General features: G+C 44.3%; 10 protein-coding genes, 3 long non-coding RNA genes and 1 pseudogene across 29 annotated transcripts; 6 read left to right on the top strand and 8 right to left on the bottom strand.

The window, feature by feature from the left end:
* Nucleotides 1-25440: 25440 nt before the first annotated feature.
* Nucleotides 25441-29074, bottom strand: LOC132538097 (uncharacterized). The gene is made up of 2 exons (XR_009549503.1): nucleotides 28950-29074; nucleotides 25441-25799 (listed from the first exon to the last, which is right to left on the bottom strand). It is a non-coding gene; the product is annotated as an uncharacterized LOC132538097 (long non-coding RNA).
* A 3291-nt stretch (nucleotides 29075-32365) lies between these two features.
* Nucleotides 32366-33740, bottom strand: LOC103120078 (large ribosomal subunit protein uL22-like; annotated as a pseudogene).
* Nucleotides 33741-48393: 14653 nt separating this feature from the next.
* On the bottom strand, nucleotides 48394-56018 carry LOC132538096 (uncharacterized). Its single transcript, XR_009549502.1, has 3 exons — nucleotides 55886-56018; nucleotides 55539-55672; nucleotides 48394-49116 (listed from the first exon to the last, which is right to left on the bottom strand). It is a non-coding gene; the product is annotated as an uncharacterized LOC132538096 (long non-coding RNA).
* Nucleotides 55952-79492, top strand: MRPS18A (mitochondrial ribosomal protein S18A). Of its 2 annotated transcripts, XM_007530409.3 has the most exons (6): nucleotides 55952-56081; nucleotides 65492-65523; nucleotides 68981-69088; nucleotides 75724-75847; nucleotides 76102-76171; nucleotides 79032-79492. In XM_007530409.3, exons 1-6 carry the CDS (start codon nucleotides 55970-55972, stop codon nucleotides 79174-79176), a joined length of 591 nt encoding a protein of 196 aa, XP_007530471.1. In that variant the 5' UTR covers nucleotides 55952-55969; the 3' UTR covers nucleotides 79177-79492. The 2 variants fall into 2 exon arrangements, with proteins under 2 accessions (XP_007530471.1, XP_060045818.1); XM_060189835.1 differs by lacking the exon at nucleotides 76102-76171 and having other exon boundaries at nucleotides 79032-79170.
* A 364-nt stretch (nucleotides 79493-79856) lies between these two features.
* On the bottom strand, nucleotides 79857-104560 carry RSPH9 (radial spoke head component 9). Its single transcript, XM_007530410.2, has 5 exons — nucleotides 104251-104560; nucleotides 95051-95216; nucleotides 93586-93715; nucleotides 88950-89096; nucleotides 79857-80076 (listed from the first exon to the last, which is right to left on the bottom strand). The coding sequence occupies exons 1-5, from the start codon at nucleotides 104475-104477 to the stop codon at nucleotides 79916-79918; spliced, it is 831 nt and encodes a 276-aa protein (XP_007530472.1). The 5' UTR covers nucleotides 104478-104560; the 3' UTR covers nucleotides 79857-79915.
* A 4550-nt stretch (nucleotides 104561-109110) lies between these two features.
* On the bottom strand, nucleotides 109111-117217 carry MAD2L1BP (MAD2L1 binding protein). 2 transcript variants are annotated; one of them, XM_016191424.2, is made up of 3 exons: nucleotides 117050-117217; nucleotides 111121-111386; nucleotides 109111-110023 (listed from the first exon to the last, which is right to left on the bottom strand). In XM_016191424.2, the coding sequence occupies exons 1-3, from the start codon at nucleotides 117168-117170 to the stop codon at nucleotides 109511-109513; spliced, it is 900 nt and encodes a 299-aa protein (XP_016046910.1). In that variant the 5' UTR covers nucleotides 117171-117217; the 3' UTR covers nucleotides 109111-109510. The 2 variants fall into 2 exon arrangements, with proteins under 2 accessions (XP_016046910.1, XP_007530473.2); XM_007530411.3 differs by lacking the exon at nucleotides 117050-117217 and adding an exon at nucleotides 112112-112433.
* On the top strand, nucleotides 115744-116932 carry LOC132538095 (uncharacterized). Its single transcript, XR_009549501.1, has 3 exons — nucleotides 115744-115808; nucleotides 116228-116348; nucleotides 116573-116932. It is a non-coding gene; the product is annotated as an uncharacterized LOC132538095 (long non-coding RNA).
* A 344-nt stretch (nucleotides 117218-117561) lies between the features above and the next one.
* GTPBP2 (GTP binding protein 2) lies at nucleotides 117562-140500 on the top strand. Of its 3 annotated transcripts, none has more exons than XM_007530412.2 (12): nucleotides 117562-117855; nucleotides 121278-121304; nucleotides 121593-121777; nucleotides 122222-122330; nucleotides 122527-122724; nucleotides 123026-123200; nucleotides 123366-123585; nucleotides 123973-124108; nucleotides 124250-124308; nucleotides 124903-125074; nucleotides 125729-125893; nucleotides 126118-127393. In XM_007530412.2, the coding sequence occupies exons 1-12, from the start codon at nucleotides 117670-117672 to the stop codon at nucleotides 126292-126294; spliced, it is 1809 nt and encodes a 602-aa protein (XP_007530474.1). In that variant the 5' UTR covers nucleotides 117562-117669; the 3' UTR covers nucleotides 126295-127393. The 3 variants fall into 3 exon arrangements, with proteins under 3 accessions (XP_007530474.1, XP_060045846.1, XP_060045845.1); XM_060189863.1 differs by lacking the exons at nucleotides 125729-125893; nucleotides 126118-127393 and adding exons at nucleotides 139897-139991; nucleotides 140364-140500 and having other exon boundaries at nucleotides 117572-117855; nucleotides 124903-125091; XM_060189862.1 differs by lacking the exons at nucleotides 125729-125893; nucleotides 126118-127393 and adding an exon at nucleotides 139897-140128 and having other exon boundaries at nucleotides 117572-117855; nucleotides 124903-125091.
* Nucleotides 140262-186208, bottom strand: POLH (DNA polymerase eta). Of its 6 annotated transcripts, none has more exons than XM_060189857.1 (11): nucleotides 185956-186206; nucleotides 180203-180345; nucleotides 179855-179989; nucleotides 173265-173479; nucleotides 163322-163491; nucleotides 158882-158985; nucleotides 154367-154486; nucleotides 152847-152970; nucleotides 151439-151504; nucleotides 147271-147440; nucleotides 140262-145710 (listed from the first exon to the last, which is right to left on the bottom strand). In XM_060189857.1, the coding sequence occupies exons 2-11, from the start codon at nucleotides 180337-180339 to the stop codon at nucleotides 144822-144824; spliced, it is 2130 nt and encodes a 709-aa protein (XP_060045840.1). In that variant the 5' UTR covers nucleotides 180340-180345; nucleotides 185956-186206; the 3' UTR covers nucleotides 140262-144821. The 6 variants fall into 6 exon arrangements, with proteins under 6 accessions (XP_060045840.1, XP_060045839.1, XP_060045841.1 ...); XM_060189856.1 differs by having other exon boundaries at nucleotides 185941-186205; XM_060189858.1 differs by lacking the exon at nucleotides 185956-186206 and adding an exon at nucleotides 185769-185914.
* A 96-nt stretch (nucleotides 186209-186304) lies between these two features.
* Nucleotides 186305-247255, top strand: XPO5 (exportin 5). Its single transcript, XM_016191434.2, has 32 exons — nucleotides 186305-186588; nucleotides 188952-189073; nucleotides 190417-190489; nucleotides 192756-192893; nucleotides 193019-193201; nucleotides 202319-202345; nucleotides 202950-203135; nucleotides 205205-205281; nucleotides 209853-209952; nucleotides 213343-213426; nucleotides 214227-214352; nucleotides 215946-216036; nucleotides 218661-218789; nucleotides 223229-223347; nucleotides 224675-224830; nucleotides 226418-226459; nucleotides 228297-228386; nucleotides 230837-231036; nucleotides 231498-231597; nucleotides 232456-232637; nucleotides 234456-234556; nucleotides 236440-236536; nucleotides 237562-237698; nucleotides 238931-239028; nucleotides 239557-239603; nucleotides 239988-240085; nucleotides 241957-242031; nucleotides 242977-243059; nucleotides 244367-244474; nucleotides 244604-244741; nucleotides 244921-245085; nucleotides 245243-247255. The coding sequence occupies exons 1-32, from the start codon at nucleotides 186484-186486 to the stop codon at nucleotides 245378-245380; spliced, it is 3615 nt and encodes a 1204-aa protein (XP_016046920.1). The 5' UTR covers nucleotides 186305-186483; the 3' UTR covers nucleotides 245381-247255.
* On the bottom strand, nucleotides 240384-255503 carry POLR1C (RNA polymerase I and III subunit C). 3 transcript variants are annotated; one of them, XR_009549506.1, is made up of 9 exons: nucleotides 255380-255502; nucleotides 255191-255262; nucleotides 249810-249917; nucleotides 249355-249487; nucleotides 249004-249123; nucleotides 248763-248915; nucleotides 248438-248590; nucleotides 247708-247822; nucleotides 247262-247607 (listed from the first exon to the last, which is right to left on the bottom strand). XR_009549506.1 is itself a non-coding variant. In XM_007530417.3 (9 exons), the coding sequence occupies exons 1-9, from the start codon at nucleotides 255446-255448 to the stop codon at nucleotides 247489-247491; spliced, it is 1041 nt and encodes a 346-aa protein (XP_007530479.1). In that variant the 5' UTR covers nucleotides 255449-255500; the 3' UTR covers nucleotides 247262-247488. The 3 variants fall into 3 exon arrangements, 2 of the variants coding, with proteins under 2 accessions (XP_060045856.1, XP_007530479.1); XM_007530417.3 differs by having other exon boundaries at nucleotides 247708-247824; nucleotides 248441-248590; nucleotides 255380-255500; XM_060189873.1 differs by lacking the exons at nucleotides 247262-247607; nucleotides 247708-247822 and adding an exon at nucleotides 240384-240541 and having other exon boundaries at nucleotides 248441-248590; nucleotides 255380-255503.
* A 107-nt stretch (nucleotides 255504-255610) lies between these two features.
* Nucleotides 255611-263166, top strand: YIPF3 (Yip1 domain family member 3). Its single transcript, XM_007530418.3, has 9 exons — nucleotides 255611-255829; nucleotides 257175-257372; nucleotides 257514-257620; nucleotides 261207-261252; nucleotides 261382-261474; nucleotides 261628-261759; nucleotides 262028-262141; nucleotides 262306-262429; nucleotides 262696-263166. The coding sequence occupies exons 1-9, from the start codon at nucleotides 255749-255751 to the stop codon at nucleotides 262842-262844; spliced, it is 1044 nt and encodes a 347-aa protein (XP_007530480.1). The 5' UTR covers nucleotides 255611-255748; the 3' UTR covers nucleotides 262845-263166.
* Nucleotides 263167-264749: 1583 nt separating this feature from the next.
* Nucleotides 264750-268037, top strand: LRRC73 (leucine rich repeat containing 73). Its single transcript, XM_007530419.3, has 6 exons — nucleotides 264750-265546; nucleotides 266107-266267; nucleotides 266595-266717; nucleotides 267065-267165; nucleotides 267304-267526; nucleotides 267682-268037. The coding sequence occupies exons 1-6, from the start codon at nucleotides 265275-265277 to the stop codon at nucleotides 267750-267752; spliced, it is 951 nt and encodes a 316-aa protein (XP_007530481.1). The 5' UTR covers nucleotides 264750-265274; the 3' UTR covers nucleotides 267753-268037.
* Nucleotides 268038-268439: 402 nt separating this feature from the next.
* TJAP1 (tight junction associated protein 1) lies at nucleotides 268440-276791 on the bottom strand. Of its 6 annotated transcripts, none has more exons than XM_060189866.1 (8): nucleotides 276784-276791; nucleotides 276121-276243; nucleotides 273391-273419; nucleotides 272235-272301; nucleotides 271962-271991; nucleotides 271143-271250; nucleotides 270981-271064; nucleotides 268440-270243 (listed from the first exon to the last, which is right to left on the bottom strand). In XM_060189866.1, the coding sequence occupies exons 2-8, from the start codon at nucleotides 276217-276219 to the stop codon at nucleotides 269143-269145; spliced, it is 1518 nt and encodes a 505-aa protein (XP_060045849.1). In that variant the 5' UTR covers nucleotides 276220-276243; nucleotides 276784-276791; the 3' UTR covers nucleotides 268440-269142. The 6 variants fall into 6 exon arrangements, with proteins under 6 accessions (XP_060045849.1, XP_007530483.1, XP_060045850.1 ...); XM_007530421.3 differs by lacking the exon at nucleotides 276784-276791 and adding an exon at nucleotides 272514-272675 and having other exon boundaries at nucleotides 276121-276237; XM_060189867.1 differs by lacking the exon at nucleotides 271962-271991.
* Between the last annotated feature and the right edge of the window lie 6537 nt (nucleotides 276792-283328).

The following is a 283328-nucleotide window of genomic DNA, read 5'->3' as shown; positions in this document are numbered from 1 at the left end:
ACATACCCTGGCTGAGTTCCCTTGCTCAGACCTCAGTTTCAAAGTGGAAAACACCTTCACATCCTTATCTCCAAGTAACCTCACTATCACCAGCATCATTTTCTCCCTTACACTCTTCTTCCCTCCCTCTCTTCCTGCTCTCCTTAACTTTCTTCCAGGACACTTACCAAGCACCTACCCCATTCATAACTCAGAATATGGAAACTGTAAGTTATCAGTGCAATGCCAGGTCCCAGGAGACTTCAGACTATGCTCATAACAATTTCAATAACAAGACCAAGCAAGTCTTGACCAGGGAGGTATGCACACAGGGACGTAGAATTCTGGAGTTATAAGCATGAGGTCCTGGGTTGGATCTCTAGTATCACATATGACAAAGGAATGATATGGTGTTCTCTTCTTCTCTCTCTCTCTCTCTCTCTCTCTCTGTGTGTGTGTGTGTGTGTGTGTGTGTGTGTGTGTTATGTATAAAATATATCTTTAACAAAGCAAGCTGTTAGATAAAGAACAAAACAAGGCATTAGATTCAAGAGCAGGCAGCCTCAAAGATACAGGAGTTCTCTTGGGAAAAAGTAGATCTGAGTTAGATCTAAAAAGAAAAAAAAAAAAGAGCTTTCAAATAGCCCAAGATAGAAAGGGATGCCAGGTGGGAGGAAGAGCTTGAACAAAGGCTTAGTTCAAAGAATGAACCTGGCATGAAAAGTGTTCATCTAGTTAGACTAGGAAGACCATCAGGTGGCTGGGCAGGTGGTTCAGCAGTAGAGCATAGAGTTTGCCTGTGTGAGGTCCTGGTTTTGATCCCTGACACTGTATATGACTAAAAAGTTCTCTCTCCAGGCTGGGAGTATGGATCGACCTGCCAATGCCCATATTCAGCAGGGAAGCAATTACAGAAGTCAAACCTTCCACCTTCTGCACCCCATAATGACCTTGGGTCCATACTCCCAGAGGTATAACAAATAGGAAAGCTATCAGGGGAGGGGATGGGATACAGAGTTCTGGTTGTGGGAACTGTGTGGAGTTGTACCCCTCTTATCCTATGGTTTTGTCGATGTTTCCTTTTTATAAATAATTTTTTTTAAAGTTCTCTCTCATTCTCTCTCTCTCTCTTTCTCTCTTCCCCTTTCTCTCCCCCTCCTTCATAAATGAATAAATCTTTAAAAAGAAGAAGAAAGGGAAATGTGATTTGAGAGTTAATGAGATTCAAGAAGCACCCAGGGCCCAGAAATGAGTAAGAAGGTTCAACTGTTCAGCTGGATCTACTGCAGAGCCAACAGGCAGTAAAGGAAACCAATAACTCTGGGCTCACAAAGATATGGGTTCAAATCCCATCCAGGTCCCTGGGGGCAAGTCACGTTCTCTCTGCCCTGGATTTCTTACCTCAAAAATAGAGCAAGTAACTCCCAGCTGAGAGTGCTTGTGAAGATGAAATGAGATAATATATACGAAAACCTCTGGCATAATACCTTGTGGACACTTCCTCAAAATGTTTACTGAGAGAAAATGAAGGCAGTGGGTGTGCACTGCACATTCGAGAGGTTTAGTCACAGCAAAGAGGGAAGAATATTGCACAATAGCCCGAGAGAGCAGGGCCAGGTCAAGGGAGGTTCCCTTTAGCTGAAGTTGAAGGAAACCTGCAAATGTCCTGATGCTGGAGGGAGGGGTACTGCCCAGAGATGGCCTGATGATGAAAATACTCTCAGACTGATTGCCCTGACAGTTGAGCAGTCTTGTGACTTCTCCAAAACCATGGGACTGCATGCTTTTTTTTTTTTTTCTTTAGATAGAGACACAGAGGCAGAGGCATAGAGAGTGAAAGAGACCATAGCACCAAATCTTTCTTCAATGCAGTGAGGGCATGGATCGTGCAAACTATCCAAGTGAGCTGTTTCACCAGCTCTGAATTGCCTGTTTGTTTTTTGTTTGTTTGTTTGTTTGTTTGTTTTTAATGCAATGCTGAAACTTGTACACAGGGTCTCATTCATGCACTTTGCCACTGAGCCACCTCCCTGGCCCAGTTTGTTTGTTTGTTTGTTTGTTTTGCCCCCAGGGTCATTGCTGGGGCTCAGTGCCTGCACTACTAATCCACTGCTCCTGGAGGTCATTTTTTCCCATTTTTGTTGCTCTTGTGTGTGTAGTGTTATTACTGTTGTTGTTGGATAAGAAAGAGAGAAATCGGGGGGGGGGGGGAGAAAGAGAGGGGGAGAGGAAGATAGACACCTGCAGACCTGCTTATGTCAGGCAGCCCCCCTGCTCCATCCTCCATTGCTGACACTATGGTCTATTTACATAATCATTGTTTTGCCTGAAAGATCCCCACCACGTTATCCCCTCAGGGTACTGCTAATTCCCACTAGTTAAAACCAACAGTTGCTAAGGACGCTTCCACCTTCCCAGCATGCCTCTGGCCTCTCTCAATCCCCTTTCCTAGCCATTTCCGTTTCCGACTTGCCACTTCCGGTTTTACCCTATAAAGCCACTTCTGTTTTCTGGTTTCTCTCTCTTCTTCTCTCTTTCTTATCGACCTGGAGAAGGGCAGGCGTGCAGAGCAGGAGGCAGCCATTGCAGGAGGCAGCCATTGCAGTCCATGTGGCTTAATCGCTGTACTCACATCTGACTCTGGGGCACCCACATGAATAAAGAATTGTATTACCACGCAGCCAGGAGTTCCTGGTCTCTCCTGCCCACGAAGCAAGCCCAGCATGCTTCACCACTTGTGAAGTGACCCCCCCCCTGCAGGTGGGGGCCAGGGGCTCAAACCAGGATCCTTATGGCAGTCTGTGTGCTTTGCACCATGTGCACTTAACCCACTGTACTACCACACAATCCTTGGCACAGTTTATTTTTACAATGAGAAAGAGAGCAAGAGAAAGAATTGGACCAACAAGACTGCTTACCCATCCTATTGTGCATATGAGTCCCTGTCTTTCCTTCCCAGTGCTGCATTTAAAGAAGAAAGGAAGGATTAATACAACCAGAGTCCCCATGCCATGTTATGCTGCCACTACCTTTTTGCTTCAGATTGTATCCTGAGATGTCAGCCTTCTAAATCCAGTAATCTGCTGAGACCTTTCCTAACACATGGGACTACTTAGTTCCATTTCAGATGGCACACTCTAACAAAATTACAGATCCTAAATACAGGCTAGAGCCTAGAGGACTGGATACATGAATATGCATATCCATACTATATACCTCAAAGTAAAAGTGCTTAATAGTCCTCTATGATTAGATGTAGACCTAATAAGCTCAGCGATCCAGTAGAATGGCCTAAAGAAGGCACCATAAATTTTCTAATCAATTATTTATTACTTAGGCCTAGACACCTTGGTCTTCTACCCTCCACTTCCCTCAATCACTCTACCTACTCAACTAACTACACAAAAGAAAGTAAGATATATCTCCTAATCTCTTCTGACAGCATCAGCATTATTATCATCCCTTGAAAAACTTTAGAAGAAATACTTATATAATTGGCCAAGAGATATGCTGGCAATATATATGGACAATTATTGTCCTTATGACAACCTTTATCAGAATTATCAAACAAGTAATTGCAATAAAACACAAGGTTAACTTATAATTCACTAAAATCCTAGGTTTATTTCCTCCCCAACTTGAGGCCAAACCCCATAGACCTAATACTGGTTTAGATACTACAAATGACACTCAACACTTTAACAGCTGAAAGAAATTCCAAGTTCATTTGTAGAAACGACTATAAAAGCTGGAAAAGGGAAGAGACTGGCTCACTTAATGGTGGCCTTTTTGGTCACTACCAGGCTACCCCATCACCTAGGACCCTAGTTAGGGGATCCTAGGATTCCCCCCAAAGATATGATTGGGCTTAAGCCTCCAGTGGACTTCTCTCTCCACCATTTCTGGTCACCTCCATCAAGAATGTCATCCTGGTTCAAGCCCCCAGCTCCCCACCAGCAGGGGGGGTCGCTCTACAGGCAGTGAAGCAGGTCTGCAGGTGTCTATCTTTCTCTCCCCCTCTGTCTTCCCCTCCTCTCTCCATTTCTTTCTTTCCGATCCAAGAAGGACAACAATAATAACTACAACAATAAAACAACAAGGGCAACAAAAGAGAATAAATAAATAAATATTAAAAAAAAAAAGAATGTCATCCTAAGCCCTTTTGAAGTCCTCTCTAGGACCTTGCCCTCTCCATAAAGCAGCAATAGCAGAGATGTCCCACTTTCCGAAGGGAGGCTAGGTCAGCCTACTCTGCCACTCAAGGAAAACTGGTCCTAAAATGAGTGAAGCCTAGAATGTTTTTTATATATTTTATTTATTTATTTATGAGAAAGATATGAGGAAAGAGAACCAGACATCATTCTGGCACATGTGCTGCTGGGGATCAAACTCAAGACCTCATGCTTGAAAGTCCAGTGCTTTATCTCTGCACCAATTCCCAGCCTAGAATGTTCACAGCTATGTCCAAGGACTGTGAGCTCAGACTTGGAAGTTTTGTTGTTGTTGTTGTTGTTGTTTATTTTGCCTCCAGGGTTATTGCTGGGACTCGGTGCCTGCACTACAAATCCACTGCTCTTGGAGGCCATTTTTCCCACTTTGTTGCCCTTGGTGTTATCCTTGTTGTTGTCATTATTATTGTTGTTGTCATTGCTGCTGTTGTTGTTGGATAAGACAGAAAGAAATCGAGAGAGGAGGGGAGACAACGAGGGGGAGAGAAAGACAGACACCTGCAGACCTGCTTCACCAATTGTGAATCGACCCCCCTGCAGGTGGGGAGCCAGGGGCTTAAGCCAGGTTCCTTATGCTGGTCCTTGCATTTCGTGCCATGTGTGCTTAACCCGCTGCACTACCACACGACCCCCCCCCCCCAGACTTGGAAGTTATAAAGATTCCTGTGCTATGTATATACATGGGCCCTGGTTCAGATTGATGTGGTAAATAGTTAACTGTATTTATATATTTTCTTCAAGTTTGGGAGCTACTCTCTCTCCTAATCCAGCTTTCTAGTCCTATTCTCAGCTCTGACTACATCATCCTACTTTAGTCCACCTGTAGGTTAACTGTCAAACTCAAGCAAAAATTACTAGTCATAGGTCCCTAGGAACATAACTAAAATAGACTTCCTAGCTTCTACCCACCCTAAAAATTCCTTTTCTCGCCTCCTCTGTTCCTATTTTCTGGTTCCTGATTATTAAACAGTTTTTCCTGCTTCATATCTTACTTCATAGCTTGCCTTTTAGTCATCAAGTTGCAAATGCCTCTATGATTTCATCCTGAACTCCCTGGACAGACAACCTCACCTCCCCAGAGTCCTATCCCACTACAGAAGGATAGAAATAGACTGGGGGGTATGGACTGACCTGTCAGTGTCTATGTCCAGCAGAGAAGTAATTACAGAAGCCAGAATTCTCACCTTCTGCACCCCATAAAGAATTTTGGTCCAGAACTTCTGGGAGGCATGGCCATGGAGTAACAGGGATCAGATTGACTCTCCCCCCAAAACAACAAATAAATACAAGAGACACAAATAGAATTCATAATAATCATTATGGAGTGCAGAAGGTGAAAGGTCTGACTTCTGTAATTGTCTCTCTACTGGACATAGGCATTGGCAAGATGGTCCATACTCCCAGCCTGTTTCTATCTTTCTTTCCCTACTGGGGCAGGGCTCCGGAGAGATGGAGTTCCCAGGTACATTGTTGAGGTCGTCTGCCTGGGGGAGTCAGGTTGGTGTCATGGTAGCATCTGCAACTTGGTGTCTGAAAAAGCACTAAGATATAAAGAATAACAAATTGTTTAATAATCTGAAATCTAAAGGCTAGAATATAGCAGATGAGATTTGAGGTTTTCTGTTTTGGAAAAAAGTTAATAGGTCTATTTTAGGTATATTCCAAGGGGCCCATGACTTTACTAATTTTTCCATACTCCCAGAGAGATAAAGAATAGGCAAACTTTCAGTGGAGGGGATGAGATATGGAACTCTGGTGGTGAGAAATGTGTAGAATTTTACCCCTCTTATCCTATGGTTTTGTCAATATTTTCTATTTTTATTTTATAAATAAACTTTAAAAAAAAAAGAGTTGATAATCTACAGCTGAAAGATCTGTAGTCTCAGACACCAAGTTACAGATGCTACCATGATTCCATCCTGACTTCTCTGGGTATACAACTTCGCCAATGTGCCCTGGAACCTTGCCTCTCCAGATCTCTACCCCACTGAGAAAGATAGAAACAGGCTAGGGGTATGGATTGGCCTGCTTTTGTCCAGTGGAGAAGCAATTACAGAAACCAGAACTCCTACCTTCTGCACTCCCAAAACAATTTTGATCCAACTCCCAATGGGGGAGAAATGATAGGAGGAAGAGGATAAGACAGCTCTGAACTCTATATGAATCGGGTTTGAGGGCAGGGAAAGTTAGTCTGGGAGCACCACCAAAAAAAAGGGGGAGAGTCCTTTTTTTTTTTTTTTAAAGTTTGGGAGCTACTCTATGCCTTGATTCAGCTTTCTAGTCCTATTCTCATCTCTGACACCATCTTCCCAGACAATATTTTTAATTCACCTGCAGGCTAGCTATCAAATTCCAGCAAAGACTATCACAGTCATGGGCCCCCAGGAGCATACCTAAAATAGACTTCTTAGCTTCTATCCATCCTAAAATCTCTATCCCCAACTGCTCTTTTCCTACTTTATGGTTCTTCTTCATTAAACATTTTTCCTGCTTTATATCTTATTGCATTTCATCCACCAAGTTGTGGAAGCTACTATGATTTCATCCTGAACTCCTTGGGCATCAACTCACCAGTGTGTCCCAGAACCTCACCTCTCCAGAGGCCTAACTTAATAGGGAAAGACAGAAACAGGCTGGGAGTATGGATCGACCTGCCAACACCCATGTCCAGAACAGAAGCAATTATAGAAGCTAGACCTCACACCTTCTGCACCCCAAAAATAATTAACCCCAGAGGGGGAGAAATGTTAAGGGGAAATGACCAGAGGGCTCTAAACTCCAATTCCATCAGGACCTGGAGAGGAAAGAGGGGAAAAGGGGGGAGTATGGACACTCAGAAGTAGTAGACATAATTTAGAAGTGATGAGAAGGCAGGACCATAGAAAAAATGGTCAGATATATATGTAGTGATAGAAATAATAGTCAACCTGCATCTGTGATCTTGGAAGAACTAAAGCAGTTTCTAGTGGAGGGAATGAGGACACAGAACTCTGGTGGTGGGAACGGTATGGAATTATACTCCTGTTATCTTATAATTTTGTAAATCAATATTAAATCACTAATAAAGACATTTTAAATGGGAGAAGGGATTCCTGAGTTCTCAGCTTCCTGGTTGCAACCAGCTTGCTATGTGGGTGTCTCTGGGTAGACTCCTCCCCTGTGTAGCACCTCCCTCCATAGCTCTATGAGCTTAGGGATGCTAGAGACCTTCTTTGGGTCTCTCATAGTTTCCTTATCTAAACTGGGACTAGTGAGAATATCCATCCCAAAGGTTAATGTGAGGATTAAATGGACTAATTGATATAAAGCACTTGGAATGCTGCCCAGCAGAGTGAGTGCTCAATAAATGTGAACTGACTCTATTGTTATGACTAGGATGTGCCGTGGTCTCAGGTCCCTTCCAAGTCTGGCACTGTGTCTTTTGTTGTTGCTGTTGTTGTTAAAGATTTACCTATGTATTCACTCATATGAGGCAGAAAAAGAGATCAGAGCATAGCTCAGTTCTGGAATGCAAAGCACTGGGAACAGACCCCAAGGCCTCAGGCACACTGTACTCTGCCACTGGCCACATCCCCAGCACAGTCCTGACACTCTATGACCTGGGATGCAGTTGTCTGCATGGCTGATCATATTGCCATTGTCTGAGTAACCAACCCAAATATCTCAAATCTGAATGATGTCCTAACCCAAGACCTCCTTGACTCTTCAATGGCATCCAATAGGAAGGCTAAAGATGATCTCCTTCATAGCACTCTGCCTCTCTCTCTCTCTCTCTCTCTCTCTCTCTCTCTCACACACACACACACACACACACACACACACAGCAAGAGTCTGCAGATGTAAAAGAGAAAAATAATGAGAGAGCTATTACTGTTGGCAGGACCAATCCCTGAGTAAGTAGAAATCAAAGGGCAAAGACACTGTGAATGACATTTAAAAAAAAAAAGTGGAGGTGGGAGATAAGTTTATCTATGTTTGCTGCACACACAGAGACTACATCTGGAAACCACAGAAGAAGCTGGAAAGCAAGAGAAAAGAATATTTTTATTACACATATACCTCACACGCTTTTTTTTTTTAATATGCCGATATCTTGCCTACTAACTGAAAATAATCTCTTTTTTTTTTTCTAACAGAACACTACTTACCTCTAGCATGTGGTAGTGCTGGGGATTGAACCTGGATCCTTGGTTCAAGAAAATCTTCTTGCGTACCTGTTATACTATCTCCTCCACCCTCTCACTCTTTCCTGACCTGAACCTCACCCTTTCAGACCTTTCTCACCCAAAGGCTCCCTCTCTGTGTTTTCCTAGCAGAAGTATGATGTTCCACAGTAAAGCCTATCACATTTCTAGAAAGAGAGAAGCAGCTTCCATATTGAGTGACTCTTTTGTTCTTCTTCTGGGTATGTCTCCACACCAGCTCCCACCTGGACCTTGAACTTCCTGAGGGCTGTCTTACCCATCTTTCCTCTCCAGCGGGCACCCCATCAGGTCTCTGGTGGCTCTCACACCTGAAGGGCAGGGACTCCAACTTACACTTGTCCCTCCTCCAACACTGTTATGGGGCCTCCAGGTCAATGGGTGTCAAAGGCAACTGGCTTGGTGAGGACAGTGTGTGGCATGGAATAACAAGGCAGAGGGTGGGGCTGGCACCACATCTGGCGCAAGAAGGCAGTTGCTGTGGACTGACCACTACTCTCACATATTGACAGTCTATGTGCCAGGTGCTCCTCTAAATGTTGTTTGTTTGTTTTCCATCATCATCGGGGCTTCCTGCTCTGGGCGAACTTTCTCAGACAGAAAGCTAGAGATAGAGAGACAGGCAGAGGAAAAAACACCACAGCACCTGTTTCCTCCAGTGCAGTGGGGGCCAGGCTAGAACCTGGATCATGCATATGACAAAACAGGCACACTATCCAGGTGAGATATTTTCTGGCCCTAAAATGCCTTTTTTTAAAAAAGGAATAAAGATTCTTTATTAATGAGACAGACAGAGCCAGAGCATCACTCTGGCACACACAATGCTGGATATGGAACTCAAAGACCTCATTCTTTAGTCCAACAGTTTGCCCACTGTTTCCCCTTCTGGGCTGCTTGTTCTAAACAGTTTTCATACATTTACTCATTTCAACTTCAAAACAAGCCCACCAGCAACACTGTCATCATCTCCATTACAAGAACAAAAAACAGAACAACTAAGGAACTTGCACACATTACAGCAAACAAGGGGCAAGGGCTAGGATTGGAGCCTAATCTGAACCTCGAGTCTTTACTCTCAGCTATTAAATTGTCTCACATGACCCCAAAGTAAGCAAATGCTATAGACAAAGAGGCAGCCCCGCCTCACACCTGAGATAGTGGGGCCCAGCCCAGCCAGAGCATGCATGGCACAGTGATGCAGGGAAGTTCCATAAGGAACCTCCCTCTCCAGATGATTTCCAACAAAAGGCCTGAATGTATTTGGCTGAGATCTGCTTGGAGATGGGGAACAGGCAAGATCACACCCCCTCACCCCCCACAACAAGTCTTCATCATCTAGTGACTCCTGGTGGCAGGAAGTGTCTCATCCTGTAGAGTGCACAAAGGACCCAGATTCAAGCCCCTGATCCCCACTTCTGGGCGGGGGTCAGGCGTGGGGCGGAAGCTTCATAAGTAATGACGCAGGTATGCAAGGGGCTCTCTTTCTTCCTCTTTCTCTCTCATTCCCCTCTCAATTTCTCTCTGTCTTATCCAAAATAAATAAGGCCACTGGGAGTGAAGGATTTGTCATGCAGGTATTGAGCCCCAGCAATAACCCTGGTGGGAAAAGAAAAAAGGGGTGGAGAGAGGGGGAGGCAGAGAATAGCACAGCTTTGACCCCAGATCCCTGCATAGCAGTCAGAGACCCCCATCAATTATAACAGGAAGCAGGCAGGGGACAGTGGCCAAGGCTTCCAGTTCCCCAGCTATCAACCGCGGTGCACAATGGCCTTGCCTACCAGGTGTCTGAAAGCAGGTATCCTGGTACAAGCAGTTGAGCCCCCACCTTCCCCTTGGAATGCAACCCTCTTGGTTTGGGTGTGTAGTCAATACCTCCATTCACTCTTCGTTCTACAAGTTTTGCAACACTGCCGGGCTAGGGCTAGCCTCGTGGGCAGGAGACAGATGACCAGGGACTCATGGTTGAGCTGGGAATGCAGTTCAATCTTTATTGATGAGCGGGGATGCAGTTCAACAATCTAATCTCTTCTAATCTAATCTCTCTTCATTAGAAAGCCCTGTCTTTTATATCTCCTGAGGCAGAAGTGTCAGGAAGAGGAAGTACATAGGATAGGGGGTGGGGAGAAGGAAAATAGCGTGTGAACCAGTGGGGATTAAACCAATGAAAACAATGATTATGTAAATAGACTACAACGTCAAGCAATGCAACAGAAGGGGTCTTAGAAGCAAAATTTAGAAGCATACCAACACAACACATGCAATGCCAGGAATAGAACTCAGGACCTTATGCTTGAGAGTCCAATGCTTTGACCACTCAACCACATACTGGGACCCCATTCCACAAGTTTTCACTGAGCTCCCTAAGCTGCAAACCCCACATTAGGAACCAGGGGTGTTGGCCCACTCGGAAGTCACCCACCTAGTGGAGAAAAGTAGCACCTGACCAAGGCAGCACAATAAAGATCCTTATCACTAGGTTACCACAAAGGGAGCATGTGAGTTCATTGGATGCACAAGTCAGCAAAGGCTTCTTTCTTAAAGGAAGTAAATATTTGAGCTGAACCTTGAAAAGAAAAGTAAATGGGGCTGAAGGGGGGGTGCCCAGGCAGCAGCCGGAAGCAATCACATGTGTGGTGACCAGGCCAGTCTCACTCTCAATAGCATTTGCTTTATATTATGGGAGAGCATGGGCCAACTGGGAGGGTAGGTCATTTGGGGTGAGTGGTTTGTGGAGCCTAGGAGTGAGAGTCACAGACAAGCTGGGAAGGAGAAGGAACAGCAGGCAGGGAGCCATACGGCCTTCCTTCAAGACCATGCATTTATGCTACAGAGCACCAGAATGGTGATCATGAAGTCTCCCTGTAGGGAAAGGAAGGATACAGACACCTGGGAGGTGGTACAGTGGCTAGAGCAGTGGACTTGCAAGTATGAGGTCCAAGTTTGATGCCAAGCGTTGTCTGTGTACTGATTCTCATGTACTCTCAACCTCTCTCTCTCTCTTTCCCTCTCCCTCTCCCTTTCCCTCTCCCTCTCCCTCCCTCCCTCTACCTATCTTGAAATGAAAATTTTATAGGCTCCTTGGACACCCACTTTTACATTCCAGCATCCCAAGTGGCGGGCTCTGAGTGGCGGGCTCTGATGGTAGCCAACCTGCTCTCACCTTTATTGTCAGCACCTTGATGGACTTTGTTTCTAGCCAATCAGCTTGTGCCTTGCCCAGTTTGACACTGATAAAAGCTGGGTGCTGCGGGACAAGCATATGCAGGTCTAGTAGGAATTGGCCTGTAGCCTGTTAATATAAAATAAACATAACTCCCTGCCCTCCGTGTGGCCTCAGGTCTCATTCTTTGATTAATTTTGAGCTATATTATGGAATTTTCTATTACTTTTTTGGAGGACCCCCAGCAAGATCTGATTGCTGCAGCCCCGTTTGGGCAAGACCAGGGCTTTGGAACCAGAGAGGCACGGCCCCTCCTAGGAACAGAGAAGTGCATGCCTTTGATGTGAATCCCGAGGTCTCCTTCCATGAGGAACCAAACCTCTCTGAGGACAAGACAGCCCTGTATTCTGAGTGAGGGAGCAGGTGACTTATGCTTTGAAAATAAGAGGATCTGTGCTCCAGGGAGGTAAAGCCCATGGGGAAGTTAGAAGCTAGGCCTGAAAGTCGACCAGGATTGATCATCCAACAGCCAAACAAAATGGCTGCTGGCCAGAATTAGCTGACCAGAGGAGGACCATGGTATTTGATCCTATAGGCCATGGTATATGGCCAGAAAGGAGGCTGTGGTGTATAGCCAAGGAAAGCTATCTCAGATAGGAATTTTTTAAGGAGAATGTTTTTTTTTTATTGGGGAATTAATGTTTTACATTCAACAGTAAATACAATAGTTTGTACATGCATAACATTCCCCAGTTTCCCATTTAATAATACAACCCCCACTATGTCATTTATCATCCTTCATGGACCTGTATTCTCCCCACCCACCCACCCACCCCAGAGTCTTTTACTTTGGTGCAATATGCCAATTCCATTTCAGGTTCTACTTGTGTTTTCTTTTCTAATCTTGTTTTTCAACTTCTGCCTGAGAGTGAGATCATCCCATATTCATCCTTATGTTTCTGACTTATTTCACTCAACATGATTTTTTCAAGGTCCATCCAAGATCGGCTAAAAATGGTGAAGTCACCATTTTTTACAGCTGAGTAGTATTCCATTGTGTATATATACCACGACTTGCTCAGCCACTCATCTGTTGTTGGACACCTGGGTTGCTTCCAGGTTTTGGCTATTACAAATTGTGCTGCCAAGAACATATGTGTACACAGATCTTTTTGGATGGATGTGTTGGGTTCCTTAGGATCTATCCCCAGGAGAGGAATTGCAGGGTCATAGGGTAGGTCTATTTCTAGCCTTCTGAGAGTTCTCCAGACTGTTCTCCACAGAGGTTGGACCAATTGACATTCCCACCAGCAGTGCAGGAGGGTTCCTTTGACCCCACAACCTCTCCAGCATTTGCTGCTGTTAGCTTTTCTGATGTATGACATTCTCACAGGAGTGAAGTGATATCTCATTGTTGTCTTGATTTGCATTTCTCTGACAATCAGAGACTTGGAACATTTTTTCATGTGTTTCTCGGCCTTTTGGATCTCTTCTGTGGTGAATATTCTGTCCAAGTCCTCCCCCCATTTTTGGATGGGGTTATTTGTTGTCTTGTTATCTGCCAAGCTCTTTATATATGTTGGTTATTAAACTCTTATCTGATGTATGGCATGTAAAGATCTTCTCCCATTGTGTGAGGGGTCTCTTGGTTTGGGTAGTAGTTTCTTTTGCTGTGCAGAAGCTTTTTAATTTGATGTAGTCCCATAGGTTTATACTTGCCTTAGTCTTCTTTGTAATTGGATTCGTTTCATTGAAAATGTCTTTAAAATTTATGCGGAAAAAGGTTCTGCCAATATTTTCCTCTAAGTATCTGATAGTTTGTGGTCTAACATCCAAGTCCTTGATCCACTTGGAATTTACTTTTGTATTTGGTGAAATACAGTGATTCAGTTTCATTCTTCTGCATGTTTCAACCCATTGTTTCCAACACCATTTGTTGAAGAGACTCTGCTTTCCCCATATAATAGTCTGGGCCCCTTTGTCAAAGGTTAGATGTCCATAGGTGTGGGGCCTCATTTCTGGGCTCTCAATTCTATTCCACTGGTCAGTGTGTCTATTCATGTTCAGTACCAAGCAGTTTTGATGACAATAGCCCTATAAAACAATTTGAGATCTGGGAGTGTGATGCCTCCGGTTCTGTTCTTCCTTCTCAAGATTGTTTTGGCAATTCTAGGTCTTTTCTGGTTCCAGATAAACATTTGTAGCATTTTTTATATTAAGGAGAATGTTTTAACTTATGGTGTGTGTGTGTGTGTGTGTGTGTGTGTGTGTGTGTGTGTGTGTGTGTGTGTGTGTGTGTGAATGTGTGTGTGTATGTGTGAATGTGTGTGTGTGTGAATGTGTCTGTGTGTGTGTGTGTGTGTGTGTGTGACTATGTGAGTAAATGCCCTTTTTGCTCCCCCCCTCTCTTTTTCTCACTGACCATATGTGTGCCAACATGTGGTGGACTCCATATTGGATAGACAAGTGGCTAGTTGCTATGCTTCTCCGTCATCTAGAAGTTTTGAATACGTAAAGAAAGTTTAAAATCTTTCTTTTCTTTTGTTTTATACTAAGAGTAATTAAACCATTTTGGTAAATGTCCTGATGACATAACACAGTACATAAAATATGACTAGGAGTGTACAAAAGTTTCCATCACTATTCTTATGTGGTAATATAAAGGTAAAAATTAATTTGTTAATGTAGATGAGTATTTTAAATATATGTCTAAGTATTTAAATTGAACATAGACCCTCATGCTTGAGATACCAGTGTTTTAACCACTATACCAACCCATACCAATGAAATCAGCACTTGCATGGATGAAATTCAGTGAAGGGCTGCAGAGTTAGCCCACCCGGGAGGGTGCCTGCATTCTCATGCACACGACCTACATTCCACATGGAAGATGCTAGAGTAAGAGAGATTGACAATAGTGCTGTGGTGTCTCTCCTTTTATCTGTCTCTATCTGAATGAAAAGGAGTAACACAGTTCCACCAAAAAAAATAATAATAAGCATATCAAGGGTTGGGAAGTAGCACAGTAGATAGAGCTCTGGACTTGCAAGCATGAGGTCCTGAGTTTGATCCCTAATGACAGTCCAATTCTCTCTCATGTTAATAAATATATCTGGAAAGAAAGAAGATAAGGAAGAAGGGGAGGAGTAGAAGGAGGAGTTGAGGAAGAAGGGGAAATAGGGGAAGAAAGAAGAAGGAAATCCAGTCCAGAGTATTTTTTTTAATTTAATTTAAATTGGGACAAAAGATCCCAATGTGTAGATGAGTCTGAGAACTAGTAATCTGGCCCAACCTTTTTATAACACAGCCAGAGAATCTGAGACTCAGAGAGGAGTGATGAGTGAACAAAATCGCAAGGCTTGCAACCCAGGAGGCAGTGCAGTGGCCAGAGTATGAGATGAACAAGCCCAGCATTTCAAATTCAGTCCCTGAAATCACATGTACCAGAATGATGCTCTCTCTTGTTAATAAATTAAAATATTTTTTTAATTTTTATATTTATTTATTTTCCATTTTGTTACCCTTGTTTTTTTAATTGTTGTTGTAGTCATTATTGTTGTTGTTATCGATGTCATTTTTAGATAGGACAGAGAGAAATGGAGAGAGGAGTGGAAGACAGAGAGGGGGAGAGAAAAATAGACACCTGCAGACCTGCTTCACCACCTGTGAAGGGACTCCTCTGTAGGTAGGGAGCCGCAGGCTCAAACCCAGATCCTTACACTAGTCCTTGCGCTTCGCACCACATGTCCTTAACCCTCTGCGCTACCACCCAACTCCCTAAAAATATTTCTTTTTTTTAAATTAATTAATTTATTTATTTATTTAAAAAAGGAGACATTAACTAAACCATAGGACAAGAGGGGTACAACTCCACAGAGTTCCTACCACCAGATCTTCATATCCCATCCCCTCCCCTGATAGCTTTCCTATTCTGTATTCCTCTGGGAGTATGGACCCAAGGTCATTGTGGGAGGCAGGAGGTGGAAGGTCTGGTTTCTATAATTGCTTCCCCAATGAACATGGGCATTGACTGGTCGATCCATACTCCCAGCCTGTCTCTCTCTCTTTCCCTAGTAAGGTGGGGCTCCAGGGAAGAGGAGCTCCAGGACACATTGGAGAGGTTGTCTGTCCAGGGAAGTCTGGTAACATCCTGCTAGCATCTGGAACCTGGCGGCTGAAAAGAGAGTTAATATAAAAAGCCAAACAAATTGTTGAACAATCATGGACCTAAAGGCTGGAATAGTGCAGATGAAGTGTTGGGGGGGGGGGGGTACTCACTGCAGGCTATTGTGTACTTTTGCTTTCAGGTATATATTTTGCCCTAATTTATGCATACGTGTGAACATAAGCTCTATTTCATGGGACCTGATCTATATCTAGGTTTTGGGACTTTGTTAGGAAGTGAACCGCCTGGGATGGAATTAGAGAATATTATGAAAGGAAAGGTCTCACCCGAGTGATGAGGGTGAAGGGTTGTCATTCCACACCTGACGTATCTGGACACAGTCTAAAGTGAAGCATGCTGTTCCGGAGGCGGAGCTACGAGCAGCAGATCGCTTTCTCTCCTCTCCTCTCCTCTCCCGGATCAACTAGGAATACCAAAGGAGACCACCCGGACCGAAACAAGACAGGACTAGAATGACCACAGAAACCCAGTAAATCACCCGTGAGTACAAACACGCGTGGCTGGTGACAGAGAGGAGAGAGGGGCCTAAGAAGAGATTAAGTGACTGCTAACAGTTCGACAGTTTGTCAGTGGAGACACCACCTCCAGTCTGCTCCACCAACAAGGGGACAGCTGAAGGGAGGAAAGGACTCCCCAGAGACTCACCAAGTACAACTCTGAGTCCCCATTGCTACTCCTCAGAATCTGGAGCAGCAACAGGGAGGGACACCAGGGCACAGAGATCTAACCGGGAAACTCAGGAGAAGACCTATACCTCTGTGGCATAGCTGAGGGGCTGTGAAAGTCTCTTTGCATAACCACTGGATTATCTCTGCCACACCCTGCTTTATTTCTTGGTCAGGAGTCATTGATTAAGCCAAGAAGCCTATTGGTAGTTTAAAAGCCCTCAGGCTACCATAGCCTACAGGGGGAAAAAAAAAGGCTTTTACACCACTGAACTCCAACTCAGGGATTGAAAAACCTCTTAACTTATATAAAATGGTTAAAACAACAAGAAAAAATAATGGAGACTCGAACCAGGACAAGAGTCCAGCTAAAAGTCCTCCAGAGGGTGAAGCACAAAACAACGAGTTCAACATCCAAACATTAGCTAAGGAAATAATAACAGGAGTGAGTAAAGAATTTGAAAAAATTGTAATCAGTACTGCAGGAACAACAAATGAGAATATGGAAGAAAATTCTAATTATCTCATGGTTATTAGAGAGCAGAAAGCTGAAATCGCTGAGCTAAGAAGGCAACTAGCTGAACAAGCTAAAACAGTATCAGAGCAGGGCAACAAAATAGATGAACTCCAGAAAGCAGTAGAGGGCAGAGAGAATAGAATCAATGAGGCTGAAGACAGAATTAGCAAGATTGAGGATGAATTAGAGACAACTAAAGAAGAAGTAAGAGATCTCAAAAAGAGATTAAGAGATGCTGAAAACAACAACAGAGTCCTATGGGATGACTTCAAAAGAAACAATATACGCATTATTGGCTTACCAGAGGAAGAAAGAGAAGGGGAGGAAGAAAGCATTCTCCAGGCCATAATAGCTGAAAATTTCTCTAGTCTAGACAACACCAAAGACATAAAGATTCAAGAAGCCCAGAGGGTCCCAAACAGAATTAACCCAGACCTAAAGACACCAAGACATGTCATACTTAGATTGGAAAGGAATAAGGATAAAGAAAGGATCCTCAAGGCTGCAAGAGAAAAACAAAGAGTCACCTACAAAGGAAAACCCATAAGATTAGCAGCAGACTTCTCCATACAAACACTACAGGCCAGAAGAGAATGGCAAGATATCTATCGAGTGCTCAATGAGAAAGGCTTTCAGCCAAGAATACTATATCCTGCTAGATTGTCATTCAGACTAGATGGAAGCATCAAAACCTTCTCAGACAAGCAACAGTTGAAGGAAGCAACCATCACCAAGCCTGCCTTGAAAGAAGTTCTGAAAGGTTTCCTATAAACAACCAGACCACCACAAATAGAACATATATCAAAACACTCTAAAACTCTACAAGAATGGCATTAAAATATCTTCAATCTTTGATATCAATAAATGTGAATGGCCTGAATTCACCTATTAAAAGGCACAGAGTAGGAAGATGGATCAGAAAACACAACCCAACAATATGTTGTCTACAGGAAACTCACCTAACTCAACAAGACAAACACAGACTTAAAGTGAAAGGATGGAAAACTATCATTCAAGCCAATGGCCCACAAAAAAGGGCAGGAACAGCTATTCTCATATCTGACACGATAGACTTTAAAATAGATAAGATTAAAAAAGATAGGAATGGACACTACTTAATGCTCAGAGGATCAGTCAATCAAGAGGACTTAACAATTATTAATATCTATGCACCCATGAGAAGCCATCTAAATACATCAAACTTCTACTGAAAGAGCTACAGCAATATATTAACAGTAACACAATCATAGTAGGGGACTTCAACACCCCACTATCTCAACTTGACAGATCATCCAGAAAGAAAATCAGTAAAGACATAAGGGAGCTAAATGAAGAGATAGATAACCTAGAACTATTGGACATTTTCAGAGTCATTCAGAGCAAGTTGTGGTATATATACACAATGGAATACTACTCAGCTGTAAAAAATGGTGACTTCACCGTTTTCAGCCGATCTTGGATGGACCTTGAAAAAATCATGTTGAGTGAAATAAGTCAGAAACAGAAGGATGAATATGGAATGATCTCACTCTCAGGCCGAAGTTGAAAAATAAGATTAGAAAAGAAAACACAAGTCGAACCTGAAATGGAATTGGAGTATTACACCAAAGTAAAAGACTCTGGGGTGGGTGGGTGGGTGGGGATAATACAGGTCCATGAAAAATGATGAATGAAATAGTGGGGGTTTTATTGCTAAATGGGAATCTGGGGAATGTTATGCATGTAAAAATAAATAAATAAATAAAAAATAAAGTGAAGCATGCTGAGGTGGAACTCATTGTGTTGATTAGGTTGGGATCAGCAGATGCAATATCAGTTGGTATGAATTGAGAGAAGCATGCAGGAAAGTGAGCCCCACCCTAGAGGTTCCAGGACTGGGGGAAATATAGGCTCTAAAGAGGAAGCGGGAGGTTCCTGCTGTCTTAGGGTTCAAGAAGACAATAGATAGTTATTGCTATAATCACATTATTTGGTAATTGGGTTAACTTTGAAAAATCCCTTTGTTAGGATTTGCTGTATCTTACACAACATCACCATAATTTATGTCCTTTGACATTACTTGTATATAGCTGTGCCCCAGTTGCTTCTGTTCTCCCTGGTCTAGGCTTTTGAGAGAGTCAATATGTCAAAGACTTAGCCTATGTATTAAAAAGACTCAGACTGTGCTTTAAAAAGTTAGAGACATACAATCAATTTTCCCCTTTCATATTAATTAAATAGTGATTTATATGACTACAAATTAATAGGAGTGTACATAAACACCATTCCCACCACCAAAAGACTGTGTCCCATCCCTTCCTCCCCCCGCCGTCCCAGGAAGCTGAATATCCACCCTCACCCTCACCCCAGGGTTTTTACTTTGGTGCCCTACTCCAGATTTAGTCAAATCCTGCTTTTAGTTTCCCTTTCTGTTCTTCTTTCTCAACTTCTGTTGATGAGTGGGATCATCCCATACTCATCTTTATCTTTCTGACTTAGCTCACTTAACATAATTCCTTCTAGCTCTGTCCAAGATGGGTCAGAGAAGGTGGGTTCATTGTTCTTAATAGCTGCATAGTATTCCATTGTGTATATATACCACAGCTTTCTCAGCCACTCATCTGTTGTTGGGCACCTGGGTTGCCTCCAGGTTTTAGCTATTACAACTTGTGCTGCTATGAACATAGGTGTACAAAAATATTTCTTTAGGGAGTCGGGCAGTAGTGTTGTGGGTTAAGTGCACATAGCACAAAGCGCAAGGACCAGTGTAAGGATCCTGGTTCGAGCCCTGGCTCCCCACCTGCAGGGAAGTCGCTTCACAGGCAGTGAAGCAGGTCTGCAGGTGTCTATCTTTCTCTCCCCCTCTGTCTTCCCCTCCTCTCTCCATTTCTCTCTGTTCTATCCAACAACGAAGACAGACAACAATAATAACTACAATTTTTAAAAAAAAAAAAGGGGCAACAAAAAGGGAATAAATAAATAAATATTTTTAAATATATTTAAAAAATATTTCTTTAGAGATGATAAAGGGCTGACAGGTGACACAGTAAATACAGCACTGGACTCCCAAGCATGAGGTCCTGAGTTCAGTTCCCAGGATCATATGTGCCAGAGTGACACTCTGATTCTTTCTCTGCCTCATGATTAAATAAATAAGTAAATATTTAAATATATTTATATCACAATGAGGAGCCAGGTTGTGGTGCACCTGACTGAGCACACACATTACCATGTGCAAGGACATGGGTTTGAGTCCCCGCTACCCACCTATGGGGGGAAGCCTTATGATCCATGAAGCTGTGCTGCTGGTGTCTATCTTTCTCCCTATCTCCCTCTCAATTTCTATCTGTTTTTATTCAATAAAATAAAAATAAGAAAAACATTTTAATTAATAGCTAATTAATTTAAAAGATACAAGGCTTATCAGTGGCTGAACCTAGAACTTATATAATTTAAGCAAGACCAGCTCACAGATGACTCAGAGGAAGAGAGCTAGGACCTGCAGACAGAGCCCCCTCACCCCACAATGCCTATACAAGTAAGCTCCAGATTGGATGCCTTAGGGCAGAGCATTCTGGAAATGATCTGGTCTGAACAATGCCCAAGATTTAACAGACACTGAGGAGTCTGTGGTAGGTGGGACTGCAGCGGGACACCTGGGGGAGATGCACTACAACCACAATGCAGAGCAGGCGGCCCCACCCTCCCATGACGCACTGACCCTGCCCTCACTCCTCATGGCGAGGTGATAGAAATGTCACAGCTGAAGAGCTGTCAACAATTTGTTTGGATTCTGGGACAAAGCTGTTTTTGATAGATACAACTGGGGTCCCACATGGCCTGTGTGAGCAGAACCTCTGGAGGTGAAGGCACCTCAGGGGTTCTGAGTCATTGGGGTTGGGACATTCAGGGGCTAAGGCTACCCTGTGTGGAGGAGGGACTCACAGGGGAAGACAAAGGCTGAAGGAAGGGGGTGTCACTCCTCTGTCATCCTGTCTTCAAACCTCTCAAACCTGTCAGCACAAAGGAATATCGGAGTGATGCCTGAGCTCCAGCCCCAAGGAGTTCCATTTAAATTGTGGGATTGAGGGGCCAGGTGGTGGTGCATCTGGTTAAGTTCACACATTACAATACGCAAGGACCCCGGATCAAGCCCCTGGTCCCCACCTGTGGAAGGAGGGGGGAAGGCTAAGCAGGGCTGCTGGTGTCTCTCAGTCTCTTCCTCTCTATATACCCCCCTCCTCTCTCAATTTCTCTCTGTCTCTATCCAATAATGAATTTTAAAAGAAAAAAGAAATCTTAAAAAAATAATAATAATAGGGTGGTCCAGGAGGTGGCGCAATGGATAAAGTACTGGATTCTCAAGTATGAGGTCCTGAGTTCAATCCCCGGCAGCACACTGTACTAGAGTGATAGCTGGTTCTTTGTCTCTCTCCTCCTATCTTTCTCATTAATAAATAAATAAAATCTTTAAGAAAAAAATTAATAATAATAGGGGCTAGGTGATGGCACCACTGGTTGAATGCACATGGTACAATGTGCAAGGACCCAGATTCAAGCCCCTGTTCCCACCTGCAGGGAGAAAGCTTTGCGAGTGGTGAAGCAGTATTGCAGGTGTCTCTGTCTCTTTCTCTCTCTCTATCACCCTTTCCCTCTTGATCTCTGGCTGTCTCAATGCAATAAATAAATAAAGATAATAAAACAAAAACTTTAAAAAGAAGAGTTTAAAAAATAATAATAATAAACTGTGGTATTGGGCTGGGGAGGTAGTATAATGGTTATGCAAAAGGCTTCCATGCCTGAGGCTCTGATGTTGCAGATTTAGTTCTTATCACCACCATAAAACAGAACTGAGCAGTGAGCTCTCTGTATCTTTTACTCATTTAAAAAAAAAAAGGAGTAAATAAAATATCTTTTAAAATAAATAAATCGCAGGTGGAGGGAATAGTATAATGTTTATGCAAATAGACTCTCATGCCTGAGGCTCCAAGGTCCCTTGTTCAAACTCCTACACCACCATTAATTAGACCAAGCAGTGATCTGGTAAAAATAAAAATAAATAAATCCCAGGTTCAGTCTCCAGTGCCCACCACAAGCCAGAGTTGTACAGTTCTCTGAGGAAATTAAATTAAATTAAATTAAGAAATAAACTGTGAGGGGCCAGGTGGTGGTGCACCTGGCCAAGCACGCATGTTACAATGCACAAGGACCCAGGTTCAAGCCCCTGGTCCCCACCTAAAGGGGGAAAGCTTCGCAAGTGGTGAAGCAGGCCTGCAGGTGTCTCTCTTTCTCTCTCCCTCTATCTCCTCCTACCTTCTCAATTTCTGACTGCCTCTATTCAATAAAGGTAATTTTTTAAAGTTTAATATGGAGTAGGGCACCAAAATAAAAACCCTGGGTTGAGGGTGAGGGTGGATGTTCAGCTTCACAGGGCGAGGCGGGGGAGGGAGGAATGGGATGGGACACACTCACCAAGTGCAACTCTGAGTCCCCATTGCTACTACCCTCAGAATCTGGAGCAGCAACAGGGAGGGACACCAGGGCACAGAGATCTAACCAGGAAACTCAGGAGAAGACCTATACCTCTGTGGCATAGCTGAGGGGCTGTGAAAGTTATGCATGTAAAAAAAAAAAAAGAAGAAGAAGTAGAAACGCAAAGCAGAAATTGACTGAGTTTGGAGTATGGCACCAAAGTAAGAAAGCAGAGGTACACTAGAGTTTGCAGTGAGTACCTCCCTAATACTTCCTCTCCACTTTTCCAAGCTTTGGGTCCATGATTGCTCAACAATTTGTTTGGCTTTGTATGTTAACTCTCTTTTCAGTCACCAGGTTCCAGGTATCATCAGGATGCCGGCCAGACTTCCCTGGATTGAAGACACCACCAATGTGTCCTGGAGCTCAGCTTCCCCAGAGACCCATCCTACTAGGGAAAGAGAGAGGCAGACTGGGAGTATGGACCGACCAGTCAACGCCCATGTTCAGCGAGGAAGCAATTACAGAAGCCAGACCTTCTACCTTCTGCAACCCTCAATGACCCTGGGTCCATGCTCCCAGAGGGATAGAGAATGGGAAAGCTATTGGGGGAGGGGGTGGGATATGGAGATTGGGCGGTGGGAATTGTGTGGAGTTGTACCCCTCCTACCCTATGGTTTTGTTAATTAATCCTTTCTTAATAAATAAATAAATAAATAAAAAAGAACAAATGCTACAAATGTTTATCTGGAACCAGAAAAGACCTAGAATTGCCAAAACAATCTTGAGAAGGAAGAACAGAACCGGAGGCATCACACTCCCAGATCTCAAATTGTATTATAGGGCCATTGTCATCAAAACTGCTTGGTACTGGAACATGAATAGACACACTGACCAGTGGAATAGAATTGAGAGCCCAGAAATGAGGCCCCACACCTATGGACATCTAATCTTTGACAAAGGGGCCCAGACTATTAAATAGGGAAAGCAGAGTCTCTTCAACAAATGGTGTCGGAAAAAAATGGGTTGAAACATGCAGAAGAATGAATCGAAACCACTGTATTCCAACAAATACAAAAGTAAATTCCATACGGATCAAGTACTTGGCTGTTAGACCACAAACTATCAGATAATTAAAGGAAAATATTGGCAGAACTCATTTTTGCATAAATTTTAAAGACATCTTCAATGAAAGGAATCCAATTACAAAGAAGACTAAGACAAGCATAAACCTATGGGACTACATAGAATTAAAAAGCTTCTTCACAGCAAAAGAAACTACTACCCAAACCAAGAGACCCCTCACAGAATGGGAAAAGATCTTTACATACCATACATCAGACAAGAGGCTAAAAACCAGAATATATAAAGAACTTGTAAATCTCAACAACAAGACAACAAATAACCCCATCCAAAAATGGGGGGAGGACTTGGACAGAATATTCACCACAGAAGAGATCCAAAAGGCCGAGAAACACATGAAAAAATGCTCCAAGTCTTTGATTGACAGAGAAATGCAAATCAAGACAACAATGAGATATCACTTCACTCCTGTGAGAATGTCATACATCAGAAAAGGTAACAGCAGCAAATGCTGGAGAGGGTGTGGGGTCAAAGGAACCCTCCTACACTGCTGGTGGGAATGTCAATTGGTCCAACCTCTGTGGAGAACAGTCTGGAGAACTCTCAGGCTAGAAATGGACCTACCCTATGATCCTGCAATTCCTCTCCTAGGGATAGATCCTAAGGAACCCAACGCACCCATCCAAAAAGATTTGTGTACACATATGTTCTTGGAAGCACAATTTGTAATAGCCAAAACCTGGAAGCAGCCCAGGTGTCCAAATAAACAAGTGGCTGAGCAAGTCGTGGTATATATACACAATGGAATACTACTCAGCTATTAAAAACGGTGACTTCACTGTTTTCAGCCAATCTTGGATGGACCTTGAAAAAAAATCATGTTGAGTGAAATAAGTCAGAAACAGAAGGATGAATATGGGATGATCTCACTCTCTGGCAGAAGTTGAAAAACAAGATCAGAAAAGAAAACACAAGTAGAACCTGAACTGGAACTGGCGTAGTGCACCTAAGTAAAAGACTCTGGGTTGAGTGGGTGGGCGGGGAGAACACAGGTCCAAGAAGGATGACAGAGGACCTAGTGGGGGTTGTATTGTTATATGGAAAACTGGGAAATGTTATGCATGTACAAACTATTGTATTTACTGTTGAATGTAAAACATTAATTCCCCAATAAAGAAATTTAAAAGAGAGAGAGAATTGAGAGTAGAACTAGGAAGCAGGATTAGGGCAGAAAGGTGCTTGCAAACTTGGAGCTCTATATAGGCAATTAACTGTTACCACAATGATCTAAACCAGGGCCCATATCTACTCATATTTAGCACAAGAGTCAGTACAACCTCTGAGTCCCTATCAGACTGTCTCTCTTTCTCTCATAAACAACTAAATAAATCTTTTTTTTAAATAGAGAAAATGGGGAATGGGCAGTGATGCACCAAGTTAAGAGCATATGATACCATGTGCAAGGATCCAGGTTCTAGCTCCAGATCTTACTTTGGAAGGAGGGGGGAGGCTTCATGAGTGGTGAAACAAAGGTATCTACAAGTGTCTCTTTCTCTCTCCTATTTCCTCCTCCTCACTCAATTTGTCTCTGTCTTATCAAATAAATAGGGGGGGGGGAGAATGGCTGCCCACTGAGAAGTGATAGATTTATCAAGTAGTTACCAATACAGTAATAGTGTTGGTAGCAACAGAGAGAAGGGAGGGGAGAGAACAACCCTCACTTGGAAGGTACTGGTGATTAAGTTTACTAGTATCATAACTATGGAGATCGTACAGTGGTTATACAAACAAATGTGGTAGACACAGACTACAGAGTATAAGTCAAGCTTTAAAATGGAATGATTTAAAAAAAAACAAAACAGAACACTGCTTAACTCTGGCTTGTGATAGTGCTGGGGTTGGAACCTGGGAGCCTCAGGCAAGAAAGTCTTTTTGCATAACCATTATGCTACCTCCCCAGCCCAGGAGTAAATTTTTTTTAATTTTTATTTATATTGACAAGACCATAGGATAAGAGGGGTACAATTCCACACAATTCCCACCAACAGAACTCCATATTCCATCCCCTCCCTTGAATGCTTTCCTATTTTTTATCCCTCTGGCTGTATGGACCCAGAATCATTATGGGGTGCAGAAGGTGGAAGATCTGGCTTCTGTAATTGCTTCCCTGTTGAACATGGGCATTGGCAGGTTGATTCATACTCCCAGCCTTTCTCTTTCTTTAGCAAAGCAGGGCTCTGGGGGAGGAGAGGCTCCAGGACACATTGGTGGGGTCATCTGCCCTGGGAAGTCAGGTTGGCATCATGGTAGCATCTGGAACCTGATGGCTAAAAAAGAGTTAAGAAAGAAAGCAGAACAAATTGTTGATTAATCATGAATCTAAAGGCAAGAATACTGCAGATGAAGATTTGGGGTCTCTGTTTTAGGAAAAGCTAGTAGGTCTATTTTAGGTATATTCCAAGGGCCCCATGACTTTACTAGCTTTTGCCTGAGCCTGACAACTAACATGTAGGTGGACCCAAGGTATTGTCTGGGGAGATGGTGTCATAGTTGGAAAGGGAACCAGAAAGCTGGACCAGGGAAAAGAGTAGCTCTCAAATATAGGGAAAGTTGTGGTCCGGGAGGTGGCGCAGTGGTAAAGCTTTGGACTCTCAAGCATAAGGTCCCAAGTTCAATCCCCGGCAGCACATGTGCCAGAGTGATGTCTGGTTCTTTCTCTCCCCCTCTATCTTTCTCATAAATAAATAAAATTAAAAATATATATATAGGGAAAGTATATAAATATTGTTAACTGTAAACTGCATCAATTTGATCTGGGTCCCATATTCAGCACAAGAGGTTATGTAACCTCTGCATCCCTGTAGGTCTGAGCTCAGATTCTGTGGTCATGGCTAGAAACATTCCAGGCTGCATTAATTTCAGGACCCATCTTCCTTGAGTTGTAGAGTATGTTGTCTAACCTCTCTTCAGAGAATGGAATAGTCCCTACCATTGTTGATCCACATTGAGGGCAAGGTCCTATAGCAGCCCACAAAGGGCCCTGTTATGTTGTTCCTGATGGAGGTAACCAATGACAATGGCAAGAGGAATCTGTTAGAAGTCTAGGCCCATCATGTTGTGTGGGAATCCCAGGTCTACCTGACTAGGGCCCCAGGTGATGTGGTGGCCTGATAGTGACCAAAGAGCCATCATTAAAGTATGTTGGTTTCTTGCCCTTATCCAGCTTTTGTAGTCCTTACTTTGTCTGACAAGGTTAGCTTTAAAGTGATTGAGGGAAGTTAAACATAGGAAGTAGGTGAGGAGGGTGTCTAGGTCTAAGTAGAAACTATTTGATTAGGTATTGTATGGTGTCTTTTTTAGGTCTTTCTACTTGCTTGCTGCATTTATTGGCTCACTGCAAACTATTGTGCACTTTTGCTTTAAGGTATATATTTTCCCCTAACTTATGAATACATGTGAACATATGCCCTATCTCATAGGCCCCTGTTTTCTTCTTTTTCCTCTCTTCCTATCAATAAGCCAGGAAATGACACGCATCGGAAAGGATATGGAGAAAAAGGAATTTTGCTTCACTTCTGGTGGGAATGCAGCCCCACCAGTACAGCCCCTTTGTAATACTGTATGGAGAGTCCCGTGACTTGGGGCATTCCCAAAGTAATCCTAGTCTTGTTTTGTTGTGTTCTCAGGTGATCTTCTTTGTTATTCTTTTTTTTTTTTTAATATTTATTTTATTTATTTATTCCCTTTTGCTGCCCTAGTTGTTTTATTGTTGTAGTTATTATTGTTGTTGTCGTTGTTGGATAGGACAGAGAGAAATGGAGAGAGGAGGGGAAGACAGAGAGGAGGAGAGAAAGATAGACACCTGCAGACCTGCTTCACCGCCTGTGAAGCGACTCCCCTGCAGGTGGGGAAACGGGGTTCGAACCGGGATCCTTATGCCGATCCTTGTGCTTTGCGCCACCTGCACTTAACCCGCTGCGCTACAGCCTGACTCCCCTTCTTTGTTATTCTTTCTTTCTTTCTTTCTTTTCCTTTTTTCTGTCTTTTTGTTGTTGTTGTTATTTTTTATTGGGGGAATTAATAGTTTATAGTAAATACAGTTGTTGATACATGTATAAAATTTCTCAGTTTTCCAGGGCCAGGTGGTGGTACACCTAGCTAAGCATCCTTACTGCAGTGTGCAAGGACCCAGGTTCAAGCCCCTGGTCCCCACCTTCAAGGGGAAAATTTCACCAGTGGTAAAGAGACAGGTATCTCTCTATGTCTCTCCCTTTCTATCTGCCCCTTCCCTCTCAATATCTTTCTGTCTGTATCCAATAATAAATAAACAAAATAAAATATATTTTTTTAATTCTGTTTTCTGAAACACTCTTGACTCCCCACTCCCCTAGGTCCTCCTCAAACATCTTGCACCAAGTCTCATAAGCCCCCCTCCCCATCCCCAAGTCCTTTACTTTGTTGCAATTCACCAAACCCAGTCCAAGTCTGCTTTGTGTTTCCCCTTCTGTTCTTATTTCTCAATGTCTGTTTGGGATGCATTGGATCGACCTTCTCGTGGTGCATCCCGTGAGTACCCATTCATTGGGGAAACTGACGATCCTTCCTAGCCAACTGAATCCACATGGATCCCAGTCACTTTCAAAGCCAGCAACAAGCAGCTCCTGACAGCTTTCAACCTGACGCTGTTGACTGGCTACAGAAGAAGGGCAAACGCTAGAAGAAGAAGAATGTCTGTCTGTGAGTGAGATCATCTCATGCCCATTCTTCTGTTTCTGACTTATCTCATTTAACATGATTGCTCTAAGTTTCATCTAAGATGAAGTAAAGAAGATGAATTCATCATTTTTAGTAGCTGAGTAGTATTCCATTGTGTATATACCACAACTTTCTCAATCACTCATCTGTTGTTGGACAACTGGATTGCTTCCAGATTTTGGCTATTACAAATCGTGCTATTGGGGCCAAGTGGTGGTGTATCTGGTTGAGCGCACTTGATACAATGCGCAAGGACATGGGTTTGTCAAACTCCTGACCCTGGTTGGCCCCACTCCCACCCCCACCCCCTACCCCTGCACTGGAGGAAGTTTCAGTGCTACAGTGTCTCCCTCACTCACACTGTCTCTAGCTCTCTCTTGCAATCTGAATTAGTCAACCTGGAAGTCTAGCCCTGGCAAAGGCAGATAAAAGGTGGGGAAAATAATAACAAAAGTAAAGCTGGAATGGATGATACCACCATACCACTGACCACAGGTTATTCAGGGGGCCTCTGCCTTCTGACTTGGTCTTTCCGGATGGGGCAGTAGGACAGATCCACAAAGAACTCAGGATTTACAACGCTGATAAACAGGAACTAATAGATGACTTTAAATATTTACACGTGCGCAGGCTTCAGGCAAGGACATTACCAGGGAAGGGCAGAGAGGAAGAGGGGAGGCAGGGGCAGAGACGTGGGAAAAAGTAAACGGGCTCAAGCTCACCTAAACATGTGCTTCAACTGTGCCCAGAGAGAGAAGGATGGCTCTGGGAGGGGAAGATCCCATCCAGGTCTGAGGGGAAGGTTCCAGAAGCCGGGCCTTCCAGGGGAGATCCTTGTTTACCCTTGGAGGTGGGACCAGAGTCAAATTATGACTCTAAGTTATTCCCAATTCCCAGAGAGGACGGCAGCAGGCTGGGAGCTTAAAGAAGGGAAACACGTTGTTTCCAGGACATTGTTTGTTTGCTCTGTCCCCAAGTGCTTTCCCTCCCTTTCTGACTTCCCCAGTCCTGGCCTCTCTCTCCCTTTCTGGGTTCTGCTCTGCCCTCCACATCCTCAACCCCTAGCTCCCAAGCCGATTATGGGGGGCAGGGAGGAGGCACAGAATAAGTACTTCTTAGCTTCAGCAAGTGACCCTAGACAGGATCAGAAGGGCTCTCCTGTCCCTCCCAGAACAACCTGATCAGGGACCCCCAATTTTTTTCCAGCCTCCAACCAAAGAGACCAAATTCAACCCCTCTATTTCTAGAACTCACAAGGACTCTCAAACATACTCTGTCACTTTGGGCAAGTCTCGCATACTCTCTGGAACAGAGGGGTCATTCCAGAAAAAAGAAACCTCTCTACTAAGACTTTTCCTAACCCATAATGGCAGAACAGGGGCCATCAGACCAGCAGAGATCCTGAGATCCGGGGGCCTGAGGCAGGCACCAAGCACAGGTCTTCAAGGGATAGAGAGCCAGGGGCCAACCTGACCTATAAGTAGTGAGCTGGAGCCCCTCACCCCTGCAAGGAGCACTCCCTAACTCCACTCAAGTCTGCACACACTTTTCTCACGGATGAGGCAATCTGGACCAAAGGTCCCTTTAAAAGACTAGAGGGACTAGAAAGGGGAAAGAGAGTAATCTCCCCCTCTGTTCAGGGTGCCTTCCACTCACCCTAAAGAGTGATCAGGAAGTTCTATGGGAGGAACCATGGGATTCACACACCCATGGACTGGCAGTTTGTGCTGATGAATATAACTGCAAATCAGCTCTCAGAAAGAGATGTGAGCAGAGGGGGAAGTTTGTTTGTTTGTTTGTTTTTGTTTGTTTGTTTGTTTTCCTCCAAGGTTATTGCTGGGCTCGGTGCCTGCACCATGAATCCACCGCTCCTGGAGGCCTTTTTCCCCCCTTTTTGTTGCCCTAGTTGTTGCAGCCTCGTTGCGGTTATTATTGCCATTGTTGACGTTGCTTTGTTGTTGGATAGGACAGAGAGAAATGGAGAGAGGAGGGGAAGACAGAGAGAGAGGGGAGAGAAAGATAGACACCTGCAGACCTGCTTCACCGCCCGTGAAGCGACTCCCCTGCAGGGGGGGAGCCGGTGGCTCGAACCAGGATCCTTACACCGGTCCCTGCGCTTTGCACCACGTGCGCTTAACCCACTGCACCACCGCCCGACTCCCCGTTTTTTTTTTTATTACATCAAAGTATGACAGATTCTCTCTTACACACACACACACACACACACACACACGCTTTGTGTGGAATTCCCACATCACAATCCAATTTACATTAGTATTATTAATTTTTTTAGATAGAAATAGAAAGGCAGAGAAAGTGAAAGAGATTGAAATGTGGTAGGGACAGGGCTCGAACTTAGGTCACACACATGGCAAAACAACACAACACACTATGCAAGTGAACTATTTCACTACCTCAGTTTACATTATTTTATTAAAACCCTTAACTTTCACAAATTTATCCTCCTGAGGTCCCAGGTGCAATCTCTCTTTTTTTTTAATTAATGTATTTAATATTGAATAGAGAGAAACTAGGTGAGGAGAAGGAGATAGAGAGGGAGAGAGACAGAGAGACACCTGCAGTCCTGCTTCACCACTCATAAAGCTTTCCCCCTGCAGGTGGGGAAGGGGTTTGAACCTGGGTCCTTGTGCACTGAAATGTGAGCACTTAACCAGGTGTGCCACCGCCTGACTCCCCCCAGATACAATCTCTAACACTGATTTATGCCAGAATTGAGCAGTGCTCTGATGTCTCTCTCTCTCTCCCCCACTCCCCTTCGTAAAATAATAATTCACCTTGGAACTATCAAATCCAAAAGTTGCCACAAGCCTGAAAAGACAATATTGAAGGTTGTGGGGACTGCCCTTCCCTGCTCCCACCATCTTCTCACTGACTCACACTGCCTGCTACCTCTGCCCCCATCTATCTACTGAATCCTTGCCACCCTCCAACCCCACCCACACCAGCCTCCACTCAAGCACACTCCTGCTGGGTGTCAGCACCAGCCCTGGAGGGCCAGGAGGACCAGAGAGAGGAGAAGAAGCACAGGCTCAACCTTCCAAGTTCTCAGCCCAGCCACAGGACAGAGGTGCAGAAGATGTCCTTAGTGAACAGATCCTGAAGTCAGATGACCTCAGAGACTCCACGCCTAAACTTTCGCTGTGGATGAGGTCACTGCACCCCAGAGCAGTCTGGCAGGATGCCTCACCTTCAGGCCAGGCAGAAGCAGAGGCAGCAGCCAGGTCTCCTGACTCCACTCAGTTACTCCCATGCTCCTTACAATGCTCTTGCCTCCTTGCTGTGACTGCCATCTTAGCTTGCCCTGATAGAGCAGAACACCACAGAGTGGGTGGCTTGGCAAACGGACATTCATCTCTTATGGCTCTGGAGTCCAAGCAGTCCAAGTTCAAAGTGCTGGCAAATCTGGTTCTTGAGAAAGTCCAGTACCTGTTAGCAAATGGTCCCATGCTCAGTGCATCCTCACAGGGCAGGGAAAGTTCTAGACTCTCTTCTCTCTTTTTTCTTCTTAATATTTAATTTATTTGAGGAGAGAAGAATGGGAGGAGAGAAAAAGAGAGAGAGAGGCAGGGAAAGAGAAAGAGAGAGCTCCAAGACAAGAGCACTGCTCAGCTCTGGCTTATGGTGATGTTTAACCTGGGACTCAGGAACAAAGGTCTTTTGCATAACCTTTATGCAACCTAGCCCTAAATAAATCTTTCTTAAAAGACACCTTATGGAAGCTGTACATGTTTTAACCTGTATCTCTTATGTTGGCCGACCTCTATTTCCTATCTATTTATCTATCTATAGAGCTATCATATCATATATCTTCTATTTATCTACATACCTACCTATCTATGCATACATACACACACGCTCATGTTTGAGGCTCCAAAGTTCCTGGTTCAATTCCCCCACACCAACATAAGCCAAGAGTTGAGCAGTGCTCTGGTAAATAATAATAGTAATAATAAATTAATTAATAATTCATTAAAAATTAAGGGGGAAGTATAAAGAATTAGTTCTCTTGTCCTTGCTTGAGGTGAAGAATCTTCAGATTCACCTCAGCTTCAGAATTCCCTGTGGGAAGCTGGGACTTTTTTTTTTAACTTTTATTTGCATTTATTTTATGCTGAATTTATTCCCAGGCCATAAATTTGTGTTTCTTCTGGGATATCTTTTCCTTTTGTGCAATCTCCTCTCCCAGTTTAGACACAAATCTGCTCTTTTCCAGTGAGGATCATTTCAATGTGGCAAGGAGATCTCATGTAGGGATTAGTCCAGTCATGAGCTCTGTAAATTCTGTGGCAATTGTTGAGGGCTTTGTTCACCTGGATATACTCAATAACCAGAGAATCTACATCTAAACCTTTAAGCTCAGAATTTCTCTCTGCATTTTTAGGCATGACCTGTAAAAACTTAGCACTCGGAGGGGCCGGGCAGTAACACAGTGAGTTAAGCTCACGTGGCACAAAACACAAGGACTGGCGCAAGAATCCTGATTCAAGCCTCCCCTTCCCACCTGTAGGGGGGGTCACTTCACAGGCGGTGAAGCAGGTCTGCAGGTGTCTTTCTCTCCCCCTCTCTGTCTTCCCCTCCTCTCTCGACCTCTCTCTGCCCTATCCAACAACGACAACACCAATAACAACAATACTAATAACCACAACAACTATATAAAAACAACAAGGGCAACAAAAGGGAAAAATAGGGGGTCGGGCGGTAGTGCAGCGGGTTAAGCGCACATGGTGCAAAGCACAAGGACCAGCATAAGGATCCCTTGCGTCCAGGGCTCCCCACCTGCAGGGGGGCCGCTTCACAAGCAGTGAAACAGGTCTGCAGGTGTCTTTCTCTCCCCCTCTCTGTCTTCCCCTCCTTTCTCCATTTCTCTCTATCCTATTCAACAACAACAACAGCAATGACAACAACAATAATGACAACAACAAGGATAACAACAAGGGCAACAAGATGGGAAAAATGGCCTCCAGGAGCAGTGGATTTGTAGTACATGCACCAAGCCCCAGCAATAACCCTGAAGGCAAATAAATAAATATATTTTTTTTTAAATGTAAAGAAGAAAAATAGCCCACAGGAGCAGTGGATTCATGGTGTAGACCCCAGTAATAACCCTGGAGGGAAAAAAAAAAAAAAAAAAAAAACTTAGCACTCTTCCTGAGTCCCTGATCTGGAGTCCAGCCTCATTGTTTGGCCAGGAACACTTACCAGTGCCGCCACTGTAACAACAGAATGGCATGAATTGCTTCAATAGAGTGACATCCTTCAGATACTTGGTGGCTTTTGGGATATGCATGTCTTTGATGGCCTGGGCAGTTTCACAGGTGTTCTTAAAATGAACATGAAGGTTTGAACCTCTTGACCTGCATGATTTTAAAGAGTTTTCTAGATCAGGTAAGTAGCACACTATTTTGAGAGGTCACCTAAGGCCACTTGTGGGAAGAGCAAAGCTGGGACATTCAATACGACCTCAATGTACCTTGATTCTCTTCTTGGTCGGATCCTTCCTTCTTTCCTGTCTTCCTTCCTTCCCTTCAGCAGATCTGATTCTCCAGAACATTCCCTAAAAAGTCCACTGTAGGGGGTCGGGCGGTGGCGCAGTGGGTTAAGCGCACGTGGCGCAAAGCGCAGGGACCGGCGTAAGGATCCCGGTTCGAGCCCCCGCTCCCCACCTGCAGGGGAGTCGCTTCACAGGCAGTGAAGCAGGTCTGCAGGTGTCTATCTTTCTCTCCCCTTCTCTGTCTTCCCCTCCTCTCTCCATTTCTCTCTGTCCTATCCAACAACGAACTGCGTCAACAAGGGCAATAATAACAACCATAACGAAGCTACAACAAGGGCAACAAAAGGGGGGAAAAAATGGCCTCCAGGAGCGGTGGATTCATGGTGCAGGCACCGAGCCCAGCAATAACCCTGAAGGAGGAAAAAAAAAAAAAGTCCACTGTACTGACTGGCAAAATAACTCATGTGGACAGTGCACCTACTCTGCCATGCACACATATAATATATATATATTTCTTTTAAAGCTTATATTTATTAATGAGAGATATAAGAAGAGAAAAAGACAGTCAGACATCACTCTGGTACATGTATTGCTAGGGCTCTAACTGAGGACCTCATGCTTGAGAGTTTAACACTTTATCCACTGTGCCACCTCCCAGATTACACAATCCAGGTTTGAGACTGGTCCCTACCACACTGGAGGAAACTTAAGTGCTACGTTCTCTTGCTTCCAATCTCTATATGTATATGTGTATGTGTATGTGTATATATATGTGTATGTGTATGTGTATGTGTGTATATATGTGTGTTTGTGTGTGTGTGTTTGTGTGTGTTCTGTCTCTTTTTCTATCTTAAAAAGTTTACCTGGAGTGGTAAAACCATGGCAATGATAAAAATAATAATAATAAAAAAATAAAACACTGTACATTTACCTCTGCCTCAGAGTCTATTTCTTGGTTTTGTTTTTATCCATTATTGTTGTTGTTGTTGTTATTGTTTGTTTGTCTGCTATTGGATGGAGACAGAGAGAAATTGAGAGGGGAGAGAAGATAGAAAGGGAGAGAAACAGAGAGCACCTACAGACTTGCTCCACCACTCGTGAAGCTTCCCCCCTACAAGTGAGGACCAGGGGTTTGAGCCTGAGAACCTGTGCACTGTAATGTATGTGCTTAACCAGGTGCTCCACCACCTGGCCTCCCAGAGTCCATTTCTTGGGGAATTCAATTTGCAATATATTCTGAATCCAGGGTGCTTCCCATTGCTCTGGAAGACCTGGTACCTCACTTAGGGAGATAAACACATCCTAGAAAAGGTAATGGAAATAAGCTGGGCTCTGTAGAGAACATGGCAGATGGAAAGGACAGGACTCCTAACCCTGATACAGGTCAGAAGGAAAAGCAAATTCATCTGCTGACAGTCAAGGTAGCAAATGAAGGCTCTTCGCGAGCAACATAGCAATTGGCGTTGATATTTTATAAAGACATGTTTTGGGTGACACTGGCCATTAAACACACTGATCATAGACTGCAGGCATTTGGGCATGATGATATCCACAAAAAATGAAGTTAAGGCTAGTTGACATGACAAACCCATCACATCTGAAATGGAATGTTCTCTCTTGGAGCACACTGACGGATGAAGGGTGTTGAGGTGGGGAGTACCAATAGTCCAGTTATCCCCTGTACTGGTCACACAGCATCTGGGACATGGGGCTCAACTTAGGTCGTCCCATATTAATGACTACACTAACCAGGCATTGAGACATACCATGTGAGGTCTAGAACTTCAGACAGACGTTAATGATGAGTAGACCAAACCATCTGACAGAGGTCAATGCTGTCCTCAAATAGTTTACATGCCACAGTGCAGAAGGGAGTTAGAGGGCAGAACCAGAGCCAGTAGGTGTGAGTCATGAGAGGTAGATTTGTATTAAATGAGTCCAGTTACCTTGCATAGCAGTGTGTCCCCCATAAGTCAGAAATGTCCTTTAGAGGCATCTCACGATTGTGATCATAGTACAAGTTGTTCATTGTCCTTCTATAGCCACTGTCTCGTGTGCTATAGCAGCTCTGATTTCTTTTTTTTTTATTTTATTTATTTTCCCTTTTGTTGCCCTTGTTGTTTTATTGTTGTAGTTATTGTTGTTATTATTGATGTCATTGTTGTTGGATAGGACAGAGAGAAATGGAGAGAGGAGGGGAAGACAGAGAGGGGGAGAGAAAGATAGATATCGTGGTCCGGGAGGTGGCACAGTGGATAAAGCACTGGATTCACAACCATGAGGTCTTGAGTTCAATCCCTGGCAGCACATGTACCAGAGTGATGTCTGGTTCTTTCTCTCCCTGCCTATCTTTCTCATGAATAAATAAATTCTCTAAAGAAAAAAAAAAGATAGATATCTGCCGACCTGCTTCACCACCTGTGAAGCGACTCCCCTGTAGGTGGGGAGCCAGGGGCTCAAACAGGGATCCTTGCACCAGTCTTTGCGCTTTGCGCCACATGCGCTTAACCTGCTGCGCTACCGCCCGGCTCCCAGCAGCACTGTTTTGTTTTTTTTTAAGATTTTATTTATTTATGAGAAAGATAGAAGGAGAGAGAAAGACAGACATCACTCTGCCACGTGTGCTGCTGGGGAACAAACTCAGGACTTCATGCTTGAGAGTCCAAAGCTTTATCACTGTGCCACCTCCTGGACCACAGCAGCTCTGATTTCTATCTGTGGAAGTGACTGCCCACAACTAAGATACTTCCAAGAAGTCCATACAGTTAGGCGTGTGTGTGTGTGTGTGTGTGTGTGTGTGTGTGTGTGTGTAGATATATAAATAAGTGGACAATTAGATAGGTACTCAGGTAGATAGATATAAGATAGATAGTGGTCCAGGAGGTGGCACAGTGGATAAGGCACTGGACTCTCAAGCATAAGGTTCTGAGTTCAATCCCCAGCAGCACATGTACCAGAGTGATATCTGGTTCTTTCTCTCTCCTCCTATCTCTTTCATTAATTAATAAATAAATAAAATATTTTTTAAAAAAGATATAAGTTAGATATGATATATAGTGTCCTTCCAATATAAGGAATATAAGCTAAAGCACGTACAGCTTCCAGAAGATATCTTTTTTTTAATAAAATATATATTTTAAATATTTACTTATTCCCTTTTTGTTGCCCTTGTGTTATTGTTGTAGTTATTACTGTTGTTATTGATGTTGTTGGATAGGACAGAGAGAAATAGGAGAGAGGAGGGGAAGACAGAGAGGGGGAGAGAAAGACAGACACCTGCAGACCTGCTTCACTGCCTGTGAAGCGACTCCCCTACAGGTGGGGAGTCGGGGCTCAAACTGGGATCCTTACGCCAATCCTTGCGCTTTACGCCATGTGCGCTTGACGCGCTGCACTACCACCTGACTCCCCAGAAGATATCTTTTTAAAAAGATTTATTTAGGGCTGGGGAGGTAGCATAATGGTTATGCAAAGGCTTTCATGCCTGAGGCTCTAAGGTCCCAGAGTCAATCCCCAGCACTGCCATAAGCCAGAGCTGAGAAGTGCTCTGGTAAAATTAAATAAATAAATAATAATTAAATAATATATTAGAAAAATAATCTTTATAAAAATATTAATTTAAGGGCCAACAGAATAGCTCACTTGGGTAGTGTAGTGCTTTGCCATGTACACACCTAGATTCAAGACTAGCCCACAAAACACTCTAACAGCTTCAGGAGTGTTTTGTCATTTTATTAAGGTCACTGATGTCTGGAGTATTCCTTTTCTAATATTTATTAATTTATTAATGCAATGAGATGGATGAAGAGGGAGAATCAGTTCAATCCCCAGTACATGCAATGCTAGAAATCAAACTCAGGACCTCATGCTTGAAAGCTCAACACTGTGCCACCACCATTCCACCAAAGCTGCTTTAAAAAAAGGGGGAGATCAGACGGTAGTGCAGTGGGTTAAGCACACCTGGCACACAGCACAAGGATTGGCATAAGGATCCCGGTTCAAGCCCCCAGCTCTCCACCTGCAGGAGAGTCGCTTCACAGGCAGTGAAGCAGGTCTGCAGGTGTCTGTCTTTCTCTCCCCCTCTCTGTCTTCCTCTCCTCTCTCCATTTCTCTCTGTCCTATCCAACAACGAACAACATCATCAATAACAATAATAATAATAACAACAAGGCTACAACAACAAGGGCAACAAAAGGGGGGAAAATGGTCTCCAGGAGCAGTGGATTCATGGTGCAGGCACTGAGCCCCAGCAATAACTCTGGAGGCAGAAAAAAAAAAAAGATGTAGGGGGGGTCGGGCGGTGGCGCAGTGGGTTAAGCGCATGTGGCGCAAAGCGCAGGGACTGGCGTAAGGAACCCGGTTCGAGCCCCCGGCTCCCCACCTGCAGGGGAGTCACTTCACAGGCGGTGAAGCAGGTCTGCAGGTGTCTATCTTTCTCTCCCCCTCTCTGTCTTCCCCTCCTCTCTCCATTTCTCTCTGTCCTATCCAACAACGAATTGCGTCAACAAGGGCAATAGTAATAACAACAACGAAGCTACAACAAGGGCAACAAAAGCGGGGAAAAAATGGCCTCCAGGAGCGGTGGATTCATGGTGCAGGCACCGAGCCCAGCAATAACCCTGGAGGAGGGGAAAAAAAAAAGATGTATTTACTTATTATCAAGAGAAGGTGGTGGGAGAAAAAACAGAGAACATCTCAGCTCAGGTATACAATGGTGCTATGGGTTGAACCTGGGGCCTCTGGACCTCAGGGGTATTCTGACAAGCATAGATGACCTGCTTCCTAACTAACACAGTAGTAGCCAACTATTAGATTTTTCTGTCCAGTCTGTTCCTTTGTTTCTGAAACAGTACTTCGTACCTCACTTCTTTGGAAGATACTCCCCTCCTTTTACCTTTCCTGTAGCTTCTCCTTCCATTCCCTGAGAGCTGCCCATCTTAGTCCTCATTGCCTGGCTCACTGCCAGGAACTGTTCTCAGGGTGAGAACAAGTATGAAAAGGCCTTTCCGGAGGCGGAGCTACGAGCAGCAGATCGCTTTCTCTCCTCTCCTCTCCTGGATCAACTAGGAATACCAAAGGAGACCACCCGGACCGAAACAAGACAGGACTAGAATGACCACAGAAACCCAGTAAATCACCCATGAGTACAAACACGCGTGGCTGGTGACAGAGAGGAGAGAGGGGCCTAAGGAGAGATTAAGTGACTGCTAACAGTTCGACAGTTTGTCAGTGGAGACACCACCTTCAGTCTGCTCCACCAACAAGGGGACAGCTGAAGGGAGGAAAGGACTCCCCAGAGACTCACCAAGTGCAACTCTGAATCTCCATTGCTACTACCCTCAGAATCTGGAGCAGCAACAGGGAGGGACACCAGGGTACAGAGATCTAACCGGGAAACTCAGAAGACCTATACCTCGGTGGCATAGCTGAGGGGCTGTGAAAGTCTCTTTGCATAACCACTGGATTATCTCTGCCACACCCTGCTTTATCTCTTGGTCAGGAGTCAGTGATTAAGCTAAGAAGCCTATTGATAGTTTAAAAGCCCTCAGGCTCCCATAGCCTACAGAGGAAAAAAAAAAAGGCTTTTACACCACTGAACTCCAACTCAGGGATTGAAAAAACTGTTAACTTATTTAAAATGGTTAAAACAACAAGAAAAAATATTGGAGACTTGAACCAGGACAAGAGTCCAGCTAAAAGTCCTCCAGAGGGTGAAGCACAAAACAACGAGTTCAACATCCAAACATTAGCCAAGGAAATAATAACAGGAGTGAGTAAAGAATTTGAAAAAATTGTAATCAGAAATGCAGGAACAACAAATGAGAATATGGAAGAAAATTCTAATTATCTCATGGTTATTAGAGAGCTGAAAGCTGAAATCGCTGAGCTAAGAAGACAACTAGCTGAACAAGCTAAAACAGTATCACAGCAGGGCAACAAAATAGATGAACTCCAGAAAGCAGTAGAGGGCAGAGAGAATAGAATCAATGAGGCTGAAGACAGAATTAGCAAGATTGAGGATGAATTAGAGACAACTAAAAAAGAAGTAAGAGATCTCAAAAAGAGATTAAGAGATGCTGAAAACAACAACAGAGTCCTATGGGATGACTTCAAAAGAAACAATATACGCATTATTGGCTTACCAGAGGAAGAAAGAGAAGGGGAGGAAGAAAGCGTTCTCCAGGCCATAATAGCTGAAAATTTCTCTAGTCTAGACAACACCAAAGACATAAAGATTCAAGAAGCCCAGAGGGTCCCAAACAGAATTAACCCAGAACTAAAGACACCAAGACATGTCATACTTAGATTGGAAAGGAATAAGGATAAAGAAAGGATCCTCAAGGCTGCAAGAGAAAAACAAAGAGTCACCTACAAAGGAAAACCCATAAGATTAGCAGCAGACTTCTCCATACAAACACTACAGGCCAGAAGAGAATGGCAAGATATCTATCGAGTGCTCAATGAGAAAGGCTTTCAGCCAAGAATACTATATCCTGCTAGATTGTCATTCAGACTAGATGGAAGCATCAAAACCTTCTCAGACAAGCAACAGTTGAAGGAAGCAACCATCACCAAGCCTGCCCTGAAAGAAGTTCTGAAAGGTCTCCTATAAACAGTCAGACCACCACAAATAGGACATATATCAAAACACTCTAAAACTCTACAAGAATGGCGTTAAAATATCTTCAATCTTTGATATCAATAAATGTCAATGGCCTGAATTCACCTATTAAAAGACACAGAGTAGGAAGATGGATCAGAAAACACAACCCAACAATATGTTGTCTACAGGAAACCCACCTAACTCAACAAGACAAACACAGACTTAAAGTGAAAGGATGGAAAACTATCATTCAAGCCAATGGCCCACAAAAAAGGGCAGGAACAGCTATTCTCATATCTGACATGATAGACTTTAAAATAGATAAGATTAAAAAAGATAGGAATGGACACTACTTAATGCTCAGAGGATCAGTCAATCAAGAGGACTTAACAATTATTAATATCTATGCACCCAATGAGAAGCCATCTAAATACATCAAACTTCTACTGAAAGAGCTACAGCAATATATTAAATGGACCTACCCTATGACCCTGCAATTCCCCTCCTGGGGATATATCCTAAGGAACCCAACACATCCATCCAAAAAGATCTGTATACACATATGTTCTTGGCAGCACAATTTGTAATAGCCAAAACTTGGAAGCAACCCAGGTGTCCAACAACAGATGAGTGGCTGAGCAAGTTGTGGTATATATACACAATGGAATACTACTCAGCTGTAAAAAATGGTGACTTCACCGTTTTCAGCCCATCTTGGATGGACCTTGAAAAAATCATGTTGAGTGAAATAAGTCAGAAAGTGAAGGATGAATATGGGATGATCTCACTCTCAGGCCGAAGTTGAAAAACAAGATTAGAAAAGAAAACACAAGTCGAACCTGAAATGGAATTGGAGTATTACACCAAAGTAAAAGACTCTGGGGTGGGTGGGTGGGTGGGTGGGGAGAATACAGGTCCATGAAAAATGATGTATGAAATAGTGGGGGTTGTATTGTTAAATGGGAATCTGGGGAATGTTATGCATGTACAAACCATTGTATTTACTGTTGAATGTAAAGCATTAATTCCCCAATAAAGAAATAAATTATTTAAAAAAAAAAAAAAAGAAACAGTGACACAACACATAGTTGTGGTAGCAAACATGATTTCATCCATTATATGTTGCAAGGAACATTCCTCTTTGAAGTTTGTTCCCCCTTCCCCTCCTCCAGCACTTCCCCCTCCTTCCCCAAAGCCTTATAATGCCTGTGTTCACAATAAAATTTAGAGCTTGATCAGAAAAAAAAAAAAAAAAAAAAGTATGAAAAGGCCAAGGGAAGGTTGGTTGGGGGCTGTGGAGAGAAGGAGGAGAGAGAGAGAAGAATCAAAGAGAAATTTCTATAAGCAGCAGGTGATATAGGCTGAGGCTCAGAAGAACACTATTGTGCACTTGGAACATAGCCCTACAGCATAAGAAGAGTGAATGCAGACAAGATCCCTGATGGAGGCAGAGTGGGCAGGAAGAAGGGAAAGGCTGAACTCATTTTCCTGGCTTCCAGGATGGGACTGTTTACAGCATCAGAATTCTAGAGCTATCTGGGACTCTTTCTTTCTTTCTTCTCTCTTTCATCCTGTCTCATTAGTAAATAAATAAGGCTTTTTTTTTTTTTAATCTTCTACTGGCAGACTGGGAGGTAGTGCAATGGCTAGAGCACCGAACTTATATGCATGAGCTCCTGAGTTTGATTCCCAGTATCACATGTGCCAGAGAGATGCTCTGGTTTCTTCTTCCCCTCCCCCTCCACTTCCCCCTTTGCCACTCCTCCTCCTCCTTCTTCTCATGAAGTGTGTGTGTGTGTGTGTGTGTGTGTGTGTGTGTGTGTGTGTGTGTGTGTGTTAAACCAGCAGGGCACTGATCAGTTCTGGCTTATGATGGTACTAAGGATTGAACCTGTGACCTTTGGTGCCTCTGGTATTAAAGGCTCTCTAGATAACCATTATATTATCTCCTTAGCCCTTTTTTAAATTTTCTAATAATAAAAAAAAAACTTTTTCTTTTCAATCCTCTCCTACAAGAATCAAGTTCAGAAAAGAGAAACCTGGTTTGTTTCTCAGCCTGAGTGAGATGTACAAGTCTTCAGAAAAAGGACCTAACCTCCCACAGAAATGCATAGCCACAGCCAGAGCTTGCTGAGATGAAGAGGAGACAGTTGAGTGGGTCTCACTGGTCCCCACCACTGGCTGATGTCGCTGGGGGGTGGGGGTGGAGAATCCCCACCAAGGTGCACCTTCTTGGAGAGAGCTCTGGCTGCCTCAATAAGCAGGCCTCAGTAGGCAGCTGTGTCTACCTCATGGTGTGGGTTGAAGTCTCCTTCCTTTGGCTTTGCTTTCTGGGAGGGTTTTTGGGATTCCTAAAGCTGCCTCTCATCAATTTCATTTCCCCTTTGTAGCCCCCCACCCCCAAGTCTCCTATATCTAGATTAGGTCAGACGCTTGCTCTAGTGATCCAGCACAGAAACAGTCTTGAGTAATTTTTTACATGGTGCTCTTAAATGACTGTTTACTTTTTCCTAATTGTGTGCTCTATTTTACTATTTAGGGCCAGAGAGGTGACTCAGGGTAGAATACTTGCCTCCATGCATGAGGACCTGGGTTTGATCCCTGGCAAGTATTAACTAGCTGAGCGGTAGGTCTGGGGGAGATAGCATAATGGTTTGCAAAGACTCACGCCTGAGGCTCTAAGGTTCCAGGTTCAATTCCCAGCACCACCATAAACCAGAGCTGAGCAGAGCTCTGGTATCTATCTATACTTCTATCTTATCTTTCTCTATCAAAATACAATAAAAATGTTTTATTATTTTAAAAGCTGAGTTGTATCCTATTTCTCTCTCTCTCTCTATCTCTCTCTCTCTCTCACACACACACACAAGTTTTTTTCAAGGGTGTGGGGAGAGAGAAAGCAAATAATTCCCAGGGCAATCGTCCAGTTTACAAAAATGTTTCTTTGTCAGATAAGAGCCATCACCCCTGAATGGCATTCCCCTGGGTAATCTTTCCTTCTTTACAACAGGTATATGGTAGCTGCCCAGTTGATCCTTGTAGGTTTAATGAATCAATGAAAGACCCAGAGGGTACAGTGGATAATTTGTACAAAGATTCTTCATGAGGAAGAGAAGCCACACTGGGGGTGGGGTGGGGGGTGGGAATCTAAGGGAAAATGCAGAATCATCAAGGACCCGAGCCACACCCAGGCCCTCTGCATCAAAGGGCACACTTGTACAAGGCCACCTCTGAGAGCAAGTGGCTCTTTGTCCAAGGTCTCCCACCCACCGCTACCCATACCTGTTTGGTAGCTGCAGCCCAAACAAGCAGTTCCTTTTCAAAGGTACCTCGGGAAACCACCAAGGTTAGCGGCCAGGCAAGCAAAGCGAGCAAGTCCCTGGCTACCTCCCAAACTCATGCTTCCCACCAGTTGAGATGCTGCCACTTCCCTTGTCTGCACAAAGCCAGTTGGGGAGGAGGGGCAGCAGCTACAGATGAAACCAGACCCTTCTTGGGAGGCTCATAGCAGCGACTCCGGACCTGGGCAGGGCAGACCACGTGTTGTTATGGTTGAGTCGACCAGCTGGGAATCAGCAGGAGGTTTGTAAGGAAACCACATCAATTAGGAGAAAGCAAACAAGCCTGTCACTCAGCTGGTCAGCCCTTTCTCCTGGTTTCCCTTGCATCTCCCTCCCCCTCCAGGAGCTACACCATATCTGCTCCATATCTCTCTCTCCCTCTCCCTCTCCCTCTCCCTCTCCCTCTCTCAATCCTCATTCTCTTCATCTCTCCATTGTCTGTGTTCATTCAGGGTGCTGACTCCCTTCTTCCTGGGAGAGGTGGGAAGAAAACCGTGTGCACACATGCACCACACTGAGAACTGCCTCCTCCAAGCCATAGAGAGGCTGCCTGTGCTCTGGCCTGAACACTGGCTGTCCTCTAGGCCCTCACAAGTCACCAAACCAGACCATTTCTGCTAAAGTCCAAGTTTATTTTATTTCTCTTCACTATTGGGAAAACGAACATTTCTGGGCTCATCTCTTCTGAAAGTTTCCCTGAACATCTTCATTAGGACAGTTTATTTGGAACTTCAGTCATCTCCAGATGTGAGTTAGAAGGTCCAGGGTAAGAGGAAAAGGAAAGAAGAGAGACTTCCTTGGGAAATTTGGGGTAGAAAATAAGGGGGCTGATTTCTGAGAAAAGGGAGTGGAGGTGAACCAGTGAATAAAGCTTTGGACTCTAGAGCAAGCAGTCCTGAGTTTGATCCCTGCTTTTGCTATCTTCCAGAGTGTTGCTCTGGTTCTCTTTCATTAATAAAATAAATAAGGCAGGGATAGATAACATAATGGTTATGCAAAGAGACTCTCATGCCTGAGGCCCCAAGGTCCCAGGTTCAATTCCCTGCACCACCATAAACCAGAGCCGAGCAATGCTCTGGTAAAAAAAATAATAATAAAATAAATAAATGGGGTGGGTTTTTTTTTTTTTGGTAAGAGGGAGTAGATATCAAGAATTTTGTCAAAATAAGAAGCAGTTCACTCCATTGCACCCAGAGATATAAGACCAGAGTTTATGCCTCTTTGCTTCTTTTATCATTGATAAAATGTAAGATCCTAGGGGAGTCAGACGATAGCACAGCGGGTTAAGCGCACGTGGCACAAAGCGCAAGGACCATGGAAGAATCCCAGTTCGAGCCCCCAGCTCTCCACCTGCAGGGGAGTCGCTTCACAGGCGGTGAAGCAGGTCTGCAGGTGTCTTATCTTTCTCTCCCTCTCTCTGTCTTTCCCTCCTCTCTCCATTTCTCTCTGTCCTATCCAACAACAATGACCACAATAATAACTACAACAATAAAACAACAAGGACAACAAAAGGGAATATATATATATATATATATATATATATATATATATATATATATGATCCTGGGAACCAAAAGATGACTGACAGAGGACACATTTTACAATGTGCTAACCCAAGGTAAAGTCCCCAGCCACTACATAGGAACACCATGTAGGGTGGGAGTTTTATGAGCAGAGGAGAAGTGCTGTGGTATCTCTTCTTTCTTTCTGTCTCTCATCCTCTACCTTGAAAAAATAAATAAATAAAATATTTTAAACAGACTGTGCTATTTTTTTTTTGATGTAGTACGTAAGATAGGTTTTAAGGCATATGTTTGAATTAAAATAAACTAAGTATCTAGCAGTTAGGGATTAGTTAAGTACACAATTAAACACTATACAGTCATTTTTAGTGGTGCTAAAGAAAAGAAAAAGAGGGTCGGGGAAATATCTAAATGGTTATGCAAACAAGTTCTCAAGTCTGAGGCTCTGAGCTCCCAGAACCACCATAATCCAGAGCTAAGCAGTGCTCTAGTAAAAAGAAGACAAAAATTAAAAAAAAAAAAAAGAGAGAGAGAGAGAGAGAGGGAGAAAGAGGTAGGTAGATAGGTAGGAAGGAAAAAGAGACTAAAGGAATCAAATAGAGATCCCATGGTATGAGGGGTCAAGGACTGGTACATCTGGTCAAGCACACACATTAGAGTGCACAAGGACCCAAGTTCAAGCCCCTGGACCCCACCTACAGGGGGAAAGCTTCACTAGTGGTGAGGCAGGGCTATAGGTGTCTGTCTGTCTTTCCCTCTCTATCTCCCCTCCCTTCTCAGTTTTCTGTCTCTATCTAATAAGTCAGAAACTGAAGGATGAATATGGGATGATCTCACTCTCAGGCCGAAGTTGAAAAACAAGATTAGAAAAGAAAACACAAGTTGAACATGAAATGGAATTGGAGTATTACACCAAAGTAAAAGACTCTGGAGTGGGTGGGTGGGTGGGGAGAATACAGGTCCATGAAAGATGATGAATGACATAGTGGGGGTTGTATTGTTAAATGGGAATCTGGGGAATGTTATGCATGTACAAACTATTGTATTTACTGTTGAATGTAAAACATTAATTCCCCAATAAAAAATATATATACATCTGTGTACACATATGTTATTGGCAGCACAATTTGTAATAGCCAAAACCTGGAAGCAACTCAGGTGTCCAACAGCAGATGAGTGGCTGAGCAAGTTGTGGTATATATACACAATGGACTACTACTCAGCTGTAAAAAATGGTGACTTCACCATTTTTAGCCGATCTTGGATGGACCGTGAAAAAATCATGTAGAGTGAAATAAGTCAGAAACAGAAGGATGAATATGGGATGATCTCACTCTCAGGCAGAAGTTGAAAAACAAGATCAGAAAAGAAAACACAAGTAGAACCTGAAATGGAATTGGCATATTGCCCCCAAGTAAAAGACTCTGGGGTGAGTGGGTGGGGAGAATACAGGTCCATGGAGGACGATAAATGACATAGTGGGGGTTGTATTGTTAAATGGGAATCTGGGAAATGTTATGCATATACAAACTATTGTATTTACTGTTGAATGTAAAACATTAATTCCCCAATAAAGAAATAATTTTTTTTTAAAAAAGAAAAAAAAATACTGGGGTCACTCCAGGAACCCACTGAGCCACAGTTGAAAGCAAACACGTGTGGCTCATGAACAAAGAGAGTTTTAAAAAGAAATTCTTGGGGCTGAAAGTCTGTACCTACTCAGGAGAGGCTGGTACCAGTCCGGCAGTCTACCAATTGAAGTATCACCTCCAGCTTGAGTTTTGTCAACAAAAAATGCCAATCTGCACAGAGGAGATAGCACAATGGCTACGCAAAAGACTTTCCTGCTTGAGACTAAAAAGTCCCAGGTTCAATCCCCAGCTCCACCATAAGCCAGAACTGGGCATCACTCTGGTGGGGAAAAAAATTACTAACTGGGGGTCAGGCGGTAGTGCAGTGGGTTAAGTGCACATGGCACAAAGCGCAAGGACCACAGAAGGATCCCAGTTCCAGCCCTTGGCTCCCCACCTGTAGGAGAGTCACTTCACAGGCGGTGAAGCAGGTCTGCAGGTGTCTTTCTCTACCCCTCTCTGTCTTCCCATCGTCTCTAAATTTCTCTCTGTCCTATCCAACAATAATGATATCAATAACAACAATAATAATAACCACAACAATGATAAAAAAAATTACCAACTATAGTGGTCCAGGAGGTAGCACAGTGGCTAAGGCACTAGATTCTCAAGCATTAAGTATTGAGTTCAATCCCCAGCAGCACATGTACCAGAGTGATGTCTGGTTCTTTCTCTCTCCTCCTGTCTTTCTCATTAATAAATAAAGAACAGTTTTTTAAAAAATTACCAACTATTGGGAGTCGGGTAGTAGCGCAGCGGGTTAAGCACATGTGGCGCAAAGTGCAAGGACCAGCGTTAAGATCCCGGTTCAAGCCCCAGCTCCCCACCTGCAGGGGAGTTGCTTCACAGGCAGTGAAGCAGGTCTGCAGGTGTCTGTCTTTCTCTCCCCTTCTCTGTCTTCCCCTCCTCTCTCCATTTCTCTCTGTCCTATCCAACAACAATGACATCAATAACTACAACAACTAAAAAAAAAACTACCAACTATAAAGGAAAAGGCCTGATTAATTATTCTATCTGACCTAACTGCTCCTCAAAAGCACACTATAAAAGAATGAGAGAAAGCCTACAGAGAGGGAGATATTTGCAGAGCATCAATCCAACAAAAGACAAATATCCAGAACATGTAAAAAGCATCCACAAATCAGTAAGAAAAAAGACAGGGAACCCAATATAAGATGGACTAAACATGAGAACAGATATTTTACAAAAGAAAACATCTAAATGGTTTATAATCATATGCAAAATCATCTCTTCATTATGCATCAGAGAAATTTAAATTAAATACACAATAAGGGTGGAGGATATAGCATAATAGTTATGCAAAAAGACACATACACACACTCATATACCCACACCACCATAAGCCAGAGTTGAACAGTACTATGGAAAAAAAAAAAAAAAAGAAAGAAAGAAAGAAAGAAAGAAAGTGAGATCCTATTACATACTTATCAGAATGACCAAGACAAAAAAGTACCAGATGTTAATAAAGAGCAATTAGAACTTTTTTTAAAAGATTTATTTATTTATGAGAAAGAACCAGGGTATCATTGCACATTTGATGCAGGGTATTGAACTCAAGACCTCATGCTTGAGAGTTCAATACTTTCTCTACCTTGGGCTGCTAGTATAACATATTTTCTTTATATATAATATATTTTTCTTTTTCCAAATCATTTGCAACTAAAACTCTTATACACAGCTGATAACAGAGTCAACCAGCACAACTACTATGGAAAACTAGTTGTCAGTATATACTAAAGTTGAATATATATATACATACACATGTAACAAACTTTTAGACACATAATAAAGGTAAAGAGAACTGTGTTCTTATGTTCACCAGTAATCATGTAGATTCTTTTTTTTTTTTTTTTGCCTCCAGGGTTTTTGCTGGGGCTCCGTGCCTGCACCATGAATCCACTGCTCCTGGAGACTTTTTTCCCCCCTTTTTGTTACCTTTGATGTTTTACCATTGTGGTGGTTATTATTATTGTTGTTGTTGTTGATATTGCTGTTGTTTGATAGGACAGAGAAATGGAGAGAGGAGGGAAAGACAGAGAGGGAGAGAAAAAGACACCTGCAGACCTGCTTCACTCCTTGTGAAGCGACCCCCTGCAGGTGAGGAGCCAGGGGCTCAAACCGGGATCCCTATGCTGGTCCTTGACTTTGTGCCATGTCTGCTTAACCCGCTGCACTACCACCCAATTTCCAATTATGTAGATTCTACATTGTAGAAGAGTAATCATCAGAGCACTTCCAACATGAAAGTATCCAAATTCTATAAACAAAAGAAAGAATACACAAATTAGAAGCTAAAGCCAGTGGAATAACATACAGCCATAAAAAATGAATGGATGCCAACTACAAATAATAATATGATGAATCTCACAAACGTGTTATTGATAAGCAGATGAAAACAGTTCTAAAAGATTACATATTATATAACAAACTATAAAGTTTAACACAGAAAAAATAATTTATGGTCCTGAAAGTCAAGACAATGATTACCCATGTAGAAACTATCAGGAAGGGGTTACAAGGGTGTGTTCTGGAGTTCTAGCCATGTTTCATGTGTCCATGTGGACAGTGTATCCTCTTTGAAAAAAATCCATCACGCTGGACACTGATAAACTGTTTACTTGCTTAAATAAATCATCCTGTAATTAAAAAAAAAAAATATATATATATATATATATGTTTTGGGTGGGGGGTAGTACTGTTTGTTTTTCTTAACATTTTTTGTTGTGTTTTTTGGGGGTTTTTATTTACTCCTTTTGTTGCTCTTGTTTTATTGTTATAGTTACTGATGTTATTGTTGTTGGATAGGACAGAGAGAAATGGAGAGAGGAAGGGAAGACAGAGGGGGAGAGAAAGACAGACACCTGCAGACCTGCTTCACCGCCTGTGAAGCAACTCCCCTGCAGGTGGGGAGCCGAGGGCTCGAACTGGCGCTTGGGGCCACCTGAGCTTAACCCGCTGTGCTACCACCTGACTCCATTTGTTTGTTTTGTTTTGTTTATCAGAGCACTGCTAAGCACTGCTAGGGACTGAAACTCAGAATTGTTTTTTTCTATGTAGGAACTAGTAACTGGATTCATAAAAATAAGATACTACAATACAAAGGTTATGCACAAATTCTATTTCATTTTGGCTAAATGGCAATGTTTATCTTTAGATTATGGATTATATTTATTTTCTTTTTACTTTATAATTTCATTTTTCTACAATGATCATGTACTTACCATTGTAGAAAGTACAAGTTATTTTTAAATAAAATTTGATAATAAATTTGGATAAGAATGAAAGAGGGTCAGCATTCAAAACAATTTGGCTCCTTATATTCAAAACAAACCCTGAACAAGAGTCTCTGTTACAGTTCTGGTCTTTACCAGAAGTTGAGAACCTATCAAGAACAGGATGTGGTTCAAGCAGGAAGAGCTCTAGATCATCTGTAAAGAAAGAGTAACAGGGGCAGGCAGTGGCGCACCCAGTTAAGTGCACATAGTACCAAGCCCAGGGACCTGGGTTTGAGCCCCAGATCCCCACCTGTAGTGGGGATGCTTCACAAGCAGCGAAGTAGGTCTGTGGGTTAACTCTACCTTTCTCCCTCCCTGTCTCACCTTCTCCTCTCAATTTCTCTCTGTCCTATCCAATAAAATAAAAAAAGGCCAGTGGAAGCAGTAGATTCTTCGTGCTGGCACTGAGCCTCAGTGATAACACTGGTGGGGAAAAAAAAGAAAAAGAAAAAAAAAAAGAAGGAGAAATTACAGGACAGGGAAAGTCAAGGCTTTTTTTTTTGCTCCTGGCCAGGATACCCATATCTACTCCACACAAAAACTCTAAGCTAGGGGGCTGGGTGGTGGTGCACCAGGTTAAGCACACATAGTGCAAAGGGCAAAGACCTGCGCAAGGATCCCGGTTCGAGCCCCCAGCTCCCCACCTGCAGGGAATGGGGTGTTTCACAAGTGGTGAAGGAGGTCTGCAAGAGTCTTTCTCTCTCCCTCTCTATCTTCCCCTCCCCTCTCAATTTCTCTGTCTTATCCAAAAAAATCAAAAAATGGCCACAGGAACAGTGGATTCATAGTGCAGGCGATAACACTGGAGGCAAAACAAAAACAACCCCCCCAAACTATCCTTTTTTTTTATTTAAGAAAGGATTAATTAACAAAACCATAGGGTAGGAGGGGTACAATTCCACACAATTCCCACCACCCAATCTCCATATCCCACCCCCTCCCCAGTAGCTTTCCCATTCTCTATCCCTCTGGGAGCATGGACCCAGGGTCATTGAGGGTTGCAGAAGGTAGAAGGTCTGGCTTCTGTAATTGCTTCCTCGCTGAACATGGGCGTTGACTGGTCAGTCCATACTCCCAGTCTGCCTCTCTCTTTCCCTAGTAGGGTGGGTCTCTGGGGAAGCTGAGCTCCAAGACACATTGGTGGGGTCTTCAATCCAGGGAAGCCTGGCTGGCATCCTGATGACACCTGGAACCTGGTGGCTGAAAAGAGAGTTAACATACAAAGCCAAACAAATTGTTGAGCAATCATGGACCCAAAGCTTGGAATAGTGGAGAGGAAGTGTTAGGGAGGGTACTCACTGCAAACTCTAGTGTACTTCTGCTTTCTTACTTTGGTGCCATACTCCCCAAACTATCCTTAATCCATGTGTGTATCTTACCCACCAGTACTGATTTTGCTCTTTCTCAAGTTCCCCCTTCTGAGGCCCTGCCTTTGCTAAATGTGCTGTTTTCAGGGTGCTTTGATGGCAAATTGCTCCTGTTCTCATCTATGCCAATGCCACTCATGTCCCCATGCAGCATGCTCTGCCACCTTCTAGACCACCAGACTGGCAGTCTCATGTGAAAGACAGACCCCCCCTCCTTTGTCATTCCTCTTTGTCACAACATGTACTATTTAATGAACCTGCTTTTCCCACCTGACTCAGAGTAAGACAACTTGAAAAATCCCTCATGAGTGTTACGGGGAAGTGGGAAAGACTATCTTAACCATTGTGTGGAAGAATTGAGAGTATTCCTGCCTTATGTGCCTCCAGTGGAAAATCTTAGATGTCCTGCAAATCCAAGAGCAAAAATTGGGCGGCTCTTATTTCTTTCTTTTTTCCTACATGAATAGTGGTAGACTGCTGATCCTCCTCCTCCTCCCCCTCCCCCTCCCCTTCCTTTCCCTCCTCCTTCTTTTCAATAGAGGCAGAAATTGAGAGGGGAGGGGGAGATAGAGAGGGAGAAAGAGAGACACATGCAGCCCTGTTTCACAACTTGTGAATCTTCCTCCCTGCAGATGGGGAGCAGGGACTTGAAGCTGGCTTGAAGCACATTCTAGCATGTGTACTCAACCAGGTGTACCACTGCCCAAGCCCCTATCTTTGGGGCTTCTTGGCTGCAAGACCCTACCATGGTTGAATCTTCTTTCTCTCTTTATTTCTTTTCTTCCTTTTATCTTTTTTCCCTTTCTTTTAGACAAAGGGTAAAAGACATGGGGGAGAGAGAGAAGAGAGTCATTATAGCACTGTTCTCCTCTCCTGAAGCTTCCTTCAGGTGCAGATGCTCCCATGTGGAAGCAGGGCCCTCAAGCTTTATGGAGTCCTCAGGTGAAGTAAAGTGTGTACTCTATGTAGCTCTCCCCCCTGCCCCGAAAACTAAGTACAATTGGCTCTATGGGGTGAGCCAACTCCCCACTCCTAGTACTACTAAATTTTCTTATTTGGCCTATCAACTTTACAAAAGCACCTAGTGCAATTGTCATCTCAGTAAATGCTCTATTAATTGGTTTGTGTTTATTGTATAGCTGTACTTTATCTCATCTAATTTTTACAATTGGGCAAACAGATTCTATCCATTCATTCAGCAAGAGTATATGGCACTTTGATATATCAAGCACTGTTTAGTACTGGAGATAAATAAGTGTAAAATAAAAATTTTAAAAATACCCTTGCTTCCTGAAATTTACAGTTTAGTGGAGACACATATTTTAAAATGTAGCAGCCCAGGAAGTGATGCAGTGGATAAAACATTAGTTTCTCAAGAATGAGGACCCCAGTATAACCTCCAGCATCACACTGCCACAGCAATGCTCAATTTTTTTTCTCTCTCTCCCTTTTGTTAATAAATACAAATAAATCTGGAGTAGGGCACCAAAGTAAAAACCCTGGGGTGAGGGTGAGGGTGAGGATGGATATTCAGCTTCCCAGGGCAGCAGGGATGGGGGGTGGGAGTGGGGGTAAGGGTGGGTGGGTGGGATGGGACAGTCTTTTGGTGGTGGGAATTGTGTTTATGTACACTCCCATTAATTTGTAGTCATATAAATCACTATTTAATTAATATGAGAGGGGAAAATTGATTGTATGTCTTTTTAAAGCACAGTCTGAGTCTTTTTAATACATAGGCTAAGTCTTTGATATGTTGACTCTCTCAAAAGCCTAGACCAGGGAGAACAGAAGCAACTGGGGCACAGCTATATACAAATAATGTCAAAGGACATAAATTATGGTGATGTTGTGTAAGATACAGCAAATCCTAACAAAGGGATTTTTCAAAGTTAACCCAATTACCAAATAATGTGATTATAGCAATAACTATCTATTGTCTTCTTGAACCCTAAGACAGCAGGAACCTCACATTTCCACTATAGAGCATATATTTCCCCCAGTCCTGGAATCTCTAGGGTGGGGCTCACTTTCCTGCATGCTTCTCTCAATTCATACCAAATGATACTGCATCTGCCGATCCCAACCTAATCAACACAATGAGTTCCACCTCAGCATGCTTCACTTTAGACTGTGTCCAGAGACTTCAGGTGTGGAATGATAACCCTGCAGCTTCATTACTCAGGTGAGACCTTTCCTTTCATAGTATTCTCTAATTCCACTCAGGCGGTTCACCTCCTAACAAAGTCCCAAAACCTAGATATAGACCAGGTCCCATGAAATAGAGCATATGTTCACATGTATCCATAAACTAGGGCAAAATATATACCTGAAAGCAAACATACACAATAGCCTGCAGTGGGTACCCTCCAACACTTCATCTGCATTATTTCAGCCTTTAGGTCCATGATTGTTCAACAATTTGTTTGGCTTTGTATGTTAACTCTCTTTTCAGCCACCAAGTTCCAGCTGCTAGCATGATGCCAACTAGACTTCCCTGGACAGACAACCCCACCAAAAGATTTGCTCCATATTGAAATTATAGTCCACTCACTTTGAGTCCATGGTAATGGACCATAATCAATACTTAAAACTGTAAGACTCTCAGAATTACATATGCCCTACTACAATGCGTATAAAGTCTAGATTTATCATGATAATGGGTTGCTTTAATTATTTTATTCCTGAGGGCTCTTAGATCATTTCTCAAGTAGGCAGAAAATTAAAAGATTGTCTGTTCAACAAATTCCATGATGTAGAGTTGAGGAGTCATAACGTTTTGTAGAGAGCACACTCAGGAATAGTAGGAAGGCACATGTAGCAGATTATTTAACATGAGCGGGATCAAATTTTTCCAACTACTCTTTTGGTATTTCTAATGCAGGTGTTTGTAAGGTAGAACACTGTTTCTAAAAAGGTTGATTTTATAGAATTATAGTTTGCTAGATTTATTTATTTTATGAGAGATTAGAGTATCACTTAATTATGGCATAAGTGCTGCAGAGGAAAGACCCTGGGATTTCAGTCTTGCTAACCCTTTGCTTTACCACTGAGCTGTCTCCCCAACCCTAAAGACTAGCTGAGCTTCCTTTTTTTTTTTTTTTTTTTTAACCAGAGCACTGCTCAGCTCTGGTTTATGGTGGTGTTGGGGGGATTGAACCTGGGACTTTGGAGCCTCAGACATGAGAGTCTTTATGCATAACTATTATACTATCTAGCCCCGCCCAGCTTCCTTTTTTTTCTCTCAGAATTCTTCCTTAACTGCCTTTCTCTGCTCCCGTTTTGTTTTGCATTTGGTTTATTGTTTATATATATATTTTTATCTTTATAGATAAATTTGGCCACTAAAAAAGGAAGGAAGGAAAGGAGAGGGGAGGGAAGGGGAGGAAAAGAAAGGGGAAGGGGAAGAAAGGGGAAGGGAAGGGGGAGAAGGGGAAGAAAGGGGAAGGGGAAGAAAGGGAAAGGGAAGGGGGAGAAGGGGAAGAAAGGGGAAGGGAAGGGGGAGAAGGGGTAGAAAGGGGAAGGGAAGGGGGAGGAGAAGGGGAAACTTCCCTGTGAAAGAAAAGTATGAACTGAGCGCTGGGAAATAAGTGGGATTTATTTAACCAGATGGTCTGTGCTGGGAGATGACACAATGAGTAAGGCATAACTTGGAAACTGAGGTCTTAAATTTGTAATCCCAGGCATCCCATGTGCCAGAGTGACGCTTTTACTATCCCTCTTTACTTTGTATTAATCAATAAATTAAATTTTTAGGAGGAAAAGGGGGAGAAATGGTGGCCAAATTACAAGTAGGCAGAGGAAATACTATGCAAATCTGGAGCCAAAAGCAAATGTTAGGTACCAGAAAGGAAGAGGAGTGGGGCGGATGGGTGAGGGATCCTTTCGACCCCAGAGCTACTTGAAACCTGCTGCTTCAGTTTCTGGCACTTCCGACCTTCCCTAATTAGTTTCTGGCATTTAGGACCTTCCCCAGACACAAGAAGCTGATAATCCACATAGGACTTCCAGCTTTAAAGCTTTCAAGAAATGTGGCGCACCTGGTTAAGCTCAGATGTTACAGTGCTCAAGGACCTGGTTCGAGCCCGAGGTCCCCACCTGCAGGGGGGAAGCTTTGCGAGTGAAGCAGTGTTGCAGGTGTCTGTCTCTCTCCCCCTTCCCTCTCGATTTCTGGCTGTATTTATCCAATAAATAAAGATAATAAAAAATTAAAAAGAAACAGGTGTAATGCGTTCAATTTTATCAAATATTTGAATACTCCGAAGATTAGCAGACAGTAGTTAGAGCACCTAGATCCTAGACCCTCTCAATGAGGCCACCGGCTTTAGACCAAGTCGTGGTTGCAAGGGGTATAGGAGAGGTGGAACACAGCTGGAAGCCCACAAACCTCAGAGCGCCTGATTACAACTACGGCTGCGCGCGCGCTGTCCCGGAAGCGGAAGTATACCAGAGGTCAGCGTTGATTGTCAAGATGGCGGCTCTCGCTATGTTGGTGTCTGGCTGTGGACGACTGCTCCGAGGACTCCTGACGGGCTCATCTGGGACCAGCTGGGCTCGGTGTCCAGCTCGCGGGTTCAGAGAAGGTGAGTCTGGGGTCTCGGCTACCTTCTAGGGTTGAGAAGGGCAGTGGCGATAGTTTCCTCTGACCTCCGCCTCCCCCTTCTCCCTTTCTTGCGCGCTGTTCTGAAACGTTTAGAGAAGCTGGCGCTCCGGGCTTGCCCAAAAGCCCTTTCCGGGCCCGTCGATGTCTCCTGCCTCGGGAGTGTTGGGTACTGGAGAGGCGGTAGGACGCGGAGAAAAACTAGCTTAATTAGTTGTGGCGGAAGAGAAACCGACCGCAGGGTTCAGAAAATTTTTCTGTTAGGGTCTCCATGTTAATTCTCCCTTACGTAGCCTCCCATCCTCCACCTTCTTCATTAAAGAGTCCAGGGCCTTGAGGGAAGGACATCTGGATACTCTCCACAGGACCTCCCATTTCAGTTTCTTAATTGAAAATGCTATGATCTGATTACTGCGTGGCCCGCTAATCCTCTCCAGAGCTGAAAGTTGAAATGGAAAAGCCATTGAAGAGCTGAAACAGGCAAATGGCTGGATGGTGGTTCTGCTTATCATTAATCTTAAATCTGGAAAGACAACCATATTATGTCATTAACTGAGAGTTTACTTAAAGTTAAATGCTTTACTTAAAGCTACCACGGGATTATTGAGAAAGAGGAAATAGTCTTGTTCCTGAGAAATTAGGTTCTAGTGGGCTGATATGAATAAGATAAATGCAGGTTAGCTATTTGCGTGCGTGCCAGATTATAAGGAGATTCTATACCAGAAAAATTGCAGATCTAATTGGGAGTTTTAGTAAGAGAGATGTGGTAGTCTGGGAGATGTCACAATGGATAAAGCACTGGACTCTCAAGCATGAGTTCAATCCCCGACAGCACATGTTCCAGAGTAGTGTCTGGTTCTTTTTCTCCTATCTTTCTCACAAATAAATATTAGATAAATGAGGGATGTGTTTTGAACTGGCTTATGAAAAGATGGACTGTTGCTGAGATTGAAAAGGTCTTTTAGCACAAAGTCTTCCTTTGTGCACAGCTGGAAGCAGGAAAGAATGAGTGATGTGCAAAAATATATATATATATATATGTATATATATATATATATATATATATATGGAAGTATGTAGAGGAAAAGTGGTGTCTTGTCAGAGAGAAACAGAAAAATACAAAAAAAAAAAAAAGGGGGCTTAAGGGGGGAGTGGTGGCACCCCTGGTTAAGCATCCACATTACAAAAAAAGAGGGATCTAGTGAAGAAGTCATATGGCACTTGTCTCAGAAGAGCTCTGCCTTTTGTTTTTATTATTATTAGCACTACTATATTTTAGCTTTTCAAACAATTTCAATAGAATGTTATATAAGGAACCCAATTTGGGGAAATCAGAGATAGTTCATGGAGGAAAAAAAAACAGAAATAGCAAATATATTTGAATAATTTAGCTAAGAAAGGAAGATAGAACATTCGCTAGAAAGAATGACAAAGTCCAGAGATTTTCTGGTTAACATTTGATGAGCTAATTCATTAAAGAAGATACCAAAGAGATCATACAAATGATAGAAAGGACTCAGATAACTTTTTTCATCTATCCCCACACTGTAGAATAGCCATACAGCTATAACATTTTAGGGTAAATTTACATATCCTTTATAAAATTCAAAATTGAAAACACGTTTGCTCTGTTCCCAGAAGATAGAGAGGGGAATTGATTCCTTTTACAAAGAAATAGTTGAGATTGGAATTTTTTTCAGTTTGTAAATTTATGGGCTATGTAACTGGATGGGTCTTTGAAAGTCCTCTCATAAACACTTGGACTGGTAGCTCCGCTTTTTCGCTGTCACATCTTAAAGACTAAATAATTGAGTTGATGGGATTGTATATAGATGAAGTACTATGTTTTGTATTTTTTGTTTTGTCTTGTTTCTTTCCAGAGTACTGCTCAACTTTTGTTTATGGTAATGTAGGAGGATTGAACCTGGCCTCTTTTTGGATAATTTACATACTATCTCCCCTTCCTATTCATTTTAAGATAGGAATGCCTCTAAGTCACTAAATTAAAAAAAGGAACTCTATAAATATTCTCCCTGTTATGTGTTAAGTATATAATGATTGATTTTGACTAATCCCAAGCTAGTATATTTAACTCCCAAATAATACTGCACACAGAATGTAAAGTTTTGAAGCAAGAAGCTAGATGTATTGCTAAAAATATTCAAGTATTCCATATTTCTTTTTTAAATTTTTTTAAGATTTTATTTATTTATTAATGAGAAAGATAGAGAGAAAGAGCCAGACATCACTCTGGCACATGTGCTGCCGGGAATCAAAACTCAGGACCTCGTCAGTGTTCATGAAACCTCAGCACCAGTGCTCCTGCCTATAGTGATTCAGTGGCTTTCCCTCTCTTTTTTTTTTTCTACTAGAGCTAGAACCAAGAAGAAATAAGACACTTGCAGCAGTGTTCTACCATTTATGAAGCTTCCCCCTGCCCCCCCCCCATTGTTGGGGGCTGGGGACTTGAACCTGGGTCCTCACTTATGGTGATGCTTGCACTCTACTGGGTGGGGCACCACCTAACCCCTAAACCAGTGGTTCTCAATTGCAGGTTATTTTTGTCTCCCAGGGAATGTGTCACAGTATCTGGAGACATTTCTTCCTATCCCTGGCTTCTGGTCTGTAAAGGCTAGGTGCTTCTTCTTCTTCTTCTTCTAGCGTTTCCTTCTTCCGTAGCCAGTCAACAGCATCAGGTTGAGCCTGATGTAAAGTTTCGAGACCTCCTTTGAATCTGGAGAGGTGGCAGTCGTTGACTATGTGGGTCATAGACTGTCTGTAGCCGCAAGGGCAGTTTGGGTCGTCTCTGGCTCCCCAGCGATGGAACATAGCGGCGCACCGGCCATGGCCTGTTCGATAGCGATTGAGGAGGGCCCAGTCATAACGTGCTAGGTCAAAGGTGCTGCTAAACATTAACAGTACAGAGGATAGCTCCCCACAACAAAGAACCTACTGGTCTGAAATGTCAGTTGTGTTACTGTTAAGAAATCTTGATTGCGGGCTGGGAAGACAGCATAAAGGCTATGCAAAAGCCTTTCAAGCCTGAGGCTCTGAGGTCTGAGGTTCAATCTCCAGCACCACCATAAGCCAGAACTGAGCAATGTCCTGGTAAAAAATAAAAATTATAAAAAAAAAGAAATCTTGGTCGGGAGTCAGGCGGTAGCACAGCAGGTTAAGTGCATGTGGCGCAAAGCACAAGGACCGGCATAAGGATCCCGGTTTGAGCCCCGGGCTCCCCACCTGCAGGGGAGTCGCTTCACAAGTGGTGAAGCAGGTCTGCAGGTGTCTGTCTTTCTCTTCCCCTCTCTGTCTCCCCCATCTCTCTCCATTTCTCTCTGTCCTATCCAACAATGACAACAAGAATAACTACAACAATAAAACAACAAGGACAACAAAAGGGAATAAATAAATATTTTTTTGAAAAGTTTAAAAAAAAAAGAAATCTTGGTCATGAGCTGGGGAGATCATGTATGTTCATACAAAAAAGACTTTTGTGCCTGAGGTGCTAAAGGTCCCAAATTCAAGCCCCAGTACCACCAAAAGTCAGCTGAGCAGTGCTTCAGTAAAATTTAAATAACTCCTGGTCTCAAGCTTGATGATCTATACAAAGCAATATATATATATTATGGAAAAAGCAAAATTAAAGGAAGTAAAAAATAGAAATTGTGTTTTACTAAGTGCTTATAAGCTCTTTACTAGGTTTTCCACGTAATATTTACTCAATCTTCTCAGCAATTCTCAAATTACTGACATTTTTACAGATGAGAAATCAGGCCCGGAGGGGAAATTCTACCCAGTATCATAGAACTGTCAATGGTGGAATTGGAAGTAGAGTCGGCACTCTTCTCCAACACTCTGCCAGTACCTTGGTATTCAGTGGCAGAGCTTCCCAGTAGATCTGCCCTTTTCCTGAAAGCATCCTCGGTTAACCTGCTAAAGTCCATTTAATGCCTTTATAGTTGATAGTACTATACCAGCAAAGATTGCATTAGGCGGCCTTGTGATAGCACAGTGGAAGACTACAGGCATGAGATACTGAGTTTGATTCCAACACCATGTGTGTCAGTGATAATCTGGTTCTCTTTATGTTAATAAATCTTTTAAAAATAGATTGAATTAGACTTCATTTCTGCCTTATCACTCATAGAACTACTGTGATAGATGTATTTAAAGCAAAACCAGACACTCAGGATTGTGTGAATTAACAGTAATGATCCATCACACACTTAGAGTATGTTGAAATGAATACAGGCTGAAGAGACTTTTCTTCATCTCTTACAGTTAGCTAGCAGAGTTTGTGGAAGATCTAGCTTTTAAAAACAAGGAATGGGGGAGTCAGGCTATAGCGTAGCGGGTTAAGCGCGGGTGGCACAAAGCGCAAGGATCGGTGTAAGGATTCCAGTTTGAGCCCTGGCTCCCCATCTGCAGGGGAGTCGCTTCACAGGCGGTGAAGCTGGTCTACAAGTGTCTATCTTTCTCTCCCCCTCTGTCTTCCCCTCCTCTCTCCATTTCTCTCTGTCCTATCCAACAATGATGACAACAATAATAATAACTACAACAAAAAACAAGGGCAACAAAAGGGAATAAATAAATAAATAAAATTTAAAAACTTAATTTAAAAAAAAAGGAGTGGATGAGTTGAGAACTTTAAAGAATTCAAGGAACACACTCCAGAGTAACTTGCTGGTGGAAAGGGATTTTTGTATAACAATAAGACTTCATTCTGAAGCATATTGTAGAAGGGCATTTCCTCAGGATTCAAGAGAAAAGGTGTGGTGGTAGCAGGAAAATCAGAAAACTTTAATGATAGAATTAAAGATAAACATGGGGAGCAGTGCTTGAGTGAGGAAGGAGTTTAACCAGAAGTACTGGCACACCTCCCAAATGCACTCCAAGCCCTGACCCCACATGAAACCATCAGTGGCGCCTTTTAGCTCTCCTGCCATTCAGTTATTCCTTCCTGATTTCCATGACTTCTTTCCAAGAAGGACTTTGGTCTCTGCAGCAGCACCCTCCAATTCATCTTCTTCTATTTCCTCCTTTACTAAACAGTTGGGTCTTTATAGCACTGTAGCTCATTGTGTCTGTTTACATGGCCATCAAGGTCTTTTTGCGTTCACTGCGGTCTCACCACAATGCTGTTTGCTCTAGACTGTTATAATTCAGTTATCTTGGATTGCATCCTAGACGAGTATTTACTGCAATACTCAAAGGACCTCTTTACAAGGCATGAATTTTATTATAGTGAAGTTCTCATACTGGGTTTAGCTTCTTTCCTTCCTCTAGGGCAAACAAAGACTGTGTCTCCTTATTCTGTAAGGTAGAACTGGGTTGTATACTCTGTTGGGGTTCAGCTAGCTAACTCATGAAACAAGTGATTTAATGTGCAAGGGAAGCACCTTTCTGTAAAGATTTTGGCCCTTAATTGGAGTTTAGAAAAATTGAGTTGGGGGAGCCAGGCTGTAGCGCAGCGGGTTAAGCGCACATGGCGCAAAGCGCAAGGACCGGAGTAAGGATCCCGGTTCAAGCCCCCGGCTCCCCACCTGCAAGAGTCGCTTCACAGGCGGTGAAGCAGGTCTGCTGGTGTCTATCTTTCTCTCTCCCTCTCTGTCTTCCCCTCCTCTCTCCATTTCTCTCTGTCCTGTCCAACAACGATGACGTCAATAATAACTACAACAATAAAGCAACAAAGACAACAAAAGGGAATAAATAAATAAATAAATATTTTTTTAAAAAAAGAAAAATTGAGTTGGGGCAGGGAGACAGCATAATGGTTATGCAAAGGGATTCTCATACCTGAGGCTTCAAGGCCCCAGTTTCAGTCCCCTGCACCACCATAAACTAGAGCTGAGCAGGGCAGTGCTCTGGTTAAAACAGAAAAGCAAAAATGGTGAGGGTAGATAGCATAGTAGTTATACAGAGAGACTCTCATGCCCTCCAGAATCCCAAGTTCAGTCCCCGGCACCACCATAAGCTAGAGCTGAGCAGTGCTCTGATTAAAAAAAGAAAGAAAGAAAAAATTGATTTGTATCTTCCCTTAGTTCACTTGATATAGAACACAAAGGGTTATTCCACCTTTTTCTTTATTTTTCCCCAGCTCTTTCCAAACAGGGTTTCTGTTAGTGCCTAAATCTCTTAGTCCAGCTCTTCTTAACCGCTCCCACTTCTCTTGACTGGAGAAGAGGCCAGGGATAAATGGATCTCAGGTTTTATTTGCTTTTGCCATGTTTTTGTATGCACACAGGAAATCAATACTATTTTGATTCCTATCTCCTGTTTTCGGAGGCTTAAAATCTACTAGGGCCTCTAGAGGCTCCAGCCAGACCTTCTACCCCAGCACTTAGACACCACCCTCATCAGTCTCAGTCTCGTATAAATTCTCAGGTCATTCCTTCTGATTTGACAAATTGTCTATTAGATAAGCATCTGTCTATTGTTTTACCCACTGGCTTATAGTAAGATGATTCACTGGCTCAGAATTGTTGTGTGGGGAGCTCGTGAACTGTGGAGCTTGCCACAGACTTTGATCTCTTTTCCAGGGGCCAGTGGGATGACTTCAGGGTTTGGTTCTTTGCCGGGAGTGATGTGTGTTTTGTTAGACTTGTTTACCTCATGGTTGGGACCCAAGTGCCTTTACTAAGAGGGGGTTCACATGTTTATCCCCCTTGTGCTTCCGGGCATTGTTTTCCTGCTGGCTGGCGAGGTGGTGTTGGGATGCATCTCTTATTCCTTCTCTTCCAACCTACCTACTCCTATTTGGTTGTCCCCATCCCCTCTCCCAGCTTGGTTTTTGCAGCCTGGTTAAGTCTCCAAAAGCCCTTCGCTTCCCCACATTTGAAAGTTAACATGGTGCATTCACCATCCCCCTACAGCTGTGCTGGCCTCCAGTCTGAGCAGCAGGTTGAGTCTCACCCACACCCCATTTGTGCTGGGCTCTGTTCTGTACAAGCAGATCCTTGTGTACGGTGACGCATTTTCTTTTACAAGGTTTTTGTTGTTGTTGTTTTATTTTGTTTTGTTTTTTACAGGTTTCTACCCAGTTTGTCATTGAATTGATTAGTGATTATAGTATTCTCTGGAGAAAGCCTCAGGGCCTTTCTGACCATTGTCATTCCTCCGTGTGTCTGGAGTTAGACATTTACAGACGCTCAGGTTGGTTGGTTGTTTTGGAGTAATAAGTCTTCATGAATGGCCTTACCCAGAGAACAAATGAGGAACAATTCCAGGCGGACAGTCTGTGTTCAATTAGGTGTCTGTCACAAAGCTCAGTGAGCACAGATGCTGCCATGGGCCTCTGGTTAGGTTAGAATTGCCTCCCATTTTTCCTTAGACCTTCTCTTTCTCTCTTTTTTACTGGTTATTATTATTATTATTGTTATTATTACAAAATCAGTACGGGTCTATTTTAAATAACTTTCAAAAATACAGACATAAAGAAGAAAATTAAGTCAGTACTGGCACCACTGAGAGAGAATCAGTATCACTCGTTACATATGTAGCTTCAGGGCTGTGTGAGCCTCCTGCAACCCAGGTCTAATTATACATATATACACGTGTGTGTGTGTGTGTGCGTGTGTGTGTGTGTGTGTGTGTGTGCGTGCGCACGCATGCGCACACGCACGCACACTTGTGGACATATTTCTAAAGAGAATTACACAACTTTCACTAGATTAAATTAACAACTTTAGCCTTTCTCTAGTCTGTCGAGTAAAATTAAATTATGGTAGACAGGCTACTGTTAAAAAAATAAGATCTTAATTGTTTTGGGAGACATTTTTCAGTCTGGCTCTGTGGGCTCAATTTTTCTGTTAGTCAGAAAGGGACTGTGACAGTATTTTTGCTCCCTAAATACTACTCAGTGTGTACTGAGCATCTGCTATTCACCAGTTCCTATGCTAACAGCCATCGCTTCTCTCTAAAGAAACTGGAAGAATGAGGAAGAATCTCCAAGAACTTCCTGTTTCATTATATTTGCCAAATGTGGGCTACTAGCTTGGTTCTTCCTTTAAATGCTGGAGTTGTCACTCTTTATGCTGGTTAAGTAAGATAAGGAATGGATACCACTCACTCCCAACCTCTTTGTCCTATTAGATTTTATTTATTTATTTATTTATTTATTTATTGCCTCCAGGGTTATCGCTGGGTCTCAGTGCCTGCACTATGAATCCACTGCTTCTGGAGGCAGTTTTTCCCGTTTTGTTGCCCGTGGTATTATTATTGTTATTGCTGTTGGATAGAACAGAGAGAAATCAAGAGAGGAGGGGAAGACAGTGAAGGGAAGAGAAAGATAGACACCTGCAGAACTGCTTCACCACTTATGAAGTGACCCCCCTGCAGGTGAGGAGCTAGGGGCTTGAACCAGGATCCTTATGCCGGTCCTTGTGCATCACACTATGTGCGCTTAACCCACTGCACTACCACCCGGCCCCCTGTTAAATTGATTTAACACAAGCTCTAGGATGAGTTTGGAGACTAAACTTGTCTTACTGTGTATCCACTATGAGGCCACTGGAGCAGCGCTAGTTCAGTGTTCTTAGATTACAAACTCTCCTTTGGGTTGAGCCAGCTAGGGTATGTGCCTTGCTTGGGCACAGCCCAAGTTCAAGACCTAGCACCACATGGGAGGTGCTATAGCACCAGAGGAAGTTCTGATACTGTGGTGTCTTCCCCTCTCCCTACCTGAATGTGACTTTCCGTCTCTTTGCCTGAATGAAAAGGTGGTCTAGAGCAGTGAAATTGCACAGAGTGCTATCTCTGCCAGAGAGAAAGAAGGGGAGGGGGGTGATTGCAAACTCTCTGAGATCAAAAACTACATTTGTCAAATTGTCTTCATGAAAGGACATAAGCATTGGGTGCTTTGAAAAGCTCTTTTAGTGACCAGGGAGCTGGTTTAGCAGGTAGAGCACAGGACTTGCATGTGTGATCCCAGCACCACATATACCATAGAACTGTACTCCGGTCTGTTTCTCTTTCACACATACAAAATCACTTTTTCTTTCCTTCATTTGTTTCTTTCTTAAACAAAATGAAGGTCTTTCAGATGCTGCCTCACCCCACCCCATTGCTAGCCACTGTGATTGAGGATCTTGCCGAGTTCCCTTGGACAGTACCAAGATGTACCTTGGCTTAGAAAGGGAAACCCAGTATGGAGACCCTTAATGCCAGAGAGATAATATTACTTAGGCATCTTGGTCTGCCCCCTACCCAGCCTCAAAGGCACCGAGCCTTGGCACTTGGAGCTGAACCCTGTCATGCTTTCTCTTCCAGGTAGGGACCGTGGGAGCGTGTAGCTCCAAGGCTCCACTTTTCTGCATGTGTAGAGTTTGAACTGTTACTTGAAACTCCCTGTTCCTTATTAAATGGCTGACCTATTTTTTCCCCTTTATCTCTTAGTGGTGGAGATCCAAGAAGGGAAGACGACTATAGTAAGTATCGTTGAACTGGCCACTTCTAACCTCTTTAACACTTGGAGCTGCCTGGCTGCTCCTCAGAGGGAGAGAGGACGGCCCAAACTGGCTCCAGGATCAGCTCTCCTCTGTGACCATAAATTTTTCAGGCTGCGTGTTGTGGTGTCATTAATCGGGAACAGTCACTGCGCCTGGATGGCAGCATCTGTTATTTGATTAAAGTGGCCTTTCATATGACAAGGTCTCAGAGGTCTTTGCTGATAACTGTTCTTTGGCGGGTAACACATCCGTTTCCCAATAGGAAGACTAAGGCGATGGCAGGACTAAAGAGCAAGAGTAAGCTATCCAGGCTGGCAGCCCACATCTTAGTCACTGCCTTTCTGTCCAGCATGACTAAGTACTCTTCAAGTGATGGCTGTTCAGAGGGATCGCTTTCTGAGCCCTGGGCTAACTAGCTGGAGTCCTGACCTGCCTGCCTATTGTTAAGAAAGCTGGAATAATTCTTCACATACATGTCCCCTTTTCCTCACTGGGCCCACTTACCTCCTTTCCAGGGGAATCGTGGGGCCTAGATTATCCTATAATCCCTGAAGCACATTGTTTTCACATGGCCTTCCATGGCACCAAGAAATCCTCAACCACTCCTTGTCATCCTGTGCTTTAACCCTCTGGAAGCTACGAAGCTTGATCCCCTCTGCCTTTGCACTGTTTAACCTTAAAACAGTTCTTTTTAGAGGATTCCACTGCCTTAAAGCACGTTTTTTGGCTCCCTTATGTGGAAATAAGCATTCACCCTATAAAATCCCATGCTAAGCAGAATAGTGCTTTAAATGTCTGTCTGTCTCTCTCTCTCCCTCTCTCTCTTTCTCTCCTTTCACTCATGAAATCATTGTTGTTGTTTTAGCCCATCCTTGGCCTCACACAAGTTTAATTTCACTGGTCTGGCCAGCCTTTTTTGTCCTCATAGATTACCAGAGTTTCCTCAGGTGCTACAGGACCTCCTGTGTGGTGTTGGAGCTCAGACCTGGACCAGACACATAGCAAGGCACATACACCTTACCCAGTGAGCATTCTCCAGTCCCTAAAATGATATTTAAAATTTTTAAATAATTATACTTCCCTTACTAACTTATGGGCATAGTGAGAATATGTGTGAATCATTTTTAGCACAGAGCCAGACAAATAAGAGAAAGCTGATAAATGTTAGCTACCCCCCCCACCATAACCCTCCCTCCCGAGGTCCACCACCTTCCTACCCACTTCTCCATGTCTGCCATAATTGCAGTGGCCTGGGCAGTGAGAGATCAGTAGGCCAGCACAGCAAAGAGCTGCTTCCAGCTTCCCTTTCCTGTTTGCCAGGTCTCCCTAGGAGACAGTCCTATCCCAACATCATTCCAAATCCATAGCCAACATCATTCCAAATCCATAGCCTCAGCCAGCAAGTCTGTCTGTCTGTCTTTTTTAATGTCTTTATTATCTTTTTATTTATTTTCTATTGAGAGGCTAATGGTTTACAGTATAGTCTTTTTTCTTCTCACCACTCCCATCATCAAAGGTCCCTATCCCTACCCCCATAGGTAAGCACTGTGTTTCTCCCAGTCTTTGATAGGTTGACTTTTTTTTTTCACATTCATATCTCCTATTCTCTATATTCCATAGATGAATGAAACCATTCTGTTGTTGTCCTTCACCTCCTTGCTTGCTTCACTAAGCGTGAGTTTTCCAGTTCCATCCACTTTATCCCAAAGCACACCATACCATCTTTTTTATTGCTGAGTAATACTCTGTTGAGTATATGTCCCATAATTTTTTTTAATCCGGTCATCTGCTGCTGATGGGTATTTTAGTTGTTTCCAAGTTTTTGCTATTGTGAATAAAGCCGCTATGAACTTGGAGGTTCATATATCCCTTCAAATCATTGTTATTATATCTTTTTGGGTAAATGCCTCAGAGTGGAGTTGCTGGATCATAAGGTATTTCCATTTGCATTTGTTTAAGGATTCTCTACACTGTTCTCCATAATGGCTGTACCAATTTGAACTGCAGCAAGTCTTTCCACCGTTTCCCTCTTGTGATTGACACTGACTCCCAGATCATTGGTTTGTTGCCCTTAGTAATTCTGAGACTGTGTCAATGGGATACAGCACTAGTAGTGAGGTCATTTCACACATGGCCTCTACAAGGTTTAAGATGGCATACAAAATGATAAAAGTAAGGAGAGCAGAGGAATGCATTTTCCCATCTCTGTGTTTTTGTTTTTAAATGTGTTTTACTTATTTCACAACATATAAAACGAGAGGAAACCAGAGTATCACTCTGGCATGTGTAGTGCCAGGGATCAAACTTAGGGCCTCATGCTCAAAAGTTTAGTTCTCTGCATACACTGGGTCACCTCCTGGGCCATCCTTTGTGTTTTTTTGTTTTGTTTAGAATAGAAATGTTTGCCTCCAGGGTTACTGCTGGGGCTCAGTGCCTACACCATAAATCCTGGAAGCCATTTTTCCCCCTTTTGTTGCCCTTGTTGTTATAGCCTTGTTGTGGTTATTGTTGTTGATGATGTCATTTGTTGTTGGATAGGACAGAGAGAAATGGAGAGAGGAGGGGAAGACGGGGAGAGAAAGAGACACCTGCAGACCTGCTTCACCGTGCTTTGCGCCATGTGCACTTAATCTGCTACACTACCGCCTGACCCCCCGTTTTGTTTTTTAATATATTTTATTTGTATTTTAATGAAACAGAGACCAGAACACTACTCAGCTCTGGCTTATGATGCAGAGATTGAACCTGGGACTTTGGAACCTCAGACATGAAAGTCTTTCTGTTTAACCATTATGCTGTCTTCCCCTATCTCTGTGGTTTTGTTTCTTTCTCTTTGTCTTGAGAACGAGAGGTAGGGAGGCAAGTGATAGCACACCCAGTAGAGTACACATGATACCATTTGAGAAGACCCAGGCCCAAGCCCTGAGGCCTCACCTCAGAGGGAACGCTTTACCAAGCACTGGAACAATGCTACAGTGTCTCTTCTCTCCCTCCCTCCCTTCTCTCTTTAAGTCTTTTTATTTATTTATTGTTGGATAGAGACAAATTGAGAGGGCAGGGGAAGCTAGAGAGAGGGAACGAGGCAGATAGACACCTGTAGCCCTGCTTCACCATTCATGAAGCTTTCCCCCTGCAGGTGGGGGCCAGGGGCTCAAACCCAGAGTCCTTTGTGCATTGTAGCTCAACCAGGTGTACCACCACCTGGCCCCTGCAGATTTGATTTTTCTTGAGACTTCTCTCTTTGACTTATAAAGAACTAGCCACTCTTTCTGTCTCTCTGACCTCATAAGGCTTTTCCTCTGCCTGTGCATTCGTGGTATTTCTTCCTCTTAGAAAGATGCTAGTCCTGGTGGATTAGGGTATCACCCTATGAGTCCATTGCTCAAGGCCCAGACAATCCACACAATCTCACTGGCTCTCTTTCTCTGCCATCTAGATTGAAGGCCGTATCACTGAGACTCCCCAGGAAAGTCCAAATCCCCATAACCCCTCTGGCCAGTGCCCCATCTGCCGGTGGAACCTGAAGCACAAGTACACCTATGAGGTGAGTCGGTGTGTAGATGCTCAACTCCAAATGTCAAGGAGGTCAGATTCCTTGCTTAATTTAAGCAGAGTCCTCCCACTGCAGAGCCCCGCCAGCCACTGCTGCATCTCATGGAGGCACCAAAGACAGACACATGCTGGTCACTGGTTTCCCCATCCTGACTTCACATTAAAATCACAGAAGAGCTCGAAAAGCTCAGGCCTCATCCCCAAACCGTGATTCAGTTGGGCTAGGATGGGTCCTGACCATCATTAGTTTGATAGCTCCCCAAGTGACTCTGATATGTAGCCATGCTAAGGTCACTGACCAGGCTCAAGGTCTGGCTGTGATTCTGACCACTAGGGCCCTGTAATGCAGTCTTGCAGGATCACGCTCCCAAGGGGATGGAATTGGAGTCTAAGTTTGAATCTCCTCCGCCTCCTCCTCCTCCTCCTCTATATAGTTAAAGAGTTCTCACTGTGCTCTGGGGACATGTAACAGTCTGTTTCCATCTTAGGGGCCATAAGACCCCTATTTGCGGGGGTAGGTGGTAGCATACCTGGTTGAGTGCACGTTACAATGCACAAGGACCCAGGTTTGAGCCTCTAGTCCCCACCTGTAGGGAGAAAGCTTTGCAAGTGGTGAAATAGTGCTGCAGGTGTCCCTCTGTCTCTCCCTCTCTATCATACCCTTCCCTCTCAATTACTGGCTGTTTCTATCTAATAAATAAAGATAAAGAATTTTTTTTAAAAAGACCCCTATTTGCTCTAGCCCTTCAGAGCTATTTCAAAGAACAAGAAAGTAGTGAATAATAACATCAGCCACCTGCATTGAGTGCATGCACTATTTAAGGATCTACATATCTTTTTTTTAATACTTATTTATTCCCTTTTGTTGCCCTTATTGTTTTATTATTGTGGTTATTATTGTTGTTATTGATGTCATTGTTATTGGATAGGTCAGAGAGAAATGGAGAGAGGAGGAGAAGACAGGGAGAGAAAGATAAATACCTGCAGACCTGCTTTACTGTTTGCCAAGTGACCACCCCCTGCAGGTGGGGGAGCTGGGGGCTCAAACCAGGATCCTTACAAGGATCTACATATCTTAATTGACTTCATTTTCACACTATCCCTTGTTTTACAGGTGAGAAAATTGAAGCATGAGAAGGCACATTAAATTGCTTCAGATCGGGGGTCGGGTGGTAGCACAGTGGGTTAAGCACACATGGCACAAAGTGCAGGGACTGGCGTAAAAATATCAGTTCGAGCCCCCAGCTCCCCACCTGTAGGGCTATTCACTTCACAAACGGTGAAGCAGGTCTGCAGGTGTCTTTATGTTTTTCTCCCCCTTTCTGTCTTCCCCTCCTCTCTCGACTTCTCTCTGTCCTATCCAACAACAATGACATAAATAATAATAATAAGCACCACAACAAGGGCAACAAAAAGGGAAAAAATTAGTCTCCGGGAGCAGTGGATTTGTGGTGCAGGCGCCGAGCCCCAGAAATAGCCCTGAAGGAAATAAATAAGTTGCTTCAGATCACCTTAAGTATCAGAGCTAGGATACAAACTCTGGACACAAAACACAGACAGAGTCTGCTAGCTCAACTACTGAGTACTTTGTTGCCTCTCTACAGATAGTACAGGACTAAAGGAATCATGGACACTGCTGTGGAGAAGTTAGACTTGCCCTTCAGAATTGTACCCATGACATTAAGCATCCTATTTTTAGGCTTCAGGTGATTTGGGCTCCAGGCCAGTCATGACTGCAAGCTGTTCCTATGTACCTCTCTGGAATAGGATAACTAAGGGTGCAGAGATCCTAGTCAGGTGGTAAGAGCAGGGAAGGCCAGCCACATGCCCAGGGGATCTGAACAGAATGACCCAACTAATCTCCTGGGCTGAGAGCCTTGGCTTCAGGCCACCCCGAAGGGGGATGTTTTTCCACCCTGCCCTGGGCACTTCTGCTGATGACAGGATAGGAGTAATAGGAAGCTTGCAGGCCAAGGGGCAGTGTTCACAGCTACTTATGACTTGGACTTTAGTGGGCACACTTGATGTCTCAGCCTCAGATGTGGAAGTGACCCTCCACACTGATGATTACCCTGGATTCTCTTCCCACCAGCCATTTCCAGAAGATGGACCAAACTCTTCTGTTTATCCAGTAGAAGAAATCCAATCCCCTCCAAGGTGAAGGCTAAAGTTGTTTTTCCTTTCACCCGTTTCCACTCAGGAGATGGTTAGCCTGAACTGCACAAAGCTATCTGCTGGCTTGGCAACCTGTGAGGGGCGGGGCTGGGGCTGTGAGCCCAGTGCATTAGTCCTGGATAATCCAATCCAAGTTCTTTTCATCAGATTCTGAAGATTACAGAGATGGGAATTGGGGCCTGGGTCCCTCTGGAGCTGTCCAGTGATTAAAACAAATCTGCAGTTACATACAAGGCTCCTGCCAGGGCAACAAGTCCGTTTGGGGAACATGACTGCTACAGTGGGCATGCCAGGCCTCGAGCTGGGCAGGGTGGGGAATGGCTGCTTTAACCCCCTCAGCCATCCAATGAGAATGTCTTGTCTTGATTCTGACTGTCTACCCTTGTTTCCTTGACTTATCCAAAGCAGTCTGATAGGCCAGAGGAAGCCTGAGAATCCATTTACATCTATCTAGTCACAGGAGGCTTAGAAGATAAGGGCTTACCTCCACAACCTGGCCCCTCCTCCTCAGCTTGTGTTCTTCTTGCACTTCTCAGGGAGTAGCTGAAGGTGAAGGGGCTGTATGCCTGTCTTCTGACCTGTCCCTTGTGAATTTTGGAGGTAAAAATATATAACATACCCCCGGTGCCCTCAACCTCACAAAGGAAAACAGCCCTTTTGTCACTAGGAATGATAATGCAGATGCACAAAAGACTAACACTTGTTTTAACACTTAATTTTATATGAGAGGGAGAGACTGGAGCACCATTCCACTCTGGCATATATGATGCGGGGATCAAAGCCACGGCCTCATGCATGCAAATCCTGCACTACCCACTGAGCCGCACTGGCTGCTGTTGACTCTACTCAAAGAGTTTCTAGTCTCTAGCCTCGTGCATCAAAGGATCAGGAAATATTAGAGGGGCCAAAGAGGTAGATCACTGGGTAGAACGGTTTGAACCCTTTGTCTACAGTGCTCTGGTGTCTCGCCATCATCCCCCCGTCTGAATGAAGACATGATCCAGAGCAGTGAAATCACATACAAACAAAGCTCTGGCTCAGTTAAAAAAAATGTCTTGGGGTCTGGGTAGTGGTGTACCTGGTTGAGCACACGTTACTATGCTCAAGAACCCCAGTTCAAGCCTTCTGCTTCCTACCTGCAGGCAGAGAAGCTTCAGAAGTAGTGAAGCAGGGCTGCAGGGCTCTCTCACTCAGGCTTTCTCTCTGCCCCCAGGGTTATTGCTTCACCATTTGTGAAGCGTCCTCCTGACAGATGCGGAGCCATGTCCTTCCACATAGTGATATGTGCATTTAACGGGATACACTTCTGCCCCGCCCCCAGTGTCTTTCTCTATCTCAATTTCCGTTTCAATTTTCTGTCCTATCGTATAAAATAAATATATAGAATTAAAAAAAAAAAACAGGCCCAGGTGATGGCGCACCTGGTTACAGCATGCAAGGACCCAGGTTTCAGTCGCTGGTCCCCACCTGAAGGGAGAAGGCTTTTCGAGTGGTGAAGCACTGTTGTAGGTGTCTGTCTCTCTTCCTGTCTATCGCTCCCTTCTCTGTTGATTCCTGGCTGTCTCCAATAAATACATAAAGATAACTTTTAAAAATTTTAAAAAACAACCTTACTGTGGGTTGGGAGATGGCTTACCCAGTAGGATGCACACTTTACCACACATGAGGACTTCCGTTTGAGTTTGACTACCACATGGGAGCACCTGCATGGGGGAGGCTTCACAGGTAATAGAATGGGTAGTGTGGTGTGCTGTGGTGTGTGTATACACACACGCGCGCACACGCACACACGCCTCTGCCCCCCTTTTTTAATTTTTTTTAATATTTTTTTTGTAATTTTTTATTTATCTTCCCTTTTGTTGCCCTTGTTGTCTTTTTTTTTATTGTTGTTGTAGTTATTGTTGTTGTAGTTGATGTCGTCGTTGTTGGATAGGACAGAGAGAAATGGAGAGAGGAGGGGAGGACAAAGAGGAGGAGAGAAAGACAAGACACCTGCAAATCTGCTTCACCACCTGTGAAGCGACCCCCTTGCAGGTGGGGAGCCGGGGCTCGAACCAGGATCCTCATGCCGGTCCTTGTGCTTAGCACCACCTGCGCTTAACCCGCTGCACTACCGCCCGGCTTCCCCCCCCCCCCCTTTTCTTTTTTGTTTTGTTGCCAGAGCAAACTGTGTGGGGATTGAACCTGGCAGAGCCTCACACCTGAGAGTCTCTTTGCATAACCATTATGCTGTCTACCCCTGCCTCCCTCTTAAGATTTGTATTTATTTATTACATCTGAGAGTTTCACATGAGACAAAGGTAAGGGGAGAAAGAGAATGAAGTAAAATCACTGCCCCAGCACTTGCAGTTCTGGGAGTAGAACTGGAACCTCAGGTCTGATGCTCTCGTGGTTGAGCCATTTCCCCAGCCACTGTACCTTAAAAAAGTAATAGGGGGTTGGGTGGTAGCACAGCAAGTTAAGCACACATGGTATGAAGTGCAAGGACCGGCAGAAGGATCCCAGTTCAAGCCTCCGGCTCCCCACCTGCAAGGGGGTCGCTTTACAAGTAGTGAAACAGGTCTACATCTTCTCTTTCTCTCGTCTTTCTCATTAATAAACAAAATATATAATAATAATAATAGGCCAACAAAATAGTTCACTTGGGTAAAGCACTACTTTGCCATGTGCACAGCCCAGGTTTGAGCCCAACCCCCCACTATGTTAAAGGAAGCTTTAGTCCTTTTCTTTTTTATATATATATTTATTTATTTATTCCCTTTTGTTGCCCTAGTTGTTTTATTATTGTAGTTATTATTGTTGTCATTGTTGTTGGATAGAACAGAGAGAAATGGAGAGAGGAAGGGAAGACGGGGAGAGAAAGATAGACACCTGCAGACCTGTTTCACCGCCTGTGAAGTGACTTCCCTGCAGGTGGGGAGCCAGGGGCTTGAACCCGAATCTTTATGCCAGTCTTTGCACTTTGCACTTAACCTGCTGTGCTACCGTAAGTTTTAGTCCTATGGGTGTGTATGTGTGTCTGTCTGTCTGTCTGTCTTTATATCCTTATCTGAAAAAGTCTGCATAGAGGGTGAAGCTCCAGAGATGCTCAAAATTTAAATAAAATCAGTTTGCATGGTGGAATTCTACAGGCAGAAAGCTCCAGATCAGAGTAACCCCAGTAGGGAAAAAATTGTTTTTCTCTTTTTACTAAGTTGAGCGGTCCATGGGTAGAGTTCAGAATTTATAGGTATAGAGTCTCAAGTTCAAACTCTGATACTGCATATACTAGAGTGCTCCTTTATATTCTCTCATGAACTTTCTTTTTTGCCAATTCTGGCTTATGGTGGTACAAGGGATTGAACCTGGGACCCTGGAGCCTCAGGCATGAGAGGTTGTTTGCATAACTATTATGCTGTCTCCCCTACATCTTTTTTTTTTCTCTCTATTATCTTTATTGTATAGGGATAGCCAGAAATTGAGTGGAAGGGAGAAATTGGAAGAGAGATACCTGCAGACCTGCTTCACCACTCACAAAGCTTTCCCCCTGCAAGTGGGGTCAGGGGCTTGAACGAGAGTACTTGTGCATTGGAACATGTGCACTCAACCAGATAAGCCACCACTCAGCATCCCTTTCCCTTTTTAATTTTGAATCTCACTAAGTTGGCTTTTTTATTTTTTTTTTTTGCCTCCAGGGTTATCGCTGAGGCTTGGTGCCTGCATTGCTCCTAGAGGCTATTCCCCCCTTTTTTTCCTTTATTTTTTTATTTATTCCCTTTTGTTGCCCTTGTTTTTTATTGTTGTAGTTATTATTGATGTCATCATTGTTGGATAGGACAGAGAGAAATGGAAAGAGGAGGGGAAGACAGAGAGGGGGAGAGAAAGATAGACACCTGCTACCGCTTGTGAAGTGACTCTCCTGCAGGTGGGGAGCCGGGGGCCCGAACCAGGATCCTTCAGCCGATCCTTGCACTTTGCACCACCTGCACTTGACCCGCTGTGCCCGACTCTCTATTTTTCCCCCTTTTATTGCCCTTGTTGTTTAGCGTTGCTGTTATCATTATTGTTGTTAGAAGTATTGTTATTGTTGTTGGATAGGACAGAGAGAAATGGAGAGAGGAGGGGAAGACAGAGGGGGAGAGAAAGACACCTACAGACCTGCTTCACTGCCTATGAAGTGACCCACCTGCAGGTGGGGAGCTGGGGCCTCGAACCGGGACCCTTACAGTGGTCCTTACGTTTCAGGCCATGTGTGTTTAACTCACTGTGCCACCGCCCAGAACCCTTAAGTTGGCATTTTATTTTGCTCAGGAAGAACTTGCAGACCAATGCAGAGTCTCACATGGAATGGGTGGTCTCGGTGGCATCCCAAGGGAGACTGCAACCATTTGGAATGCCCCTGTAGGCCATGTGGTCCTGGGTCCACAGTATCAAACACCTCAGCAATCCTCATCTGCTCTCCCTTTTCACTAGGATGTTCTGCTGCTAAGTCAGTTCATCCGGCCTCACGGGGGCATGCTGCCCAGAAGGATCACAGGCCTGTGCCAGGAAGAGCACCAAAAGATCGAGGAGTGTGTGAAGATGGCCCACCGAGCAGGTAGAAGGACCCATTGCTTCCGTTAGGGGAGGAGACTACAGGCATCATCCTGTCTGCCTCTCTGCCCCACCCCACCCCCAAACCCAGATGCCCACATCCCAGCCCCACCTGAAAGAGAAATAGACACCCCAAATCTTCTTTATACTCACTCCTCAGTACCAGCCTCTCACTCCCTTGGGCTTTCCCTCTGACCCCCTAGTACTGCAGAGGAAGCTACAGAAACCATCCCCTTACAACCTCTTCCTTCCATTCAGGTCTGCTCCCAAATCACAGGCCTAAGCTTCCGGAAGGATTTGTTCCGAAAAGCAAACTAAAACTTAATCGGTAAGCACACCTAGGCATCTGCATTCCAACGGCCCTCAGCTCACGCTAGCCCACTAGGGAAGCCATTGCTGGAGTTGGTTCCACAGCTCGGAAAAACTGGAGGGTTCTTTAGCTATTTTCCATTCCCCTCCAGCTTAAGCACCCCAGTCCCACCACTGGTTCCAGTGGTGCTTCTTGTGCTCCTGTCACCCTCCTTGTGCTGGCCTCAGCCTCTCTTCCCTCCCCAGGAGGACACTTAGCATAGCCATGGTACTGACTGGACTTGAGAAAGTGCTAGTCCCCAGTGTATGACATCATACTGGGTTGCTGTGGAGATGTCAAAGCATTTCTACAAAGTTATACTATCCCAGGACTAAGGTTATTAACGGGCAAAGAAAAAGAAAAAAGTGGGAGGGCTCTTTAAGAGAGGGCCACTACATATATATACAGCCATTCAAATACACAGCAACACACTTCAAGGCAGCGGCAATGTAGACTAGATAGTGATAAGTGTGTCCTAGGGCTGAATTGTGTAATTAACAAATGGCAGGAGAGGAAGGCTCCAAGATCCTGGAATCAGTCTGGTTTCCACCTTAAAACAGTGTACACACACACACACACAGAAGATAATCTCTTTTTTTGTTTGTTTTGTTTTAAGTTTTCTTTAGCTGGGAGGTGGGGGTGGATCAAAGCATCACTCTGGCACATGTGATGCCAGGGAATGAGCTCAGGACCTCAAGCTTTTAAGTCCAGTACTTCATCCACTGAACCACCTCCCAGACTGTGAGAAAGTTCCTTCTTATATTCCCACAGCCATCCTGTGTGGATTCCTTTCCCTCTCCTATCTCTGACATTACCACACTTAGAAACTCCTGCTTCTCTAATACCCCTTGTTCAGAGTGGACCCAGGTCTGTAAAGTTGATTCTGATGTGTTATCTTGCCCTCCCCTCTTTAACAGCTTCCTTCAGCCCACCCCACCGCCACCAGGCCACTTTGGTCTTTGTAGGGAACCAAAGATGATTGAAACGAGCCAGACACCCTGTCCTCCAGCACAGCTGTGCTGACCTCCAATAGAATTCAGGCCCGGAGGGTGGGAGGCCAGGCAGATACCAGCCCTGAACTGCTGGACTAGGGGGGTACAGGGGAGCTTAGTCTTCACCGCCTTGCACTTCACCCTTGGTACTGTGTCCATCTCCACCTGCTCCTCCCACCCTGCTTTCTGGCCATTGGCCAGGAGCTCTGGGGGAGCAGGACAGATAAATTAACCTCTTCCTATTTTTTCTAAATGTGCTCTGAATCTCTGGGGTAGAGCCCACTCCCTCCCCTTTTTAGGAAACAGCAGCAGGCTGAGGACACAATCCATCCTGCCCTCGCCTTTGAAGGCAAGCCAGGCCCCCTCCCTCCTATATATCCGGTATCCTTTAACGTGACACAGGATTGATGACGTGTAGGGGCTCTAGGGTTGCAAGGCAGGGTGGGAGGGGGCAGGGATAAGGGAGTCCTGGCTATGAGGGAGGTTGTTTCTCTTGCAAAAGACTTTTATGATTCCATCCAGGGGTCCTTGAGCTGTTATGTATTGGCCCAAGCCCTGCTGAGCCCCAGGGAGCCACTCTTCCTCCTTCCCCCATCCCTTCAGGAGAGGTGGGAAGGAACAGTTCATTTAGGAGCGGGTCCTTTCTAGAGCTGGAATGTTCCCAGAGAGCTGACTGGAGGCAGCCCAACCCCCTTCCCTCACCAGCTGCCTGCAGCGTGGGGCACAGACATCAGGCCCCAGTCGCTCGCTCGAGCTAGAGCTCAGCTTCCCTCAGTTCTCTTGAGGGTGAGGAGAAAAATATTGAGGGTAGCAGCTCTAGAGACCCTGGGCTCCTTGGATCACTGCTTGGGGACACTTATTCCCACACCTACAAACTAGGAGATGGCAGCAAAGGGGCTGCCAGGTCTTCCTTTACAAGGAGTCTTCTGTACCTGCACCGCCTTCCTTGAAAAAGCAGGCCCCAAGGCCAGCCCCTTCTACAACTCTGGACTTCTTCACAGACTTTCCTGTGAAGCCAGCTGAATGCAGAAGGCTGAAGTCCAGGGGTGTGCAGTTGAAATGGATTAATCAGCAGTCATTTTTTACGTTTATCTAAGTTTTCAGCCAGGGTGATTAATTGTTTTAATCGAAAAGCCCCTTGTTGGAGGGTCTCTAGAGGCGGCTTGGTTGAGCCACAACCTAGAACAAAGGCGGGAGGATCCTGACCTTTGCCATGTCTGAGCTTTCAGGATGAAGGGTGGGCCTCTGGACAGGATCCAAGTTTCAGTCTGGATGGAATGAGCCCCAATCCCAATCGGCGTGAGCCACTTTTCCGGGAACTATCAGGGCCCTGGCTGTCCCCAAAGGAGGCCAAAGTGCTGTGGGCGGGAGCCATCTTCCCCCCTCCCCCCACCCATGCCCCACTTACAGGAATCTTCCTGAGCTAGATCCTCACCCATGGGTCCTTCACCAGTTATGGCTGCCCAGGGCAGCTCCCTGGAGACCAGGGTGGCAGACTGAGCCCAATGGGAAAGAGAGAAGGATTCCTCCTCTTACATCGGCCTCCTTTTCCTTCGCCTCCTCTCTCAGCAAACACATACAAACACTGACAACTCAAGACATCAAGGGAGCCTGAGGCCCTGGGCTGCCTGACCCTGGCCACACACACTTGCAACAGCAAGAACCCAGCCCATCTGTTTACAGCACACCCTGCAGTTGCTCCCAGGAAAACCCTTACTCCTCAGGAAAGGAGAACTGGTGAGAGGGTTCATTTGACCAGCTGCAGCTTTGGCCCAAGAAAACAGCACCCACTCTCCCAGCTCCTGCTGGGCCCCACACCCTCACAACCCCTCCCGGTTGTTCCACAGGTACCTGACCCGATGGTCTCCCCACTCTGTCAAGCCTATCTACAATAAAGGTCACCGCTGGAACAAGGTGCGCATGGCTGTGGGGTCCCCCCTCCTGAAAGACAACGTCTTCTACTCACAGAGACCCCCTGTGCTGTATCACTGATAGAGAGGAGTTTCCTGAGAAGCTGGCCAACACTGCTGTGGAGCTGGGCTGGTTTCTGTGCTCTCAGCCACAAGTTTACTCCAACCCATGCCACCAGGGTGACCCAGCTCCTCCAACATGAAGAAGACAAAGGACAGTGGAACCCACTCCAGTGCTTTCCGCCTGCCTGGTAGCATGTGGTAGCATGTGGGAAGCTAGGGCAGGGAGGGCCGTTGGGCCCCATGGCAGCTGCTGTGGTCTCATGACTGACGGGCTTTGCTTGGTGCTGAGGGATCGTTTTACCCAAATAATGTCATAAACCAGGCTTATATACTCACTCACTGGCTGTGTGCTCATAGCTTGGGAAGCAGCGAGGGGGCTTGGGCCAGTTTCCGGACAGTTATTAACATTGAGTCACCAATCTGCTGGGCCACGTGAATTCAGCCAGAGGGAACTCGGGCCAAACAGGTTTTCGGCTTGGGACTGGGAAGAAGATGTAAGTTCAACTGCCTGCCTCACATGCAGCTCTCATGTGAGGCCTGGCCACTGCCTTCCTGAAAGGGGCCCTGGCTGTCACCTCCCAAGGGCCTTTCTACTCACTCTTGTCTCATTTGTCCGTCCCAGCCCTGTAGGCCTCTGCTCAGCCCGAATACCAGGTGGAGGTGGAGACAGGGCAACAGAACAAACAGACTCAGTTCATGGAAGTTTGTGAAAATAAAGTTTAGACTACATAGAGAAAATCCCAGGGCTCCCCACTCCCCTACAGCATGAAGGGTAAGTCTATGTTCTTCTCACCAGTGCCCACGTAGATGTAGCCACAGTTCTTGGTGTGGGGAGCGTGGAAGAAGGTGAGGCCTGGCCAGAGCAGGCTGCGCAGCACCACCAGCGTGTTGCCCCTCTCCATCTGCATGCTCCAGGAGCCTAGGGGAAGGTCACAGGAGGGGGGTCCCGGTGCTGCCGAGTGGGAGCTCTGCCAAGGGTGCAAAATCCCTAGCCCCAATCCCCACTCCTGGGCTGCCGGGCCCAGCCACTGAGCTCCTCAGGGGAAGGAAAGGGAAGACTCTTAGCCCAGCAGCTCACTCATCGTACTCAGCCCTTTCACGTGCTGGTTGAAGTCATGTCCGAAGGGAGGGAAGAGGACATGAAAAGAGTGAAGTACAAACCAATGCCTTTTGCTCATGTCAGCAAGTCTAGTTTAAGGTGGGGATGGGGGGGGGGGGGCCGGGGGCCTGCTGGAGGAATCTGGGCTACCTCACCCTATATAAAGCATCACCCTCAGTGACTCAGTGACCCTCACCCTAGTGGTGTTTGCCTCACTTGCTGTTCTGCTCTCTCTTCCCCAGATTGAACAGAGGCTTCTCTGAGATGTTCTCTGAGACTAACCCAGGAGCTCACAGAAGCAGGGCCATTTCAGGCCTCCAAGCTCAATAGCTCCTTTTGGGAGCCCTCCTTGGTGGGAGGGGGTTTGAGCTCCAGCTAATAAGCTTTTGTCTATCCTGGGTTCTGCCCTGGTTTTTGCTCCCTGACAGGAGCAGCCCAGCCTGGGGCTGAGTTATACAGCCATGAAGACTTGGCGGGAAGGACCTGATCCAGCTCCAGGACGGAGGGAGGGAGCACTGTGTGGGAGGAAGGAGCCTGGGAAAATCGCCTCTGGATGCAGATCTGGAGCTTGTATTCCCCTGCGCACTGAGGCCTCTCCCAGGCTCAGCCACAGCTCTGCTCTGGGCTCTGGCAGAAAGGCAAACGCTTTGAAGGTTTTGGTGGTGGACCAGTCAGTGATGCAGAGCACTGTGCTGAGACCTTCATCAGCTGCCAGCTCAGCCCGGCTGCTTGGCTCCTGCCGGCCCAACTTCCCACAGGCCTCCTCCAACCATGGCCCACCCCGGTCACTCCACACCCAACTGCCTCACAGCTCAGTCCCCACCCACTGGGGGCCACCCTGCATCTGAGAGCCCTGACCCCCGGGAATCCCTGGCTGCAGGAATGGAGGCTCACCCCTGCTCAGGGTGCCATCGCCCATCCTGATCAAAGCCAGGACCTGGCTCATTCAGGGAGAGAGCACTGCAGCGGCCACAGTAGGGGCTGGAGTCCACTTGCCCCAGCCCACAGTGCTGGCCAGACAGCAACGAGAAGAGGGCCGCTAGGCTCCAAGAGTCCTGGGGTGCTGCCCAGTGAGGGGGGAGTCCTTTCCTGGCTAGAAAAGCAGTATTTTCCCCTGGTTCAACAACTAAACGAGTTACAAAATCCTCTACTGCTGCTTTCCTAGAAAACAGGTTGCCGGGGGCTTAGGAAGGAACAGTTCTCCTAACAGTGTGTTTGGCCTCTGGCCAGAAGCAGACCCCAGGAAGGTACCATTCCTTAAACACACTCTCTCTCCTCTATTTTCCTCTCCCTCTCCCTCCCTACCAGTGCAGACCTGTCTCACAGCCCTGAAACTGAGAGGTGAGGCTCTGCCCACCTAGGGAAGGCAGCTTGCAGCCCACCTGGGCCAAATGCTGGAGTCACCCTGTCTAGGCCATTTTCATCAGTTCATCACTGACCACACCCTGGCACAACCTAGGCTGGGTCTTGACCTCTCACCAGTCTGCCCACTCAGTCTGGCTACCTCTTGCTCAGGTGAATGAAGGGGCCTGGGCCCTCCACCAGATAGCAAGAAGTGGTGACAGGGATGCTAGAGAAAAACCAGTGTCCCCACCAGGAGAGGAGGGCAGTACTAAGCAGGCCGAGGGATGCTGGCAGAGTGTGAGGGGCCAGCCAACTTAACAGCACAGCTTCCCTCCCTCCCTTGCATTCCTGTCACACTCTTGACCTCTCCTTGTCCCTGGCTCAGCTGGTCACCCAGGAAACACACAGACCAACGTGCCAGGAGTCACGTAGCGTCTACCTGGGGAGCCAGACGCTGTCACCTTCACCCACTTTTCTTGCCATTGCTGAAAATGCTGCCACTGAGCCCCTGGTTTTTCAGGTCGTATTCCCTGTTGGGGGAGGGGGGTTCTAGAAGTCAGGGAGTCCTGAGTTTTCTAGGCCCCAGAGATTTCATGTTAATTGCCACCTATACACTACATGAAGGGAAGATCCATCTTGGGCAACATGTTCCCTACTCCTGTTCCCCTTCCCAGCCACCACCACTTAAGCTGTAAAGACTGCTACCCAGTCAGGCAGGCCCCTTGCTGCCCTCTGCTGTCTGAACTGGGCATTGCTGCTGAGTGGGCTTCTGACACCCCAGCAGCCCACACCTGGCAGTTCCCTGGTATCCATGGCTCCTGTCCAGAGTAGGATGAGGAGAGGAGCTCTGCTGTCATCACTTTCTGCCTGTCACTCTCTGCTCCCTGGGACACCAATGACCTCATTTGTGAGGCTTGATTTTGTTTTTGTTGAAGGTGGTCTGGGAGGTGATGTAGTAGATAAAGCCCCCACAACCAGGCCATCAGGAGGAGAAACTAGATCTCATTTCCTGGAGGTCTTTCTGGTGAGAGCCTCAGAAGGTGAGGCCAGGATCAACCCTCCCCTCACTGAAACACACACATAAAATGCCAAGGGTCCATCACGGAGGACAAAGCAACATGCTGTGTGGTCCAGGAAGTGGTGCAGTGGTAAAGCTTTTGACTCTAGCATGAGGTCATGATTTTGATCCCCAGCAGCGCATGTGCCAGAGTGATGTCTGGTTCTTTCTCCTTTCTCATAAATAAAAAATCTTTTTAAAAAAAGCAACACGCTGGGCTGGATTGAGATTCTGCAGCCCTGGACTTCACCGAAAGAGCAAAATACCCAGTTGCTGAGGCCACTGGAACTCCCCCATCAGATCCTTCCCTTCCTGGGGATTAATAAATTCCCTTGCTGACTGGACATATCCTACTGGTCTTAGCATCCTTTAGCAAGACTCAGTGCTCCGTGTCTCACTCCTCTGCTTCACAAGAGGCTAATGTCTCCTGAGTCCCCTTTGCTCAAAGAGACAGGACTGTTGGGGTGCCCTTAGGAAGACTGATAGACCCTCACACTCCATCCAGCTTGGATCTTGGCTGCAAAGGCCTCAGCACCTTCCTCATCCTTCCCACCACACAGAGACTACAGCTCCAAGAGGGAGGAATCACTCTTGTGAGTCCCCAACCCCCAGCACTAGGAAGGAGGGATACCTCCTTGTGTGTTGGGGGGCGCCTGGCATTTCAGGCTGCAGGTGAGAAGGTTGAGAAGTCAGCATCAAGAGGGGTTTTCCAGCCAAACCCTGAGTCAGCAGTCCCCAGATAAGGGGCATTAAGAGCTTTGCTCAGCCCACCCCTCAACCTCTGATGACAGCAGCACCGCCATAGTGTTCCTGGCACCCGTGATCCCTTTATCGATAGAGGGATGTGCAACCCCTCCGGCTCCTGATGACAGTGGAGCTGGAAGAGATACTGAGAGTCTGGAGAGCATGTCTGACGGGTGAGCAATGCCCCAACCCCTATAAAAACCTTTGTCTCCCAGGGCCCCTTTCTATGCTTGGCGTGACTAGATTCCAGCATTCCCATGTGGTAAAGGTCAGAGTGGTCGTACCTTGCTAGCAGCTCTCAGGGACTTGGGACCCTTGGGGACACTATGATAGCCCCAATTAGCCTCCTGGTCCCCTCTCCATCCACCATGCACTTCTGTCTTCTTATCATAGACAAGCTCATGAGCTATGGCAGCTCCCACCACCTTGAGCGAGGTCTCCGAACCCTTGGTCTGCTAGGCCCTGCAAGACCCATGCCAACTCACCTCTAAGGCCTTCATACCAGTGAAAATCATACTAGGGCAGCCTGGGAGGTACCACAGTGAATAAAGCATTGGATACTCAAGCATGAATTCCCGAGTTTGATCCCTGGCATTGCATTGTGTCAGAGTGATGTTCTGGTTCTTTATCTCTCTCTAGTTCTCATACATGAGTCTGTCTTTTTTAAAAGTCTTGTTAGACCCCACCAGTGTGTCCTGGAGCCCCGATTCTTCAGAGCCCTGCCCCCCTAGGGCAAGAGAGAGACAGGCTGGGAGTATGGATCGACCTGCCAATGCCCATGTTCAGTGGTATAGAAGCCAGACCTTCCACCTTCTGCACCCCATAATGACCCTGGGTCCATACTTCCAGTGGGATAAAGAATAGTAAAGCCATTAGGGATACAGAGTTCTGATGGTAGGAACTGTGTGGAGTCGTACCCCTCTTACCCTATGGTTTTGGCAATGTTTCCTTTTTTATAAATAAAAAATATTAAAAATAAAAAGTAAAATTTTAAAAAATTAAGTCATGTTATGAATAATTATTAATTTTTGCCTCTAGGGTTTTCACTGAGTTTATATCTGAATGATCCCACCATTCTCAGCAAATGTTCTCTTTTTAGATAGAAGCACCACTTCACTGCTTGTGAAGTCTTCCCCATGCTAGTGTTCCCAGATGGTCTCCAGGGGCTTAAACTGGAGTCCTCACACATACGAAACTGCACTCTACCAGGTTAGCCATGTCCCAGCCTCAATAATTATTCATTTTTATTTGAGTACTTACTTTGTGTAAAGTACTGTGGTATGGTACTGTGACAAGCATTCTGTGTGTTGACTCATTTCATCTTTAAAATGATGGGGTGGGGAGACAGCATAATGGTTATGCAAAAGATTTTCGTGCCTAAGGCTCTGAGGTCTCAAGTTCAATCTCCAGCACCAACATAAGCCAGAGCTGTGCAAGACTCTGGTCTCTCCCATGTTCTCTCTGTCTGTCTTTCTCCCTCTAGCTCTCTCTAGTCAATAAATAAATAATTTTAAAATAAAAATTAGGGAGCTGGGCAGTAGCACATTGGGTTAAACACACGTAGTGCAAAGTGCAAGGACCCGCACAAGGATCCGGGTTCAAGCCCCCAGCTCACTGCCTGCAAGGGGGTCACTTCACAAGTGATGAAGTAGGTCTGCAGATGTCTGTCTTTCCCCCTCTCTGGCTTCCCCTCCTCTCTCCATTTTACTCTGTTCTATCCAACAACGACAACAATAACAGTTATAGTAACAGTAATGATAAACAACAAGGGCAACAAAATGGAAAAAAAAAATAGCCTCCAGGAGCAGTGGATTTGCATTGCAGGCACCTAGCCCCAGCAAATAACCCTGGAGGCAAAATAAATAAATAAATAATTTTTTTAAAAAAGAAAAGAAAAGAAAGAAATAAATAAAACAATCCAGTTAGGTATACAGCACCATTATTCCTCTTTTAGAAATGAGGGAATTGGGTTGGGGAGATACCATAATGGTTATGCAAACCAACTCTCATGCCTGAGGCTCCAAAGTCCCAGGTTCACACCACCATAACCAGAGCTGAACGGTGCTCTGGCAAAAAAAAAAAAAAAAAAAGAGAAAAAAAGAAAAGGAAGGGAGTCGGGCAGTGGCGCAGCGGGTTAAGCGCATGTGGAGCGAAGCGCAAGGACCAGCGTAAGGATCTGAGTTTGAGCCCCCGGCTCCTCACCTGCAAGGGAGTTGCTTCACAGGTGATGAAGCAGGTCTGCAAGTGTCTTTCTTTCTCTTCTCCTCTCTGTCTTCCCCTCCTCTCTCCATTTCTCTCTGTCCTATCCAACAACGACATCAATAATAACTACAACAACAATAAAAAGCAAGGGCAATAAAAGGGAAAATAAATATTTTTTTTAATTTATAAAAGGAAAAGAAATGAGGGAATTGAGGAGTTTACCTAAGGTCACACAGTTAGAAAATGGCAAATTAGAAATTCTAACTCAGACTGGTTTCATTCAAGAGCCCTTACCTCTAACCACCATCCTCTGCCAAGTTTCAGCCCAGAGGGATTGCTCATTGCGTTTCAGAATGTTGCCACCTAGTGGTGGGGATGGAAATTTGTTCTGATTTCCTAGGAGCTACTTGAAAGGAATCACTTGGGACATCAGGAGAAAGCTCACGTGGTGGAGCACTCTTTGCCAGGAGTTAGGGTCCAGGTTTGAGCCTCCAGCTACCACATGGCAGCACCTACATAGGGGAATCTTCATGGGTTCTGGTGATGTGATCTCTCTCTGTCTCTTACCCTCTACCAAAAATAAACAAACCATATTTTTTTTTTTTTTTTTTTTAACCAGAGCACTGTTCAGCTCTAGCTTATGGTGGTGCAGGTGACTGAACCTGGGACTCTGGAGCCTCAGGCATGAGAGTCCATTTGCATAACCATTATGCTATCTAGCCTCCGTCCCGTATGTTTGTTTAAAGTGTGTGTGTAAGGGGCTGGATAGTGGTACACAGGGACCCAGATTAGCCGCCAGTCCCCACCTATAAGGGGGTAAACTTCTTGAGTAGTGAAATAGTGCTGCAGACGTCTATCTATCTCCCCCTTTCCTCTCTATTTTTGTCTTTATCCAAAATAAATAAATAATGTATGTGTTAGAGAACATGGAGAGCACTACTCGGGCATATATGATGCCAACTATAAGACTCAGGGCCTCACACATGCAAAGCACGTGCTCTATCTGTAGGGTTACTACCTCAACCTCAAAACACCATCCATGGTCCAGCAGGTGGCACAGTCATTAAAGCTTTGGACTTAAAAGCATGAGGTCCAGAGTTTGATACCCAGTATTGCATATGCCAGAGTGATACTCTAGTATTCTCTCTCTCTCTCCATCTTCCATATGTCTGTCTGTCTGTCTGTCTGTCTCTCTCTCTCTCTGATATACCAGAGTACTGCTCAGCTCTGATTTATGGTGGTGCTTGGGATTGAACCAAGGAAACTTGGTGGCTCTATTTGAACCACATTTAATGCCAGAGCCATAGAGTCTCATGCATTCACACTGTGTACTTAGGCTTAGCTCTCTGAACACCTGTTTCTTCATCTGTAAAATAAGGATACTGAAAGGGCTGGGTGGTAGCATACCTGGTTAAGCATGTTACAGTGCACAAGGACCCAGGTTTGAGCCCCCGGTCCTCACCTGCAGGGGGCAAACTTCACAAGTGATGAGGCCAGGCTGCAGGTGTCTTTCTGTCTTTCTCCCTCTCTACCTCCCCCTACACTCTCAGTTTCTGGCTGTCTCTATCTAATAAAAAAAGATAATAAAAATAATTTAGGGTGGCGGGCAGTAGACCAGCAGGTTAAGCACACATGGCACAAAGTGCAAGAACCAGAGTAAAAATCCCGGTTCAAGCCCCCAGCTCCCCACCTGCAGGGGAGTCGCTTCACAAACAGTGAGTTAGGTCTGCAGGTGTCTATCTTTCTCTCCCCCTCTCTGTCTTCCTCTCCTCTCTCCATTTCTCTCTGTCCTATCCAACAACAACAACAGCTATAACAATAACAACAACAAGGGCAACAAAATGGGGGGGGGAATGGCCTCTAGGAGCAGTGGATTCATAGTGCAGGCACCGAGCCCCAGCATTAACCCTGGAGGCAATAATAATAATAACAGTAATTTTAAAACAAAATAGGTAAAATAAAATTAAAATTAAATGGAGATACTTATGGTCTCTAACTCATAGGCTGGCCATGAAGATTAAAATGAGAGTGAGGAAAGGGCTGAGTACAGCACCTGGCATACCATAGGCATAGGCATTGCCATTGCTTTTATGAATCATCATCGCTGTTGCCATCATCAACAAGAGATTCTAATTTTTTTTTAAAAAGGGGGGTCAGGCGGTAGCTCAGCGGGTTGAGCGCACGTGGCAGGGACCAGTGTAGGGATCCCGGTTCGAGCCCCCGGCCCCCCACCTGCAGAGGAATCACTTCACAAGCAATGAAGCAGGTCTGCAGGTGTCTTTCTCTCCCCCTCTCTGTCTTCCCCTCCTCTCTCCATTTCTCCCTGTCCTATCCAACAACGATGACATCAACACAACAATAATAACTACAACAATAAAACAACAAGAGCAACAAAAGGAAATAAATAAATATTAAAAAATAGAGAGAGAAAGAGAGATTCTTCCAGCTCTTAGAATGTCATGCAAGGGGAGGGGAGGAAGCAGAGGGTGGTGCTAATAGGCTCTACCTCAGTTGCTCAGAGCCTGGTATCTATACTGGGCTACAACATATAAGCAAGAGCATCTTCCCAGCATACCTCCATCCAAGATTACCATGGAAACCAAAAGGGATACAGGTGGGGGGAAGGAGAGGAGATCGCTCATCTAGTAGAGTGCACATATCATCATGCATGAGGGGGAGCCAAGTTCAAGGTCCCAGCCATCACATGGGAATACCCCACAAAGCAGTAATATGAGTAGTGAAGCAGAGCCTCTCCTCTTTCTATCTCCCATCTTTTGTCTCTCATCCTTTATCTGGAAAAAAAGAGCGGCCAGGTGGTGGTGCACCTGGTTAAATGCACACATTACAGTGTGCAAGGACCCAGGTTCAAGCCCCGGGTCCTTACCTGCAGGAGGAAAGCTTCACGAGTGGTGAAGCAGGGCTGCAGGTGTCTCTCTGTCTCTCTCCTTCTCTAACTTCCCCATTCCTCTCAACTTCTTTCTGTATCCAATAATGCAAATAAAAAATATTTTAAAAAGAAAAAAAAACTGAATCTCCCAGGAGCAATAGAATTGTACAGATACAAGCCCCAGCAAAGCCCTGGTGGTGAAGAAAAGAGAGAGAAAAACTAATGACTTCCTGTCTGTGGAAGCACAGCCCTACCTTTTGAAACTCTGCAAGCATTTCCTGCTTCCTATGAGTTGAGCCCTGTACTAGGCCCTGAGAAAGACCCATCTCCATGGGTCCATGGAGAGCCACTAGTTCCCATCTAGCCTTTGGCTCTGCTCTCAGAAGACATAGGCAGCACTGCCTGCTGCTCTAACCTGTAGGCAGGTCTGAAGCCCCTGAGTAGCAAGCATCCCGTTACCTTTAGGGATGTCATACTCCAAGGAGTCCAGGAAGTCCAGCGAGGGGTCCATATCAGCCTTCTCAAGCAAGGTCTTGTTCTTCAGCTCAATAGGCTCCCTGAAGTGGAAGTAGGAACTGAGCTTCTTGGCTTCAGACAAAGAGAGTCCTAAGAAGAGGCAATAGGTGGGAAAGGGTGATCAGTCCCTAGCCCCACAGTCCCCTCCATACTGGGAAGGCACAAGGAGGAGTTTTTTAAAAACTATCTGGTGGGGGCCGGGTGGTGGTGCACCTGGTTGAGCGCACATGTTACAATGTGCAAGGACTTGGTTTCAAGCCCCCAGTCCCCACCTGCAGGGGGAAAGCTTCACAAGTGGCGAAGCAGTGCTGCAGGTGTCTCTCTGTCTCTCACCCTCTCTAGTCCTCCCTTTCCTCTCGATTTCTGACTGTCTCTATCCAATCAATAAATAAAGATAATAAAAAAAAAATTTTAACTATCTGGTGGGGGAGATAGCATAATGGTTATGCAAAGAGACTCTCAAGCCTGAGGCTCCAAAGTCCAAGGTTCAAGCTCTCATACCACCATAAGCCTTAGCTGAGCAGTGCTCTGGTAATAATAATAATAATAAATTTTTAAAAAAGGGAGCTGGGCGGTAGTAGCACAGTGGGTTAAGCGCACATGGCACAAAGTGCAAAGACGAGCATAAGGATCCTGATTCCAGCCCCCAGATGCCCACCAGCAGGGGGTCGCTTCGCAAGCAGTGAAGCAGGTCTGCAGGTGTCTTTCTCTCCCCCTCTCTGTCTTCCTGTCCTCTCTCATTTCTCTCTGTCCTGTCCAACAACAACATCAATAACAACAACAACAATAACAATTACAATAAGCACAACAAGGGCAACAAAATGGGAAAAAAATGACCTCCAAGAGCAGTGGATTCAAAAAAAAAAAAAAAGAGCAGTGGATTCGCAGTGCAGGCACCAAGTTCCAGTGATAGCCCCGGAGGCAAAAAAAAAAAAAAAGCCTCTATCGGGGGCCAGATGGTGGCACACCTGCACCTATGTTACAATGTGCAAGGACCCAGGTTCAAGTCCCTGGTCCCCACCTGCAGGGGGTAAAGCTTCATGAGTGGTGAAGCAGGGCTGCAGGTGTCTATCTTTCTCCCTCTCTCCCCCCCCCTTCCCTGTTGATTTCTGGATGTCTCTATCCAATAAATAAAGATAATAAAAAAATGTTTAAATCTCTACCTAAAACAACAAAGAAAACAAAAGGGAATAAATAAATAAATATTAAAAATCTCTATAATCCCAGGGGATATATATATATACATTGGTTTTTAAAATCTTAGTCAACTGTTGATACAGAACTGAAGGTATACAGCCCAGGATGTCATAGTGACTAGAGCACTGAGCTTGCAAGCATGAGGTCCTGAACTGAATCAGTAGCATTGCAAATGCCAGAGTTCTGGCGCTCTCTCTCTCTCTCTCTCTCTCTCTCTCCAGTTAACAAATAAAATATTTTTAAAGTATTTGAAAAGAAATAACTAAATAGTGGTCCAGGAGGTGGCACAGTGGATAAAACAATAGACTCTCAAGCCTGAAGTCTTGAGTTCAATCCTCGGCAGCACAAGTACCAGAGAGATGTCTGGTTCTTTCTATATTTCTCATCAATCAATAAATAAAATCTTAAAAAATAAAATATGATATTTAAAAAAATAAATAGGGGAGTCAGGCGGTAGCACAGCGGGTTAAGGGCAGATGGTGCAAAGCATGAGGACCGGCATAAGGATCCCGGTTCAAGCCCCTGGCTCCCCACCTGCAGAGGAATCACTTCACAAGTGGTGAAGCAGGTCTGCAGGTGTCTTTCTCTCCTCCTCTCTGTCTTCCCCTCCTCTCTTCATTTCTCTCTGTCCTGTTCAACAGCAACAATATCAATAACAATAACTACAACAATAAAACAATGGCAACAAAAGGAAATAAATATTTTAAAATGTAAAAATAAATAAATAAATAACATGGCGCAAACTGCAAGGACCTACGTAAGGATCCCGGTTCGAGCCCCCGCTCCCCACCTGCAGGGGAGTCGCTCCACAGGCGGTGAAGCAGGTCTGCCGGTGTCTGTCTTTCTCTCCCACTCTCTGTCTTCCCCTCCTCTTTCCATTTCTCTTTGTCCTATCCAACAATGATATCAATAACAACAATAATAACTACAACAATAAAATAAGGGCAACAAAAGGGAATAAATAAATAAAGGGAGTCGGGTGGTAGCACAGCGGGTTAACTGCAGATGGCGCAAAGACCAGCATAAGGATCCCGTTTCAGCCCCCAGCTCCCCACCTGCAGGGGAGTCGCTTCACAAGCGGTGAAGCAGGTCTGCAGGTGTCTATCTTTCTCTCCCCCCTCTGTCTTCCCCTCCTCTCTACATTTCTCTCTGTCCTATCCAACAATGAGGTCATCAATAACAACAACAATAAAGGACAAAAAAAGGAAATAAATAAATATTAAAAATAAGGGGGAAAAGAAATAACTAAATAGATCACTTGGATAGTGCCCTTCTATGCCATGTGTGTAACCTGGGTTTGAACCTGGCCCCTTCTGCACTGAAAGAAGCTTCAGTTCTGTGCTCCATTGTTCTCGCTCTCTCTCTCTCTCTCTCTCCCCCTTTCCTTCCTCCTTCCCTCCCTCCTTTTCTGACTCTATCTAAAATAAAATTTAAAAAAATAAAAGCATATGAGTGGTCTGGGAGATGATACATTGGATAAAACATTGGGCACTGCAGCATGAGGTCCTAAGTTCAGTCCCCAGTAGTACCTCTCATTAATAAGTAAATGTATATTTTCAAAAGTTTTAAGTATTTGTGGAAGTTGGGCGGTAGCGCAGCGGGTTAAACGCACGTGGCACGAAGCTCAAGGACCCCTTTAAGGATCCGGGTTTGGGCCCCAGCTCCCCACCTCCCCACCTGTGGCGTGGGGGGGGGGGTCGCTTCACAAAAAGTGAAGCAGGTTTGCAGGTGTCTATCTTTCTCTCCCCCTCTGTCTTCCCCTTCTCTCTCCATCTTATCCAACAATGACAGCAATAACAACAACAATGAAAAAAAAAAGGGCAACAAAAGGGGAAAAAAACAGCCGCTAGGAGTAGTGGATTCCTAGTGCAGGCACGGAGCCCAGCGAAAACCCTGGAGGCAAAAAAAAAGGTTTTAAGTATTTGAAAAGAAGAAGACCTGAAGGGAGAAAAGAAAGTTCCCTCAATCCATACTTGGTCCAGATCCTGAAATGAAAGGAGATCAAAAAGAAGGAAAGAAGGCTGGTGAAACAGCATAATGGCTATGCAAAAAGCTTTTCACACCTGCCACTCCAGATATCCTAGGTCCAATTCCCAGCATCTCCATAAGCCAGAGCTGAGCAGTGCTATGGTAATAATAATAATAACAGTAATGATGATGATGCCTGAGCAGTGGCACACCTGGTAAGCATACACGTTACCATGCACAGAGACCCAGGTTCGAGGCCCCTTACTTCTCCCTACAGGAGAGAAACTTCACAAATGGTGAAGCAGGTCTGCAGGTGTATATCTTTCTCTTTCCCTCTCTATCTCCCCCTCCTCAATTTCTCTCTGTGCTATCAAAAAAGAAAAAAAGCAGGGAGTCGGGCTGTAGCTCAGCGGGTTAAGCACAGGTGGCACAAAGCGCAAGGACCCGAATAAGGATCCCGGTTTGAGCCCCCTGCTCCCCACCTGCACAGGAGTCACTTCACAAGCAATGAAGCAGGTCTGCAGGTGTCTATCTTTCTCTCCCCCTCTCTGTCTTCCCCTCCTCTCTCCATTTCTCTCTGTCCAATCCAACAATGATGACATCAACAACAACAATAATAATGACAACAATAAAATACAAGAGCAATAAAGGGAATAAATAAATATTTTTTTAAATTTTATAAAAGAAAAAAAGCAAAGGAAAAATTGGCTGCCAGGAGCTGCAGTGTATTAATAGTGCTGACACCAAGCCCCAGCGATAACCTTGGTGTCAGTAAATAAATAAATAAAATTGTTTAAAACAAAGTAATAGTAATAAACGAATACATAGATAACATCTCTTAAAAAGAGAAGGGGGGGAGTCGGGCAGTAGCGCAGCAGGTTAAGCACATGTGGCGCAAAGCACAAGGACCGTTGGGAGGATCCAGGTTCAAGCCCCTGGCTCCCCACCTGCAGGGAAGTCCCTTCACAGGTGGTGAAGCAGGTCTGCAGGTGTCTGTCTTTCTCTCTATCTTTCTCGGTCTTCCTTCCTCTCTCTTCATTTCTCTCTGTCCTACCCAACAACAATAACTACAACAATAAAACAACAAGGGCAACAAAAAGGAAAATAAATGAATAAATATATAAAAAGAGAGAGAGAGAAGAGGGGGTGGAAGGCACAACCCAACCCATGTAAAGCATTGAGACCAAATGCTCAGCTGCCCACACTTCAGGCAAACTGGAGTCAGGGTCCAATGACCAGGGAGACTGTGCAGACCACCAATGCCATTGGAAAAGGCTCCCCAGTGACATGGCCACAGCTTTCCCTTCTCTGAGAATGTGGGCAGTTTTCCCCCAGACTCCCAGCTAACAGATATAGTCTGCCTGTGCTTGGGGAGGGGCCCTACTGACCTAGAGAGTGGCCCTGCAAAACTCACCTTCAAAGGTCCGGTTGACATGAATAGGTCCAAAAGGGGTCTTATAGAGGGCACCACGGGGGATGACAGCCACAGCCTTGTCAATCTGGTCAATGATGGACACCAAGCGGCTTTCTTCCTTGATCTGGACCTGAGTAAATCAGGACAAATCACTCTGCCGGGGTACAGGCCCCACTCATGTATAGTCAAGGCCCTCTGAATGACCATCTTAGTAGGCCATCCAGTGTTAAAGGTCAGGTCCATAAGAAATCAGGCCCTTTTCCCTCCCATCAAGATTTCTCCCTTTCTTCCATTCCTCCCTTCCTTTTTTTTTTTTTTTTAAGATTTTATTTATTAATGAGAAAGATAGGAGGAGAGAAAGAACCAGGCATCACTCTGGTACATGTGCTGCCAGGGACTGAACTCGGGACCTCATGCTTGAGAGTCCAGTGCTTAATCTACTACACTACCTCCTGGACCACAGCTTTTTTTTTTTCTCCAGAGTTATCACTGGGGCTCAGTGCCTGCACTACAAATCCACTGCTCCTGGCAGCCTTTTTTTTTTTCTTTCTTTCCATTTTTGTTGTTGCTGTTGTTGTTGAATAGAACAGAGAGAAATGGAGAGAGGAAGGAAGACAGAGATGCGGAGAGAGATAGACACCTGCAGACGCCGTCCTTGCACTTAGCATTATGTGCACCCAACCTGGTGCACTATCACCCACCCCCTTCCTTCCTTCCTTCCTTCCTTCTTTCCTTCCTCCCTTCCTTCCTTCCATTTCTTTCAAGTTGGTAAAACATACTGGAGGTGCAATATTTAAAATCACAATAGTGGGGGCTGGGTGGTGGCACACTGCTTTGTGTCACCTGTGCTTAACCCACTGCGCTACCACCCGACTCCCAGTAAATCTTTTTTTAAAGAAGTACTTTGAGGCACCACCATAAGCCAGAGCTGAGCAGTGCTCTGGTTTAAAAATTTAAAAAAAAAAAAAAGTGGGAGTCCGGTGGTAGCGCAGCGGGTTAAGCGCACATGGCATGAAGCACAAAGACTGGTGTAAGGATCCTTGTACGGGAGTTGCTTCACAGGCAGTGAAGATCTGCAGTTGTCTTATCTTTCTCTGCCCCCTCTGTCTTCCCTTCCTCTCTCCATTTCTTTCTGTCCTATCTAACAATGACGACATCAATAACAACAACAATAATAACTACAACACCAATAAAAAACAAGGGCAACAAAAGGGAAAATAAATTTAAAAAGAGAGAAAGAACGGGAAAGGAAGAAAGAAAAAAGGAAGGAACGAAGGAAGGAGAGAGAGAGAGAGAGAGAGAGAGAAAGAAAGAAAGAAAGAAAGAAAGGAAGAAAAGAGTTCTGTCTCACATACCCAGACTCATCCAGCAACAGGGAAGGAAACAGAATTCTTGCTGCCGCCATCATTTCTGCTGTGCTAGATTTGGGGTGAGCCAAACCCTCCTCCCTTCCATCACCACTCACCACAACTTCTTCATCGAAGACTTTTTCACCATCATTCACCTTCTGCATCTCAGTGTGCTCGTACTCATGGGAGGGGTCCCCCATGAAGCGGCCCTTCACCACAGAGGTCTGTGTCATCATCTCCTCAGTGGCAGGGGGCAAGAGGCTCCACTCCATGCAGTTCAGGCTGCCAACAACAATCATGTCGGCCCAGCTCCAAAGCTCCCTCTCACTCAGGCTTCCTGCCACTATCCCTTCTCCAGAAGAGTCAGGCCCATGAAAAGTTACTGTGATTAGGGTTCATACCTTCTTCTTTTTTCTTTTATTCCCCACCAGGGTTAACACTAGGGTTTGCATGACACAATGACCTACTACTCCCAACAACCTTTTTTTCCCCTTTTTATTATTTTTTAAATTATGATAGAGACAGAAAGAAATAGGAAGGGGGCCTGGTGGTGGCACACCTGGTTGAGTGCACACATTACAGTGTGCAAGGGCCTGGGTTTGAGCCCCTGGTAGGGACCTGCAGAAGGAAAGCTTTGGGAGCGGCAAAGCAAGGCTGCAGGTGTCTCTTGGTTTCTCTCCCTCTCTGTCACTCCCTTCCCTCTTGATTTCTGGCTGTCTCTATCCAATAAGTAAATAAATATAATTTTAAAAAAATTAAAGATATAGGGAGGGGGCTGGGTGGTGGCACACCTGGTTAAGTGCACATATTATAATACAGAAGGACCCAGGTTCAAACCATCAGTCCCCACCTTATGGGGGGAAGCTTTGCAAGTGGTGAAGCAGTGCTGTAAATGTCTCTCTTTCTCTCTATTGCCCCCTTCCCTCTCAATTTTTTACTGTATCTATCCAATAAATAAAGGTAATAAAAATATTTTTTAATTAATTATTTTTTTTCACCACTACTCAGCTCTGGCTTATAGTGGTATGGGGGCTTGAACCTGGGACTTTGGAGCCTCAGGCATGAGAGTCTCTTTGCATAACCATTATGCTATCTACCCCGCCCAATAAAAATATTTTTTAAAAGAAATAGGGAGAGAGAGAGAGAACAATAGCACTGCTTCACCACTCATGAAGCTTCAATCCTTGCGGGTGGCAATCAGAAGTTTGAACCCTGGTCCCTGTACATGGTCAACTGTGCACCATTGCCCAGTCCCTAGGGTTCATACATTTTCACACCTGGAAGTACCAGGTACCTATGATATATCCCCTCTTCTTCACCATGGGATACAAATGCAATTTATTTCTTCCTTCTTTTCTCTTTCTTTTTTTAAATTTTATTAGTAACTTGCCGGTCCCTGTTCGGGCACCAGATGCCAGGCTAGCTTCGCAGGCAGGAGAGAGACGACTAGGGACTCATGGCTGAGCTGGGATGCAGTTCAATCTTTATTGATGAGCGGGGATGCAGTGCAATCAATCAATTCTCTATACATTAGAAAATCCTGTCCTTTATATCTCCTGAGGCAGAAGTGTCAGGTCAGAAGAGGATGTACGTAGGATGGGGGTGGGGAGAAGGAAAAAAGCGTGCAAAGATGTGGGGATTAAACCAGTGCAGGTCACAAACAAACAATGATTATGTAAATAGACCACAGTGTTAAGCAATGCAAGCGAGCCTAACGTGATGATCAAAACAGAAGGGGTCTTAGAAGCAGAATTAAAAGTAGAACAACAGTAACTTAATACTGATTTACAAAATTATACTTCAATAAAGGTATAATTCTGCACCATTCCCATCACCAGAGTTCAGTATCCCCGTTCCTTCCATTGGAAGCTACAGTAGTTCTTTATCTTTTTCTGGAGTCCTGCTCTAGTCCTGGCTTATGGTGGTACACAGGATTAAACCTGGGCCCTCTGGTGTCTAGGGCATAAAAGTCTGCTGTATAAGCCACTGTGTTTATTCTATGGCCCACAATTTTATTTTATTTTTACTATTATTATTACTATTTTACTGGATTGCACAGAGAAATTAGAGGGAAAGGAGGAGAGAGAGAGAAAGCTAGACATCTACAGACCTGCTTCACTGCTTGTGAAGCTTCCCCCCTACAGGTGGGAAGCAAGGGTAAGGACCTGTGCTCAAGATAATGTGTATGCTCTACTGAGTATGCCACCACCTGTAGATAGATAGATAGATAGATAGATAGATAGATAGATAGATAGATAGAGATATATAGATAGATATAGATAGATTTTTTTTTTTAGTTAAGCCAGCTCATGTTTCTGTGCAGAATTTCCCAATGGCTTCCCACTGAGCCAGCCCTCATGAGGTCCCTCAAGGCTCTGGCCTCTTACTCTCTGATCTCTTATCCTACAATGCTCCTTCCCACTCACTCTTCTACTGTCATACTAGTTTCTATGGGATTCCTCAAATACCAAGCACACACCTTCACAGCCTTTGCACCTTCTGGAATCCCTACACTCAGATAAACACATAGTTCATTCTTTCAGATTTCTTTTCAAATGTTGCCTTATCAGCGATGCCATTCTTGACTACCCTATTTAAAATAGTGCCCCAGTAGGCAGAAGAGATAGCATGATGGTTATTCAAACAGTTTTTGTGCCTGAGGATTTAAGGACTCTAGTTCAATCCCCAGCACCACCTTATGCCACAGCAGAACAGTGATCTAGTAAATTAATTAAATAACTAAAAAATAGTACCCATGAGGTTACAAATCATGTAGAGCAATCAACTGGCAAGAGTGAGCTTCTAAGCCTGATCCCTGGCATCAAATATGCCAGAGTGATGCTCTGGTTCTCTCTCTAATAAATAAACCCTTTGGAAGTAACACTCTACCCTATATTCTCTTTTTTTTTAAATGAAAGGAGGCCCCAGTCTCCTTGATTTTTATTTGAATTTATTTATTGGATAGAGACAGAGAGAAATCAAGAGGGAAGGAGGAGATAGAGAGACACCTGGAGCACTGCTTCACCACTCATAAAACTTCCCCCTTATAGCTGGGGACCAGGGTCTTGACACAGGTTCTTGTGCTTGATAACGTGTGCTATGCTCAACTGGGTGCACCACTGCCCAGCCCTTCCATCCTATATTCTCTATTGCTTTTAGACTTAGCACTAGCGGACACACAATGCATGTGAATACTTATTTATTGTCTAAATTATACACACACACACACCAAACACCATGAAGATGACAGGACTTTGTCTCACTATTCATGGTACCTAGATCAACCCCTGGCACATAAAGATGCTGGGGGTTGAGGGGATGAGTACTTAGGACAACCAGGAGGTGGCTCAGCAGGCAGGGTGCAGGACTTCCCCATATTTAAAGTCTGGGTTAGATCCCTGCTATCACATATTCTGGAGCAGGTGTAATAATAATAATAATAATAATAATAATAATAATAATAAGTTGGGTGGGGTTAGTTAGTATAATGGTTATGCAAAGAGACTCTCATGCCTGAAACTGTATAGTCCCAGGTTCAATCCCCTGCACCACCATAAACCAGAGTTGGTTAAAAAAAAAAAAAAAAAAGTGATCCAGGAGGTGGCGCAGTGTTAAGACCTTGGACTCTCAAGCATGAGGTCCTAAGTTCGATTCCTCGCAGCACATATGCCAGAGTGATGTCTGGTTCTTTCTCTCTCCTCCTATCTTTCTCATTAATAAATTAAAAAAAAAAAAAAGTGGTCCGGGAGGTGGCGCAGTGGTAAAGCTTTGGACTCTCAAGCATGTGATCACAAGTTCGATCCCTGGCAGCATATGTGCCAGAGTGATGTCTGGTTCTTTCTCTCTCCTCCTATCTTTCTCATAAATAAATAAAATCTTTTTTAAAATATTAAAAACTGGGGCTGGGTGGTGATGCAATTGGTTGAGCATGTGCATTACCATGTGCAAGGATCTGGTTTTAAGTCCCTGCTGCCCACATGCAGGAGGGAAGCTTCACAAGCCAGTGCTGCTGGTCTTTCTCTCTCTCTCTCTTTTTTTTTATTTTTTTAAAGGTTTTTTTTTAATATTTATTTTATTTATTTATTCCCTTTTGTTGCCCTTGTTGTTCTATTGTTGTAGTTATTATTGTTGTTGTCGTTGTTGGATAGGACAGAGAGAAATGGAGAGAGGAGGGGAAGACAGAGAGGAGGAGAGAAAGACAGACACTTGCAGGCCTGCTTCACCGCCTGTGAAGCGACTCCCCTGCAGGCAGGGAGCCGGGGTTCGAACCGGGATCCTTATGCCGGTCCTTGTGCTTTGCACCACCTGCGCTTAACCCGCTGCGCTACAGCCCGACTCCCTCTCTCTCTCCTTTCTCCCTCCCTTTCAATTTCTATCTTATCAAGTATAAGAAAGAAAGAAAGAAAGAAAGAAAGAGAGAGAGAGAGGGAGGGAGGGAGGGAGGGAGGGAGGGAGGGAGGAAGGAAGGAAGGAAGGAAGGAAGGAAGGAAGGTGGTCCAGGAGGTGGCGCAGTGATAAAGCTTTGGACTCTCAAGCATAGGGTCCTGAGTTCAATCCCCAGCAGCACATGTGCCAGAGTTCTTTCTCTCTCCTCCCATCTTTCTCATTAATAAATCAATAAAATCTTTATAAAAGAAAAAGAAAGAAAAAAAGAAAAGAGGGAGAAAGAGAGAGAGAGGGAAAGGAAAGCAGGGGACAGGGGAGATAACACAATGCTTATGCAAACCGACTCTCATATCTGCGACTCGCAGGTCCCAGGTTCAATCTCCCACACCACCATAAGCCAGAGTTGAGCAGTGCTCTGGCAAAAAGGAAGGCAGGCAGACAAGCAGTCAGGCAAGCAATCCTGGGACCAGGGAGCTATCTCAATCTGTTAGAGTATACAACTTGCATGCCCAAGTCTCAGAGACTGCAGATTCAATTCCAGGTACCACCTTATGCCAGAACTGAGCATTGCTCTACTCTCACTCTCTCATAATAAATAAATAAATAAATAAATATTTAAGGAAAAAAAACTAAAATATATAAAACTTATGGGGGCTTTCTGCTGGCTGTTCTCTCCAGAAAAGGCAGCAGCCATGGCACCCACCTGGAATGGCATGATTCTGAAGCCACACTTCCACATGCATTGACAATGGCGGTGGCCACATTTCTAGTCCTATTCCCAATTCTGACACTGTCTTCCATGGCAATACTTTTAGTCCACCTGCATGTTATCTGTCAGGCTCAGGTGAAAATAAGTAAAGTTATGGGCCCTTTTTTAAAAAAAAACTTTATTTATTTATTTATTTATTGGGGATAGACAGTCAGTAATTAAGAGGGGAGGGGAGATAGAGAGGAAGAGAGACAGAGAGACACCTGTAGCCCTGCTTCACCACTTGTGAAGCTTTCCCCCGGGTCCGGGGACTCGAACCCAAGTCCTGGAGCACTATAATATGCGTGCTCAGACAGGTGCACCACCAACCAGCCCCGTGGGCCCTTTTGTATATACTTAAAATAGACTTCCTAGCTCCTACCAACATGAAGACCCCCCAAAATTTCATCTGCTATATTCTTACCTTGAAGTTCATGACTATTAAACAATTTGTTCTGCTTTATATCTTTTTAAAAAATATTTATTCCCTTTTGTTGCTCTTGTTGTTTTATTGTTGTGGTTATTATTGTTGTTGTCATTATTGGATAGGGCAGAGAGAAATGGAGAGAGGAGGGGAAGACAGAGAGGGGGAGAGAAAGAGAGACATCTGCAGACCTGCTTCACCACCTTTGAAGCAACACCCCTGCATGTGGGGAGCCGGGGGCTTGAACCAGGATCCTTATGTCAGTCCTTGCACTTGCACCACCTGCGCTTAACCTGCCGCGCTACCACTTGACTCCCCCTGCTTTATATCTTAATGCTTTTCAGCCACCAAGTTACAGATGCTATCATGAAGCCAACCTGACTTCCCTGTGCAGACAACCTCACCAATGTGTCCTGGAACTCCACCTCCCCAGAGCCCTACCCCATTAGGGAAAAATATAAACAGGCTGGGGGTATGGATTGACCTGTCAACACCCATGTCCAGCAGAAAAACAATTACAAAAGCCAGACCTCCCACCCTCTGTGCCCCCTAGAGATCTTTGGTTCATACTCCCAAGGTATATGGGACTCTGGTGGTGGGAATTGTATGGAATTGCACCCCTCTAATCCCACAATCTTGTTGATCATTATAAAATGACCAATAAAATTTAAAAAATTAAAAAGCATATGCAATACTCTGCCTAACTGTAACCTGGAACCTCAGCGCCTCAGGCATGAAAGTCTTTTTTGCATAATCAGTAAGCTGGCTTCCTTATCTAACATTTTTTAAATGTATCATTATCTTTATTTATTTATTGTATAAAGACAGAAATCAAGAGGTATGTTACAATGCGCAAGGGCCCAGGTTTGAGTCCCCAGTTCCCATCTGCAGGTGGAAAGCTTCACAAGTGGCAAAGCAGTGCTACAGGTGTCTCTCTGTCTCTCTTTCTCTCTACCCACCCTTCCCTCTTGATTTCTGGCTGTCTCTATGCAATAAAGATAATTAAAAAAAGGAAAACAATAAATCAAGAGGGAAGGGGGAGGTAGAGAGGGAAGAGAAACAGAGAGACACCTGCAACACTGCTTCACCACTTGCAAAGCTTTCCTCCTGTAGTGGGGACTGGGGGCTCAAGCCTGGATCTCTGAGCACTGTAATATGTGTGCTCAACCAGGTATGCCAACACCTTCCTCCCCACACACCTAAAATTATGGAAATAAGGGAGTCAGGTGGTGCACCGGATTAAGTACACATAGTGCACAAGGATCCCTGTTAGTGCCCCCAGCTCTACACCTGCGGGGGGGGGGGGGTGTTTCACAAGCAATGAAGCAGGTCTGCAGGCATCTTTCTCTCCCCTCTCTATCCACCCTCCTCTCTCAATTTCTCTCTGTCCTATCCAATAATAATAATAATAATAAAAGGCCACCATGAGCAGTGGATTCATAGTGCAGGCACTGAGCCCCAGTGATAACCCTGGAGGATATATATATATATATATATATATATATATATATATATATGAAAATAAATGAAATTAATTCCCCACTTAAATTATTTTTCAGTCCAATTTTTTCTCCTGGAACTTTGATCTGTTCTCTAGTTTGCCCCCACAAACCTCATACCAAATTTACCAGAACTCCCTAAACTCTAGCCTAGTGGTGACACCAGGACTTGCCCTACTCCCTCAGTTGGAAGAAGGGGTCAGTCTTGACCTCTTCTCCACCTTCTTCCTCCCATTCAATCAGTTACTTCCAGCCTAACCCTTTACATCTTCCCTATGCATCCCTTTCCCACCATTCCCTCAAATACCTCTTACCATCCTTTCAGTCCCCCTCACTAGAGTACTACAACAGGTTCTTAAACCCTAGCTCACACTCAGACCATCCTGCTCTCTCAGAACCTGTTCAGTACCCCATAGCCCAAGGGCAAAATTCAACTCCTTAACATCACCATCCAATCCTTCGTAACAACCTAGGCTGCCACTGTCACATTGTCCTACCTATTTTCCCATACTCACCAAGCTGTCCCAGCCAAATCAGCAAAAGTGTTCTCTCTAACTGGCATACCTTTTCCCTGAATCTCCCTGGAGAGCTCCTGATCATCTTTCAAAGTATAACCAGGTTACTTCCTGACTTAGTAATTTCTCAGTAATTACTGACTTAGTAATTTCTCTCTAGGAGAATGTCCACTCTTAGTATGTGCCTAGGTCCTAGTTTTGACACATTTTGTATTGCTGGGTTACATAGGCCATCTTCCCTAAGATGTGGAGACAGGATGAGCTTTTTATTTATTTTCCAAGTCTGGGCCTTGCAAATGTGCACTCCTGGGTTGACTTTTTCATTTGGAAACTGAAACAGAAACTAGAGTATCTTAATTCTCCCCACCCCCACCCACCCCACACACCCAGGTGCTCTGACACTCCCACGTGTTCTGAAAGCAGCTCAAACCTGGGCTGTATATATGCAAGGCACATGCCTACCTGGTAAGCGGTTTTTCAGCCCCAGATATCTTAGCTGTCTTTGTAACCTCAAGTGTAGTATAGGGTGTAGCCAGTCAATACTGGGTTATGATGTATGGATAGAGAAATGAAGTCATTAACTATAGGTGGCCTAAACGGACTGCTTTGTAAAGTGGTGAGGTAAAAAAAAATAAATAATCAACTGATTCAGTGTGGTAGTATTCAAACAATTCACCTGGGACTCCAGAGCTTCAGAAATGCAAACCTTGATATTACTTTTCTCCCCCTGGCATCTCCGGGTCTCCTTCTACTCCTCCCCTCCCCGCCCTACTTCCATCTCTCACTCCCACCCCCCACTCAGTGGATCTGTGGAAATGAAAGTGAAGGGGGTGTATATCTATGCACAAATTCTGTAATCTTCAAATAAAATCCCAACCCAGTCAATGCAACCAGTACCACCTCGGCATGTTTCACTTCACTGCATCCAGAGACATCAGGTGTGTCAACTCTTCAGCTTCATTACTCTGGTGAGACCTTTCCTAGCTCACAGGACTCCTTAATTCCAGTTCAGGTGGTACACTTCTTAACAAACCAAAAGACCTAAATATAGACCATGGCACACAATATATGTACATGTATCCATAAATTAGGGGAAAATATACCTTAAAGCAAAAGTACATAATAGTTTTCAGTGAGTCAATAAATGTAGCAAGCAAGCAGAAAGTAGTTTAGGTCTAAGTAGAAATAGTTTCTACTTAGACCTAGATATCCTCCTCACCTACTTCCTATTCAATGTCTCTCAATCACTCCAAAGCTAACCTTGTCATACAAAATAAGGACTACAAAAGCTGAATAAAAGCAAGAGACTGGCATTCTTTAATGATGACTCTTTAGTCACTGAGGCCATCCCATCACCTGGGGCCTTGGTCAGGGAATTCTGGGATTCCCACACAGACGTGGTAAGCCTAGACCTCTAGTGGATATGTCTCAACACTGTCACCAGTTATTTCTATCAGGAACAAAAAAAAAAAAAAAAAAAAAGAAATGCAAGCCTTTGCACAGCCACTATGCTATCTCCCCCATGCTTCTCGCAATTCTAAACCTCTCCTTCCACCACTACCCAGGGGCGCCTGCTGCCTGTGAGCCAACCTCCACTGAAGCGCCAACCTCAAGCAGGAATGCCTGCATCAGGTAACCTGGTCCCGCCCGGTCCTTGGCGGCACCTCCAGTACAAGCCCCGGGGTCTCCAGATTCGTGCTGTCTGTCCTCCTCTCCCCCAGCACCGCAGCCCGGCCTCCCGCACCTGTACAGCGTCTTGCGCGGGGCGAGCTGGTCGGCGCTCAGGCCCTGCGCGATGTAGTAATCGGCCACGATGCCGAGGATGCGGCCCCAGAAGAGCACCCGGTCGTAGCGGTAGTCGCGCTTCACCAGCGTGAGGGAGGTGAGCAGCGAGGCCCGCCGGTCGGGGCTGAGGCCCTGCCCGCTGCCAGACGCCAGCTCCAGCGACAGAAGGAGGCTCTCGGAGTCCATGGCCCCACTGCCTCAACGCCCGCCTGCTGCCTGCTCCGCGCGGCCGTCTCCGTGGAGACCGGAGCCCCGCCCGCCTTGAGCAGCCCGGGCACTCTAGCTCCCTTCCTTTCCCTTCACCGCCGGAGTCAGAAACAACCAACAACCCTGTGCAGTTGCCACAGCAACGCTGTGGCCTCCCCTAGTTGAGGTGTCCTACTGTGTTCAGGCCTGAGGTCCCAACAGGCTTTATTTCACGCGCCCTTTCCTTCTCGTGGGCTCTTCCACGAAAATGTCCACATTTGAGTGTTCCTTGTGTATGCAATGGGGGTTTGACTGAGCACAGTCACACTGCTGGGAGTTAACAGCTGCACTGGAAAAGCATGGGTCTTGCTTGGGTTCCCATTTGGACCCCAGCCACACGTCAGAGCCACAAGTCAGCCCTGACTTCTGTATCTCATGTGTATTAAGTAAACTAAGTCTTTAAAAAGAAGAAGAAACGGGGGCTGGGCGGTAGTGCAGCGGGTTGAGCACATATGGCGCAAAGCACAAGGACTGGCGTAAAGATCCTGGTTCGAGCACCCAGCTCCCCCCTAGAGGGGTCGCTTCACAGGCGGTGAAGCAGGTCTGCAGGTGTCTCTCTTTCTCTCCCCCTCTGTCTTCCCCTCCTCTCTCCATTTCTCTTTGTCCTATCCTACAACAACAACAACTATAAGGGCAACAACACGGGCAACAAAATGGGAAAAATAGCCTCCAGGAGCAGTGGATTCGTAGTGCTGGCACCCAGCCCCAGTGATAACCCTAAAGGCAAAAAAGAAGAAAAAAGAAAAAACAAGGAGGGGTGGGCCATGGCATATCTGGTTGCATAAGGACCCGGGTTCAAGCCTCAACTCCTCACCTGCAGAGGGAACACTTCCTGAGTGGTGAAGCAGGTCTGCAGGTGTCTTTCTCCTTTACCTCACTCCCCCCCATCAATTTCACTGTCCTATTAAATAAAATAGAAAAGAAAAAACGAAGAAAAAAAAATAGCCACAGGGAGCCATGGATACCTAGTGCCAGCACCAAGCCCCAGAAATGATGAAGGGGGAAAAAAAAAGTCACTGAAATAGCTTTCTTGGATAGTATATTGCTGCTTTGCCATGAATGTAAACCAGGTTTGAGCCCAGCCTGGCCCCATCACATTCACATTTAAGGAAAGTTTGTTGTTGTTGTTGTTGTTTTTTAAGTTTTTCTTTCTTATTTATTTAAACTACTGGACAAGGACAAATATATATACATTTTTTTTTGACAAAGAGATATTGAGAGGGGAGATAGGGAGAGAGACAGAGGGACACCTGCAGCCCTGCTACACCACTTGTGAAGCTTTCCCCTTGCAGGAGGGGACCAGGAGCTTGAACCTGAGTCCTTGTGCACTGTAATGTGCGCACTTAACCAAGTGTGCCACCGCCTGGCCCTTTTTTTTTTTCACAATTTTTTTTTATATTTATTTCTTAGCTTTCGTTGTCCTTGCTGTTTTATTGTTGTAGTTATTATTGTTGTTATTGATGTCGTTGTTGAATAGGCCAGAGAGAAATAGAGGAGGGGAAGACATAGAGGGGGAGAGAAAGACAAACACCTGCAGACCTGCTTCACCGCTTGTGGAGTGACTCCCCTGCAGGCGGGGAGCCAGGGGCTCGAACCGGGATCCTTATGCCAGTTCTTGCACTTTGTGCCAAGTGCGCTTAACCCACTACACTACCGCCCAATTCCCCTCCACTTGGTCCTTTTAAGGAAAGTTTTGAGCTGTGGTCTCTCAAGAAGGAATTATCTGGGAAGAAATAAGTAGGGGAAATAGCATAAGAGTTATGCAAAACAGTTTCATGCCTTAGGCTCTGAGACCCCAGGTTCAATGCCCAGTAGCACTGTAAGAAAGCTGAGCAGTGTTCTCAGTAAGAAAAAATAAGGGGAGGACCCAGGCAGTGGCACACCTGGCTGAGCACATATGTTACAATGCATGAGGACCCAGGTTCAAGCGCCTGGTCCCCACCTGCAGGGGGAAAGCTTTGCAAGTGGTGAAGCAGGGCTGCAGGTGTCTTTCTTTCTCCTTCTCTTATCTCCCCCTACCCTCTCAATTTCTGACTGTTTCTATCCAATAAATATAAGAAAAAGAAAAAATAAGGGGACTGGTGATGGCACACCTGGTTAAACATTGGCATTACAGTGTGCAAGGATGAAGGTTCAAGCCCCTAGTCCCCTCCTGCAGGGGGGAAAGATTCACAAGTGGTGAAGCAGAGATGTAGGTGTCTCTCTCCCCCTCCACTCTCAATTTCTCTCTCTCTATCCAATAATAAGTAAATATATATATATAAAAAGAAAAATAAACAACAACAATGTTAAAACAAGGGCAACAAAAGGAAATAAATATCAAAAAAATTAAAAAAAAAAAAAAAGAAAAATAGGGGATCTGGCAGTAGCACAGCAGGTTAAGCGCAGGTGGCGCAAAGTGCCAAGACCGGCGTAAGGATCCCAGTTCAAGCCCCCGGCTCCCCACATGCAGGGGAGTCGCTTCACAGGTGGTGAAGCAGTACTGCAGGTGTCTATCTTTCTCTCCCCCATCTTCCCCTCCTCTCTCGATTTCTCTCTGTCCTATCCAACAACGAACGACATCAACAACAACCACAAGACTACAACAAGGGCAACAAAAGGGGGAAAAAATGGCCTCCAGGAGCAGTGGATTCTGAGTGCACTGAGCCCCAGCAATAACCCTGAAGGCAAAAGAAAAAAAAGGAAAATGAAATATTATATATATTTTTTAAAAGGGTGGTCTGGGACGTGGTACAGTAGATAAAGCACTGGGTTCTCAACCATGAAGTCCTGAGTTCAATCCCCAGTAGCACATGTACCAGTGTGATATCTGGTTTTCTCATGAATAAATAAATAAAAAAAAAAAAAGGGCAGGGGTAAATAGCATAAAGGTTATGCAAAGAGACTGTCATGCCTGAGGCTCTAGGTTCAACCCCCACACCACCATAAGCCGGAGCTGGGCAGTGCTCTGGTGTTTCTCTCTCAAAAATAAAATATTTAGGGGGTCGGGCGGTGGTGCAGTGGGTTAAGCGCACGTGGCGCAAAAGCGCAAGGACCGGCGTAAGGATCCCGGTTCGAGCCCCCGGCTCCCCACCTGCAGGGGAGTTGTTTCACAGGCGGTGAAGCAGGTCTGCAGGTGTCTATCTTTCTCTCCCCCACTCTGTCTTCCCCTCCTCTTTCCATTTCTCTCTGTCCTATCCAACAACAAATAGCGTCAACAAGGGCAATAATAATAACCACAACGAGGCTACAACAAGGGCAACAAAAGGGGGGAAAAATGGCCTCCAGTAGCGGTGGATTCATGGTGCAGGCACCGAGCCCAGCAATAACCCTGGAGGGAAAACAAAAAAAAAAAAATTTAAACAAGAAAAAGCCTGTACTTTGGGAGCCAAGTGCATACCTGGTAGAGCACATACATTGTCATGTACAAGGAACCAGGTTCAGGCCACCCATGTCCACCTTGCAGGGGGTAAGCTTTATGGGTTGTAAAGCAGCGCTGCAGGTGTCTCTCCCTCTGTCTCCTTTGTCAGTATATCTGCCTATAAAAGAATTTATGATCCTCTTGACTCTGAGACAATCCTCACCTTCCTCCCCCAAAGTCAGGTTTTACAGACCAAGGTCCAAGCATTCCATTCTCTTCAGTCTTCAACCAACAGATGGTTTCACTTAGCCCTCCCAGAGGGCTATTTCACCTAAGTAGCAAATGAAAACCTAGGCAATGGAGTAAGGCAATTGGGTCACACTAGGGAAAGAAGGTGTAGAGTGCAGTACAAAGTGTGGCATTGAATAACTACACATTCCTAGGGCAGGGGGACAGCATAATGGTCATGTCTGGAACTCTGAAGACCCAGGTTCAATCCCTGGTACTACCTTAAGTCAAAGATGAATAGTGCTCTGGTATTAAATAAAAATAAGTAAAATGATATTTTCTGAGGCCTGGGAGATGGAACAGTGGATAAAGTGTTGGATTCATGAACATGAGGTCCTGAGCTCCGAACATGGCATTGTATATTCCAGAGTGCTGCCCTGGTTCTCGCTCTCAATCCACCTATCACTTGAGAAAGAAACTTTTTTTTTTTTTGTATCTACTCATTTTAGATAAACAGAAACACTGTTTCACCACTCTTGAAGCTTCCCCTTTTTAAAAACATCTTCAAAAAAGTAAGACTGTCAACAGCCAGACAACTGCAATGAAGACAGGCTCGGGAGAATTATTATCCTCTGAGAAGCCCTACTGAAATAGAAGGGACACTTGGCCTCAGTTCATCAATAGCACAAGGCAGAGCAGTTCAATCAGGCTTTGTAAAGACTTTGTGGAGTGACCAGGAAGGTAACACAATGGATAAAGCATTGGACTCAACCATGAGGTCCTCGGTTTAATCCCTAGCATCAGATATGCCAGAGTGAGATTTTGATTCTTTCTCACTAATCAAGGCAAAAGGACCCTGGTTTAAGGCCCCAGCCCACAGTGCTACAGGTGTCTGTCTCTATCTCTCTATGTCTCCCTTCCTCTCAATTTCTGGCTGTCTCTATCCAATAGATAAAGATAACTTAAAAAAAAAAATTTAGGAGTCTGAAAAGTCTCTAAGTCAAATGAATTTCAGAAACATTTAATATTAATTTTTTCATGTTATATTTAAAAATTCATGAGCCACTCTCACATTCCATCCCTGATAAAAAAAAAAACATTCTGCAAAGTCACAGCAAAAAGCTATGGCCACCTGTAAGTTTGTCTATCTATGGGTCCATGTTTGCTTTCTGATCCTTAGCAGTAATGCCTGACGCCATCTTCTGGGAAAATCAACATGATCCAAAAAGATGTTCAAAAATACTTTTCATAGCCATAACAATACCATAAATTCATCAGGAAGTCTGAGAAGAGGAAGCAGGCAGTCAGGACAGAACCTTCCTCTCACAAAGTAGTAAGTCAAGCAAAGGGGTGACTTGGGGAAAAATAATTTAGCCTTTGTGTTCATGATTAAGAATCACTACATTCATTCATGGAAGCCTTTCAATGTCACTGGTGCCTGAAACCAAATGTAATCCTCCCAGGCGGTGGCTGGAATGGAGGATCTGCCACAGGACAAGGTCACAGTCAGTTTATGTCCTCGGCTGGGTACTCGGTAGTTGAGCTTGGGTCGGAACCAATCTTCTCCACAGTCACGGTGCCCCTGTGCCATAATGATGGTGCCCATGAGCGGGAGAGCCTGCAGCTCACTGAAGATGTCGGCCATGAAAATAGCTCGGAAGAGACGGCGCAAGCAAGCTGCTGTGCTCATATCCTGGTCCATACTGTTAGAGGCCAAGCGGGACAAGTCAAGTTCATAGAACTCCTTGGGACTTAGGGCATTACCCCCAAGGAGGATCAGCACACGTGGTACTAGCGTCCGGGTAAAGAGGTCCTCTAGGTGGCTGAAGATATTCTCCAGTTCTGCCAGGGTTTGCTGGCATTTCCTGTGGCTTGCTTCAGCAGCGGCACGAGCTTTCTTCTCCACTACCTCCTCTACCTGTGATGACAAGGAGGGGAAAGTGCACAGTATTTGAAGAACCCTACTGGAATATAGGCAGGCTTCTGAAACTGGATTCTCAGTTCAATGAAGTGCCGCCATCATGTACACTTTACAATGAGAAAGTCTGTGGATTTGAGTCCCAACACCATATGGGAGCACCGTGAATGGCACCAGGGTAGTTCCATGGACAGTGGACTGTCTCTGTACGGTCTCTCTCCCTCTATCTAAAATAATAATAACAATAATAATAAAGGCTGATCTAGGAGCATTAATACCACAATGCAATTTTTTTTTTTGCCCCCAGGGTTATTGCTGGGGCTCGGTGCCTGCACTACCAATCCACTGCTCCTGGAGACCATTTTTTTCCCTTTTGTTGCTCTTGTTGTTCCATCATTGTTGTGGTTATTATTATTATTATTGTTGCTGCCACTGTCATTGGAAAGGACAGAGAGAAATCGAGAGAGGAAGGGAAGACAGAGGGGGAGAGAAAGATAGACACCTGCAGACCTGCTTTACCACCTGTGAAGTGACTCCCTTGCAGGTGGGGAGCTGGGGGCTCAAACCGGGATCTCCACTCCGGTCCCTGCACCCCGCGCTTGGCGCTTAACCAGTTGCGCTACCACCTGACTCCCCACAATGCAATTTTTTAAACAAAATAATTTTTTAAAAGATGATTGTGGAATTAGTCTTCCACTTATAAATGGCAAATTGAAAACATATTTGTGTTCCCATCTGAATTCTAAATGAGAACAGGAAGAAACGGATGGTAACGAGCATTTTGGTAAGGAGTGTGCTCAACCCTGGGCAACACACATACACACGCACCATTTTTTTAAAAAGATTTTATTTATTTATTTATTTATTAATGAACGAGGAAGAGAAGAGAGTGAAAGAACCAGACATCACTCTAGCACATGTGCTGCCAGGGATCGAACTCAGGACCTCATGCTTGAGAGTCCAAAGCTTTATCACTGCGCCACCTCCCGGACCACACATACACACCATTTCTCAGCGTTTTGTTCAATGCACCTACCCACCTTCTAAGAACCATAAAGTTTCCCAAGCAACTTGCTCCCAAGCCTGTGCCTACTTACCTGGGAAGAAGGCTTTCGGTAGAAGTGTTTCAGCTGCTCGTAGGGCAGAGGGAGCTGCTGGCGTTGGTACATGATGTGTTTCAAAAGTTCGCAGGTAAACCGGCAGCAGCCTTCCTGGCTCACGGGTCCAGGAAACACCACTGGCACCAAGCCGTCTCGAGCACAAAAGGTTTCCGAAAGGTTGGGAGGTTTGGGGGCAGAGGCCGTCTCCACCATTTCTACCTGGGGGCCGTGACTTTCCTTGGACTTCTCACACCACTCCAAATCTGGTAGGAACACAGACAGAGAAAAATGAAACACTTGCGTTTTTTTTTCTCCCTGGGGCGGGGGTGGGGGGTGTCATTTCCGGGGCATTCACTGCTCAGGAGGCATTTTTCCCAACCGAGAGCGAGAAAAGGTATCACAGCACCCAAACTTTGTCCCCAAGGGTGAAGGGGCCGGGTTCGAACCTAGGCAGGTGGTCCGTGAGCTCCCAGGGGAAGCTTTCTTGCCGACGGAAACATGAAGGAAAAAGGAAAAGAAAAGAAAAAGGCCGAAATCATCCTAATCCCCTTGTGGCCGTTATCAGCCACGAGTATGCAGAAGACGCTCCCCAACAAGAGCAAATTCCTCCAAACATTCCTGCGTGGGTAGAGGCGAGGCGACTCCAGATCCTAATGGCCTGAGGTGTCGGCAGTGACAGGAGGGAGGGGATGGAGGCTGCGCTTGGAAAGCGGAGCCCCGACATCGCCCCGACATCGGGAAAGAGCTGGAGGTGTGGTCAAGGCCGGGCGCGGTCCCCCCGGGGAGGACACAGCGCGGGGCCGCGGGTGCGAGGAAATCCTTAAGGTCGAGTCAGAACCGAGAGAGAAGGCAAGAAATGGAGCTAAAAACAGGCCAGAGGAAGGGCAAGAGACTAAATCAACGGAAGGATCGGCGGCGGCAACAAAGATTTAAAAAAACAAAACTCTCCGGACTCTCGGAGCGCCGGACTCCAAAACCCAAACCTCACCGGGAACTGCATCCTGTAGCAGAACCTCCGCCTCCGGAGCCGCCATCACGACTCCCCGCCTAGTCTCTGTGCAGTTGAATAAGCGCCTCGCGCGAGGCATGCTGGGAAACTCTTGTTTCCACTTCCGGCTCGAATGGGCCGGAAAAGGCGTGACGCCGGCAGCCATTGGCGGAGATCCCATTGGCTTGGATCCGAACGATCTGATCCCTATTTAACAGCCTGCGGCGGGTATACCATTCCTTCTCCCACGAGATGCCCACACCCTCCCAGCCACTGACCTCTCCTTTTCAGAGGTCACCCGCGCTTGTGCATCCTCTCTGCACTGGATTCACTACACTTACCTGGTGCCAGGCCCCGTCCTAGGTACTGGAGATTACAGGGCAAGCAAGCAACAGGTGTCCGCTGTCCTCAAAGGGATCATTGCCTCTAAATAGAATCGTGTGATTCTATTTATGAATTATACTGTGTATGTGGCCCTACAAACTTTGAGAGACCAAAGCATCCTCTGTGTAAGGAATAAAGAGTACAGATGGAAAAACAAATAAGAACACCAAAGTAAAAGACTCTGGGGTGGGTGGGTGGGTGGGGAGAATACATGTCCATGAAAGATGATGAATGACATAGTGGGGGTTGTATTGTTAAATAGGAATCTGGGAAATGTTATGCATGTACAAACTATTGTACTTACTGTTGAATGTAAAGCATTAATTCCCCAATAAAGAAATAAATTATTTAAAAATAAAATAAAATAAATAAAAATAAAAACAAATAAGAGGCCTGTCAAGGCCTTGTAAACCATATTAAAGAACTGAACTTAAAAAAAAAAAAAAATCCTCCACCTGCAGGAGGAAAGCTTTGCAAGTGGTGAAGCAAAGTTGCAGGTGTCTGTCGCTCCCTCTCTATCACGCCCTTCCCTCTAGATTTCTGGCTGTCTCTGTCCAATAAAGAAAATAAAGATAATACAAAAAAAAATTTTTAATGGTGTATGCACCAAAGTAAAAGACTCTGGGGTTGGGGGGAGGGTTCAGGTCCTGGCACATGATGTCAGAGGAGGACCTAGTGGGGATTGAATTGTTATGTAGAAAACTGGGAAATGTTAAGGTTGTACAAACTATTGTATTTTACTGTTGACTGTAAATCATTAATCCTCCAATAAAGAAATTTTTTAAAAAGTTGTATTGCACCAAAGTGAAGGACTGAGGGGCAGGGAGAGAAAGCTTTCAAGTCCTGGTGCATGATGGTGAAGAGGACTTTAGCTGGGGGGGGGGGGGTGAGTACTTGGCAGAAAACTGAGAAATTTTACAAATGTACCAACAACAGTATGTTTACAGTTGTTTACAATATTTGCTCTAAACCATTAATTTCCCTTCCAAAAAAAAAAAAAAGTTGAACTTGAACCTGTAGGAGGCAAGGAAGCTCCCGGGTGCAAATTACAGCCCAGAAGGCAGCTATCTGACTTACAAGCAGCACTGCATATGTCAGACTGCTGCTATGGTCTGTATCTACCTCTTATGAAGTAAAAATAATAATCTAAAATAAAAATAAAAGAGGAAGATAACTATGATTACATTTAAATTATATATATATATATATATATATTCTCTGCACTGGCTACTGCATAGCATTTAGACTATAGGGAGGATAAAAGAAGAGACAGAGATGCTAGTAATACAATTGGTTGGTGAAAGAGATTTGATCTGGGTAGTCACAGTAGGCTACAGAGATATGGATGAACCCTAAAGATATTTAGGAGGCTTTATGATCATGACTTGCTTGACCCCAGAAAAAGAAGAAGGGGTAGAGACATACCAAGAAGATATACAGATTTTTACTTTAGCAACTTTATGGCTGGCTGTGCCATTTACTGAAAAAGCAACTTAATAGGTCTAAATTTAAAAGAAAGAAGGAAGGAAAGAGAGAGAAAAGAAAGACCAATAAGCTAGAGAGAGAAGAAACAACCAAGAGAACCAAGTTTATTTGGGGGTGGTTAAAGAGAAAAAGATGAATTCAGTTTTTTTTTCTTTATTCTTTTTTTTTTTTTTGCCTCCAGGGTGATTGCTGGGGCTGGGTGCCTGCACTATGAATCCACTGCTCCTGGAGGCCATTTTTCCCATTTTGTTGCCCTTGTTGTTGTGCTTGTAGTTGTTATTGTTGTGATAGCTGTTGTTGTTGTTGGATAGGACAGAGAAAAATCTAGAGAGGAGGGGAAGACAGAGAGGAGGAGAGAAAGACACCTGCAGACCTGCTTCACTGCTTGCCAAGCAACCCCGCCCTGCAGGTGGGGAGCCAGGGGCTCAAACCCAGGATCCTTATTCTGGTCCTTGCGCTTCACACTATGTGCGCTTAACCCGGGCACCACCGCCCGGCTCCCAACAGATGTTTTTGAGAGTCATTAGCATGGGAATGGATAAGATTACCCAGGAAAGGTGTGAGGATGAGGATGAGGATAAGGATGAGGATAAACTGGGGTCCTGAAGACACTAATGTTTGAGAGATGAACAGAGAAAAGGGCTTCTGGGGGTGACTAAAACATACAAATCTTGCAGTCTACTAAGCTATTCCCCCAATTACAAAGGTGACTTTTTTTTCTTTTTTCTTTTTTTTTTCACTTTGCTGTTGCTTTGTTGGTGGTGATGATGATGATGATGTCCTCTTTGTTAGATAGGACAGAGAGAAATGGAGAGAGGAGGGGAAGACAGAGAGGGGGAGAGATAGATAGACACCTGCAGACCTGCTTCACCGCTTGTGAAGTGACTCCCCTGTAGGTGGGGAGCTGGGGGCTCAAACTGGGATCCTTGTGCTTTGCGTCACCACCTGCACTTAACCTGCTGCGTTACAGCCCTACTCCCCCCCCTTTTTTTTGCCTCCAGGGTTATCGCTGAAGCTCAGTGCCTGTCCTATGAATCCACTACTCCTGTAGGCCATTTTTCCCATTTTTGCTGTCCTTGTTGTTATTATTGTCGTTGGATACGACAGAGAGAAATTGAGAGGGAAGGGAAAGACAGAGAAGGTGAGAAAAAGAAACTTATATACTTGCTTCACCACTTGTGAAGTGACCCACCCCCCCACCCCCCCCCCGCAGGTGCAGAGCCAGGGGCTTGAACCAGGATCCTCACCAGTCCTTGCGCTTCTGGCCAAGTGCACTTAACCCCTTGGGCTACCGCCCAGCCCCCAAAAAGTGACATTTGAGCACTGTTCAGCTCTGGTTTATGGTGGTGCGGGGGATTGAACCTGGGACTCTGGAGCCTCAGGCATTAAGAGTCTGTTTGCATAACCATTATGCTATCTACCCACAGCACTTTTTTTTTCAAGTGACTTTTCAAAACAAATAACTATACATTTGGAAGAAAAAACAGTTAGCTTTTACCACACACCCTACATACTAATGAATTTCAAATGGATTAAAGGTCTAGATATAAAAATAAATATCAGGGTTAGGGTAGGTAACATATCATGCCTGAGGCTCTGAAGTCCCAGGTTCAATCCCTTGCACCAACATATGCCAGAGCTGATCATACCAGGAAAAATGTTTGAATGTTTATACACATTCCACAGTCAACCACTTTATAAGTACCTTATAAGCACCCCTTTCAGGAAACTAAGCACACATACCATCTTCCACCTCTCAAGATCCTGATCTCCTACACAGACATCACTATTCAGCCTACTCTTCTGTCAGTCTTGACTCCTGTCTCTGGTAAGCCAAGTCATATAAAAATGAACTATCCAGAGTTACTCCTTCTCATTTCTCAGAAGAAGTTCTCCACTTAAGAGACAAAAGGGTTGGGGTATATGAAGTTAAATGGAATGTTTTGGGGTGGTTGAAAGAACTGTGAAGATGAGAAGACAAGTGTTATCCAGTAAGTGCAGCAGGCCCTGGTTATCAAGAGAGCCCAGAGCTGGCAGTGGTAAGAATGCTAGACAAATGGTCTTATCTCTCTCTTCCAATCCACATCCTTCTTGAGATCTCTCACTGGGCCCTCAGTTTGAGTCTCTAGCAGTTTCTCTAGTGGGGTTATTTCTCTGAGAAGGGTTGACCGCTGCAATATAACTTTCCTTCCTTGACTGGGTTAGCAAGGCCTCTTTTGCAGAGTTTTATTCTTCCATTCTTTACAGGAGTTATGTACATCATGGAGACAGCAACTACATGAGCAATAGTAACCGGTTTCCCTCCTTGTGGTCTTGGAGGGAAGTCATGGACTCCACCAGCTCTGAACCTCTGAAAGGATTACCGGAGGTAAGCCACCCATTGCTGCTTCTAGCTTTTCAAGGGAAACTGGAGTCTGGAGAGAAGAGCTATTATTTCTTGAACCTGTGTTGTGTCAGCATGTCGATGTTTGTGAAGACAGGGGAAATAGATATATGGTGAGTCATGAGACAGACAGCCATGGGGTTGGGAATTGAACCCTAGCGTCCTGACTCCTGATCCAGCAACACTACTTCTCCATCCTGCCTTCCTAGTGTTTTGTACACTGGCTTATGTCACTGAGTGTGTTTACTCTGCTGATTGCAAAAGCTCTCCAGAGTAAGACAAGAGGCAAGAAAAGTCAAGTTCAAGTTTCTATTTGCGGTCACTTCCTCCCCCCTCCCCCCCCCCTCGCAAGGATTGATGTAATCCGGGCCAGGCCCCGCCCGCCGCCCCTGACTGTTTCAAACCAACTCAGTTCACCGGATTGGTTCTGCTTCAAAACAAAGAGGAGGGGTAATACTCGCGATGGGCACACCAGTAGTTCACAGGCAGCAAGGCTGGTTTATGGGTTCGGGGCTCGTGTCGGGGCCACTGTGGTGCCGTGGGCTGCTAAAACCAGCCCCCGGAGGGTGCCCGTCTGGTAATAAAGCAGTGACTACTATGTAAAGGCGGTATAATCATCGCAACAATAACAGCCGTAATTAAGCTAACTACCATCCACCTCCGCCCTGGCATTTGCCCTGACTCACCCCGACGGCACTCTGGCAGTAAGGGAAGAAACCGAGTCAGGGGCGGTGCCAGCAGGCTGGAGTTAGCAGATGCCCTGAACTCTGCAGCCCTCCAAATCCAAAACATGTCGTCAAGTGTCATGCTAGTGAGCCAAATCAAGACCCTCCCCCACAAAAAAAAATTGATACGGGTGCAAGCCCTCCACCTCCAGTGAGACCCTAACCCCAGGCCATGGGGTTCTAAACTTGCCGCAGGCCCAAGGAAAAGACTCGTTCAGAGTGCATTGATGGGGATCCGAACTACATTTCCCGTAGATCTTTGCGCTCAAAGGCGCGCTCCTAGCCTGCGCCCCGTAGCCACCCGCGGGCCCTGGCGCTGCAATGCCTTCTGGGAGTTGTGGGTTGGTGCCGTACTCCTCTGAGGGACATCCCAGGCTTGAGAACTCCATATCCCACAGTGCTCCGCGGCTGTTTCTGACGCGGCCCGAGGCCCGGGACGGGAGGGGGCGTGGCCTGTGCAGGGCCCCACCCCGCTCTCCCCTGGCCGGCCAGACGCGGTGGTGGCAGTAGGGGCGGTGGTGGCGGCGGCGGCGGCGGCGCCGGGGGGGAGGGGCCGGGCGGGGGGCTGGCGGCAGCGGCGGATGGACTCGCGGGTATCGGAACTGTTCGGCGGCTGCTGCCGGCCCGGAGGGGGCCCGGCTGTGGGCGGAGCCCTCAAGGCTAAGGGGGCCGGTGGCAGCAGCGGCTGCGGGGGCCCGAAGGGGAAGAAGAAGAACGGAAGGAACAGAGGGGGCAAAGCCAACAACCCCCCGTACTTGCCCCCCGAGGTGAGCACCTACGGAGTGGCGGGCTGAGAGGGGGCCATGCCCTCCAGGAAAGCGGGAGAGAGCGAATGAATACCCGCGTGCGGGTGTCGAGACCCCGGGCAGAAGGGAACCCCGCCCCCCAGTGCCAGGGGAGGAGGGACGCAGGTGCCCGAATTTCCCTCCCGCGTCAGGACCTCCGGGGCAGAGCCGGAGAAGAGGTCTCCCCCCCTTGTCATCTAGACAACCCGCGAAGAAAAAAAGGGAAGGGGCCCTCCATCCACTTGCGGAGAGCAGAGTAGCTTGCCCCCTCCCTCTCTCTGCTGCAACTGGAGAAGGGAGACTGAAGCCCGGGGTGAAGACGTAGAGTTTTCTAAACTTCCACGCGAGATGCAGAGTAAAAAGACCCACTTGTCCGTGTTCCTGTCTCCGAGTGTGCACACACACACCACATCGGACTCCACCTTTTGTTGTCCTTTGAGGAAGTGGGGACAGGCAGCCTCCACAACCCTGCTCCAGCCTTAAAGCAGAGAATAACTGAGACTTTTTCCCTCCGAGGAAAGAACCCAGGGAGGAGTCAGTCAGTAGTTATCAAACTTTAAATTGTTTTCGACTCACCTGGATTGCTTCCCCACCCCCTAGAATTTCTGATTTAGTAGTTCCCAGGTGGACTCGATCATATGCATATATATTATACATACTACTTATTTATCATTGGATAGAGGCAGAGAGAAATTGAGAGGGGAGGAGGAGATAGAAAGAGAGAGACACCTGCAGCCCAGCTTCACCACTCATGAAGCTTTCCCCCTGCAGGTGGGAGCAGGGACTTGAACCTGGGTCCTTACCACTGTAATGTGAGCACTTAACCAGATGCGCCACTGCCTGGCCCCGACCATATGCTTGTCTTACAAGTCACACCAAGTGATGCTAAGCTGCTGGCACTGGAACCACATTTTGAGAACTATTAGTCTAGACCGTCGTCTTTGTCTTTATGCTACTTTTCTGAAAAGCTATTCGCTATAATTCTTTATAAGAAATATTTTATTGGGAGTCGGGCTGTAGCGCAGCAGGTTAAGCGCAGGTGGCGCAAAGCACAGGGACCGATGTAAGTATCCAGGTTCGAGCCCTAGCTCCCCACCTGCAGGGGAGTCGCTTCACAAGTGGTGAAGCAGATCTGCAGGTGTCTTTCTCTCCCCCTCTCTCTCCCCCCATCTCTCTCCATTTCTCTCTGTCCTATCCAACAACGACGACATCAATAATAACTACAACAATAAAACAACAAGGGCAACAAAAGGGAATAAATAAATTAATTTTAAAAAATTTAAATATATATATTTTATTTATTAAGAGGGTGGGGCAGAGGGGAAATGCATCACTTTGAGACTGAACTCAGGATATCATGCTTGCAGGTTCAGTACTTGATCTACTGTATCATATCCTGAACTGATTTTCACTATAATCCTTCATCTTTAGCAAAATAATGAGAAGGAAGGTCTTTGTTGATGGGGAAAGTGAAAGTAAAAGAACTGTCGGGACCTGAGAGCCAGTGGGCCTCGAGGGGATGGAGTACATGAGAGGAAGGGAAGAAGGAAAACACAGTGACCAGGATGAGCAGGGCAAGTGAATCTCATATCCTCTTGCAACCAAGAGAAGATTCAGGCAACAGGTTGCCTCTTCTGTGTTAGGTCATATGATATGAGAGAGATTGTAGAGGAGATTGTAGGGTGGTTTCAGGATTTCACCTCAGCAGAGGCTGTCAGGGACAGGAGGTAGAAGCTTGGCCTTGGATCATATTTTCTGAGTTTCTGTTCATCTCAGCCCCAGCGTCAGTGCCTGCCTCTTGTCTCACCCGGCTCTTCTCTTGCTGAGTTTGTAGTATAGTGATGACTATACTCAGCTCACTTACCCTTTGGTCCTGGTCCAGATTCTATTGCACCTTCTTACAGTAGATGACATCAGCTGAGATAGGCAGGGAGGAAGGAAATGGTATCTCCCAGACAACTAGCAAAGAATGAGTTGTAACTAGAGGAAGACATAAACTTTTGGAGAGAGCATTTTGAAATTCTGGGGAGAAGAAAGATAACCTAACTTGTAGGAAGAAAAGTGCTGCCAGTGACCAAAAAAGGGATTTGGGGCTCTATTCCTGCCTTAGATGGATCTGTTTATTATTGTTGTAGTTATTTTAAAATATTTGTTTATGGGGGTAGATAGCATAATGGTTATGCAGAGACTGTCATGCCTGAAGCTCTAAAGTCCCAGGTGTTTACTCCCCTGCACCACCATAAGCCAGAGCTGAATAGTGCTCTGGTAAAAAAAAAAAAAAAAAAAAAAAAATCAGGGAGTCGGATGGTAGCGCAGCGGGTTAAGCCCATGTGGTGCGAAGTGCAAGGACCAGCGGAAGGATCCTGGTTTGAGCCCCTAGCCGCCCACCTGCAGAGGAGTTGCTTCACAGGCGGTGAAGCAGGTCTGCCGGTATCTTTCTCTCCCCCTCTCTGTCTTCCCCTCTCTCCATTTCTCTCTGTCCTATCCAACAACAACAACAGCAACAACAACAATAACCACAACAATGATAAAACAACTAGGGCAACAAAAGGGGGGGAAAATAGCCTCCAGGGGAGTCGGGCAGTAGCGCAGCGGGTTAAGCACACGTGGGCAAAGCCCAAGCACTGGCGGAAGGATCCCGGTTCAAGACCCCGGCTCCCCACCTGCAGGGGAGTCATTTCACAGGCAGTGAAGCAGGTCTGTAGGTGTCTTATCTGTCTCTCCCCCTCTCTGTCTTCCCCTCCTCTCTCCATTTCTCTGTCTTATCTAACAATGACATCAATAACAACAACTACAGCAACAATAAAAAGATAACAAGGGCAACAAAAGGGAAAATAAAATAAAATAAAATGGCCTCCATAAGAAGTGGATTTGTGGTGGCAGGCACCAAGCCCCAGCAATAACCCTGAAGGCAAAAGAAAAAAAAAATTTATTAGAAGGAAAGAACCAGGGCATCACTCTGGCATATTTGATGCCAGGGATGGAACTCAGGACCACATGCTTGAGGGTCCAGTACGTTATCCACTGCACCACTTCCCTGACCCTTATTATTTTATTAGTGAAAGAGAGGGGAGGGGAAAAATAAGGGAGGGAAGAGAACCAAAACATCATTTGGCACATGCAATGCCAGGAAACAGATTTGAAACTTCATTTGTGAGAGCCCAGCGCTTCATCCACTGTACAGTCTCCCAGGCCACAGGATACGTTCTTAGAATCGTTTCCTTCTGAGAAGTCACCTTGGGGCTTGTCTGCCATATGAATGACTCTTGTTAGGCACCTGCCTAAGCAGGTGCTGTGGAAGCTTTCTGCTCTCTCAAGTTAACTGCCTGGAGCCACCTGGGAATTGGGGGAAGGTAGAGATTGAGACTGGATGGTGTATGTGACTGTTCTCTCTTCCTTTTCAGGCTGAAGATGGAAACATTGAATATAAAGTGAGTCTTAGTCTGGGGAGGGGCAGGTTGTCCTTGCTGGTGTGGGAGGATTTCTCTGAGAGCCTCCTAACTTAACCATCTTTAGCAATTTAGAGATGTAGTTCAGCAGAAAGGCGCAAGGGCTCTGTATCTTCTGTAGGAGGGAAACTCACTGTTGTGGGGGGTGGTCAGATGTGCCGGGGTTTAAATGGGAACAGAAGGCCCAGGTCTCTGTACCAGCACAAGTGGGGGGGGTTAGGAGGAGCACCTCTGATTTCACCTTCTCCCCATATTCTCACCTACCCTAAGCTGAAGCTGGTGAACCCATCCCAGTACCGCTTTGAGCACCTGGTGACACAGATGAAGTGGCGGCTCCAGGAGGGCCGCGGAGAGGCCGTCTACCAGATCGGGGTCGAGGACAATGGGCTGCTTGTGGGGCTGGCTGAGGAGGAGATGCGAGCCTCCCTCAAGACCCTGCACCGGATGGCAGAGAAGTATGCTACCTTCAGCCCTGCACTTTATCTATTCTGGGGAGGACCAGGTATATTCTGTCACCTAGGCCTGAGGGGCTGAGGGGGGACTGTCCTTCTGCTGTCTTCTCTTGCTGAAGGGCTAAAACTTTGTACCTAAGTTTTTTTTCTTTTCTTTTCTTTTCTTCTCTTCCCCCTCACTGAGTTAAGGCTTGTTTATGTTTCTCTATATTCTGAGGTGAGGGAGTGGGCAAGGGTGTGTGGGATTAAACCGAGTGCCTCATACACACAGGAATACCTTCTACATTCTCAGCCTTCACTGGCTTGTTTAAAGGGAGCTGTGGCTATGGGCTAGAGTGGCAGGTGGTAGGAAATGAAGTGAATGGTTGGAAGCTTTGTGGGCAGTATGGGAAGGCCATTGGGGGTGAGCACAGGTGAGATATGGCAGCTATCCCCTTGTTGTGACAGGGTTGGGGCAGACATCACTGTTCTCCGGGAGCGAGAAGTAGATTATGATAGTGACACGCCCCGGAAGATCACTGAGGTCCTGGTACGCAAAGTTCCTGACAACCAGCAGGTGAGTATATGCCCTTTGCTGCCTTGAAGGCCTACACTCCCTGGGAGGCCCATGTGGTGCCAGACTCCCTTGACCTGGGACCCAAGGGATGCCCCGTTCATTATCTGGTCCCCAGGGAATGTCACTGCCCTCAGCCCAAGTCTCAGTGTGGAGAAGTGAGAGAATGGAACCCTCATCTTTGGCAATTCATTTACAGTTCTTAGACCTCCGTGTGGCTGTGCTGGGGAATGTGGACTCTGGGAAGTCAACGCTGCTTGGGGTTCTGACCCAGGGAGAGCTGGACAATGGGCGTGGCCGGGCTCGGCTCAACCTTTTCCGCCACCTGCATGAGATTCAGTCTGGCCGAACCTCCAGCATCAGCTTCGAGATCCTGGGCTTTAACAGCAAGGGAGAGGTGCATGCCATCAACGGGACCCAGTGGGGCCAGACTCTGAGGATGGGCTGGTAGTGGTGAAGGACAGAGTCCACGGGCAGAGTGTGGAGACTTTCTGGAGTCATACATGTGAAGGCCTTGAGGGCCGTAGATACTCTCTATCTCCTCTTTAGAAAACAAATTGGGAGTCACCTGAATTAAATCAGAAATGGGGCTGAGGGTTAAGAGCAGGATCACCCAGGGACTGGTTTAGGTCCTGGAGACTTTTAAAGGGGTGGGGAGGCTGGCAGGAGGGCACTAAGAGCCCTGGGCTCTGGGCCAGGTGGTGAATTACAGTGATTCACGGACGGCAGAAGAAATCTGTGAGAGCAGCTCCAAGATGATCACCTTCATTGACCTGGCAGGCCACCACAAGTACCTGCACACCACCATCTTTGGCCTCACCTCCTACTGCCCCGACTGCGCCCTGCTCCTTGTCAGCGCCAACACCGGGATTGGTACAAGGCACTGGGCAGGGGTGGGGCTGGACAGGGGGACACCAATTCTCTCCTGTCCTGGGTCTCCTGAATTCTGGAAGCCAGACACACTTTACTCTTGTTCCCCTCCTCCCTTCTGCATTCTTACTCTTGTCTCCTGCCTCCTGCTTTTCTTTTCGGGGGCAGCTGGCACCACAAGAGAACACCTAGGACTGGCCCTGGCCCTGAAAGTGCCCTTCTTCATCGTGGTCAGCAAGGTGGATCTGTGCGCCAAGACCACAGTGGAGAGGACAGTACGGCAGCTCGAGCGGGTCCTGAAACAGCCTGGCTGCCACAAGGTCCCCATGCTGGTCACCTCTGAGGATGATGCTGTCACTGCTGCCCAGCAGTTTGCCCAGTCACCCAAGTAAGCTGTTCTGATCCCTCACCCACAGGGAAGGCTGCCCTGGAGCATGGTGTTTTCCCCAGGACCAAACCCATTCTGGCCTTTTCTGGCTCTGTGCTTGTTGATGAGATTGTGGGAGGGAATCTCAGCCTTTCCCTCCACACCAGCTTTGAGCATTGCTCATGTGTGGGGCCCTGGAGATGAAGTACTGTGCTAGGCCTTCACCATCTCCTTTGGGCATTGGGATGGGCTTCACATGCTGTATTCTGTGACTGGCTTGGAGGGAGGGTCCAGAGATCCTGAGAAAGTTAGCAGATGGGAGAGACTTACCTTTCCGTGCATGCGGCTCTCACGTCTGCTTCCTGGTTGAGCTTTCCTCCTCTGTCCATTCCATGCCTCCCTCTGTAGTGTCACCCCTATCTTCACACTGTCCAGCGTGTCTGGAGAGAGTCTGGATCTGCTCAAAGTCTTTCTAAATATCTTGCCACCACTCACCAACAGCAAAGAGCAGGAAGAACTCATGCAGCAGCTGACAGAATTCCAGGTAACTGGCCCCTTCATGAGTGGATGTGAGCTGGGGAGCTAACAGGGACAGATGTGGACTGAGCCCCACACATGCTGGGAGATTTTGGGGCTGCCACCCTATGGTTGGCAGGTCATTTGACAGAATTTTCTTTGCCCCTAGGTGGATGAAATCTACACAGTGCCAGAGGTGGGGACAGTTGTTGGAGGGACACTTTCCAGGTGAATTTCCCTGCCTGCTTCCCACCCCTCAGCATTCACGCACCCATAAACTCAGACATCCCGTCCCAGAGAAGGCCCTGGAATTGAACAGAATCCTTCTAGAGGATGTGCTTGTTTGCAGATGAGGGTTTCACCATCTGAAGAGCTGAGAGAGGTAGCCTGTTGCTTTAGGAGGGAGGAAACAGTTTTGCTCCTCACTGGGAATCTCCAGGCCCTTGATGGGGAAGTGTGGGTTTCAAGGAGAAAAACCTAGAATGTATTTCGTCTCCAAGTAGGAAAACAAGTTCCTTTAAGATGGTTGAAGCTCTGAGCAGATGGTTGAAACCAAAGAGGATAACTTGCTCTTGAATTCAGGCATCAGGTATTCAGTGTCAGACCAGCAGATTCCTCTCTGCCAGCTGTCGCTGCTGGCTTTTCTCAGCTCTGGGCTTCAGGGCAGGGCACTCATCTCCCTGCCTTCAAGTCGGGGTGTAGGGTCTCTTCCCCACCTGAGGGACTCAGCCTTAGAAGGGAAGGGATACTCAGGGTGACCAAGCAGAGGAGGTGGTAAAGGAGCCTCAGCTGACACTGTGCAACCTGCCCTCCGGGCTGCAGTGGGATTTGCCGTGAGGGAGACCAGCTGGTGGTGGGCCCCACGGACGATGGCTGCTTCCTGGAGCTGAGAGTATGCAGCATCCAGCGCAACCGCTCTGCCTGTCGAGTGCTGCGAGCTGGTCAGGCTGCCACATTGGCCCTCGGGGACTTTGACCGAGCGCTCCTTCGCAAGGTGAGGTGGGTGGGTGGGTGGGTTGTGCCCGGGAGGCTGGCTACTTGAATGAAGTGCCACCTCAGGTGCTTCAGAGGAGTCCAAAGGAGACATGGCCTCTAACCCAAAACTCAAGAAGCTGATTACGCGCAGTCCATGTGTGGAAAAGGTCTGAATACTCCAAAAGCGCAGTTCCCTAAATAGAAATCACTGGGGTGCAACCTGAGGGTCCAGGACCCTAAACATATCCAGCATTGAAAGAGTTAAAGGGCATGGGAGGTGGGTAAAGGATTCCCTCTATGAGGAACATTGTCTGCTGAGATTTTATTTTTTTAATTTTTTAAAAATTTTATATTTATTTTGGATAGAAACAGAAATTGAGAAGGAATGGGGAGCTAGAGAGGGAGAGACACAGAGAGATACCTGCAGACCTTCATAGCTCATGAAGCTTTCTCCCCTACAGGTGGGGGGCCAGGGGCTTGAACCTGGGTCCTTGTGCATTGTAACATGTACACTTACCAGGTGAACCACCACCTGGACCCTCTACTGAGATCTTTGTATTTGGAGCCCTAGAGGAAGAGCAAATAGATGAGCTGAAAGTTGTGAGGGTAGCTGGGGAGGGAGAGACTAATTTGAGATCTGCCCTTCGTGGATCTGGGGGCTGTCCCTCCTCAGGGCATGGTGATGGTGAGCCCTGAGATGAACCCCACTATCTGCTCGGTGTTCGAGGCTGAGATAGTCTTGCTATTCCATGCCACTACCTTCCGGCGAGGCTTCCAGGTGACAGTCCATGTGGGCAATGTCCGTCAGACAGCAGTGGTGGAAAAGATCCATGCCAAGGTGAGACGGGCCCAGCCATGCTCCTGTTTTTCCAGGAACCCTACATCTAGAAGGGAGAGAGGCTTGGTCCCAGTCTCAGGGAATAACTCCCTGACCCCACAAAGGGGATAGAACCTCACTTGGGGTGGGTAGAAGGTGGCAGCATCCCAGGGGTGGAAAGCCAAGGGTGGCCATGAGTGGGAAGGGAGGCACTGGCCAGAGCTGGGACTGCATCTCTGCTGCAGGACAAGCTGCGGACAGGGGAGAAAGCAGTGGTACGGTTCCGCTTCATGAAACACCCCGAGTACCTGAAAGTGGGCGCCAAGCTGCTGTTCCGGGAGGGTGTCACCAAGGGCATCGGCCATGTCACTGATGTGCAAGCCATCACGGCCGGAGAGGCCCAGGCCAACAGGGGCTTCTGAACTCTCTCCCAGCAGCCAACATGCTGTTGCTGTCCCTGCAATATATAAGGTGACTTCTGGTCATGCTGCCCGCCCCGCACCCCTGGCAGTTCTGTGTGTTAATAGGCTAGGGAGAGAGGGGTGCTCTCTACCACTTGCTTCCTGCCAATTCTGGAGAGGTGCCAAGCTTGGTTTGGCCAGGGAGGGGCAGCCCTAAGGGAGAAGACAGGAGAATTCGGGGCAGTCCTCAACAACAGTGTGTCTGGTTGGCTCATCAACCCCAGCAATGCCATTGTCTGTCTGCTGGAGCGAGCTGGCCACCACTGCCACTTCAGCACCATCGTCGGGACGGGGCATGATTCACCTGAGTGGTCCCGATACTTCAGGAATTGTCATGGCGACTGGGGGGTGGCCCTCAAAAGCACTCCTTTTATCTATACCTCTTCTCAAGGCCATGAGAGTTGCCCATCTCTACTTGGCCACGGATAAAAGACCTCTCCCAGCCACGTGGTGGCCCAGGGCCTGAAGAAAGGAAACAGGGACAGTGAATGTCAGTGCTCCCGTCCCTTGCTGAGACATGAAGCCTATTCCTCGACTTCCTTTCCCTTCTCTTCACTCAAGGGCCATTTCCCCAGTTTCTCCTCTCATGTGCCCCACAGGTGCTATTTGTTGTGCTGGCCCAGGTGTGGGGCTGCCAGGCTGAGGCTTGGCATACCGAAGGTCAGCTGCATGTCAACTGGTCTTATCCCCTCTTCTACAATGATCTTAATAAGTTTTCATGCTGGATCAAACTGTATGTTTCCCAGACTTGGCAGCTGTGGCTCCCACCCTGCCACCCTTCCCCCTGCTCCCATCTATGTTCTCTTGTTTCAGTGATTTGCCGTGATTCTCCCTTTCCCTCTGTTGCAGGGAACCTGGAGGAAAGGGAAAGATGTTGCCATATTTCCTATTCTTTAGGGCATGGGCTCCCTCCTTTCCATTTGTTAATGTCCTGGGTTCCCATGGACTCAGGGATTTGTTTGAGGTTTCTCTGCATACATGTGTACATATTATATATAAATAAATACATATATTTAAATATACATATATATTGTACAGAATAAAAATGTTTTATTGAAAACACTGTGCTTATGCTTAAGACAGGCTCAGTTTCAGAGCTAGATTCCTCTCCAGGACTTAGAAACGTGAAACCTTAATACTACTGAGTCCTTAAATGGGGAAAGAACCCACCTGGTCTCTCATCCGCCATTCTTCCTTTTCATGTCCCCACATGTGATTAGTGTACCAACATTGTGACCAAGCATTCTGGCCTGTCTGTACAGTTTTTTGAGAATAGAAAGTGAAACTGATGTCTTTTCAGCTGAAGTTGGTAACCACCCAGTATTTGGAGGGTTGGCCATTTGCCAGTGATTCACAATGGTAAAGATCCTGCTATAGGGGGGCTGGGTGGTAGCACACCAGGTTAAGCATACATGGTGGGAAGCGCAAGGATCCGGGCTCCCCACCTGAGGGAGGTCAATTCACAAGCAGTGGAGCAGGTCTGCGGGTATCTTATCACCTGAGGGAGGTCAATTCACAAGCAGTGGAGCAGGTCTGCGGGTATCTTATCTCTCCCCCTCTCTATCTTCCCCCTCCTCTCTCGATTTCTCTCTCTCTCTCTTTTTTTTTGACAGAAATCGAGAGAGGGAGGAGAGAAAGACACCTGCAGAACTGTTTCACCACTTGTGAAGCGACTCCCCTGCAGGTGGGGAGCCAGGGACTCGAACCGGCGTCCTTACATGCTGGTCCTTGCACTTTGCACCACATGCGCTTAAACTGCTGCGCTACCGCCCGACTCCCCAATTTCTCTATAAAAATATGAGGGGAGGGGAGTCGGGCGGAAGTGCAGCGGGTTAAGCCAGGTAGTGCGAAGCAAGGACCAGCATAAGGATCCCAGTTTGAGCCCCCAGCCTCCCACCTGCAGGGGAGTCGCTTCACAGGCGGTGAAGCAGGTCTGCAGGTGTCTATCTTTCTCTCCCCTTCTCTCTTCCCCTCCTCTCTCATTTCTCACTGTCCTATTTAACAATGATGACATCAACTACAACAACAATAACTAAAACAAGGGCAACAAAAGGGAAAAATAAATACAAATAAATATAATTTTTTTTTAATTAGGGAAAAGGGAGTCGGGCGGTAGCACAGTGGGTTAAGCACCCAAGGCGCGAAGCGCAACGACCGGCATAAGGATCCCGGTTCGAGCCCCCAGCTCCCCGCCTGCAGGGGTGTCGCTTCACAGGCAGTGAAGCAGGTCTGCAGGTGTCTGTCTTTTTCTCCCCCTCTGTCTTCCCTCCTCTCTCCATTTCTCTCTGTCCTATCTATCCAATAATGACGACATCAATATCAACAACAATAAAAAAACAAGGGCAACAAAGGAATAAATAATTTTTTTTTTAAATGAGGGGGAAAAAAAAGGCCTCCAGGAGCAGCTGATTCCTAGTGCAGGTTAGCAAGCCCCAGCAATAACCCTAGAAATAAAACAAAAACAAAAAATTCTGCTGCAGTGCTGTGTTAAATTTGGAGGGGCCAGAAGGTGCCAGACTTGGTTGAGCACACGTTACCATGCTCAAGGACCCGGGCTCAGGCTCCCAGACCCCCTCTGCATGGGGGCAAGTTTTATGAACTGTGAAACCGTACTATGGGTGTCTCTCTCCCTATCTCCTGCCCTCTTAATTTCTCTGTCCTATCGAATATAAGAAAAATAAAATTAACAAAAAGAATGGAGATGAGCATGCCAGCTATGCAAAGAATATAGACACAGTAATCTGGTCCTCATGCTTTCCCTACCAATGAAAGATAGCCTGCAGTCTAGTTTAATAAAGCCTAAAGTGATTGTTTGGAGCTGTGAGGGCCACCTGACCAAGCCTTAGTTATTCCTGTTCTTTTTTTTTTTTTTTAATTTTTTAAAAATTTATTATTGGATAGAGACAGAAATTGAGAGGAGAGGAGAGACAGAAACCTGCAGCCCTGTGAAGCTTCCCCCCTGCAGGTGGGGACCAGGGGCTTGAACAGGTCCTTGTGCACTGTAGTGCGTGCACTTAACCAAGTGCGCCACCTCCTGCCCCTCCCCCTTTTAAAGATTTTATTCATGAGAAAAATAGGAGAGAGAGAACCAGACATCACTGGTACATGTGCTGCTGGGGATCAAACTCAGGAGAGTCCAGTGCTTTATCCACTATGCCACTTCCTTGACCACTCTTCATATTTCTATGTTCATAGTACTTATTACCACATTATTTTATGTATTTTATTTATTTACTTATTTTGTCTCCAGGGTTATTGCTGGGGCTCGGTGCCTGCACTTTGAATCCACTGCTCCTGGCGGCCATTTTTCCCATTTTGTTGCCCTTGTTATTGTTGTCATTGCTTTTGTAGTTGGCTACGACAGAAAGAAATTGAGAGAGGAGGGGAAGACAGAGAGGTAGGGAGAATAATAGATGCCTGCAGACCTGCTTCACCACTGATGAAGCAACCCCCCTGCAGGTGGGGAGCCAGGGGCTTGAACTGAGATCCTTAGGCAGCTCCTTGCGCTTTGCGCCATGTGCCCTTAACCCGTTGTGCTACTGCCCGGCCCCCTGTGTGCTTTATGGTGGTGTGGAAACTTTGGAGCCTCAGGTATGAAAGTCTTTTGCATAAATACCATGCTATCTCCCCAGCCCTCCTTACTCCCACATTCTATGGGTAGAGAAATGGGGATCAAGGTTAAACTCAACTACAGAAAGAAGGGACTGCATTTTAAGTAGTGATCCTTGCTTGTAAAATAAATTTAGTAAGTGTGGGCTGAGGTCCCATAAGAGCCTTCTTCCACGAAGGTGTTAAAGGACAGCTTCTCTATCACTCATGCTCAGCTGCTTTTTTTTTTTTTTTTAATTTTCCCTTTTGTTGCCCTTGTTTTTTTATTGTTGTAGTTATTATCGTTTGTTGTTATTGATGTCGCTGTTAGGACAGAGAGAAATGGAGAGAGGAGGGGAAAACAGAGAGGGGGAGAGAGAGAGACACCTGAGACCTGCTTCACCGCCTGTGAAATGACAGGTGGGGAGTTGGGGGCTCGAACCGGGATCCTTACGCTGGTCCTTGTGCTTTGCAACACATGTGCTTAACCACTGCGCTACCACCTGACTCCCTTTTTTTATTTTTTAGAGCGATGCAGACACACACACACACACCCTCAGCTACTTTTTTTTTCTTTTTTTAAATTAAATTTAATTTTTTTCCCACTTTTGTTACTCTTATTTTTTTTTAAATTTATTTCTTTATTGGGGAATTAATGTTTTACATTCAACAGTAAATACAATAGTTTGTACATACATAACATTCCCCAGTTTCCCATTTAACAATACAACCCCCACTATGTCATTTATCGTCCTTCATGGACCTGTATTCTCCCCACCCACCCACCCTAGAGTCTTTTACTTGGGGGCAATATGCCAATTCCATTTCAGGTTCTACTTGTGTTTTCTTTTCTAATCTTGTTTTTCAACTTCTGCCTGAGAGTGAGATCATCCCATATTCATCCTTCTGTTTCTGACTTATTTCACTCAACATGATTTTTCCAAGGTCCATCCAAGATCGGCTGAAAACGGTGAAGTCACTATTTTTTACAGCTGAGTAGTATTCCATTGTGTATATATACCACGACTTGCTCAGCCACTCATCTGTTGTTGGACACCTGGGTTGCTTCCAGGTTGTGGCTATTACAAATTGTGCTGCCAAGAACATATGTGTACACAGATCTTTTTGGATGGATGTGTTGAGTTCCTTAGGATATATCCCCAGGAGGGGGATTGCAGGGTCATAGGGTAGGTCCATTTCTAGCCTTCTGAGAGTTCTCCAGACTGTTCTCCACAGAGGTTGGACCAATTGACATTCCCACCAGCAGTGCAGGAGGGTTCCTTTGACCCCACACCCTCTCCAGCATTTGCTGCTGTTACCTTTTCTGATGTATGACATTCTCACAGGAGTGAAGTGATATCTCATTGTTGTCTTGATTTGCATTTCTCTGACAATCAGAGACTTGGAGCATTTTTTCATGTGTTTCTCGGCCTTTTGGATCTCTTCTGTGGTGAAGATTCTGTCCAAGTCCTCCCCCCATTTTTGGATGGGGTTATTTGTTGTCTTGTTGTTGAGTCTGGCAAGCTCTTTTTATATATGTTGGTTATTAAACTCTTATCTGATGTATGACATGTAAAGATCTTCTCCCATTCTGTGAGGGGTCTCTTGGTTTGGGTAGTGGTTTCTTTTGCTGTGAAGCTTTTTAATTTGATGTAGTCCCATAGGTTTATACTTGCCTTAGTCTTCCTTGTAATTGGATTCATTTCATTGAAAATGTCTTTAAAATTTATGCAGAAAAAAGTTCTGCCAAGCACAATTTGTAATAGCCAAAACCTGGAATCAACCCAGGTGTCCAACAACAGATGAGTGGCTGAGCAAGTTGTGGTATATATACACAATGGAATACTACTCAGCTGTAAAAAAATGGTGACTTCACCGTTTTCAGCCGATCTTGGATGGACCTTGAAAAAATCATGTTGAGTGAAATAAGTCAGAAACAGAAGGATGAATATGGGATGATCTCACTCTCAGGCCGAAGTTGAAAAACAAGATTAGAAAAGAAAACACAAGTCGAACCTGAAATGGAATTGGAGTATTACACCAAAGTAAAACACTCTGGGGTGGGTGGGTGGGTGGGGAGAATACAGGTCCATGAAAAATGATGAATGACATAGTGGGGGTTGTATTGCTAAATGGGAATCTGGGGAATGTTATGCATGTAAAAAAAAAAAAAAGTAGAAACGCAAAGCAGAAATTGAAAAAAAAAAAAAAAAGTTCTGCCAATATTTTCTTCTACGTATTTGATAGTTTGTGGTCTAACATCCAAGTCCTTGATCCACTTGGAATTTACTTTTGTATTTGGTGAAGTACAGTGATTCAGTTTCATTCTTCTGCATGTTTCAACCAACCCATTGTTTCCAACACCATTTGTTGAAGAGACTCTGCTTTCCCCATGTAATAGTCTGGGCCCCTTTGTCAAAGATAAGATGTCCATAGTTGTGGGGCCTCATTTCTGGGCTCTCAATTCTATTACACTGGTCAGTGTGTCTATTCATGTTCCAGTACCAAGCAGTTTTGATGACAATGGCCCTATAATACAGTTTGAGATCTGGGAGTGTGATGCCTCCAGTTCTGTTCTTTTTTCTCAAGATTGTTTTGGCAATTCTAGGTCTTTTCTGGTTCCAGATAAACATTTGTAGCATTTGTTCTATTCTCCTAAAACATGTGCTTGGGATCTTGATGGGGATAGCATTAAATTTGTAGATGGCTCTGGGTAATATATTCATTTTGATGATGTTAATTCTTCCAACCCATGATCATGGAATATCTTTCCACTTCTTTGTGTCTTTTTCAATTTCTTTGAGTAGTGACTCATAATTTTCAGTATACAAGTCTTTCATTTCCTTGGTTAGATTTACTCCTAGATATTTTATTGTTTTTGTTGCTATAGTAAAAGGAATTGATTTCTGGATTTCAATTTCTTCTAACTTAGTGTTTGCATAGAGGAATGCCACTGACTTTTGAATGTTAATTTTATAGCCTGACACCTTACTGTATTGCCTGATGATTTCCAAAAGCTTCTTCCTGGATTCGTTAGGTTTTTCCATGTATACTATCATGTCATCTGCAAATAAGGAGAATTTAACTTCTTCTCTTCCAGTCTGTATCCCTTTAATTCCTTGCTCCTGCCTGATTGCTATGGCAAGAACTTCCAACACTATGTTGAATAGTAATGGTGATAGTGGGCAGCCCTGTCTAGTACCTGATCTGAGTGGAAATGCTTCCAGTTTTTCACCTTTGAGTATGATGTTGGCTGTAGGTTTGCTATATATAGACTCCACTATCTTGAGGAATTTTCCATCTATTCCCATTTTTTGTAGTGTTTTGATCATAAAGGGATGTTGTATTTTGTCAAAGGCTTTCTCTGCATCTATTGATATGACCATGCGGTTTTTGGTCTTGCTTTTGTTGATGTGGTGGATCACATTGATTGATTTACGTATATTAAACCAACCTTGCATGCCTGGGATAAACCCCACTTGGTCATGATGAACAATCTTTTTGATATACTGCTGTATCTGGTTGGTTAGAATTTTGTTCAATATTTTCGCATCTATGTTCATCAGAGATATTGGTCTGTAGTTTTCTTTTTTGGTTGTGTCCCTGTCTGCTTTCGGTATCAGAGTGATGTTGGCTTCATAGAAGCTGGCAGGGAGTATTCCAGTGTCTTCAATCTTCTGGAAGACTTTTAAAAGTAGAGGTGTTAGTTCTTCTTTGAAGGTTTTGTAGAATTCATTTGTAAAACCATCTGGTCCAGGACTTTTATTTCTGGGGAGATTTTTGATAACTGTTTCAATTTCATTAGCTGTGATGGGCCTGTTCATGTTATCCACTTCCTCTTTACTTAGTTTTGGAAGTTGGTAGGTATCTAGGAAATCATTCATTTCTTCCAGGTTCTTTAGCTTGGTGGCATATAGTTGTTCATAGAAGCCTCGCATGATATGTTGAATTTCTGCGGTGTCTGTTGTGATATCTCCTCTTTCATTTACTATCCGATTTATTTGGGTCTTCTCCCTTTTTTGTTTTGTGATTCTGGCTAAAGGTTTGTCGATTTTGTTTACTCTTTCGAAGAACCAACATTTACTTCCGTTGATCTTTTGTATGGTTTTCCTATTCTCAATGTTATTTATTTCTGCCCTAACTATAGTGGTTTCTGTCCTTCTGGTTACTTTAGGGTTCCTTTGTTGTTCTTCTTCTAGGTCTTTAAGATGTGCCATCAGGCTGTTTGTGCTTTTTCTTGTTTCCTAATGTGTGCTTGTATAGCTATGAACTTCCCTCTTAGGACTGCTTTAGCTGTGTCCCACATATTTTGATAGCTTGTGTCTTCATTTTCATTGAACTCTTGAAACATTTTGATTTCTTCCTTGATTTCCTCTTTGATCCAGAAGTTGTTAGGAAGTGTACTATTGAGCTTCCACATTTTGGGACTGTTACTAATCTTTTATTGATTGTTAAGTGTTAGTTTAATTCCACTGTGGTCTGAGAAGATGCCTGGGATGATTTCAATGCTCTTGAATTGGCTAATGCTGTCTTTGTGGCCTAACATATGGTCTATCCTTGAGAATGACCCATGTGGATTTGAGTGAAATGTGTATTCTAGTTTCTTGGGATGAATGACTCTGAAAATGTCCAATAGTTCTAGTTTATCTATCTCTTCATTTAGCTCCCTTATGTCTTTATTGATTTTCTGCCTGGATGATCTGTCAAGTTGAGAGAGTGGGGTGTTGAAGTCCCCTACTATGATTGTGTTACTGTTAATATATTGCTGTAGCTCTTTCAGTAGACGTTTGATGTATTTAGATGGCTTCTCATTGGGTGCATAGATGTTAATAATTGTTAAGTCCTCTTGATTGACTGATCCTCTGAGCATTAAGTAGTGTCCATTCCTATCTTTTTTAATCTTATCTATTTTAAAGTCTATCATGTCAGATATGAGAATAGCTGTTCCTGCCCTTTTTTGTGGGCCATTGGCTTGTATGATAGTTTTCCATCCTTTCACTTTAAGTCTGTGTTTGTCTTGTTGAGTTAGGTGAGTATCCTGTAGACAGCATATTGTTCGGTTTTGTTTTCTGATCCATCTTCCTACTCTGTGTCTTTTAATAGGTGAATTCAGGCCACTGACATTTATTGATATCAAAGATTGAAGATATTTTAACGCCATTCTTGTAGAATTTTAGAGTGTTTTGATATATGTTCTATTTGTGGTGGTCTGGTTGTTTATAGGAGACCTTTCAGAACTTCTTTCAGGGCAGGCTTGATGATGGTTGATTCCTTCAACTGTTGCTTGTCTGAGAAGGTTTTGATGCCTCCATCTAGTCTGAATGACAGTCTAGCAGGATATAGTATTCTTGGCTGAAAGCCTTTCTCATTGAGCACTCGATAGATATCTTGCCATTCTCTTCTGGCCTGTAGTGTTTGTATGGAGAAGTCTGCTGCTAATCTTATGGGTTTTCCTTTGTAGGTGACTCTTTGTTTTTCTCTTGCAGCCTTCAGGATCCTTTCTTTATCCTTATTCCTTTCCATTGTAAGTATGACATGTCTTGGTGTCTTTAGGTCTGGGTTAATTCTGTTTGGGACCCTCTGTGCTTCTTGAATTTTTATATCTTTGATGTTGTCTAGACTAGAGAAGTTTTCAGCTACTATGGCCTGGAAAATGCTTTCTTCCTCTCCTTCTCTTTCTTCCTCTGGTAAGCCAATAATGCGTATATTGTTTCTTTTGAAGTCATTCCATAGGACTCTGTTGTTGTTTTCAGCATCTCTTAATCTCTTTTTGAGATCTCTTCTTTTTTAGTTGTCTCTAATTCATCCTCTATCTTGCTAATTCTGTCTTCAGCCTCATTGATTCTATTTTCTCTGCCCTCTACTGTTTTCTGGAGTTCATCTATTTTGTTGCCCTGCTCTGATACTGTTTTAGCTTGTTCAGCTAGTTGTATTCTTAGCTCAGCGATTTCAGCTTTCAGCTCTCTAATAACCATGAGATAATTCGTATTTTCTTCCATATTCTCATTTGTTGTTCCTGCATTTCTGATTACAATTTTTTCAAATTCTTTACTCACTCCTGTTATTATTTCCTTAGCTAATGTTTGGATGTTGAACTCGTTATTTTGTGCTTCACCCTCTGGAGGACTTATAGCTGGACTCTTGTCCTGGTTTGATTCTCCAATATTTTTTCTTGTTGTTTTAACCATTTTATATATTATGTTATGAGTTCCCTTTATCAGTACTTTTCAAATTATTGAACACTATTGCCTGGATTGACTTGTGTCTAAGTAAGTTAATTGAAGGGTTCACAGTGGTGGAAGTTAACAGTTGTTTCAATCCCTGAGTTGGAGCTCAGTGGTTTAAAAGCCTCTTTTTTTTTTTTTTCTTCCCTGTAGGCTATGGGAGCCTGAGGGCTTTTAAACTATCAATAGGCTTCTTAGCTTAATCACTGACTCCTGACCAAGAGATAAAGCAGGGTGTGGCAGAGATAATCCAGTGGTTATGCAAAGAGACTTTCACAGCCCCTCAGCTATGCCACCGAGGTATAGGTCTTCTCCTGAGTTTCCTGGTTAGATCTCTGTCCCCTGGTGTCCCTCCCTGTTGCTGCTGAAGATTCTGAGGGTAGTAGCAATGGAGACTCAGAGTTGCACTTGGTGAGTCTCTGGGGAGTCCTCTCCTCCCTTCAGCTGTCCCCTTGTTGGTGGAGCAGACTGGAGGTGGTGTCTCAACTGATAAAACTGATGAACTGTTAGCAGTCACTTAATCTCTCCTTAGGCTCCTCTCTCCTCTCTGTCACCAGCCACACGTGTTTATACTCACCGGTGATTTAGTGAGTTCCTGTGGTCATTCTAGTCCTGTCTTGTTGTCCTGGGTGGGTCTCCTTTGGTATTCCTAGTTGATCTAGGAGAGGAGAGGAGAGGAGAGGAGAGGAGAGGAGAGGAGAGGAGAGGAGAGGAGAGGAGAGGAGAGGAGAGAAAGAGATCTGCTGCTCGTAGCTCCATCTCCGGAAGTCCCCAGGTGTCTTTCTTTCCTCCTCTTTGTAACCCCTCCTCTCTCCATTTTTCTCTGTCCTAACAATGACTACATCAATAATAACAATAATAACTACAACAACAACAAAACAAGGGCAACAAAAGGGAAAATAAACATAAAATTAAAAAAAAAGAAAAATAGTTTGTGTACATGTAGCTGATGGGGGAGTATGTCTAAGGATTTCTCTCTCTACTTCTGCTAGCATGATCTAGCCCAGTTCATCTTCAGTTGAATCCTCTGGTCTTTCCATACCTGAAAAGCCAAAAAATCTGATTATCCACATGTAAAAATGGAGGTTAAGAATATAGCACTGCTTCACCACTTGTGAAGCTTTCTCCCTGCAGGTGGGCACTAGGTGCTCGAACCTGGGTCCTTGTGCACTATAACGTGCACTTAATTAACCAGGTGCACCTCCGGCCCCCTTCATTCTCTTTTCTACCATTCCACTGTTCAATAAACATATTTGTGATTATGAAAAAAAAGAATATAGTACTATAGGGCTGGGGAGGTAATGTATAGCTATGCAGAAGACTTTCATGCCTGACGTGCCAAGACCCCAGGTTCAGTCCTCAGTACTACCATAAACCAGAGCTGAATAGTGCTCCAGTCTCAGGGTCTCTCTCTCCCCCCTTCTATGTATCTTTTTATTATTATTTATTGGATAGAGACAGCCAGAAATTGAGAAGGAAGGGGGTGATAGAGAAGGAGAGAGACACCTGCAGCTCTGCTTCATCACTTGCAAAGCTTTCCCCCTGCAGGTAGGGACCAGGGGTTCAAACCTGGGTCCTTGCTCATTGTAACATGTGTGCTCAACCAAATATGCCACCATTCAGCCCCTCTTTTTTTTTTAAATATTTATTTTATTTATTCCCTTTTGTTGCCCTTGTTTTATTGTTGTAGTTATTATTGTTGTTGTCGTTGTTGGATAGGACAGAGAGAAATGGAGAGAGGAGGGGAAGACAGAGAGGAGGAGAGAAAGATAGACACCTGCAGACCTGCTTCACCGCCTGTGAAGCGACTCCCCTGCAGGTGGGGAGCTGGCGGCTCGAACAGGGATCCTTATGCCGGTCCTTGTGCTTTGCGCCACCTGCGCTTAACCCGCTGCGCTACAGCCCGACTCCCTTCAGCCCCTCTTTTTATGTATCTTTTTCTCTCATTAAAATAAATGAAAATCAAAAACAAAAAAAACTCTTTGCCTAGGTGAGCCTGCCAATATGTGAGTAAGGGCTCTGAGTCTCTCTCTCTCTTGGCCCATGTGTACAACATGTGGGTGTTCTCAATTTTCCTAAATAATGTTTAAAATTGCTGGGGAAAAAAATAAAAAACAAAAATAAAAATTCCAAAGTACAGAAATAGAAGGCTGAAAAAAGTAATTATTTATTTAAAAATAAGAATACAGTATTATAGAAAAATACATAGTATTAAAATTACATAGTTATGGTCTGGGAGGTGGCACAGTGGATAAAGAATTGGACTTTTTTTTTTGGATAGGACAGAGAGAAATCAAGAGAGGAGGGGGAAGACAGACACCTGCAGATGTGCTTCATTCCCTGTGAAGTGACGCCCCCTGCAGGTGGGGAGTCAGGGGCTCAAACCGGGATAATTGTGCTGATCCTGGCGCTTTGAACCATGTGTGCTTCATCTGCTGCGCTACCACCCGCTACTGCCCACCTCCCAAGCACTGGACTTTCAAGTGTGAGGTCTTGAGTTCAATCTCCAGCAGCACATGTACTATAGTGATGTTTGGTTCTTCCTCTCCTGTCTTTCTCATAAGTAAATAAAATCTTAAAAAATAAAGTTATCTAGCCAGGCGATAACTCACATGATAAAGCACACAGTAGCATTTATAAGGACCCAAATTCACTCCCCGAGTCACCATGTGGGAGCACCAACTCAAAGCAAGCTTCATGAGCAGTGGAGCAGTGTTGTGGTGTCTCTCCCCTTTTCAGTCTCTCATTTTCTATCAAAAAAAAAAAAAGTTTCCCAGGAGTGGTAGAATCATGTAAGCTTCAAGACTTGGCAAAAACACTTGGAGAAAAAAGAAACTAGTACTAGAAATGTGGACAAATGAAAAAACACTGTAAGTAATTAAAATTCTCAATTAAAACTCATACTTCAGGGACCAGGCATTTGTGCATGTGGTAGAGCACATACAATACACAAGAATCCAGGTTCAAGTCCCTGGTCCCTGCTTGTAGGAGGGAAGATTCACAAGCAGTGAAACAGTGTTGCTGATGTCTTTCTCTCCCTCCTCATTCTCTAATTCTCTGTCTCTATCTAAAATAAGTACTCTAAGATGAATGAATATGCTAGTTGACTCTGATGGCCCAAACACCTCTAAATTTATACTTTAAATTTTTTAAATTATATTTGATAGAGACAACCAGAAATCAAGAGGGAAGGGGGAGCTAGAGAGGGAGAAAGAGACACACACACCTCCATCCCTGCTTCATAAGTTGCAAAGCTTTCACTCAGCAGATGCGTACCAGGAGCTTGAACCTGGGTCCTTGTGCATTGTAACATGTGCGCTCAAGCAGGTGTACCACCCAGCCCCTAAATTTGTACTTTAAAGAAACGTCTTTCCCTGGAAGGTGGTCTAGTGGATAAAGCATTGAGCTCTCAAGCGTGAAGTCTTGTGTTCAATCCCTAGCTTCACATATGCCAGGGTGATGCTTTCTCAGAAAAAAAAAAAAGTCACTATTCTCCACAAAAGTGGTTCTTGAGAATGTGTCTATGTATGTAAGAAGCAGAGTGTCACTCTGGCATATGCAATGCCAGGTGTCAAATTTGGGACCTCATACACAGGAGTCCAGCACTTTACCCACTGGGCCCTTGATATATTTTAGACCGTGTGTGTGTGTGTGTGTGTGTGTGTGTGTAATGAGGGGGATTACATATATGCAACTATATTGATCCTAGGATGATATTTTCATTCTTTGATTTCAGAAATAGACATGAGAGAAGGAAAGCACAGAACTTCCCCACCAACTGTGGAGTTTGCTCCTGTGCCCCCCATATGGTCTCAGAGGCTTGAACCTGGAACCTCACACTACGATGTATGCTCTTTCCCAGCCTGCCCCTATCAGTATTTCTGATGTCAATTATGGGAAATCTTGCAGAGAATACACATGACTATGATTTAGCAGGGGTGGGGAAAGTTGTGACACTAACCAGCTGCCCACTGCTCCTTAAAGCCAGACTCCTAGTAATAAGGCTCTGGAGATGCTAGAGTTCTCATGATGATCTGTCCAACTAAACAGACTTTCTGAACTGGGCTAGAAGTAATCTCATTGTGCATTAGAAGAAAATAAAGGAGGCAGAAGAGCCAATGGCTAAAACTGTCACTTTAATAAGGTTTAATTGAGAAGTCTTTTTTGCTTAATAAATCTTGTTTTAAATTCTTATTTACTTATTTTGTTTTTTACCAGAGCACTCTGGCCTATGATGGTGCTGGGGAGTGGACCTGGAACCTTAAAGCCTTAGGCATGAAAGACCTTTGTGCACAGCCATCATGTTCTCTACCAGAGTACCAGAGCTGCCCCCAGTGGGCTGTACTGCTCCCACGTGGTGGGTGTATCATGGCAAAGCAGGCACCCTCCCAGGTGAGCTATCTCACTGCTTCCAAGGTTTCACTTTTCTTTTTTTCGCCTTCAGGGTTATTGCTGTGACTCGTTGCCTGCACTACCATTTTTTTTCTATTTTATTAGATAAGACAGAGAAATTGAAAGAGGAGGGGAAGGTAGAGAGGGAGAGATAAAGAGAGACACCTGGGGCCACGGGTGGCGCACCTGGTTAAGCACACACACTATAGTGCACAAGGACCCAGGTTCAAGCCTCTGGTCCCCACCTGCAGGGGAAAAGCTTCATGAGTGGTGAAGCAGGGCTGCAGGTGTCTTTCTCAATTTCTGTCTCTATCCAATAAAAAATAAGAGGGACACCTGCAGACTTCCTTCACCACTTGTAAAGTGACCCCCCGCAGGTGGGGAGCCAGGGGCTCAAACCAGGATCCTTTTGCGGTACACACGCATGGTTTATGGTGGTGTGGGGATTGAACCTGGGACTTTGGAGCCTCAGGCATTAAAGTATTTTCATAATAATTTGCATAAATATTATGCTATCTACCCCCATCCTCTTTTATTATTTTTTTTAACCTGGGACCTCAGAACCTCAGGCATGAAAGTATTCTATATAACCAAGCTATCCTCCCAAGGTAAAATCTGACCTGCTCTTGTGACAGAGGAGAAATTGAAAAAAAAAATAAATTAGGGCTGGGTGGTGGTGCACCCAGTTAAGCACACACATTACCAAACACAGGGATCCAGATCCAAGCCCCTGCTCCCCACCTGCAGCGGGGATGTTTCACAAGTAGTGAAACAGGTGTGCTAAAGTCTCTCTTTCCTCCTATTTCAATTTTCTGTCCTAATGAAAAAAATAGAAAAAAAATTTATTGGGGCCAGGTGGTGGCACACCTGGTTACGCGCACACATTACAGTGTGCAAGGACCTTGGTTCAAGCCCCTGGTCCCCACCTTCGGGAGGAAAGCTTCATGAGTGGTGAAGCAGGGCTACAGGGGTCTCTCTGGCTCTCTCCCTATCTCCTCCTCTCCTCTTAATTTCTGTATCTATCCTAAATAAATAAAATAAAAATTAAAAAATATATTTATTAGTGATCAAGAGAACTAGAACATCACTGTAGAACATGCAAAACCAGGAACTGAACTCAGGAATTCATGTTTACAAGTCCAGTGTTCCATTAACTATTTATTTAAAATATTTCTTAGTGGTAGTGGGGAGAGAGAACCAGAGAGGTTTTTTTTTGTTTTTTATAAACAAGAGAAATTGAGAGGGAAGGGAGTCGGGCGGTAGCCTGGGGGGTTAAGCACATGTGGCGCAAAGCGCAGGGACCGGCTTGAGCATCCCGGTTTGAGCCCCTAGCTCCCCACCTGCAGGGGAGTCGCTTCACAAGTGGTAAAGCAGGTCTGCAGGTGTCTGTCTTTCTCTCCTACTCTGTTTTCCCCTCCTCTCTCCATTTCTCTCTGTCCTATCCAACAACATCAATAACAATAGTAATAACCACAACAATGTTAAACAACAAGGACAACAAAAGGGAAAATAATAAATAAATATAAAAAAATTGAGAGGGAAGGGAAAGACAGAGAGGGAGAGACCATAGCACTTCAATGACATGAAGGCTGGGCTTGAATCTAGGTTACACACATCACAATGCAGCACAGTATCCAAGGGAGCTATTTCACTGGCCCACCATTTTATTTTTAATTGTATTTTATGAGGGGGGGGAGAGGGAGAGGGAGGGAGAGGGGGAGAGAGAGAGAAACAGAGAGACACACCACAACACCATTCTGTCACATGCAGTGTTGGAGATAAGACTAAGAGACTCTGACCCAGCTACCCAGCTTTGGAAATTTTTTAATACATTTATTCAGTTCCTTATCTGTGCAAATTTTAGTATATATATATGTATATATATATAGATATATATACACACACACACACACACACAATTTTTAAAATATTTATTTTATTTATTCTCTTTTGTTGCCCTTGTTTTTTATTGTTGTTGTCGTCATTGTTGGATAGGACAGAGAGAAATGGAGAGGGGAAGACACAGAAGGGGAGAGAAAGACACCTGCAGACCTGCTTCACCACCTGTGAAGCGACACCCCTGCAGGTGGGGAGCCAGGGGCTCGAACCAGGATCCTTATGCCGGTCCTTTGTGCTTTGCACCACGTGCGTTTAACCTGCTGCGTTACTGCCCAACTCCCCCCCACACACAATTTTTTTACCTTTGAAAATTTCTGGGGGGGGGAGGCTGAGTGATGGTGCACCTGGTTAAGCGCATGTGTTACCATGTGCAAGGACCAGGGTTCAAGCTCCTGATCCCTTTCTGCAAGGGGATGGGGGAAGCTTCATAAGCAGTGAAGCAGGGCTGCAGGTGTCTCTTTTTGTCTCTCCCCCTTCCCCTTTCAATTTCTCTGTCCTATAAAGTAAAATAAATAAAATAATTTATAAGTTATTTTAACTTTACTTTTTTATATTTATTATTGCCTCCAGGGTTATCACTGGGACTTGGTGCCCACACTACAAATCCACTGCTCCTAGCAGCTTTTTCTTTTTTTCTTCATTTTATTGGATAGGACAGAGAAAAATTGAGAGAAGGAAGAGGGAGATAGAGAGGAAGAGAGAAAGACAGACACCTGCAGACCTGCTTCACTGCTTGTCAAGCGACCAGCCTGCGGGTAGGGACCCGGGGTCTCGAACTAGGATCCTTGCATGGGTCTTGGCACTTCATACCTTATGCACTTAACCTGGTGCATCACCACCTGTTCCACCCTTGTTAACTTTACAAATGAGGAACAACAAATGACTTTGCTCAAGGCCACACTCCCAAGAGGGAAAGCCAGGTTTGGAGCCAGATCTCTTAGGCTCCAGGGCCCTAAAGAAAAATAATTAATTAATTATTAGATATAGACAGAAAAAGAGGAGGGGAAAATATGGAGACAGATACCTGCAGCACTGCTTTACCACTTATGAAGCTTTCCTCCTGCAGGTGGGAGCTGAGGGCGTGAAGCCAGGTCCTTGTGCATGGTAACGTGGTGCAGGGTGTGCAGCCACCCAGCCCAACCCTTTCACTCTTTTTTTTTTTTTGATATTTATTCTCTTTTGTTACCTTTATTTACTTATTTTTACCAGAGCACTGCTCAGTTCTGGCTTATGGTGGTGAGGGGAATTGAACCTGGGACTTTGGAGCCTCAGGCATGAGTCTGCATAACCATTATGCTATCTACCCTACACTGCCTTTGTTTTATAGTTGTAGTTATTATTATTGTTGTTATTGATGTCATCGTTGTTGGATAGGACAGAGAGAAATTGAAAGAGGAGGGGAACACAGAGAGGGGGAGAGAAAGGTAAGACACCTGAAGACCTGCTTCACCGCTTGCGAAGTGACTCCTCTGCAGGTGGGGAGCCGGGGGCTCAAACCGGGATCCTTATACAGGTCCTTGCACTTTGGCCACCTGCGCTTAACCCGCTGCGCTACTGCCCGACTCCCCAGTTTGTCTTCCTTCCTTCCTTTCTTTCTTCCCTTTTGGTGCCCTTGTTGTTTTATTGTTGTAGTTACTATTGTTGTTATTGATGTTGTCGTCGTTGTTGGATAGGACAGAGAAATGGAGAGAGGAGGGGAAGACAGAGGAGGAGAGAAAGATAGACACCTGCAGACCTGCTTCACCACTTATGAAGTGACTCCCCTACAGGTGGGGAGCAGGGGGCTCAAACCAGGATCCTTACGCTGGTCCTTGCACTTTGCGCCAGCTGCACTTAACCCGCTGCGCTACAGCCCAACTACCAAGTCTTTCCTTTTCTTTTTTTCTTTCCTTCTTTTGTTTCTTCCCTTTTGTTACCCTTGTTTTATTGTTGTAGTTATTATTGTTGTTATTGATGTCGTCATTGTTGGATAGGACAGAGAGAAATTGAGGCGGGGGGGAAGACAGGGGGGAGAGAAAGACACCTGCAGACCTGCTTCACCGCCTTTGAAGTGACTCCCCTGCAGGTGGAGAGCCAGGGGCTCGAACTGGGATCCTTACGCCGGTCCTTGCACCACCTGCGCTTAACCCACTGCTTATCGCCCGACTCCCAACACTTCCACTTCTTAATAAATGATACTGCCTCCTTAAACTCTAAATATTAAAACTCTAAGCAGCTATACCTCTGAAAGTGAATATTTACATTTGTTAACAATAGAAATACAATTCATGCTTATGAAGAGATGGGAGACTTAACTCAGCATCTAACAATTCCTTGTCTTACTACAATTTCATAGTTATGAGTTTCCTTGAGAAACTGTACAATATTAAAAGCCTGAGGGCATCACTATTGTGTTAATGGCTTAAAAAATGATTCCAGTGTCTGCATACCCTCAGGCCTAGGACGTTTCTTATTAGAGGCTAAAGGGCTCTTGGGATTTCTTTTGATTTGAGGAGAACTGGCAGGAACAATGTGGGCATTTGAGGTATGGGGCTGCAAAAAAGACTTCTGCAACTCTAAGGCAAAATGGTAGTCCAGATGTTCTGGCATTTCCCACACAGGTACCAGAGAGCCACACTTCTCACAGCGCACCTGGTCCTCAGCAGTCAGAAGACTGGGGGTAGTAGCTGCTTCCTGACCTGCTTCCAGAGCTGGTTTGGAAGCTGAAGAAGGAAGTCTGCTTGAGCTGTTCTGGGCCAAATCCAGCTCTGCTTTTGAGGATCCTTGCTTCAATACCTCTTTACTGTCAGGGGCACAATCTGGGTACTCTGTTGAACAACAGTATGGTAACACTTCAGGACTGGGCAATGTATGTTGCACAGGTAAGGATACTGAAGGATTATTGGGTTCTTTCTGCTGTAGAAGCAAACTTTTCTGCTTAAAGAATGGCTTGGCTCCTGTTGTATGACTTGTTTGGAAAGGCAATGAGGGCTTCGAAGGGGAATTGTTCACAGGAGCCTGAGTAGTAGTAGTAAGTGATGAACATGAAGCTTCTTTGTTTTTCTGCTTTTCGGCAGCTTTTTGGAAGAATGACTCCAAAGAAGTGGTTGCTTTCTTAGCAGCTGTTACTGTTGGGCCATTTCCCTGAGCCTTAGATTCAGAACTGGTCACTGGTACTTTTGGCAGAGAGCTTGAGTCACTGTTCAAGAAGATAGTGATGTCTGGGCAGGATGAATTCTGGGCAGAGGCAGAGAACTTGGTAGCGCAGAGGAAAACCATTGTGAGGGGAGGGGACCTGCATAGAAGGTAAAATAACAAGAACAGTAACACTGGGTCACATATTCAATTTGTAAAGGACCAGGATTTGGGGCCAGGCAGTAGTGCACCTGATTAAATGCTCATAATACAGTGCACAAGGATCTAGGTTCAAACCTCCAGTCCCCACCTTCAGGGGGAAAGCTTTATGAGTGGTGAAGCAGAGCTGCAGGTGTCTCTCTGTCTCTCTCTCCCCATCTTCCCATTCCTTTCAATTTCTGGCTGAACCTATCTAATAAATAAATAAAGATAATAAAAAATTAAGTCCACTGGAGCAGTGAAACTGTACAAGACACAAAGGCCCAGCCCCCAAAGTTCTATTTTTTTAAATTAATTAATTTACTCATTTATTGGGTAAAAATAGAAATTGAGAGGAAAGGGGATACACAGGGAGAAAGAGACAGTTGCAGTGCTTACGAAGTTCACCTTCTGCAGGTGGAGACTGGGGGCTTGAACCTGGGTCCTTGTGCATTGTAACATGTGTGCTCAACAAAGTGTACCACCACCCAACCCCTGAACACTTTTTCTTCTCTTTCTCCTCTCTCTCTTTGAAGTCTCTCTTTCCGTCTCTTTTTCTTAATATTTTATTTTATACAGGATAGAGACAGAAGTTAAGAGGGAAAAGGAGACAGAGTGAGAGAGACACTTGAAGTCCTGCTTCACTGCCCTCAAAGTTTCCCCCCTGCAGGTGGGGACTGGGAGCTTGAACCCGGGTCCTTAAGCATTGTAACACATAACTCTGACTCTACCAGGTGCGCCACCACTCAGCTCCCCCTAAAAACTTTTTTCAATGTAACAAATAGGTGATATTAAATAATTAAAGGATTTTAACATCTGTCCAGCAAATGAAAATGTTCTAATAATATGTATGGCTATTTTTCATAGCCAACTGAAGTGAATTATTAATAAAAGATTTGGTGTTAGATACTGGAGTTTGTAATTGAGTTGGATATCAAGTAGAGATCGGTTCAAATAACTGTGTAATTGGCCATTGCCCTGACTGCAACAAACAGAAACAGGCTCACTCTATCTCTCAGACCCACCTTGGGAACTGGAATGCATCAAATGAAAGTGAGCTGCCTTGTTTCTGGTATTGCTACTGTGTTGTCTCTCTCTCTCTTTTTTTTTTTTTTTTAACAATTCTCTATTTTTTATTTCTTTTCCTTTTTGTTGCCCTTGTTGTTTTTTATTGTTGTTGTAGTTATTGTTGTTGTTATTGATGCCGTCATTGTTAGATAGGACAGAGAGAAATGGAGAGAGGAGGGTAAGACAGAGGGGGGAGAGAAAGAGAGATACCTGCAGACCTGCTTCATCGCCTATGAAGCGACTCCCCAGCAGGTGAGGAGCCACGGGCTTGAACTGGGATCCTTACGCTGGTCCTTGCACGCTGAGCCACTTGCGCTTAACCAGCTGCGCTACTGCCCAGCCCCCCATTACTCTTTATAAAGTCTTACTTTCTAAGGTTACAAAGTAACTACCCGTGCTGGGCAGAGCTAAAATAGGATGCTAATATCTGCTGAGAAAGAGCACTAGAACTCACCATTCACTTTGGATTCCTGAAGTATTACAGTTTCTGATAAGAGCAAATGCATCGTGGCTCATCCTGCGAGCATCATAGCGAGTGAGGGCACAGCATCTGCGCAGACTGCTGAGGCGTTTGTCTCCTTGCACGCGAATGCTCACAACCAACTGGGTGGCTACTCGATCATTCTATGAATGTAAAAGGATTGAGACCAGAAACATAGTTAGCATGAGCATGTGGATTCCATATACTGAACTGCATCAGAGGAAATTAAAGAAACAGGGTTTGTACTAGAGATCCCTGACAACACCATAAGACAGAACTGAGAAGTGATCTGGTTAGTCTGGTTAAAGACAAAAGAACCAGGAGCAGAGAATGGTTTGGATACTGTCAAGGTTATGTTATAAGCTTACTATTTCTTGTGTATGAATAAGACAGACACACACACACTCACATTTATTTTTTTCTTTCACCCATTGCACTGGCTCAGCTCTGGCTTGTGGTGGTACAGGGGATTGAACCTGGGACCTGGGAGACTCAGACATGAGAATCTGTTTGCATAACCACTGTGCTATCTCTCCCACCTAAAAGCATAATTTGGTGATGTAATACTAGATTATTTAGGATATTCTGACAGGTGATGGGAATAGAACAAATGAAAAATGACTCTCATGAATGTTTTTGTGGTGTTCACACAGGAAGATTATAGCAGTTATCTACAGTACTATATTCCATTTTATGCTAAGGTAAGGATTCATGGAAATAATCACTAAAAAGGAAGAATCAAACTAGAATGTCAAGATTTAGTAGTGGGTGTATTTTTTAAAAAATATTCTTTATCATTATTATTTTTATTATCTTTATTTAGTGGATAGAGACAGCCAAAAATCAAGAGGGGAGAAGAGACAGAGGGGGAGTGACAGACATCCTTCTTCATCACTCATGAAGCTTCCCACCTCAGGTGGGAAATGGGGGCTGAACCTGGGTCCTTGGGCATTGTAGCATGTGAGCTCTACCAGATGTGCTACTGCGTGGCCCCTGTGGATGTATCCTTTAATCTTCCCTATTATTATTAATAATAGGTGGGGGGGAGAGAAAGAACACGAATTGAGCATAACTCTGGCACATATGATGTTGTAGCTTGAACTCAGGATCTCATGCTTGAAAGTCCATTGTTCACTCTAGCCACTGTACCGCCTCCTAGTTTACAAACTATTTTTTTATTTATTTTGAACCAGCTGATTCTAGCTTATGTTGGTGCTGGTGACAAACAGAACATAAGAGAGCTTCAGGCACAGAAGTCTTTTTATATACTCAATATGCTATCTCCCCAGCCAATATATATATTTGCCCCCAGGGTTATTGCTGGGGCTTGGTGCCTGTACTACAAATCCACTGCTCCTGGAGGCCACCTTTTCCCCCCTTTTGTTGCCCTTGTTGTCCATCAGTGTTGTAGTTACTATTACTGTTGTTGTTGTTGAATAGGACAGGGAGAAATTGAGAGAGATGGGGAAGACAGAGGGGGAGAGAAAGATAGACACCTGTAGACCTGCTTCACCACTTGTGAAGCGACCCCCCTGCAGGTGGGGAGCTGGGGGCTCAAACCGGGATCCCTACGTCGGTCCCTGCACTTTGTGGCATGTGCATTTAACCCGCTGTGCTACCGCCCGGCCCCCAAAATATTTTAAGAATTTACTTTATTCTTAGACTAGGCAGTGGTGCACCTGGTTGAGTGCAATGATATATTTGCTTCATTCTTATGATAGAACAGAAATTGAGAGGGGAGGGGGTATAGAGTAGAAGAGAAAGACACTTCCGGTACTGTTTGAGCACTCATGAAGTAAATGCCTTCAGGTACTAGTAAAGTATCCTGCCTACAGGTGGGGACTGAGAGCTTGAACTTGGGTCTTTGTGCATTGTAACATGTGCATTCAACCAAGTCCATGACCGTCCAGCTCCCTGAAACAATGTATTTTTTTATGTTTTTTTTTTTTTTTTTTTTACCAGAATACTGTTCAGTTCTGGCTTATGGTGGTGCGGGGGATTGAACTTGGGATGTTGGAGCCTCAGGCATGACAGCCTCTTTGCATAACCATTATGCTATCTACCCTCCACCCTTTAAGTCTTTTTAATCTTTATTTATTGGATAGAGACAGTCAGAAATCAAGGGGGAAGGGGGTGATAGGGAGACAGAGAGACACCTGCAGCACTGCTTCACCACTTGCAAAGCTTTCCCCCTGCAGATGGGGACCAGGGACTCGAACTCGGGTGCGCTCAACCAGGTGCACCACTACCCGGCCTCACAGTGTAATTTTTTATTTAAACTTTTTTTTTATTATCTTTACTTATTGGGTAGAGATAGCCAGAAATCAAGAGCGGAGAGAGCTAGAGAAGGAGAAGAGACAGAAAGACACCTGCAACACTGCTTCACTTGCAAAGCTTTCCCCTTGTAGGTGGGGGCTGGGAGCTGGAACCCAGGTCCTTGTACACTATGACATGTGCACCCAACCAGGTATGCCACCACCCGGCCCCAAAACAATGTCTTTCTAAAAATTTTTATTTATGAAAAGGAAACATTGACAAACCATAGGATAAGAGGGGTACAGCTTCGCACAATTCCCACCACCAGAACTCTGTATCTCATCCCCTCCCCTGATAGCTTTCCTATTCTTTAACAATGTATTTTAAGGTGAAGATAAAGAAACTAATCAGGTGACTCAAGAGGTGTGGTACAGTGCCTAAACTGCTAGACTTGGGGGTGCTGAAATAGCTCCTATGGAGAGTGTGCTACTTGTTTGCCATGTGCATGAACTAGGTTCAAGCCCAGGCCCCACTGTATGAAGGAAACTTTGGTGCTATAGTCTTTCGCACTCTACAGGAAGGAAGGAAAGACTTGAGGCACCAAAGGTCCCAGGTTAAATCCATAGCACTAACATAAACCAGGGCTGAGAAGTGCTCTGGTCTTGCTCTCTGTATCTCTCTCATTAAAATAATAAATAAAATATGAAAGAAACAAAGAAAGAGAGAAAGGAAGGAAGGAAGAAGAAAGAGAAAAAGAGTACTGGACTTAAAAGCATAAAGCTCCGAGTTTGATCCCTGACAATGCAGTGCCAGAACAATGCTCTGGTTCTCACTCTTTTTCTGTCTCTTCCTTTCTCTCCTTCTTTCTCCCTCCCTTCTTCCTTTCTCTCTTTCTAGATATCTATTATACTGATTCACTGCACAGGAAGCTTCCCCTCCTACAGGTGGGGATAAATTGGGGGCAGGTAGGGATCAAACTTGGACTCGGGTCATTGTGCTTGGTGACATGTACACTAAACTAGGTGCACCACTAACTGGCCCCTTCGCTTTTCTATCATAAACCAATCTTAGAAAAATAACTAGTGACCAGGTGAGCATGTAACACATGTTACAACATGCAAGGACCCAGGTTCAAGCCCCCAGTCCCCATCTACGAGCAGTGCTGCAGGTGACTCTTTCATTATCTCCCCCTTTCTTCTCAATTTCTGTCTCTACCTAATAAGTAAATTAAATAATTTAAAAGTGAATCAGATATAAAACCTTTGACTTAACCCTATCTCTAAAATTGCCTGTTATTTCTTTGTCTCACACACTCTGTGCCCTGATGAAGATCCAGTGTATTTTCAGAGTTGCAGAAGAAGTTAGATAAGAAAGACACCAAAAGGTAAATGTAAATGATAATGAAGAAGCTAGAGTCAAGTCTCATGTTCACAGATGCGGGCTTTCAAAGACTGTGTTAAGTCTTATGGAGATTTCTTTGAAATTCTTAGGTGGATGCCTTTCTATATATTTTCTTTTTTTTAATATTTATTTTCCCTTTTGTTGCCCTTTTTTATTATTGTTGTAGTTATTATTGTTGTTGTTATTGATGTCATCGTTGTTAGGACAGAGAGAAATGGAGAGGAGGGGAAGACAGAGTGGGCGAGAGAAAGATAGACACCTGCAGACCTGCTTCACTACTTGTGAAGTGACTTCCCTGCAGGTGGGGAACCGGGGGGCTCAAACCAGGATCCTTATGCCGGTCCTTGCTCTTCGCGCCACGTGCACTTAATCAGCTGCGCTACCACCCAACTCCCTCTGTGTATTTTCTATTTCATTCCAAATAAGATGCAAGTGGTATTTAAATCCCATGGTTTACCCCAAAAATAAAAAAATGAAATCTTACATCATCTCGGTCCTTGGTTAGTCTCTCCTCTAGTTCCTGGGCTAGCTGCAAAAGCCACCACCGTACCTTTAAAAAGTATTGGGATGTTAATATTTCATTTTAAAATTCTGGATTTGTTCAGAATGACCCACAGATGAATTGTGTGTCAATAACTCTTCCATAACCATCATGAAAATCTTCAGTACTCTGACTTCCTTAGCTCAATCTTTTTCTTTTTTTTTAATATTTTATTTTATTTATTTATTCCCTTTTGTTGCCCTTGTTGTTTTATTGCTGTAGTTATTGTTGTTATTGATGTCATTGTTGTTGGATAGGACAGAGAGAAATGGAGAGAGGAGGGGAAGACAGAGAGGAGAAGAGAAAGATAGATACCTGCAGACCTGCTTCACCGCCTGTGAAGCGACTCCCTTGCAGGTGGGGAGCCGGGGTTCGAACCGGGATCCTTATGCCGGTCCTTGTGCTTTGCGCCACCTGCGCTTAACCCGCTGTGCTACAGCCCGACTCCCAATCTTTTTCTTTTAATTATATTTTTTTATTTATTGGATAGAGACAGCCAGAAATTGAGAGAGAAGGGGAGATAAAGAGCAAGAGAGCGAGAAAGAGACACCTGTAGCCAGCCCTACTTCACCACTCATGAAGCTTCCCACCTGCAAGTGGGGACCAGAGGCTTGAACCTGAGACCTTGCGTACTGTAATGTGTGTGCTTAACCAGGTGCACCATCACCTGGCCCCCTTTTTCTTTTCTTTCTAGCATACTGTCTTTTGAGTTTCAGTATGTTCTAACTCTGGGGGGGGGGGGAGAGAAAAAAGACAGACTTGAAATACATTATCCTATGCCTTCCAAGTTTCCACCAGTCCCACTAAAAATGAGTAATTCCATTTTATTTTGCAATGAAATGAAAATTTAAAAAATAAACTTTAATTTAAACTAGTCAACTTTCCACATAAGAGAAAACTTCTATTCCCTTCAAATGCGCAGAAAGACATCATCTGATTTATTAAACTTTTTACATCTACTAAAACCTACCGACTGATCTATTAAGAGGCACTGTTCTGGGGGCTGGGCAGTAGCGCACCAGGTTAAGCACACATAGTACCAAGTGCAAGGACCCGCACAAGGATCCCGGTTTGAGCCCCTGGTTTCCCACTTGCGGGGGGTGGGGGGGGGGTGGGGGGGTGGGGGTGGGGGGGGTGTTGCTTCACAAGTGGAGATGCAGGAATGCAGATGTTTATCTTTCTCTCTCCCTATTTCCCCCTCCCCTCTCAGGTTCTCTCTGCCTTATCCAATAAAAAGGAAAAAATGGCTGCCAGGAACAGTGGACTCATAGTGCTGGCACCAAGCCCCAGCAATAATCCTGGAGACAAAGAAAAAAAAAAGGCACTGATCTGTTACGAATGTCTAACCTACCTGTTCCTGAGTAGCCAGAGCTGTTTTTCCTGGGAAGTTCTTGCTACAACCGATGGTTTTGGGCAGTTGCCTGGGCTTAACTGGATCATGTTCAATCCCACGGCACATAGCATACAGCCAAGACCTAATAAAGCCATCAAAAGAAATTGAAGTTGAAAACTAATGATTTTTCTTGCTAAAAACTGAACCATGTTATCCTGTTCTTTTATCCCTTTTATTACAAGACTAAAAAGTCTGTTCAGGGCAGTGGGTAGATAGCATAATGGTTATGCAAAGACACTCTCTTGCCTGAGGCTCCCATGTCCCAAGTTCAATCCCCTGCACCACCATAAACCAGAGCTGAGCAATGCTCTGGTTAAAAAAAAAAAAAAAAAAAGTCTGTTCAAAATTAAATATACCTCATCTCTGATAGAACCAATACCCTTCCCAGTGAAATCAAATATAATGTATTAGCAAGAATAAGAACATTTTATTTTCTCTTTTTCTTTAAATATTTTATTAGTATATTCTTTAAAATTTTTTTTTAGATTTATTCCCTTTTGTTGCCTTTGTTGTTTTATTGTTGTAGTTATTGTTCTTGATGTCGTCATTGCTTGATAGGACAGAGAGAAATGGAGAGAGAAGGGGAAGACAGAGAGGGGGAGAGAAAGACAGACACCTGCAGACCTGCTTCACCACTTGTGAAGCAACTCCCCAGCAGGTGGGGAGCCGGGGCTCGAACCGGGATCCTTCTGCCGGTCCTTGCACTTTGAGCCACGTGTGCTTAACCTGCAGCACTACCGCCCGACTCCCTTATTAGTATATTCTTTTAATGAAAGACAGATATATATATATATATATATATATATAGATAGATAGATAGATAGATAGACAGACAGACACAGACAGACAGACAGACAGACATACCAGAGCACTCAGCTCTGGCTTATGGTGGTGCTAGGGATTGAACCTGGGAACTTAGATCCACAGGCATGAAAGTCTTTTGCATAACCATTATGCTGTCTCCCCATTCCCAAAATATTATATTTTCTAAAGCAAATTCAGCATTTGTATTTTTGGAAAAGTGCCAAGCAGGTCACTTACTCATATCCCCATTTAAAATTTATTTATGAGAAGAAGGGTATGGGAGGAGGGAAACAAGAACCCCAAACTCAGGATATCATGCTTAAGAGTCCAATATCTTATTCATGGTGCCATCTCTCAGGTCACCATATCCCTATGCTTTGGGTACTTACTAGGAACTACCTACAGAGATTTTAAGGGAATAAAAGCGTATTGGCACACTTAAATAATGTGCATATCCAGATTTCAAGGTAACAATTCCTATTTGTCAATTTTAGTATATGAAAAAATTTGTTTAGACTGACATGCCATAGTGGTCTAATATTGTAAAGCAAAAAGACCAATGAAATTACCTCAAGGAGTACATGTAAACCTAACGATTGGTATAGATGTTAGATGCTACATTTGAATTTAGAATCTCCAAAGGTTATGATTTAAAAGCAGTAGGAACAACTTACCCATTCTTTTCTCCAAAATGACTCTGGAGTTGGGATTCAGTGAACTGGGTCAGTTCACCCATATATTCTACCCCCAGGATTTCAATGACAGAGGCCCCAAGCTTTCCTCCAAGACTACGGCTAACAGAAGACACAAAAAAATTTGCAGGTTATCATAAATGTCTAGTAAGTCATAGACATAGGACTTTTTTTTTCCTTCAAAAGGTTTAGGAAAAAATAACACATATTTGCCTTGTAGTATATTAATTTTATTAGCATAAGACAAGATAATTTTGGGAATACAGATACTCTGGGAATTAGGACCTAGGAAGATTAACCATAGCATTAAAAAAAGGGCTAAAGCCACTGATTAGTTATCAAGTCAACTATAAATTAAAAATGTATGCCAATTGTGCAGGACCTACATTCCCATTCAAGGATTTACATTCCAATGCTAAATTAATTCCTCCAAGTGCAGCTAAGGAAAATAGCATGACTTGTAGAGCATCACACTCTCCAGCCTGAAATTCCTGGTTTGATTCCCAGGATTGCATATACCAGAGTAATGCTATGGCTAGTGTCCCTCTCTCTCTTTCTCTCTCTCTCTCTCTCGATTTTTCTTCTTCCTCCTCCTTCTCCCTCTCTCTTCTTCTTCTTCTTCCTTCCCCTCCTCCTCTTCTGTCTCATGTGATACCCCCTCTCATATGTAGAGTAAAACTTATAAACCTTAAAAAAAATCAAATTCCTTCAGTAACTAAATATTTTATATTTAAATATATACTCACAATTCCCTAGCCTTTGGGGCTTTTTAAAATCTATCCTCAACCTGTCTTTTCAGCCTCATTCTGTCACTTCTCATCCTCGTAATAATGTAGACTAGATAAACTATGGTTTATGTCCCAGTTCACTTACAATAGTCTTGCACTTTCCCCTTTGTCTCAGAGCCTTTTTTAAGTCAGTATTGCGCTTCTATTCTCATTTGATTCTCTGATTTGTAACAAATCACAAACCAAAATTCCAAATCCTCATATTACTCTGTGAACTTCGGTAACTACCTGTACAATTCATTTAACAATTATTCAGCTATTGTCTTGTGATAGTACTCATACTGTTGCTTAGAGGTGTCCTGTCTTATCTCTTCAAACATATTGTAAGTCCTTAGCAAGAACACATAGCGATTAGGCATAACTTGGTTATTCACTTTATTTGGCAACACATCTCATATCTAGTTTTTAGAACAATTTAACAGGCCTGAACACCTTAATAGTAGAAGAAATAAATTCCTGTTTATTTTGTTATTAGTAAAAAATTTGAATAAAAAAGAAAGAAATTAAATATAGCTTTAAAATCAGTGGGTTTTTTGTTTGTTTGTTTTTTAATTTGGTATCTTTTATAAATACTCCAGGAAAAAAAATCTTGGGTCAAGAAATCTCTCACCTGGTAGAGCACACAATTTACTGTGTGTGAAGGATCTGGGTTCAAGCCCCGGAACAACATGGGAGCACTATGATGGCAGCAGGGGAAGCTCCAGGGATGGTGGAGCAGTGTCTTAGTGCCTTTACTTCTTTGTCTCTTCCTAAATGTCTCTATTGAAATTAAAAGGACTAGGGAGATAGTATAATAGTTAAACAATACAGACTTTCATGCCGGGGGCCAGGCAATGGTGCACCTGGTTAAGACCATACAATGCAGAGCACAAGGAGCCAGCTTCAAGCTCCTGGTCCCCACCTGCAGGGGAAAGGCTTCATGAGTAGTGAATTAGGGCTCAGGTGTCTCTGTCTCTTTCCCTCTCTGCCTCTCCCTCCCCTCTCAATTTCTGTCTCAAATAAATAAATAAATAAATAGACTTCATGCCTGAGGCACCAGAGGTTCCAAGTTCAATTCTTAGCACCAATATAAGCCAGAGTTAAGCAGTGCTCTGAAAATAAATCAGTAAGATTAAACTTGAAAGAGAGAAAGTCTACCAGGAGGATTGAAATGTGCATGCATAAGGACCCACCCCAAGAATACGTTTCAAGGCTGGAAGACAGTTCAATGGGTAGAGCACACACCTTGCCATGTGCACAGTCCAGATATGAGCCCTGGTACTACACAGGAGTGCAAGAACACCTGCTAGGGAAGCTCCAATGCTGTGGTATCTTTCTCTCTATCTGAATTTAAAAATAACCCAAGAGTGGTGAAATCATGCATCCTTAAGGTCCTGGTTCTACAAAAAGAGAAAATATGAGGAGGCTGGGTGATAATGATTTTTTTTAACATTTTTTCTTTTTTTAAAAAAATATTTATTTATTTTTCCTTTTTTTGCCCTTGTTGTTTTATTATTGTTGTTGTTACTGATGTTGTCATTGTTAGATAGGACAGAGAGAAATGGAGAGAGGAGGGAAAGACAGAGAGGGGAAGAGAAAGAAGACAGACACCTGCAGACCTGCTTCACTGCCTGTGAGGTGACTCCTCTGCAGGTGGGGAACTGGGGGCTTGAAGTGGGATCCTTACGCTGGTCCTTGTGCTTTGTACCACGTGTGCTTAACCCACTGTGCTACCGCTCAACTCCCAGCATAATGATTTCATGCCTGACACTCTGAAATCCCAGATTTAATCCCTGCTACTACTACGAGCCAGAGCTGAGTAGTATTCTGGTAGATAATACTAGTAATAATGTAAATTTTTAAAAGTAAATTTAAAAAAATATTTATTCCCTTTTATTGCCCTTGTATTATTGTTGTAGTTCTTATTGTTGTTATTGATGTTGTTGTTGTTGGATAGGACAGAGAAAAATGGAGACAGGAGGGGAAGACAGAGATGGGGAGAGAAAGACAGACACCTGCAGACCTGCTTCACCACCTGTGAAGCACCCCTCTGCAGGTGGGGAGCCGGGGGCTCAAACTGAGATCCTTGTGCTTTGCGCCCTTGCTCTTAACCTGCTGTGCTATTGCCCGACTCCCTTTAAAAGTAATTTTTTAAAAAAATATTTATTTTATTTATTTATTCCCTTTGTTGCCCTTGTTGTTTTATTGTTGTAGTTATTATTTTTGTTGTCATTGTTGGATAGGACAGAAGAGAAATGGAGAGAGGAGGGGAAGACAGAGAGGAGGAGAGAAAGATAGACACCTGCAGACCTGCTTCACCACCTGTGAAGCGACTCCCCTGCAGGTGGGGAGCCTGGGCTCGAACCAGGATTCTTATGCCGGTCCTTGTGCTTTGCGCCACCTGCGCTTAACCCGCTGTGCTACAGCCCGACTCCCCAAAAGTAATTTTTTATATGGGAAACTGGGGAATGTTATGCATATACAAACTATTGTATTCACTGTTGAATGTGAAACATTAATTCCCCAATAAAGAAATTTTAAAAAAGTAATTTTTAAAAATTTATTTTCCCTTTTGTTGCCCTTATTTTTTTATTGTTGTTGTTATTGATGTTGTCGTTGTTAGATAGGACAGAGAGAAATGGAGAGAGGAGGGGAAGACAGAGAAGAGAAGAGAAAGACACCTGCAGACCTGCTTCACCAACTGTGAAACAACTTCCTTGCAGGTGGGGAGCCAAGGGCTCAAACCGGGATCATTACACAGGTCCTTGTGCTTTGTGCTATGTGCGCTTAAACCACTGCGCTCAAACCACTGCGCTCACTGCCCGACTCCCTAAAAGTAAATTTATTTTTTATTTATTCCCTTTTGTTGCCCTTGTTGTATTATTGTTGTAGTTATTATTGTTGTCACTGTTGTTAGATAGGACAGAGAGAAATGGAGAGAGGAGGGGAAGACAGAGAGGGGGAGAGAAAGATAGACACCTGCAGACCTGCTTCACTGCTTGTGAAGTGACTCCCCTGCAGGTGGGGAGCCAGGGCTCGAACCGGGATCCTTATGCCAGTACTTGTGCTTTGCACCACCTGCATTTAACCCGCTGCACTACAGCCCGACTCCCCCTAAAAGTAAATTTTTAAAAAATAAGGAAAAGTAAAAAGTTTGTATGGGTTGGTGAAATAGCTCACTTGGATAGTGTGCTGCTTTATAATGTACGAGACCCAGATTTGAGCCTGGTCTCCACTTCATTGAAGAAAGTTTTGGTACTGTACAATATCTATCTGTCTATCTCTCATCTCTCTGTCTCTATCTAAAAAGAATAACAACAACAAAATAATAAAGTCAGGGGGCTTGGTGGTGGCGCACCTGGGTGAGTGCACATTACAATGCACAAGGACCAAGGTTCAAGCCCCTCATCTCCACCTGCAGGGAGAAAACTTCATAAGTGGCGAAGCAGTAGTGTTGGTGTTTCTCTTCCTCATTATCTTCCCTCCTGTCTCTCTATCTCTATCCAATAATTAAATAATAATAGCAACAATAATAGTAATGGTAAAATCAGTTGGTGAACTTAATAAAACAAGAAGTGTGTGTTTTTCAAAATTTTCTATACTAGTTCCCATTCTACCTTCTAGTACTTATTTTTCCTGGCTGCAGTTCTCATAAGGAACAGAAGAAACTACAAGCAAAGAGTGCCTTCACATGTATAAAAGGAATTTCTTGTGCTCCTTGAATACTTACATTTTGCTAATAGGCATCTGGCTGAAGAGTTGTGGGACTGCCCCATGTGAGACAAGGGTCTGACGATTGGGCTTGTTTAGTCCACAGGCCAGTTTTGCCAAGACCTGGGGTATGGAAAGTATAAAACACTCATTACAGTCAACCCACAACGAGTTGGCAAGTATTAAAACACACACACACACACACACACATATGTATACATGCACAATTGGAGTATTATAAATAATAGTTTCAACATTAAAAACAAAAATAAAACCAGAAACTCAAGACATTGCAAAATCTTCATGTCCCACAACATCCTCAGTGGAAAATGTGAGCACTATAATTATTCTTGTTCTTTTCATATCTTTCACTTTTAAGTTGTTCCCCCCCCCCCACTATCCCTTGAGGTTCATTCATTTTAAAAAAGTAAAAAAGAGAAATGACAGAAGAAACTTAAGATGTGTGTGTGTGTGTGTGTATATATATATATATATATATATATATATATATATATATATATATATATATATTATTATTATTATGGCCTCCTGGGTTATTGTTTCAGTTGGGTGCCTGCACCACAAATCCACTGCTCCTGGAGGCTATTTTTTCCCCTTTTCTTGCCCTTGTTTTTATTATTATTGTCATTGATGTTATTATTAGGACAGAGAGAAATGGAGAGAGGAAGGGAAGACAGAGAGGGGGAGAGAAAGAGAGACATCTGCAGATCTGCTTTACCGCCTGTGAAGCAACTCCCCGGCAGGTGAGGAGCCGGGGGCTCGAACCCGGATACTTAACGCTGGTCCTTGCGCTTCGCACCATGTGTGCTTAACCCGCTGCGCTACCGCCCTGCTCCCAAGATGTATGTTTTTTTACATTTCATTTTAATGAGAGACAGAAAGACACAGAATGACCAGCACACTGCTCAGCTCAGGTTTATGATGGTGTTGGGAATTGAACCTGGGACCTTAGAGCCTCAGGCATGAGTCTTTTGCATAGCAATTATGTTGTCTCCCAGCTCGTAAGATGTATTTTTTAGCAAGCCCATGATGAAAATGATGACCTCAGGGAGTTGGGTGGCAGCGCTGTGGGTTAAGCGCATGTGGCGCCTAGCGCAAGGATCGGCCTAAGCATCCGGGTTCAAGCCCCTGTCCCCACCTACTGGGGAGTCGCTTCACAAGCCGTGAAACAGGTCTGCAGGTGTCTTTCTCTCCCCTTGTCTTCCCCTCCTTTCTTCATTTCTCTCAGTCCTATCTAACAATGACGACATCAATAACAACAACAATAATAACAAAAAACAACAAGAACAACAAATGGGAAAATAAGTAAATATAAAAAATTAAAAAGAAAATGATGACCCCCCCATTTATTTACATTTATTGATTAACAGTTGTCTATTTGGACTCCCAGATTTAGCAAGTTTCCATAATTTTGTATCTATGGTAAGAATTAGGCTCAAGGGAGTCGGGCTGTAGCACAACGGGTTAAGCGCAGGTGGTGCAAAGCACAAGGACCGGCATAAGGATCCCTGTTCGAACCCCGGCTCCCCACCTGCAGGGGAGTCGCTTCACAGGTGGTGAAGCAGGTCTGCAGGTGTCTATCTTTCTCTCCTCCTCTCTGTTTTCTTCTCCTCTCTCCATTTCTCTCTGTCCTATCCAACAACGACAACAACAATAATAACTACAACAATAAAAGAACAAGGGCAACAAAAGGGAATAAAAAAAAAAAAAAAAGAATTAGGCTCAAAATAATTCTTCAATGGTGCTTGAATGAATCCATGTTAAGTGAGATCAGCCAGAAAGAGAAGGAAGAATATGGGATGACCTCAGTCATAGACAGAAGTTGAAAAATAAGAATAAAAGGGGGGGAGGCGGGCAGTAGCACAGCGGGTTAAGCGCACATGGCCAAACCGCAAGGGCCGCTAAGGATCCCAGTTCAAGCCCCTGGTTCCCCACCTGTAGGGGAGTTCGTGTGCACAAGAGGTAAAGCAGGTCTGCAGGTGTCAAGTCTTTCTCTCCCCCTCTCTTTTCCCCTCCTCTCTCCATTTCTCTCTGTCCTATCCAACAACGATGACATCAATAACTACAACAATAATATAAAAAAAAAGGCAACAAAAGGGAAAATAAATAATGAACAAAGGAAAAACAAAAAACAGAACTTGGACTGGAGCTGGTGTATTGCACCAAAGTAAAAGACTGGGGTTGGGGAGAGGGTTCAGGTCCTGGAGCAGGATGGCAAAGGAGGACCTAGTGGGGGCTGAAATGTGGAAAACTGAGAAATGTTACACATGTACAAGCTATTGTATTTTACTGTAAACCATTAATCCCCCAATAAAGAAATTTTTAAAAAGTCATCCTTCAAAAAACATTTTCTCACACTAGTAAGATTTAAATTTTTTTTATATATTTATTTATTCCCTTTTGTTGCCCTTGTTTTATTGTTGTAGTTGTTGGATAGGACAGAGAGAAATAGAGAGAGGAGGGGAAGACACAGGGGGGAGAGACACCTGCAAACCTGCTTCACTGCTTGTGAAGCGACTCCCCTGCAGGTGGGGAGCTGGGGGCTCGACCCAGGATCCTTAAGGTGGTCCTTGCGCTTTGCACCATGTGTGCTTAACCCGCTGCGCTACCGCCCGACTCCCACTAGTAAGATTTCAAAATGTAAGCTCTTTTCAAAAACAACGGTACTTGAGTCATATTATTTTCAAAAGTTATTAATTTTTAATATTTTTATTATTGGACAGAGAATTTGAGAAGTAAGAGGGAGATAGGGAGAGAGACAGAGAGAGACTTGCAGCCCTGCTTCACCACTTGTGAAGCTTTCCCTCTGCAGGTGGGGTCCAGGGGCTTGAACTTGGGTCCTTGTGCACTGTAATGTATGTGCTTAACCAGGTGTGCTACCACCCACCCCCTCAAAAATTGTCTTTGAGTACAGGCCCTGGAAAAGGATGACAGAGGACCTAGTGTGGGTTGTATTGTTATGTGGACAACTGAGAAATGTTATGCATGTATAAACTACTGTATTTACTGTAAACTGTAAAATAATCCCCCAGTAATTAAAAGATCTCTTTTCATGTTTGGAAGTCCAATGTTTTTATCCATTACAAACATCCTAAGCTAGGGAAAGTATATTTTCTTTTTTTTAATATTTATTTATTCCCTTTTGTTGCCCTTGTTTTATTGTTGTAGTTATTATTGTTGTTGTTATTGATGTCATCGTTGTTAGATAGGACAGAGAGAAATGGAGAGAGGAAGGGAAGACAGAGAGGGGAGCCAGGGGCTCAAACCAGGATCCTTACACCAGTCTTTGCATTTTGCGCCAGCTGTGCTTAATCCAATGCGCTACCGCCTGACTCCCTATTTATTATTTTTTAAAAGCTTTTATTTATTTATAAATGAGAAAGATAGGAGGAGAGAAAGAACCAGACCTCACTCTGGTACATGTGCTGCCAGGGACTGAACTTGAGACCTCATGCTTGAGAGTCCAATGCCTTATCCATTGCACTATCTCCTGGATCACCCCTTATTTAATTTCAAGGATGGAAAGGGAGACAGAACACTGCTTTGCCTTGATTTATGGTGGTGCTGGGGACTGAACCTAGGATCTTTGCTGTCTCAAACATATAAATCTTGTTGCATAACCATTATGCTATCTCCCCAGCCCAAAGAGAAATCTATTTTAAAGTATATTGTATATTTACTTAGCTTTGCTCTGTTTAACAACAGGTATCTCTTTCTCTTTGATCCATGGATTCAAAACATATATACTGGGGGTGGAGGAAGGGGGAGTGGGAGCAGAGAGAAAGAAGAAGGGAGGAGAACCAGAACATAACAACTCTGGGGTAGAACATGGAACTTGGGGTTGTTTTTTTTTTTTTTTTTTTTTTTTTATGCCTCACTGTTTCTTTCCCTCTCTGTCTCTTTTTTTTCTGATTTTTTTTTTTTATTGAGGAATTAATGTTTTACATTCAACAGTAAGTACAATAGTTTGTACATGCATAACATTCGCCAGTTTCCCATATAACAATACAACCCCCAGTAGGTCCTCTGAATCCTTCTTGGACCTGTATTCTCCCCAGTTTTTTTTTTTTGTGTATTTATTTATTTATTCCCTTTTGTTGCCCTTGTTATATTGTTGTGGTTATTATTGTTGTCATTGTTGTTGGATAGGACAGAGAGAAATGGAAAGAGGAGGGGAAGACAGAGAGGGTGAGAGAGAAACAGACACCTGCAGACCTGCTTTACCACCTGTGAAGCGACTCCCCTGCAGGTGGCGAGCAGGGGGCTCGAACTGGGAACCTTATATAAGCCAGTCCTTGCGCTGTGCGCCACGTGCATGCACTTAACCTACTGCGCTACTGCTGGACTCCCGGAACCTTGAGTTTTTAAGTTCTTCATTCTGCCTCTGTACCACCTCCCAGGTTACCAAAGTTTTCTTCTGAAGTCTATTAGGCTTTACCTTGTTGTGTGAAATTCCAGCTGAACACTGAAAGCCAGTCTGCTTCTCTATGGCTGCTCTCATTTCTTCTACAATCACTGCTCCTACAGTGAGCTGCAGGTCTGGAGAGGCGGTGTTATCAATTTGAAGAGAATCAAGCCATTGAGATAAGCCTTGTTTTCGAATCTCCTCTGAAATAGTTGAAAGGTCACATTTAGACTTGTTTAAAAAAATATCAGGATTTTTTTTTTTTTTTGGCCACCAAAGTTATTTCTGGGGCTCAATATCTGCACGGTGACTCCACTGCTCTTAAAGGTTGGGTCATCCCTCTCCCCTTTCATTTTCTGATACAGAAGTAGAGATGGGAGGACAGAGAGAAAGAGTTATGCCTGTAGTAGTGCTTCATCACTCATGGGTACTGGGGGCTTGAAACCAAGTTCTTGTGCTTAGTAACATGTATACTGTAGCTGGTACAATACTGCCTGGTTCCCCTAAATTGGGTTTTTTAAAAACAAAAAAGAATTGGGAGTCAGGTGGTAGCACAGTGGGTTAAGCACAGGTGGCGCAAAGTGCAAGGACCCTGGTTCAAGCTCCCAGCCCCCCACCTGCAGGGAAGTTGTTTCACAAGCGGTGAAGCAGGTCTGCAGGTGTCTATTTTTCTCTCTCCCTCTCTGTCTTCCCCTCGTCTCTCCATTTCTCTCTGTCCTATCCAACAATGACGACATAAATAACAACAACAATAATAACTACAACAATAAAGGCAACCAAAGGGAAAAATATTTTTTTAAAAATCTATAAAATAAGAATTGTTTATAACTAATGAGAAAGATTTGACAGAACCAGGGTATCAATCTGATATACGTAGTGCCAGGAATTAAACTCCAGACTTCAAACCTATAAATAAGAATCAGAATACGTTGTGGTCTGGGAGGTGGCGCAGTGGATAAAAAGCACTGGACTCTCAAGCATGAGGTCCCGAGTTCAATCCCCGGATGCATATGTACCAGAGTGATGTCTGGTTCTTTCTCCTTCTACTTCCTCATAAACAAATAAAAATCTTTAAAAAAAAAAAGAATCAGAATATTTTTGAATCATGCTACCTAATTCAGAAATGTTTAGCCATTAGGTATTAGATACTATTAGATTTAAAAAAGGCATTTTTAGAAAGCTGAATACAAGATCACTTTCTACTGAAATATACTGATTCCAGTAGTCTCAGCTTAAGTGTAACAGAATTTTAATGTTTTAGTACGCAAGAGCATTTTATATTATATTCATGACCACTAATTTCACTGTGGTGGAGGAATACTGATACTTTGGTAGGAAGGCATGATGCAATCTACGGCCATACCACCCTCAACACGCCCGATCTCGTCTGATCTTGGAAGGAAGGCATGATGCAATATCATTAATACTATCAATATTAATATTAATATCAAAAATACATTCAAAGTGGTATGAAACTGTACCTCAAAAGTATATGCAGTTGGGAAGTCGGGTGGCGGCACAGTTGGTTAAGCGCACGTGGTGCGAAGTGCAAGGACCCGCGTAAAGATCTGGGTTCAAGCCCCCAGCTCCCCAACTGCAGGGGAGTCGCTTCACAGGCGGTGAAGCAGGTCTGCAGGTGTCTATCTTTCTCTCCCCCTCTCTGTCTTCCCCTCCTCTCTCCATTTCTCTCTGTCCTATCCAACAACAACGATAGCAACAACAACAATAATAACTACAACAATAAAAAAAAAACAAGGACAACAAAAGCATATGCAGTCCTATAAATCAACATTACCTCAATATTTTTGACTATTTAATTTATTTATTTGATAGAGACAGAAATTGAGAGGGAAAGGGAGATAGAAAGGGAGAGGGGGAGCTGGGTGGTGGTGCAGTGGGTTAAGCGCACATGACATGAAGCCCAAGGACCAGTGTAAGGATCCCAGTTCGAGTCCCCGGGTCCCCACCTGCAAGGGAGTCCTTTCACAGGCGGTGAAGCAGGTCTGCAGGTGTCTGTCTTTCTCTCCCCCTCTGTCCTCCCTACCTCTCTCCATTTCTCTCTGTCCTATCCAACAACAATGACATCAATAACAACAATGACTACAACAATAAAACAAGTGCAACAAAAAGGAATAAATAAATATAAGAAAATTTATGAAAAAAAAAAGGGAGGGAGGAGGAACTGGGCAGTGATGCAGCTTGTGAAGCACAAGGACTGGTGTAAGGATCCCTGTTTGAGCCCTGGCTCCCCACCTGCAGGGGAGTCGCTTCACAGGCGGTGAAGCAGATCTGCAGGTGTCTGTCTTTCTCTCCCCTTTTCTAACTTCCCCCTCTCTTGATTTCTCTGTCCTATCCAACAATGACAGCAGTAAGAACAACAATAAAAACAACAACAACGACGATGATAAACAAGGGCAACAAAAGGGGGGGAAGAAAGGGAGAAAGAGACACCTGCAGCAATGCTTCACCACTTGTCAAGTCTTTCCTCTCCCCTTGCCCCCACTATTGGGGATTGGGGGCTTGAACCCAGATCCTTGTGCATTGTAACATGAACACTCTATTAGATGTGCCACCACCTGCCTCCCCATTACCTCAATTTTTAATGATGTCAATTCCCCCACATAACCAAAGATAAAAATTAATGAAGGGCAGGGGTAGATAGCATAATGGTTATGCAAAGAGACTTTCATGCCTGAGGCTCCAAAGTCCCAGTTTCAATCCCCTGCACCTCCATAAGTCAGAGCTGAACGGTGCTCTGGTTAAAAAAAAAAAAAAAAAATTGGGAGTCAGGTGGTATGCACGTGCAGCAGCTTAAGCGCAGGTGGCGCAAAGCGCAGGACCCACCTTAGGATCCTGGTTCGAGCCCCTGGCTCCCCACCTGCAGGGGAGTCGCTTCACAAGTGGTGAAGCAGGTCTGCAGGTGCCTATCTTTCTCTCCCCTTCTCTGTCTTCCCCTCCTCTCTACATTTCTCTCTGTCCTATCCAACAACGACAATATCAAGAACTACAACAATAAAGCAAGGGCAACAAAAGGGAATAAATAATAAATAAATAAGTAAAAATTAATGAAAATGAATCTCTTCTCCAGAACTTTCCCTACATCCCCTTTTTCTTCTTCTTCTTTCCCTGCCAGAGCTTCACTAATTTTCAAAAGACATTAAAATACATGCAGTGAGGGGGCTGGGCAGTGGCGCAGCAGGTTAAGCGCACATGGTGTGAAGTGCAAGGACCTGAGCAAGGATGATGGTTCAAGCCCCTGGCTCCCCACCTGCAGGGGAGTCGCTTCACAGGCGGTGAAGCAGGTCTGCAGGTGTCTATCTTTCACTCCTGCTCTCTGTCTTCCCCTCCTCTCTCCATTTCTCTCTGTCCTATCCAACAACAATGACAGCAATAACAATAACAATGATAAACAACAAGAGGAACAAAAGGGAAAAAAAATAGCCTCCAGGAGCAGTGGATTCACAGTGCAGGCACTGAGTCCCAGCGATAAACCTGGAAGCAAATAAATAAAGTAAAATATATATATATATACACACACACACACACACACACATACAGTGAAAGGTAGGTATACAGGAAAAGACATGACAGTTTAAAGAGGCAGTCATGTGGTATGAACAAGGCAAGAAAACACAAAGCATCTTGGAGAGATGTACGCAACCCTAGTTTGAGCCCAGTCCCTACCACGCTGAAGGAAAATTTGGTGCTGTGGTCTCTTTGACCTCTCTCTCTGTGTGTCTCAAAACAAAACAAAACAAACAAACAAACAAAATCACATTGGAGAAATGCAGTGAAATTTCACTTACACATAGAGAAGAGTAAAGATGAGCACATGTGTCAAATACTTTTCTCCTCTGCTGGCTTATCTTCCTCCTCTAACACTGAAAACAGAACAGTATTCTTTGTCTATATGCTTGCTTTCTTTTTTTTCTGTATTTTTATTCGTGATTTAGTAGTGAGTTACAAAATTATAAGATGACAGGGGTACAGTTCTACACCACCCCCACCCTCTAAATGCTTTCTCTCAATGATGTTTCATACTTTTCAAGTATATAATTAATATTTATTTACTTACTTACTTATTTATTTAGAGAGCCAGGGTCTCATACATGCAATCTCCCACTCCTGGATCAATTTACTCATTCAGATGGAGAAGTGCCGCCAGGACAATCACACCTGATGCTACAGATTGAGTTTGGGCATATGTGTGGCAAGGCACTCACCCTACCCAGTGAGCTCTCTCTCTGACTCTTAAATGATTAGACAGCATAATGGTTCTGTAAAAGACTTCTATATAAGCCAGAGGCTCTGAGATCCCAGATTCAATGCCTGGCACCACCATAAGCCAGAGTTGAGCAGGGCCCTAGGAAGGAAGGAAGGAAGGAAGGAAGGAAGGAAGGAAGGAAGGAAGGAAGGAAGGGAGGGAGGGAGGGAGGGAGGGAGGGAGGGAGGGAGGAAGGAAGGAAGGAAGGAAAGTAGGTTGGCTGGCTGGCTGGCTATTTTTTTAGGCTGGGAATATGGCTTAGTGATAGTGTGCCTCACATACACTGGATATAATCCCTAGCACCACATGAAAAACTAACAAAGACATGTGATCCAGGAGATGGCACAATGGATAAACCATTGGACTTTCAAGCACGAGGTCCTGAGTTCAATCCTAGGCAGCACATGTACCAAAGTGATGTCTGGTTCTTTCTTTCTCTCCTCCTATTATTTCCCATTAATAAAATCTTAAAAAAAAAAAAAGAAAGAAAGAAAAAGTAACAAAGACAATGTAAGTTTAACTCTATCAATGATGATGCTTTGGTCTCCTCTCGTATGCTTTTTTTTTTCCATTATTGTTACTTATTGAATAAAGACTGCCAGAAATTGAAAGGGAAGGGAGTGATAGAGAGGAAGAGAGACAGAGAGACACCTGCAACACAGCCTTTACTGCTCATAAAGCTTTTCCAATGCAGGTGGGGACTGGGGGCTCGAACCCAGGTCCTTATGCATTGTAATATGTGCACTCAACCAGATGTGCTACTACCTGGCCCCATCTCCTCTCTTGTTAAAATCTAAAATGTTTCCCAGTTGGGGGACAGGGAGCTTCACAAGTGGTGAAGCAGGGCTGCAGGTGTCATTCCTTTACACATTGCTCTTCTCTCAATTTGTCTCTACTCAATAAAAGTATTAAAAGCTGAAAAAAAACAAAAGATAAAATGTGTCAGAAGCAGGGAGATAGCATAGTGGTTATGCAAATAAACTTTAAAGCCTGAGGATCCAAGATCCCAGATTCTATTCCCCATTTCACTATAAGACAGAGATAAGCAGTGCTCTAGTTAAAAAGACAAAAAGAAGGGGACCAGGCAGTGGCACACCTGGTTGACTGAACATGACATAATGTGTAAGTAACCAGATTTCAAGCCCCTGGTCCCCACTTGTGGAGAGGGGTCAGGTCACAAGTAGTAAGCAGTGCTGAAGGTCTCTCTCTCTCTCTCCTTCTCTCTGTCTTTATCGAAAAAAAAAAAAAAAAACTATTGTACCTCCTCAAGCATGAAACCCTCCAGGTTTGATCCCTGGCATTGCATCACTGTCTCATTAATAAGTAAATAAACAAACAAACAAATCTCACAAAACGGAAGGGGGGATGGGTGGCAGTGCAGCTGATTGAGCACACGTTACAAAGCATAAGGACTCAGGTTCAAGCCTCTCTACCTGCAGGAGGAAAGTTTCATGAGTGGTTAAGTACTCCTGTGTCTGTCTGTCTCTGTCTCTCTCCTCCTCTCTATCTCTTCCTTCCCTCTCAACTTCTGGTTGTCTCTAGCCAATAAACAGAGAAAGGAAAAAAAAAAGGGCTGGGGGAGTTGGGTGGTAGCGCAGCAGGTTAAGCCCAAAACACAAGGACTTTGTTTTGTGTGGCGCAAAACACAAGGACTGGCCTAAGGATCCCGGTTCAAGCCCCCAGCTCCCCACCTGCAGGGAGCTTCACAAGTGTCTTTCTCTCCCCGTCTCTGTCTTCTCCTCCTTTCTCCATTTCTCTCTGTCCTATCCAACGACGACATCAACAACTACAACAATACCAAAACAACAAGGGCAACAAAAGGGAAAACAATAAAAAAAAAAAAAAAAGAGGGTTGAGACAGCAGCGCATAATGGTTATGCAAAAAGACTCTCATGCCTGAGGCTATAAGATACCAAATTCAGTCTCTAGTACCACCATAAGCCAGAGCTAAGCAGTGTTCTGGACTCTCTTCCTCTCTGTTTATTTCTCACTCATTAAAAATAGTAAATAAATAAAATCTATTTTTAAAAAAGCAGATTGGGAAGGCAGTAATGGTTATGCAACACTTTCATGACAGAGGCTCAAAATTTCCAGTCCCAGTACCACTATAAGTACTCTGATTTAAAAAATAAAATAAACAACCAGGGCAACAAAAGGGAGTAAATAAATAAATAAACATTTAAAAAATAATAAAAAATAAAATAAAGGGGGCCAGGCAGTAGCACAGCGGGTTAAGTACACATGGTGCAAAGTGCAAGGACCCAAGGACCCCGGTTCAAGCCCCCAGCTCCCCACCTGCAGGGGAGTTGCTTCACAGGCGGTGAAGCAGGTCTGCAGGTGTCTATCTTTCTCTCCCCCTCTGTCTTCCCCTCCTCTCTCCATTTCTCTCTGTCCTATCCAACAACAACATCAACAATGGTAATAATAATGGCCACAATGACGCTATGGCAACAAGGGCAACAAAAGGGGGAAAAATGGCCTCCAGGAGGACCAGTGGATTCATGGTGCAGGCACCGAGCCCAGCAATAACCCTGGAGGGAAAAAATAAATAAATAAATAAATAAATAAATAAAAATAAGTCTTAACAAAAAAATTAGATGCCAGGGTAGGGGAAATAGAGTAATGGCTATGTGCTTGAGGCTCCAAAGTCCTAGGTTCAATCCCTGGCACCACCACAAGCCAAAGCTGAGCAGTGCTCTAGTCTTTCTCTGTATTTTTCTCTTTATCTCATTTAAATAAAATTAAGGGGAAAAAAGGAAACTATCTACTCAGGCCTTTAAAAATTTGGGGTGGGTGGTGGAGTACCTGGTTGAGCACATGTTACAATGAGCAAGGACCCAGATTGGAGTCCCCAGTTCTCCCCTGTAGGGGGAAAGCTTTGCGAGTGGTGAAGCAGTGCTGCAGGTGTCTCTCTGTCTCTCTTCCTCTCTATCCCCCACTTTCCTCTCAATTTCTGGCTGTCTCTATCTAATAAAGGTAATAAAAAATTAATAAAAATTAGTTTATAAATTTTCTACAAACATGGTTATGTCAACTTGCAAAATCATTTACTTCTTCATATTTGTGTAACTTTTATTACGTCTTCTGATTATACTGTCTTATGCACTTAGTAGAAACATAAAGAGCGTTATGACTGGGGAAATGAGCTAGAGTATGCAATTTGCTGGCATGAGTTTTTTTTGTTTTGTTTTCCTTTTTTCTGAACAAATCTCCATTGCTTCTATAAGCAGTGATACAGCAAGTAAACATCTTAGGAGTACCAGATTGCAATAACAGTAACTTGCTATATAGTTCTATTCAGTTTCCTTTTGGTTAATGCCTAACTTTCAAAGTATTTTTTAAAATTAATTAATTAATTATTGGATATAAACAGCCAGCAATCGAGAAGAAGGGGGAGATGAGGCAGAGAGATACCTGCAGGCCTGCTTCATCACTTCTGAAGCTTCCCCATGGCAGGTGGGAATAGGGAGCTTGAACCTGGGTCCTTGTGCTTTGTGCCACATGCGCTCAACCAGGTGCTCCACCACCAGCCAGACCTTCTTTTTTTCACTGAAAGTTAGTGAAAAAGTTAGTAAGAGTAACACAGAGTAATAGCTTTAAAAGTACATGTAACAGGGGGTCAGGAGGTAGAGTAGTGGGTTAAGCACACATGGTGCAAAGTGCAAGGACCTGCATAAGGATCCCAGTTCGAGCCCCTGGCTCCCCACTTGCAGGGGAGTCGCTTTACAAGTGGTGAAGCAGGTCTGCAGGTGTCTGTCTTTCTCTCTCCCTCTGTCTTCCCCTCCTCTCTACATTTCTCTCTGTTCTATCCAACGGACAACAACAATAACTACAACAATGAAACAAGGGCAACAAAAGGGAATAAATAAATAAATAAATATTTTTTAAAATACATGTAACAAATGAAGAAAGTAGATACACTATTATGAATGTAACCATTTTATAAAAAGTACTAGAAAATGTATATGAAATAAAGTGTAGATAATGTAGCAATAAATAAAAAGGAAAACAGAAATCTGGATCTCAGAAATAAAAATATTATAACAGATAATAGTAATTATTATTTTTATTAGTATTATTTTACCAGAGTACTGTTCAGCTCTAGCCTATGGTGGTGCTGGGGGGGACTGAACCTGGGACTCTGGAGCCTCAGGCATGAGAGTCTGTTTGCATAACCATTATACTGTCTACCCTCCACCCACAGATAATTATTTTTTTTATAGACAGAGAAAACAGAGAGAAAGAGAAACAGACCACAACACCAAAGCTTCCTCCAGTGCAATGGGGACCAGGCTTAAAACCTTGGTCAGCCACACAGCAAAGCAGCACACTGTTCAAGTGAGATTTTCACAAGCCTGTAACAGCCTGAGGCTCCAAAATCCCAAATTCAATTCCTAGCACCACTATAAGCCAGAGCACTGCAGTGTTCTGGCAAAATAATAAATAGATAAATAAATAAATATAGAAATGGACCTGATCTCAAATAAGTCTTTTTCTCCCTTTCCCTTTTTAGGCATAGAGTGAAAAAAACCACAGCACCGAAGCCGACTTCAGTGCAGTAAGGCTCATACTTGAGCATGGATCACATACATAGCAAAGTAGTTACTTTCCAAGTGAGCTATTTTGCCAGTCCTCAAACAAGCTTCTATAGCAAGGGATGAAATATCAATACCTGGGGGTCAGGCGGTAGCACAGCGGGTTAAGCGCACGTGTCACGAAGCGCAAGGACCAGCATAAGGGTCCCGGTTAGAGCGCTGGCTTTCCACCTGCAGGGGAGTCACTTCACAGGTGGTGAAGCAGGTCTGCAGGTGTCTCTCTCTCTCCCCCTCTGTTTTCTCCTCCTTTTTCCATTTCTCTCTGTCCTATCCAACAACGACGACATCAACAACTACAACAATACCAAAACAAGGGCAACAAAAGGGAAAACAATAAAAAAAAAAAAAAAAGAAAAGAAATGGAAGTTGGGCGGTAGTGCAGCGGGCTAAGCACACATGGCTCGAAGCGCAGGGTCCAGCATAAGGATCCCGTTCCAGCCACCGGCTCCCCACTTGCAAGGGAGTCACTTCACAGGCGGTGAAGTAGGTCTACAGGTGTCTTTCTCTCCCCTTGTCTTCCTCTACTCTCTCCATTTCTCTGTCCTATCCAACAACAACCATAACCATAACTACAACAAGAAAACAAGGGCAATAAAAGGGAATAAATAAATAAAAGAAATATCAACATATAGGTAGCAGGAACACAGGTAAATAAATGTTCTCCCCCAACCTACCCACCCCCAAAAAAGTCATTCTGCTGCGAAACAAACCAGAGTCAGGAGAAAATCCATGAGGTATGGATGGAACTTTAATCTGGTGTGTAGGTTAAAAACTGTACTGAATTCCTGGCAACCCAATTCTATTAAATTTTGTGCTTACAATTTGACAGTAATGTAAAATGAAACACTGCGCCCCAGCAATAATCCTAGTGGCAAAAAAATATTTTATTTATTTATTTATTTTCTTTTATTTCATATAAGACAGTGGAAACAGAGAGAGAGAGACTGTAACACTCTATTATATGCAGTGCCAAGGATTGAACCTCAGGAATGTGGGTTATGAGTTCTACCAGCAGAGCTATTGTATCTCCCCAGCTGTTAAGCAGTAGTTTATAGCATGATCAAGCACAGTGGGTTCCAAAGGCAGGAGCAGAAGCAATATGATGTTACAGAAGTACCTTTCTGAACAGTCCCTTCTGCTCTAGGGCCTTGAGGCAACCCTTCAATGTAGGTGCTTGGCAACAAGTCTGCTGAGATCCGCTGACCTTGTAGTTTTTGTAGTCTTTCATTTACAGCACTAGTCAAGTCTACATAAGCCTCGTCAATGCTGGCACGTTCAATCACAGCAAAATGAGACATTATCTCCATCACTTCAACACTGGCTTCCCGGTATCTAAAATATATAAGGAGTTTATGGATAGGCAACAAGTGTAGGCAACCTTGAAATTATCAGTCCTATCCCCACTTCTCATAATGGAACAGTAATAAATGCAATTAATGTTAAGTTCTCTTAGAGAGAAATGGTTTGAGGGGGTAGATAGCATAATGGTTATGCAAACAGACTCTCATGCTTGAGGCTCTAAAGTCCCAGATTCAATCCCTTGGCACTACCACACGCCAGAGCTAAGTGCTCAGAGGGGGTGGGGGGGGGAGCTTGACAGAGACTAGGCAGTAATCTAACTGAAGGGAGTCATTAAATAGAAGGAGAAATAACAGAAGTAAAAGGTCCATGGAAACAAACATTTTTAGTGTGACTCTAGAGTAGAAAGTATCTGGAGCATATAAATATCTACATGACAAGTCTCTCTCTAGAGAGGAAAGAAATGCTTCAAACTAATTTTTTTTTTTTTTTTTTTGCCTCCAGGGTTATGGCTGGGGCTCAGTGCCTGCACTATGAATCCACCGCTCCTGGAGGCAATTTTTCCCATTTTTGTTATTGCTGTTGTTGGATAGGACAGAGAGAAATTGAGAGAGGAAGGGAAGACAGAGGGGGGAGAGAAAGACACCCGCAGACTTGCTTCACCAACCATGAAGCAACCCCCCTACAGGTGGGGAGCCAGCCCTGCCTGGAACCAGGATCTTTATTCTGGTCCTTGCGCTTTGTGCCACGTGCACTTAACCCACTGCACTACTGCCCAACCCCCAAACTAATTTTAACTAGAAAATATTACATGTGGTCCCTGGACACAGTGGATAAAACACTGACTCTCAAGCATAATGTTCTGAGTTCAATCCCTGGAAGCACATGTACCAAAGTGCTGTCTGGTTCTTTCTCTCTCTCTTCCTATCTTCCTCATTAACAAATAAATAAAATCTTTTAAAAGATAAAAGAAAACAGTGGTCTGGGAGGTGGAGCAGTGGATAAAGTGTTGGACTCTCAAGCTATGAGGTACCGAGTTCAATCCCCAGTAGCCCATGTACCAGAGTAATGTCTGGTTCTTTCTCTCTCTCCTCCTATCCCTCTCATTAATAAATAAATTAATTAAAAAAAAGAAAAAAGAAAACATTTCACATGATCACCTACTCCTATTGTTATTTTCATATACCTACCACATAGTATTCTGCTTCTACTTTTTTTTAACTTTTTAAAAATTATTTATTTATTTATTTAATTTGCCTTCAGGATTATTGCTGGGGCTTAGGGCCCACACTACGAATCCACTGCTTCTGGAGGCTATTTTTTTCCCTTTTGTTGCCCTTATTATCTGCTTCTACTTTTATCTTCAAATAAGAGGTAATTTTGTACTGACTAGTGAACCCAAGAATTGGGTTTCCTCAGGATAGTATTCTTCATTACAAATCAACAAAATTATGCATGGATCTTACACTTCAGCCAATGAAAAGTTTGGCTACACATGCACACACATACACAACAACCAAGTCCACTCATTTCTGGATAAACTAACATGGTAGTGCATCTGGGCAGGCAGAATGCCACCCCCATATACCATGCCAATTTCACCATATACATTCTAATCAAGACACAGCAAGCAGAGTTCTTTGAACTATATGTAGTTTCTTTCTGTTTCTTTCTTTCTCTCTCCCATTTTTTTTTTTTTTTTGCCTTAAGGATTATTTTTGGGGCTCAGTGCCTGCACCATGAATCCACTGCTCCTGCAGGCCATTTTTCCCCCTTTTGTTGCCCTTGTTGTTGTAGCCTTGTTGTGGTTATTATTGTTATTGTTGATGTCGTTGGTTGTTGAATAGGACATAGAGAAATGGAGAGAGGAGGGAAGACAGAGAGGGGGAGAGAAAGACAGATACCTGTAGACCTGCTTCACTGACTGTGAAGTGACTCCCCTGCAGGTGGGGAGCCGGGGGCTTGAACCGGGATCCTTATGCCCGTCCTTGAGTCACGTGCACTTAACTAGCTGTGCTACTGCCTGACCCCCTCTCTCTCCCATTTAAAAAAATTATTATTTTTTTACTCCATAGGACAGACAGAAACTGAGAGGGGGAAAGAAGACACCTATAGCACTGCTTCACTACTTGTAAAACTTCCCCTTCCTGCAGGTGGGGACCAGGGGCTTGAACTGGAGTCCTTGTACATGATAATATGTATGTTCAACCAGGTGCACCAACCACTCATAGGTACTTTCCTATGGAATAATATAGACATGTTCTTTCCTTGAAATGTGCTATGGAGTCTGAAATGAGCTCGCTGTTCCTGTCTAAATTATTTTATTTATCATAAAAGTATATATATGGTTGGCAAAATACATCACTTGGAAAGTGGGCTTGCATGTGATCATGCAAGTGTCATGCATGTGACCCAGGTTCAAACCTAGTTCCTATCATATTGGAGGAAGCATCAGTGCCATGGTACCCCCACAACCTCCCCCCAATTCTATCTGAAAATATAGGCCTGGAACGGTAAATCCCAAGCAAAGACAATAAATAAAATTTAAAATAAAAGGGAAATATATGGACCTCTACACTACAAGATCTATATTAAAAACTAGTACCAGGGGTCAGGCGGTAGCACAGCCGGTTAAGTGCACACAGCGTGAAGCACAAAGACTGGCATAAGGATCCCAGTTCAAGCCTCTGGCTCCCCACCTGCAGGGGGGTCGCTTCACAAGTGGTGAAGCAGGTCTGCAGGTGTCTTTCTCTTCCCCTCCTTTTTCAATTTCTGTTCTAAACAATAACGACATCAGTAACAACAATAATAACCACAACGATAAACAAGGGCAACAAAACGGAAAAAAACTTCCAAGAGCAGTGGATTCATGGTGCAGGCACTGAGCCTCAGCAATAACCCTGGAGGCAAAAAAGAAAAAAAAAAACTAGTATCATTATAGTTGTCAAACATTCTCAAATGAGAGAATAAGAAGAGGACTGACTATTTTCCTCTTAATCATTACTTGAGCTGGAGAAGACAGGCCTCAAAGATAAGAGTCTACAAAATTACACAAGAAAAAAAAAAAGATACACAAAGCCAGGAAAGGATGCTCTATTGCACTAGTTGGTGTTCTTTCACAGTCTCTTGAGTAAATTACACAGTCTCTTGAGTAAATTATTCCAAGGCATTTCAAAGAAAATCTGACAAATAGGGAGCCAGGCAGTAGCGCAGGGCATAAGGACCACGGTTCGAGCCCCCGGCTCCCCATCTGCAGAGGAGTTGCTTCACAAGCAGTGAAGCAGGTCTGCAGGTGTGTGTCTTTCTCTCCCCCTCTCTGTCTTCCCATCTCTCCATTTCTCTCTGTCCTATCTAAAAATGATGATATCAATTACAACAACAATAACTACAACAATAATAAAATCACAAGGGCAATAAAAGAGAAAATAAAAAGAAAATCTGACAATTTTTTTTTTAACAAATAATCTTGTATTTGGCTAATTATTGACAACTTTAATTACCAGGTGCTATCAACTTCCTACTCTCTAAACTTACTCCTAAATCTTCTAAAATTGCCCCTGTTCTTTATATGACAAATAATTTGAGAGTTGGGACAGGGAAGTAGCCAAGCTGGTAAAGGCACATTTTCTATTTACAGGGATCTGTATTTGATGTGAGACATATAAAAATAAATAAAGAAATAAATAAGAATTTAAGGGTAAAATAATCCATTAAGTGGCCCAGGACTTGGTGCAGTGAATAAAGTGTGGGGACTTTCAAGCATGAGGTCTTGAGTTCGATCCGCAGCAGTACATGTACCAGGGTGATATCTGGTTTGTTTTCTCCTCCTATTCCTCTCATTAATGAATAAAATTAAAAAATAATAATCCAGTTAGAGTTGGAGTGTGTGGTGGCCCAGCAGCACAGCACTAGATTAGACTTTACGAAATGCTAGGATTATCCTTGGCTCTGCATATGGCTTTAGAGAGCTTAATACAGCCCCTGGCATCAACATATACTCAATACACATTAGCTATTAGGACTTTTATAATGTCTGGGATTTAAACCTACCTGTATAAGATATTTACATAGTTCCTATTCCAAGGTTAACCAAAATTTTAAGGACATTCAGAGAATGTAATTAGCAGTAGCTAATTAAACTTACACAAAAGGCAAGAAATTCCAGGTCTGATCTCCAGAACCACAAATAGTCTCAGGCATGAAAGTCTTTTTTTTTTTTTTTTTCTTTCTCTAAATACAATGGGCCTTTTATTTTTATTTTTATTTAAGAAAGGATTAATTAACAAAACCATAGGGTAGGAGGGGTACAACCCCACACAATTCCCACCGCCCAATCTCCATATCCCACCCCCTCCCCCGATAGCTTTCCCATTCTCTATCCCTCTGGGAGCATGGACCCAGGGTCATTGTGGGTTGCAGAAGGTAGAAGGTCTGGCTTCTGTAATTGCTTCCCCGCTGAACATGGGCATTGACTGGTCGGTCCATACTCCCAGTCAGGCATGAAAGTCTTTTGCATAATGATTATGTTATCTCCCCTTCCCCAACCAAAAAAAAAATTTTTTATGCAGCATTTAAAAATTTTATTATGAGGGTGAAAACTAGAGCATCACTGACACATGCAATGCTGGGGATCAAACCCAGGTCCTCATGCTTGAAAGTCTAGCATTTTAATGTGCGGTATACCTCCTGGCTGCAACAACCAATTTTTTTTTTTTTTAAAACGTTATTTATTTTGGGCGGTGGGAATTGTGTGGAGTTGTACCCCTCCTACCCTATGGTTTTGTTAATTAATCCTTTCTTTAATAAAAAAAAATTAAAAAAAAAAAAACGTTATTTATTTATTTATTTATTTATTCCCTTTTGTTGCCCTTGTTTTATTGTTGTAGTTCTTGATATTGTCGTTGTTGGATAGGACAGAGAGAAATGTAGAGAGGAGGGGAAGACAGAGAGGGGGAGAGAAAGATAGGCACCTGCAGACCTGCTTCACCACTTGTGAAGAGACTCCCCTATAGGTGGGGAGCCGGGGGCTCGAACCGGGATCCTTATTCTGGTCCTTGGGCTTTGCACCATGTGTGCTTAACCCACTGCACTACCGCCTGACTCCTGCAACAACCAATTTTTAAATAATTAAGAAAATAAAGAGTAGAAGATAATATGTATCTCCCACACCACCATAAGCACTGCTCAGTGCAGTGCTCTGGTAAAAAAAAAAGGGGGGGGGAGGGGCTGGGTGGTAGCAGACCTGGTTGAGCACAAGTTACAATGTACAAGGACCTGGAAGCCAGGCAGTGGCGCACCTGGTTAAACACACACATTACAATGTACAAGGACTGGAGTTCTAGCCTCCAGTCCCTACCTGAAGGGGAAAAGCTTTGCGAGTGGTGAAGCAGGTCTGCAGGTGTCTCTCTCCCTCTTCCTCTCAATTTCTGGCTGTCTCTAAACAATAAATAAATAAATATAATAATAATTTTTAAAAATCTTATTTATTTTCCCTTTTATTGCCCTTGTTTTTTATTATTGTTGTAATAATTGTTGTAATTGATGTCATCACTGTTGGATAGGACAGAGAGAAATGGAGAGAGGAGGGGTAGACAGAGAGGGGGAGAGACAGACACCTGCAGACATGCTTCACCACTTGTGAAGTGACTCCCCTGCAGGTGGGGAGCTGGGGCTCGAACCAGAATCCTTAACACTGGTCCTTGTGCCATGTGCACTTAACCCACTGTGCTACTGCCAAGGTAATAGTGTGTGTGTGTGTGTGTGTGTGTGTGTGTGTGTATCCTCACCTGCAGGGGGGTCACTTCATAGGCGGTGAAGCAGGTCTTCAGGTGTCTGTCTTTCTCTCCCTCTCTCTGTATTCCCCCCCTTCTCTCAATTTCTCTCTGTCCTATCCAACAACAATAGCAGCAGCAATGACAACAATAACAAGGGCAACAAAAAATGTGAAAAAAGGCCTCCAGGAGCAGTGAATTTGTAGAGTAGGCACCAAGCCCCAGCAATAACCCTGGAGGCAAAAATAAAAAAATAAACAAGCAAACAAATGGATAAGAGAATATGTAGGCTACAATGACTCTGAGCTGTTCCTGAGACATACTTATTTTTTATAAAAATAATTTAAAAATTTACTTATTAGCATAAGAAAGAGAAGTGGAGAGAGAACTGGTACATATGATGCTGGAGACTGAACTCAAGACACCCCATGCTTTTCAGTCCAGCTATCTAGGCCATGTACCATTGTCTCCAAGGCTACTTACTGATCTGGTTTTCACTTTACACAGAAAATTTAGCTGACAAATGAAAAATGTCTTCAGACGTTATTTACACAGAACAAATTTGAAATATCAGTTCTTTGTTTCATGTCATTATTTCCAACCCTTCCATTTCCCTTAAACCATCTTTTCTTCTTACTTGGTGAGGTTAGCTTTCCCACGTAACTCACGAACTTGTGCCAGTAGAAGATCTGGACATAACTTCTTAGCATCATCTGCCCACATGTTTCTAGTGACTCCAAATGCACGAGCTTCATAACTGACTGCAATTATTCTAAGGGTACAGAAAAGGGTAAACAAATATTACATTATGACAAGTAAAGATCATTAAAATTGAACAGAATATATTATAAACATAATAGAAGGTTTTTGGTCACAGATGCAACTATTTGATCTCAAACACAGAAGTTCAGAAACCCAGCGTAGTATCTTGTAATCTTATATAAAAATACTGGCTGGCAGCTACAAGAATAATAAAGATACATACCCACCACCTTTCCATGTTTTGTACTGTACAACAGCACAGGGTTTATTCCTCAAATGAGGATTTTGTCGCTGCTCCACTTGAACAAAAAAACAATCCATGTCCACTAAAGCAACTACTCGGTCCTGTCCAGTAGCCATTTTTTCCTGTAAGACAATATTTTAAGGACAATTAGAAAGGATACCTAATTCAAGGTGCTAAGGCAAATTTTATTTCCACCTTTCCATTGTCAAATTACCATAAGCATGGTAGCATAGGAAGCAACAAGAATGAAAACAAGCATCCTCATCTACTGATGCCAGAATTATAAAGGTAGGTAGGTACAAAGGTAGTAAGAATTAATTTGGAAAAATTTAAATTCTCTCCTCTCTCCTCTTTAGGAAGTCAATGAGTACTACAAGTAGCAAGTATGAAAAGCTTTAAGGGGGCCAGGTGGTAGCACACCTAGTTGAGCTCACACATTACCATATGCAAAGAACCCAGGTTCGAGCCCCTGCTCCCCACCTTCTTCAGGGAGGAAGTTTCTTGACTAGTGAATCAGGTCTGCAGGTGTATATCTGTCTCCCTTTCTTTTTTTTTTATTTTTATTAATTTTATTTTTGAGATGCAGAGAGAGAGAGGGGGGGAGAGAGAGAGGGAGAGAGAAATACCAGAGCATTGCTTAGCTCAGGCTTATGGTGGTGCGGGGGATTGAACCTGGGACTTAGGAGCCTCAGGCATGAGAGTCTGTTTGCATAACCATTATGCTGTCTCCCCCGTCCAATCTGTCTCCCTTTCTATCTTCCCCTCCCCTCTCAATTTCTCTGTCCTGTTAAAAACAATAGAATAACATAAAAGCTTTAAAAATACCTAGAAGACAGCTCATCCAGTAGAGTACACAGATTACCATTTGGGAGGCCCTGAGTTCAAATACCAACACCACATGAGAACACCATGACACCAGGGGAGGCTATACAGATGGCAAAGCAATGTTGTGGTGTCTCTCTTTCTTTATTTTTTTATTATCTTTTATTTATTTATTTTTATTGTTGTTATTGATGCCGTTGTTGGATAGGACAGAGAGAAATGGAGAGAAGAGAGGAAGACAGAGGGGGAGAGAAAGAGAGACACCTGCAGACCTGCTTCACTACTTGTGAAGCAACTCCCCTGCAGGTGGGGAGCCGGGGGCTCGAACCGGAATCCTTACGTCAGTCCTTGCCCTTTACTCTATGTGTGCTTAATCTGCTGTGCTACTGCCCGACTCCCTCTCTTTCTTTAACATAAAAAAAAAAAACAACTGAATTGCACATGAAGACGACTGTGGCACCTCAAAAACATTTTTGAAACTGTTATAAGATAAATAGACTGGAACGCTAGCTCACCTGGACAGTACATCTCCCTTATCACACACGACTCAAGTTCAAGTCCAGTCTCCACAGCACTAGAGGATGTTTTGGTGCTCTTTTTATCTTTTCTCCCTCCCACCTCCCGTCGTCTCTTTCATGCTAAAAAAAGTCAGCTCAGAGTAGTGAAGCCATGGTGATAGATAAATATTAAAAATAAACCAATGATAGTCAGGAAATAGATTCATTGGTAACACAACACTTAGATGTCAGAGTCATCAAGTTCAATTTCCAGCACCAGTATAAGTCAGAGCTAAGCAGTGATCTGGTTTATAATAGTAAAGTAGGAGATGGTATAGTGGCTAGAGTGCTGTAACTGCAAGCATAAGGTCCTGAGTTCAATTCCTGGCATAGTATATGCCAGAGTGATGTCCTAGTTTTCTAATTTCTATTTTAATTAGACTCAGATCATGCATTTTTCTTGCAATATTATTATGGAAGTGATGTACTCTTTTAAGTTTATTATGTTGGGAAATACATAGTCAATATGTTTTATAACTTTTTTTTTAGAATAAAAAGAGAAAAAAGACCACATCATCAAAGTTCCTTTCAGTGTGGTAGGGGTCAGGCTCAAATCTGGGTCGCTCACATAGCAGAGCAGTGCACTGAGCTCTCTTAATAATAAGACAGCAGCCCTGTCTTATTATTATTATTATTATTTTATATTAACTGTGATATTTGAGAAGGCAGACTTTTTTTCTTTGAACCTAGGATCTTGAAACCTCAGGTATTTATCTCTCTTTTTTTTTTTCTTTCACCTCCAGTGTTATTGCTGGGGCTTGGTGCCTATACTATCCATAACTCCTTGAGGCCATTTTTCCTATTTTGCTGCCCTTGTTGTTGCTGCTATTGCTGTTGTTGGATAAGACAGAGAGAAAGTGAAGCGACGCCCCTGAAGGTGGGGGAGGCCCTCCAACCAGGATCCTTCTGCTGGTCCTTAGCACCATGTGCGCTTAACCGCTGCGCCCGTTACTGCCTGGCCCCATTATGTGTCTCTTTACATAACCACAATGCTATCTCCCCAGCCCCCAGAATTTTCTGTGTAAAGTTACTATTTCTACTTCTGTATCTAATATATTGAGGGAGATATTTTGAAACTATGCAAATACCTTGTTTTTCTCTGAATTTTCAACCACTAATCTGGGGGTCTTGCAGAACTATATTACTTTGTAGTGTTCTAATGCTGATTTTCTACCCAGTCATGGAGATTTTAAATAGAAAATATTGCAGGGTGGGGGTAGATAATATAATGGTTATGCAAAGAGGCTCTCATTCATGAAGATCTGGAAGGTAGAAGAACAAACCCTATATATTTTACACTAAACACTAATGATATCTCATAACATCGCTGATACTCTGGAAAAGGAACACAAACTAAAGCAGTGGCTCCCAACATGGCTCAGATTAGAGTCATCTAGAGACTTTATTTACTTATTGGATAGAAACATGAAAATTGAGAAGGGGGAGACAGAGGGAGAGAAAGAGAGACACCTGTAGCGCTACTTCACTGTTGATGAAGCTTTTCCCCTACAGGTGGGGAGGGGGCAGGGGCTTGAACCTGGTTCCTTGAGCAATGTAACATGTGTGCTCAACCAGGTGTGCCAGTGCCTGGTCCCTCATCTAGAAACTTAAAAATAATATTGTTTGAGACCAGAGAGACAGCACAGTGGTCCCCACATTTTGGCCACAGAGGTCATGGGTTCAGACCACAGCACCACCATATGCCAGAGCTGAGCCATCTTCTGGACTCTTTTTCTCATAGAAATAGATAAATGAATAAATCTTATTAAAGCAATTATCAAGTGATCCAGGAGGTGACGCAGTGGCTAAAGCACTGGACTCTCAACCATGAGGTCCTGAGTTCAATCCCCAGTAGCACAGGTACCAGAGTGATGTCTGGTTCTTTCTCTCTCCTTTCTTTCTTTTTTTTCTCCTATCTTTTTTTTAATGAATAAATAAGTTCTTAAAGAAAAAATAAATAAAAGCAATTATCAACATCAGTTTCTACCACCATAAGTTTTTTTTTTTTTTGGTATGTTTTTACTTTTTTAACCAGAGGACTACTCATCTCTGCCTTATGGTGGTGTGGAGATTGAACTTGGGACTTTAGAGCTTCAGGCATCAGAGTCTCTTTGCATAACCATTATGCTACCTACCCCCCACCCCATAGGTTTTAACCGAATGGGTATGACCTGGGCAATGTAATTTTAAAAGCTCTCCAGGTGCTATGGTGGTTATGGGGGCTGGGGCCACACAGAGAACTTTGGTAGTGCGTGCAGTGTGGAACTATATACCCTTGTAAATTTGCAATCGTGTGAACCATTAAATAAATAATAAAAATTTAAAATAAAATAAAAGCTCTCCAGGTAATTCTTATATGCAGTAGAAGTTTGGAACCACTGATGTGAGGAAAACAAGACACTTGTGGGTTAGCAGTAATTCATGACCTCAGTATGAGAAACAGGCTACACAGTTGAGTAAGCATTCAGCTGTATTCTAAAATAAGTGCCAGAGTGTCATGGTATTAATTCCTTACCAGCTGCAACTGGCCACTCACCTAAAACAGACAAAATGTGATATTTATTCTTTTTTTTCCCCCTTTTGTTGCCCTTTTTGTATTTGTTGTAGTTATTATTGTTGTTGTGGATGTCGTTGTTGGATAGGACAGAGAGAAATGGAGAGAGGAGGGGAAGACAGAGAAGAGGAGAGAAAGACACCTGCAGACCTGCTTCACCGCCTGTGAAGCGACTCCCCTACAGGTAGGGAGCCGGGGGCTCTAACTGGAATTCTTATGCCTGTCCTTGCGCTTTGCGCCACCTGCGCTTAACCTGCTGCGCTACCGCCCGACTCCCGTGATATTTATTCTTAAAGTATTTATTGGCAAACGCTAGAAGAAGAAGAAAGTATTTATTTATACAAAAGAAAGAAAAGTGAGAACCAGAGCATCAGTTGACACATATGATGCAGAGGACTGAAGTCTGGACCTCTGCTTTTTTTTTTGCCTCCAGGGTTATTGCTGGGGCTCAGTGCCTGCACCACGAATCCACTGATCCCGGAGGCCACCCCCCCCCTTTTGTTGCCCTTGTTGTTGTAGCCTTGTTGCGGTTATTATTGTTGTTGATGTAGTTCGTTGTCAGATAGGTCGGAGAGAAATGGAGAGAGAAGACAGAGGGCGAGAGAAAGATAGACACCTGCAGACCTGCTTCACCACCTGTGAAGCGACTCCCCTGCAGGAGGGGAGCCGGGGGCTCGCACTGGGATCCTTATGTTGGTCTTTGCGCTTTGCGCCACGTGCGCTTAACCCGCTAAGCTACCGCCCTACCCCCTGGACCTCTGCTTTTAACAATCTTCACCATTCTAGTCACTGTGCCACCTGCAGACCGCTTGAGTATGATACTTCAAACATGTGTGAATAAGAACCATTATTAGAGGTTACTTACAATCTTTAAAGTGGCTTTTGTGCAGTATTGCATTTTTATCACACAAGCCAGGTAGATAGCACATGAGATCAAACAGCAAAGTGGAGGATGGGAAAAGGAAAGAAAAAAAAAAGGAAAAACCGTGTGCATAGAGACGGATGTTAATGTGACTTATTGCAATGATCACTTTGCAATCTATACAAAATACCCCATCACCATGTTGCACACTTGAAGCTGACAGCGTTACGTCAACTGTACCTCTTTTTTTTTTTTTAAATAGCGGACTTGAAGGAGGAAGCAGTGATTTCAGAAGAGCAAACATCTTACTGAGTATACAGAAACAAAACCAGGCGCGCAGACTTTACCACTAGACAAATAATGGAGCCACGGAGATTTTGCATGTCTGTATCTCGCTGGAGGAAGCAACAGAGCTATTTAAATGCCAACCAACTCACGAGCAGCCCTCCACGCAAACCTCAGGCTCGCGCTGCTTTAAAGCCGGTGATCACACGTCAAGCTGTCACGCACCCGCCCACCCGCCTTTAGTCATCGCGAGACTGTGAGACATGAGTTTGGCCGGAGCTCATCGCGAGACAATCCAGCCACGGAAAACAAGTGCAAGCGGATAGGGAGGTTTAAGAGCTGCCGAGACAATGCCCACATGCATAATATATGTCTATACCTTTTCCCATAAGTAAGCGAGAGCTTCGTTTCTCTGTGAGACACTTAGCACGAAGAAAGTCGGACCACAGAGATGTCGACTCTTACCGCAGAGTCCCAGGCATCAGTCTGCTTTCTTTCTTTCTTTTTCTTTTCCTCCCAGAACACCGCTCAGCTCTGGCTCACGGTGGTGCAGGGACTGAACCTGGGGCCTCAGAGCCTCAGGCATGCGAGTCTGTCTGCAGAACCATCACGCTGCCTCCCCCACCCAGACTCTTACCAAAATGACAGGCACCTGACAAAGCTGTCAGCTGTCAGCCACAGTGGCAGCCGGGGCCGGGCTCCGGGTCGTTTCACTACGAGGAAAGTGCAGGAGTCCTCGTTAGCCGTCCAGTCTCCCAGAGCGCGCTGTGCCTCGTGGGGACGGCGGGAGTCCGGGCGCAGGCCACACAGCCCGGCAGGCTCGCCGCGAAGCCCCCGGGCGGCCCGCGCTCCTGAGATCGGAATGCGCGGGTAGCGGGGGAACGTTGACGCGCCTGCGCACCGCGGCCCTTCCGCCTCCCACTCCGCCTACCGAGGTGCAACCGTCACAAGGGAGCCGCCACTTCCGCGGGCGCGTGCGTAGTGGGGAGTCGGACGCGTGCGCAGAGCGGGGCCCTTCCCGGCCGGGGCTTGTGGCGCTCACGCTCCTCCTCCTGCTCTCCACCCCCTCCTCCCAGTGCTGTGCGGCCGGGTCCCCGCGTGTGGTCCCGCCAAAGGAGCAGTTGGCTCCTCGTGCTCCCGGGACGGCCGTGCAGTGTGCTCGCGAGCCACGGCGCTAGTCATGGACATGGAACAAGTGAACGCGCTGTGCGAGCAGCTGGTGAAAGCGGTGACGGTCATAATGGACCCTGGCTCCACCCAACGCTACCGGCTGGAAGCCCTCAAGGTAGCCGGGGTCTGGCGCCCGGCCTGCGGCGAGACCCTCCCCCCAGCCCGGGACGCCTCTCGCCCGCGCGGCCTCGGAGCCTCGCTCTCGGATTCCTGGGGGGCCCGCGGCGGGTGCTTGCTCTCGGCGCTCTCCCCGCTCCCTGCCCTCCGTGCTTGCCGAGCGCCCCCGGGCCTCGCCGCTTTCTCTTCTCGCCACCCGCTGTCCTCATTTCTCTTCGCTCGCCCCCATCACGACCGCTCCCCGCCGGCTGCACCCCCGGCCACCCCGCCTGGTCGCCGGGGCCTCCCCGTGGCGCACGTGTCCACCCCGCACCCCTGGGTTCCCCCACCCATTCTACTGACCATCCCCCACCACCACCCCTAAGCGACCGAGTTCCAGCACTATCCCCCTCCCCCGGTGCCCCGCTACTTTCATTCATGCACTTTCTCTTAACTCTGCTCTGTATTGGGGGGGCGGTGGTTTGCTGGGCTGATTGTCGCCACGCTCCGCTCTGCCCCCCACCCCCTGTGAATGTGTGAGAAACTGTTCTGCGCAAGGATGAACTTCTGCCACTTCGTTTGCATTCTAGCAACTAGGAACTTGGGTTTCCTGAAAGTCAGTTTTCTTGAGTCCCAGATGCTCTGCTCCACCGGATTGAAGCTTGTTGCACTTTGGGAATGCAACGACAATACGAGCAGATTCCTGCTTCAAGCCGGAGTGTGTGTGTGTGTGTGTGTGTGTGTGTGTGTGTACACACACGTACTCACCACTTGGAGGACTTTGCTGTGTATATGCATGCCAAGGATGTACAGTCAGAAAGCTTTGGTTTCGAGATGGTTTTATAAGGCAGTAAAAAAAAGTACACCAAAGTAGAATACTGTCATGATCTTGTGTATACCCATCATCGAAATTCAGCTGTTACAAAGATTTTTGCTACATTTGCTTTATCTTGTTTCCCTACTGAAGTTTATTTTATCTCACATAAGACGTATTGACCTGAGAGAGAGTGCGCCATAGTATCACTCTGTCACATGCAGTGCTGAGGATAAAAGTCAGAACTTTATATATAAAGCCCAAGGCTCTAACCACTGTACTACCAGGGCCACCTCCAACAAAGGTTTTTATTTTATTTTTAAAAATATATATTTTTTTATTTACTATTGGATAGAGACAAATTGAGAGGGGAAGGGATGTAGGAAAAGAGACACGGATATCTGCAGGCCTCCATGCAGGTCAAGACTAGGGGCCTAAACCTGGGTCTTCGCATGTATGCACTTAACCAGATAGGCCACCAACTGCCCTCCCTAAGATTTTTATTTTTCATTTTGTGAGAACAGAACATCCCTCTGCAATTTATAGCCTATTTTGTTTTCATGTTAGGGGGGGTTAGTTTTGTTTATTTAATTTACATATGAGAGAGAAGAAGAGAGAACCAGAACATCACTGGCACTACTATGCTGGGAATCAAACTCAAGGCTTCATGCTTGAGAGTCCTACTTTTTTTGGACTCTATCTAATGTACCATCTCTGGCAGCTACTTTCAGTTTAGTTTTTGTGTGTATTGTTCCAGAAAGTGAACTCAGGCTCCACAGCTAAGCCACTTAGACCCAAATTTATATTTTTAGGAGAGAGAAACAGACACTAGAAATTTGTTTTACCACACAAAGTTTTGTCTGCTTCTGTTCTTGGTTCTCTTATGTAGTGCCAGGGATCAAGTCCAGAATATTAGGCATGTGCTCTAATGTTTGAGACACTTGTCCAGTTCTCCAAAGTTTATTTATTTTCATATTTTCTTTTATCTGATAGGACAGAGAGAAATTGAGAGAGGGGAGCTAGAAAGAGAAACTAGCAGTACTGCTTCACAGCTCATGAAGCTTCCCCCTGCAGGTAGGGATCATGGACTTGAACCTGAGTCCTTGAGCATGATAATTAATGTGTGCACTCAACCAGGAATGCTACTGCCCGCCTTCCCCCCCCCTCCCCGCACAGACACACCCCACAAAGGTTTTTGAAAGTATAACTCAGAAATTTGTCATTTGATACAAAGTAGATCTTTACTCATTTAGGCCAAATTTCCATCCCCATATTAATTGACCCTAACATCAAAACTCTAAAACTACCAAAGTGAATGAAATGTAAATTGGAGATTCTTTTATTTTTTTAAGTTTTTTTATTATTTATTTATGAGAAAGATAGGAGAGAGAAAGGACCAGACATCACTCTGGCGCATGTGCTGCTGGGGATTGAACTCGCACCTCATGCTTGAGAGTCCAAAGCTTTACCACTGCGCCACCTCCCGGATCACTAGATTGGAGATTCTTACAATAATTTTATTTTAGTATCTTGGCATCTAAGAAAAACACTAATTTTTCTTCTTTCAGTTTTGTGAAGAATTTAAGGAAAAGTGCCCTGTTTGTGTCCCCTGTGGCTTGAAGTTGGCTGAGAAAACACAGGTTGCCATCGTCAGACATTTTGGCCTTCAGATTTTGGAACACGTTGTCAAGTAAGGAACTTTTAGTTGTTAACCAGTTTGTGAAAGAGCAAGTCTTTCTTTCTGATTTGACTCATAAAAAAATGCCCTTTAAAAAAAAGACGGAAAAAAGAAAAAGCCCTTTAGGTGAATATAAAAGAGCAATCCCCAAGAAGGAAGGAATGATTCCCAGGGGGTTATCAGACCTCATGTGAGCTCTCTCTTCAGGATCTAACCTACCTTCTCAGCTTCTCCTTCAAAGTAAAGTACGAGGTACAGACAGTATTAAGCTTTCTAGGAATATTTGCTGATAGTTGCTAGCCATTAGTCAGTGTTTATCAATCTTTTATGTTCTTATACATCAGAGGACCTCAAAATCTTTTTTTTTTTTTTTAATTCAAATACAGCTGTTTACTTTTTAGGATATAGGGGCCAGGTGGTGGTACATCTGGTTAAGTGCACACACTACAGTGCGCAAGGACCCTGATTCAAGCCCCTGGTCCCCACCTGTAGCGGGAAAGCTTCACAAGTGGTGAAGTAGAGCTGCAGGTGCGTCTCTCTCTCTCCTTCCCTCTCTCCCCCTCTTTCCCTCTGTTCTCCCTCCCTTCCTCCCTCCTCTCCTCTCCCCCTCTATCTCCCTCTTTGCCCTCAACTTCTGTTTTTATTTAATAATAAATAATTTTAAAAGCTACTTGTTCGGATATAGATTTGTTTGTTTATGGTGAAGGAGCGATAGAGAAACCAGAGCAGCACTCTTAACACATGCGATGAGGGGCTCAAACTCAGGATTTCATGTTTGAAACTTCCAACACTTTATCCATTGTGCTACTTCCTGGCCTGCCCTTTAATTTTCTTTTTTAATACATCCAAAGCATAATAATTGAAAAACTCTCCTTAAATTGGGTCTCCCAAAGTCTATCAGAAGAGTCAACTTTTACAGTGTAGTTTGGTTGTACTGCTTATTATCGTGTAACCCTAAACTGAATGGCTATGATGTTTCTGTTTTCACAAGAACAGTAACTACATTGTTGCAGTTATTCCAGATTTACTTGTGGCCTGCCAAATATGTAGATAAGTATACATATAAGCATATTTATTTATTACCTGCCAGGAAAATCAAGGGGGGAGGGGTAACTATTGCACAGTTCTGTGTGGTATGCAGTTAATGGAATACTGCCTGTGTAAAACTTCCCCAGGTTGCTAGCTTTTGGATTAAATAGGAACTAACTTTTGTCCTTTCTTTAAATGGTACAAAATCAAAATTATGATATCAATGAGATTATCAGTATAATCTTAACACAGGGATAAAAACTAGTTTCTTATGAACTGAAGACTTTTACTATGGTTTTGTTAACTATATGCATTTTGGTGACCAGGTATCGGTGGAACAACATGTCTCAGCTGGAGAAGGTCTATCTGAAGAACAGTGTCATGGAGTTCATTGAAAAAGTAAGCAATAAGAAAACCTGTATGTATTGTAAAAAGATGGAAGAATAGTTGAAGACCTGTATTTTCTTTTTTTTCTTTTAATATTTATTCCCTTTTGTTGCCCTTGTTTTTGTATTGTTGTAGTTATTATTGTTATTGATGTCGTCATTGTTGGATAGGACAGAGAGAAATGGAGAGAGGAAAGACAGAGGGGGAGAGAAAGATAGACACCTGCAGACCTGCTTCACCGCTTGTGAAGCGACTACCCTGCAGGTGGGGAGCCGGGGGCTCAAACCGGGATCCTTCAGCCGGTCCTTGCTCTTTGCACCGCCTGCACTTAAACCGCCACGCTACCGCCCGACTCCCGAAGACCGGTATTTAAGTAGATAACCTATGACATTTTCATTGTACCATTTGTATAAAAATTCATTGGTTTGATATAGATTAAACAGCATACTTTATATACCATTAAATGTTATCTAAGAGATAAAAAGAGCCACTATCACAAATTACAATTCATCACAATTGCTCTGGCAGTCAACTTTAACTTATGGTGGTTCTGGGGATTGAATCTGTAACTTTGGAGCATTAGGTATGAAAATCAAAGGTTTTTGGCTAATCACTGTGCTACTTCCCCAGACCTTTTCTCTGCTTTAAAAAGAAGAAATTCCCTTCAAACATTTTAATTAACTTAGCTATTTCTAGAGAGACTTGATAGAAATCATAATTCATAAATTTGATATCAGCTAAAGATAAAAAAAAGTTAAATCATACCATGTTAAAACAAATGCCTGTTCTAATAGTGGAGGAAATATATACCAAACTTAGAAGAACAGAGCTCCAGAATAGTTTTTGTCAGGAGTCCTGTGGTAGTGCAGCAGGTTAAGCGCAGGTGGCGTAAAGCACAAGGACCAGCATAAGGATCCCAGTTCGAGCCCCCGGCTCCCCACCCACAGGGGAGTCCCTTTACAGGCAGTGAAACAGGTCTGCAGGTGTCTCTTTTTTTTTCTCCCCTTCTGTCTTCCCCTCCTGTCTCCATCTCTCTCTGTTCTATCTAACAACGACGACATCAATAACAACAACTACAACAATTAAAAAAAACAAGGGCAATAAAGGGAAATAAATCAATATTAAAAAAAAGAATGGTTTTTGTCTTCCCAGTGGAATTATTGGTAAGATATTTAGTTACTCTTCCTAACTCTCATTTTGCCTTCCTTTCAGTCAACTCCCTATTACTTTCATATATAAGGGAAGAGGGAGGTAGAGGAAGAAAGACACCTGCAGTATTACTTCACTTGTGAAGCTTTCCCCTACAGATAGGGATGAGAGCATGAACCCATGTCCTTGTACACTGTAATGTGTGCATTTGACCAGGTCTGTCACCACCCAGTCCCTTTATTATTATTTTTTTAATATTTGTTTATTCCCTTTTGTTGCCCTTGATGTTTTATGGTTGTTGTGGTTATTATTATTGTTGTCATCATTGTTGGATAGCACAGAGAGAAATGAAGAGTAGAGGGAAAGACAGGAAGGGAGAGAAAGACAGACACCTGCAGACCTGCTTCACCATCTGTGAAGCAACTCCCCTGCAGGTGGGGAGCCAGGGACTCAAGCTGGGATCCTGATGCTGGTCCTTGTGCTTTGCACCACATGCGCTTAACCTGCTGCGCTACCACCCGACTCCCCCAGTCCCTTTATTTTTCTGATCTTTACCTTCACCACTCACAAAATAAAAAAATACGAGTCTTCAGTTTGTAAAGGAGAATAATATCTTCCTTGCTCTGTGACAGACATTTTATTAACTGATATAACCCTTACTCAGGCTTTAAGTGGGATGAATGTCTATTGAGAATGCAGGACAAAGTAACTCAGACATGTAGAACAGGTTTGCTTATTCTGTTTAAAAGAAGATCTGAGGGACTGGATGGTGGCATACCTGGTTAAGTGCACAGGACCTGTGCAAGGATCCAAGTTCTAGCCCTCACTCTCTACCTGCAGCAGGGACACTTCATAATCAGTGAAGCAGATCTACAGGTGTTTATCATTCTCTCTCCATCGCTACCTCCTTCTCCCTCTCAATTTCTCTCTGTTCTATCCATTAAAATGGAGGGGGGGAAATTGTCACCAGGAGCTGTGGCTTGGTAGTGCCAGTACCAAGCCCCATCGATAACCCTAGAGGCAAAAAAGAAAGATCTAAGGAGTTTTGTGAAGGTTTATAACCCAGTTTTTATTCTTTCTTGATTTTGGCCAATCAGACCTGCTGATAGTGTTTTTTTGTTTTCCCTAGGGAACACTGAACATTTTGGAAGAGGAGAATCACATTAAGGATGTTCTTTCTCGAATTGTAGTAGAAATGATTAAACGGGAGTGGCCACAACATTGGAATGATATGCTTGTAGAATTGGATACACTTTCCAAACAAGGGGTATGAGATGAAATAGAGTTTTATCAATTCAGTTTGTTTTTGACTCCTTTTGTTTGGTCAACAGAAAAGAACGTTGGGACATGTCTGATGAAAAGTCTTAGTTTAACTTATTTCTGTTGGTATAGGAAACACAGACAGAATTAGTGATGTTCATTCTTTTGCGACTGGCAGAGGATATAGTGACCTTCCAGAGATTACCTGCTCAAAGAAGAAGGGATATCCAGCAAACATTAACCCAGAACATGGACAAAATCTTCAGTTTTCTACTTAACACGCTTCAAGAAAATGTAAACAAGTACCGGCAAGTGGTAAGGGATAACTTATCTCTCAGAATTCATATTTTCTAATGTGGGCCTTTTGTTTATTTTTTTTAAATTTTTATTAGTAATGTACTAATGATTAACAAGATTGTAAAATAATGGTACAATTTCATACAGTTCTCACCACCAGAGTTCCATGTCCTATTCCTTCCCTTCCATTGGAAGCTACCCCCCCCTTTTTTTTTTTTGCCTCCAGAGTTATTGGTGGAGGTTATTTGCACTACTAGTCCACTGCTCTTAGGAGCCTTTTTTTTTTTTTTTTACCATTTTTGTTGTCCTTGTTGTTGCTACTGGTATTGTTATTGCTGCTGATGTTGGACAGGACAAAGATAAATCAAGAGAGAAGGGGGAGAGAAAGATAGAAACCTGCAGATCTGCTTCACTGCTTTTGAAGTGACACCCTCCCCCCCCCCCCCCCCCCCGCAGCTATGGGCTGGGACCGGGATCTTTGCACTTCACACCATGTGCGCTTAACCTGCTACACTACCACCTGACCCCTCTGTGCTGTTCTTTATAACTCTAGGAGTATGGGCCAAAGTTTATGGGGTGCAGAAGGTGAAAGGTCTGGCTTCTGTAATTGCTTCTCTTCTGGATATAGACATTTGACAGGTCAGTCCATACCCCCCAGCCTGTTTCTATTTTTTCTCTGGTCAGGTGGAGCTCTGGAGAGGTGAGGTTCCTAGACACGTAGGTATGGTCATCTAACCAGGCAAGTTAGGATGGTGTCGTAGTAGCGTCTACAACTTGATGGCTGAAAGGTAGTAAGATATAAAGCAGGACTAATTGTTTAATAAACAGGCACCCAAAGGTAGGAATAGAGCAGATGAAATTAGAGGTCTTCAGGTGGTAAGAATCTAGGAAGTCTATTTTAGATATGTTCCAAGGGGGCCATGACTTTTTGTAATTTTTGCCTGAGGCTGATAGCTAACATGCAGGTAGACTGAAAGTATTGTGATGGTGTCAGATGTTGGGAATATGGTGTCAGAGTTGAGAATAAGACTAGAAAGCTGGATTCAGGATGAGAGAAGCTTCCAAACATGAGGAAAGTATATAAATGCTGTTAACTATTAAGCCCATCGATCTGACCTAGGGCCCATATATGTTCATACTAAGCACAGGAGCCTTATAATTACAATTTAAAATTATTTAATAACTTACAATTATTAAAAACCTTTAGCAAGGAACTAGGAAATCTAGTTGTGTGTCTAGGGGTGGGGAGGGTCTTTTTTTTTTTTTTTTTTTTATTCACGAGAAAGATAGGAGAGGGAGAAAGAACCAGACGTCACTCTGGTACTTGTGCCGCCAGGGATTGAACTTGGGACCTCCTGCTTGAGAGTCCAATGCTTTTATCCACTGTGTCACCTCCTGGACCACAAGGAGGGTCTTTTCTTTTTCTTTTTTTTTTCTTTTTTTAATTTTTTATATTTATTTTCCCTTTTGTTGCCCTTGTTTTTCATTGTTGTTGTAGTTATTGTTGTTGTTGATGTCATCATTGTTAGGACAGAGAGAAATGGAGAGAGGAGGGGAAGACAGAGAGGGGGAGAGAAAGATAGACACCTGCAGACCTGCTTCACCGCCTGTGAAGCGACTCCCCTGCAGGTGGGGAGCCGGGGGCTTGAACCAGGATCTTTATGCCGGTCCTTGCGCTTTGTGCCACCTGCACTTAACCCACTGTGCTACCGCCTGACTCCCTAGGAGGGTCTTTTCTTTAAGCAGAAAATAAATAATAGTCTCTGAGGGTCTCAAGTTCAATCCCTAATACAGCCTTAACTCTGAGAAAGGAAAGATGGAAGGAAAAAAGGAACATAATAGGAATAACTGGAACTAGTTATTTTTACATCTCCAGGGCTTCACTGCTCTGGTATGACTTGTTTTGTTTTTGCTTTATCAGAGCACTGTTTAGCTCTGAGTTATAATGGTGTGTATGTGGGGAGAGGGAAGGCTGAACATGGGACTGAGGAGCCAGCGTCAAGCACTAGAGTCTATTTGCATAACCATTATGCTATCTCCTCCACCCCCTGGTATGACTTTTAAAAATTTATTTATTTATTTATTTATTCTTATACTTATTAGAGCAGAGAGAAATTGAGAGTTGAGGGAATATAGAGAAGGAGAAAGAGATACCTGCAGACCTGCTATACTGCTCATGAAGCACCCCCCCCTTTCTGAAAGTGGGGAGCAGGGGCTTGAACCCCTAGTCCTTGCACATGGTAATATGTGTGCTTAACCAGGTATGCCACCGCCTGGCCCCCTGACTTTTTTTTTATATATATAGAGGGTAAAAGATACCATAACACTGAAGCTTCCTCCAATATGGGGACAGGGTTCTAATCACTCTGGAACATGCAAGTTAGGGAACAACAACAAAAATTTAACTCAGTTCAGTAAATTTCCATGCTAACTAGGGAAATAATTCCATTCATAGTAAAGGTGTTCTTAAAATATATGAAGATTGGGAGTTGGGCAGTAGTGCAGTGGGTTAAGCGCATGTGGCACAAAGCGCAAGGACTGGCATAAGGATCCTGGTTCGAGCCCCAGCTCCCCACCTGCAGGGCAGTCACTTCACAGGCGGTGAAGCAAGTCTGCAGGTGTCTGTCTCTCTCCCCCTCTCTGTCTTCCTTCCTCTCTCCATTTCTCTCTGTCCTATCTAACAATGATGACAGCGATAATAACTACAACAAAAATAAAAACAAGGGCAACAAAAGGGAAAATAAATAAAATAAAATAAAAGGTTAAAAAAGAGAAATATATGAAGATTGATTCATAATATGTGATAAGTCATAGTATTCCTGGTACATTTTGATAACCCTTTTGCAGTAGTGCTAAGATTTTTTTGTTTGTTTTTGTTTTGTTTTTAATTTTTACTAGGGATTGAATAATGATTAACAAGATTGTAGGATAACGGGAGTACAATTCTACACAGTCCTTTCCACAAGAATTCCATGTCTCATTCCCATCCATTGGAAGCTTCCTTATTCTTTATCCCTCTGGGAGTCTGAACCAAAATTCTTTATGGGGTGCTGTTGTTTTCGATGGGCTGGCTTCACGGGCGGGTAACAGACAACCAGGGACTCATGGTTGAGCTGTAGGCAGTATCTCTTTATTCATGCAGGACGCAGCACAATCTAAGCCGAGCTAAGCTAAACTAAACTAAAACGAACAATGTTGTCTTTATATATACTTCCCAAGTAGGGTGGGAACAGGATGTGACATAGAGAGGGTGGAGAGAAAAGTGACTGGTGAAAATCAGGGTATGACAAGGAGAGGGGGCGGAGCAAAAACATATCATGAACCAGTGGGGATTGAACCAATGCCCTGCAGTGGTTATGTAAATAGAATACAGTAGTTATGTAAATAGAATAGTGTTAAGCAGGGGGGATTAAACTAATGAAACAGAAGGGGTTTTTAGAAGCATACCAACAGGGTGCAGAAAGTGGAAGGTCTGGCTTCTGTAATTGCTTCTCTGCTGAACGTGGACATTGGCAACCCAGTTTTAATCTTGAGCACATGATTCTCTGTATCTTATTCTTACTGGTGAGGCTTTCTTCTGCAGAAAAGAGCAATTCAGGTAGATACTATGTTTCCAAACATTTTTTTTTTTTTTTTTTATCTAGTGCCTGGGCTAAACTGTCAATTATCCTCCTGGGCCTCCTCTTTTTTCTTTTCTTCTGTATACCTGAAGAGAAAGGAGAAAGGCACACCAACTTGCCTCTTGGCCATACATGGAGTGCTCCCCCCTTGTTCCTCCAATGTGGTCAGGAACCAAATCTGGAGTACCAGACATGGTAAAGCACGCTCTCTACTTGCTTAACTATATCCTGGACCCCAAACATGTTTTCTAGTGTAGCTCCTTCAGAAGAAAGCACTAAGAAATCAATCTAGCATTTCTGAGAAGGATGTTTTTTTTTTTTTTTTTTTGGCCTCCAGGGTTATCGATGGGGATTGGTATTAGCACTACAAATCCACTGCTGCTAGAGGCCAATTTTTTTTTTTCCCATTTTATTATATAAGACAGAGAGAAATTGAGAGAAGAGGGGAAGAGAAAGACACATGCAGACCTGCTTCACCACTTGCAAAGCAACCCCCTGCAGGTTGGGAGCTGGGGGCTCAAACCAGTATCCTTGCTTGTGCTTCATACTATGTGTGTTTAACCTGGTGCACTACCACTCAGCCCCAGCAACTTCCATTTTGTATCCCAGGTTGTCACATTCAGGTTGCTTCTGGCATATCTGGTGGGTAAAATCCAGGAATGCTGGTAATTATCCTGTAATGCAACACACACACACACACACACACACACACACACACACACACACACACGATAAAGAAATAGCTAACCCAGAATGTTATTGGCACTGAGATTGAAGTCAGGATCTGTTTCACAATATAGGATTAATTAAAAAAAATTTAAATGCCTCTGACAACTTGATTATTTTCAGAGAAATTCTAGATGCTCACACAAATGATGAGAAGGCATTATGAGCCATTAGAGTAGGGAGGATCTTATTAGGTACCTAATGTATGCCATAAACTTGTTTGTACTTTGTTACTTAATCTTTAAGACAACCACAAGAGTCAAAAGTTGGGAGTCAGGTGGTAGCACAGCGAGTTAAGTGCATGTGGCGCAAAGCACAAGGACTGGTGTAAGGATCCTGATTAGAGCCCCCCGGCTCTAAACCTGCAGAGGAGTCACTTCACAGGTGGTGAAGCAGGTCTGCAGGTGTCTGTCTTTCTCTCCCGCTCTGTTTGCCCCTCCCCTCTCCATTTCTCTCTCCTATCCAACAATGACGACATCAATAACAACAACAATAATAACTACAACAATAAAGCAACAAGGACAACAAAAGGGAAAATAAATATTTTTTAAAAGCTTTTAAAAAAAAGTCAGAAGTTATTGTTTCCATTTTGAACTAGGAAACCAAGGTTCAGAGCACAATTATTGAAAACTCCCTTGTAAATGGTTGTGCTAGAATTCAGGCCCCATCCTTCAGTAAGAAAGCAGTGGAAAAGAGGAAAGGGGAAAAGACAATGGAGGAAGCTTTAATGCTGTGGTCTCTATCTGAATGAAAAATGTGAACTATAGCAGCGAGGTCATGTATGAGTACATATGGCCCCAATTATATCAAGAAAAGAAACAAAACAAATATATATATATATTTCAAAGTTGAATAAGTGGGGCCAGGTGGTGGAGCACCTGATTGATCGCATATATCACAATGTACACGGACCTGTGTTTGAGCCCCTGGTCCCCACCTGCAGGGGGAAAGCATTGTGATTGGTGAAGCAGTGTTCCAGGTGTCTTTCTTTCTTTTTTTTTATAAGCAATTTTTTATATTTTTATTTATTTTCCCTTTTGTTGCCCTTGTTGTTTTTTGTTGTTGCTGTAGTTATTATTGTTGTCGTTGTTAGATAGGAAAGAGAGAAATGGAGAGAGGAGGGGAAGACAGAGGGGGAGAGAAAGATAGACACCTGCAGACCTGCTTCACTGCCTGTGAAGCGACTCCCCTGCAGGTGGGGCCAGGTATCTTTCTATCTATCTCCCTTTCCATTACCCCTTTCCTCTCGATTTCTGGCTGTCTCTGTCCAATAAATAAAGATAATAAAAATTAAACGAAACTTTAAAAAAATAAATAAAAATAAAATTGACCTGGATATCGGTGCAATAGATACAGTTTTGAACACTCAAGCACAAGTTTTCAAGTTTGATCCCCAGCATTTCATGTTCCAGAGTGATTCCTGCACTTCTCACTTCCCCTTAAATGAATCAAAAATTAAAAGACAGTTGAGGAAAGGAATTATAGAACAACATTTAGATCTTAATGCCAGTTAAGCTTTTATTTTTTATGAGTTTTTTTAAAAAAATTATTTATTTATGAGAGGGATAGGAGAGAGAAAAAGAACTAGACATCAGTCTGGTACATGTACTGCTGGGGGTTGAACTCAAGGCCTCATGCATGAGAATCCAACACTTAATCCACTGCACTACCTACTGGACCACGCAGTTAAGTTTTTAAATATTTGAGAAGTTATTATTTCCTCCTATGTTATTTCTCCCATAATTGTCTTTAGGATTATGCTTAATTTTAATTTGAGAAGTTCCTCAGGAAAAATATCTATACACTTATGACTATTAAGTAGTATTTCTATAGATTTCAAAATAAGAATGAAGTCTAATTATATTTAATGGTTTGGGTCTATCTAGCATTTAATATTTTCTGTATTTTCCTTTAATTATGTCTATACATGTACATGATAATAAATTATATTAATTTTTCTTTTTGCATTATAATTACATTATTTCAGTATACTTTTATAATTTTTCTTCATTTTGAATATGGGAGCATTGGATTTTTTTTTTCCTCCAGGTTTACTGCAGGGACTTGGTGCCTACACTATAAATCCACTGTTCCTGGAGGCTATTTATCCCCTTTTGTTGCCCCTGTTGTTTACTGTAATTGTTGTTATTGCTGTCGTTGTTGTCGGATAGGACAGAGAAATGGAGGGGGGGGAAGGAAAAGATAGACACCTGCAGACCTGCTTCACCACTTGTGAAGCGACACCCCTGGAGGTGGGGAGCCAGGGGCTTGCACCGGGATGTTTTATTTTTTGCCAAAGCACTGCTCAGCTTTTTTTTCTTTAACATTAGTGCATTATTATTTTTTAATATTTATCCTCTTTTGTTGCCCTTGTTTTACTGTTGTTGCCATTGATGTCATCTTTGTTGGATAGGACAGAGAGAAATGGAGAGAGTAGGGGCAAACAGGGAGAGAAAGGTAGACACCTATAGACCTGCTTCACCGCTTGTGAAGCAACTCCTCTACAGGTGGGGAGCTGGGAGCTCTAACTAGGATCCTTAAGCCAGTCCTTGCACTTTGTGCCACGTGTGCTTAACCCACTGTGCTACCGCCCAGCTCCCACTGCTCAGCTTTGGTTTATGGTGTTGCTAGGGTTTGAACCTCAAACATGAAGGTCTTTTTGCATCACTATTGTATTACCTCTCTAGCCCCAAACCTTGCTTTTTTTTTTTTTCAGAGTTTTTAAAAATTATTTATTTATTTATTCCCTTTTTGTTGCCCTTGTTGTTTTATTGTTGTAGTTATTATTGATGTTGTTGTTGGGTGGAACAAAGAGAGATAAAGGAGGAGAAGGCAGGGGGAGAGAAAGACACCTGCAGACTTGCTTCACTGCCTGTGAAGCGACTCCCCTGCAGGTGGGGAGCCGGGGGCTCGAACCCGGATCCTTTCGCAGGTCCTTGCGCTTTGCGTCATGTGCGCTTAACCCGCTGCGCTACTGCCTGACTCCCCAAATCTTGCTTTATATTATTTCATTAAACATTTGCAACGTTGATCCCTACTTAACATCGTTCATCTGTTTTTCTTTTCATTTATTTTGCTGCCATGGCTTTGAGCCTAAGTGATTCCACTGCTCCTGGTGAACTTTCTTTACCCCCTTTAATTTCAGAGATAGTTAGACAGAGAGATAAGGAGAAAGAACATAGCACCACTCCATTCATGAGGCCTCTTTGTTTCCAGCCTGGTGCTCCTATGTGGTGTCAGGTGCTCAAGCACAGGTGCTTTCCCAGGTAAACTATCTTGTGGGCCTGCATTTCTTTTTAGACACTATTCTTTTTTGTTTTTTTCATTTTATTTTATTTAATTTATGTATTTATTTATATTTGTCACCAAGGTTATTGCTGGGGCTCAGTGCTTGCACAATGAATCCACTGCTCCTGGAGGCCATTATTTTCCCCCTTTTGTTGCCCTTGCTGTTGTAGCCTTGTTGTGGTTATTATTGTTGTTGTTGATGTCGTTTGTTGTTGGATAGGACAGAGAAACCGAGAGAGGAGAGGAAGACAGAGGGTGAGAGAAAGATAGATACCTGCAGACCTGCTTCACCACTTGTGAAGCGACTCCCCTGCAGGTGGGGAGCAGGGGGCTCGAACCAGGGTCCTTTTGCTCCATGGGCGCATAACCCGCTGCGCTACCGCCTGGCCCCCAGCACTAAATTTACAAGCTTGAAATCCTGAGTTTAATCCCAAGCACCACCATGTACCAAAGTAATACTCTGGTTCTCTCTTTCATACTAATAAACAAAATACTTAAAAACATAAATAAATAAAAGTGCTTACACAAATCAAAACAATAAGGCTCACAAAGCTAGTTTCAAATAATAGAGTTTAAAGGGTCGGGCAGAGGCGCAGCGCACGTGGTGAGAAGCGCAAGGACCAGCGTAAGGATTCCGTAAGCAGGTCTGCAGGTGTCTGTCTTTCTCTCCCTCTCTCTGTCTTTCCCTCCTCTCTCCATTTCTCTCTGTCCTATCCAAAAACAATAATATTAACAACAGCAATGATAGACAACAAGGGCAACAAAAGGACAAAAATGGCCTCCAGGAGCAGTGGATTCGTAGTGCAGGCACCGAGCCCCAGCAATAACCCTGGAGGCAATAAAATAAAAGTAAAGTAAATTTAGTGCTGTAGCCATTGCCCTACCTCCTGAGTATACTAAACTCTTTTAAATAATAATTTTTGATCCTGTTGTTAAAATTAAAATAATCTTTCCATAGAAGAATCAATTATATGTTCTTAGTAATGTATTTTTTTTTCCCCAGGGTTAAAAGTTGAATCTGTATTTGAAAACAATTTTCAAGGATCTTGATTTAAAAAAAAAAGGGGGGGGTCGGGCGGTGGTGCAGTGGGTTAAGCGCATGTGGCGCAAAGCGCAGGGACCGGCATAAGGATCCCGGTTCGAGCCCCCGGCTCCCCACCTGCAGGGGAGTCGCTTCACAGGCGGTGAAGCAGGTCTGCAGGTGTCTATCTTTCTCTCCCCTTCTCTGTCTTCCCCTCCTCTCTCCATTTCTCTCTGTCCTATCCAACAACGAATTGCGTCAACAAGGGCAATAATAATAACCACAACGAAGCTACAACAAGGGCAACAAAAGGGGGGGAAAAATGGCCTCCAGGAGCGGTGGATTCATGGTGCAGACACCGAGCCCAGCAATAACCCTGGAGGAGGGAAAAAAAAAAAAAAAAAAGGACTTTATAGGGTGGAAAGTTATTACTGGTCTTTTGCTTACTAGAATCACTGATTCTTTTTTTTTTCCCCCCAGAAGACAGATAATTCTCAGGAGTCCACGGTAAGAACTCTTTGTGGATCTTGACGAGATATCTTAAGACTTTGAGGTATAGAGATATATGTACCTAATGGAGTATGGCACCTGCCTTGGCTATTTTTATTACCAAGGTAAAAGGGGGTTAAAATTACAATATTTGAGATTTATTGAAAGAGAAGAAAATAATTACCATATTGGCTATACATGCCAATATGGTATTAATGATGGGTATTGAGAAGTGATTTTTTTTTTCTTTATTTATTTGAAAGGGACAGCCAAAAATCAAGAGGGAAAGGGGCAATGGAGAGACAGCCTGTAGCCCTGCTTCACCACCCGTGAAGCTTTCCCCCTGCAGATGGGGACCAGGAGCTTAAACCTGGACCTTGCACACACTGTAATGTGTGTGATTTATTTATTAATATCAGAAAACGTTTGATTTCCATATCAGTGACTCTTACATAAGTACTTTTTTCCCTTTTCGTTTTCTTAGAATTAGAAAACTTAAAAAAAAAAAAAAAAGAAAAGAAAGAAAGAAAGAAAAGGAAAAAATTAGAAAACTAACCTCAGTTTCCTCATTGGCTAGTGAGGATTTAATGACCAAAAGTTTTGTTTTTATTTTTTCATACAGGCCCAAGCAAACTGTCGAGTTGGAGTTGCAGCCCTGAATACGCTAGCAGGTTACATTGACTGGGTGTCTATGAGTCACATTACTGCTGAAAACTGTAAACTTCTGGAGATTCTGTGCCTGCTCTTGAATGAGCAGGAACTTCAGTTGGAAGCTGCTGAGTGCCTTCTTATTGCAGTCAGCAGAAAAGTAAGTTACAACTTCAAACTGACTTACCCTGAGAATCTCTGAGGACTGTGGTTGTGTTTATTTGCAAATTGTATACAAAACTAACTTAAAAGTTTGGATTTTTCAACTTTACATCAATGGTTATTTTAGACAAGTTTGCTAGTGTTTTATGGATTCATTGCAGAATAGACAGATTTGTCAGGCTGTTTAGTCTTTTTATTTATTTATTTATTTTTGCACCAGCAGTATTGCTGGGGCTCAGTGCCGGCAATATGAATCCTCTGCTCCTGGTGGCCATTTTTCCCATTTTATTGGATAGGACAAAGAGAAATTGAGAGATATGGGGAAGATAGAGAAGGAGAGAGAGAAAGACACCCCCCCCCCAATAGGTGGGGAGCCGGGGCCTCCAACTGGGATCCTTGCGTGGGTCCTTGCACTCTGTACTATGTGCACTTAACCCGGTGTGCCACCTCCAGGGCTCCTGCCTTTTTAATATGTGCAAAGTTATTGAGCAGTCCTCCAGTCCGATTTTTTTTTTTTCTTCACTCTAGAGGGAGAGAGAAGACAGATTGAGAAAGAAGAGAAGGCAGAGGAGACCTACACACCAAAGCACCCTCCACCATCTATGGAGTTCCCTTTGGAACTGCCCATAGTACTCCCATGTGGTGCCAGGGATCAAATGCAGGACCTCACACACAATAGGGCATGCACCGAACTTGCCAGGCTATCTCCTGGCCTGCGATTCCTTTGTTTGCTTGCTTGCTTGGGTTTTTTTGTTTGTTGTGCTTTGTTTTTAGATAGAGACATTTTGGTGGGGGTCAGATTTGAGCCTGAGCCATACACATGACAAAGCGGCACACTGTCCAAGTGTCTATTTCACTAGACATGGTTTATAAAATAATTTAAAATTTTCGTATTTCACAATTAAGATAAAAGTAATTTTTTAAAGTTTTAAAACTGTTATATCAAAGAATCTTGGATGATTTTATACAGTGATGTGTTAACAGTATATTCTGTTGTTAATAGGATATGTTCTGAGAAATGGCATCATTGGGTGATTTCATCCTTGTGCAAATGTTAGAATATATAATTGCACAAACCTGAATGGCATCAGCTGGGGGTTGGGCAGTAGTGCAGCAGGTTAAGTACGTGGCATGAAGTGCAAGGACCGGCATAAGGATCCAGTTCGAGCCCTCGGCTCCCCACCTGTAGGGGAGTTGCTTCACAAGCGGTGAAACGGGTCTGCAGGTGTTTTTCTTTCTCTCCCCCTCTCTGTCTCCCCTCGTCTCTCTGTTTCTCTCTGTCCTATCCAACAACATCATCAATGGCAACATTAACAATAAATGACAATAACAAGGGCAACAAAAACGTGAAAAAATGACTTCCAGGAGCAGTGGATTTGTAGTGCAGGCACCAAGCCACAGCAAAATAACCCTGGAGGCAAAAAAAAAAAAATGGTATAAGCTACACACAGCCAGGCATTATGGTATACTCTGTTGGGAACATCATTGTATATGTAGTCCTTTATTAAGCAGCACATGACTGTATTCATCCTAGCTAAAACATATTCTCAATAGGAATATTATCTTCAGGTATAATTTCCATTGCTTTCATATCAGCCTTATAACCCAACACATTAAAAAATCTCTTCACCAGACATCTTTAAAGAGATGATTATGTAGGGAGTCTAGTGGTAGCACAGCGGGATAAGTGCATGTGGCGCAAAGCTCAAGGACAGGCATAAGGATCCTGGTTCGAGCCCCCGGCTCCCCACCTGCAGGGGGTTCGCTTCACAAGCAGTAAAACAGGCCTGCAGGTGTCTTATCTTTCTCTCCCCCTCTTTTCCCCTCCTCTCCATTTCTCTCTGTCCTAACAACAATGATATCAATAACAACAATAAAAAAAACAAGGGCAACAAAAGAGATAATAAATATTAAAAATTTTTTTTTAAAAGATGATTGTGTGTGTTTATTTGGCCACATGGCTATGTGATAAATTATGAAACAAATGTGAATATAAAAGATGTTAATAATCGGAAGCTTTTAATAATATAATTTGTATTACCTGTGTTTCTCTAAAATTGGATCTAGGGCAAGCTGGAAGACCGGAAGCCTTTGATGGTCTTATTTGGAGATGTTGCCATGCATTATATACTTTCTGCTGCACAGTGAGTATCTTGATTTTCTGCTTGTTTTTATTTTCTGTCATACATCTCAAGTTACTGTCTAAATGGTGGTAGCAAATTAATTGATACTGTCTTCAGTGAAAAAGTTGGGCAAGCTTAAATGAATCATTTAACCATTTTTGAAGGCTATGTTAGAAATAAGTCGTAGCACTCATTCACTTTTACACTTTCTCCATTCTCCAAAGCAACACATCTTATATTTTTTCCTTTGCCTTTTAAAAATATTTATCAATAATAAATGAGAGAGAGAGAGAGAACCACAGCCTCATTCTTGTACATACTGTGCTGGGGATTGAACTTAGGACCTCATACTTGTAGGATCACCTCTCTAGCTTTTGCACCATCTCCCATGCTGCTTGCTTGCTTATTTGCTTTCTCCCTTCCTTCCTTCCTTCCTTCCTTCCTTCCTTCCTTCCTTCCTTCCTTCCTTTCTTTCTCTCTCTCTCTTTCTTCCTTTAAAAATTTATTTATTCATTCCCTTTTGTTGCTCTTGTTTTATTGTTGTTGTTGATGTCGTTGGATAGGACAGAGAGAAATGGAGAGAGGAGGGGAAGACAGAGGGGGAGAGAAAGATAGACACCTGCAGACCTGCTTCACCGCCTGTGAAGTGACTCCCCTGCAGGTGGGGAGCCAGAGGCTCTAACCGGTATCCTTCCGCCACTCCTTGCGCTTTACACCACCTGCGCTTAACCCACTGCACTACTGCCCGACTCCCTTCTTCCTCTCTCTTTCTTTCTGAGAGAAGTACCGTAATACTGTTTCCTTGTTGCTCCTGAACGCTGTGCTTCATAGTTCTGAGGTTGGTGCTTTACCACTGAGCTGCCACTTAGCACTGTAGTCCTTTTTAGAATACTTTATTATCTAGAGGAGATTTTAGGTTCAAAGCAAAATTGAAAATGAAGTACAGAGGCTTATTCTTGCCCCCATATTAGCATAGCCTCCACACTTTATCAAAATACCCCATGAGTGGTACATTAGTTAAAAGTTGATAAGTAGCTCATAAGATAATTTAGTAGAGTTACAAGTTCAGTCCCCAGCATTGCATGTGCCAGAGTGATGCTCTGGTCTCTCTCCTCTCTATCATTATATATATTGCTGGGTGGTTGTGCTCCTGGTTGAGAACACATCTTACAATGTGCAAAGATCCAGGTCCAAGCCCCCCAGTCCCCACCTGTAGGAGGAAAGCTTCATAAGCAGTGAAGCAAGGTTGCAGGTGTCTCTATTTCCCTCACTATCTTCCCCTTTCCTCTTCATTTCTCTGTCTCTATTTGATACATAATAATAATAAAAAAAAATTAGAGTTGATGATCTACATTAACTCAACACAATCTGAGGTTTTCTTTTCTTTCTAACCAAAGCACTGCTCAGTTCTGGCCTATGGAAGTGCCAGGAGTTGAATATGACATCGGGTGCTTCAGGCATGAAAGTCTTTTTTTTTTTTTTTCTTTTTCCTCCTCCAGGGTTATTGCTGGGCTCGGTGCCTGCACCATGAATCCACCGCTCCTGGAGGCCATTTTTTCCCCCCTTTTGTTGCCCTTGTTGTAGCTTCGTTGTGGTTATTATTATTGCCCTTGTTGACGCAATTCGTTGTTGGATAGGACAGAGAGAAATGGAGAGAGGAGGGGAAGACAGAGAAGGAGAGAAAGATAGACACCTGCAGACCTGCTTCACCTGTGAAGCGACTCCCCTGCAGGTGGGGAGCCGGGGGCTCGAACCGGGATCCTTACGCAGGTCCCTGCGCTTTGCGCCACATGCGCTTAACCCACTGCGCCACCGCCCGACCCCCGCATGAAAGTCTTTTATATAACCATTATACCCTGTCCCCTACACTAAAGATTTATTCATTGACTAATGAGAGAGATCAGAGTATTCCTCTGACATATGTGATACCACAGCTTAAATTCAGGACCTTGTGCTTACAAGTCCAGCACTACAATCAATGTGCTACCTACTGGGCCACCATTTTGTCCGGCTTTTGTTTGCTTGTTTGTTTTCATTTTATTTGATAGGACAGAGAGAAATTGAAAGAGGACAGGGGGAGGGGTAACCTGAAACTTGCCTTACCACTTGTGAAGCATCCCCCCTGAAGGTGGGGAGCAGGGGCTCGAACTCAGGTTCTCGAACAGTTCGTCATACTATGTGCACTTAACCTGGTGCACCACTCCCCAGCCCCCATTTTGTCAGTTTTGTTTTGTTTGCCTCCAGGGTTATCGCTGGGACTCAGTGCCTGTACCACAAATCCACTGTTCCTGGCAGCCATCATTTTTCCATTGTTGTTATTGCTGCTGCTGTTATTGCATAGGCAACAGAAATTGACAGAGATGGGGAAGACAGAGGGGGAGAGAAACATAACACCTTCAGACCTGCTTCACAGCTTGTGAAGCGGCCCCCCACCCCCGGCAGGTGGGGAGCTGATGGCTCGAACCAGGATCCTTGCACTGATCCTTGCACTTCACACTATGTGCACTTAACCTTGTGCACTACCACCCGACCCCCCATTTTGTCAGTTTTAAAAAATGCTTAATGAAAAACAAGGGCAACAAAAAGGAATAAGTAAATTAAAAAAAAAAAACTTTAAACAATGCATAATAATATAATCTATGTAGTATATAGTTAATTTTCTTTTTATGATTTTTAAGTTTTTTTTAAATTTATTACATAAAAGTAGAGTTTTGGGGGTCAGGCTGCTGGTAGCACAGTGGGTTAAGTGCACGGTGCGCAAAGCACATGAACCGGCATAGGGATCTCCATTAGAGTCCCCAGCCCCTCACCTGCAGGGGGATCACTTCACAGGTGGTGAAGCAGGTCTGCAGGTGTCTTTCTCTCCCCATCTTGTCTTCCCATCCTCTCTCCATTTCTCCCTGTCCTATCCAACAACAGCAGCAGCACTGGCAACAGTAACAATAACAACAACAAGGGCAGCAAAATGGGAAAAATGGCCTTCAGGAGCAGTGGATTCGTGGCACTGAGCCCCAGCTATAACCCTAGAGGCAAAAAAAAAAAAGAGTTTCACATGAAGTAGAGAGAACAGAGTGGAGTGACATTCTAGAGTTGGGATTTAAAGTGAGAATCTCAAGACATGAAAGTTTGATGCTATCAGTTGGGAGCCATTCTCCCAACTGCAGTAATAGTGTATCTAAGGTACTTCTCTCTCTTATCATGCTTGATAGCTCCTTTGTTTTTAGTATTGAGTAATACCTGATCATCTGATCTGCAAGTTTATTAGTCCATCTACCAAAGGATGTATTAGTTGCTTCCAAGTTTTGCTAGTTAAGAATAAAGCTACTATGGACATCCATATGTAGGATGTCAGTGTTATGGGCTTTATCAATTATAATCAGTGTGTGATATATGTTGGCATATGTTTATTTACCATCTGTGTATCTTTAGTAAGATGTCGTAAGGTTCTTGACCCTTTTTTAATCAACTTGTTTTCATATTGAGTTCTGTGAGTTATTTGTGGGGCTGGGGAAGTAACATAATGGTTATGCAAAAAGACTTAAATGCCTGGGCTCTAAGATCCCAGGTTCAGTCCCTAGCACCACCTTAAGCCGGAACTGAGCAGCATAAAAAATTATTATTATTATTATTTGTGTATTTTGGATAGTAGCCCTTTATTAGATGTATATTTTGTAAATATTGTCTCCTAATCTGTCGTGTGTCTTATTGTCTTAGATGTAGTCCTTTGTACTTTTGCCAGTAGTGTTAGGAATGAATTTTTACATGCCCCACTCTTCTTTTTTTATAATTTATTTATTAGTGAGAGAAAGAGAACCAGTGTATCACTCTGACACATTTGGTGCTGGGGATTTAACTTGGCACCTCTTGAGAGGTGAGAACATGACCCACTGTGGCAATTCTTGGGCTGCTGTATGTTCCTTTCTCTGTAGCTCTAAATCTTCCCTGGTTATCGATCACTGTCTGTTATGAATGTTTCTATGCATATAACTATATGCACTGTCTTACAATGTCATGCTCAGAGTTTATGTTATTATGCCCTGTGGCCATATAAGTCCCAAAATATGCAGTCTGGGTGGTGGCACAGTACATATGGCATGGACTCTCAAGCCTGAGGTCCTGAGTTCAGTTCCCCGTAGCAAGCATATGAGAGTGATGCTCTTGTACTCTTTCCCTACTTCTGTCTCACTTAGAGTAAATCAGTAAGATGTTATAGTAATGCCCAAAACTATAGAAAGTCCCCTTAGTAACATCTAAAATTTTAATGTTGAAGCACAGACCACATACAGCTTCATTTAGTGGGACTGCTTTGGTTCTCTCCCTTTTAAACATATTTTAAAATATTTTTATTCATTACTGGGTAGAGACAGAGAGACATTGAGAGAAGAGGGAAAGATAGTGAGGGAAAGAGACAGAGACACCCGCAGGCTTGCTTCACCACTTGTGAAGCTTTCCCCCTGCAAGTGGGGACCAGGGCCTTGAACCTGGACCCTTGTGCACTGTAATGTGTGTGCTTAACCAGGTGCACCACCACCTGGACCCTCTATTGGTTCTCTTAATGTGCATCTAATTACACCATATTTTTTGTCTTACAGGACTGCTGATGGAGGAGGCTTAGTAGAAAAACACTATGTCTTCCTGAAGAGACTGTGTCAGGTGTTGTGTGCTTTGGGCAATCAGCTGTGTGCGTTGCTGGTAAGCACTTATTTTCTAGAGAGTTTCAGAGTCATTTGAGTGGAGCCTTTTATTGTTATATTTCTTAAGGATTTATTAATTTATGGAATGTAAGTGGGGGGGGTGAGAACCAAAGCATCACTCTGGCACATGGGATACTGGGGGCTGAACTTGGGACCACATACTTGAAGAGCCAAAGCTTTATCAGTTCTACCACCTCCTAGGCCTCTTTAGTGGATCATTATATCATTTTTTAATTTATGATTAATGGTTATAAGATAGTCAGATCACAGTGTATATAGTTCTGAATGCAACATTAAAACATGTTATAGCTGGGAGTCGGGCGGTAGCGCAGTGGGTTAAGCGCAGGTGGCGCAAAGCACAAGGACCTGCCTAAGGATCCCGGTTCGAAGCCCGGCTCCCCACCTGCAGGGGAGTCCCTTCACAGGTGGTGAAGCAGGTCTGCAGGTGTCTATCTTTCTCTCCTCCTCTCTGTCTTCCCCTCCTCTCTCCATTTCTCTCTGTCCTATCCAACAACAACAACAACAATAATAACTACAACAATAAAAAAACAACAAGGGCAACAAAAGGGAATAAATAAATAAAATAAATATTTAAAAAAATTTAAAAAAAAAAAAAAAAAACATGTTATAGCTGTGGTCCAGGAGGTGGCTCAGTGGATAAAGCATCGGATTTTCAAGCATGAGATCCTGAGTTCAGTCCCCGACAGCACATGTACCAGAGTGCTGTCTGGTTCTTTCTCTTCTCCTATCTTTCTCATTAATAAATAAACAAATAAAATCTTTAAAAAAAAGAAGAAGAATATAAACTTCAATCTCCAAGGTTTATTATTATTTTTAAAATAATTTATTTCTTTATTGGGGAATTAATGCTTTACATTCAACAGTAAATACAATAGTTTGTACATGCATAACATTCCCCAGATTCCCATTTAACAATACAACCCCCACTATGTCATTCATCATCTTTCATGGACCTGTATTCTCCCCACCCACCCTCCCACCCCAGAGTCTTTTACTTTGGTGTAATACTCCAATTCCATTTCAGGTTCGACTTGTGTTTTCTTTTCTAATCTTGTTTTTCAACTTCGGCCTGCGAGTGAGATCATCCCATATTCATCCTTCTGTTTCTGACTTATTTCACTCAACATGATTTTTTCAAGGTCCATCCAAGATCGGCTGAAAACGGTGAAGTCACCATTTTTTACAGCTGAGTAGTATTCTCATTGTGTATATAGACCACAACTTGCTCAGCCACTCATCTGTTGTTGGACACCTGGGTTGCTTCTAGGTTTTGGCTATTGCAAGTTGTGCTGCCAAGAACATATGTGTACACAGATCTTTTTGGATGGATATGTTGGGGGTTCTTAGGACATATCCCCAGGAGGGGGATTGCAGGGTCATAGGGTAGGTCCATTTCTAGCCTTCTGAGAGTTCTCCAGACTGTTCTCCACAGAGGTTGGACCAATTGACATTCCCACCAGCAGTGCAGGAGGGTTCCTTTGACCCCACACCCTCTCCAGCATTTGCTGCTGTTACCTTTTCTGATGTATGACATTCTCACAGGAGTGAAGTGATATCTCATTGTTGTCTTGATTTGCATTTCTCTGACAATCAGAGACTTGGAGCATTTTTTCATGTGTTTCTCGGCCTTTTGGATCTCTTCTGTGGTGAAGATTCTGTCCAAGTCCTCCCCCCATTTTTGGATGGGGTTATTTGTTGTCTTGTTGTTGAGTCTGGCAAGCTCTTTATATATGTTGGTTATTAAACTCTTATCTGATGTATGGCATGTAAAGATCTTCTCCCATTGTGTGAGGGGTCTCTTGGTTTGGGTAGTGGTTTCTTTTGCTGTGAAGAAGCTTTTTAATTTGATGTAGTCCCATAGGTTTATACTTGCCTTAGTCTTCCTTGTAATTGGATTCGTTTCATTGAAAATGTCTTTAAAATTTATGCAGAAAAAAGTTCTGCCAATTTTTTCCTCTAAGTATCTGATAGTTTGTGGTCTAACATCCAAGTCCTTGATCCACTTGGAATTTACTTTTGTATTTGGTGAAATACAGTGATTCAGTTTCATTCTTCTGCATGTTTCAACCCATTGTTTCCAACACCATTTATTGAAGAGACTCTGCTTTCCCCATGTAATAGTCTGGGCCCCTTTGTCAAAGATTAGATGTCCATACGTGTGGGGCCTAATCTCCAAGGTTTAATTCCCAACACCAGCATAAGCCAGAACTAAAAATTGTTCTGATGTTTCTCTCTGTAGATCTGTCATTAAAACAAAACAAAACAAAACAAGAAAACATGTTATAGCTTTCCTGGGGAAATAGCCCAAATGTTATAGCATCAGACCCATATGCCTGAGTTTCCCATTTCCATCCCTGCCATCACACATACCAGAGTGGTTCTCTCCTATCTCTTTCTTTCCTTCTGTTCTCTTCACCCCCTGCTCCTCATTCACCCCACCATACCCACCAGGTCCTCCCTGATTCCAGGTGAGCTTAATGATGGTAATTAAGGAGGTAAAGCAGCCTTCTGGTTCTTTAGCCCTTGGGCCACAAAGTGTAACTTTTTTAAATTTTTCATTATTATTATTACTTGTATCAAGTTCTTTTAAAACTTAAATTTAGGGGCTGGTGGTGGTGCACCTGGTGGTGTGCATATTTTACAATGTGTAAAGACCCAGGCATGAGCCGCGGGTCTCCACTTGGGGGGGAAAGCTTTGCTAGTGGTAAAGCAGTGCTGCAGGTATCTTTCTATCTCTTGTTTCTTTTTGGATAGAGACTAGGAAATTGAGAAGGGAGGGGAAGATAGGGAAAGAGACAGAAAGACACCTGCAGCCCTGATTACCACTTGTGAAGCTTTCTCCTACAGTGGTGACTAGGGGCTTGAACCTGGGTCCTTGTGCACTGTAATGTGTGCTCTTAACCAGGTGCACCACTGCCTGGCCCCTTCTCTCTCCCTCTCAGTCTCCGCCTTCCCTCTCAGTTTTTGGCTGTCTCTATCCAATAAATAAAGATAATTAATTTTTTTAATATTTAAAGAATGCATAGTTTTGTTTTATTGGAAGATTAGCCACTTACAGTAAATACAGTTATTGATACATGGGTAAAATTTCTCACTATTTTGCAAAACATTCTCACCCCCAGCCTAGGTCCTCCTCCATCATCATGAGTCAGGACCTAAAAGTCCTCCCCGAGATTCATTAGTTTTGTTGCAGTACACCAAACCCAGTCCAAGTGCTACTCTTATTTCCCCAAAGCTGAAGTTTTGAGGGTTAAAGTAGCCTGTATCTATTACTCTTTTTCCCACTTCCCACCACAACTACTAACATTAATGTGCTGGTTTTTTTGTGTGTGTGTGATTTTTTTTTTTTTTTTTTTTTACCCTGTAGGGTGTGGATTCAGATGTAAATACACCAGCAAACTTTGGAAAATACTTGGAGTCTTTTCTTGCTTTCACAACACATCCAAGTCAGGTAAACTTCATGCAAGTAGTCTCCAATCTTTAGATAAACAATAATCAAGCACTGTGTGAGATCATGTATAAAATGATTTGGAATGCCATAGGGAATAATTGCATAATGTCATTAAGAGAATTATTGACAATTCTTCCTATACCAAGCTTGCCTCTATATAGGTCAGATTTTTCCCCTCAGGTATAATTTTCATATTTTTTAAGGTAAGTAACTCTTTTTAAAAATTCTTTCATCTTTATTTATTGGATAGAGATAGCTAGAAATCAAGAGGGAAGAGGGTGATAGAGAAGGAGAGAGACAGAGAAACACCTGCAGCACTGTTTCTTCACCACTCGTAAAGCTTTCCCCCTGCAGGTGGGGACCGGGGGCTCAAACCCAGGTCCTTGGACATTTTAATACGTGCGCTCAGCCAGGTGCATCACCACCAGGCCCCTAGATATCATTTTCATGATGTTCAGTCAGATACAAGACATGGTCCACATCTGCTAAACATAGAGTAAATACAAAAGTCTGATTATATTATTATAAAATTTCATCTAAATCAAGGGTTTTTTTTGTAATATTAAACAAAGATTTCTAAGCCCATTCTTTTTAAAAATGAAAAAAAGTAGAGAACTCAGCTTACACTCCAGGAATTGCATCAGGCTAACAGTTTGTCTTCTAACGTGATTCACAGTAAGCATTAATTTCATGAAAAATTATATTTGTGGTTCCTGGGCTAAGCAGTGATCTTGTTATATGTAATCTAACTCCCTAAACTAAGTTTGTTTTTTTTTTCCTTTCTTCTTTTTTCCTTCTAGTTTCTACGCTCTTCAACTCAAATGACTTGGGGAGCCCTCTTCCGACATGAAATTCTATCCCGTGACCCTTTGCTGCTGGCTATAATTCCAAAGTACCTCCGTGTTTCTATGACGAATTTGGTCAGGGTATGCTATGGGAATCTGGTTATGTGTGATGTAAATGAATACAGATCATAGGCTTTGATTGGCATAATTGGCAGCCCTTTCTTGGTCACTAGTACCTATTATTTTCTCATCATTTATTTATTTATTTACCAGAGCACTGCTCAGTTCTTATGGTGGTACTGGGGAATGAACCTGGGACCTTGGAGCCTCAGGCATTAGTCTTTTCGCATAACTACTATGCTCTCTCCCCCATCCCGCTTAATCCTTTAAATAAAATGTACTTCATTCTATTTATATCCTATATAACCAGTTCATCTATAAGCCAGTTCATATTGGCTCTTTCATATCTTGGAATATTTATATGTTAAGCATTAGGCTAGATGCTAAGGAAAAGAAGTGATAAATTAAGAGCAGTGAGTTTAACCAAAAAAATGTGATAATTCTTCATCAGAGGCTAAAAGCAGTAAGGTCGAGTCAAGATTCAGTGAGGAATTGATATCTGATTGTTCCTAAAGTGTCAGATGCATAAGAAGAGATTGCTTGCACTATCTCAGTAGAGCTGTTTATGAAAATCTCTAAGATCTTACAAAAGAAGATCTGCTCCGGGCTCTTGCAACTGACATATAATTAATCTTGATTTGTAAAGTAAGAAAATTGGGGCCAGGCAGTGGTGCACCTGGTTAAGTGCACATATTACAGTGTGCAAGGACCCAGGTTCAAGCCCCTAGTCCCTTCCTGTAGGGGGAAAGCTTCATGAGTGGTATAGTAGGGCTGCAAGCGTCTCTCTGTCTCTTTCGCTTTCTAGCTACCCTTCTCAATGTCTCTGTCTCTAGCCAATAATTTTTTTAAAGAATTTATTTATTCATGAGAAAGATAGAGAGAGAAAGAGCCAGACATCACTCTGGTACATGTGCTGCTGGGGATTGAACTCAGGACCTGATGGTTGAGAACCCAGTGCTTTATCCACTGCACCACCTCCTGGGCCACCCAATAATAAATTTTTAAAAATAAAATATTAAATAATGAGAGCAGACCCCATTCAAGGGTCTCTCAGTTTGCTCAAGGAATTCATTTTTTTTTTTTTCCTCCAGGGTTATTGCTGGGCTCGGTGCCTGCACCATGAATCCACCGCTCCTGGAGGCCATTTTCCCCCCTTTTTGTTGCCCTAGTTGTTGCAGCCTCGTTGGAGTTATTATTGCCATTGTTGACGTTGCTTTGTTGTTGGATAGGACAGAGAGAAATGGAGAGAGGAGGGGAAGACAGAGAGAGAGGGGAGAGAAAGATAGACACCTGCAGACCTGCTTCACCGCCTGTGAAGCGACTCCCCTGCAGGTGGGGAGCGGGGGGCTCGAACCAGGATTCTTACATCGGTCCCTGCGCTTTGCGCCACTGCTCAAGGAATTCATATAGGACATAGTAAACAATATTCAAATCCTCTGCCATAGATAGTCATTACTGATTTTTGAGTGAAACATACAAAATTCCATGTAGCACTTATGGAGATATATATATGTTCTCAATCCCAATTAATAAATAGTTGAGCTCTTGGGATTTAACTTTCTTCTGGAAGATCCATTTTCTTCATTCCTATTCCAATTATCTTTTTCTTTCCAGATGGGTTTTCCTTCTAAAACAGACAGCCCAAGCTGTGAATACTCTCGATTTGATTTTGACAGTGATGAGGACTTCAATTCTTTCTTTAACTGTAAGTAATGACTCCTGAAATTTCTCCCATCACTCTCAGAATGCCATTTAATACTATGAATCATGGTGATGACTCTTAGGGTTCTAAAGTAAAGAGACCAACACCTGGACAACAGTCTTTTTTTTTTTTTTTTAATTTGTTTATTCCCTTTTGTTGTCCTTATTGTTTTATTGTTGTAGTCATTGTTGGATAGAATAGAGAGAAATGGAGAAAGGAGGGAAGACAGAGAGGAGGAGAGAAAGATAGACACCTGCAGACCTGCTTCACCACTTTTGAAGTGACATCCCTGCAGGTGGGGAGCTGGGGGCTCAAACTAGGATCCTTAATGCCAGTCCTTATACTTTGTGACACCTGCACTTAACCTGCTGTGCTACCGCCCGACTCCCTAGACAACAGTGCTTTTTTAAAAAAAATTTTAATTATATTTATTTTCCCTTTTGTTGCCCTTGTTGTTTTTATTGTTGCTGTTGTTATTGATGTTGTCGCTGTTGGATAGGACAGAGAGAAATGGAGAGAGGAAGACAGGGGGCGAGAAAGATAGACACCTGCAGACCTGCTTCACTGCCTGTGAAGCGACCCCCCTGCATGTGGGGAGCCGGGGGCTCAAACCAGGATCCTTACGCTGGTCGTTGTGCTTTGCACTATGAATGCTTACCCGCTGCGCTACCACCCGACTCCCAGACAACAGTCTTTTAAGCTCTAGTTTTACATTGCAGGGGGTTTGGAATTGTACTTATTCTAGGTATAGTGCTTTTATTTACACAGGTACACACATTGCCTTAGGGCATTGGTGTTTAGAGATAGTAAGTGTATTTAAAGTTCTCTTTATTTTTGTGAACTGGGGGTTCATGGCTGCACAATTCTACCACTCCTGAAAGATAATTTTTGCTTTTACATTTAAGATAAAGACAGACAGAGAGACAAACCATGGGCAGCATAGCACCTGATATGTATTACGTTCCCACGTGTTGCTGGGGGCTCAAACCTGAGTCCTCCCTGGGAAAGTGTGTGATCTATTCATAAGCAGTCTTCTAGTTCTCTTTAATTTTTTTTTACATTTAATTTTTTATTATTTTATGATATGCTACACTTTCTCTTCCACTCATAAATTGGTGGATAGTTACTGTTTTCACTTCTTGGCTACTAAAAATGTTATGTTAGGGAGGCCCTGGGTTTCATCACTAATACCACATGAGCAGCAACTGAGATGACAAAAACAAGTTGAATTTCATGGATGGTGTAGTAGTGCTTTGGTCTGATAAAATTTAATTAAAAATAGGATACTGCTCTAACACTATGTGTATAAGTTTTTGGACAGAGATGAAATTTTTTTAAAAAAAAATAATTTTTTTTTATTTTGCCTTTTGTTGCCCTTGTATTTTTATTGTTGTAGTAGTTATTGTTGTTATTGATGTTGTCGTCGTTAGATAGGACAGAGAGCAATGGAGAGAGGAGGGGAAGATAGACAGAGCGGGGAGGGAAAGATAGACAGCTGCAGACGTGCTTCACCGCTTGTGAAGCAACTCCCCTGCAGGTGGGGAGCCGGGGGCTCAAACCAGGATTCTTGAGCTGGCCCTTGTGCTTCATGCCACCTGCGCTTAACCACTGTGCTACTGCCCAACTCACCCCCCCTTTTTTTTTATGGTGGTGGAGATTGAGCCTGGGACTTTACAACCTCAGGCATGAGTCTCTTTGCATAACCATTATGCTATACTCTCTCGTGTGTATAAGTTTTTGTATGAACGTGTTTTTATTTTTCTCGTATATGCCTAGAATATCAGATTGTTTTTCACAGCAATTGTACCATTTTATATCTACCAAACTGATGTTCTTTTAATTAATTAAAAAAAATTTTTTAGACTATCTTTTTATTTATTTGTTCCCTTTTGTTGCCCTTGTTGTTTTATTGTTGTAGTTATTATTGTTGTCATCGTTGTTGGATAGGACAGAGAGAAATGGAGAGAGGAGGGGAATACGGGGAGAGAAAGACAGACACCTGCAGACCTGCTTCACCACTTGTAAAGCGACTCTCCTGCAGGTGGGGAGCTGGGGACTCGAACCGAGATCCTTATGCCAGTCCTTGCGCTTTACACCACTTGCACTTTATCCACTGCGCTATCACCCGACTCCCCATTTTAAATATTTTTATTCATTTATTATTGGATAAATACAGAAAGAAATTGAGAGGAAGATAGGGAAAGAGAGTTGTCTAGGAGGTGATGCAGTGGATAGAGCATTGGATTCTCAACCGTGAGGTCCTGAGTTCTATCCCCGGCAGCACATGTACCAGAGTGATGTTGCCTCTTTCTCCATCTGTCTTTCTCATGAATAAATAAATTCTTAGAAAGAGACAGACACCTACAGCCCTGCTTCACCACTTGTGAAGCTTCCCCATGTAGATGGGGACTCAGGGCTTTTAATTCATTTTAACAAAAATGTGAGGCCACTTATAGTTATAGTCTAGCTGGCAGGGCAGCTGCCAGAGGTTATCTAATTTTAACAATTTCTACAGTCAGAGCTCAACTTTGCAAAACACTTTGAACATTTTTGCCTTCGGATGGAAAAATGAATAGTTAAGTAATTAATGGCACTCCAGTTATTGATTTATGTCTTTTTCTTGGCAGCCTCACGGGCCCAACAAGGAGAGGTAATGAGACTAGCTTGCCGTTTGGATCCTAAGACTAGTTTCCAAATGGCTACAGAGTGGCTAACATATCAGCTATCAACTCCTATTGATATTGGATCCATGAACTGTAAGTTTTAAATTTTGGAAGGTTTATAAATTAATGTCTTGAATCAGTACAGAGGACATAAATAAATCTTCTGAACTATAATTCAGAATAGTAAACTAATTAGGGTTCAAAAATAACTTCCCTAGCTGCCCATTTCTATCTTATGGTATGAACTTTTTCATTTGCACACACACAGTAGATGGCACCAATTTTTTTCTTTTTTAATTTTTTTATTTATTTTCCCTTTTTTATTGTTGCTGTAGTTATTGTTGTTGTTATCATCATTGTTGGATAGGACAGAGAGAAATGGAGAGAGGAGGGGACGACAGAGAAGGGGAGAGAAAGATAGACACCTGCAGACCTGCTTCACTACCTGTGAAGCAACTCCCCTGCAGGTAGGGAGCCTGGGCCCCAAACTGGGATCCATAACACTGGTCCTTGTACTTCGCGCCACATGCAGTTAACCTGCTGCACTACTGCCTGACTCCCTCTTTTTTTTTTTTTTTTTTTTTTTAGATGTTAATGAGCGAGTGAACCCCAGAGCATTATTACTCTGGCACATGCAGTGCTAAAGATCAAACACAGAACCTCATGCTTGAGAGTTCCAACACCTTATCCATCATGCTACCTGCTGGTCTCTTCAAATTTCAGTTGTCTAAATTAGGATAAACCAGTGTTTTTGTTTGTTTGTTTTGCATCCAGGATTATCGCTGGAACTCAGTGAATCCACTATAAATCTACTGCTACTGGTGGCCATTTTTTCATTTTGTTAACTATTTTGTTACTGTTGTTGTTGTTGGGTAAAACAGAGAAATTGAGAGGGGGAGAAAAAGAAACCTGCAGACCTGCTTCACCACTTGTGAAGCGATCCTCCTGCAAGTGGGGAGCCAGTGGCTTGAACTGGGGTACTTGCACCTGTCCTTGCACTTCACACCATGTGCACTTAATCTGGTGTGCCATCACCTGGCCCCCTAAACCAATGTTTTTTTTTCTTTTTTAATTTCTTTATTGGGGAATTAATGTTCTACATTTGACAGTAAATAGTTTCTACACACATGACATTTTCCAGTTTTTCATATAACAATACAACCCCCACTAGGTCCTCTATCATCCTTTTTGGATCTGTATTCCCCCAGCCCTCCCTCCCCCGAGTCTTACTTTGGTGCAATATAAACCAATGTTTTTTAATCAAGCTTGCCTGCCTTCCTTATTTCCTTCCTCCCTTCCTTTTTAAACAAAATCAGCTTTTGTTTAATGTTGGTTTTAATACTTTAACTACGAAATTGTATACCCATACATTTTAATGCTTTTCTTTTTTTTAAAATATATATTTATTCCTTTTTGTTGCCCTTGTTTTATTGTTGCTGATGTCATCATTGTTGGATAGGACAGAGAGAAATGGAGAGAGGAGAGGAAGACACAGGAGGAGAGAAAGATAGGCACCTGCAGACCTGCTTCACCGCTTGTGAAGTGACTCCCCTGTAGGTGGAGAGCCAGGGGTCCTTGCGCTTTGTGCCACCTGCGCTTAACCCATTGTGCTACTGCCTGACTCCCTTTAATGGTTTTCAACCAAGTTCTTTCATAGCACCAACTTTTCTGAAAACTCAGAAGCATGTTTTGTGGCCCAGGAAGTTTCCAGTGGGTAGAATACCAGACTTATAAACATGAGATCCCAGGTTCAATCCCTAGCATTACATATGCCAGTTTTTTTGTTCGTTTGTTTGGTTTGGTTTGGTTTTTTGTTTTTAAAGATTTTACTTATTTACTGATGAGAAAGATAGGAGAAGAGAGAGAAAGAACCAGACATCACTCTGGTACATGTGTTGCCAGGGCTTGAACTCAGGACCTCACACTTGAGAGTCAAGTGCTTTATCCACATGCTAGTTTTAAGAAAAAAAAAGTTATGTATGTATGTTTCATATGTTTTTAATTGCCACCAGAGTTATTGCTGGGGCCCGATACCTGCATGACTAATCACTGCCACCACTCCTGTTGACTTGTGCCTCTCTTTTATTTGATAGGAGAGATTAAGAGGAGGTAGGAGGTGGTCCGGGAGGTGGTGCAGTGGTAAAGCTTTGGACACTCAAGCATGAGGTTCTGAGTTTGATCCCCGGCAGCACATGTGACAGAGTGATGTCTGGTTCTTTCTCTCTCCTCCTGTCTTTCTCATAAATAAATAAAATCTTTAAAAAAAAAGAGGAGGTAGGAGGTAGAGGGACACCTGCAACACTGTTTGTGAAGCTTCCCCTGCATGGAGGGACTGGAAGCTTGAACCTAGGTCCTTGTATATGGGGTAATGTGTATACTCAGCTGGGTGTATACCACCCAGCCTCCTCTGTGTGTATGTATTCTGAATTTTCTATTTGACAATTTTTTTTTAAATAAGTGATTTATTTATTTTAATCAGAAAGAATAGAGATGCACCAGCTAAGAACTGCTTAGCTCTTGGCGTATGGTGGTGTAGGGGATTGAACCTGGAACTTTGGAGCCTCAGACATGAGAGTCTTTTTGCATAACCATTATGCTATCTTCCCTGTTCCTCCAACATTCTTTCTTTTTTTTTTAAGATTTTCTTTTTTTTTTTTTAATATTTGTTTATTCCTTTTTGTTGCCCTTGTTGTTTTTATTGTTGTTTTAATTATTATTGTTGATGTCGTTGCTAGATAGGACAGAGAGAAATGGAGAGAGGAGGGAGTCGGGTGGTAGCACAACGGTTAAGCGCAGGTGGCGCAAAGCACAATGACCGGCGAGAGGATCCCGGTTCAAGCCCCCGGCTCCCCATCTGCAGGGGATTCGTTTCACAAGCGGTGAAGCATGTCTGCAGGTGTCTATCTTTCTCTCCTCTCTCTATCTCCCCCTCCTCTCTCCATTTCTCTCTGTCCTATCCTACAACAAAGACATCAGTAACAACAACAATAATAACTACAATAATAAAACAACAACAAGGGCAAAAACAAAGGGAAAATGAATAAATATTTAAAAAAAAAGAAATGGAGAGAGGAGGGGAAGACAGAGAGGGGAAGAGAAAGACACCTGCAGACTTGCTTTACCGCCTGTGAAGCGACTCCCCTGCAGGTGGGAAGCAGGGACTCGAACCGGGATTCTTATGCCGGTCCTTGCGCTTTGCACCATGTGTACTTAACCTGCTGTGCTACCGCCCGATTCCCTTGTTTCTTTTATTATTTTTTTTATTATTTATTTAATTTTCCCTTTTGTTGCCCTTGTTTTTTATTATTGTTGTAGTTATTGTTGTTGTTATTGATGTCATTGTTGTTGGATAGGACAAAGAGAAATGGAGACAGGAGGGAAAGACAGAGAAGGGGAGAGAAAGATAGACACCTGCAGACCTGCTTCACTACCTGTGAAGCGACTCCCTTGCAGGTGGGGAGCCGGGGGCTGAACTGGGATCCTTACGCAGGTCCTTGTGCTTTGCGCCACATCCAACATACTTTCTTAAACATGACTTTTTAGTAAATTGGAGCAGTAGAAGGAAACAAGACAGGCCAGGAAGTGGCTCAGCTAAGGTATTGAACTCTCAAACATGAGGACCTAAATTCTTGTCCTGGCATGCCGTGTGCCAGAGTGATAATCTGATTCTCTTATTGATAAATATATACCTAAAGGGAAATAAGCATCATAAATAGAATCATAGAACCTCAGTCATGACAGTCTTTTACATAACCATTATGCAGTTTCCCTAGACCATAAATCTTTTGTTCTGTACATTGTCATTAAAGTGATGTTCCTTTGATTATACTTGTGAGTTAGGAGCATAGCAGAGTTCTCTAGACATAGCCCTTGTAGTTGTCATCAGGTTTCTGGATATGAAGTAGCATTTTTGGTGAGGGGATGGAGTGTGTGAAGGAAACCACAGCACCAAAATTTCCATCAAAATGCACAATGCTGGGCTCAAAGCTGGGTCGTGAATATGGCAAAGCAGCATTCTATATAAGTGAGCTGTTTTACTGGTTTGTTTTTATTTTGTTTTCCCAGAACACTGCTTAGCTCTGTACCTTCTGGTGGTGGGTGGGACTAGGGATCAAACTGGCACCTTTGGTGCTTCAAGCATGAAAGAGGTTTTTTTTGTTTGTTTGTTTGTTTTTGTGTGTGTGTGATCACTTTATATTTTATATCAGTTTATTTATGGGGGGATTCTGATGGTCTCTCAATTTATATCCTCATGGGCAAATTATGAAAGAAGAGTTCATTAATTATCAGTAGCCTATAATTGTTCAGGCACTATTTTTGATGCTGGCAAGTCCTCATTCAGTTCAAATGATTTTACAGGTAAGGTGAATTCAGACAGTTATTTGTTAGAGATGCAGGCAGGATAAGGATTTCTTTCTGTTTTGTTTTTGTTTTTAATAAACTGAAGGGAATAGAGTACCATGTTCTTTCAGCTGTGAAATAAAAAAGTAAAGTTGATTTTGTGTATATATTAAAACCCTGTTCTTTTACAGCTGGAACAGGAGAAAGTAACCTCTGCTCCATGTTCTCACCTTCATTTGTGCAGTGGGAAGCCATGACTTTATTTTTGGAAAGTGTGGTCAACCAGATGTTTCGAACAGTAGACAAAGAAGTAAGTAACTTTTTCAAACTGATAGAATAATGCCTTGTTTTGGTGATGAGGTCATGTGCATGTATGATTCCACCACTGAGTGGGACCCCAAGAGCCAATTGATGATGATGATGATAATAATAATAACTATTATTTTACCTAAAGTACTGCTCAATTTTAGCTTATGGTGGTTTTGGGGGTTGAACCTGGATTTCCAAGCCTCAGGAATGAAACTGTCAGATGCACTATCTTCCCAACCCTAATTTCTTCTCCTGTCCCTTTCCTCTTCTTCCTTTTACCAGAATACAGCTCAGATCTGGCTTGTGGGGTTGCTAGGAATTGAACCTGGAATCTAGAAGCCTGAGGCATAAAAATGGTGTGTTATCTCCCTTACCAGAGCCATTTTTCTTGTTCTTCTTTTAAAGAGAGAAAGGATTAACACTGACATCATAACACTATTCCCTCATCCATGGAGCCCCACACTATTGTCCATAGTGCTTCCATATGGAAAAGTGATCTTTTGTTTTTCCCACCATAGGGTCCTGTGTAAGTGTAACTTCACTGCCCTTGACCAACTGTTTTCATTCAGGTGGCGGGGGGGAGCAGGGCAGATGGAGATCACCTTATTAGAATTTCCCTCAGTGCTATAGTATTCCCATGTATGGTCGGGCTCAAAGCTGAGCTGCATGCTTGACAGGCAGTGCTCTAAGGGCTCATAATAATAGTTTCTTGTGGTCTGGGAGGTGGCACAGTAGCTAAGGCACTAGACTTTCAAGCATGAGGTCCTGAGTTCGATCTCTAGCAGCACATGTACCAGAGTGATGTCTGGTTCTTTCTCTTTCTCCTATCTTTCAAATAAATAAATAAATAAAATAAAATCTAAAAATAATAATTTCTTTCGGGCAGGGGTAGATAGCATAATGGTTATGCAAAGGACTCTCATGCCTGAGGCCCCAAAGTCCCAGGTTCAATCCCCTGCATCACCATAAGCCAGAACTGAGTAGTGCTCTAGTAAAAATAATAATAATAATTTCTTTTTGGGGTCAGAAAAAAATAACATAATAGCTATGCAAAGAGACTTTCATGCCTAAGGCTCTGAACTCCTTGGTCCATAAGCCAGAGCTGAACAGTGTTCTGGTAAAAATAAATAAATAAATATTATATATATATGTGTGTGTGTGTGTGTATATATATATATATATATATATATATATATATATATATATATATATATACATAAAATTTAAATATAGTAACTATACTAAGTGTTTGTAAATAAGATTCTAAAGGAAGTTTAGCAAAAGTGATTATCAGATAAGTCAATCTCCTTTTCATATTTCTATCACAGGAACTGCCTATTAATGATGGGATAGAACTATTGCAGATGGTCCTGAATTTTGACACCAAGGATCCCCTCATCCTGTCTTGTGTCCTCACTAATGTCTCAGCACTCTTTCCATTTGTTACCTACAGACCAGAGTTTCTGGCCCAGGTCTTCTCTAAGGTAAACTTCATCTTCTTTAATGTTCTATGGTTTATGTAATTTTTTGTTTTTTTTTAAATTTTTTATTTATAAAAAGGAAACATTGACAAAACCATAGGATAAGAGGGGTACAGCTTCACACAGTTCCCACCACCAGACCTCCGTATCCCATCCCCTCCCCTGATAGCTTTCCTATTCTTTATCCCTCTGGGAGTATGGACCCAAGGTCATTGTGGGATGCAGAAGGTTGAAGGTCGGTTTATGTAATTTCTAAGCTGACATTTTTTTGTTACTGTTTCTGAAAGTATATGAAAAAAGCTAGTAAATAGTCTTTTGTTCATTTACCAAATATTTACTAAGTACTTACTATGAATCTGTTACCATGCTAGTGGTTCTATCCTTGAGCACAATGTTTAGGAAAGGTGTATAAGTAGATGTACCTGTGCAGCCAATGCCCATATCTAGTAGAGAAGCAATTAAAGGAGCCAGGTGGTGGTGCATTTGGTTGAGCAAACATGTTACAGTGTGCAAGGACCTGGGTTGCAGTGCTGCAGGTGTTTCTCTCTCTCCGTCTCTACCACTCCTTTCCCTCTCGATTTCTGACTGTCTCTATCCAAAAAATAAATAGAGATAATTTTAAAAGAGAGAAAAACAATTGTAGAAACAAAACCTCCCACCTTCTGTACCCCATGAAGATCTTTGGTCCATACTCCAGAGGGATAAAGAGTAGGGATCTTTCAGGGGCCAGGTCGTGGCAAACCTGGTTGAGCACATTACAATACACAAGGATCCAGGTTCGAGCCCCGTGCCCCCACCTGCAAGGGTAAAGCTTTGCAAGTGGTGAAGCAGGGCTACAAGTGTCTCTGTCTCTCTCTCTCTTCCCCATACCTCTTGATTTCTGGCTGTCTCTATCCAATGAATAAATAAAGATAATAAAATTTTTAAAAGGGAGTCGGGTGGTAGCACAGCAGATTAAGCGCACTTGGTGCAAAGTGCAAGGACCGGCGTAAGGATCCCGGTTCGAGCTCCCGGCTCCCCACCTGCAGGGGGTTCACCCACAAGTGGTAAAACAGGCCTGCAGGTATCTCTCTCTCCCCCTTTCTGTCTTCCCCTCCTCTCTCCATTTCTCTCTGTCCTATCCAACAATAACGGCGACATCAATAACAACAACAATAATAACTACAACAACAATAAAAAAATAAGAGCAACAAAAGGGAAAATAAATATAACTTTTAAATAAATAAATAAATTTTTTTTAAAGAGAGGGATATTTCCAATGGAGGGGGTGGGATATGGAACTCTGCTGGTGGGAATTACATGAAATGAATGGTACCCCTCTTGTCCCACAATATTGTCGACCATTATTAAATTACTACTAAAAAATTATTTTTTAAAAAATGGGGAAGGTGGGAGTAGATAGCATAATAGTTATGCAAAGAGACTCTCATGCCTGAGACTCCAACATCCCAGGTTCAATCCCTTGCACTACCATAAACCAGAGCTGAACAGTGCTCTGGTTAAAAAAAAAAAAAAAAAAAAGTAATAATAATAACAATAATAATAATGTATTTAATGCTGATGAGTGACCATTTGTTTTCTTCTTCTTAGCTTTTTTCATCTGTCACTTTTGAGATTGCTGAAGAAAATAAGGTAAGATCATCAACCAATAAGTTCTAGCTTCTTGAGAACAAAGTATAAGTACAAACATACCTGAAGATATCATTGGTTTGTAGAGGCCAGAAGGTAGTGCACATGGCACAAAGCACAAGGGCCAACGTAAACATCCCAGTTCAAGCCCCCAGCTTCCCACCTGCAGAGGGGTCGATTCACAAGTGGTGAAGCAGGTCTGTAGGTATCTGTCTTTCTCTCCCCCTTTCTGTCTTCCCCTCCTCTCTAGATTTCCTCTCTGTCCTATCCAGTAACAATGACAGCAATAACAACAAGGGCAACAAAGGCCTCCAGGAGCAGTGGATTTGTAGTGCAGGCACCTAGCCCCAGTGATAACCCTGGAGGCAATATATATGGTTTGTTTCTAGATCGCAGTAATAAAGCTAATATCACAGTAAAGCAAATCACATGAATTTGCTTCCAGTGTATATAAAGTTACATTTACACTATACTAAAATCTATTAAGTATGCAGTATGTCTTTCAAGATAACGTATATACTTCATTGTGATACAGATATGATTAAATCATGTTGGGAAAATGGTATTGATAGAATTGTTTGATGAATGGTTACCCCAGACCTTCAGTCAACTCTGGGGTGGGTGGAAAGATGAATAGGTGGTAGGATGTTGGGTTCTTAATGTCCTGGAGTGCAACAAAGTAAATTCAGTAAGGCCAGGGAGATTATGCAGGGGAGTTTCATGCCTCACACTCCAAGGTTCCAGGTTCAGTCCCTGTGACCAGAATAAACCCAAGTTGAACACTGATCTGTTTTTGGTTTTAAAACTCAGTAAAACGGCAGTCAGGTGGTTGTGCAGTGGGTTAAGTGCACGTGGCACGAAGTGCAAGGACAGGTATAAGGATCCCGGTACGAGCCCCAGGCTCCCTACCTGCAGGGGAGTTGCTTCACAGGCAGTGAAGCAGGTCTGCAGGTGTCTCTCTTTCTCTCCCCCTCTGTCTTCCCCTCTTCTCCATTTCCCTCTGTCCTATCCGACAATGACATCAACAACAACAATAACTACAAATACAACAATAAAAAAACAACAAACAACTAGGGCAACAAAATGGAAAATAAATTTAAAAAATAATAAACTCAGTAAAACAAGGTATACATATACCTAAAACGCTAGTCTTTTACTTATTGGGTTCTACTTGTTACTATTTTGACTTTTGTTTTGTTTTCAAAACAGCAGAACTCCAGGGTGACCTTTTCAGATAGAGACAGAGGAAGAGTGTATGTGTGGGTGGTGGGGGTGGGAGAATCACAGTACTGGGGCTTGTGTAGTAAGGATGAGGCTTTACTTGAGTTGCAAGCATGACATGAGCAGTGTAGATTTTTTTTTTTTACAGGTGATATATTTTTTCTTTTTTTATATATTTGTTTATTTTCCCTTTTCTTGCCCTTGTTTTAACATTGTTGTGGTTATTATTTTTGTTATTGATGTTGTTGTTGTTGGATAGGACAGAGAGAAATGGAGAGAGGAGGGGAATACAGAGGGGGAGAGATAGACACCTGCAGACCTGCTTCACCGCCTGTGAAGTGATTCCCCTGCAGGTGGGGAGCCGGGGGCTCGAACCAGGATCCTTCCGCAATTTATTTTTTTTTAAATAAGCAGAAAGGGTTAATAAAAGAGGTAGATGGTCATAATACGGTATTTTGCACAAGAAATATTCTAGGCTAAACTTAACATAATCAGAGTAACTATAATCATTATTCCATTATATTACCAAAGTTGTGACAATTGATTATAAATTTTCTGTTAAAGTATATATTTATATGACTTCTATAAATGACAATAAAATTTGTTGATTCTCTCTTAGGTTCCCAGAACACGGGCAGTGAGGAATGTGAGGAGGCATGCTTGTTCCTCCATCATCAAAATGTGCCGTGATTATCCCCAGCTTGTGTTGGTAAGCTGTTGGACTCCCACCGAGTATCCTGATATTTGTTAAGTTTGGTAACATTACTCTGTAAATTCAGTGCTCATTATTTTTCACATACAGGGAAAACTACTAATTGTAACTTTGCCTAGAATAAGCATTCTTAGGGGCCAGGTGGTGGTGCATCTGGTTGACTGTATATGTTACCAAGCTCAGGGACCTTGGTTCAAGCTACCTGTGGGGTGGGGTAGAGGGGAAGTTTCACAGGTGGATAAAGAATGCTGCAGGTGTCTCTGTCTCCCTCTTTTTTCTTTATTTTTATTTCTTTATTTCTTTATTTTCTTTATTTCTTTCTGTCTATCTAAAATAAATAAATAAAAGAATAAGCATTCTTGAGTTAGCAAATAGCTCACTTGGATAGTATGCTACTTTGTCATGTGTGACCCACATTCAGACCCAAGCCCAGTGCATTAGAGGAAACTGATGCTGTGATCTCTTTCTGTCTGTCTGTCATTCTGTCTATCTATCTGGGACGGGGTGAAGGAAGGTAGGTAAGTCAGTCAGCTTGGTGTGCTGAAGCCCCAGCAACAATAAAAATATTTTTTTATAAGCATTCTTGAGCAGCAGGTTAAGCACACGTGGCACAAAGCGCAAGGACTGGATCCCGGTTCGAGCCCCCGGCTCCCCACCTGCAGGGGAGTCCTTTCACAGGCGGTGAAGCAGGTCTGCAAGTGTCTATCTTTCTCTCCCCGTCTTCCCCTCCTCTCTCCATTTCTCTCTGTCCTACCTAACAATGACGACATCAGTAACAACAATAATAACTACAACAGTAAAAAAAAAAGGGCAACAAAAGGGAGAATAAATAAATATATATATAAAAATAAGCATTCTTTTTTTAAAGCTGTTTTCGTTTTTAAATTTTTTATATTTGTTTATTTATTTCCCCTTTTGTTGCCCTTGTTTTTTTTTTTTTTTATTGTAGTTAAAAAATAAGCATTCTTGAGTTGGTGTCTTCTGTTGCTGCTGCTCTTCCTTCCCCCCTTCCCCTTCTCCTTGCTCCTCTCCTTCCCTTATTCCTCTTTTGCCAGCAGGGTTTTCTGCCATTCGGGCTATAATGACTTCACTGTTTCTGGAGGCCATAAATATCATTTTGATAGAGAATGAGATAAAGAAAGAGACAGAGGAGAAGAAAAAAACTGTACCATTGCTCCATTGTTCCCACCTCAAAGTGGGGTTCAGGGTTTTAAACCTAAGTCCTTGTTCATGATGATATGTGTACTCTACCTAGTGAGCCATCACCTGGCCCCTTTCCTCTGCTTCTTAATTATGAACTTAAAAATGTAGATATGTTTTTTTCAGAGTAACTGTATTTTGTGGTCAGGTTTTTTTTCCTGCCAGTGTTTACCTTTTTACAGTACTATGTGATGCTTCTTTTTCTTTTCCTTCACTCCTCATTCACTCATTAGCATAAGAGAGAACCAAAACCAGAGTATCACTTTATCACTTGGAACGTTGCTAGGGATTGAATTCAGAACCTCATTCTAGTCAACATGTTATCCGCCACTACCACCACTACCCCCTCCTCCCACACATACACACACTTTTTTTTCCTCTTGGGGTGGGGACAGTGCAATCCAACCACTTTATTAAGAGACTTTAGAGGAGGATACAAGGACTAGAATGATTGAGATCCTGTTTCCTGGACCGAGTCAGGATGTCTTTCCTCCTCCCCGCTCACTTAATAGTCACAGAAAGCCTATGTGATGCTCTTTACTATTGCCAAGTGATGTGTCTAATCTTGAGAGAAGCTCAGTGTGAGCTCCAACCTGTGTTAGACAAGTTTCTTAAGAAATTTAGCACTAGGGGCCAGGCGGTGGCGCACTTGGTTAAGCATGTACATTACTGTGCACAAGGATCCAAGTTCAAGCCCCTGGTTCCCACCTGCAGGGGGAAAGCTTCATGAGTGGTGAAGCAGGGCTGCAGATGTCTCTCTGTCTCTCTCCCTCTCTATCTTCTCCTCTCAATTTCTCTCTGTCACTATACAATAATAAATAAAAAAACATTAAAAAATTTTAAAAAGAACAAAACAAAAAAAGAAATTTAGCACTACATGAGATTATAAATTAACAAGAAATTTCTCTTCTGAGCATATCACAGTTGTCTCCATATATATGTATGTATGTATACACACATGCACACATATGACAAATAACTTTTGTGAAGATACTGTAGAAGCTATTACAAGATAAACTGCCCTCGGTTAATATGGAAAAGCAGAGTTAACCAAGTAAATAAGAACCTACTTGTCAAAATTGTTTTGCTCTTTAGCAAAATTGTTATGATGCATCACTGAATGATAATCTTGTGAGCCTGACATTACTGGAAAAGCCTTGGTCTTCTGCCTTCCTTGAGTGACCACTTCTCCCTGCAAATCAGATCTTTACCTCTTCTGGTGTTTATTTTTATTTTTTGATCTGCAGCCCAGTTTTGACACACTTTATAACCACGTGAAGCAACTTCTCTCTGATGAACTCCTCCTGACACAAATGGAGAAGTGTGCCCTCATGGAAGCCCTGGTTCTTGTTAGCAACCAATTCAAGAACTATGAGCGTCAGAAGGTATTCATAGAGGAGCTGATGGCACCAGTGGCCAACATCTGGCTTTCAGAAGACATGCACAGGTAAAGGAGACCCTTTCCCCCTTGACCTTCATTGCCCTTCAGGAGCCGTTTTATTTCAAGAGTTATGCCAGGGTGGGGCTGTAAGGATAGTTAGGGGGTGATAACAATATTAGTGATATCTGAAGGCCTGCTAAAGCAGTCTTGTATCTAATGAACAGTAACATCACCTTGTTCTATAGAGGAGTACAGAGAAAACAAGTACAATGCATAGGGTGGATAAGTAAAAAGCATAGGATGGATCAAAAAGACCAGAAAATGGTGTCATTCAAAGTAGAGCTGCCATAGATACTCCACTATACCCAGTAGCATCCTTGAGCATGCTGATAAGAGAGATAGGAAGAGCAATTCAGACCTTCAAATGACAGCTGACAACATAACTAAATGGCTTCTTTGCTCTTGTGGAAGAAATTATCCCTCCTTCTGATCATAGTATAAATTTTCTTTCCCTCTTCAACCTGTAGGGTACTGTCAGATGTTGATGCTTTTATTACCTTTGTGGGTGCAGACAGGAAAAACTGTGACCCAGGCCTGGAAGATCCTTGTGGCTTAAATCGTGCTCGCGTGAGTAAACCCACACTGGGAATGTGAAATTGCACTGGCAGTGGGTAGGATTAACATGTTGTCATTTGTCAAGTTTCTCACGGATTTGTTTTATCTCTTTGGAGGAGATATCTGGGAGTCTCCACTTCCTAAGATTCTCCTTTCTTTTCTTCTTTAGTCTTGAATTCTTGAGTTAGTTTCCACAGCAGAACAGATGGTCTTTCCTAGGAAGTTATTATTTTGGTTTTAAGGTTCTCTAACTTTGAAGACTGAAGGTGTAATGAGGAAGTAGGTCAGAACTTGATCAGCAGGGAGAATTCTCCCTGCCATTGCTCTCTGGCATGTAAAATCCTGAATGATGGCCTGACTTGCACATTTGATACTTTTCAGCTCTTTGCTCATCAGATAAGTATTGTTCTTGGCTCTAATTATGGCAAAAGTCACACTAGTTAATCTGGCAAGTATTAGGCTGGTTGAGAGTACTATGAGTGAGGATTAGGGCAAAAACTGCCCAGACCCAAGATTGAGGGTGGACATTCAACTCAGAACCAAAGGAAAATATTGGCACTTTGTTTTAAAGCATGTCCAAACCACAGGACTGCATATTTGATCCTGTGAAAGGGTCACGATAGCCTCTGGAAGGACATCTCATGAAACACAAGCTCCTAGAGTCTACCACTCCTAAAGATGGCAGTGAAAAGACCCCTCTTGGATTTTACCTTAAGTGAATGAACAAGAATGAGAAAAGGGCTTTCTTTTCTTTCTCCCTCTGGCATCTATTACTTTTATTGTAACCTTGCTTAAAGATAGCACTTTTATCTCTTCTGCCCCTGTTGTGTTTATCTTTCACTGTTGTATGTGTGTTTTTTTTTTCAATAGATGAGCTTTTGTGTGTATAGCATTCTGGGTGTTGTGAAACGAACTAGCTGGCCCACCGACCTAGAAGAAGCCAAGGCTGGGGGCTTTGTGGTTGGTTATTCACCTAGTGGAAATCCAATCTTCCGTAATCCCTGCACAGAACAGATTCTGAAACTTCTTGACAATTTACTTGCCCTCATAAGGTGAGTTAGAAAAATGAATTTCATGGGTTGGGTGGTGGTATACCTGGTAAAGTGCACACATTACAGTGTGCAAGGTCCTGGGTTCAAGCCCCTAGTCCCCACCTGCATGGGGAAAACTTTACGAGTGGAGAGGTAAGGCTGCAGGTGTCTCTGTTTATCTCCATTCTCCCTCTCAGTTTCTCTCTATATCCAATAATTAAATAATTTTTAAAAAATAAATCTCACTGTTACTTTTGTGGTTGTTGCTATTGTTTGGGTTGGTGTTTTTTTTTTTTTTTTCTATCTTAATTTAAGAAGTGGGCCAGCAAAATTGCTCCATTGTTCTGCCATGTATACAGTCCAGGTCCAAGCCCAGTCCCACCATACTGAAAGCTTCAGTACTGTGGTTCATGTTAAAATTTTTCTGGATTATGTATTATTTAAGTTCAAAATGAACAAGTAAAAACTATCCATCTGGAGGCTGGGCAGTGGTGCACCTGGTGGAATACACACTATACCATGTGCTAGCACCGAGTTCAAGTCCTCATCCCCACCTTCAGGGAGGAAACTTCACAACTAGTTGAGCAGAGCTGCAGGTATTTCTTTCTATCTGTCCTTTTTTCCTGTCTCTATTTTCCCACCCTCCACCCTAAATGGCTGCCAGGACCAGTTGAAGGGCTGGAGAGGTAGCACAGTTGTTATACAAAAAAAAAGACTTTCATGCATGAGGCATCAAATGTCCCAGATTTAATTCATAGTACCACCATTAAGCAGTGCTCTAATAAACCTGGAAGATAACTCACCCAGTAGAGTACATGCTTTATCTTATGGTAGTACCAGGCACAGGGAAAGCTTCACAAGCAGTAAAGTAGTCCTTTGGTGTGTCTCTTCTTCTCTTTGGTCTTCTTTGCCACTCATCTGTCTGGGGAAAAAAAAAATTGATAATAAAGAGTTCACCAGGAATATGAAATCACAAAGCCCTGACAAAGCAATACAAAAAACTTTATCAACTCTATTTACATTGTGCAGATAAGCAACCACCAGTTGAAGATGGCAGTTTTTTTTTTTTTTCAATTCAATAGGATAGAGAGAAATTGAGAGGGAGAGAAAGATAGACACCACAGACCTGCTTTACCACTTGTGAAGACCTACCTGCAGGTGGGGAGCCAGGGGCTTAAACTGGGATGCTTGTGTGGGTCCTTGTGCTTCGTACTATGTGCACTTAACCTGGTGTGCCACCACCTAACCCCAAGACGGCAATTTTCTTTTAAAAGAATATTAATTTATTATTATTTTATTTATTTATTTATTTATTTATGAGAAACAGGAGGAGTAAGAGCCAGACATCAGTCTGGTACATGTGCTGCCGGGGATTGAACTAGGACCTCATGCTTGAGAGTCCGATGCTTTATCCACTGCGCCACCTCCCAGACCACAAAAGAATATTACTTTCAATACTGTCTTCCTTTTAGGTATTATATACTCTGCAGTTATACACATATATGTATATATTTCATGTATTCATTATGAGCCAGAGTAGAGAAAGAAGATCAGAGCCTGCTCAGCTTTGTTGTATACAGTGGTACAGGGCCTTGAAAACCTGTAGCTTCTGGAGCCTCAAGTATGCAAGTTTTGTTTTTTTTTTTAACAGGATGACCCAGCCCCTACAACTATATTCAGTATCTCCAAGTGTGGAAATCATGTGAATTCTGATACCTCCTTGTCTTTCCCCTTAATAGTTTTGACAGGGTTAAGTATAGTATCACTCAATTAGAAGGTGAAGCCCACTCTTCTGCAATAGACTAGGAAACATTCATGTAACATTTTTGTTTCTTTCAGAACATACAATACTTTGTATGCACCAGAAGTGCTAGCCAAAATGGCAGAGCCTTTCTCAAAGACTCTGGATATGCTTGAATCTGAAAAATCTGCTATCTTAGGTAAGAACCCGAACTCCCCCCACCCCACCCCACCCCCGGAATACACCTAACCTCGCATGGACTTCAGTGTGCTTGTGTCCTGACCTCACTTGGTACTGTCTTGATCAGAAATCTGTGTATGGGATTTCTGCAGCACTCTAGGAATAAATGCATTCTCTTTATTATCAGCGTATATATGATCTTCAGAAATGCCTTTTCTTCTTTGCCATGCCTTCTCCCCCTTAAGCATCTCCATCAGGTGCTTCTCAAAAAAGTATGATAAATGCGAAGAACCTTCAGATTATGAAATCATTTTTTTACCTGAAAAATATTAACATACTTTCTTGCTTAATCTATATGGAAAAAAAGTACTAAAACATTGAGGTTAAATGCAGTTATCTCTATGTAGCCCATTCCCCTCTCAGTTTCTCTCTGTCCTATCTAATAAAGAAAAGAGAAAACCAGAAAAAAGAAAGAAAAGTGGTGGGGCTGGCAGTGCTGCACCCCATTAAGCACACATAGTATTAAACATAAGCAGGGTTTAAGCCCCTGCTCCCACCTGCAGGGGTGAAGCAGGTCTCTTTATCTCACTTCTCTTAATTTCACTCTGTCTTATCCAATAAAGTGGAAAAAATGGCTTCCGGGAGCAGTGGATTTGTGCTGGCACCAAGCCCCAGTGATAAACCCTGAAGGTGAAGAGAAAAGAAAAGAGGCTGTGAGAGTTACTTGAGGAGTCAGGAAGTGCTTTGTGCTTCCCAAGGAAGACTTGAAAGATGAGCAGGAGAAAGAAAAGAGGGTAGGGGAGGAAGGAAGGAAGGAAAAGGAAAAAAAGAGAAAAGAAAAGAAAAGAAAAGGAAGAAAGATGAGTAGGAGCTACCAGATTGATGATAAATATTTTAGACAAATAGAATGGTGGATTCAAGATCCTAACATAGGCAGAAAAGAGTTAGCTATGTCCAAGAAAGAGTAACGACTCAGGTGACTGGAACACCACGCAAGGCAGTGGTTCAAAACTAGGGCTGGGAGGACAGGTAGTGGCTACCTGGTTAAGCGCACACATTACAGTGCACAAGGAGCAGAGCTGCAGGTGTGTCTCCCTCTTGAACATATCTCTATTTCCTGTCTATCCAATAATAAATTTTTTAGTGGTCCAGGAGGTGGCGCAGTGATAAAGCTTTGGACTCTCAAGCAGGAGGTACCCGAGTTCAATCCCTGGCAGCACATGTGCCAGAGTGATGTCTGGTTCTTTCTCTCTCCTGTCTTTCTCATAAATAAATAAAATCTAAAAATATATATATATTTTTTTTTAAATGTTAGAACTGGGGCTAAGTGCACATGGTGTGAAGCATAAGGATCCCGGATCGAGCTCCTGGCTCCCCACCTGCAGGGGTTGGCTTATCTTTCTCTCCCCCTCTGTCTTCCCCTCCTCTCTCAATTTCTTTCTGTCCTATTCATCATCAGTAACAATAACAGCAACAAGTACAACAACAATGGGAAAAAAGTGGCCATCGGGAGCAGTGGATTCATAATGCAGACACTGAGCCCCAGTCATAATCCTGGAGGCAAAAATAATAATAATTTAAAAAAGGAGAAAAAAAAAAGCTAGAGCTAGAGGAACCAGAAGGTAGGCCATCTGGTAGAACATATGTTTTGGTATATATAGGAGAGGCCCTGATGTGAGCCCCAGCACCATGGATGACATGGAGGGAAGCTCCATAAATGGCACAGTGGTGCTGTGGTGTTTCTTCCACTCTTGAAATGCTGGTATGTTTCTTAGCCAGCTGCTTTTGCTTTTATTCATCTTTCCCCCACCCACCTTCAAGCCACACCTACTGCTGTAGGGTATTGCCAGGGTGAAACTTGACAGTGGTGCAGCATTTTCATGACCTGGGCTTTCTCTGTAGGGTTACCTCAACCTCTCTTGGAATTAAATGACTCTCCTGTGTATAAAACAATCCTGGAAAGGATGCAGCGTTTCTTCGCCACCCTGTATGAAAACTGGTAAGGAACCAGTGCTACCTTTCTATGTTCACTTTTTAAACATGCATTGTATAGGAACGATCATGGCTTGAAATTTTATATTCAGTTTTTCTGTTTCCAATACATAAAACATTGAGACTGAGATGTATTTTCCTAGACCTTCCTACTTGTAGGACACTGGAAGGTGGCAGGCCCATTGTAGTGTCCTGGTTATGAGTTCTTCTCCACCATCACACTGTGGTATTGGCTCCACTAGCCCAAGCTAATGACTCTTCTCTATAAAGTCCTATTTATACAGTAGTGAAAGCTACTGTTGATCTTTGAGTACCAACATTTGTATTTAAAAAGATGCTGAATCTACCATCAAGCAGTTTCCTTAAAGGAGCTGTAATATTTTTGACACAAAATTTAATCCACATCTTAAACCAGTGAAGGGCTGGGGAAGACAGCTTGTTATGCAAAAAAGATTTTCATGGTAGATAATAGTTATGCAAAGAGACTCTTAAGCCTGAAACTCCAAACTCACAGGTTCAATCCCCCACCACCACCATCATCTAGAGCTGAGCAGTGCTTTGTTCTCACTCACTCTGATTATTTTTCTCTGTATTTGTCTCTCATTAAATGTTCAAAAAATTATAAACAGACCCATTAAGCTCAAGGCCTTTTAGGGAATAAATACAACTGCTTTTCTAGCTGAGAAGTCTTTTTTTAGATTTTTAATTTACTTCCTTTTTGTTGCCCTTATTGTTTCCATTGTTGTTGTAGTTATTATTGTTGTTGATGTCATTGTTGTTGGATAGGGCAGAGAGAAATGGAGAGAGAGATGGGGAAGACATAGAGGGGGAGAGAAAGATAGACACCTGCAGACCTGCTTCACTACCTGTGAAGCGACTCCCCTGCAGGTGGGGAGTCGGGGGCTTGAACCTTACGCCGGTCCTTGCGCATGAGAAGTCTTAGTATAAATGAGACTAGAAGTGAGCTTCCGAGGACAGTCAGGGCTTTTGACATAACTGGATGTGTCACTGCCTGTGATTTTTTTCTTACAGTTTCCATATCCTAGGGAAGGCAGGTCCTTCTATGCAGCAAGATTTCTATACTGTGGAGCACCTTGCTACCCAACTCCTCAACTCGGCCTTCGTAAACTTGAACAATATTCCTGATTTCCGACTCAGATCTTTACTTCATATCCTTTCAGAAATCCCTTGATAACCCAAATGGCCAGATGATTGAAGACAGAAACAGTTCACAGGCACCAAAAAAGCCAGAGCTGATCATGAAATGAATGAAATTGTTTATGTGTATAATAACTACATTAAAGGACAAGGTGCTGGGAGATAGCTCACCTGTAAGACTATGTACCTTACTGTGCATGAAGTCCTGGTTTCATGCCCTGGTACCATATGGGAGCACCATGAATATCATGAGGGGAAGTTCCATGGTTTGTAGGGCAGAGTTGTGTCTCTGTCTGTATGTCTGTCTCTCTGAAACAGCCAGAATGAAAAGCCTGCTCTAGGATTAATGGATTATACATTTCTGCGGCTCTGGCACCAAAAAGCAAAAAAAAAAAAAATTTAAAGGGGGACAGGATGAGAGAGTACAGAAAGAGTTTCATGCCTAAGGCCCCAAGTTCAATCTTCAGCACCACCAGAAGCTAGAGTTTAGCAAACCTCTGGTTTAAAAAGTAGCAATAAGGCAGGGGTAGATAGCATAATGGTTATGCAGACAGACTTTCATACCTGAGGCTCCAAAGTCCTAGGTTCAATCCCCTGTACCATCATAAGCCAGAGCTGAAAAGTGCTCTGGTAAAAAAAAGAAAAAGAAACAAAAAAGCAATATTGATTAAAGGAGACATAAAGATTGGAGTAAATGGCAGAGAAAAGTATGAAAACAGACCAGGGGTCTTGAAAACTCTTTATCCTTAAATCTTTACCATCCCACTTCTTGTAAATATATATTTATTTAATGAGATGCTTCCTCTTTGAAGATACACTCGTTTTTATTAAAGATTAATTTGTGGGAGGTAGAGGAGAACCAGAGCGTCATTACTGGCAGATGCATTGCCATGCATCAAATTGGGGACCTCATGCTTTAATCCATTGTGCCACAATCCTGGGCCGTGTCACTCATTTCATTCTCAGAAAGAGAGTTTTCCCTTCTACCTTTCAGGCAACATAATGCCCATAACGCATAGTCTGGTAGGGAGGACAGTTAAGCAAAAAAAAAAAAAAAATACAGTGGAATTGAATATCATTCATTTTAGGATTTTCAGGAAAGAGCTTGGTTTCTCCTTGTGACGCAAAATGTTCTTAGCACCTTGCCCATGTGTACAGCCTTAACCTGCTTGTTATGTGAGAGATGGTTTAGAATGAGAGGCATTTATGCTCATGTACTAAAATTTCTTAACTTACTGTGTATGGGTCTTTGTGAAACCTCTGGTGCTCTTCTCTTCACCAGAGCATTATGAATCACTGATGGCTCCCATCCTTGGACCTCTTTTTACCTACCTCCACATGGTAAGAGACGGGTCAGGAAAGGGAAGCAAAGGGAACTGTAGGATACATAATGTTTCCTGATCCTGTCGGGATGGATGTGCAACCATCACCCCCCAGGGAAACGATGTTTAATGCAATAAATTATGTATTCCCTTCCTCACCATCAATAGTTAAACTAGTATCTAATGACTTAAGCTTTCCAATTCCGACCTGCTAACCAAGGAGTAGTAATCTGTTTCCCTAACTCTGAAATTTAGCAGTAGGACCAGATAGGTGAACAGATGTTCCCAGAAACACAGAAATTGTAAAATGTTGATCCCTTCCAAAAAAAAAAAAAAGTTTTTGGATATGCTGTCCTCATCATTGTGGTATTGTGGTAGAAGTTAATGGACACCCTATCTGGTATTCTAACCTTATGGACATCTACCAAGTCTGCCATTGATGCCTAGGATCACCCTTGTCTAATTCTAATTGTGAAGTAGGCCTGAAATATTATTTGTCCCAACCTTTTCCCCAATTCTGACACTTACTTTCACTTTGTTTTCCCAGAGGCTTTCCCAAAAATGGCAAGTTATCAACCAGAGGAACATGGTGTGGTAAGGAACCTCTTCATAGTAGATGAGCTGGTAGTGGGTTTGGGATGAGGACAGGAGGGTGGCCTGCCATTTAAGACTAGAACTATAGTAGCTTAAAATCATTTTCACACATGATAGTAAATATCTTGTCTGTGACCATTACAAGACTCTTGATCAAGCCTTTGTGGGGGGAACCTCCAGCTGCCCGAGGAATAGGATACTGACACATTGTCCAGTATCCATCTAGAACTTGGATCCAATACCCTGCTGGGTAAACTCACAAAGAATAATGTCCTTGAGTTGTCTGGATATCCCCAACATTTATAGAGGCCAGAAGAAAGTAGGCACAGTGTAGGCACAGTATTTTTGTACTCCGATGGAACTTGAACCCCTGATTTCCTACAGTGGTGAAGATGAGGCTGCAGATGAAAACCTAGAATCCCAAGAGATGCTGGAGGAACAGCTGGTGAGGATGTTAACCCGAGAAGCCATGGACTTAATCAGTAAGTGGGTATTAGAGAAGAATTTTTTTGGAATAAGAAATGGTCATTCACCCAACACCATTAAGACTAGTTGGATGCAAGGCAGGGCAGAGGCGCACTGGGTTAAATACATATAGTGCCAAACAAAGACCAGTGCAAGGATCTCAGTTTGAGCCCCCAGCGCCCCACCTGCAGGGCGGTCGTTTCACAAGTGGTGAAGCAGGTCTGCGGATGTCTCTCTTCCTCTCCACTTCTGTCTTCCCCTCTTCTCTTGGTTTCTCTCTGTTCTATTCAGCAGCAACAACAACAGCAAAGGATGGCCACCAGGGGTAGTGAATTCATTGTGCAAATGAAACAAAGTTGTATATATAAATTTTTATTTCAGGCTGGGCAAACAGCAAGACTTTTCTGTGCCTGAGGCTCCAAGGTCCCAGATTCAATCTTCAGCAATACCGTAAATCAGAGCTGAGCAGTGCTCTGGTAAAAGAAAAAATAAAGTAAAATTCTTATTTGCAGTACATAAACAGTGAGATAATTAACTAAACAAACTACTGAACCTAAAGACATATGAATTGTAAACTGAGTTTTTTTTTTTATTATTTATTCCCTTTTGTTGCCCTTGTTGTTTTATTGTTGTAGTTATTATTGTTGTTGTCGTTGTTGGATAGGACAGAGAGAAATGGAGAGAGGAGGGGAAGACAGAGAGGAGGAGAGAAAGATAGACACCTGCAGACCTGCTTCACCGCCTGTGAAGCGACTCCCCTGCAGGTGGGGAGCCGGGGTTCGAACCGGGATCCTTATGCCGGTCCTTGTGCTTTGCGCCACCTGCGCTTAACCCGCTGCGCTACAGCCCGACTCCCTGTAAACTGAGTTTTAACCAACTAAGGCTATAAGAAAATTATCAGAAAAATAGTAAAAAAAAAAATAAAATTCCAGGACACTGCTCAGCTCTAGTTTATACTGTTGGAGGGGATTGAACCTAAGACTTTGGGGCCTCAGGCATGAGAATCTCTTTGCATTAAAATAATGCTATCACCTGAGCATAAAGATTTTGAATTATTGGGAATAATTTCCTAGTTTTGTCAAAATAAGTAATTTTTTTAAAGTATTTTATTTATTTTTGAGAGAGATGCAGAGAAAGAAAGACACAGAGGCAAATACCAGAGCACTGCACAGCTCTGGCTTATTGTGGTGTGGGGGATTGAACCTGGGACTTTGGAGTCTCAGGCATGAGAGTTTCTTTGCATAACCATTATGCTATCTAACCCCGCCCAAAATAAGTAATTTTTTTTTTCCTCCAGGGTTATTACTGGGCTCGGTGTCTGCACCATGAATCCACCACTCCTGGAGGCCATTTTTTCCCCCTTTTGTTGCCCTTGTTGTTGTAGCCTTGTTGTGGTTATTATTATTGCCATTGTTGATGTTACTTGTTGTTGGATAGTACAGAGAGAAATGGAGAGAGGAGGGGAAGACAGAGGGGGAGAGAAAGATAGACACCTGCAGACCTGCTTCACCGCCTGTGAGCGACTCCCCTGCAGGTGGGGAGCCGGGGGCCGGGATCCTTACGCCAGTCCTTGCGCTTTGCGCCACATGCGCTTAACCCACTGCACCACCGTCTGACCCCAGTAAGTAAAATTTTAAGTCCAAGAACATGACTTTTTTTTTCTCCCTTCAATTTTTGGTCGTTTCATTATTTGAGAACCAAAGTACACCAAGACTGAATTAGGCATTTCCTTCTGGTCACTTGTTTTTAGAGAACTCTAGTTTTCTTTCAGTTAAATTGATTTGTATGCTATTTCCCCTTTTTACCTGCACATGGGACAATTAATGGATTTGTTGATCTGAGGTGTCTGTTTTCAGCTATGTCAAATAACCCTGCTTTCTTGATTTAGCTGTGTGCTGTGTTTCTAAGAAAGGTGCTGACCATGGTACTACTACTTCTGCTCCTCCCACTGCAGATATAGATGGTAAGTGCATCTGTTGTGTGGCCTTTGGAGGTCTGTCTTTGGGATTTTTGAGTATTATTCCATCTAAACCAGTAAAGACTATACCCCTAGCAGTCTGATGCAAAAGACACTTCAAAATCTGGCTTTTGTTGTGCCAGTGTTCTTCCCTGAGTACACTCTGACCTCAGAGCTGTCTCCTGACTAGGATGGTTCTTCCCCCAACTATATATATTGAGTTGTCAAAAAATTATGATGTACTTTTTGTTTTCTGTGCAAAAAATGTCATGATGTTTCCAACCCAATACATGACCTGTGCCTTCCATTACTTCATTCAGACCTATGCTTAGCTGTCACTTCCAAGGTCTTTTATGACCAACTTCATTCATGCCTGATACTCTCGTACCTTAGGTTCAGTCCTCAGCATTGCTGTCAGAGTTGAACACTATTTTGGTTTCTCTCCCATTCTCTCAAATAATTTTTAAATGAAATATGCAGGTTGGGGAGATAGATAGTAGTATTTATGCAAAAGACTGAGGCCCCCATGTTTAGTCCCCAGCATCACCATAAACCAGAGCTCTGACTTAAAAAGTCACTATTATTTCTCTGCTATATTTTCCCATCACTACACATTTTATTTACATGAATACACACACACACATACACACACACACACACACACATTACTTGTCTCACTAGGATGTAAAATTCCATCAGGGAAGGTTCTTTGTCCTGTTTCTAGTTCATCCCCAGTAATTAAATCAGATCAGTGCCTGTGACACCAATGTATCCAGTGATGAAAGATACTCAGCACTTTCAGCTCTTTATGGAACTGTCCAAAAAATCCCTCATTGGCACTATTTCCTAGTCAGTCCAGGATACTCAACTTTACATTACTTTCTGGACTTACAATATGATACTCTTCTCTGTTCTAAAAGGATGGAGCTTAACATTCTACTCTGTTTACAGATGATGAGATGATGGCGACAGAAGTAACTCCTTCAACTATGACAGAGCTTACAGATCTGGGCAAAAGTCTAATGAAGCATGAGGTGAGTGGAGGCAGCAGGTGATGTCTTTCTTATCAACATGGGAGCTAGTTTTCACTTTCTTTTTTTAATTATCTTTATTTGCTTTTTGGATAGAGACAGCCATAATTTGAGGACAGGGGAGATAGAGAGGGAGAGACACCTGCAGCACTGCTTCACCACTCAGGAAGCTTTCCCCATGCAGGTGGGGGCCAGGGGCTCAAACCTAGGTCCTTGTATACTGTTAACGTGTGCTCAACCAGGTGCACCACCACATGGCCCCAATTTTCACTTTTTTTCTATGATTTTATCAAAAGTCTTCCTTCTATGACTGAAGTTCCTCATTCTTAAAGCACCCAGAAAAGAGGACCAAGTGTTAGGTCATGCTATTTCTTTTTTTATTATTTATTTTCCCTCTTGTTGCCCTTTTTTATTGTTGTTGTAGTTATTGTTGTTATTGATGTCGTCGTTGTTAGAAATGGAGAGGGCAGGGGGTAGATAGCATAATGGTTATCAAACAGACTGTCGTGCCTGAGGCTTCAAAGTCCCAGGTTCAATCCCCTGCACCACCGTAAATCAGAGCTGATCAGTGCTCTGGTTAAAAAAAAAAAAAGAAGGGAGTCGGGCGGTAGCCCAGCAGGTTAAGCACATGTGGTGCAAAGCACAAGGACCGGCATTAAGGATCCCGGTTCGAGGCCCGGCTCCCCACCTGCAGCGGAGTCGCTTCACAAGCAGTGAAGCATGTCTGCAGGTGTCTTATCTTTCTTTCTCCCTGTCTTCCCCTCCTCTCTCCATTTCTCTCTATCCTATCCTACAAAGATGATATCAATAACAGCAGCAACTACAACAATAAAACAAGGGCAACAAAAGGGAATAAATAAATTTTTTAAAAAAAGAAATTTAAAAAATGGAGGAGAGGAAAACGGGGAAAGACAAACACCTGCAGACCTGCTTTACCGCCTGTGAAGCGACTCCCCTGCAGGTGGGGAGCCGGGGGCTCGAACCGGGATCCTTATTGGTCCTTGCGCTTTGCGCCACGTACACTTAATCTGCTATGGTCATGCTATTTCTATGTTTGTTTGAACAGAGAACTACTTAACTCTGGCTTATAGTGTTGCTGAGGATTGAACCTGGGACCACTGGTGCCTCAGGCATGGAAGTCTTTGCATAACCATTATGCTATCTTCCCAGTCCTATACATGTTCTCTCTCTCTGCATCTCTTTCAAAAAGAAAATTGAAGGAAAAAAAAATCTTCCCCTTAAATAGTGCTTTTATCATTTTACTGTTGTGCTCATTTCCCCCATTGTAATCCTTTATCCCTTTTCATTAGGATGTTTGTACAGCATTACTAATTACAGCCTTCAATTCCCTGACTTGGAAGGATACTCTTTCCTGCCAAAGGACAACCACACAGCTCTGCTGGCCTCTTCTCAAACAAGTATGGTTATCCATTCCTTCTCTTCACCTCTTTATGAAAGGTTTGGGTCATGAGGATTGAGTAAAGGGCTGAAACGGGGTGCTAAAGTCTTCAGAGTCCCCTTGTCCCTGAGCACTGTTGTCTCCTCAGGTGTTGTCAGGAACACTGCTTGCAGATGCTGTTACGTGGCTTTTCACCAGTGTGCTGAGAGGCTTACAGATGCACGGGCAGCATGATGGCTGCATGGCTTCCCTGGTCCACCTGGCCTTCCAGATTTATGAGGCACTGGTGAGTGAAGAACATAGGGGGAGGTGCAGACTAACTTCATCCCTCATAGTCTGCTTATCAACAGTTGGACCGTATCCTAAATGTAGGCAACTACAGGTCGTTGGTACTGCTCTGAAGAAGTTAAGTGTGGTAGGCCCCAAACCTCTACACCATTAAGTGACTTCATCCTTACTTCATAGCGTCCCAGGTACCTGGAAATAAGAGCTGTTATGGAGCAGATCCCTGAAATACAGAAGCACTTGTTGGACCAGTTTGACTGTAAGCTTTTGAACCCGTCTCTGCAGAAAGCTGCTGATAAACGTCGGAAGGACCAATTCAAACGCCTCATTGCTGGTTGCATTGGGGTAAGTCACCTTAAGTTTCCAACTGTCCTGTGGTATCTTATACAGGCAAACCAGAAACTAGCTGTAGTCACTGACTATTATAGTGAGGTGATCTTTAAAGCAGCTTGCTTATTACCCAGGGCCCAGCATTCTTAGTTTCTTCTCAATTGTTTTTCAGAGACCTTTGGGAGAGCAGTTCCGAAAAGAAGTTCACATCAAGAATCTTCCCTCGCTTTTTAAAAAAGCAAAGCCAGTGATGGAGACGGAAGTGCTGGACAATGATGAGGGCAGCTTGGCCACCATTTTTGAACCCTGAATCAATCTTTTGGGCATCTGTCTCCAGCCTTTATTGTCATCTCTTCCCCGTCGTAGCTTATCTAGGCTCCTCTCCACTGCCACTTCACTTTGCACCATTGTCAGCCTGGAAAGATCCAGGTTTGGAGCTGGAGAGCATGGGCCCTGTGGAGGGCCAGAAGCAATTATACTAAAGCATCCAGAAAGGGAGTTAGGGCTCACACTATTCTGTCTCCCGTACTACTTGGAGTTCTAGCTTTTCCAAGAAAGAAGAGCTAGTGCAGAGCAGCCTTCTCCACGTTCTCCCACTCCCCATGAAGCCACAGGGTATTGTGCCCATAATTCAATTAACTGAGCTTGCAGCAGGGGACACCCGTGAACTGCTTGTATCAGAGGGTTTCTCCTGGACCACTGTTGGTCCCACTGAGACCCCTTACAGTTGGGCTGGTAAGGAGTCTTCCCTAGACCCCAGGGGCACATCTGGGTCAGGTGCTGAGTGCTGTACTGAATTTGGCCAGTTTCCTTTATTTTATAGAGTAAGAATCTGGTCATCTGATGGGTTGTTACAGGCTACTGGCAAACTTTGGGCATAGTACCAAGTGTGGTATTACCTTAAGGGGCCGGGGTCTGTAGCACTAAAATCCCATCCCCCATAGAGCTCACATAAGCTCTTCCATGAACAATCCTTCTGTGGCTTTCCCAGTCCTGGGGTCCACTCAGGCTTAAGAGCCACAGTCCCTGTCACATGATGTTACTAGCATCTAAATAATACAGACCAACTAGACTACATCTGTGACAAGCAGCTAGCAAAGCCACTGTTCTCTCCTAGGACTAGCTGAGTCCAGGTGCCTTCAGAAATCTCATCTCACTTTGGGTCATTTCCAAAAGAAACTATGCCTTCCCATCACAACCTATGTTGTGAATTTCCAGTCTGTTCTAGAAGTCACTGGATAGCCCTGTAAACAAGAGGGGACATGGATAGGGGCCTTAGCCTCAAGGTTTACTGCTGGCACAGACAGGTTTTTATCTATACAGAAACCATAGTTAACACTCATGTGTTCTACAAAGACAGAAGTCTATTAGCAATTCAGCCCTCTGACCAGACTTCAGAGAGAGCTGAGTAAAACAACATGGACCCCAAAGTACAGCTTTTAGCTAGTACAAGCACCTAGGTAAGGTAGGGTCTGGAAGAGGCAAGACTGGGGAAAGGATTTGGAGTTTAGCTGCTTCTCTGGCAACTTGCCTGATTCTCTTCCTGGGTAGTAATTGGGGCCTCCTGTCAACTGTGAAAGCCATCTCAAAGCATGTTTCCCTCCACAATGGATTCCTGCCTACTCTCCTTTGCGGTTGGGGCTATGGAGGGCATAGATGTGTTTATTGTGCTGTAATATTTTTAACATCCTGTGACTTCATGCTAGAAGTTTTCTATTGTTTATAATCTTTTTGTAGAAACATTAATTCTAAAGCACATCTGCATGTCAGTAAAGATCTCAATTTCATACAGAAAAGACCTACCTGCCTTTTTCAAGCCAGTGATTCCTTGAGTATCCTGCAGAGAGGTGCTGGATAAAAACAATACTGTGACTAAATGGCTTGCTCAGGTAATCTGAGACTGAACTCAAAAATTTCTATTCTTGATACACCTAGCCAAGGAAGTTGGTACCACACAGTGTTGGCACCAGTGGTTACTTGACTATACAAAGAGAAATACCTTTTCTTTCCCTTGATGGAAAGCAACAGCCTGAATATTCTGGGTCACACAGCTGATAGGTTAATCACGTCTTTCTGTGAAGCATCAAAGGGGTTTAACACTATCCGTGACATATGAGCAGTGTCCAATCAATAAAGCCAAACCTAAAGTGAGGCCCTTTATTTCTGGGTCAACACTGAAATTGTATCTAACAAAAGTTTGTGAGTTTATTTACATTAAAGCCTTACAAAGGCATAAGTCATTTTGTACATTTAACAAAATACACTGACTGAGGACAATAGGAACTGTCCCAGGAAATTCAGGGCCCCTGTGCAGTGGGCTCTCTGCATAGCAGTCCTGTGAGGGGCAGGTCAGAACACATTTTTAAGCTTGTTGGAGAAGCATCTAAGTCCAACATGTCAACAAGTTCAGTGAGAGTCTCAGTCCATTTGAACTGCATCTAGTTCATCCAAGAACCGCCGGCACTTCCCCATCAGGACTTTGATGGCTTCACTCACCAGCACATCTGGTGGCAGCACTCCGGTTGACTCCACAGAAACTGGAGGAGAGAGACACTTCTAAGTTGTTGCTGGATTCTACATCTGAACAATGCAAGGAAGCTACAGCACCGAAGACATAATCCCCAACTTGATACTCACAGATATAATGGTCTCGAACCCGAGCAAGCCGTACAACCTTCTTTAGTTTCTCATTGCGGAAGACTTCCCTACTGAAAGTGTCTAGCCGGGGATTGACAACTCTGGCCACTTTTTTACCTAATATAAGCAAACTATGTTAGTCTAACCATACTTTTAGGATTTTTTAACTTCGATGTTTTTATTTACTACTAGATAGAGACAGAGGAATTGAGAGGGGAGGGGAAACAGGAAGAGAGACAGACACCGCAGCCTGCTCCACCACTTGTGAAGCTTTCCCTCTGAAGGTGGGGCCCAGAGGCTTGAACCTCCAACCTTGTGCACTGTAATGTGCGCGCTTAACCAGGTGTGCTACCACCTGGCCCCCTTTTGGGGGCTTTTTGTTTGGCTTGGTTTTGCAATGTCAAAGAATGAACCCAGGATCTCAACGTGTGAAATATATAGTGCTCATTTTACTTTACCTGACCCAATTCTCTTAATTTCTAGAGAGGGGGCACTAAACCACCTCTCCACCATCCATGGAATTTTCTTTTTTTTTTTTTAATTTATTTCTTTATTGGGGAATTAATGTTTTACATTCAACAGTAAATACAATAGTTTATACATGCATAACATTCCCCAGCCATGGAATTTTCTTGGCATTCCTAGGGATTGAACCCAGAGTCCTACACATAGTAAGACTACTTGCTTAGCCAACCACTGAGGCTCCAAGTAAATAGCATCCTAAATACCATACCTTGGACTTCCTGAACCTCAATAACACCAGGTGAAAAACATCGGCTCAGCTCTTCAGCTGCCTCTCCTTCCACAGGCTTAAGCAGAGTAATGTCTGGCAGAAGCCTATAACTTGCTGTTGCCACAGGTGAGAACTTTGCATGATCTTTGCCTAGATGTAAGAAAACCAGACAAAACTCTTGTTCAGGCTGTCCAAGCTACTGACAGCACACACTCATTTGCTTTTGCCTGTCGCTGATCTCTCAGCTAGGTTCCTTCAGTCACACCTCAACCCACTACAATCAAACTGTTCTCCTGCCCAAGGGATTTCACAAGGTTCTCACCGATTCCCTTGACACAATGCATAAGTAGGTCAATCTCCTGGCCTGGCCGAAGCTGAGCAATGAGGATGTCATCATGCACTGGGCGGATAGTACCTTCTGGGAAGACGTCAGCCTGGTTCCCCAAGGGCACCCACGTCATGTGCCTGGTGTACACTGGAGGAGGGTGCACATCAGAAGACTTCATTCCCTATAATGGACACCCACCAACAAGAAGTCCCTCTTTCACCTCATTACAACTAACCTTTGTGATTCACATAGAGTTCATTCGGGTCAGAGGAATCTTTAGCAGCTTGGGGGTTGCGAGTGCACCTGACTTTCAGCCGAAACTGCAAAGTATCTATCTCTGTGCCTTCTTCATCTCCTGTATAAAGGGAAGAAATGGTGGCCTTTAACTAGTGAACATTTGAGTGTCATTATGCTAAGTGAGTTACATACATTTTATTCTACTTTAGGTCTTTTAGCAAGAGTCTGCTATTACAGATAAGACGTGTAACAGCCAATTCAGAATTTGAATACAGGCAGTTTAATTCCAGATATAATTCAAAGGAAAGTTCCCCTTCTCCAAAAACTTTTTCTTAAACCCCCACCTCACCTTGATTCCGATACTCAAAGAGACGAGGATCAGCATGAATAGGAATGAGCCCTAAGCGATGAGCAAGGATCTCATCCTGGACAATTGATGTGTTGTTGTACACCAGGACCTTTTCCACAGCCATGGTTGGCACCTGCCCAAACACAAAATAACTCGTTTACAAATAGGCTCCCCACCAACTCCCCACTACCTAACAGACTGGAAGAAGAACTAGTGCTAGAACCATGCCTGATGAAAAGTTTATGAATGGTGGGAAACCTTCATGATACCCCAAGTTCAACCCCTAGCCTCAAATATGACCAAATGACATTCTGGTCTCATAAATTATGAAAATGAGCAGAAAGAAAAGGGTGCAATAATGTAACTACAGGGGTGGGGACGCAAGTTGAGACAATTCTACTCGTGAGTTATGTTTCCCCATGCAACTCCACCTGGGCTACCATGCCCACCAATACCTCAGCTAACAGAATACGTCGAAAAGCATTGGCAATGGCTGCATCGATTCCCACCATGTCAAACTCCAGTGAGTTTTCATCCATGTGTACCACATCCACACGGAAATTCTAAAGGGACAAGAACAACATCAAATGAAGCCTGCATTAAATACAATTAGTATTTCTCCCTGGGTATTCCTCTCAAGCTAATAACATTCTCTTTCAACACCCCCTCTTGTCCAGATGTCCCTCATTAGATGTTCCCTCCTCCCCTAATTCTTTATCGTCTCATGAAAAGTCTCTTTGTGTTTTTCAGATTACTTAATAGGAGAGAATCTGAGTATAACTGCCAGAGTTTGAACTCAGGACCTAACACTTCTCAGCCTAGTCTAGAATTCTACCACTGCACTAGTTCTCATGCCGCCATTTATCCAAAATTCTGCAAAGTGCACTGCAACATGGAGAAAACCACTGAAACCGATGAGTCAGTTTCTGGGGATTTGGCAAATGCTCTTTCTGTAACAAACAGGAGATTTCAGATATGGTTATTATTTTTTAAATATTTATTCCCTTTTGTTGCCCTTGTTTTATTGTTGTTGTTGATGTCATCGTTGTTGGATAGGATAAAGAGAAATGGAGAGAGGAGGGAAAGACAGAGAGGAGAAAAAGACAGACACCTGCAGACCTGTTTCACTGCTTGTGAAGTGACTCCCCTGCAGGTGGGGAACCGGGGGCTCCAACCGGGTTCCTTGTGCTTTGTGCCACCTGTGCTTAACCCACTGCGCTACCGCCCAGCTCCCTCAGATATGGTTGTTTTTTTACACCTCTGCAGCATGGCTAGGTTCATGAAAACAATGCAGTATGCTTAAGCCTTTTTATCTTTTTTCTTTTTTTCCCCTTTTATCTGTTAACTCTCAGTTCTTGAAACTCATCTAATCTACTGAGTTTTCAGGAATTTTTCTGAAAATCCATGATAGGTGTATTGGACCCAGAAGTAGTCAAATTCAGAATCTGCTTAAGGATTGGGGAAACAGCATGATGATTATACAAAAGATATTCATGCCCGAGGCACCAAAAGTCCCAGATTTAATCCCCAGCACCACCGTAAAACAGCTGAATAGTGCTCTGGTTAAAAATAAAATATGGCCTATTTAAAGTTTGATGGGGCAGCCAGGAGGTGGTGCAATGGATAAAGTATTGCGCTTCTGAGGTATGAGGTCCTAAGTTGCATCGCAGACATCACATGTGCCAAAGTGATGCTCTAGTTCTCTCTCTCCCCTCTTACAATAAATACTGAAGAAAAGAAATAAATATTGAAGAAAAAAGAAAGTCTGATGAAATTGTGTACTGATGAAATTCAACTACGTGCAGCCCAGGAGGTGGCACAGTGGGTAAAGTGACAGGCTTGCATTCATGTTTGATCCCAGGCTTTGCATATGCCAGTGATATATTTTGCATTTAGTGAAGCTTCCTCCAATGGGTGTGTGTGCGCCTGGTTCGAACTTGGGTTGCATACATGGCAAAATTCACACACTATTCAAAAACTATTTTGTCAGCCCTAAATAAATACCAGCCCCTCTCTAACCCCTCTCCTCAGCTGCAGCTTATTAAGGTTCTGGAAATTTAACCTGGGACCTCAGAGTCTTAGACATGAAAGTCATTTGTATAATCATTAAGCTGTCTCCCCAGCCCTATAAATCTTAAAAAGAAAACTTTCATTTTAAAAGATGGCATTTTATAGTGACTATTCTTAGAACTACACTGAATACCATAACTGGTACCCAGAATGCAATTTACTGTCACTGAAATTGCTCAGAACCAGAAATGCTGTAATAAAGTTTACACTGATATTGAGGACAAAGGAAAAGGTATTAACCATAGAGAACAGGAGGTGAGTGGTCTGGGAGGTGGCACAGTGGATAAGGCATTGGACTCTCAAGCATGAGGTCCCAAGTTCAACCCCAGTAACACATGTACCAGAGTGACATCTGGTTCCTTCTCTCTCTCATCCTCTCTCAATATATAAATAAATAAAATAAATAAATAAAAGCTTAAAAAAGAGAGAACAGGAGGTGATAGAAGAAAAGAGAAAGGGGCCAACAGAGGAGTAAAAGATTCAAGTCAACAGAAGTGGTGAAACACCTTTGTAAAGCAGACAGGGCACAGCACTCTAGAAGCTGTAACTCAAATGAATTTACATATTATGATGCTACTTGTACAGATCCATATGGTTGGTTACCTGTACTCATGCAACTGAAGGGATACAGAAGGGCACTTTCTAGTTATCAGGAGCTGCTCTGGTTATTCCCTCTGGTTTAAAGACCACTAGTGGGGGAGGGGGGTCAGGCAGCAGCACAGCAGGTTAAGTGCACATGGTATGAAGCACAAGGACCAGCGTAAGCCAGTTGAACCCCTGGTTCCCCACCTGCATGGGGGCTGCTTCACAAGTGGTGAAGCAGATCTTTGGGTATCTATCTTTCTCTCCTCCTCTCTGTCTTACCCTCCTCTCTCCATTTCACTCTGTCCTATGCAACAATGACATCAATGGCAACAATAACAAGGGCAACAAAATGGAAAAAAAAAATAGCCTCCAGGAGCAGTGGATTCATAGTGCAGGCACTGAGCCCCAGCAATAAAAAAAAAAAAAAAAAAAAAAAAAAAACCACTAGTGGGGCAGACAGGAAGGTGGCACAGTGGAAAAGCGTCCAGCTCTCAAGCATGAGGTCCCGAGCATCATAAAGCAAAGCTCTGGTTCTCTTTCCATCCCTTGTTCATTATTGAATCTTTTTCTTTTTTAATTAGTGATTTTGTCATTTTTTTGGTAGTTATTATTGATGTAGTCATTGTTGAAGTTCAGTCACCATACTGCATATGTGGAGTTGATTTCTCAGATTCTCTCATTAATATTGGATTATTAGGAAAGTTATTACGTTTCTATGCAAAAATGCATTATGACCTTCCCAACAACCTCTAATAATTCTTTAAGAGAAAGTCTTTTAATATTTTTTGGGGGGGTCTAGTGACACACTCATATTATGAAAAATTGTTTCTAGCCAACCGATTCATGCATATGAGTCTCCTCTGTTGCATTTAGCATTGTCAGAAGGTCTTGTTTTTTGCAGGTTCTACTGCCTTATAGTCTGAGCACTAATGTTTTGGTTCTTTTCACTCTGATTAATCTATATTCTCTACCTCCCATAAATGTTACCATCTCTTAGGTTTTTGTCCCTCTCCACAGTTACCTCAACTACACACAAGTTTTGGCAACTACCTGTAATGGCAAATCCCAAAGTTATAGCTTACTTCTGAACTCATTTAAAATACATATTCTACTAGCCTTCTATACACACTACTTATTTACATGTAGGAAACAATATCATTATTCCCTTTCCCCAAACTCATTTCACATGAATAAATGACACCATAAAGCCCGTGGTCCGGGAGGTGGCACAGTGGCTAAGGCACTAGACTCTCAAGCATGAGGTCCTGAGTTCAATCCCTGGGAGCACATGTACCAGAATGATGTCTGGTTCTTTCTTTCTTTCTCTCTCCTATATTTCTCATTAATAAATAAATCCTTTTTTAAAAAAAGTATCAAAACCCGGAGTCAGGCGGTAGCGCAGCGGGTTAAGCGCACATGGCGCAAAGCGCAAGGACCAGCATTAAGGATCCCAGTTCGAGCCCCTGGCTCCCCATCTGCAGGGCCGTCACTTCACAGGCGGTAAAGCAGGTCTGCAGGTGTCTTTCTCTCCCTCTCTCTTTCTTCCCCTCCTCTCTCCATTTCTCTCTGTCCTATCCAACAGTGACATCAATAACAATACCAATAATAACTACAACAATAAGACAACCAGGGCAACAAAAGGGAAAATAAATTTTTTAAAAAGTATCAAAGCAGTTACCTATACAATGTCATTTTACACTCCCTCCACCCCAAACTGCCCAAATCAAAGCAATCAGCAAACTTTTTTTTTTTTTTTGCCAGAGCACCACTCAGCTCTGCCTTATGATAGTGTAGAGGATTGAACCTGAGACTTGAAGCCTCAGGCATGAGTCTTTTTGCATAATCTTTATGCTAATTCCCCCATCCAGCAAACTTAATTTCTTTTCCTTTTATATTTATTCCCTTTTGTTGCCCTTGTTTTATTGTTGTAGTCATCGTTGTTGGATAGGACAGAGAGAAATGGAGAGAGGAGGGGAAGAGAGAGGGGGGAGGGGAAGACAGACACCTGCAGACCTGCTTCACTGCTTGTGAAGCGACTCCCCTGGCAGGTGGGGAGCCGGGGCTCGAACTGGGATCTTGATGCCGGTCTTTGAGCTTTGCGTCACCTGCGCTTAACCCGCTGCGCTACCGCCCGATTTCCTAAATTTAATTTCTACCTCTCCTTTGCCGTTTCCAAGGCCTTAATCTTAGTTCATGCCTTCAATCTGAGTTGTCCTATGCAAATATGGAATAAATCTACCTGTATGTTCCCCAAATTCATCCTTTTCACAATCAACGAGATCGGGAACTGACTTAATCTTGCAAATTGCTCAGGTCGAACTACCTTACATTCTACTAATAATGAATTACTTTAGTAGTTCCAGAGCAGAGCTCACACCAGAAGCTATGAGTCGCTTCTCACATTTAGCTCCACTGTAGCCTCCAAGCATCTCCCACACATCTGCCCCGCTTCCCATTCTAGACCAAGTAACGCGGCAAAGTACATCACTTCCCTCTGCCCCGGGGCCTTACTGCTCTCAATCGCATTTACTTCATTATAGTGGCATAATTTGTGCGCTTTTCTCCAACAAGACTGGATCATCTTGCTCTTGGTTTAAGCACATTGCTCAGTAAGTGTTTCCCACGTCTACGCTCCACCGGACCTGCCAATATACGCGGATATCTTCGCCCACCCTGTTCAACACTTGACTTCTCGTCACCCAATCTGGTCCCCTACGCCTACACTGAACTTCTCTGTTCCAGACTCTTGGAAACAGAGTTGGCAGTCAGCTGAGGTAAAGAACAAACACCTCATCACAGACCCCTGCAAGCGTCAACCCGGCTTTGACCTAGCACGTTATGATTGGGCTCTCCTCAATCGCTATCGAACAGGCCATGGCCGGTGCGCCGCTATGTTCCATCGCTGGGGAGCCAGAGACGACCCGAACTGCCCCTGCGGCTACAGACTATGACCCACATAGTCAACGACTGCCACCTCTCCAGATTCAAAGGAGGTCTCGAAACTTTACATCAGGCTCAACCTGACGCTGTTGACTGGCTACGGAAGAAGGGCAAACGCTAGAAGAAGAAGTAAGTGTTTTATGAATGAAATGAACCCCAAGAATAGCTTCTGGGTAGCAAGCAGGCTAAGACCACACGGCCTGTTCTTCTCGCCCTCCCGGGCAGCTGCTGCCCTACTCACCTTCTCGAAGCGGTCCTGGTCCCATGCATCATCGTAGCCCGAATAGTTACCGGGAAAGTCAGTGGTATGCACCTAGAGTAAAGAGACCAGCCCTCCATTAAGAAGCAGTGAGGCCAGTTCGTTTTCACTTCGGCCCCACCCCGCCTTTCTCTGCTTTCATTTCTCCCAAGCTAAAGGCCACGGACTTACATTGCGAACCCCGAACTCCCCCAAAACCACGCGGTTCCGCATCTCTTCCACTGCTTCGGCCGCCGCCATCTTCACTCTCTCCACGTGACAAAAGCAAGCCGCAGGCGCGCACGCGCGCTCCAGCCCCTCGCCGCCGTCTCCGTGGAAACGTGCCACCTCCAGGAATCGTAAATATCGCGAGATCAGGCCCCGCCTCCGTCCACGTCCCCGACTTCCGGAAGTCACTTTTAGCCAAACATCCGGGTTTCTGCTGATTCCACCGCTGTATCTCACCCCTGGGCTCCTCACTCCCGCAGGGCCCCGACTCTCCGACACCTTCTCCGCGCGCGGAACTAGCTCGAGCTTTAGTGACGGGAGCCCTCCAGGGACATGGCAACTCCGGTGGCGCCGACGGGCGGCGCCCGTAGCGGGGCTGGCCCGGAATGGGGAGGATTTGAAGAAAACATTCAGGTAATGGCCCCGGGACTCCGACTTCCAGCAGCCGTCCAGAAACAGCGTGGGGACTAATCCCTCTCTCTAGCTCTGGAAGTCTTTTCCATTTGCAACGCTCTTTCCCTTTTTGGAGTCTTCGTGCACACGAAAGCCAGTGAGGTGGGGGGACCTGGAAGGTCCTGGCTGGTCGTCCAGCTGGAGCATCTCAGGTTAACCCGTTTTTGTTTAGGAGGCGTGGCCGGGGGGTGGGGTGGGAGGGATTCATTGACGTTGGCTAAAAACAGCTCACATAGCTTTGTTGAGGGGCGGGGATTGGGAAAGAAGAAAGCAATGAGCAGTTTTACAGCTTTTGAGATTTTGATGGGGAAAAGACAAGAGGAAGGTGTATGTGGAAGACGGGTACTAGGTTTCCTAAACTAGGAAAGGGACAGAAACTAGCGACCAAAGATTTTGAGAGCAAGGGAGAAGAAGAGAGTGGCATGATCTCTGGTGATTTTTTTTTTATTATTGGAGAGAGACAGAGAGAAAGAGATAGAGAGACACCTGTAGTGCCGCTTTAAGACTTGTGAAGCTTTCAGTCTGCAGCTGAGAGCTGGGGGCTTGAACCCCGGGGCCTTGCACATTTGTATCGTAGGCGCTCAGCGAGGTGCACCACTGCCCATCCCCCATTCTATGGTGATTCTCAGCCATGCTCCCAACAGTGACAGAACAGAGCCCCAAGTTCTGGGGTTGTCAGAAGATTTAACACAAGAAAAAGAAAAGTCAGGGCAGGGGTAGATACCATAATGGTTTTGCAAACAGACTGTCATACCTGAGGCTTCGAAGTCCCAGGTTCAGTCCCCTGCATTACCATAAACCAGAGCTGATTAGTGCTCTGGTAAAAGTAAAATAAAATAAAATAAATAGGGAGTCGGGCGGTAGCGCAGCGGGTTAAGTGCAAATGGCGCAAAGTGCAAGGACTGGCGTAAAGATCCGGGTTTGAGCCCCAGATCCCCACCTGCATGGGGGGGGGTCGCTTCACAGGTGGTGAAGCAGCCTGCAGGTGTCTATCTTTCTCTCCCCCTCTCTGTCTTCCCCTCCTCTCTCTATTTCTCTTTGTCCTATCCGACAATGACAACAACAAGGGCAACAAAAAAGGGAAAATAAATAAATATAAAATAGAAAAAGAAAAGTCAGTCCTGCATTTAAAATAAATTTTGATTTACTGTAGTGAGAGACCAAAGCACTGCTCAACTCTATCTTATTGTGGTACTGGGGATTGAACTTGGGACCTTAGAGTTTCAGGTATAGAAGTCCTTTGCAGAACCCATTATGCTCTCTCTTCAGCCCCAGTCCTGCATGTTATGAGCCATTGTCTTCACAGGGTGGGGGCTCAGCAGTGATTGACATGGAGAACATGGACGATACCTCTGGCTCCAGCTTCGAAGACATGGGCGAGCTGCATCAGCGCCTGCGGGAGGAAGAAGTAGACGCTGATGCAGCTGCTGCTGAAGACGAGGATGGGGAGTTCCTGGGCATGAAGGGCTTTAAGGGGCAACTGAGCCGACAGGTGGCTGATCAGGTAAGCAAGACTGGTCCTTGGAAGGTAGAAACATATCCCAGGCTGTCCAGTGAGAACCATGTAGATAGACAGCAGAGAATACGCAACAGGGCCTAGAGCCAGGAGTGTCAACGATACCCACCACCATCTTCCTTACTTCAGATGTGGCAGGCAGGGAAGAGACAAGCCTCCAGGGCCTTCAGCTTGTATGCCAACATTGACATCCTGAGACCCTACTTTGATGTGGAGCCTGCCCAGGTGCGAAGCAGGTGAGAAACCTTCCAACGCAAGCTCCTCTCCTAATACCTAGTCCCTCTTGCATGACCCCACCAGTCATCATCACACCTATTCCCCAGCCACACCATATGACTTAACAGCTGTGGAACAAGGCGTGGTGGTAGCACACTGTGTTCTTCCTCCTCTCTAGCTAATAAATGGTTCATCTTCTCTGAAAACTTAGCTCAAATATCACCTTGGTTCCCCATTTCTCAGTCCCCCCACCCCTAGTTTATCATGTCCTGATGCTGCTATAGAATCCTAAGCTTTGTTCTAACAGACAGCATTTTGGGAATGTTGTACTTATTCATTCCAGTGACCTCTTCAGAAACAGGCTTTGTTTTCTATTTATTTATTTATTTATTCTCTTTTGTTGCCCTTGTTGTTTTTATTGTTGTAGTTATTATTGTTGTTGTCGTTGTTGGATAGGACAGAGAGAAATGGAGAGAGGAGGGGAAGACAGAGAAAGGGAGAGAAAGACAGACACCTGCAGACCTGCTTCACCGCCTGTGAAGTCACTCTGCAGGTGGGGAGCCGGGGTTCGAACCGGGATCCTTATGCCGGTCCTTGTGCTTTGCGCCACCTGCGCTTAACCCGCTGCGCTACAGCCCGACTCCCTCTCTTTATTTATTTAAGAGAATTATAGCATCACTCTGGCACATGTAATATCAGGAATTGAACTTGGGACAGCCATGTTTGTTGTTGTTTTTACTAGAAAACTGCTCTACTCTGGCTTATGATGGTACCAGAAAGTCAACTTGGGACCTCTGAGCCTCAGGTGTAGTTGTCTCTTACTAAATCATTCTGCATACCCCTACTCTATTTTTTGAGAGAATAAAAGGAGAGACAGAGCAGAGAGATACCACAGCACCACTCCACTATGAAACTTTCCCTTCTCCCCCAGTATGAACCATGATGCTTTTATACGTAGTGCTCAAACCCAAGGCCTATTTATGGAAAAGTACTCACTGTATTGGATGAACCCTGTTTTATTTTATTATTATTATTTTACCAAAGCACTGTTCAGCTCTGGCTTATGGTGGTATGGGGGGGGTTGAATTTGGAACTTTGGAGCCTGCAGCATGACAGTCTGTTTCCATTATGTTGTCTATCCTCTGCTCCTGTTTTATCTTCTTAATTCCTAGTACCAGAAGAATTTCTAAGCCAGAATTTTGGACGGGGGTGGATAGCATAATGGTTATGCAAAGAGACTTTTACACCTGAGGCTCTTTGCATAACCATTATGCTATCTCCCCAGTCCTTGAATGACTTTTCAAGAACTGAATTTGATCTTGCCTTGATTATTGGCTCATTCTTTTTTTTTTTAATATTTTTTTATTTCTTTCCTTTTGTTGCCCTTGTTTTATTGTTGTTGTTACTGATGTTATCATTGTTGGATAGGACAGAGAGAAGAGGGGAAGACAGGGGGAGAGAAAGACACCTGCAGACCTGCTACTGGGCAGTAGCGCAGTGGAGTGAAGCGCAAGGACGGGGCTAAGGATCCCGGTTCGAACTCCCCAGCCCCCCACCTGCAGGGGAGTCGCTTCACGGGCAGTGAAGCAGGTCTGCAGGTGTCTGTCTTTCTCTCCCCTCTCTGTCTTTCCCTACTCCATTTCTCTCTGTCCTATCCAACAGTGACAACAATAACAACAATAGTAACTACAACAATAAAACAACAAGGGCAACAAAAGGGATTCAATAAATAATTTTTAAAAGATTTAAAAAATTATTTATATAAGAGGGAGAATGAGACCATAACTCTGGTACATGCAGTACTGGGGATTGAACTAAGGACCCTATCCCTAACAGTCCAATGATTTATCCACTGCATTACCTCTCAGGCTGCTTAACAAAGATTTATTAAACTTTGTTCTATGCCAGGCTGTATACTAGATATGGGGACTGAGTGATGAAGATAAACAGGAGCCTTCCCTTGAGTGCAATGTGATACAGCACTCATTTAATTTGAAGGACATCTGATCCAGAATGGACTAGAGGATGAGACAAGACAAGTTTTCTCAAAGGAAATAATATCTAGTTAAAGTGTAAGATAGTATCTGGAGCTGGCCACTTGAGAATGGGGAAGCAACTTGTATTTTCAATCCTTTTTCTTTGAAATATGTATTTCTTATTATTTTGTAATATGACTACTTAACCGGGTGCAATATTGCCTGGCCCCTTTATTATTTTGTTCATTTTTTTTTTCCCAGAGCACTACTCAGCTCTGTTTTATAGTGGTGTAGGGGATTGAACCTGGGACTTTGGAACCTCAGGAATGAGAGTCTCTTTGCAAACCATTATGCTATCTACCCCCACTCCATATTTTTTGTTTGTTTGTTTTACCTGAGCACTGTTTAGCTCTGACTTATGGTGGTGCAGGGGCTTGAACCTGGGACTTTGGAGCCTCAGGCATGAGAGTCTGTTTATACAACCATCATGCTGTCTACCCTCCACCTGTGTTCATGTCCTTAACCAGAGCACTGCTCAGCTCTGGCATATGATGCTGCTGCTGGGGATTCCACCTGGGACCTTTGATGCCTCAGATATCAAAGTCTCTTTGCATATCTATTGTGCTCTCTCCCCCAGCCACTTGGTGGGGGTGTGTGTGTGTGTGTGTGTGTGTGTGTGTGTGTGTGTTTCTCAACCAAAGCACTGCACAGCTCTGGTTTATGATGGTGCTGGGGATTGAACCTAGGATCTTTGATGCATCAGGCATGAAAATCTTTTTACATAACCATTATGCTGTCTCCCCGGACCTGAAATATATTTTTCAAGAAAATGCTCACCAGTGCCTGGAGTAATGCTAAACAAGGAGTCAGAGGCACTCTGGCTCTTCCAAGAAACACCTTTCTAACTTTTCTCAGTGCTTTCATCACTACCTTGAATTCTAAGCATCCTCTTATGGTGGTGCCAGGGACTGAACCTGGGAGCCTCATGCATAAGAGTCTCTTTACATAGCCATTATGCTATCTACCCCACCCCACTGCACTCACTTTCTATCCTGAAAGGGAGAGGAAGTGAACTGTGATCCTACCTGATTTGCCTGTCTCTTATTAAAGGGGAACAGGGAATATTGGTGACTTGTCAAGACCACCTCTCTCCCAAGGCCAAGTTGGACTCACAACAACAGAGTCAACAGAGTGTTGGAGTTCAGTGCCAGCACTACTAATCCACTGCTCCTGGTGGCCATTTTTTTCCATTTTATTGGGTAAGACCGATAGAAGTTGAGAGAGATGGGGAAGATAGAGAAGGAGAAAGATAGACACCTACAGACCTGCTTCATCGCTTGTGAAGTGGGTCCCCTGCAGGTGGGGAACTGGGGGGTTTGAACTCAGATCGTTGAACGGGTCCTTGAGCTTAGTGTGCACTTAACTGGGTGTGCCACCACCCAGCCCCCTGTTCCTGAAACATCTTTAGGACAGAAAGTGATGTCCTCATTCCCTGTCTGTCTGTCTCTACTGTCCTCTTCTCCCTTTATCATCCAGCATGTTCTCTGGAGTTGGAGGACTAAGATTCAAGCCCTCCAGAACCTCATAGCCTAGTGCTGCCTCTGCTCTCATCTCTCCTCTCCTCTCCCAGGCTCCTGGAGTCCATGATCCCTATCAAGATGGTCAACTTCCCTCAGGTGAATGGGGGTAGCATGTCCAGAACTGCTGGGGGAGGCTTTAGGATAAAAGGGGACAGGAAAGCCTGGAAAGGCATAAACAGAAGAGCCATTGTACCTCCAGCCTGAATGAATTTGGTATGTTGGCAGAAAATTGCAGGTGAGCTCTATGGACCTCTGATGCTGGTCTTCACACTGGTTGCTATCCTCCTCCACGGGATGAAGACATCTGACACCATTATCGTAAGTAGAACAGAGGACTTTTGGGGGACAGCTGAACTGAATCAAAAGCTGTTCAAGGAGACAATGGCATAGTGAGGTAGAAGGAAGCTCCAAAAAACATCCTGAGACAGAGAGCAGAGAATGTACCAACTAAGGAAAGCCTTCACTCCACAGAGAGAAGGCACCCTGATGGGCACAGCCATTGGCACCTGCTTTGGCTACTGGCTGGGAGTCTCATCCTTCATTTACTTCCTTGCCTACCTGTGCAATGCCCAGATCACCATGCTCCAGATGCTGGCATTACTGGTGAGTCCAGCAGGGTGGTGGGCAAGGTGACCTGGGGGGTGGCACCCAACATCATATGGATCTAAGTAATGCTCTGATTCTTTCTCTTTCAATATTAGTAAACATTTTAGAAGAGTGTTTGTATATAACCAGGCCTTGGTTTATATCTGTTTGGGGCTTGGAGTGGGGTGAAATGGCCAGTGTGGTTCATTTATTTCTCAGTTTTCATTAGGGTCCGGAGGCCAACCCATCTTGAGTGATTTTCATTTGTACCATTCCCCCTTCCTAGGGCTATGGCCTCTTCGGGCACTGCATTGTTCTGTTCATCACCTACAACATCCACCTCCATGCCCTCTTCTACCTTTTCTGGCTACTGGTGGGTGGACTGTCCACCCTGCGCATGGTGAGCTGGGCAAGAGGATTCCAGGGGTGGGCTTACCCTAGGAGTTGGGGAAAACAGACCAGCACTCTGACAAAACCCTAAAGGGATCTCCAAATAAATGGAAGAGTGCAAGGGTACTTTCACTTTGGAACTGGGCTCTCTGAGCCATTTTCCTGTGGCCCTAGGTGGCAGTGCTGGTGTCACGAACTGTGGGCCCTACACAGCGGCTGCTCCTCTGTGGCACTCTGGCTGCGCTGCACATGCTCTTCCTGCTCTATCTGCACTTCGCCTACCACAAGGTGGTAGAGGGTAAGTGACAGAAGGGCTTGGGGAAGGGGGAGAACAGCTGCTTAGGAAAAGACCCAGCGTGGGCTGGGAGGTGGCGCAGTGGATAAAGCATTGGACTCTCAAGCATGAGGTCCTGAGTTCAGTCCTGCGCAGCACATGTACCAGAGTGATAGTCTTGTTCTTTCTCTGTCCTCCTATCTTTCTCAATAAATAAAACCTTTGGAGGAAAAAATAAAATAAAAAATGGAAAGACCCAGCCACCTCTCCACTCTTCTTCCTTCTTTCAGGGATCCTGGACACATTGGAGGGTCCCAACATCCCACCCATGCAGAGGGTCCCCAGAGATATTCCAGCCGTGCTCCCTGCTGCGAGACTTCCCGTCACCGCACTCAATGCTACAGCCAAAGCTGTTGTGGTGACCCTGAAGTCACACTGACCCTACCTGAAATTCTTGGAAGCCCCCATTCTCCCAGCTGTGGAGAGGAAAGTTACTGAGGACATGGGTCTCTGATGGGGTCTTCAGCTGCCACAGAACTGTAGCCAATTAAGTATCTCCTACCCACCTGTTGGACTTCTGAAGGGCATAAGGGCAGGAGCTCCTGGCTTGGACTGCAGGGCTCTGCAGCCAGTGCGGAAAATGGGTCAGCTCTTCAGAGACTATCTCACCACCTACCCCTTTCCTTCCTCTTTATTTTCCCCCACACACATTGTCTTGCTAAATATAGACTTGGTGATTAAAATATTGATCGAAGTCTGGAGCTGCAGCTACCATTCCAGTGGTCTCCATGCCACCCTGCTTCCTGTATACATTGCTGCTCTTTTGTCAGTAATATCATATGTTCCCCCTCGTTATGCCCTAATCCTATAGAATGAAGGTTGGACAACTCAAGAGCATGGTGAGGGCAGTCCCCAAATAGGGAGCCCATCCCCTGTAGCAAGGGACACCTCGCCCCACTGAACAACAGGGAGGCTACAAACACTAGAGCCAGAAGCCTGGTGAACAGTGCACTCAGCCTCACTCTTGGGATACCAGTGGAGCAATGACAATTGGACAAGAACTTCCAGCTTTAACTTTTATTTTTTAAATATTTCCTTTTTAAAATTTTTTTTTATTATTGGGTAAAGAGAGAAATTGAGAGGGAGAGAGACACCTGTAACACTGCTTCACCACCCATGAAGCCTTCCTCCCTACAGGGGTTTCTTGAACTTGGGTGCTTATGCATTGTAATGTGTCTATTCGACTCGACTCTTTTTTTTTTTTTTTTTTTTTTTTGGGCAGAGCTACCAAGAGTACTGGGAATTGAACCTGGGACTTTGAAGTCTCATTCAGGAGAGTCTTTTGCAAAACCATTATGCTGTCTACCCACTCACACCCAGCTTTGACTTTATATGTCTTTATAAGGTCCCTATGCCCCTGGGCCATTGTGTAATGGATAATTTTTCTGTAAGAACTCATATTTGAAGCCAAACTTGGCTTTGCCCTGATTATTCTGAGGCCAGAGAACCCTCAAGCTTTCTCTGCCCTTCTTCTTTTTTTTTTTTACTCAAAACAACAACCACCCCACACACAACATCCCTCATCCTTCCCCCAAACAACACCCCCCCCCATATTAATCTGCTCTATTGAGGTCATTCAGGTTGTTAACAGGAAATAAGATCTTTGGGTTTTTGTGCTTAGAGAAGATCAGAGAACTGCTCAGGTCTGACATAAGGGATTTAATGTGTGTCCTCTGGACCTTATAGTGTAGTGTGGTAGTAGTGCAGTGTTCTATCACTGAACTATCTCCCTGGTCCAGGAAATAAGATTTAAAAAATTTTTTTTATCTTTATTATTTGTTGGATAGAGACTGCCAGAAATCAAGAGGGCCAGGGAGATAGGGAGAGAGACAAAGACACCTGCAGCACTGCTTCACCGCTTGTGAAGTTTTCCCCATACAGGTGGGGTCCAGGGGCTTGAACCCGGGAACTTGTGCAGTATAACGTGCACTTAACCAGGTGCGCCACCCGGCCCCCCCAAAATATCTTTTTTCTTTAAGTTATACCCTAATAGATCTTCAGCAATTTCCCCTCCTATGTAATAAACCTAGACTCTCCATTTTGTCACCGTCACCAGTGAACAAAGCTCTACTCCACCCTGCACAGTACATACTCCAAAGCTTCAGTGCACTTTGTGAGTCGCCCTGGGGGATGGGCGCGGGATAAAGGGCCTGGGGGGTTTCCCGGGATCCAGGTGACAGGACGCCTTGTGTCTGGCCTAGATCTGAGGGAGGATGAGAGGAGAAAAAAGCCGGAGGTGGGAGTGACAGCTTAGTGGTCAGGCAAAGAGACTAAAGCCTGGGGTTCAATCCCCCCTGCGCCGCCTTACCCAGAGCTGAGCAGTGTTCTGGTTAAAAAAGAAAAAAAAACAAAACAAAAAAACGGCCCTGCGATGTGCCTCCTGCCCTCCAGGCTGGCCCGGCCCGGCACCCGCAGGAGGGCGACCTCTTGGGCCCGCGCGCACTGCCGGGCGGGGCGGGGCGGCGGCGCTGACGCGACCGTTGCCATGGGAACCAGCCGCCGGCTCCAGCGCCGGAGCTGAAGCACGAGCTGCAGCCGGCCGTCGCCTGCCCGCTCGGGGCTCTGGTTCGGGGCGGCAGGGGGACCGGGCTGAGGGAAGGAGGGGACAGGTGCGGCCTCGGAGCCCAGACCCGTGCCGCGCGCCCTTGAGCCGCCGCCGCAGCGAGGAGCCGGCACCTCGCCGAGTAGCCCCCGCCCCCGCCCGCGCCCGCCGCGGCCTCAGCCCGGCCCGGCCCCGCGGCCTCCCCGTCGCCGCCGCTCTGCCCCGCTCGGCCGTGGCCCGGGTCCCGGAGGCCCAGCCGTGGCTGCCATGCTGCCCAGCTCCATCCAGATTTCCGGGGAGCCGCTGTCAGGCGCCGAGGTGCGGGACATCTGCCGGGGCCTGCGCGACAACGCCGTGCGCCTGCTCTCGCTGCGCGGCTGCCGTCTCTGCGACCGCGACTTCGGCCGCATCTGCCGGGCGCTGGCCGGGGCCACGTCCCTGGCTCAGCTCAACCTCAACCTGGGCGTCGTGTCCAGCCCCAGCCGCATCAAGCTGCTGGCGGAGGCGCTGCGGACCAACCGCTCCATCCAGTCCCTCTTGTGAGTGATCCCCTGCAAGGGTCCCAGGACTGCACCCTCCAGGGCCTCCCCTCAGCCGGGCTCCCCACCGCCCCGCCCCGCCCCGCCTGTCCCGACATCACCCGCCTGCACCGCCCCTTCCAGCACGAGCCTCCGACTGCACCGGGCAGCCCCAGCCCCGGCAGGAGCGGAGCGTAGCACCCCACCCAGTCCCCTCACTGACGTCTAGGGTCCAGCCCCTCGGTTCCCAAGGAGGAATGCTTTCTTGGGCATGAGAGCCCCTGCGCCTGCACAAGAATCTCCAGCTGCCACCCACACACCCCTTCTCTGCCTTCTGGCCAGGATCCAAGTCCTGGTCCCCCAAAAGACACCTGATCCCCCTTCTACCAGCATTCCTTTAGAATCTAGGATTGTCTTTTCCCCTTCCCTCCCCGGGCTTCTCCTAAGTGCTGTGTCAGAAGTGCTCTTTCCCTCTAGGGTTCGCAGAAAAGGAAGGTGCCCCTTCTCCCTACAGATAGGGTTGATGCTGCCATAACCTCTGCTCTCTGTCCCCCTACCCCCACCCCAACCCCTACCCCCAGTCTGCATGGGAGCCCCCTGACAGATGCTGGACTGGCCTTGCTGAACCCAGCGCTGGCCCTGCACCCAGCCCTGGTGGCTCTGGACCTGGGGGACTGCATGCTGGGTGATGAAGCCATCAACCTCATCTGTGGCCTCCTCCCCCCAGATGGGGCCAAGTCTGGTGAGCAGGGTCCTGTTGGGACATGGGCTGGTGTGGCCTTGATGGACAGTCAAAGTGTGGAGAGTAGGAAGCTGCAGGCTGACAGTGTGGGTGAGAATGGTTTTTTCTAGTTCTTTTAGGAAGGAGGATTGGGAATTGGGCAGGATAGAGGCTTAGGAAGCCTGGCTGGGGTGGACAAGAAAGGCCTGGTTTTCTAATGACCCCAGAGCTCCGTGACGGGATTGGGGTGGCTCCTGTCCACTCGGGACACCCCAGAGACCAGGTAGGGGAGGTGTCTGAAGAGGGCCTGACTTTCTCCATTCTGGCTTCTTGGTTGATGCTGCTCAGGCTTGAAGGAGCTCACTTTGAGTGCCAATCCAGGCATCACCCCTAAGGGCTGGAGTCGCCTCGCCATTGCAGTGGCCCACAGCTCCCAAGTCCGCGTCCTCAATCTGGATTATAACCCCCTGGGTGAGGCTCGAGAAAGTCCCCTTCGTTTCTCACTGTCCCACCCTCATCCAAAAACCTGGGACCACTGATTGCCGTGGTAACCCCCACACTGAGCGAGGGAGGGAAGAGGCTATAGAGAGGAGCCCCCTGGGAGGTAGGAGAGGAGTCATCTGTGTGACGGTCAGCAAGTCAGAGCATCCCCCGGCCTGGCTTACGTCATTCCCCCTCCTGGTCACCAGTCAGTCCCTAGCATTTCCTGGCCTGGAGGTGGGAACTAAGGTTGTCAGGAGACAAGTGGGAGGGGGTGGGGAGCAAGGTCTGCAGGTCTGTGCTTAACGCAGATGTGTGGGTGTGTGCTGTCTCCTCAGGTGACCACGTGGCAGGGATGCTGGCGGTAGCTGTGGCCTCCAGTCGCACCTTAGAGGTTCTGGACTTGGAGGGCACAGGGCTCACCAACCAGTCAGCTCAGGTAAAGTCTTCGTGTGTAGTGAGGGCCAGGGTTTCGGGTGGAGGTTAGTTCTGTTGAACATACTGAAGGGTGACAGGTTGGAGTGTGAAGAGCAGTCTTAACTGTGTCCATCATTTTACATATTCTTCCCCACTTCAGACCCTGCTGGACATGGTAGAGAATTACCCCACTGCTTTGCGGAGCCTGGTGTTGGCTGAGAACAGCATTAGCCCAGAGCTCCAGCAGCAGATCTGTGACCTCCTCTCTGAGGGGGAGGAGGAGGAAGAGGTGGCAGGAGGGGCTGGTGACACCCAGGACCGAGAGAGAGGGCGGGAGTCTGCCGCCCGCCAGAGGGGCAGCAGCTCCTGGATGTGCCCTAGTGGTAAGAGCCCAGGGGTTGGTCAGAACCAGATCCAGAAGAGGCCTGGAACCAGGGTGGGGGGGAGTTGGGGGTAGAAAACTGAGGCATCTCTCACCTATTTGTGGCCCCCAGTGGAGGAGTGAATGGTGATCTGAGCACCTTCTGCCCCTCTACAGATCCCAGCTCTCAGATGGTGCTAATGACATCAGGACTAGGGGACAGTCTGTTGGCTGAGACCGAGATGTGACTCTCCCCATGAGCTACTGCACATCATCACAATTGTCAACGTCACCGGCACTTTGCCCCAGTTATCAGGGTCAGGCTCTGTTGGGCTTGTGGGGTGGGGTGTGGGTGGGTGGGTAGCTGGGGCTCTGGCAGCTCCTAGCTTTGTGATGGAAGGTTCTGGAAACTGAGCAACAACCTTGGGGGCACTCCAACCCAAGGCAATACCTCTGTACTTGGCAGCTCTGGCTGCAGCCCGCTGGCTCGGAAGAGATTTTATCAACTCTAAGAGATTTTATGAACTCTACAACCTTGAGTTTGGCTGTGGTCACTGGAGGCTGGCAGGGGAGGAATGGGAACTACCACTAGGGGGCAGTGTCCTCTCACAGACCAAGCTCCAGGCAGCTTTGAAAGCCTGATGTCACTAACAGGTCCGACTCTAAGCTCAGGCCTCAGACTGCCCCATAAGGATGACAACTAAAGCAGAGTTCACCGCCATGGTTAAGCTGGACTAAGCCCACCTCAAGGATTCAGAGGCCCTGTCAAAGTTACTTGAGATACAACTCCCACTGCTTGATGCTCTGCCCTCAGGAAAGTCCCAGAGTGGGGCAAAGCATAGTTACCAGCAAAAACTAGGGCATGACAAGAACTGAAGATACTCAAGAATGGGGAGAATGGAAAGAGGAAGGCCAGTAATAGAAAAACTAGGTCGTACTGGTAAAATAGTTTTATTTAATTTTAAAATAGTCGCTGATGTGAAATTTTCCCAAAACTGGGAGTAACAGTCTAGAGCCAAGGTTGAAAGGGGGGCCGTACTTGAGGCCTCTGTATCCCACCCTCCACTCCCTTCCAGAGGGAGGAAGGAAAACAGCTGAGGAGAGCCCTGAGTCACCCTCTCCCTCACTCCGCAGAACCACTGTGCCAGGTCCCCTGAAGGCAACAGCTTGTGCAGATTTTTTTTTCTTTTTTGGGGGGAGGGAGAAGGAAACAGGCAGAAATAGAAACTGGAGGTTAATAACAGCAATGATACCTCCCCAAAGTAAAAATAATCAAACTCATGAATATAAAAGGATGAAGGACAAACACTGATGTCATCAGCCTCAGTTCCCCCCAAACAGCCCAATTTGGGCTGAGCTGACTGGAAGAGAGGTCTTGAGCCCCAGCTGCATAGAACCCTTGAAGAATAAATATTCCAAGGGCGAAAAAATGAAGAGGCAGGTTGATGCCAGTTGCAGTGAATAATGCAGCTGAAAGGCTCAGTGTGACCACAGCCTAAACTACCCAGAGGCAGCCCAGCTGTGCAGATGTGGAGGGAGGAGAGTTCAAGGGCTCCGACTGGACCGGTGCCCTGAGCTGGAAGGGCACGGGCTCCTTGCAGTCCCAGTGCAGCAGTGGCAGGAAGGCAAGCAGGGGCCCTAGTTGAGCAGGTTGCCCTGCTCCTGGGCCTGGGTCAAACTGTCCTTGCGGTGCAAGTGGTGCACCCCCATCCTCTTGGGGCTGCGCTGGGGGCGGCTGGCACTAGGGAGTGGTGGGGCCCTGCCCTCAGTATGGGGAGTGCCCAGGCTCTCCTCCGTGCCACTATCATTGGGTAGCAGGCTCTGGCGCTCTTCATCAGGACTGACAGGCAGGTTGAGTTCTTCCTCATCCTCTTCCCTGGGAAAGCCGGAGCCAGATTCTGTAGGCAGCAGAATCCCACCCTCAGAAGGTGAGGAATAAGATGCATGGACCTCCTCCTCTCTGTCGGTGGGGCTGAGAGCAAAATGGCACTGCAGCTCAGGGAGTGTATCACGCCCGAAGGCTGTGCGCTGGACCACCGCAGCCGGTGGTGGAGTTCGGTCCACAAATGCCCGCTGCCAGCTGGCCAGCAGATCCTCCTCAGAGCTGGCAGAGCTGGCAGGGGTGCTGAGTGTTGCAGGGGCAGGGCTGGGCCGATGGTGGGGGGAGGCCTGAGCTGAGGCAGGGCTGCTGGGCACAGGACTGGGGCGGGCCCGCTCACTCCCCTCCTCCACCAGGCTCAGGGAAATGGCCTGGCGGGTAGCATAAGTGCAGTTGGGCAGGGGGCTGTTGCGGGGGATTCGAACCTTGTCCTCAGAGAACTCTATCACCTTGCGGCCAGGGTACAGTGGGTGTGGTGGAGATGGGGTGGGGTAAGGACTCAGTTTCTCAAAGGTTGGCAAAGGCAGCTCCTCTTCTGGGGAGCCCCCTGCGGTGCCCAGAGAGTGGCACTCCCCATTAGGTTGTGGGGTGGGGCTGCCAGGGCCTGGGGGAGTGGCTGGGTCACCAGGGGCACCCCCACTCATGTCCACATGCACAAAGACATCTTCAGCCAAAGGGCGCCCAGCACTGCCTGACTGGACGGAATTAAGCAGTAGAGATTCTGGCTTCTCCAATACTCTGGCAATGACTGAGGTGGGTACCACAGCCCCTGGAGCTAGGCTGGGGGGAAGGCTCACGGTGGAAGCCTCTTGATCACTATGCAGATGTTTCCGAACCATGTCCTGCAGTTCACAGGGCAGCTATGGTAGAGAAGCAAGAGTAGGACAGGGAGCCATGAATGAGCCCAACCTAAGATAGTCTGATGCACGGCAAAAATAACAACCACCATGTAAGTTCCGCTATGCGTTTGGCACTTTGCTATCTTCTGTTCACAGAGCACATACCCAGGTGCATCTTCATTTCAGGCTCAGTGGGGATAAAATACTTTTGAATGTTTTAAATTAACAGGATGGGACTGGAACCTAGAATTGGTGCTATGGGCCAGTATCCTCAAAATTCTATCTCACACCATCTCAGAAATAGCTTCTGACCAAACTGGGTACAAGGCTGAAAGTTAAGTACTGACTAGTAGCCTTGGAAATAATCCCAGCCCTCCAGACTCCATCAACCTTGGATCTGAGCCTCTGGGGTCTAGAGTACCCCTTGGGATAAGAAGATCAGATGGCCCTGATCCTCTCCCAGCATTCTCCTGGCTGACAACTCTGGCCACCGAGCCCTCCTTCTTGCATGGGATCCTGAAACTCAAGTCCTTCTCTCCTGTCACTGTTCCAAAAATACCAACAGGACCAGCCCACAGCCCTAGTGATGGGCCTTCAACAATCCTCGTTATACCAACCAGTGGCAGGGTGGACTAACTTGACATGTGACAAGGGGGAGACGAGGCAGAAAGGGAGAATTACAGGCAGGCAGATGGAGATGTATAGAAACAGGTATTAGGAGAGCCCTGAAAGGTTGGCAGGGCGAGTGCCCTACTCACATCAGCAAACTTGTGGTTCCGGAAGTGGGATTTATTGCACTTGAGCAGTTGCACAGCCAGGTTGCAGTCCAGCCGGTACCGCTCCTGCAGACACAGAGCTGATTCAGAGCCTGGACCAGGACAAAGTCCACCACAGGCAAGGACGGTCCCCCGTGCACTCACATTGAGCTCCTCCAGCTTGTTGATAGTGTTCTTGGCATCCAGCAGCTTGTTCGTCAGCTCCACGATCTCCCAGTCCAGGGTCTTCCTATCCATTTCTGCCTTCTTGATCTGAGGCACGAGACTTATGGTGAACCCAGCCCAGACCCCAGCCAGCCCTTCCTCCCCTACCACCTCCTCCCAGACACAGGAAGCCACAGGTGCTAGGGCAGCCAAGGCAGACGAAGTAGAGACAGGTGATGGACAGACAGACGACCAGACACCTCGCCTGCTCTCTGGGCTGGCTGTGGGGTGGGGATGTCAGAGCGTAACTTCCTGCCTTGGGCTCAGGACAGAGGCATTGTAAGTGCTGAGTGAGCTCAAGGGACTGTAGGCACCTGCAAAGCCACTGGCACCTGAGAGGCAGTAACTGTGCTAACCCAGGGGCTAAAGTCCATGTGCAGCTGTTCCCAGGGTCAAGTTATAGATGGAGGAGGGCATGGGGCTGAGTGGCAGTTAGCGACACCTGCGAGATAACCTCGCTGAACAGAGAGAGGGAGCTGCAGTTTCACAAGCAACCTTCTGGTCTTCAACTCACGGACTGGACCTTCATCCCTGCCTCCTCCCCATCCTCCACCCCCACCCCCATACGGCCTTGGGTTTCTGCCACTACAGCCCAGAAACCTGAGTATTAGCAGACTGCCAGATGTCTGCCTCCCAAGAGGGAGACACTGACCACCTTGAACAGGCTTCACATGTGGAGGAAGAAAGCCAGAATCCCATCAATCCCAGAACTCAGCTAAGGAGGAGGCAAGGGAGAAAACACACAAACTCAGACGCAACTGCAAAAATCCAGCTGTGGCTAAGAGAGGCCTGAGAGGAGAGTGCAGCGGCAACGGGTGGCAGCATGAGGGGAAGACGAGGAGAGGAGAGAAGAGAAACAGTGTGAGCATTAAGACTATCCTGGCTTACATAGCACAGTGCGGTCCCCTCCCCGCCACTGTCCCACCCCCACCTCTCCAAGCCCCGGGGCAGTGTGGCACCCCCTTGCAAGTCCTCGCCCCCTGCTATGCTGTGAGCACCGCGCCAGACAAACTGCTCTCCTGGGCAGATTACCAGCGTGTGCAGCTTGTCTTCTAGCTCCTGGTTGGTCCGCTGGGAAGCTGTGTAGCTGTTCTGCAGCCTACAGAGAAATACAAAGCACAGCCCTGGGTGTAGATCCTATTCGCTTCACCCCACTTAGCCCCTCCTTGATAAGTTATCTTGGGCAAGATAACATCATTCTCTTCCAAAAACGGCTTTCTTATCAGAATCAGATGATCTCTGAAGCCTCTTTCAGCTAGCCTAATGGACAGGGAGATATGTGTATGTATGTACTGGCCCATGTTCCCACACCTGCGGAACTTGTCCTTAAATTTATCCAGCTCCTCTCGGCTCTGGCCCAATTCCAGCTCCAGACAGTCTTGACCAATTTCTAGCTCACGTTCCAAGGCTTCGGTGCGCCTGGTGGCTGAGGCCAGGCGCCGGCGTAGCTCCTCATTTTCCTGCTGCAAGAGCCTGGCAAGGTGAGGAGCCAAGAGCAGAGAAACATCAGAGAAAGAAAGGCCAGCCCAGGAGTCCCAGGAAGGCTTAGGGAGGAGGGAGGGGAAGTGGCATGAGAGCCAGTAAATGCAGGTAGGAGACTCAGCCTGAGTCTGGGACAGCATTTCCCAAAGGCCTGTCTTTCTGAGGGCACAGCCTGGTATGGAGGACTGAGGGGACAGAGAGCATGACAGAGGACAGTCCAATTCCCTCCGCCTACCCCACTGAAGAAGAATGAGGAGTCAGAACTGGGGGAGGGTTGGGCATGGGGGAGTTATAGTTCCCTATCTCTGGTTACAGCCCAAGCAGCCGGCCAGCAAGTATTCCAGCTCCAATTTCCGTACTGTACAATCAGGCGACTCCATTATTAATCTCCTGGAAATCCAGCCTAGCATTGCCTTCCTCTCCAGAGGCCTCATGTGGCTCACAGAAGGGCTTCAGGGAGGCAGCTGGCACAGGAAGTCCAAAACAAGGACTCTTTGGAAAGAGCAGGCTACTCAGAGCCAGCCAGCCCTTTGATAGAAGGTTCTCTTGGAATGAAATCTACATTTCCCAGAAGGAATATGTTTAATATCAAGTCTCCTTTACCTCCTTCACAGAAAAAGCCCAGCTATCCCAACAGCTTCTCCTAGAGCCAAGAGGAATAGAGTTGGGGTGGAGCAGAACAGCCTTTTGAGCAATGGGTACTCACTTCATCTTCTCTGCATCAGTCAGGTGCTCCTAGTCACAAAAGAACAGAAGACTGAAGCTTAGTTATGGAACACTGACCTGCTTGGCCTACCTTCCAAAAAGCCCTGAGAATGGTCATGTCTGGAGTCCAAATGTGGGCTAAATGGCCATGGAGTGATGGAAACAATCCAGGAATACAAAGATAAGTCTACATTACTCTCCCACAACCAGGAGACCCAAGAACTCTTTCCAACCCTCACCTTTACCCACACCAGTTACAACAGCCCTCTTTTTCTTAGGCCAGTTACTTCTAGTACCCATGCTACCCACCCCCTCTTTAATATTTATTTTTTAAAACTTATTTTATTTGATAGAACAGAGAGAAATTAAAACGGAAAGGGAGTAGAAAGAGACAGAGAGATAGCTGCATAACTGCTTCACTACTTGTGAAGCTTTCCTCCTGCAGGTGGGAATGGGGAGCTTAAACCCAAGTCCTTGCGCATGATGATACATGGCCTTAACCAGGTGTGCCAACACCTGGCTCCCACCCCCCAACCTCCAATGCTACCTCTCTATTCTTGAATTTCGGGCTCTTAGAGACCCTATAGGCATGGCAAAGGCCATCTAAGAGGTGAAGTGGTCAGGGGAACTTCAGTAGGTATCTGAGTCCCAACCAAGCCCTCCTGGCCCACTGAGAACGACAGGAGAGAACTCACATAGACTTGGGCAGAATAAGCACAAGGATAATGGAAAGCACCTGCCTAAGCCTGACTGAGGGGAGTGGAATGTCTTGTCTTGCTTTTTTTTTTTTTAAAGATTTTATTTATTGATTGATGAGAAAGATAGGAGGAGAGAGAGAAAGAACCAGACATCACTCTGGTACATGTGCTGCCAGGGATTGAACTCACAACCTCACACTTGACAGTCAAGCACTTTATCCACGGCGCCACCTCCTGGACCACTCTTGCCTTGTTTTTAATCTTTTCTTTCATCTTCCTCTAGGCCCACATTTGTCATGGCCCAAGTTCTGGCAAAGGGAAACCAAAATGGAGCCCATTCTTGATGTAGCTGATTGCTTCAGAACACCAGGAATGAGGCAGGAAATGAACAGGCAGGAAATGAGGTGAAGGTCACGATCATAGACTTTGGAGTCACTGACCTTGGATTTGGTCCTGTCTTATCACATACTGGTTATATTAACCTTGATTAAGACTTAGCTTCCTCCTCAACAGAACCAGAAGACCACTGGTAGCACTTGACAATCCCCGGTCTAGAGGCCTGAGAGGCGGCACAGTGGGTGAAGTGTTAAGATTCTCAAGCATGAGATCTTGAGTTTGATCCCTAGCATCATATATGCCAGAGTGATTCACTGGTTCTCTCTCTCTCTCTCTCTCTTTCTTCATGCCTCCTCATAAGTAAATCATTCTTCAAAAAAATCATACTTGGTCTTGCCTTGGGTTGGCAAAGTAGTTCACAACCCAGGACTGAACCTGATCCTCACTATACTGAAGGACGTGCTATGGTCTCTTTCATATTCTCTCTCTCTTTCTTTCTCTCTCTGTCTCTATCTCAAAACAAATAAAAATGGTCTTTTTATTTAATGTACCCTGAACCAAAATGGGGAAGTCATGACATTTTTGCCCTGAATCTAACCAATGTGGGTCATCAGACACTTGCTGCTCAGCATGTGCTATGTTTCAAGTTCTGCACTGTGCTCCTTGCACTGTGACAGAGCAGACACACAGCATGTGGTGAATAAACCAGTGATACTCACCACCCTCTATAAGTAAGCTTAACTGGGGATATGGAAGGAGTTTCTGGAGACTGTTCTGCCTTAGACTGAAGAAGCCCTCCACTCTCTCTGCCTAAGTGAGCACTGGTCCTCATGTGAGTATGACCTCTGAGGAGCTCCTCTCTCTTTCTGTCTCTCACTCTCTCTCCCCTGCTCCTTCTCAGCCTAACATGTAAATGTTCTCAATTTTCTTGAATGAAGCTTAAAATTCCTGGGGGGAAAAAAAAGGAGGCCTCCTAAAAACACAGTTCCAGGCCATGGTGATAAGATAATGGTTATGCAATGATATTCATCCCTAAGGGTCTCTGCTCCTAGGTTCAACTGCCACCATCACTCAGCTCTAGTTTAAACAAGCAAGCTAACAAATAGAACAAAGGATGCAAGAAAAAGAAAAGAAGAAGAAGAAGAAGAAGAAGAAGAAGAAGAAGAAGAAGGAGAAGGAGAAGGAGAAGGAGAAGAAGGAGGGAAGGAGTTGAGGAGGAGGAAGAAGAACTTAACATGATTCCTAGCAGGCAACATATTCAACACATTACCCAAAGTAAAACCAGAGGAAGAGTCAAACTTTTGGCACAGCTGGTCAGGTGGGAATTAGCTGAGTGCTTGTCCCAGAGGGCTCACAGGTCAAATAGCTCTCCTCACTAATGGAGGGCCAAAGTCCTAGCCTCCAGCAGATTAGGACCTCTCTGTCTGGCTGAATGCCTCTTGCAGAAAGAACACTATTACACAGGATAATTTCTGTTAGCCTATGAAGACTTCAGGAACATATATATTCACATCTGTCTCCTAGGAGCCTAAACTTCCCCACTGCTGTGGTAAGGATACCCTAAGCCTGTATCAGCAACACCGCATTCTCACCCCAACTCAAGAGACTAGCAGTTGCTTCAGGAAGGATAAGCCAGCCTGATACCCAGCCTTGGGATATGCCTCTGTCAGCTAAAGCGAGGCACCAGTCTTGCTGACCTCTTGCTCGAGACGGGATCCAGGAACTTCTGGCCGCAACTCCCGATGCTCAGGTGGTGCCTTGCGGTAGGGTTTCTTAGCTGGGGCTGCACTGGTCATTCTGGGAGGTGAGTGCTCCTCCACCTGCTTAGAGGAAGCAAGGAAGGAAGAGGAGAAGGAGAAGGAGGCTCAGAGTACCAGAACAGGGTATGGGTCCAGCAAGTAGGAATGGCAGCATTTAGTAATGACACCAGGAAGAGGGGACTGTGCCCTATGGGAGGCAGAATCTAAAGGCCAGCCAACACTCTCCTGCCTTGAGTTTCAGAGGGAAAAGCTGCTATTTCTTAACTCTAAATGGGAGGTGAAAACAGAACCAGCTTTAGGGTTGTTGTGATGATTATGTAAAGATTAGAATAGCACCTGGCAATTAGGAATTTTACAGAGTTAGTTTTTAAAAAGTTACAGCCAGCAAGTAGATATGATTATGTTCACCCAACCCAGATTCCTCAGTGTGCACGGGACAGTGATAAAGGAGTCCTCCCAGTTCAGAGGCCTGGAGGTCAAGCCCCTCTGGCTTCCACCACTCTCCTTTCACCAGGCCACCTGCTCTCATCACCTGCCAGTCTCGCCAGAAGAAAGCCAAGTGGGGGTGGGGTGGGGGCACAGGCCTCACTCGGGACATACCGTCTGTTTGTCGGCAGCTCTCTTGGTTCCGCTGTCCTGGAGTTAGCCCTGGACTCTCCGCATCCCACAGCCCTCCACTTCCTCTAGCCAATAGCTCCTGAAATCAGAGAAGGGCAGAAAGTAGAAACCAGGTGTCAGCTGCCTGTCAGTGCCACAGGCCTACCAGCCTGCCTGCCTAGTTGGAGACCCAGAAATCTCTTCAGGGAAAGTTATGGGAAAAAGGGATCTGATGGGAAAGTGGTGTAGGCAGGAGAGAACTGGAAACACTAGGCTCCTCCCTTTTCTGTGACAGCACTGTCACAGACCCAGTCAGGTCACACGTGTCTATGTATGTGTTCATGATGGATTTGCAAATAGGTCTAGTCCTCTCCCTATACTATCTGCCCAGTTCATTACCCAGATTTCTGAAAGACTATCATCTTTGGAAACAACAGCCAAAAGTCCAGTAGGGACCAGAGAAAATGCTGGAAAGAAGACTCTTGACATTGCTTTCAGAAGGAACCCAAAGACTGCTTGTGAATCCAATGGTAGTAGACACATTTTATTTTTTTCATTTTTTAAAATATTTATTTTCCCTTTTGTTGCCCTTGTTTTTTATTGTGGTAGTTATTACTGTTGTTGCTATTTATATCGTCATTATTAGACAGGACAGGCAGAAATGGAGAGAAGAGAGAAAGACAGAAGGGGGACAGAAAGAGAGACACCTTCAGATCTGCTTCACTGCCTGTGACGCGACCCCCTTGCAGGTGGGGAGCCGGGGCTCGAACCAGGATCCTTATACCAGTCCAGTCCTTGTGCTTCGCGCCACATGCACTTAACCCACTGCACTACTGCTGGACTCCCGGTATACACCTTTTGAAAAAGTATGTATATAAATATATATATATATATTCTTTTAATTTACTTATTAATGAGAAACATAGGAGGAGAGAGAAAGAGCCAGACATCACTCTGGTATATGTGCTGCCGGGGATTGAACTCAGGACCTCATGCTTGAGAGTCTAGTGCTTTAGCCACTGCACCACCTCCCGGACCACATATATTTTTATTTATTACTGGAGAGAGACAGAAATTGAGAGGGGAGGAGGAGATAGGGAGGGAAAGAGACAGAGAGAGACACCTGCAGCCCTGATTCACCACTTATGAGCTTTGCCCCTGCAGCTAGGGGCCAGGTCCTTGCATACTATAATGTGTGTGCTTAGCCAGGTGCAACATCATCTGGCCCCAGTAGACACATTTTGTAATGAGGAATAGATCCAGGAGTGAAAAGGGAACAGCTTAAAGCAATGGCAGTTCTCAGCCAGGTAGATTCCAATCCCCCATCCCGCTTGCCCTCATCTCTCTATAGATAGCTGGCTGAAGATCGTTTTGGTTGTCATAATGTTAGGGGCAGCCTAACGCTCAGGAACGCCCACCTGCCTGAAGGGCATTGGAAGGCATACTAGCAACTCAGCTGAGCTGACTGAAACTGCTAAGCAAACACCCCATATAATCCTCCCCTACACATTCATCACACGGCATGAAACAAGGGCCAAGTCTGAGGAGACAGCATAATGGTTATGCAAAAGCCTTTCATGCCTGAGGCTCTGAGGTCCCAGGTTCAATCCTGGGCACCACCATAACCCAAAGCTGGGCAGTCCTCTTGTCTTTCTGTATCTTTCTCTCTGTATCTCTCTCCCATTAAAATAAAATAGAAGGGCGCAGAGACTAGTGGGGAAGGGAAGAGGGGAAGAAAAATAAATAAACAATATATTTTAAAAATATTTATTTATTCCCTTTTGTTGTCCTTGTTGTTTTATTGTTATAGCTATTGTTGTTGTTATCGATGTCGTCTTTGTTGGATACGACAGAGAGAAATGGAGAGAGGAAGGGAAGACAGAAGGGGAGAGAAAGATAGACATCTGCAGACCTGCTTCACCGCCTGTAAAGCGACTCCCCTGCAGGTGGGAATCCGGGGGCTCGAACCAGGATCCTTCCACCAGTCCTTGCACTTTGTGTCACCTGCACTTAACCTGCTGCGCTACCGCCCGACTCCCAAATAAAATATTTTTTAAGGGCGGGGTAAATAGCATAATGGTTATGTAAAACAGACTCTCATGCCTGAGGCTCCGAAGTCCCAGGTTCAGTCCCCTGCATCACCATGAGCCAGAGCTGAGCAGTGCTCTGATAAAAAAAAAAAATATATATATATATATATATATATATATATATACACATATATATATATATTTATTTATTTATTTATTTTTTTTAAGAAGAAGAGTGGTCCAGGAGGTGGCACAGTGGATAAAGCATTAGACACTCAAGTAGGAGGTACGGAGTTCAGTCATGCACATGTACCAGAATGATGTCTAGTTCTTTCCATCCTATCTATCTCATTAATAAATAAATCTTAAAAAGAAGAAGGGGGGAGTCGGGCGGTAGCGCATCAGGTTAAGCACACGTGGTGTGAAGCACAAGGACCTGCGTGAGGATCCCGGTTCGAGCGCCCGGCTCCCCACCTGCAGGGGAGTCGCTTCACAGGCGGTGAAGCAGGTCTGCAGGTGTCTGTCTTTCTCTCCCCCTCTCTGTCTTCCCCTCCCTCTCTCCATTTCTCTCTGTCCAACAATGACATCAATAATAACTACAATAATAAAACAACAAGGACAACAAAAGGGAATAAATAAATATAAAAAAAAAGAAGAGGAGGAGGAGAGAGTAGAAAGAAGGAACAGACATCAGGGTATCTCAGAGTTGCACCAGTATCTCCCCTCTCATCTAGTTTGAGGCCATAGAATATAGACATGCATTCCAGAACATGGTGACTAAAGATTCAGCATTACAAGATGGGGAGGGGGAGAGGCTGTGAGAAACCAGCATGCCTCAGCCCATACTTATCTGATTATGGTAACTTACCCAACTCTAGACACATTATCAAACTAGGAGAGCCAGGAAACTCAGTGTTTTTCACTCTCCAGGGTCTACACATGTTTCAGTGTGTGTATCTCCTTATTTTTTTAAATATTTATTTATTTATTCCCTTTCGTTGCCCTTGTTATTTTATTGTTGTAGTTATTGTTGTTGTTATTGATGTCATCACTGTTGGATAGGACAGAGAGAAATGGAGAGAGGAGGGGAAAACAGAAAGAGGGAGAGAAAGATAGATACCTGCAGACCTGTTTCAATGCTTGTGAAGTGACTCCCCTGCAGGTGGGGAGCCGGGGGCTCGAACCAGGATCCTTCAGCCTGTCCTTGCACTTTGCGCCACGTGCGCTTAACCTGCTGCGCTACCTCCCGACCCCCCATTTCTCTCCTTTCTATCCGTCTTATCTCTGTGATTCTTCACTGTGAACTTGTCTACAATCCAACCAGATGAATTTCAAGGGGGACCCCAAGATTAAACTAAGATGACCCCACTTCATCCACAACAGGGTAACATGAGATGCAAACTACTGGCATCTAGTAAGCGGATACCAATAGATGCAGTTAAAAAACTCTAGAGTGGGGAGTTGGGAGTAGCGCAGCAGGTTAAGCACAGGTGGCGCAAAGCACAAGGAGGGCTGGCATAAGGATTCCAGTTCAAGCCCCCAGCTTCCCACCTGCAGGGGAGTCGCTTCACAAGTGGTGAAGCAGGTCTGCAGGTGTCTATCTTTCTCTCCCCCCTCTCTGTCTGCCCTCTTCTCTCCATTTCTCTCTGTCCTATCCAACAACATCAATAACAGCAATAGTAACTACAACAATAAAACAACAAGGGCAACAAAATGAAATAAATAAATAAATATTAAAACAAAACAAAAACTCTGGAGTGGGGGAGCCGAGCAGTAGCGCAGCGGGTTAAGCGCAGGTGGCACAAAGTGCAAGGAGTGGACCGGCGTAAGGATCCCGGTTCGAACCCCGGCTCCCCACCTGCAGGGGAGTTGCTTCACAGGCGGTGACGCAGGTCTGCAGGTGTCTGTCTTTCTCTCCCCCTGTCTTCTCCATTTCTCTCTGTCCTATCTAACAACGACGACATCAATAACAACAACAACTACAATAACAATAAAAAACAAGAGCAACAAAAAGAAAATTATTTTTTTTAATTTAAAGGAATAAATAACTATTAAAAAACAAAAAGCTCTAGAGTATGTAGGACAGCCCCCGCAACACAGAATTATCAACATGGAAAGCCGATAATGCCGAGGCCGAGAAGTCCTGGTGTGAAAACCCATGCTTGGGGAGCTCAGAGATCTGGGTTCCAGGCTCAGCAGAACACTATGTGGCCCTGGCCCTCCTCATAGCTAAGCCTGTTTCTCCTCTACACAGAAGTGGCCAGGCTGAATGACTGCAAGGTCTCCTCCAAGTCTTGTGGTTCTGAGCTCCATCCCACCAGTAATAAGTTGGGCTGCAGCGCGGGGGCAGCAGCCACCACAGGGACCAATAAAGACAGTAACCTGAGGTGGCCTTCTGGGCATAAACAATCTCCTCCAGCCACAACTCACCTAAATGGAGCTGGGGGCTGAGGGAAGCCTTACGGGCTAAAGCATGTGTTCCTGCTGCTGGGACATGCCCTGGCCATGACTCCTGTCACATTCCAACAGGGCCCGAGGCAGGAAGAATGGGGGCAGGAGGGTGGGGAAGCAGGGGTGGCCTCCATTCTGTCTGTGCAAACTGGTCTCTGGCTTAGGATTCTAGGGGGGAGCTGGGCGTGGAAGCAGGCACGAGCCACCAACCTCCGCCCCTTTGATGGGGAGGCAGAACGTGTCCCCACAGGGCACAAGCGGCATTCTATGTCCGCTGACTCCCTCTGCAGGAATCCAGGCGGGCCTGAAAAGACAGCACATTCCTGAGGTGTGGAGGAGCAAACAAATCACCCCCACAGGCTCCCCCAGGGCCTTTCTTTCAAAGGACCACAGGTGAGAGCTCATATGGTCCGGGAAAGGCCCAAAAAGTTACAAGCTAGTCTGGGTGTTTGGGTTCTTTTTTTAAATATCTTTTATTTATTTATTAATGAGAATGACAGGAGAGAGAAAGAACCAGACATCACACCCGTACATGTGCTGCCGGGGGCTGAACTCAGGACCTCATGCTTGAGAGTTCAGTGCTTTATCCATTGTGCCACCTCCCGGATTACGGGGGTGTTTGGGTTCTTATACTAGGGAGAGAGTGTAAGTATAAGGGTATCTATTAATTGAAAAGGAGTGTAGTCAGAGACACAGGAATGAGAGTTACAGTCAAGAGTTTCTATAAAATCCAAGGAGTTTCCTGATTTGGCCCCTAACTTCTCCCTGACTCACAGGAAAAACCAGGTCCCCACTTTGTGTTCCCAGTCCACTGACTAGCCCTTCTCTGTCTGTGGACTTCTTTATGTATCCCACTCTATACTCAGCCTCTTCTTTTCTACCCTAACACTTCTCCTGCCAATGGTCACATAGTCCTCTGGACACCAGGAATCTTGTGTCAGCAGTGGGTGGGCAAAAAGGACTTTGTGCTCAGGTGTCTGGCAAATCCTCTTTCAAGGAGGGGGGTCTCAGAGTCCCATAACCCCAGCTCTAGCTGTCATACACCCTACAGTTCACCCTGCCTCATTTAACTTCAAGGTCTCGCTCCTTATTGGTAGAGCACATATTCCAAGGGCCCGTTGAAGGGCAGACAGCATGGAGGTAGCTGGCAGTGAGGTGAGCAGTAAATGCAGACAAAGGCTGATTGACATGACTGGTGGTGGTGATGGGAGTTAACCTTTCCCAGCAGGAGCCTACTCCTCTCCTACAGGTTAGAGTCCAGCGAGGAGAACAAATCCCAATTAGGAAAGACAATATCCACTAGGAATCCATTCTACCAGCGAGCTTACCGTGCCCTCAACACAAGTCCACAAAGAGAGGCTGTGCCACTGCCTGCCCCACAGCCACAAAGATCAGAGCATGTTGGAGACCTCACGCCAACTCCTGAAATGTGCAGATCTAATCCATAGGAGCCCACAGCTCTGGCACTGCATAATGGGCCTGGCATGGAAGGCCCTTTTCAGGAAAGGTAAGGAGAGACCCAGGGCCGAGTGCAAGGCCAGGTCCAATGGGGAACAAAGCAAGATACAGCTGAACACCTGGGCCCCAAGCTAAGAGATGAAAGGTGAGCTGGAAAGCAGCACAGCAGTCTCGCCAAGAAGAACCAAGTACCAAGTACAGCCTCCACTGGCCCCATCTCTTTCACTCCAAAGGAGGAGGAGGAAAGGACAACGGGGGGGAGGGGGAAGCAGAGAAAAAAGAAAAGGGAAGGGAAGGGAAGGGAAGGGAAGGGAAGGGAAGGGAAGGGAAGGGAAGGGAAGGGAAGGAAGAAGAAAGGAAAGGAAGGGAAGGAAGAGGAAAGGAAGGGAAGAAGATGGTCTTCTGTGGCCCAGGAGGTGATACAGTGATAAGGCAAGTATGAAATCCTTCGTTCAATCCCCCAGCATCGTATGTGCCGTAGTGATGCTCTGGTTCTCTTACCAAGTCAAGTTCATGTCACAGTAATAGTTCTGGGAAAGACTGAGACCTGCGTTAAAACCTCTGGCTGACACAGTCTGGCCTGGGGCTCCTGCAGGTGAAGCTGCACAC

Source organism: Erinaceus europaeus, chromosome 4, assembly GCF_950295315.1.
Source record: "Erinaceus europaeus chromosome 4, mEriEur2.1, whole genome shotgun sequence".
NCBI classification, from domain to species: domain Eukaryota; kingdom Metazoa; phylum Chordata; class Mammalia; order Eulipotyphla; family Erinaceidae; genus Erinaceus; species Erinaceus europaeus.
This window is presented reverse-complemented; position numbering and strand designations above follow the sequence as displayed.

Excerpts from the sequence above, each read along its gene's own strand:
- MRPS18A (XM_007530409.3), top strand. The coding sequence starts at position 55,970 with ATGGCGGCTCTCGCTATGTTGGTGTCTGGCTGTGGACGACTGCTCCGA. Across the intron at positions 75,848-76,101 it reads GAAGATGGCCCACCGAGCAG|GTCTGCTCCCAAATCACAGG; the intron begins GTAGAAGGACCC and ends CCTTCCATTCAG. Across the intron at positions 76,172-79,031 it reads AGCAAACTAAAACTTAATCG|GTACCTGACCCGATGGTCTC; the intron begins GTAAGCACACCT and ends GTTGTTCCACAG.
- RSPH9 (XM_007530410.2), bottom strand. The coding sequence starts at position 104,477 with ATGGACTCCGAGAGCCTCCTTCTGTCGCTGGAGCTGGCGTCTGGCAGC. Across the intron at positions 89,097-93,585 it reads TGTCAACCGGACCTTTGAAG|GACTCTCTTTGTCTGAAGCC; the intron begins GTGAGTTTTGCA and ends GCCTCTTCTTAG. Across the intron at positions 80,077-88,949 it reads GGAGTATGACATCCCTAAAG|GCTCCTGGAGCATGCAGATG; the intron begins GTAACGGGATGC and ends ACCTTCCCCTAG.
- MAD2L1BP (XM_007530411.3), bottom strand. The coding sequence starts at position 112,292 with ATGGGATCTCCGCCAATGGCTGCCGGCGTCACGCCTTTTCCGGCCCAT. Across the intron at positions 111,387-112,111 it reads GCTACAGGATGCAGTTCCCG|ATTTGGAGTGGTGTGAGAAG; the intron begins GTGAGGTTTGGG and ends TGTTCCTACCAG. Across the intron at positions 110,024-111,120 it reads ACCGAAAGCCTTCTTCCCAG|GTAGAGGAGGTAGTGGAGAA; the intron begins GTAAGTAGGCAC and ends TTGTCATCACAG.
- GTPBP2 (XM_007530412.2), top strand. The coding sequence starts at position 117,670 with ATGGACTCGCGGGTATCGGAACTGTTCGGCGGCTGCTGCCGGCCCGGA. Across the intron at positions 124,309-124,902 it reads GTTGGAGGGACACTTTCCAG|TGGGATTTGCCGTGAGGGAG; the intron begins GTGAATTTCCCT and ends TCCGGGCTGCAG. Across the intron at positions 125,894-126,117 it reads TGGAAAAGATCCATGCCAAG|GACAAGCTGCGGACAGGGGA; the intron begins GTGAGACGGGCC and ends TCTCTGCTGCAG.
- POLH (XM_060189857.1), bottom strand. The coding sequence starts at position 180,339 with ATGGCTACTGGACAGGACCGAGTAGTTGCTTTAGTGGACATGGATTGT. Across the intron at positions 147,441-151,438 it reads TAACCAAGGACCGAGATGAT|AATGATCGAGTAGCCACCCA; the intron begins GTAAGATTTCAT and ends TTACATTCATAG. Across the intron at positions 145,711-147,270 it reads TCAGGAATCCAAAGTGAATG|GTCCCCTCCCCTCACAATGG; the intron begins GTGAGTTCTAGT and ends CCTTCTATGCAG.
- XPO5 (XM_016191434.2), top strand. The coding sequence starts at position 186,484 with ATGGACATGGAACAAGTGAACGCGCTGTGCGAGCAGCTGGTGAAAGCG. Across the intron at positions 202,346-202,949 it reads ATAATTCTCAGGAGTCCACG|GCCCAAGCAAACTGTCGAGT; the intron begins GTAAGAACTCTT and ends TTTTTCATACAG. Across the intron at positions 224,831-226,417 it reads TGGCCCAGGTCTTCTCTAAG|CTTTTTTCATCTGTCACTTT; the intron begins GTAAACTTCATC and ends TCTTCTTCTTAG.
- POLR1C (XM_007530417.3), bottom strand. The coding sequence starts at position 255,448 with ATGGCGGCGGCCGAAGCAGTGGAAGAGATGCGGAACCGCGTGGTTTTG. Across the intron at positions 249,488-249,809 it reads GACGTATTCTGTTAGCTGAG|GTGCCAACCATGGCTGTGGA; the intron begins GTATTGGTGGGC and ends GTGTTTGGGCAG. Across the intron at positions 248,591-248,762 it reads GCATTGTGTCAAGGGAATCG|GCAAAGATCATGCAAAGTTC; the intron begins GTGAGAACCTTG and ends TCTTACATCTAG.
- YIPF3 (XM_007530418.3), top strand. The coding sequence starts at position 255,749 with ATGGCAACTCCGGTGGCGCCGACGGGCGGCGCCCGTAGCGGGGCTGGC. Across the intron at positions 257,373-257,513 it reads GCCGACAGGTGGCTGATCAG|ATGTGGCAGGCAGGGAAGAG; the intron begins GTAAGCAAGACT and ends TCCTTACTTCAG. Across the intron at positions 261,253-261,381 it reads AGATGGTCAACTTCCCTCAG|AAAATTGCAGGTGAGCTCTA; the intron begins GTGAATGGGGGT and ends GTATGTTGGCAG.
- LRRC73 (XM_007530419.3), top strand. The coding sequence starts at position 265,275 with ATGCTGCCCAGCTCCATCCAGATTTCCGGGGAGCCGCTGTCAGGCGCC. Across the intron at positions 265,547-266,106 it reads CGCTCCATCCAGTCCCTCTT|TCTGCATGGGAGCCCCCTGA; the intron begins GTGAGTGATCCC and ends CCCTACCCCCAG. Across the intron at positions 267,527-267,681 it reads CTCCTGGATGTGCCCTAGTG|ATCCCAGCTCTCAGATGGTG; the intron begins GTAAGAGCCCAG and ends GCCCCTCTACAG.
- TJAP1 (XM_016191439.2), bottom strand. The coding sequence starts at position 272,824 with ATGCTGTCCCAGACTCAGGCTGAGTCTCCTACCTGCATTTACTGGCTC. Across the intron at positions 271,992-272,234 it reads AAGACAAGCTGCACACGCTG|GCCTCTCTTAGCCACAGCTG; the intron begins GTAATCTGCCCA and ends CTCTCCTCTCAG. Across the intron at positions 271,251-271,961 it reads GCCACAGCTGGATTTTTGCA|ATCAAGAAGGCAGAAATGGA; the intron begins GTTGCGTCTGAG and ends CTCGTGCCTCAG.